Consider the following 212014-nt stretch of genomic DNA (forward strand, 5'->3'; position numbering starts at 1 on the left):
GTCCTTCAGCAGTAACATAGAAGAATGCCTCTCTCCCCACAGCCTCATTGACAGTGTGTTAGACTAGCCCGGACTCATGTAGTGACTTAACACAATAAAGGTTTATTTCTTACTTATAAGCAGACAGGGCAGTGTTCCTCTGTGCAGCAACTCAGCAATCCAGGCTGGTGGAAGCTCCACCATCCTGAAGGTACACCAAGTGGAACAAACACTTGACCTTCTCCCTCGGTAGTTGAATTTTAGAACTGGAGAGTCTCTTTCATTTAAGAACACCAGCTATTAAATGCTTCAGCCCAGAGGATGTATGTTAATTCTGTTTGCAGAATTATGAATCAGAATGAGTCACATGCCAAGCCTCAATGAAAGGGGACCAGGGAATTGAATCCCCATATCCTCAGAAGTAGAGGAGAAGTAGAAGAGAATATTGGTGAAATTGTATGTCCAATTTTTAAAACTTTATTAAAAAATTATTTAAAATTTAGTTTTATTTTTTTAATGTTTATTTTTGAGAGAAAGACAGGGAGAGACAGAGACAGAGCATGAGCAGGGGAGGGGCAGAGAGAGAAGTGAAGCAGGATTCAGGCTCTGAGCTGTTAACAGAGCCCAACGCAGGGCTCGAACTCACAAACCATGAGATCATGACCTGAGCCGAAGTCGAATGCTTAACCAACTGAGCACCCAGGTGCCCCTAAAATTTAGTTTTAACATACAGTCATTTAAGCATCTGACTCTTGCTTTGGGTTCAGGTCATGATCTCATGGTTCATGAGTTTGAACCCCACGTTGGGCTCTGCACTGATAGTGTGGAGGCTGCTTGGGATTCTCTGCCCTCCCCTGCTTTCTCTCCCTCTGTCTCAAAAATAAATAGGGGTGCCTGGGTGGCTCAGTCGGATAAGCGCCCAACTTCAGCTCAGGTCATGATCTTGCAGTTCATGAGTTTGAGCCCTGCTGTCAGCACAGAGCAAACTTCAGATCCTCTGTCCCCCTCACTCTCTGCCCCTCCCCCACTTGCACAAGAACTCTCTCTCTCTCTCAAAAAAAAATAAACATATAAATAAATAAATACATAAATAAATAAATATTTTTTAAAAAGCCTCTTGTGGTTTGTTTCCCTCCCTCCTCTTCCCCTGCCCCCTCATATGTTCATCTGTTTTGTTTCTTAAATTCCACATGTGAGTGAAATTGTATGGTATTTATCTTTCCCTGATTGACTTATTTTGCTTAGCATAAGACATAGCTCCACCCATGTTGTTGCAAATGGCAAGCTTTCATTCTTTTTGATGGCTGAGTAATATTCCATGGTATATATATCCTACCTCTTTTTTTTTAATTTTTTTTTAACATTTTATTTATTTTTGAGACAGAGAGAGACAGAGCATGAGCGGGGGAGGGGCAGAGAGAGAGGGAGACACAGAATCGGAAGCAGGCTCCAGGCTCCGAGCCATCAGCCCAGAGCCCGACACGGGGCTCGAACTCACGGACCGCGAGATCGTGACCTGAGCTGAAGTCGGACGCTTAACCGACTGAGCCACCCAGGCGCCCCTATCCTACCTCTTCTTTATCCATTCATCAGTCAATGGTATATATCTGACTCTAGATCCTTGCAACTTATATGTGAAAAAAATGTTCAGAGTAGTTTTATTTTACCTTTTTCATATTAGGAATGAGATTGAGCAACTTCACATATGTTTAAGGACCACCTTCAGTAGTTTTTAAAACTCCAGCTAATCCTAATGTACAATCAGACTTGCACCTCCTGGGGCTTTCCTTCTCAGTTTCAATTTTTCATCTGAGAGAAATATCTTTTCCCCTCCGTGATTCATAGGACAGTGGTGACTGACCCTGTGAGAACTTGACCTATAGCTGAGATCCCACCTTTTTAGTAATACTGATAGTTTGATTCTCATTATAAAATAACTTTCAATTCATAACCATAGCATTCATGCCATATAGCCATACCATCATAGGAGGTATATGGTTATTCTGTAACAGTCAGAGTGAGAACTAGAAATCTTTGCGTAAATACAGACTCAGTGCTTACATGTGAGGAGTCTTGTGTCAACCATCTTTATTTGAGGAAGTACCTTGTAACTGCTCTTCACTGTACTCTCATCTCTGTAAGGATAAAATCTCCTGTGAATGATGTAGACAGAAGACAGGAGACTTCAATCCCAAATTCCCCTTCCCTAAAACAAGACTAAAATCTCAAAAGCTGCTATAAAATCATGAACACTTCTTTTCAACGTAGGTCCCCGTTTCCACATTTTTATTTCCTACCCATTATAATAGTGGCTCCCCTGGCCATCTTTGCTTCTGAAAAAGAAGACTTTGTGTTTGTTTAAACCCCCAGATCACCTAGGATTATCCCACTCCATTCCTCATGCAAAGTCTGTTCAAAAAGCCATCCACAGGGGTACCTGGGTGGCTCAATCGGTTGAGTGTCCGACTTTGGCTCAGGTCATGATCTCATAGTCTGTGAGTTCGAGCCCTGTGTCAGGCTCTGTGCTGCCGGCTCAGAGCGTGGAGCCTGCTTCAGATTCTGTGTCTCCCTCTCTCTCTGCCCCTTCCCCAATCACCCTCTGTCTGTCTCTCAAAAATAAGTAAATATTTAAAAATTAAAAAAAAAAAGCAGTCTACACCTCCTGGGGTTAGGCAATCCAATTGATCAGTCCATACCTGCAATACTAGAGTGACTCAGGGATCTTACAAAAATTTACTTATCAAGGATTCATGGCATAACCATCGTAGCCAGGCAAGCTTTGTGCTGTAATAATTAGGAACCCTGATTGAAAATAATTTAAGCAGTAAGGGTATTTGTCATTTTCCACAACACAAAGTCTGTAGTAGGGCAGCTCCAGATGCAGGATATCCAGACCCTAGGTCTGCTTCTCTGTGATTTTCTTGGTTCTAACCACCTTCAGATTTTGGCTTCTTTTCTGGCTGGTGTCCAGATGTCTGCAAGCACCCCAGGCCTCACATCCAGTCATGACAGTGCCAGTGGAAGAAGGACTTTTTTTTTTTTTTTTTAGTAAGCTCCACACCCAACGTGGGTGAACTTGAACTCACAACCTTGAGATCAAGAGTCTGAAGCTCCACCAATGGAGCCACCTAGGTGAACCTTGTGTTCCTTTTTACGAGCAAAGAGCACTTCCTCCAGAAGACTTTCAAGAGATTCCCCTTCCCATCCCCACCCCACTGGGTCACATGTCCACTCCTAAAGCAAGCACCAGGAAGAATAGGAGAGCCGTGCCTGACTTAGACCAAACGTGACTGTGGCTTTGTCATTGGGAAGAAGAAAAAATGTCTAGGTAGCCATTCAAGCAAATGTGGACTAAAACCTCTCCTTACTGGAATTCAGAAAAAGCAGCCCTTTACAAGATCCTGAGATAATGGACATTTACATGATGAATAAACTCAGCACACATGATGTGCATGGCCGTGTGTGGTGAGGCTCAGCCTAAGGAAGGAATAAGAACTAAGCTATCATCAGATTTTAACCTGGCTCAATAGCATTCCTACAGAGAGAGAATGGGGTTTTCAGTTACAATGAGAATTTCACATTTCTCCCTGAGTTTTATTGAGATATAATTGACATATAACATTGTATTAGCTTTAGGTGTACAACATGATTACATACATGTATATATCAGGAAATGGTTAACCACAGTTAACATCCATCACCTCATGGAGTTATGTTTTTCTTGTGAGAACTTTTAAGATTTACTTTCAAATATACAATATAGTATTAATAACTGTAGTCATCATTCTAATATTTATTTTTGGGGGGAGTGCAAGTGGGGGAGGGGCAGAGAGAGGGGGGACAGAGGATTTGAAGTGGGCTCTGTGCTGACAAGCTGACAGCAGTGAGCCCAATGTGGGGTTCGAACTCATGAACCACAAGATCATGACCTGAGCTGAAGTCGGACGCTCAGCTGAGTTACCCAGCTGCCCCTGGAGTCACCATTCTATCCATGACATCCCCAGAACTTATTTATTCTATGAGTAGAAGTTTATTATATCTTTTGACCACCTTCACTCATTTCACCCATTCCCCACCCCTGCCTCTGGCAACCCCCAAACTTCTCTGTGTCTGTGTTTATTTTTTTAGATTCCATGCATAAGTGAGGTCATATGATATTTATCTTTCTGTGATTTGTTTCACTTCACATAATGCCCTCAATGCCCATCCATGTTGTTACAAATGGCAGAATTTCCTTTTTTCTGGTTGAATGCTATTCCAGTGTGTGTGTGTGTGTGTGTGTGTGTGTGTGTGTGTGTGTGTGTGTATCACATTTTCTTTATCCATTCATCCATTGATGGACACTTAGGTTCTTTCCATGTCTTGACTGTTGTAAATAATGCTATGAACATGGCAGGTGCAGGTGCAGATACCTTTTTGAGACAGTGATTTTGTTTCCTTTGGATAAATACCCAGAAGTGAATTTACTAGATCACATGGTAGTTCTATTTTTATCATTTTTTTGGTAAAGATTGTATTTTTTTTTTTTTTTTTTTGAGAGACAGCATGTGAGCAGGGGAGGGGCTGAAAGGGTGAGAGAGAGAATCCCAAGCATATTTCATGCTTATAGTGCAGAGCCCGATAGTGCTCAATTTCAAGAATCATGAGATCATGACCTGAGCTGAAATTAAGAGTCGGACGCTTAACTGACTGAGCCACCCAGGCATCCCCCCATTCTATTTTTAATTTTTTAGGGAACCTCCATACTGTTTTCCATGGTGACTATACCAATTTACATTCCCACCAACAGTGTAGAAAGGTTCCTTTTTCTCCACATCCTCGCCAACATTTGCTTTTTCTTGTCTTTTTATAATTGCCACCCTAACAGGCATGAGTTGATATCTACCTCATTGTGGTTTTGATTTGCATTTCCCTGTTAAGTGATATTGAGTACTCTTCTTTATTATTTATTTTTTCAAGTTAATTTTTGAGAGAGAGAGAGAGAGAGAGAGAGAGACAGAGACAGAGTGTGAGTGGGGGAGGGGCAGAGAGAAATGGAGACACAGAATTTGAAGCAGGCTCCAGGCTCTGAGCTGTCAGCACAGAGCCTGGCGTGAGGTTTGAACTCACGGAGTGCGAGGTCATGACCTGAGCCAAAGTCAGACGCTTAACCGACTGAGCCACCCAGGCGCCCCAGAGTACTCTTTTTTTTTTTTTAAACGTTTATTTATTTTTGAGAGAGAGAGAGAGAGACATCATAAGCGAGGGAGGGGTAGAGAGAGAAGGGGACACAGAATCCGAAGCAGGCTCCAGGCTCTGAGCTGTCAGCACAGGGCCTGACTTGGGGCTCGAATTTACAAACCACGAGATCATGACCTGAGCAGAAGTGGGACGCTTAACTGACTGAGCTATCCAGGCACCCCTTGAGTACTCTTTTTAAAGTTTTGTTATTATTATTAAGATTTTATTCTTTATTTTTAAGTAATCTCTACACCCAACCTGTGGCTCTTGAACCTGTAGCTCAAACTCACAACCCTGAGATCAAGAGTCACATGCTCTTTTCGACTGAGCCAACGGGACACCCCTGTTGAGTACTTTTTCACTACTTGTTGGCCAAGAATTTCACTTTCTTGTTCTCTGTCCCCTCCTTCGTTTTTGTTTTGTTTTGTTTTGTTTTTTAACCATCCACTCAACAAAAACCTACTGTCTATTCTGTGCCAGGCACAACACTCTAGAGTTCCCATCTTTACAGAGCTTACATCCCAGTTCAAATTGTTTGACAATTATATTTCTTGTATTTCTTGTTGTAAATGAATACTTAGGAACTTCTTTCTCATTTTTTAAAAGTTTTTATTTAAGTAATCTCCACACCCAATGAGGGGCTCGAACTCATGACCTCAAGATCAAGAGTCACATGCTCCTCCAATGGAGCCAGCCAAGCACCCCTGGATTTCCTTCTCATTTTAAAATTCTTTGTGATTTTGGTTAGCATCCGCAGGAAACTAGCCACCTCTGGGTCTGGGGACTCAGGCGCCACCATATTTGGTGCAACAGAGGTTTGTCATGTGCTGCCTCAGCTGGCCAACTGGCTTCCCTAAATGACACTTCTGTCATAGCCACAATGGGAGCCAACAAAGGGTTTTAAGTGGTGGAATGACATGACCAGCATTAGCCTGTCTCAGAAAACAGAAACTTGAAAACAAAACACATTAAAAAAAAAAAAAAAAAAGTCGAATCAACCCACAGCAGAACTTGATTTTAAGTTAATTTCTAACTGGCCTGCAGGTGCTGTTGGGTCTCAAAGGTTTATCTCTGGCCTTAGTGGGCACTGTAACCCCTTTAAATGCTGCCTCTGTGGGGTAAGCAGTTTCCTGTACATTTGTAATGACTTGCTTCACTCCCTGCTCTTAGCCTACTTTTAAGTTGAGTCCTGCCTAGACTTCAGGTCATTCTTCTGGTAGAGTTTTAAGTGGAAAAATCAATGTCAAGTCAGTTTTGCTTCCAGTCTTCCTCTGATCTGAGCCCATTCTAGCACCCAGACTTCTGCCTTGTGACTCTGGTCAAGGAACCAGACCATTGCCTTAGGCCATAGGCCAGAATTCTGATTTCTAATTTACCTCTGTCCCAGAACAGAGGCCTGCTCTGGAACTCTGGTGACATTGTAAGGAGTCTCTCTTATCTGCTGCCAAGCAGCCTTAAAACCTATAGGGAGCTGCAGGGCTAGAAACCCCACTATTCTGTTTTTATTTTTTAAGATCTGTGAAATGTGTTCATTGCCAGGGTCCTTCTGAGTCCCCTGTCTTAGCTGGGTCATTTACAGTCCTTCCCTTGATAATCTACTGCTTCCATCCTCTATCTTAGCTCCCACCTATTTCAGCTTCACACAGAAAATTAAGGTTGTCAGAGGTCAGCTCCTTCCCAGCTGTGTGGGACTGTGTCTACATGTCAATTAACACACTGAAGTTCCAACCCACAGTGACTCAGAATGTGACATTATTTGGAGATAGGGCCTTTACAGAGATCATTAGGGTGGGCCTTAATCTAATAACAACTGGTGTCCTTCAAAAAAGGGTTAATTTGGACACAAAGTGGTGGACAGAGGAAAGATGATGTGTAGATACAGGGGGAATGTCATATGAACATGAAATGGCCACCTAAATGTGAAGGAGAGAGGCCTGGGGTGGAGCTTTCCCTCACCACCCTGATGGAACCAATGCTGTCAACACCTTGATTTTGAACTTCTAGCTTCCAGAACTGAGACAATACATTTCTGTTGCTTAAGTCACCAGTTTGTGGTACTTGGTTATGGCTACCTGGGCACAACACCAGTGTGTATGTCTACATTGTTTCTTTATTTCTTTTTCTGGGAAGAGGTGTCTCTTCTCGGGTCTGTGGTTGACCTTTCCCGTCTCTCCTCACCTCTTTCTTCTTAGCCTTCACATAAGGTCCATACTCTCCCATGATCCTGTCTTCTACCGCCTTCCTAGTTTACCACCCCGTCTTTCTCCTTCACGGCCATGTTTAAGAGAGTAATCTCCCCCTTTGCCGCCTATTCATTTTGTAGCCCTTATAATCTGGGTTCCACCCAAGCCACTCCACTGAAACACTTCTGACTTACTATTTCTTCCTGTCTAGTATTTGAGCATGCTGATCACTTCCTCCTTGGAACTCTGCCTCTGCTTTCTTTTTTTTTAAAGTTTTATTTTTTATTTGAGAGAGCGAGAGAGAGATGTGGGAGGGGCAGAGAGGGACAGGGAGAAAATCCCAAGCAGACTGTGCACCATCACCACAGACCCCGATGTGAGGCTCAAACTCATGAACTGTGAGATTATGACCTGAGCTGAAACCAAGAGTTGGACGCTTAACCATCTGAGCCACCCAGGTGCTCCATCTGCCTTTGCTTTCTGATCACTTTTCTCTTTCCACCTTTAAAAAAATGCTTATTTATTTATTGAAAGAGAGAGAGAGAGAGAGAGAGAGCGCGCATGTGAGCTGGGGAGGGGCAGAGATAGAGGCAGAGAGAGAGAATTCCAAGCACGCTCCACACTGTCAGTAGGGACCTCACGATCCTGAGATCATGATCTGAGTCGAAATCAAAGGTCGGTGGTTTAACCAACTGAGCCACCCAGGTGCCCCTTGAGCTGGGTTCTTCTCAAGGCTTCTGGCCTCCAGTGTCTGTATTTCCAGGATTCAGGTGCAGCTCCCTCTCACTCTTCCTGGGGCACTCCTTCACCTACTCAGCTTTAATCACCACCTATAATCTGAAAATTCCCCGAATCTTTCCCACTTCTCCCCCAAGCCCCAGACCTGCATGGTGAATTCTAGCATACTAATTGTTTTCCTATTTGTGGATCATCTTCTCTCCCATGAGAATGTAAGTTCCCTGAGAATAGGGATCCTGGCCTGTTTTGTGCATAACCATTGGCTCAGCACCTACAATCTGTCTGGATGTCCCAAAGCTCTTAAATTCAACATGTTCCTCTGACCATAACCCCAGACTTGCTTGTGTTTTTGTATTCCTTTAGTGAAATGAAACTGTCTGCTACTAGTTCCTGTGACCAGAAACTTGAGTGTTCTCTTCAACACCTCCCTCACTGGAAAATCCATCACTAAAGTCTGCTCTGCCTAAGTCTCTCTGGGGCCCACTCACCCACTTCCCTCCCTGCCACGCTCTAGTGTGGGTCCTCTCTCCAGTTCCTGCCTGGAACATTACAAAGTGCTTCTCTTTAGCCTGTTCCCATCTTGTTCTTCTCACTGACATAGGGTGATTTCCCCCCTCCCTGCAGTATACATATTGGTTTGCTTTTCCACAAAATTGGGACCATAGTAATGAATTTTATGTCCATTTTTTCCCCATAATGTAAATTTTGCATTATTCTATATGCTCTGAAAACTTTTCATAACTGCAACTGTCTACTGCAGCTGGGGGTGAGCCACAATTTATTCTATCATTTCCTTAGGTTGTTTCCAGGCTTTTTTGCTCTTATAAACAATGCAGTGATGTATCTATATCGTCCTTTCAAAATGCAAATCTGGTCATGTCACTCTCTTGCTTAGAATCTGTCAGTGCCTCCCTGTCAAGGAAGGTCAGTGTACTCTGACTCCTTGATAAGGCCCATAAGGCCTTGCATTTGGGACCTGCCTACCTTCCTCATGTCCTCTCCCACCCACAACCCAAACTCCAGCTTTTCCTTTACTTGCCCAAATGTGAGCCACCTTGATTTTTTTTTGCTTTTGCTTCTTTCTGTGTAACATCTCTCCCTTGTATTCCCACAACAGTCTGCTGCCCATGTTCAGATTCTCATCATTCCTTATCTATAATGATGCCCAAAGATGATATCCAATAAAACCAGAGTGGTCTTTGGGACACAGGTAGCCAGTCCACTGACAGGTTAAGATTTTCAAGATGGTCCAGTCCAGCCTCCAGGTGCCTACTCAGAACTTTCAAATCTTGAAGTGATTCCTGCACCTGTGGTGAGATGTGAAGGTGGAAGCAGGACAGTGGAGTCAAGGTTAGGCTGGCCTGCTCTTTCTTTGGTGAACTATGATGTTTAGAGGGGCCAGGAGTCCTGACAGGACCCACTTGTAGAATAGAGTGCCCAGTCATCCTTCATTCTCCCATTCCTAGGAGTACCTAGTGGCAGTCTAAATGGTATGGCCAACTATTATGCCTGTGGGCCAAGGGCAGTCCACCATGTTTTGTACCTCCCATGAACTAAGTGGTTTTTATGTTTTTAAGTTGATTGAAAAAAAAAAAAAAGGAAAATAATTGGATATTGTGACATGTGAAAATATATGAAATTTAAATTTCCTTAAAAAAATCTGTGTCCATAAATAAAGCTTTATTGGAACACGGTCATTCTCTTTTATTTATGTATTGTCTTTGGCTGCTATTGTGCCATGATGTAAGAGCTGAGTAGTTATGACAGATTGTTTGGCCTGTGAGCCTAAAACATTTACTCTCTGGCCCTTTAGCACTTTGCCGAGCCCATATCTAGACAGTACTGCAATGTGGTCAGGGAGGTAGGAGACAGATCAGAAGAATACTCTGAAAGATGAAAGGAGAAGGTTTCAAGAAGGAAGCTTGTTCATAAGGCAGCAAGGACCAAATATATGAAGACTCAACATGAAGGAGTCCCTCCACCCACTCTTTGAAAATGACTATGTAAGAGACAATCTGATTTTAAAAACTTCACATTTTATTTTCCAGAATATGGTCATTTGTTGAGTCGAAGGCATGGAGCTTAGGGGCTGTTCTGATAGACTCTGAACAAAGAGCCTCCCCTCCGCCCCTCAAGCACTTTGAATGACTGGCTTATCATTCTCTATACAAGACATTTCATCATCAGAGCTGAAGATGCTAACAACAGTGGTAACTTTACAAATTCTGAGAAAAGGCCTATAGAGGCAAAAATGTAAGCGTTTTTTTTTTTACTAAATTGGTGTAGTGTACCCTTAAAATGACATATTCACAAACAGAAGTTAGAGAAAGAGAAATAAAAATGCACTTATGAATTTTCTTCTTGCCACCTGAGTTAAATTCAGGTCTCCTTTCCTACAGAATACAGAAAAGACAAGGCAGCTCCACTGGTGTTGTTACAGATCACTAGATGTTAGAAACTGTTTCCTCTGAAGAGAATGCACTTATTTTTAAGTTAGTAGCACACTTAACATATAACCAACCTAAAGTTAGAAAAGCCACTTTTTTGAAGGCACAGTTTGTTTCCAGCTTGACTGTGGAAGTAAGAACCTGTCCTATAGACCCTACCTGGTAAGAAGGGTGAGTTCACTGCTCTTGTCTGTGGTAACAAAGCTCACCCACAGCCAACTCCAGCCTGGGCACCTTGGAGTGCCTCCATGAGATAGGTATGTCGTCTAGTCTAGAGGGTAGAATGTTCTTTTTGATCATAATCATCATGTGCAAAGATTCTGGAGGCTCCATGTTTCCCTTTGTTCTCTGAAAATGCAAACAACATTGCTTAATAAAGTAGAATCGGCAACTGGTCCTTCATGGGCATGTGAGCAGGAGTGAAGACCCAGCAGAAAGAAGCTGGTGGCCAGCATCTAGCTTGGAGAGTCCCTTGGCCAGGGCCTTAGAATAAAAGGGTCTAAACAAGAGTGGATTAAATATACGTCTAATGTGTCAGAAGACAATTTCTAGAAAAGTGACGGTGCTTTCCTTTCATATGCTTGGGGGTGGGTAAAGAAAGAGTGGGGGGGGGGCAACTGGCTTCAATTATCTAACAAAAGACAGGGAAGGGGCAAAATATTTGGTGCCACTTCGCCTCAGGTCACTGAAATCACTAATCTCATCATACAAATGTAAGACTGTGGAAGAGAATGTTTGTGGCCTTTACATGTATTTATTTGAAAAATTAAGTTTAGGCCTGAGGTATAATGACTAATCTCCATGAGTCTCTGCCTGATGAACAGAAACATCTATGATGACATACATGGAAGGTGTTAGAAAAAAATCGGAAACAATTAGGAGTGGAAATATACACACAGGCTGCTCTGCATTCTGGCCTCATGCTTGTCAGCAGCCTTTTTGCTGAAAGTTCTCTGAACTCATTTTATCTGGGCTAGGTATATGTTTAAAATTTTTCCTTTACCACTGATCAAGAGAGTGATCAGCTCATCTGATAAACATCTAATTTGACCACCTCTGTGTTCTCATGTGCTGAGATATTCATAATGATGTTGCTCAGACTCCATGAGGTGGCTGGAACATGACAAAGTTCTATCTGCCAATGGAAGCTGTGTTTTTAGGAATATCATGCAGGGATGGAACTTCTACAAATGAACTGCTACATAAATACTTTGCTGTAGCACTTCAGAGATTTCCTTTGCTTTAAGGGACTTTGTTTATAGGCTCCAGAACCAAACTGGTGACGGTCACACAGACAGTGCCATGTGTCAAGGTGAAGCACACTATTATAAAGTTTCTGACCTAACTGATCTTATTAAAATCAGCCCCTTTCACCATCTTTTAAAAGTTTAATTAATTTGCTTTTTAAAAAGACAAGGGTCTTATAGCTTCAATTATTCTGTTGGAGACACCAACACCGAGACAGTAATCTAATTACAGAAGTCAATTTTAATTAATGTCACTTTACAAAAAAAAGAATCACTTAAAAGCATTAATTAAAATTTATTTCTGTAATCAGATTAATGTCTTTGTGTAGAACAAGCTGGGCCACTTAAAATGATAATGTCTGGGCTTTTTTTTTTTTTAAAGCTTAGTCATTCTATGCAAGTCAGCATCGTATGTGGAGTATCAGTCCTCAAACTGGGTGGCAAAGAACCAAGTGATGAGTCAAGTCATCTTGCAAGAAGAAGAATGGATAGGAATCTTAGACAGGTCAGGGGATCCCAGGCACTGAATAAACACTGCCATCCCCAAGGCTGGGTCAAGATGCTCCCAGAGGGGAGGAGCACACAGTGGAGGCATGGTCTGTATGATGCTCCATTCCCACAAACTGTAGAGGGCCCCCAATCGGCTAGCTGGATAGACTTGAGGCAGTGCTGCATCTGTCCCTAACCTCAGACAGCGACTTAGAAGTGAGAGTGCACAGGGAAGCAGGGCTGAACCGATTCCCTGCATATTTCCAGGCATCACAGAGAGCAGGAGGATCTGAACACCTCCTATTAAAAGGCATGCCAAGGATGGAGGCCAGGAGGGAAAGGTGACATTTGTCAACCAAACAGCAAATGCTGATACTTTCCATTTCTGAACACTAATTCTTTTAGGGTGTTGAGAGGATCACAATGTGAACCTAACACTGATCCTTTCCGGGGGGTGGTGAGAGGGTGTGTTGAGAGAATCGCAATGTGCTCAGTGTGTGTGTGTGGGAGTGGGAGGATCGTGAATGGTAAGCCAAGGTGTGGGAAGGACCATCCCCCACAAACAACTGGCTTACACAGTCTCTCAGTGCTCTGACTCACCGTAAGGCCAAGAAATGAGAAATACAGCAAACAGGAACAGAGGTTGGTGGTTCCAAGACTGAAATTCTGCCCACATCTTTCCATATGCTTGTTAAATTGAGAAATGCAACTTTTTTGTTCTCATTCTGGCATGGTAACCAAAGGCCCAAGGTACTCAGGGCCATGCTACTGTGCTCAGACTACAGCTCTGAGCATTCAGTTCAGAGAATCAAGAGATGATGGCTCTAAAAAAAGTGGGACAGACACTTCTCCTAACAACATCTCCTAGGACCCACTCTATAATTATAACATTTGCAAACACATGGTACATTACATACTAAAACAACATAAATGAAATTTTGGGAAGTTTAAAAGATCTTTCGGCTCTTTTCGTCACAATGGAGTGGAACTCCTTCTCTGTCTTTAAAGTTGCCTAACTTTTCTTTCTGTGCTTTTTATATTGACATCTAATTTGTCCACTTTGGTTGTGAGGCGGTCAAGAATGTCATCTTGCTCCTCAATTTCCGTCTGCATCCCCAGGGCTATGTCCTTCAGCCGGCCTAGTCCCATGGACAGCTCATCTGTGGGAGAGGGAAAGGACACGGGGCTGAGCAAAGTCACAGCATTGCGGCTGCTGTGTGGTCCATGGCAGGTGCTCAGCAATACTTACACTTACAGAGTCCTCCTTCTCATAAGATAGATAAAACTCTAGGGCTTTGGTTACATTTTCCAAAACACATGCAAGTAAAAAGAAAACCTGCTTACTCCATATAAAGCAATTTGCGCTTAATGTTGAAGCCACTCCTCCCCCAGGTGTCAGCCTAAGATAACCACTGTTTGTACAATGCTGTTTATCTTTTTGTGCTTTAAAAAAATGCTGCCTCTGAATGTTTCAGCTGCCTCTGAATGTTCTAGTAGGTTGCAGCACATTGCAAGATCAGTTAGTACCCAAGGAAAAGAGAAGTACAGAGGGGTCTGGAAAACACATTCCCTTCCCAGACCCCATGATGAGTATCTGTGAGAAGTATGTAGGTAACTAATAGCCAGACCCACTGGCTTGTTCTTCAGGAGCAAAAGCCCCATGTTGGTGGGTAAACTCAACATTGCCAGCTTTCCTTCCTTCCATCTCCAGCTCTCTAAAGCTCGATGAAAGCACAGTTCTGGATTAGCAGGTATGAGGATTCCTGTTTTGAAACACATCTGAGAGATGGACCTGGGAAGCCCCTGTCCAAAGGGAGCCCCTGCACCCGGGTTGCTCCTGTCCTAGGATCCCCTCAGAGAAGGCTGTATCCCACCGCCCCTTCCACTCTGCAGGTGGCAGGAGAAATAGGGGTGTTATCCCTGCCTTGCCACCTGGGGTACTCTCCCAAAAAACCCATGAAGTGCAAATGTTTCCACTGCACCTGAATGCTGTGAGGTCCTGTCACCTCTGTTACGAAAATTCACATTTTCCCACATTAGTTCATTCTCAGCTACCACTGCTCAGATCCACAAACACATCGATGCTGTATATGTCCTGTGGGTATGACATAACCTGAATCTGGCTGGCACCATTTCCTTTGCTTACTCTGCGGCCAGAAAGAAGACAGTGGACTCTGCACAAGCAGAGGGATCTCTGCAGAGATCCCTGCAGTCCAGGGTCCCCATGTCAAAAGGAACAAAGAGCTGAAGGTCCCTTCAGATATGCCAACTGGGGCAAGACCCAAGGGGACTATGAAGCACACAAGTTTTGGCAAAGGTTCAGCACTAGCAATAGGTTACATCACTACTGCTGAAGTTCAAGTCCAAACACAAGGGGTCAACGTCCCACTTCTAAGCAGGGCAAGTGCAGTATGGGGAGAAACCCAGGTCAGTCCCACTGGGTCTGAGTTCAAATTCTGACCCCTTTCCTAATCTGTGCTCTGGCCTTCCCAGGACTCAGATCATAGCTGAGGGGAATCTCCTTTGAGAGGCAGGTCCCCAGGGAGTGGCTCTGCCACAACTAGCCACTCTGGTGTCAGGTTCCTTCTGAACTCATTCTATTTCCTTCCATATGCTGTCCTGTGATGAATATTTTCCCTTTGTTTCAAATAATTGTAAAAAATCACTACCACATCTGTTTTTAAGATGGATAACATCTGTAAAGCCGTGGTTGGACTTAACAGTATATGAAGGGAGTATTGGGCAGAGGTGACATAAAGGTGAACTAGGATCAATGCGAACTGAAGGGAGATGCTGGAGGCACTGTGGGGTCCCCTGATGGGGCTGAGCCAACTGCAGAGGTGAGCCTTGACTTCAATATTCTGCCAGAGTGGACTTAGGTAGTATGGCCTCTTCCCGGGATTCACGGCTGTGTGTGTATACGTGTGCGCGTGTGTGTATGTACGTATGTGTGCAATGCACAGAGTGGAAATGGGGGGCATGCCCAGAGCTGCCCTCTGTCCTTTTACTAGCAACAGCAGGCCAAGAAAGAACTAGAGGGAAGAGAGAAGAAGAGGTGCTTCATAAGCCTTCTTACGGCTGAATTAAAGATAAAACATTAAACAAAGAAAAGTCAGGTTACGCAAATACTTGGCCCTAGCACCACAAATCTAAGCAGAATCAAATTTGTTTTTAAAATTGTCCTTAACTCTATGCTTCTTGAATTTATTGAAACCTTTGATCTTGTATTCCATGGAGAGTGAAACCTATGAGGTCACCCCAAGCGTCAGGGAGTTTGCTGGTTGTTGGGACAGCAAAGGACAAGCAATAAGTATACCGAGATTAAAAAAAAAAAGGTATGTGATAAAGTAAAGCCACCCAACAAGGGAGCTGCTGCCAGAAGGGAACTTGCACTAGTCCCTGAGATAAAGGCAGGGGCCAGGGGGTGTGGTAGGAAGGAAGGAGCAAACCTGTGAAGGGCAGCCAGGCACAGCCTGTGTCAGTGGGCCCAATGGCTCCTGAGTGCCACCCTAGCCCTTCTCGGCATGCCACACATGCCTGCCCAGATTACAAAGATCATGCCAATCGTACCCCCTTAGCCTCCAGGGATGGGCTGTACTTACCCCTTCTTCCTGCCTCACTCCCTAACCTCTGTACCCTTCCATAGGTCTCCCTCCTCCTCCTCTCTTCAGTTGGCACCAGTGACACCATTTGGGTGGGGAAACCTTCAATGTGGAAGACTGAGGGCTTCAAGTCCCTTTGTGTGGCTCTGGAGTGGTCACATCCCAGCAGATGCACCTTCTGGCTGAGGCCTTTGGCTCTGGAGGGCAGAGTCCAGAGGACCCAATAAAGAGCTGGCTGCCTGGGGCTTTCCTAGGCTCTGAAGGCAAAGGGCAGGTGGAGTTTGGGATGGAAGCCTGCCTGGGTGTGTAGTGTGGAGATGGGCCCTCTCCCCTGCTACCGGCGGGCAGGTTTAGTGCTGACATTCACACCGAGGGAAACTGTGAGCTGTGGGTGGGCGAAGTAGTTCTTTTATTGTTCCTGCTTATGTCTATTTTCTACAATTGACATCTTATTTCCATGAAGATTTCTTTTAATGCTCAGGAGGAGACTTCTTTTCCCTGTGTAATTCCATTCTAGCAATCCAGCTACAAATGCAGCCAAAGATTTACTTATAGGATTATAATGATTTGCTCCCAAAAGGATCATATACAGTAGAGAAGGATGGAAATAACCTAAGCGTCCAAAAGGAGGGGATGGGACTGGTGAAGTGGGGCTTGTCAAAAAAATTTCAAGAAAAAAATTTTAGGGTTCAACACGTAAACAAAAAAGGCAGGATGTAATACTAAATAACCCCCAGTACTGTGACGTTGAATACACACATGTGTACACATGTACATCCAAAGTAGATGATACCAAATCAGTGGCTACCGCTGGACAATAGGCTTCTAAGTGTTTATTTCCTCATGGCATTTACCTAACTTCATAATTTTTTTTTTCTCTAACTTCATAATTTTCTACAACGAATCTAAATACTCAGAAACAAAGGCTAAATGTTGACAAGGAAGTATATGGATTTGTCTAACATGCTGTAATGCTATTTGCTCAGGGCTCTGGAATGGGCACTGCTCTGAGTAAATAAGGGAAGGGGCCCTCAGTGTCCCTCCTGTGGTGGGGCGGGTGGGGGGAGAGGAAGAGGAAGCCTAGGCACAGATGCCCAATGTGCATCACCAGGGGTCTCAGTTTTGTCTCCTACTCGATACCTTTAAGGTAGGGGGAGATTTTACTTTGGATCTCACCCACTTTGTCATCTCCCAACAGGGGTGGGAGACTGATGGAGACCCAGGTAGCCATGGGGGAGGTTCCTGTTCAGGGGGTGAAGGTTAGAGGGGCAGCACATCTGAGACACCACGTAGAATGAACTCATGGAACCGCTCACACGCCTGCTCCTACTGCCCACACACACTCCTCCACTTGAACTTTAAGTAACTGGCTTCTCTCCCTTCATTCAAAAATGAATCATCAAGTGCTTGCCTACTAGGCCAGGGTAAAGTGATGACAATATAGAAATAGTCCTGTGTTCCATGGAATTTACAGTGTGGTTGGGAAGACACCAGACGAGCCAGCAGATATAGAACTAAGACAAGGCACAGCACATTAAAGCCAGGCCCACAGCATGAGAAGGAGCCAGCCTGCAAACAGCGGGGAAGAAGGACACTCCAGGCAGAGGCAGGAAGGCACTTGGAGCCACAAGTGACAAGGGCAGGAGGGGTGGAGAGGCAGATGGGGCAAGAGGCTGGGCAAAGGACACAGAATTCAAGGAGCCTGGCTGTGTGGCCAGTGTCTGCTGCAGTGGCCACATGAGTGGCCAACTCTTACAGACCAGGCAGTTCCCTATGGGATTTATGGTATTGCTCATCTAACCCTCTCCCCAATCCTCAGAGACAGGTTCTGTTCCTGTGCCTGGTGCACAGGGGAGATGATGGTGATGGGGTATTCTCAATGCTGCACTGTGTGGCCTCCCAGGGACTCCTAGTCCCTGTGGCTGTCATAGCCCAGATGAGAGGTAAGGATGGACAGAAGTAGACTGACTCCAGAAAAAGAGAGAGAGAGAGAGAGAGAGAGAAGGCGAAGGGGAGAGAGAGAGAGAAAGAGAGAGAGAGAGAGAGAGAGAGAGAGAGAAGGCGAAGGAGAGAGGGAGAGAGAGAGAGAGAGAGAGAGAGAGAGAGAGAGAGAAGAGAGTGTGAGGGGGAGGGAGAGAGGGAGAGGGAGAGGGAGAGGGAGAGGGAGGGAGGGAGGGAGGGAGGGAGGGGGGAGAGAGAGAGAGAGAGAGAGAGAGAGAGAGAGGAGATAGCTATGACTCACATCTCATATTGGATTTGACATGTAGGGAAGAAGTGGCAGACACCACATTTTGGTCCTGAGAAACTGGTGGTTACTGGTGTACTGGCTGGGCCCAGCACAAGCTGTCTGGAAGACAAGTGTTCTTAATAAGTGACCTGAGGAGGCTGGTGTAGCTAGCCTTCCGGTCTTACCTAGATTACTGTCTATCTTCTGGTGATAGGCTCGAAGGTGTGGGTTCTTTGGGTAAGCCTCAGTACTCGCAGCAGGACCAGCCCCTCCAGGGATGGAGTCTGAGTTTGGAAAGAAACACCAGGAGAATGGTTAACTAACATGTCTTGAAATACTGCTTCACAAAATTAATCTTTTTTTTTTTAAGATTATTTGAGAGAGCGAGAGAGCATGCGAGAACAAGTGGGGGAGGGGCAGAGAGGAGAGACAGAATCCCAAGTAGATTCCGCGCCATCCACGTAAAACACAATGTGGGGCTTGAACTCATGAACTGTGAGATGATGACTTGAGCCGAGATCAAGAATCGGATGCATAACTGACTGCGCCACCCAGGAGCCCCACAAAATTAATCTTAATCTGGAAAACAGGCCGAAGGGATGAGGTCACCCAAAGAGGTGAGTGTGGGGATGGATAAAGTGCATGAGGGAGGAGCACTGGGCAGGCTTGTGGGGCAGGGAGAGGAGCCTGGCGGGGGGCAGCCCTTTTGGAGATCAAAGACCCTCAACCTACAGTTACCTGGTTAGACAGACCCTGGACACGAGCCGGGGAAAGGAACAGAGACTCATACAAGTAATGAGACATCAGTAGAACTACAACAATGCAAAACTACTTGGGGTTGTGAACAAGGTCTACACGACGAGGTTTAAAACTCAAAACAGCGGGGTGCCTGGGTGGTTCAGTCGGTTAAGTGTCAGCCTTCACAGCTCAGGTCATGATCTCATGGTTCATGAGTTCGAGCCCCACATCGGGCTCTCTGCTGTATGCACAGAGCCCACTTCAGATCCTCCATAACCCCCTCTCTCTAGCCCTTCCCTGCTTGTGCACACACCCTTTCTCTATCAAAATAAATAAATAAATAAAAACTTAAAAAAAAAAACTTTAATTAAAAAAATCAAAATAGCTATGTTGTAGAAATGGGATTGTGGATGACTTCTCTTCCTGAAATGTATTTCTACGCTGTCTTTTCACTTCAAATAAAACAAGCAAAAAGAAATGTCAATAATGCACATTTGCCCCAAATCTTCCTTGAACTGCAGTTTCTGAATGCACACAGAAAAGCCCTATTATCCCAGTTTATATCTTCTGGGGAAACTTCTCTTTCTAGACTTAGTGTATTTCCTCTAGCACAATCTACGGATATGCATGGTATCCTTTTTTTCTTTTTGACTCTTAGGTTACTACACACAATACAAATTAAAACTCCCTTTAATGCCTTAAAATTGTATCTTTTGGGTGCAGGGTTCCTTTTCTACTTCTTCAGGGTATATTAAGCTTGGACTTTCCATGGGCCTTACACATTTTAGTTTTTTTTTTCTCTCATGTCTCCCATGGCTTTTGCCTTTCCACACTGAACTGTGTTGATGTCCATCTTTCCTGACCCCCAAGCTCTGCTTTCATCAGGCTTCTTCTTAGCTGTGTCAACCAAGAGTAGTGGGTTCCGGAGTGTCCACCATGAGCCCTGCTTTCCTTGAAGGCAGCACAGGAAGCATCTGGTTTCTAGCATGCTCCAATGTGCCTGGACTTCTAAGGGTCCACAGGGACTCCCAGGAGGCCTAAATTCCTTTCCAGATAAGGGGTATTATGTTTCTGGGACTATCATGTGATAACAAGGCACTAGGACATCAAATACAATCGACCTTGCACGCCTGTTCATGCTGCTGCTTCTCCACCCACTTGGGCCTAGAAGCTACACGAGTCTCCCTGTGTTGAGCAACAACTACCACAGACTTATCCTTCAGTTCTGGGAGTCAGAAGTCCAGTAATGGGTCACACTGGGCTATAACTGAGGTGTCAACAGATTTGTGCTCCTCCTGGAAGCTCTTGGGGAAAATGTGATTCCTAGCCTTTTCCAGCTTCTAGAGGTTACCTGCATCATTAGTAGCTGGTCCCTCCCTGCATTTTCTGAGCTAGCAGCCAAGCATCTTCCAGTTTTTGACAGTCTCTCCTCTGCCTCCCTTTCCACTTATAAAGGGCCTTTGTGATTACACTGGGCCCAGCCAGTTAACTCAGGAATAATTTCCTGTCTCAAGATCAGTTGATTAGCAACTGTAATTCATTTTTTGTCATATAACCAGATATATTCATTGGGTGTGGAGACTGGGACATGGGCATCTTTGGGGGGCTATTCCCCTTACCACAGGGGCTTTCCTACAGTTTTCTTTTCTGTGCTGGAAGAGCTTGGAGCTACACAGGGTAGGAACTAATGGTGGGCAGGCTCATTTTCAAGGGACACAGGCCCCTACTTCCTTATTTCACCCTCCACAGAGTGAAGGATGAGCCATGCCTAACATACACTTCCAGCCCCCTGGGAGTGGCACTGGGTCCCTAACAACCTTTACCCATGACAGCAGCTGGGATTTCTGCTGCCCCCAATCCACCAGGACCAACACTAAATCCAGAGGTCTCCCCACAGAATCCAAGTGTGGCCAAGCACAGGTCCCCACTGACCTGAATCATTCAGCTTCCTGAGGTTTGGGTGGCTGGCCTGGTACTGTGCCTCCTGTTCCTTACTGGTACTTATGGCTTCTTTCAATCTTTGGATAAAAGTCAAGAAAAGAGAAAACTTAGAGAAAATACCTATGACAGTGTAGTTAGTCTTTTCAAGCAATGCCTGTGGGCAAAAAGCAAATGTCACCTCTGACCAAAGCAGGGATATTCATCAGCAGCTCCTGGCAGTCCTGCCAGCAGCACAGCGAGCTTCTGAGACACCTGCTTTAGAAGAACGGCATCTGGTTAGGTGGCCCTCACTCAGGAAAATGAGAATCCCAGGACCAGGGGGAAGAAAAGCACACGAAAAGACCAAATGGATATCTTCCGACCAGGGGTCAGCAAACCGTGACCCATGGGCCAAATCTGGCCCACCACCTGTTTTTGTACAGCCACTGGCAGAGAGCAGCCCTTATAGATGACCACTGGCAATGGATTATACGACAGAGAACACTAACTTTGAACCTCCATCAATAATTTCATTCTCCCCATTAGATCTGTTACAAAGAATCGTACTCAATTATTATTTTCATTTTTTGAATTCTGTCACTAAAAAAATTTTTTTTGTTATATAAATCCCTACAAAATATCTTTGATTTTGCTTCCTGGCCCGCAAAGCTCAGTCTACCGACTCCTGCTACAGATAGGGACTTCTCTCGGTATGTTGGAGATCCTCACACTGTGCCTGACACCCTGCTGAAACCCTGCAGGCATGACAGGGACTCTCCCTCCCCTAAACCTGAGCCTCCTGCATAGTCTGCTCTTCTCTACCCTGCTGACCGGCAGCCTGGCCACTTCATCAGCCGTGCTGGGAACCAACCATTCTCCACGTAGGCCCTTTCTCTGTACAGCTCCACTCCCAGCAAGCCATACAAACATCTTCTCGATCCCCTAGAGATCCCCCAAATCTGGCCCCTCCTTCTGGCTTGTCTCTTTATCCTTATATGGATGAGCCTCCCACCTTTCCAATCCTTATCCAAAGATGCCGGGCATCTTTCTGACATAGCCTGCATGAACCTCTCTGGTGAAAGTCTTTAATGGCTCCCCACCAGAGCAAGCCTGGACCTCATCGGGCAAAAGGCTCTGTAGGTGCCCAGTGCTTCAGCAATGTACAGAACAGAGCAGAGCCTCCTGAAATCTGAGGATTTCATTACTCAGAAGCAGTGACTGGAGGTCTAGAACACACAGCTGGTTTCTATGACCACAACTGTGAGCCCCATGTATGGCCAGGCCAGTGCAAGTGGGAGGTGTTTGCAGCTGAGCCCACCTGGCTACTGCCAGCCTATATACCGCAAAGCTGACTTCTTTCCTATGTACTCATATATACATGGTAGTAACACTTAAATGATCAAAACTTGGCTTCTTTGTGAAAAATGGCTCCTCGCACAAAAGCCAATTCTAGGGATAGTGACAGAAATGGTAAGGAAGAGAAGAAAGAAGTCTAAAAAGAGTGGTGGCTCTTGGTTAGAAACCAAGTCTTAAATAAGCTAGAGTTTTACATTTAGGGAGTGGTTAAATCTATGATCTGAACGGACCTCCCCAGAAGCTTTAAATGGAAATGGGAAGCAGTAGCTTATGAAGCTTTATCAGCAAGAACAAAAATGGCTTAACGAAAAACAAATACAACTTAGAAACCAAAGGGTTTGGGTGATAAGGATATACACAGGAAAACAAGTGACTTGACAGAAGTCTGAAGAGAAGAAAGTTCTTTTGAAAGCTTTCATATGAGAATATCCCTGCATTTATGGAATAGGGTTTTTTTGACAGAATCACAGATTCAACTTATTTTATAGAAACAATTACACATTATAGTGATTTTTGCAAAGTTAGGGGTGTAGGAGCTCACGGACACCTTTGCAGCCCAGGCTTCAATGTCAAGAGCCTGCTGGGCTCCCGCTCTAGAAACAGCCAATATCTTCCCTCATCCCAGCTTCTCTTGTGCTTAGACTGTCATGTGTCTGCCACTTTCCCCTCCTTTAACTGGCAGGCTCCCGTGCAATCCTGAGTCCATGTAAAAGGTTGGTGCCTCAGTTCCCAGGGCCAAGCCCCCCTCCTGTGGGCCTCCGCTGCATCACTGATCACCTGCCTCCTCTGCACCTTCCAACAGACTGACCTCTCTCCTGCAGCTTTGTCTTCTAGGACAGGCACTGGCCTGCAAAGCATGAGTGCTTGGCACCCATGAAGGAAGGAACCCGTGTAAGGCCACTGGATCAGCCTCTCCAACAAAGCTGCATGGATACCTTCAATGCACATTTGGGGAGCAGGTGAACTAGAGTCAGTTGCTTCATTTAAGAGATTTCCTTTCCTGCATTTACTAAAGAATGGCAAGAACGCAACAGTTGACTAGGGCTGATCTCTGGACAGAAGGCCAGATGTGGCAGGTGACATCAGGCACTCAGAGGCTCACCTCCCTGAAGTAACTCTGGCTGCTTCACTACTGGGACATCTCTGTCAGGAAGGCCTCCAGTTTTCAAGACGCTCCCCGCAAAAGTTAAGTTGTCTTAGGAGCCCCAGGACTTTAAAGGCTCTTATGGCGTGACTAGGGCCGGGTGGGTGGATGGGGGAGTGGGGCACAAGCCCTAAGAAGCCTTTGGGAAGTGGCATGTGGGACACAGGAAAGCACCAATCACAAACCTGTCAGCTTCCCACTTCTCCCAGGGCTGGCTCTGCTGCTGAGCTCATGTGAGGTACAGAGGTCTTAGTCCAAAGCAAACAGACATTTAAACTTCCTACGTAACACAGAAACTCAAAAAGGAGGGCACAAAACATCGTTCTGATTTGTGTACTGCAAACCAAACCAAACCAAAACCAAAAAAAACCCCATTAAAAAAAAATTAAAAATAAAAAAATAAAAAAACGCCAGAAACTATGCCAGTTGGTGGAAAAAAAGTGACAGAGATTTGAAATTACGGTCAACCTGGAAAATTGGGGATGGGTGGGGATTATAACTGAACCACAAACAAACCCTCATGACCTTGGCTAGTGTATCCACAGGAAACAGCCTCTGGGGCCCCCACCAATCACCTTCTCCATAAGTCCCAACAACTCGCCTGCCTGGTCTTTCTGCTACAACCCCCACACCTATTCCTTCACCCGCATTTGTTTCTCCCCAGCGCTACTGTGAGCTGGAAATAGTTTCCTAATTTCTTCTCTACCATACCCTATGTCCTAATCTGGGTGGTGGTTACATAGATATACATACAGGTAAACAGTGACCTGTTTAGTGGAAGTGTAAACACACTTAAGATGTGTGTATTGTACTGTACATCAGGTATACGTTTTTTAAAACATTTTATTTTTGAGAGAGGGAGAGAGAAGGAGAGAATGAGCAGGGGAGGGACAGAGAGAGAGGGAGACAAATTATCCAAAGCAGGCTCTGAGCTGACAGCAGAGTCAGATGTGGGGATCGAACTCACAAACCTCGAGATCATGACCTGAGCTGAAGTCAGACACTAAACTGACTGAGTCACCTAGGTGCCGCAAGTATGCATTTTTTTTTTAAAGTTTATTATTTTGAGAGACAGTGCAAGTGGGGGAGGAGGAGGGATGGAGGAAGAGGGGGAGGGAGGGAGAGAGACAGAGAGAGACAGAGAAACAGAGAGAGAGAGACAGAGAGAGAGAGAATCCTAAGTAGGTTCCCCACGGTCAGTGCAGAGCCTGACGTGGGGTTTGAACTCATGAATTGCCAGATCATGATCTGAGCCTAAGTCAGATGCTTAACCAGCTAAGCCATCCAACTTACTCTTAAGTAAGAGTTGGACAACTCTTGACTTCGGCTCAGGTAATGATCTCGCAGTTCATTAAGTTCAAGCCCTGCACTGGGCTCTGCGCTGACAGTGTGGAGACTGCTTGGGATTCTCTCTGCCTCTCTCTCTGCTTCTCCCCTGATTGCACTCTCCTTCTCTCTCTCTCAAAACAAATAAACTTAAAAAAAACTTATCTTAAAAAATCGCTCTGTATTCCAGATTTAAAAATTTTTTTTTTTATTTTAGAGAGAGTGCCAGAGCTGAGAAGGGGGCAGAGGGAGAGAGAATCTTAAGTAGGCTCCACGTTCAGTACTGACCCTGACATGGGGCTCGATCCCGTGACCCTGGGATCATGACCTGAGCTGAAATCAAGAGTAGGACACTCAACTGACTGAGCCACCCAGGCACTCCTGTATTCCAGATTTGAAAGATAAACAGAGAGACATGGCTATGAAACCTGTACATTAATGTTACATCAAACGTTTCTCTGGGTTAAATGGAAATAGGGTACACAACCAAATGAACACTGTCATTGCCACTATGAAAACACTGAAGAAGGGAAAAACAAAGTTTTGGGGTTTCATGCTATAGCAGGTAAGGTACAGATTTTTCTATAATGACTATATTGTTCCATAATAAAAAGTAGATACAATGGTCTGAGAAATGAACAGTAGTAATCTATGTCAATAGAAACTTGACTCTCAACTTCATACGTGTGATATTTAAATACCTGCCAAAATCTTATGTATGATTTATTATACCTCTAACTGAAAATTTTGAGAAAAATAATTTCTAATTTTAAAATAAAAATTAATGGTGGGGTGCCCGGGTGGCACAGTCAGTCAAGCACCAAGTTTGGCTCAGGTCATGATCTCACTGTTCATGAGTTCAAGCCCTGCATTGGGCTCTGCACTGATAGCCTAGAGCCTGGAGCCTGCTTCAGATCCTGTGTCTGTCTGTCTGTCTGTCTGTGTCTCTCTCTCTCTCCCTGCCCCTCCCCTGCTCGCACTCGGTCTCTTAAAATAAACATTAAAAAATAAAATAAAATGAAATAAAATAAAATAAAATAAAACAAAAATTAATGGCCAGACTGAATTAGATATGGAAATGTTAAATATAAAGACTTTTTTTATTTTGAGAGAGAGAGACAGAGAGGGGCAGAGGGAGAGACAAAATCCTAAGCAGGCACTGTATTGTCAGCACCAAGCCCAATGTGGGGTTTGATCTCACAATCTGTGAGATCATGACCTGAGCTGAAATCGAGTCAGATGCTTAACCAACTGAGCCACCCAGGCGCCTCTAAAGACTTTTTAAGGTACACCTGGCTGGCTTAGTCGAAAGAGCATGTGACTCTTGATCTCGGGGTTTTGAGTTCAAGCCCCATGTTGGGGATAGAGATTACTTAAAAATAAAATCTTAAAACAAAAATTCTGGAGTGCCTGGCTGAGTCGGTAGACATGTGGCTCTTGATCTCAGGATACTGAGTTTAAGCCCCATGATAGGTATGGAGCCTACTTAAAAAAAAAAAAAAAAAAACACTTTATAAAGAATTTAAAAAATTCTGTGAAATGAATCACACTTATACTGATTAAGCTTTTTGAGGTGAACATTCTTTCAACTTATAATTACTGGAGCAGAAATTTAATTTTATTGGAGACCCAATTTATGCAGACTGGATGTCAATCAAATGAACATAATCAGAAGCCCTAGAGAAATGTTTGTTTCAAAATGTGTGAAGAAAGGGGCACCTGAGTGGCTCAGTTGGTTAAGCAGCCAACTTCGGCTTGGGTCATGTTCTCACAGTCCATGAGTTTGAGCCCTGCTTTGGGATCTGTGCTCACAGCTCAGAGCCTGGAGCCTGCTTCAGATTCTGTGTCTTCTTCTCTCTCTGCTCCTCCCCTGCTTGTGCTCTTTCTCTCTCAAAAAGAAATAAACTTAAAAAAATTCAAAACGTGTGAAGACAAATCCCTCACAATTGGCAACTTACAAAGACCTTGGATCCCTTTAAGGCACTAGAAGTGGCTTGGAAATCTTGACTATTTGCACTAAACCCCACTTTCAGCTGCTTCATATCGGGATGGCTAAAGATCCACTCACCTGCTACTGGCCTGGGGGGTGAGGGGTCCATTCTGCTCTGGTGGTGTCTCTGTTGGTTTGGATTTGAAGTAATTGACAAGCCCCCCAAACATGCTCTTAATGCTGTTAATGTGCTTCTGGCTGGTCTTCAAATCTTGATCCATCTTGTCCACCATCTTCTCTGTGCGTTCTAAGACGCCTCGCTGACGGACGAGCTCCTGGGGAAAACAAGAGGTGATGGCATTATATTATACCATTTTGTAATTTTCTCCTCTCTGCAGAGGACCATACACAGCAGGTTTGTCACAAACCCTCAGTGAGCACATATAGGCACAGACGTGGTCATCTGAGAAGAGCACGTTATCCTTTCCGACAACACATTCCTTTTTCTGCCCTTCCCTGTCCTGCCTCTACCTGCTTTCTTTCATATTTGCTCCTGAGTTCTTTTTCCCTCCTGCCCATATAATGCTGGCTCACAGGACCACGTTAAGATGGATGAAGGGTGCCGGCAGGGGCCAGAGTGCAGGGCCTGGACGGGTAGCACACTTTCTAGCCCTCCCCCTTTCCTGGCCCCCATAACCCTGTAACTTTACAGGCTTTGACCTGGCCCTGCCATTGGCCTATGGCTCTTATACTCCCCCTTTTCACATATGGGATATCTACTGGGACACTGGAGTCACCTGGCCCTGGCCATGTCTTAAAATTATTTCACAGGCTAGGTTCTGGGTCCTTTCTGGGCCCTGTTATTATCTGATTCCAACTCATCCATAGTTTCAGCTTCAAAACTTGAAACAAATGTGACTCTGTCCCAAGGCCTTTTACATGCTACTTTCTTTCCCTGTAATGGTCTTCATCCAGATACTGGTATGGCTCTATTCATTTAATTCAGGTCTCTGCTCAGAGGCCATTCCTCAGAGAAGTTTCCCTGAACATCTTCTCTAAAGTAGAACTTCTAGGGGCGCCTGGGTGGCTCAGTCGGTTGAGCGTCTGGCTTCGGCTTAGGTCATGATCTCACAGTTTGTGGGTTCGAGCCCTGCATCGGGCTCTGTGCTGACAGCTTAGAGCCTGGGGCCTGCTTTGGATTCTGTGTCTCCTTCTCTCTCTGCTCCTCCCCTGCTCATGCTCTGTCTCTCTGTCCTTCAAAAATAAATAAAAACATTAAAAAAAAAAAATTTTAAAGTAGAACTTCTATCCTCAACCCACCTCTCTACACCCTCAACCTACCTTAGTTTTCTTTACAGCATGCAAGCTCCATGAGACAGGGACCCACTTTTTCACTAGGTCCCCAATGTCTCACCCAGAGCAGCAGCTTGCTGCAGGACTGCCAAATGGATAAGTGAATGACACTCTGTGGCCACAGGGAGAGCCTGGACCATATTCCTCAAGAGCTGATATGATTCTGGTGGTGGATGTGAACTCACCACCTCAGCAACACTAACACCTTCCTTTCTTTGTGCCAAACTTGCTTTGGCCTCTATTTCAGGCCATTCCAGCCATGTTTTCTCTGTGATCTGCCTTTCCAGCCAGAAGACTCTCAAACTTCCCCTGTTTTACTTCCTGAGGCAGCCCCTGCCCTCTTTTAACCCTGCATCTGCTGTGGTTCAGCAGTTATATTAGCTATGGCAGGTAATCCTAAGAGATTTCTCTCTTAATACCTAAAAACAGAGTCCTGAGCAAATTTTTTTTTTAACATTTATTCATTTTTGATAGACAGAGTGGGGAGTGGGAGAGGGGCAGAGAGAGAGGGAGACACAGAATCCAAAGCAGGCTGCAGGCTCTCAGCTGTCAGCACAGAACCCAATGCAGGGCTCAAACCCATGAACCATGAGATCATGAACTGAGCCAAAGTTGGACGCTTAACCGACTGAGCCACGCAGGCAGTGGGAACTGAACTCCTGTTGGAAATAAACATATAACTTCTAAGCTTTAGGCAGTTGGAACTGAACTCTTGTTGGAAATAAACTTATAACTTCTAAGCTTTACAGCTTTGAACATTTATTTTTCACCAGCTCATGAAACATGTCTGAAGAAACCATCAGATTTTTTTTTTTAAGCAAAAGGAAAACTCTTTTCTGGACTGTGGTCAAATCTTATGAGGGCTCATTTTTAGAAAGAATAAAAAACAACAAAAAACAAAAAACCCCCAGAGCAGCTAATTTATCTAGAGTCTCTCCTTCCAACACCTCAGTATTGTTAGCTTCTGTCCGTTCTTTTTATTTTTTTATTTACCTTGAGAGAGGGAGAGAGTGAGCGGGAGGGGGGGGGGAGAGAGTGAGCGGGGAGGGGGTGGGGAGAGAGTGAGCAGGGGGGCAGAGAGAAGGAGAGAGAGAATCCCAAGCAGGCTCTGAGCCATCAGCACAGAGTCCAATGTGGGGCTCAAATTCATGTGAGATCCTGACCTGAGCCAAAACCAAGTATCAGATACTTGACTACCACCCAGGTGCCCCAACTTCTGTCCATTCTAAGGTAAGTCTTTTCTGGAATAAGGCAGAGATGTAAATTAGGATCGAAATGGTTTTCTCCAGCATTCACAGGTTTTTTGAATTGATGTATTGCTTATAGTCCAGTCCCACTAGCCTATTTTTCCCACTGCAGAAGATAAAGCATGTGCCAGGAGGTGGCCTGGCAACTGGGGGTGGGAGTGCTGGTCAGGACTCTGTTGTACTAGGAGGCAGGTCCTTGGCCTCCCTGACAGTGAGGTCTCTTGTGGTGGCTCATCTCACCAACCACTTGCCCTCTCGCCTCAGCCTCCCGACCTCAATTTGGAGAGTGGCAGCAGTGACCAATAGCTGACAAAATCTTCCCCAGTTCACAGTGAGACCTTATTTTCTTCTGTTCACAACTGACACAGTCTCTCAAAAACTCCGAGTCTGTGCCACTGTGCTGACTTGGTAGGGAAACCAAATGTCTTACTTAGATGTTATGATCGAAGTGAAGAGAAATCCATGAGGTGGCCTGTCTTGCTGTGAGGCTGGAAGGCCAGTGAAGTGAGAGCTATTCTGGTCTCTGGAAGTGTCTGTGAACTGGAAGCTGGTGTTCACCAAAGGTGATCTCCTGATCAGGAGGCCAGGAGAGGAGGAACTTCTGCTAAACTCCTCCTGAGGCCGAGGAAAGGAGCAGGCTCCAAGTGCTTATGACCTAGTTCTAACTAAAGAGAAAGAAGGGCTTGGCAGAGCAATATCAGGAATGCCAGGACAGAAAGGATGAGCTAGGTAGACCCCGCACCAGCCATTATGAAGGCAGGCCTCAAACACTCCAGTCTCCAGACATCCTCCTATCCCCTAAAAGGGGGGCCATGTCCTATCATCATTGCTGCCTTTGAGAATGGAGGTCATCGAGAGACAAGGGTGGCTATGGGGGGAGGGGGCGGAGCTTAAGAGAATGGACTCAGTGTAAAGGGTATGCATGCAAAGCTCAGATGTCAGCATTACAGGCGATCCACCCTCCTCCCCAGCCCTGAGCTCCAATAGGAGTTTTCTTTTTTTTATTAATTTATTTTTAAATTTATATCCAAGTTGGTTAGCATATAGTGCAACAATGATTTCAGAAGTAGATTCCAATGATTCATCCCCTATGCAAAATACCCAGTGCTCATCCCAACAAGTGTCTTCCTTAATGTCCCTTACCCATTTAACCCATTCCTCTTCCCAGAACCCCTCCAGCAACCCTCAGTTTGTTTTCTGTATTTAAGAGTCTCTTATGTTTTGTCATCCTCCCTGTTTTTATATTATTTTTGTTTCCCTTCCCTTATGTTCATCTGTTTTGTATCTTAAATTCCTCATATGAGTGAAGTCATATGATACTTGTCTTTCTCTGACTAATTTCGCTTAGCATAATATTCTCCAGTTCCATCCATGTAGTTGCAAATGGCAAGATTTCATTCTTTTTGATTGCTGAGTAATACTCCATTGTATATATATACCACATCTTCTTTAACCATTCATCCATCGATGGACAGTTGGGCTCTTTCCATATTTTGGCTATTGTCAGCAGCACTGCTATAAACATTGGGGTGAGTGTGCCCCTTTGAAACAGCACACCTGTATCCCTTAAATAAATACCTAGTAGTGCAATTGCTGGATCGTAGGGTAGTTCTATTTTTAATTTTTTGAGGAACTTCCGTACTGTTTTTCCAGAGTGGCTGCACCAGTTTGCATTCCCAACCAAAAGGAGTTTTCTAAAGTTAAACTAGAAAAAGAAAATGGTCAGAGAAAAGATCTGGTTGGGCCAATGGTACTATGCTGAGGGACAGCACACAGACAGGGGATGTCTCAATTTTCCCTTTGGTTTGTGGCTCTTGTCAAACAGGGATTCCTGATACAGCAAGAGGAAGCAAAAGATAGCTGAAGACCCTGTGAGGGCATACTCTGTCCTATATGAGGCAACTTCTTGCCAGATGGGTTATGTCCCAGCTGTGAGGGTGTGAACACGTCACACAATCCTTGCTGATAGAAAACACACACAGACAGGGGTCCTGCAAGATATCCACCAACAGATATTACTCTCTGCCAGCCACAGTTCCAGGTGCTAGGGATTCAGGGGTGAACTAATCAGCCCCAGATCTCTGCCCTGACAGAGCTTACAGTCTTGGTGGAGGGCACAAAGAGTCAAGTTCAATTTGACTTTTCATTGGTTGACGACACTGCAGTGCTGAGAATCCAGAGAAAGCAAGCTTACAGTCTCTCGGGGTAGGCAGAAAGAAAGCTATCCTACACACACACGATGGCTGCTCTGTCAGGGTAGGCCCCTCACAGTGACTCCTTGCCTGACTTAAGGTGGGGTGGGTGGTTAGGGAGGCTCCCTGATGAAGCGACATTGAAGGGGAAACTGAAAGTTGAAGTTAGGGAGGCAAAGGGTTGGGATGTGGCAAGAGATTCTGGGCAGTGGGGGAAGCCCAGAGCAGCAGGGCCAGGTGGGGGAGCTGAGAGAGGAGGAGAAATGTGAGCATGAGGTGAGGGAGTAGGAAGAATGCCAGGCAGGACCCAGCAGGCATCACAGAGGGCAGCAGTGACTACTAGATCCCAACTGCAATTCACAGCTGATGCATCTCATAAGGTCAGTTGGGTCTAGTTGTCCTCCTGACCAGGTCAGGTCCTGAGGTTCTGAGGGAAAATATCAGTACTAAGGTCCTTGTATTGAACTTGTAATTAAACTCTGGTATCGAGGGGCAGCTGGGTAGCTTAGTTGGTTGAATGTCCAACTCTTCATTTTGGCTCAGATCACGATCTCATGGTTCATGAGACTGAGCCCTGCATTGGGTTCTGTGCTGACAGTGCAGAGCCTGCTTGGAATTCTCTCTCTCTGCCCCTCCCTCACCTCTCTCTCAAAATAAATAAATAAACTTAAAAAAAAACAAAACAAAACAAAACAACAACTCAGGGGGCACCTCGGTGGCTCAGTCAGTTGAGCATCCAACTTCAGCTCAGGTCATGATCTTGCAGTTCATGAGATTGAGCCCCACACCAGGCTCTCTGCTGTCAGCACAAAGCCCACTTTGGCTACTCCGTCCCCCTCTCTCTGCCCCTCCCCCACCTTGAAAATAAATAAACATTAAAAAAAGAAAAAAATAAACTCAGGTATTGAATGATAAGTAGGTGGAAATCAATCTGGAATCAGTAAGCTGAATCTAGAAACTTGAAATTCATCTCCATTATGTCACTTCCTTTCCAGTGGAACACACACATACACAAGTGCTGGTGGGGACACATGAGCATGGAACATGCTCAAAGTGGGGCCCCGTCTTACTGCAGTACTATAGAGTGGATATGAAAACACAAACCTAGTCTTAGATTGTATGAAAATCCAAGGGCAAAGGTGGAGACGCTGGTGCTCCTCACCGCATGTGTGCAGGCTGACTGGGGGCCCACACTAAAGGACTAACTCAGCAGGCCTGCGCTGTCTACACCCTGCATGTTCTAAAGAAAGGCCTTGCCTGGCTCCCTGCCCTTAGACTGCCCCGATAAAAGTATCTTTATTTACCTGAGTCCTTAGGGTAGGCCAAATAGTTTATGCTAACAATGTGATTTATGATGGGGGCTTTCAGCCACATGCTTGACCTCTGGAGGGGTTGAACACTAAGGTCTGCCAGTCAGGCAAGTGGTCAGCCATGCCTACATGGTTGTGTGATGGCCTACCAAACACCACTTCCATTCCATTGATGTTACTGCACCAGCCTTCAGGCTCTGGTCTAACATTTATTGCTGGACTCCCCTGAAATGAGATCCCAGGTTTCACAAAACTACACAGGAGCATGCTCAGCTGCCAGAGGGAACAAGGAACACCCCGGGCAGGCATGTCTCCACAGGCTTGCCCAAAGGTGCAAACAACCAAAATGGCTATCACTACGGGACTGGCTACATAAATACAAGTCATTCATTCAATAGAATATGAAACAGCTATTTGAAAAAAAAAAGAGCAGTGCATTATAGATAGCTGGGGAATAACCTCCAAACCTATTAAGAAACACACAGACTAAAATATACAGAATGTGTCTGCTTAAGTCAAAATTATTAAAAAAAAAAAAAAAAAAAAAAAAAGTGGGGTGCCTGGGTGGCTTAGTCGGTTGAGCATCTGACTTTTGGTTTTGGTTCAGGTCATGATCTCACAGTTGGTGAATTCGAGCCTTACATCGGGCTCTGTGCTGACAGTGTGGAGCCTGCCTTGGATTCTCTCTCTCTCTCCCTCTCTCTCTCTGCCCCTCCCACATCTCTCTCAAAGTAAATAATTAATAAATAAATAAATAAATAAATAAATAAATAAATGGAAAGGACTATAGATATGTCTCTATAGATAGAATACCTCCACAAGGACACTGAAGGAATTGATAGTAACTGGTGGCTGTGGGGGCAGAGGAGTGGGAGGAAACTTCAGTCTTCTGTGTGTTCTAAATTTTAAACTATGTGACTGGATATTGCTTCATAATAGCTAAACCATAGATAAAGAAAAGAATAAATAAATCATGCCTGCAACACAGAAGAATTGCTGAGTGGCCTACGAGTCTCTCTATGGTTCTGGACTGTGCCTACCAGGCCAGTTGAGTACAACCTGCTCTGCTCTGACTAATTCTGGCCCCTGGTGGTCATGACCTGTGGCTAGACTCCTTGTGAGAAACAAACCTTGTCAGGTTTCACAGGAGGAGGACAGCTCTCCTTCTCTAGAGCTGACCAGACTCAGTAATTTTCCTACTTCAGCCAACCTGGGATGATGTCTTCCCAACCTAATATTTGCAAACTCTTAATCCTCTATAAGAACCTATCATGTTTTGGCATGGCTCAGCACAGGGGCTCTATGTTGGGAGGTTAGCAGGTGACTTGGGTCGGCTGGGAGCCACAATGTACACTCAGTGGCAGGAAGAGCTTACCAGCCCCAGCCCCATTCCCATTCTGACTGGAATCAAAGAGTGATTCAAAGGCAGTCTGGAGAGTACAGAGTGGGGTGGGGAGGGGGGAGCTGACCATTCCAGCCTCCCAAGGCCTCTGATAATTAAGAACTGACTCAACCCTGGAAAAATTCAGTGTCACTATACTGATGACAGTGCCTGTCTGTCACCTACCCAGTCATGATCATAATGTACCTCTCAGAGCAATGCCAACTTGGCTCAGTCCAAGCCTCACAAGCCTGAGGTGCCACTCTGCCTCTGTTCTCACAGTCCCCTTTACACAAAGAGAAGGACCTTTAGGGGCAGCATGGGGCAGGGGGCGGTGTCACCACGATCCATGTGAAACCACTCATCTCTATTATGTTCGTGATTCTCCTTCCCTCTGAAGAAAAGACTTTCCTCTGACCATGAAGGCTCCTAGGCTGCCTCCTCTGGGCTCTTTCCTTGAATGTAACCTGTGCATCACTTCCCTACTGGAGCCCAGGAGCTTTGGTGGTGGGCTGGTGCCTCTGCATTGCTCCTCTCTGCCCTAGGAACATCCCTCTTGCTCTTCTTTCTCCCCCTCCTCACTCCTGTCTAAATCGTAGCCTTAAATACCAGATTCAAGTTTATCCTTTGCCATGATTTGTTATCATTCTGATTTTCTATTTCATTTGTTCTCACCGTTTCCAGAGATGTCCCTTCACACAGTTCTCATTTGGCTTCCTTGGACCTGGGACCCGCAATTAAGTAATTCCTCTAGTAGGGCCCTAAGACTTAGGCAATCTTCCCAAATCTTAGTCAACATTTTCCATTTAAACTTAAACACAGGAATCTAGTAGATATGAGATATAAAAACTACACCTAAATTTCCTTAAGGAGACCAAAGACAGGAAGATGGGCCAATGAGAGATACTGTAATAGGGAGAAGCAGGGAAGGAAAACAACCAACAAAGTGGCAATGGAGAAATGACCCAGATGACTATTTGAGAAATTAATCAACATACCTCAAACTGCCCAACACTATAAGTAATCAGGTCAGAATAAACTTTGCCAGAGAAAAGAGTCACAGAGACCCACAGAGGAAGACAACATTTTAGCTTCCAGCACTAAGTTTCAAAGCTACAAGTGCTTAATGGGGTGCTTGGGTGGCTCAGTTGGTTGAATGACTGACTCTTGATTTTGGCTCAGGTCATGGGAAAAAAAAAACAAACAACAACTACAAATGCTTAAAATTAATCTCAGCTCATATACCAGTGATTTACTATTACATTTTTAAGAACTTAAAAAAACAAAACAAACAAAACAAAACAAAAACCCAAATGCTCCAACAAAACCATTTCATTAGTAGGCTAAGGAGAAAATGTGGAACCTAAGGAAGAACCATTCTCACTTAGGGTCCCTGAAATCTTCCATGGGTGGAAAGAAGAATTGACAAAGGTGAATTGAGCAATGGACTGTCACAAACCATACACTACCTAGGGCATCTTCATCTGGATTTGGGAAGTAAAGGCAAGGCCCTAGACTCGACCAAACTTGGATTATGGCTTACTCAGCAATTGTCCAGACAGACCTCATCATCTCTACTGGCGAAGTGGAGAAGTGGTCAGTGACAGGAAAGAACTCAAGTCCCATTTGCTGACGCTTCACACACCACGCACAATCTTCACCCATTCTGGGTCACTCAGGGTCTCATGGGTCACTTCAGCCATTCAGGGATGGCTGAAGGGCAGGAAATTATATAAAAGAAACAGAAAATCCATTTCCTTAACCCGAGCTCTGCTAATAACTATGGAAGATTACTGGGGGCAAACTGCCTCTTTCAAGCACTCAAGATACACATCTCTTTGCAAAGTGAACGTTTCTTGACCCCGTGTGACAATTCAGACTGGTAGGGCCGCCCAGCCCTGCCAAAGACTCACCTCGGAAGAGGCGACGCCTATCCTCTCGGACTCGTACATGAGGGACAGGGACCTGTTGGTGCTGGCGGCCGTGGCTTCGGCCCTGCGCATCACCTCCTGCCGCAGGTACTGCTGCCTGTCCGTGGGCGCGCCGAGTCCATCGGGGAGGTCATGGTCGTCCTTCCACGGGGCCGGCCGGGAGCCCTCATCCTCTGCGTCGTCGTCGAATGGGTTGTAGCTTTTGGGGTAGGCCGACATGGTGCCGCCGCTCGTCTCGGTCTGGGCAGGAAAGGGAGGTGCGTGGCCAAGGCGAGGAACGGCTTTTGCAGGCCCGCAGGGGTCCAGGCCGCCCTCCCGAGGCCCTCGGGAAGCACCCACCGCTCTGCAGCCCCTAGTCTCCGCGGCCCGACGTCCAGAGAAGTTCTACGCCCCTCCACCCCCCGGTAGCGGAGCGAGCTCCTTCCGCCGGCCTTGCGAGGGAGGCCCCGCCTCCGGAGCTGACCATCTTGCCCGGCGGCTTGGGGGGGACCACGCCCTGTGTACGCGACCTCAGCCTACCCCTCGGTTTGTCTCTCCCCTCCAGCGGTGGGATCGCCCCACGGCCACGCCCCACCCAGTGTCGACAACAGAGGTCACGTGGCGGGGAAGCCGGATGCCGCCGCGCCTGCGCCGTGAGTTCTGTCGCTCGCAGGCGGGTGCGGGAGGCCAGCCGGCAGCGCCGCCGCGCGCGCGATGATGGCGGCGGCCGTGGCCCGGGGAGGAGGGGGAGGCGGCGGCGGCGGCGGCGGCGGCGGCGGCGGCGGCGGCGGCGGCAGCAGCTCTGGCTCCGGCTCCGGCGCTTCACGGGGCTTCTATTTCAATACGGTCCTATCATTGGCCCGCTCCCTGGCCGTGCAGAGACCGGCATCGTTGGAGAAGGTAGCCTTGGCCGCCTGGGCCGCGAGCTGACAGGAGAAGCGGTCTAGGGTGGCGAAGCGAGGAGGCGGGGCGAGGGTCTATGGGAGATCGAGAGAGGGTCTCGAGCTTCCTGTGACTAGAGGGGATATGTGATGGGAGGGAGCCGGCGGGGTGAGGAGGCCCATGGGCCTGGTGAAGAGCGCTGGTGAAGAGAGAAGATTGGAGGGACTTGGGCAGGTAGGGACGTTGCGGGTGGGTGGCGGACGAGGGACTTGAGCTACTGGCCAGGGTTTGGGGTTTGAGCCGAGGGGGCACCTTGTGACATCGCAGGGGCAGGGGAGGCAGGCAGTGAGAAGCAGTGAGAAGAGCAAACGACCAGGGTCAAAACCTGGGGCTCTGCTCCCGACTTCCTCTGCTTTTTATTCCGTGACCTTGGAGAGATTTCTTTCTCATAAAATGGAGTTGCTTTCACCTGCTTTCCCCACTTCACATCATTGTGAAGGGCAAGTGGAATGGTAAATCTGAAAGTGCTTTCTAAATCTGAAAGTGCTTTCTAAAATGCAAATCCGCGCATTGTTTTTCCGTGAAGTCTAGAGGGAGCGTTAGACTGGGTAAAAGATGGTGTGTGAAGAAGGGACAGTGGCCAGGAAGGGGTAATGAACTGTCATAGGCAGAGAACAACCCAGGATTCCTTCAGAGGAGAAAGGACAACTTATGCTGGGGGTATCTTTTCCTTGGGAGAAAGGTGAAAGGCGACTCAAAGGTGTGGCTCAGATGTTGGAAGGAACAGAGATATCAGAGTCAGACCTGTTTGGTCCCCGCACTGTCACTGTTTGTCCTCTTGGGCTAGTTACTTCAATTCTCAGAGCCTGTTTCCTTATGTGTGAAATGAAGTGGTTCTTGAGGAGTAAATGAGTTCAAAGCATAAAGTGCCTGGGCAGAATAGGTGAACAGTAAATGTCAGCTTTCTTTCCGCCCCCCATGGTGTGATGAGACTCATTAAAGTGTATTAGCACTGAAGGGATGGGATTCTTTTTTCACACATCTTCCTGGCAGATGGAAAGAGATCTGTTGTCTAAGAGTAGGGAGACTGGAGACCTGCCTGCTGCTAGCAGTTCAGGGTCATTTTGTGGCTCTGGTGAGTGGTGAAGTTGAAATGCTGTGTTAGGCACTCTGTCATAGTGACCTACTCCTTCCTTGGCTTTGTGGGTTCTTAAACCTGATTTCTCACTTACCGCAGGGTGAGCAGGTCCTGGGAGACTGATGCCAACCTGACTTCTGACTGAAGGAGGAATTCAATAAAATGGAAAGAATATGAGTTCTAGAGATAGGACTACCTGACTTAAATCCTGTATCGTTTGCTTACATGAGTGTGACTCTGGGTAGGTCAGTTCCCCAGTATGATCCTTTGGTTTCTCTTCAAAATATAAGGACAGTATTAGTTAAGAGTATTATGAGGATCAACAAAATGACACAAATAAAGGCAGGCACATGGATACCTAATGATTAAGAACTGTTATCATTGGATGAGCCTGACTGATGGACCACGGTGCTGGCTTATCAAATAAAATTCATGCCAGCTAGTCAGCACATTCTCTTCTTGGTAGGAGGACCAAAAATCCTATCAGAAGTTTGCTTGCTGGACTTGAAGAAGAGAGAAGAGATTGCAGGGGAGTGGGTGATCTTTAAGAAGACAGTCCTGCAGGGGCGCCTGGGTGGCTCATGAGTTGAGCGTCCGACCTGTTCAGGTTATGATCTTATGGCTCATGGGTTCGAGCCCCACATTGGGCTTTGCACTGGCAGCGTGAATCCTGCTCTGGATTCTCTCTCTCTCTCTCTCTCTCTCTCTCTCAAAAAGAAATAAACATAAGAATCAAAAAAACCAAAAAAACAAAAAGCCCAGTCCTGCAGTTCTAGCAGGGGACCTATTCCCACTCAGTAATTCTGAGAAATGCACCTTAAGCTCAACTGGCCTTCTTCGGCCTTTTTGGATAATTACAAGAACATTCTGTAATTACAACGCTGTTAGCTTTGTATTTTATAGTAACTGCTTCAGTCATCAAAATTACAATATATTTTATAACTAATTAATACAGCTTTTAGGGATGCCTGGGAAGCTCAGTTGGTTAAGTGTCTGACTCTTGGTTTTGGCTCAGGTCATGATCTCAGGTTCATGGGTTGGTTTGGATCAGGTTCATGGGTTCAAGCCTTGCATTGGATTCTGTACTGACATCATGGGATCTGCTTGGAATTCTGTCTTTCCTCTCTCCTGCTCCTCCCATGTGCTCCCCTCCCCCCCCAAATAAATAAATAAACATTTAAAAAAAATGCAGTTTTTAGATTGTCAGCTCCCCAATACCATCTCTTAGTTTGGGAGATACTTCATTCTCATTGGCAACATTTACAAATCTGAAAAGAGTTAACTGAGCAAGCCTGAGGCTGCAGAAGGGATTGCTTGCAAGGTCAGTCCTGGGTTCACATCTGGGAACTTAGCACTTGAACTGTTCCCTCCATTTCCTAATTGATAAGAGTGGTTCACTGTGCCTAGACTCTTCGTATAATTAATGTGATTTATATTGAACACCTTCTTTCTTTCTTGGAATTAGGGATTTTAATGGTTGCTAGGCAGACAGTGCTTGTGTCTATCAATAAAAACCTTGGCTGCTGTGTCTCTGTTAGACTTCCCTAGGTACAGATGTAGCACACAGGTCACTACATTGTTTGCTGCTGTAGAAGGGAGCATGCTTAGTGTATACCTTTACAGGAAGGAGAGAACATGAAGAAGCCCATGCACAGTTTTCTCCAGATTCCACCTGCCCTTTTCTCTTGCTGATAAATTCACTGTAATATAATTTACTGTAATAAAATTTAGCTACGAGTATGATTATATATGTGTGAGTGGTCTTGGGGACCTTGAAATAACTTCTTTCCTAGAGAAGGCTTCTGTAGGTGGCTGATTCCGTCACATATATGTAGATTCTTCTTTTCTTATCTGGGATCTTAAGACTTGATTATGCTGAGGGTCGTTGTTACTATTTAGTCCTATAACATATGGCTGCTTACTACATTCCACGACTTTAAACCGATGGACAATAAGCCTTCAGTGTTCCTAGGGAAATCTTCTTGAGGTTCTTAAGAGTAAAGGAATTTCTCAGTACCCACCAGGATAATGAAGGTGGGGACTTAAGTGGGGAGATGAATGTTGAAAAACCTCTCTCATTTTTTTGTTTCTGTTTTTTTTCTCTTCCTCCCCCCCACCCAAGAGAAGGCAGAGGACTTAATGGGTCTTGGTCCAGATAGGGTTGAGCTGAGGAAGGCTAAGTTTTATGAGTTAGACCTGACATCTCACTTTAGACATTGGTAATTCAGGCAGCCCTGACATAGTTTTATGGCACTTGGGGCACATTAATGACATAACTTTCCTTATCTTTGTCTATCTACATGCCACAGTGGTGTTTATTCACCCCACTCACCTACATCAAGTCTAGGCTGTGAAACCTAGCCTATTGCTACTAAGTAGATTTTACTTCTCTTTTAATTATTTAATTCACTGTTTCATTCAGAAAGCATTTGTTGAGCATCTACTGCTAATTAATATTGACCTGTAGGCCAGGTCAATAAGAAACAGGTTTTGTTGTTTTTTTTTAATGTTTTTATTTTATTTTGGGGAGATACAGAGAGCAAGCAAGGGAGGGGCAGAGAGTGAGAGAGGCGGTGATACAGAATCCAAAGTAGGCTCCAGGCTCTGAGCTGTCAGCACAGAGCCCAACGTGGGGCTCGAATCCACAAACTGCAAGATCATGACCTGAGCTGAAGTCAGACGCTCAACTGACTGAGCCACCCAGGTGCCCCAATAAGAAACAGTTTTAATGAGGTTGCCCAGGTGATCAGCATCAAGTCAGACTTGCTGCAAGTCCCCCTAACTACTGTTGTAACGCAGGTCTGGTGACCAGACTCCTGCCATATTCAGATAGTCAAACCCAAGACTCCTGGGTGTCTATTCTCTTATCCATATCTAAGCTTTGACCTTTTGCTGCTAGGCTGCGCCTAAGACTAGAGCCATAGCCCTGAGGCCCACTCTCAGGATTGCAGGTTGCCTCTGAGGACACCATCTGTGTCCTAGAGGGATCACGTCCCATGCAGTCCTCAGCCATCTCCCTTTGGGAGAAAGGTGGAGGAACAAAATAGACAAGAAGAGAGTCTTGTCTACACTGGACTCTCCATGTATGGTTGGCTTCCAGTCTCCCTCTCTCTGATTTCTTTTTGCCTGCTAGTCTTGCTCTGCTTTCCTCTTTCTCATCTGTCTTAAGAATGTTATTAAGCCACCCCTGCCAAGAAGCTTCTGCCTGGATCTGCCTGGTTGTACTCCTCGTATCCAGGATATGGGTGAGCTGTTCCTGCCTTTTCTTTTTTTTTTTTTTTTTAAATTTTTTTTTCAACGCTTTTTATTTATTTTTGGGACAGAGAGAGACAGAGCATGAACGGGGGAGGGGCAGAAAGAGAGGGAGACACAGAATCGGAAACAGGCTCCGAGCCATCAGCCCAGAGCCTGACGCGGGGCTTGAACTCACAGACCGCGAGATCGTGACCTGGCTGAAGTCGGACGCTTAACCGACTGCGCCACCCAGGCGCCCCTGTTCCTGCCTTTTCTTACCTGGCCTGTATCATACTAATGGACCCGAACCCTGGGACATGGAGAGTTCCCAGCAGAGCTGAAAAGTAGGCAGCATTCCTTGCCCTTCCATCTCTCTTCCCACCCTCAGGAGGCTTTGATCAGAATCTTTTTCCATGTCCTAAAATAGCCTCTCTTTTCTTCAGTTAGACTGCCAGAATCTGGAGGTGTCTTAGCTAACTCAGTGTGGTGTTTAAATAGCACTGCAGCATTAGGGACAGGCCAGACCCCTCCCTGGTGGACAGTTGTGCTCCAGAAGATGAGCTGGTTAATTCTTATCTCTGTTTGGAGGAATGTATGTCCTGATGCTCAGGACACTGGGCTTTCTGGAGTTCATAGTTACCCACTCCTTTAGAGTGGTTTGCCATGGAGTAAAAATCATGGTATTGGCATTTTTTCAGCATCATGAGGCTGAAAATTTCTATCCTCGCTCCCTTTCTTTTGTGAAGTTATGTTCAAAACAACCATGTATAGGATAAGAGAAGAGAAAATTAGCATCAGTAGAGGGAATTCATGATGTTAGAACTATTGTTAAACCAGCTGTAAAATATTTTAAGAAGAAATTGGAAGAAGAAAAAGTCTTTACCTGTAATCATGCCACATTAACTATACTAGTTTGCTAGGGCTGCCATAACATAGTACCACATTGATTTAAACAACTGAAATTTATTTTCTCACTGTTCTGGAGGCTAGACATCCAAGATGAAGGTTTCTTTTGAAGCCTTTCTTTTTGGCATGTAGGTGGCTGTCTTTTGGTGTCTTCGCATAGTCTTCCCTTGTACCTGTCTGTATCCTAATCTCTTTTTATAAGAACACCAGCCAGATTGATAGGAGTGGCCCACCCTAATCACCTTGTGTTAATAAAGACCCTAGTTCCAAATTAACAGTCACATTTTGAGGTGCCTGAGATGAGGACTTCAGTATATGAATTTTAGGGGGACATAATTCAGCCCATAACACTAACCCTTTAGCTTTTTAATTTCTTAGGCCTCCTTTTTAGTCTTTAGCTATATTCATTTTATTGCTTTTTGATTTAAAAAAAATTTTTTTAACATTTATTTTTGAGAGACAGAGGCAGAGAATGAGCAGGGGAGGGGCAGAGAGAAAGGGAGACACAGAATTCGAAGCAGGCTGCAGGCTCTGAGCTGTCAGCACAGAGCCCAATGTGGAGCTTGAACTCACAAACCACAAGATCATGATCTGAGCCGAAGTCGGACGCTTAACCGACTGAGCCACCCAGGTGCCCCGCTTTTTTCTTTTTTTCTTTTAATTTTTTTTAATATTTATTTTTGAGAGAGAGACAGAGCATGAGCAGGGGAGGGGCAGAGAGAGAGGGAGACACAGAGCCTGAAGCGGGGCTCGAACTCAAGAACTGTGAAATCATAAGCTGAGCCAGACGCTTAAACATCTGAGCCACACAGGCACTCCACTTTATTGCTTTTTTCAAAAATAGCCCATATTTATTATTTTAATGGCTGCATGTCATATTTTCTATTGACAGATCAAAATTAAGGATTTCTCTGTTTAGGCTGTCTAGTTTTTCCCTTGTAAAATTGTGCGTTTATACACTTAGAATTTTGTCTAATTTTGAATTACATTCTTGTGTTAAATGTGGATAGGTCTTGATGTTTACTGCCCAGCTTTTTTCAAAGGATTATACTTAGTTATGGTAGATAGCATTAGCAAGAGACCTTGTGCATGTTTATAGTTTCACTGTTGTTGGATTTTATTTACTTTTTCCTGCTAACTCTGCAAGCATAAAAGGGGACATTATTCTTTTGATTCTAAGATAGTGATATTTTACAAATTAACCAAAAAACCCATGAAACAGAAATGATGGTGTGACATTGTGCTCTTGTTTTCTGCTATGTGGAAACTTGAATTCAGGGTATTGTTGCTTGGGTACTGACTTCTAGCTGTGCCTGCTCTGGGTATCTTTTTTCTTTTGACAGTTGGGTCTAGGTGTGCACACAATCCTAACCCTCAAATAATTTATAACAAGTAGAAGTAGTGATAGGTGGGGGCTGGCCAGTTGTCCAGAAAGGAGCTGATGATGGACCATATGGCTTTTCAATAAAACTCCTCTGTGAAGATATTTAGCTGTTTTGCACTTTGTTGGCATGGGAATGGGAAGTACAGATAATTTTTTCTTCAGGCCCCCAAAGAACTCTCCATGAGTCTTGGCAGGTATGTGGAAATTTAGAAGGCAAAAAAGTGAAACATGCTCTAAGAAAATGAAAGCATCATGGGCACTTGCTGGGAGGTTACTTTAGGCAGAGATTTTAAATATGGAAGGCCTGGAAGTGATGGGAATGGACGTTTGTAAATGCCAAGAGTAGTTGGTAAGGGAAGGTCATTTCAGATAGAAGAAAGCAAAGCACAGAAGAAAATGAGGAACAGCAGTAATAGGGTTCAGTAGAAATAGAGTATTTTGGGGGGCACCTGGGTGGCTCAATCGGTTAAGCGTCTGGCTTTGGGTCAGGTCATGATCTCGTGGTTTGTGAGTTTGAGCCCCACATCGGGCTCTGTGCTGACAGCTCAGGGCCTGGAGCCTGCTTCAGATTCTGTGTCTCTCCATCTCTCAGCTCTTCCCCTCATGCTCTGTGTCTTTCTGTGTCTCAATAATAAATAAACGTTAAAAAAAAAAAAAAAGAAATAGAGTATTTTTTTTTAGTTTTTTAAAATGTTTATTTAAAAATTTTTTTAATGTTTATTTTATTTTTGACAGAGAGACAGAGCATGAGTGGGGGAGGGGCAGAGAGAGAGGGAGACGCAGAATCCAAAGCAGGCTCCAGGCTCTGAGCTGTCAGCACAGATCCCGATGCGGGGCTCAAACTCACAGATCCGCGAGATGGTGACCTGAGCCGAAGTTGGACGCTTAACCGACTGAGCTACCCAGGCGCCCCTAAAATGTTTATGTTAAATGTTTATTTTTGAGAGAAAGAGAGCGCGTAAGAGCAGGGGAGGGGCAGAGAGAGAGAGTAGGGGACAGAGGATCTGAAGCAGGCTCTACACTGATAGCAGAGATCCTGATGTGGGGCTTGAACCCACAAACTGTGAGATTGTGACCTGAGCTGAAGTCGCATGCTTAATCAACTGAGACACCCAGTGCCCCAGAAATATAGTATATTTAGAGAATGGAAATGTAAGTGGAGAAGAAAGCAGATGGCTTCATATGTAGTCCCAGACTCAAGAGTTTGTATTGAATTGATGAGACAGGGAAGAGCCCTTCAATATTTCAGGGCCAAGAATAATGTGCATTAAGAAGATTATTATGACCATATTGTTTATATTGATGCCCTTAGGGAGTCTTGGAATTGACATGTCACTAGTTGTTTACTCCCCAAGAGAGCAAGAATATTCTATTTCTTACTCCTTACTGCAGATTTTCTTTTCTGCTGTGTTTGCAGTTTGTACCTAGTGGGGGATGTGGTTGCCTTCAGTCCTTTCCACCAGCAGCTATTCCTATCTTTGATTTAAATTGCTGAAATTTATCTGTGCACTTCATTGTCCTCATTATTTATATATTTATTTGTTTTTGTATTTGCTTCTTTCATGTATCTTGGAATTTTGGGAAAAGGCCTTTTGTGAACATTGCCAAGCCAGTCAGAACACTATTTATGTTTATGTGATAAAATACATGGTTGAGGCAAAAATCCTCAGATCTCACTTGCATTTATTCACTTAGTTCTGAGAGGCTCTATCTTTGCTGCTGAAGCTGTTCTCTTTTCCTGAATACTTCTGTGTGTAAAGCTGGTCTGGAAGCCTAGATTTAGGCCAGCCAAGGCTATATGTACTGTTATAAAAACAAACGATGGTGACATTTGTTTATTCGTTCGTTTGTTCATTCATTCATTCAGTCTTTGAGTGCCTGCTGTGTGCCAGGCCTTGAAGGGACCTATTAGAGGGATTGAATGAGTAGACATTGTTTTTCTGTCATGGAGTTTGGCATGGAGATAGACAAGCATTAAACAAAAAATTACAAGTACAATTGAAAACGCTAACAAGTGCCAGGAAGCAAAAGTAAATGGTTTTTGTGAATACATTCATAATGTTTTACTACCATCACCACCATCCACCTTCAGAACTCTTTCATCTTGTAAAACTGAAACTCTAATTGCAATTGATTTTTGTATGTTGATCTTGTATCCTGCAACCTTGCTGCACTTGTTTTTTAGTTTTAATATGTTTTTAGTTTTTTCTTTATATAAGATTATGTCATCTGCAAATATAGTTTTACTTTTTTTTTTTTTTTTTACAATCTGAATGCCTTTTATTTCATTTTCGTATCTAATTGTCCTGGCTAGAACCCCCAGGACAATACTGGATAGAAGTGGTGAGAGTGGACATCTTTATTTTGTTCCTGTTCAGGGGCAACGTTCAGCCTTTTACCATTAAATATGATGTTAGCTGTGAGTGTTTTATAGATGCCCTTTTTCAAGTTGAGGAAGTTCTATTTCTAGTTTGTTGAGTGTTTTTATCATGAAGAAGTGTGGAATTTTTTCAGATGCTTTTTCTGAGCGAGTAATGATCTGGATTTACCTTCCTGCCATAAAACAACTAGGAAAATGGACAAATATATAAAACCACTGATTTCATACACTGACAAGGAACACAGGACTATAATACCTGAGAGACGGAAGAAACAAAGTGAGCCCCATGACTGCCTGGTTTTCTGCCAAAAGACATATCTCAGACCACAGAAACAGGAAAGCTACAAAGCTAATTTTACAAAGCTAATTTAAAACTTTGCTAGGGCAGGTCTATATTAGCTTTTGCTACAGGGATAGTTTAACTCCACTGCTAAGGTATGGCCCTTTTGAGGTTTCTACTGAATGCTTTGAGGGCTTTCCACTCTGGCTGGGAGTAACTCAGACTCTTCTCAGCTATATATGAACTCTGAGAACTATTCAGTACGCAGTTCGCTGGTTGTTCTTTTCCAACTTCTTGGAATATTACCTATACTAGTGTGTGTTAGTATTCATCAAAAATTCAAGGGAACTCTTGCTATGATTTCTGGAGATTTTTTTGTTTAGCTCTCTCCTCTTCAGAATTTCCACCTGCTTTAGACTTCCTGTATTCTTACTTCTATCTCCTCCACTTAGACCTGCATGACTGGGATGTCCTTTCCTGTTCCGTGGTCTGAGATATGTCTTTTGGCAGAAAACCAGGCAGTCATAGGGCTCACTTTGTTTCCTCTGTCTCTCAGGTATTATAGTCCAGTGTATGAAATCAGTGGTTTCATGTATTTGTCCATTTTCCTAGTTGTTTTATGGCAGGAAGGTAAATCCAGATCCTATTAATCTCTCATGGCTACAGGCAGAAGTTCTTGGATCACAAGATTTTATTGCTAGAGCAGACATTGCAAAAAAACTATCTGTTCATCCTTTTACATTAGAGAAAACTGAGACTTGGGGGAGAAGACTTAATCAATATTGGCATAGTTTTATTATTTTATTTTATTTTATTTTATTTTTTTAATGTTTATTTATTTTTGAGAGAGACAGAGATAGGATGCCAGTGGGTTAGGGGCAGAGAGAGAGGGAGACACAGAATCCAAAGCAGGCTCCAGGCTCCAACCTGTCAGCACAGAGCCCGAGACGGGGCTCGAACTCATGAGCTGTGAGATCATGACCTGAGCCAAAGTCGGACGCTCAACTGACTAAGCCACCCAGGCGTCCCTTGGCATAATTTTAAGACATTAGCAAGATTCTGTGGATTTATATATATACACACACTTGCTGTTTTGTCCACCTTTTACAGAAGGAAATACAAAGTCAAAATGTTCAGATAGGTTTTGTCAGTTACCTTGGGTCACTTAGATAAGAAGTGCTAGAGTTGGAATGAAAATCACAACTCCGTACGGCTCCCCTGATCATTGCCTGGTGAAACGATGTGTCAGGAATCAGAGACATGCATTTGTATGTGCTGTACTCTGCCAAGCACATGAGCTGGGCTCAAGAAACGGAGACTCATTCGTTGTGTGTAAAGGCTCATGGAGTTCTACTTGTGTTGGATGTTGTAGAAAGCCATGTTAATTGATCACAGCCAACAGAACATCTTTAATGAAACCCTCATCCAGGACTGCTTGTAGGAGCAGGTGCTGTTCCACATGCATCTGCAGCCCCATGTGAATCTTGTTATAATCACTGTTATCATGATAGCTCTCAGTCACTTAGGAAATGTTAGCTTATGTTCAGTGTTCTCCATAGATGGGGATAGTGCATTTGAGAAAGACAACTAAAAATCAGATTTAGGTGTGCCTGAGTGTCTCAGTCAGTTAAGTGTCTGGCTTTTGATTTTGGCTCAGGTCATGATCTTGCAGTTCATGGGTCGGAGCCCTGCATTGGGCTCTGTGCTGACAGTACAGAGCCTGCTTGGGATTCTCTCCCTTCCTCTCTCTCTACCCCTCCCCTGCTCGTGCTTGCTTTCTTTCTCTCTCTTTCAAAATAAATAAATAAACTTAAAAAAAAACACCCGGATTTAACAGGTCACCTGGGTGGCTCAGTCAAATAAGCATCTGATTCTTGATCTCTGTTCAGGTCATGATTTTGTGATTTGTGGGATCATGCACGGAGCCTGCTTGAGATTCTCTCTCCCTCTCTCTCTGCCCCTCCTCCTCCAATAAAATAAACTAAAAAAGGTGGGGGGTGATTTTTAAAAAACAGATTTAACCGGGGCGCCTGGGTGGCTCAGTCGGTTAAGCGTCCGACTTCGGCTCAGGTCACGATCTTGCGGTCCGGGAGTTCGAGCCCTGCGTCGGGCTCTGTGCTGACTGCTCAGAGCCTGGAGCCTGTTTCAGATTCTGTGTCTCCCTCTCTCTCTGACCCTCCCCCGTTCATGCTCTGTCTCTCCCTATCTCAAAAATAAATAAACGTTTAAAAAAAAATTAAAAAAAAAACAAAAAACAGATTTAACGAAACACTGCCACTAATACTTAAAGCTTAATCTCTTGTTCTCAGGGAATTTTGTTTCTCTATAAAGACTATTCCCAGAGGTTTCAGATAACAAAAGTTGTATTCTTTTAAAAACTCATTAATTATCCAACATGTAATGCTATTATTGGTAGGTTTATTTTGACCTAAATATTTTACCTACACCCACTGTTATGTTTTGACTTTTCATCTGCAGTTCTCTCTGCCCAGTGGTTCAGACTTGTGGGGGCACCTTGTTTTCTCCTTGGTTTGGCATTTCTTTACCTTGGCAGTCTAAATTCACCTTGTGGTCTTTCTCCTTTAATAGCCTTCGGTTAAAGTATTGTCAAGAGTTCTTAGCAAAGTCTAAGTGAGTTACCTTTGTTGCCTCCTGGTCGTCCATTGACTTATCAACTTCCTCAAAGTGTTGCCCAGAGCCCCTTTGGATCCTTTTTGTAAATGGCCACCACTGTCAGATTTTGAGCTTAACAACCTTTAATAATGCAGGATCTACTCCCCTTTACCCCCTAAAAACAACCAACTTTTTAGTTGATTGTAAAATTCTGAAAGAAAATCAGTGTTTTTTCTTTTCATTTTTTAAATTAAGAAAAAATTTAATGTTTATTTTTGAGAGAGAGACAGACAGACTGCAAGCAGGGGAGGGGCAGAGAGGGAGGGAGATACAGAATCCGAAGCAGGCTCCAGGCTCTGAGCTGTCAGCACAGCTCAAACACATGAACTGTGAGGTCATGACTTGAGCCGAAGTCGGACACTTAACCAACAGAGCCACCCAGGCACCCCTCTTTTCATTCTTTTAAATTGCAGCATTAATGCTTTATTCTGCATTAGAACTTTGACCTCTCTGTGTCTCAGTTTCTTCATCCATAGAATGAAGATAATAAATAGTGCACTATTGTGAGGATTAGATAAATACAAACCAGCACCTCACATGTGATCAGTGTTCAATAACTATTGACTATTAGTATTTGGAGACTGGCACCCAGCAGAACTGATTTTCCCTTGTCTGATATGTGATGACTTCTGTAGGACCCGGGTTCAAGTCCTCACTTTTTTTCCCCCTACAAGAGTCCCAGTGTCCAAGGGCATTTTGCATCAGAGCCTAGACCTGGTGCCAGGCTTTTAGGGGCCCTCATCATTTAGTTTCTGACCTGCATTATTCACTAGTTGTGGCCTTTTTATTGGTTGTATAACTCTGGCTGGATTGTAAGGATTGTGAGAGTGTGACTACATATTATACATGACTTAACCTGATTATTCTTCCATCCATCCCCCCGTTCATTTAATGATGCAGCAAATATTTGTTCAGTGCCAATTGCATGCCAGCACTGTGCCCAGTACTGGTTATATGACAAATGACACCACATAGTTAAGCCCTACAGTAGGATGGCTGGGTTCCAGTGGTCCTCTTTCTTTTTACTTTCCTTCCTATCTCATTAAATCCCTGTGACTTCAGCCCCTTTAATTCCACTAAATAGTTGTTAAGTTTCTGGAACGTGTAGGGTGCATTGGATACAGTGATGTGGGGGGCAGTGATGAGGCGAACACAGTCCTGTCTGCAGTGAATGGAAGATAAGTATACAAGTAACTCTGAAATAAGACTTTTAAAAAGATAATTATGTCAAGAAAATTACGTTATTCTTGGTGGGGTATTGAGAGGTGTGATGGGAAAGATCTTAGAACATTACTGGGGTCTGAGAAAGCTTTGAGAAATGGGAGACAGGATCTTGGAAGGATGGATAGAATTTTTATAGGGGAGATAAGGCAGGTTGAATGAAATGTTGCAGATGGGTGAAAACCATGGAAAGGCCAGGTAGGGAGAAGTGAGCTCGGTATTCAGGGCCCGGGTGTTTGGGGCAAATTGGGAAGGACCTTCATTGCCAGGTTGGGAGTGTGCATTGAGTGTTCACTGGGGTGGGAAGCTGTTGAAGGTGCATGAGCTGGGAGTAGTTATATTGGAGTAGGGAGAGACAAAAGTCAGAGAGGATCTAGTTAAGAGCCTATTGTCTAAGATTGTACTTAACCTGTCTGGGCCTAGTTGCCTAACCTATTAAACAAAGATAGGATTACACATGATCTGCCTGAAAGGGGAGACTTGGCAGATGAGTGTGCAACTTCTTTCAGCTCTCCATCTCTGATTCTGCTTACATTTGGGAGTTGTGAGAGGTCTTCAGGTCTGAAATCCAAGTGAGCATCATCTCAGTGAAGTAGTTGAACTTGCATCATGTATTCTGGATGTCTTTAGAGAAATTATGCTCAATGAAAAGAAAAGCTCACCTTCCATTTTTCGTGTGATTTTTGTTGTTGTTGTTGTTGTTAATGAAGTAATTTAATAAGTTTGATTTTTATTTACACAGAGCTGTGAAATATTTTCAAGACCATTTTGTGAGATTAAACTTTATATTCCTGGGTCTCGTTTCACGTGGTACCTGCTTCAGTCTTTGCCGTGCCTGTGTGCAGTCACAGGTGTCTTTGTCAGGGCTGAAACTTTCCTACTTGGTTTGAGACTCCTGGGGAAATTGTAGTTACTGGGGCGGGGAGGGGGAGTTGTAGTTAAATAGGAGTTATTTTAAGGTACCTGGCTGGTTCAGTCGGTGGAGTGTGCAACTCTTGATCTCGGGGTTGTAAGTTTGAGCCCCACAGATTACTTAAAAATAAAATATTTAAAAAACAAATAGGAGTTGATTCACTGATATTAAGATGTTGGAGTTAAAGAAGTTGTGAGACTGTCTCCTTGGCTTTGGCTTTGCATTGCTATTAGAGTACAAGCCAGGCTCCCAGTCTCTACCTGAACTTGGACTTCTGGGCATCCCTGCTTTCTCTTTCCCATTGTATTGTCTCTCCAGCAGCCTCTGCCAGAATGCTTTAGATCTCTAATTATTTCTTTACAATCATTCCTAAGAGAAAGATTACTAAGACAAAGAACGTTACTTCTCTTCAGGTTAGAAGGTGCTTCTCTTTCTGGCTTGTGTATTTGCCCTTTTAAAATATGCTTTCTTTTTTTTTTTTTTAATTAAAAAAAATTTTTTTTAACGTTTGTTTATTTTTGAGACAGAGAGAGACAGAGCATGAACAGGGGAGGGGCAGAGAGAGAGGGAGACACAGAATCTGAAACAGGCTCCAGGCTCTGAGCTGTCAGCACAGAGCCCGACACGGGGCTCAAACTCACAGATCGTGAGATCATGACCTGAGCCGAAGTCGGACGCCCAACCAACCAAGCCACCCAGGCGCCCCTATGCTTTCTTTTTTTAACTTGCAATGATAATTGATAATTTTCAAAGCAAATCTCAAGCGTTGCACTTGATCTCCTTTGCCGTTAGAATATCCCAAGAAACTGTATGAATGTCAGTGAATGACTTCTCATTGGTTCCATAACAAAACAGCAAAGTTGAGGCCTCCTGATGTGTCTGAATGCTCTGCTCAAGCGTTCTTATGGCAGGGATTTTCAAGGTGAATAGGCATCACCTATTTTCCTATTCATAACAAATCCAGATTTTTAGTTCCTTTATGTCAGGTATTTACTGTTTTGAAAATAATTCTAAGTTTTCCATATATTCAATAAATTGCTGATTTACTGCCTATCTGCTTCTGCTAGCCACTCTTATGGCATATCCAGTAACAACAGATATTGTTTATTAATTGCATAGTATGTATTATGCACTGTCCTAAGTGCTTTACCCACATTTCATCTCCCCCCTCCCCCACATTTAATCTTTTAATGAACAGTATGGGAGGCATTGCGACTGTAGGTAGGTTTGGGTAAAGTGCTTTTGAGTACCACTGAGTAGTGGAGATCTGTGATTATTCTGACTCTGAAATGCAGACATTGGCTCTTGTGCTTTACTTCCTCTGTGTGTACATCATTTTAACCCTTGGTCCAAGCTTCTCAGTGCATATATGTTTTGGGAGCATGTGCGTGATCATTTCAGAAGCTGGAAATGATCTTTTTATGACCTTTGAATTGGAAAAGAATGACTTACTGGTTATATAGGCTCATTGGTGTTTATGCTGTTGTTTATATCTTATATTCTGAATGTGGGTTTATATTTTTTTTAATCTATGGGTTTTTGGTTGTTGTTGGTGGTGGTCTCATTTTCTAGGTCCAAAAGCTGCTTTGTATGTGCCCAGTAGATTTCCATGGGATCTTCCAATTGGATGAACGACGGAGAGATGCAGTGATTGCATTGGGCATTTTTCTCGTTGAATCTGATCTTCAGGTACGTCTTTACTACATTAAAAGTGTTTCTGTAAAAGGGGGAATGTAATTAGAATTTAAATTTGTACCTGGTTATATTTACCTGAAGCAGTACTAGAAGAATGCATACAAACCTAATAAAGGTGGTTAGTGATAGTGAGGCAGAGTAGGTGGAACAGGTTGAGGTGTGTGATTTAATTAATTTAGTTAATGTATACCTTCTTAGGAAATTTTGTTTTTTGAATTGTGTGAATATATTAAGTTTATATATATATATATATATATATATATATATATATATGTATATATACACACACATATATGTGTATATATATATATATGTATGTATGTGTGTATATATATATATATATATATATGGATTTTGATTGTTGTGTTTTGCCAGAAAGTTAGTTAAAATGCTTGTGAAATAATTGTGTGCCTTCCAGGGTAGACTTGATTTTTAATCTAAGGTCAAACATTTATCGGTCAAACTCAGAGTAACCATTTTTTTTCCTTGTGAAAAGATAGGGTTCTTTGAGATAATTTTGACATAATACCATCTTTTTCAGAACTGTGATAGGTATAGGTACGCCTGGCTGGCTACGTTGGTCAAGCATGTGATTCTTGATCTTGGGGTTGTAAGTTTGAGCCCCACATTAGGTATAGAAATTACTTAAAAATTAAAAAAAAAATCTTAAAAAAAAAGAACTGTGATAGATATAACTTTTAGAGTACATGTTACTGTGTCCTTTAGAGGTAATTTAAAAATCAGTGTTGTGGCTCCAATAGAAAATGATGTGGCCATTTTTTTTGTTTTTTGTTTTTTGTTTTTTTAGTACTTCCCAAAGCTAATTAAAGCAAATGATTAATCACTGAATACAGACTCTTTTATTTATTTATTGTTATCATTATCAAGAATCACTTTTAATTCCATGTTTAATCATGCTGTGCTAGGAAAAAAATGATGTCTGATATTTGAATTTTTATTTATCTAAAAATGCTTATGTGTTCTGGAATTCTACTTCAACAAGGATTAATATTTTTGACAGAATAGTTATACATTTGTAAAAAAATAAGCATTTTAATTTTAGAGTAATATTTAAAAAATTAAATAGGTTATTTGATCAGGGCCCCATGAAAAACCAAAATTAGATGCACATAAACTGCATTTTAATTATTCTTTCTATTTATTTATAAGTGTGAAAAGAAAAAATCGTTTCTACTTTTCTATTTGCAAAGTCCTATTTAAATTAAATTAAATTTATTTAAATTTAAGTATAAACAAGGAAAATGATTTTAAAAATAATTTGTATGAGAAACTGCCGTTCAAATGTGTATTAATTGAAAATACCTTTGGCAAACTTTACTTAATAGACTGACCTAAAGATTGACCTTAATAGATTGACCCTAATACTTGTAGTAGGCTTTTTAGGGTGGCATAGAAGAGATGAATACAAATTACCTTTGGTGTAATTTGGGTTCCTGGTAAGGATTGGCAGGACTTGGGGTGGCAGCTGATGTCCCTTGAGCCATACAGTCTGCCAGTGTTTCCAGGAATCCCGTTGGCCTCATGGACACTAGGAAAGGAGCCCGGCACTCTTTGCCAGCCCTCTGAGCCCTAGTAACCAGCTTTCTCTTGGTTCACCTGGTGTTGATATTCCCTGCCTCCATCCAGGATGGACTGTGCTACTGGCCTCCACATCTAGTCAGTGGGCCACCCTGGCAGCTGCTGTGGCCATAGTAGCAGATGTAGTTTACTACCAGGGTGCCTGGGTGGCTCAGTCGGTTGAGCGTCCGACTTCGGCTGAGGTCATGATCTCACTGCTTATGAGTTCGAGCCCTGCGTTGGACTCTGTGCTGACAGCTCGGAGCCTGGAGCCTGTTTTGGATTCTGTGTCTCCCTCTCTCTCTGCCCCTAACCTACTTGCATTCTGTCTCTGTCTCTCTCAAGAATAAATGAACATTAAAAAAAATTTTTTTTTTTAAATGAAAAGAAGTAGTTTACTACCACATGCTACAAAAGCCATAACAGGTTATACAGGGGAGAACACCTGGGGTCACTTCCTCTGCAGGGAGCCTGGCCGTGCACATCCTTCAGAGTTTTGTGCTTATTAGTACACTGGGATCCTGGACAGATGTAACCAACTCCTTTATGTGATTCAGAGGAAAAGTTTTGCATTTGGAAAAGAAAGTTCTCTATTTGTCATGGTTATTTATTATGGTGTAACAAACTACCCCAAAACTTGGTGGCTTAATACAACAGATTTGTTTATTTATTTTTTTCTCATGAATCTGCAATTTAATTAGAGCTCAGAAGAGTCATTTGTCTCTGCTCCATTCAGTGTCACATGGTGGGCTTGAAAGCTAGAGGCTGGAATCACCTGAGAAGACTCGTTCATGCACATGTGTGGGCGTGGATCCTGGCTGTTGCTGGGACCTAAGCTGGGGCTCTTAGCCAGGGCACCCCTATGTACATGACCTTTCCGTGTGGCCTGGGCTATATCACTTTTTTTTTTAATTTATTTTTGAGAGAGAGAGTGTGTGTGTGAGCAGCAGAGAGGCAGAGAAAGAGGGAGACACAGAATCCAAACCAAGCTCCAGGCTCTGTCAGCACAGAGCCTGACGTAGGACTTGAACTCATGAACCCAGATCACTACCTGAGCTGAAGTTGGGTGCGCAACCAACTGAGCCACCAGGCGCCCCTTTTTAAAAATTTTTTTTTAAATGTTTAACGTTTATTTATTTTTGAGAGAGAGACAGAGTGCGAGTAGGGGAAGGGCAGCAAGAGAGGGAGACACAGAATCTGAAGTAGGCTGCAGGCTCTGAGCTGGTAGCACAGAGCCCGATGTGGGGCTCGAAACCACAAACTGCGAGATCATGACCTGAGCCGAAGTCAGATGCTCAACCGACTGAGCCACCCAGGCGCCCCTGTCTGTCTGTCACAACATAATGTCTGCGTCCCAAGGGCATGTGTCCTGAAAGAAAGGCAGATGGATGCTGCACTGCTTTTTTAACGTAACCTAGGAAGTCAGTCTCATTTGTACCACAGCTGACCCTTGAATAATGTAGGGTTTAGGGGCACTGACCCCCTGTGCCATTGAAAAATCCACATATAATTTTGATTCTCCCAAAATTTAACTATTAATAGCCTACTATTGACCAGAAGCCTTACTGAAAACAATAAACTAGAGAAAAGAAAATGTTATTAAGAAAACCATAAGGAAGAGAAAATACATTTACAATACTGTAAAAAAGCCATATATAAGTGGACCCGTGTACTTCAAGCCCTTGTTGTTCGAGGATCAGCTGTACTTTCTAAAAACACCAGAAGCAAGTCACTAAGGCAGCCCATTTTCTAGAGGAAGTGAATTTGACTCCACCTTTCAGTTGGAGTGTCACAGAATTTGGAGTCATGTTTTCATTTCTTTTTCTTTTTTCTATTTTCTTTTTTTTTTTTTTTTTTGAGAGAGAAAGAGTATGAGCAGAGAATGGGCAGAGAGAGAGGGAAAAAGAGGATCCGAAGCAGGCGCCATGCTGACAGCAGCAAGCTCGATGTGGGGCTTGAACCCAAGAATTGTGAGATCATGACCTAAGCTGAAGTCAGATGCTTAACTAATTGAGCCACCCAGGAACCCCGTGGAGTCATGTTTTCAATATCACCACATGTGTTTATCAGTATTTCAGAACCAAATGGTATTCCTCTTCTCAGGAGCACACTTACCTAATCCTTAACTGGAGCCGTTATAAGTAGGGAAACAGCCAAAAGAGCCAGTCATGGAAGATTGTGAAGTTACATGTTGACTGGCTAGTTTGGAAACTAGAAGAAAGTAGTTTTTGTATTGGCTAACGATGGCTATTAAGTCTAATGCTCAGATAGAAGCAAAAGGAAACATGAAGCAGAAAATTAAGAAAAAAAAAGAAAAGGGGACAAAGGCCATGAATAACAGAAGTATCACCAAGTTTAAAAGCTGGCTGTGAGCTTCCCTCAGTCCAGAGAATCTGATCCTGGGGCCCACTGAAAGGCTTGGGGGCTTTCTGAATACTCTTACTGAGGCAGTTTTGAGAGTGTGTGCTCACACATACCTTCTGGAGAGGCCCTCGTAGGGGCCCAGTGTCCAGAGGAGGCCAGAACCAGGCTGGACATTCAGAGCAGAAGAGCAGGTTGTAGCCCTTCCCTTAGGCACCTAGTGCAGGCTTATGGGATGACCTCGGACGCCCCCTGCTGCCACCACATGGAAATAGGAAGGGTGCAATGCCATGGGACCATCCATATTTGAGATGATTTGGATGTGTATGCTTTGCTTTAGGCTTAGTACTAAAAAGCTACCAGCCACACATTTGTATTAAATGTGGTTTTTTTTTTTTTTTTTAAGCATAAAGATTCCGTGGTTCCTTACCTTCTCCGACTGCTTAAAGGTCTTCCGAAAGTGTATTGGGTAGAAGAAAGCACAGCTCGGAAAGGCAGAGGTAATTTTGTATAACATTTTCCCTGAATTCAGGGAAGAACATGTATGCTCACAGTCTGTAAAGATCAAATGTTTAATCATGTTAATGCATCAAGTACAGTGTTTCTAGCTGGTTCCACTCCTGGCTGTGGGGCAGCTGCCTGCCTGCAGCAACATGGGCTATGCTTACTCACTGTTGTCCAGAGTCCATGGTGAAGGTGGGGCAAAGGCAAGGCTGAGAAAACTGACTTTGTATTGTACTCTGGGAGTGAACAGGAACTTGGAGACCTGCGGGAACCTTTTCTCATGTCTCATTGCCAGAATTGGGTCCCCTGCCCATCCCTGAACCTGTCTCTCTTACCCTTCGATGAATAGGCTCACTCCTGGAGTGAGGCCAGTTCTCCAGATTTCATCACTGCTGCTCAAAAAGGAAGGGTGAGATGGATGTCCAGGATTTGAACACCATGTTCGCTATAAATAATAAGTAGTTTATTATTTTGTTGCTGTTGGCTGAGTTTTAAATTTTGCACCTTTGAAAATGGTAGTAAGCCTGCTATGTGCCAAGCATTGTGCTAAGCACTTGTAACACTGATATTCCCATACATTGATTTCCCAAGACTCCCAAATCAGTTTGGAACACCACCAACATTTTAGAGATCACGACCCTGGAGACCAAAGTTTTCTTATAGTCTCCCTCTGTGAGACCCACGGCCCACCTTCAGACAAAGCAAGGGGTTGGTGTCTATAAAGAAAGCCCTTGTTCTTTTGGTTGGTGGCACGGCCCTAATTTGTTGGGTGGGCTTAGCCTGCTAAGGGTGGCTTTTGCTGATCTCATGAACATCCTGCCTCAGCTTAGTCCTCTCATTCTTTGGGTTTCATCATTTCTGGTAACATACTATGCCTAAAACTGACAGACCCCAGATTATGCATGTATCCTCAAATTCAAAGGACTACAATTTTTTTAATTGAAATGTAGTTGACATACAATATTATATCAGTTCCAGGCATACAACAGTGATTTGAGGTGTATATACATTACAAAGTGATTACAGTGATAAATCTAGCTACCATTCGTCACCATACCAAGTTGATACTTATTATTGACAATATTCCTTATGTGGTACATTGTATCCCTATGTCTTATTTGTTTTAGAACTGAAAGTTTGTACCTTTTAATCCCCTTCCCCTATTTCGTTCATCCTCCCACCCTAAAGGCCTACAGATTAGATAGAAAGCATTGCTAAAAAGTCAAACATCTCTCTGTCAACCATTGTTATCTAACTTGGGGAGAAGTAGAATACCAGTAGAAGTTGATTCTATTTTCTTTCCTTTCCAAACAAATACTGCTTCTATGTACATGGACTCCTATTAGAATGTAAGTGTTAGCATTATTTGAAGCATTGTTAGGGATATATAAATCTCCAATTATTGGGTAACATTTCAATCTTTTATTTTTTACGAAGGCAGTATGATTTAGACCTTTAAACTCTAGAGCAGTAGTTCTCAAAGTGGCATTCCTGGATCAGCAGCCTCAGTGTCAGAACTTGTCAGAAATGCAGATTCTCAGTCTTGCATCAGAGCTGCTGAATTAGAAGTCTGGGACAAGGAAGCCTCCAGGTGATCCTGATCACACTGTAGTTTGAGAAGGACCTAGATCTGCATCTTAAAATTATAAGTATGGAAGTGAACACATAACGGTCTTCTGCCATGTACTATGAATAGATCCATAAGACAGTGGGCAGCTCTCTGTCCTTGATTAAATTCAACGCTCAAAATTGATTAAATATTTAATAGCAATTGGATCTACACAGCAGTGATTCTGACATTTTTAAGGTGCACACCATAGAAGTACTGGTTAGCTTTGGTCTTTTAGGTACAGTGATCCCTTCCCAACCTTGAGTCCATGCTCCTGAGAACCTCCCAATGAGGGGGCTCAGTAGTAGATGGGCTTAAAAACCTATTAGGAATAGAGCAAATCTTTGGAAGCTCTTATTAGGATTTTCTCCATCTGTCAAAATAAAGCAGAAAAGAAATATAAACAATTCAGTTTAAAGTAGTGGTAATTGGTATTTGACAGGTAGCCTCATATACCATTTCTTACACTTTATCAAGATTGGTTTCTCACCCTAGGTAGAAATTTAGGTCAGGAATTAAAAAATGGAGTCTGTTATGTTGAGAGAGCTGTATAATCTCAAACTATAAACTGGCTCAGAAACATTTAAGTTTGTTGAACCAAAGCATTCTATTAAAAGAAATTAGAGGTATTTCTCAGCAAACATGTTGGGCCCACATCTGTTCTTTTCAGGTTCACCTCACTGAGGGCAGCCACCCCTATAAACTGGTCCCTTGGCAGATCCTGTGAGAAAGGGAACTTACTGAATCAGGTGGCCAGTACATGTAGCCCAGTGTCTCAGTGGTAATGATCTGACTCGTGTCTGTGTACCTTCCAGCCACCCTCCCGGTTGCAGAGAGTTTCAGCTTCTGCTTGGTCACTTTGCTGTCTGATGTGGCTTATAGGGACCCCTCACTTCGGGATGAGGTAAGTGTGTGGTGAGTTGGAGTGCATTTCTGTATGATCAAAGAGAGTCCCAAAGTAACAGAAAAGAGTAAATAAAATTTTGAAGTGATTTGGTTGTTTCTGTTGATTTATTTTGTACTAACACACCTAAGAAATGTTAAATATATACTAACAATACCCAGTGACCACTTGAGTCTTCTTTCATCCAGCCCTCCCCATAATTCTGTGAGGTAGGCAGCACAAGTCCAAGGCAGCTGACTTTCCTGATGGCTCACAATCCCTGTTGGAGATTGAAGTCATTCATGGAAGGAAATGATCTAGATTGTTGAAATTATACCCAGATTTTAAGTGCCCTAATTTTTTTTTGTTTGAATTTATTTTGTTGAAATGTTACTTAAGTGCGTTTCATACTCCCCTCCTTTTTAAACAAAGAATACGATCATAATCTAAACTTTTTCTTCATCAGATTTTTTGTTTTAAAAATCAGTATGTATATGCTGCTATCCTCAGGACCTGCCAAGGAGTGCCTGGTTGCTTGTCTATATGTTAAATATTCCCAGCTAGCTATGCTTTTTGAGTCCTTGTATCTGTTTTTTAATTTCTAAAATCTCTTAATATCAAAGTGTAAATTCTATTGTCAGTATTTCTGTCATTAACATTCTTCTCCATTCTTTTTTCTTAGTTTACGTTCTTTATTTGTAAGTTGGCTAAAGAGATAACTAGATCTACTAGAATCATGTATCATTATTTCAAAAGTTAGGCTAGAAATTAAGGGCTTTTCTGTAAATAACATTTATCAAAATGTCAATGCTAAAGATGATGGCGTAACTTCAGTACACAAAGTGGAGAAAGCATTGCTTTTCAAGTCTTTGTATGTTACTCAGCATCATTTAACATTAGCAAAATGTCAGAAATTTGCCTTGATTAGGAACACGTTGTATGAGACCAATTTTATTCTCTTCTTTGTCTGGGATTTCCAAGACTGGTAGTAGAGGGAAATAAGGTAGATACAGTCTAGTTGATCTTCATCCAGGCTTTAGACAAACACTCCTCCTGACATCCTGAATCTGGAATATGGGCTGAGGGCCAAAACAATTTGGAAAGTTTGCAAAGCTGCCTAAAGGGCCATCCCAGAGGGTGACAGGGTGCTGGCCCAGCAGGAGTCTTCCCTAGGTCTGCCCTATACACTGAAGCAAAAGGAGCCAGGGCCATAAATGAAAATTCAGAAGGGAAGTTGTTTCATTTGTAGATGATACAAAGCTGGGAATCAGAGACCAGTATAATGAGCTAAAGCTAATCCCCTGAGTTTTTGTAGACATCAGTGACAGGCGAAAAATACCAACATCAGTAGAGTTGGCAGCATGTGCAAAAAAGATTTAAGTATTTTACATATCAGTGAGCTCTTTGAGCCAGCATTGTGAAGTGGCTGCTGAACAGCTGATGTCATGTATATGGAAGGCTAGAATCTCTGTTGAGTTTGATGATTACTCAGGGGGAGTCCCAGCATCCCTGGAATATTAATGTATCTTCCTGAGCACCACAATTCGAGACTGTTTCTGACACATGGGACTACTGTGAAATCAGAAGCTGGCACTCAGGATCATGAAGGACTTGTAATCATAAGAAATGGATTAAAAGAACTAGAGATATTTAGCCATGAAAAGAGATTTGGGGTCCTATCACCTGTTTCTCGAATATGGAAGGTGTAGCTCCAAGGCCAGTGGTCACAAGCCCCAGAGGACAACATTGGCCCAGAGTTAGGAGGCGCTCTTGGCCAACCCAGGAGGGCAAGTTTCTGTCTCTAGAAGGTCAACTGATTGGCCACTTGGCAGAGCTGTCATGCGGGGCTTTATGTATCACATATGGGGTTGGACAAGATATTGTCTAAAGATCCTTCCAATTCTGAATGAATTTTGTGGTACTTATCCGATTTTATTTATAAGTTTGTCTTTTCTGTTTCCTTGGCTGTTACAGATTTTAGAGGCACTTTTGCAGGTTTTGCATGTTCTTTTGGGAATGTGCCAGGCCTTGGAGATTCAAGAAAAAGGTATGATTATAGATCCAAGCCTTTTTTTTTTTTCCTTAATGGTTTGTGATTATTTTTTTCCCTTGCTTTTCCCAGTCTTCTTTTTTTGCTCTTTACTATTTATGTACTTGATGGATGAAACCTTCCTATATTAGTTTGCCTTTGTTGTGTGTTAAAGAGGTCACATGGGGGTCATGAGCACAGCTCTGCTACCTGAATGCCAGGTGACTTTAGACAAGTCACCTCACCCTTTCTGGGCCTCAGTTTCCTCACCTGTAACATGCCTGACTGCCTCTAGTATGAGGCTACCTATATCATCCCAGGAGGAAGAAATATATGATTTAAGTATAGTAAAGGTACCTGATAACAAGACTTATCTGTGTTATTGATTTGAGTGTACCATGAACAGATTAAGACCTCCCAAAAAGAGCAGCTGTGTGTGATGGAGATGTAGTCTGAAGTTGTTAATGTCAGCCCTTAAGGCTAACCTGTTGTTATGACTTGTTCTGACCCCCTACTTGGGGGTAGGGGGAGGTTGTGAGATGTCAGCCAGTGTTACAAGCTGGTGCAGCACAGCTCTCTCCCAGGGAACTTTCTGGTATTGGAACATTCTCTCTTTGTCTTCTAGAATACCTTTGCAAATACGCGATCCCATGCCTGATAGGAATCTCACGAGCATTTGGGCGTTACAGCAACACAGAAGAGTCTCTCCTGTCAAAACTGTTCCCCAAAGTCCCTCCTCATTCCCTCCGAGTCCCTGAGGAGCTTGAAGGTGTGCGGAGGCGATCTTTCAATGACTTCCGCTCCATCCTCCCCAGCAATCTGCTGACAGTGTGTCAGGAGGGCACCCTGAAGAGGAAGACCAGCAGCGTGTCCAGCATCTCTCAGGTGGGGCTGTGCTCCTGGGAGGCAGGCAAAGAGGTCAGGTCTTGTGAAGTACTCACTCGGAAAAAAACCCCACTCGCGTGCTATTCAAGGAAACTCACAAAAGAGAAAAGGTTCTCACTGGAAATCTCTGTAAAATAAAGGCTTCTTTTGACTATTGAAGATTTAGAAGTGATTTAATCTCCTAGTCATGAAGTATTTGTTTCCTAGCAGTTGGGTGCCAAGCTTTATTCTGAGTGGGGGACAGTTGGTGCCCTTAAGAAGTATATAATTGACTCATGGGCACAAGATAAAGACACCAAATGCTGAGAATAATTCATCTCAGTAATGATGTATAAAATATATGGCTAGGCACAAAGAATTTAGGCATATGATATATAGTAGAGAACGCTGTAGCTAAGGTGGGCTTCGGGGAGGAGGTGAGGTGTGAACTAGGACTTGAGGTACAAATGTTGGGCTGGCAGAGACCTTGTCTGAGGCAAAACTGCCTGAGGTTTGGCGTTTTCTGATATGTCAGGTGGTTTTGTGTTTCAGGTCAGCCCTGAACGTGGGATGCCCCCTCCCAGCTCCCCTGGAGGATCTGCTTTTCACTACTTTGAAGGTGGGCTTCACCTTTCTGACCAGAATATTGACCTAGTAACTTGGCGGGCAGGTTCACTGTGAGTTCTTGTGACATTAAAGATGCTAATACTAGTGTTCTGCTGTTGTGCATCTAGAGAGTCAAGCTTTTATAAGGCATTTAGTTTCTAGTTTTGTTCAGACTTATTAAAATTTAATTTTAAAATATTTCAAATATGGAAAAAAGTGCAGAAAATAATATACAGACCCCATGTGCCTGCTATCAGAATTTTAATAAATTATCCTAGGAAAGCGCTGGTTTTCAGGTGAAAGTAGTAATGGTAGTCCTTCTCTTTTTTTGTTTGAAGGTCATTAAGTATGCAAATAATATTTTTTAAAAATACAATAATATGAGTAGTACTTTTTATGGAGCTTTGTGGGTCACAAAGCACTTCCACATAATTTGCTGAATTTGATTCATATGACAGCCCTGTACAGTGTCAGACATGTGGTAAAATCACCTCTACCTTATCTTCAAGGAAAGTAAGACTCAGGTTAAGTGGTAGGAAGTGGGGAAACCAGAATGCCATGCCTCACAATGCCACTTATTCCATCTTTGGATCATGCTACTTATTAAAAGCATTTCTCAATAGGATCTTGAAAGATGTGAAGGGAATTTTAAAAAAATGAGGGGAGAATCTGAACTCAAATAAATGTGGGCAGTGTTGCATAGAGTATCTCTTGGCTGTGTAAGAATGTACCCTATGTTATAGTCTGTGTGTATGTTAAAATGTAAAGGGGCCAAGCTCACCCACTCAAACTCCCAGAGAGAATCACTTGTGGTTGAATATATCCCTTTAGGCTTTAAACAGCCCCTTGGCCACCTGCCTGTCCTGGGGGCATCTGAAGACAGCCATGATGTGCCCTCAGAGGCTTCTTCTTCCCTGGTGAACAGCTCTTCTTCTGTTCTCTGTACTCAGGGGTCCTTCTCTATTGGGGCTGCCCTCCTTTGAGCACTTCTAGTGAGTACTCAGGATTGGGGTGCACCCAGGTGTGGGCTGATTGTGTGAGTTTCCTGTGCTCCTTCAGCAGATGCAGGCCGGCACTCAGCGGTGCTCAGGCCAGCCTCTGTGCCATCCTCTCTGCCTCAGTGGTGAGTTCCACAGATGATTTTCCTCCTCTTGGAAGTGCACTTCATTGTCAAAGAAACAGGCAGGAAGCACACTACTCCTTCTTCCTTTTCTGCCTGAGTGCCTCTGTTTGACTATGATCTTTCTTTTCTTTTCTTTCTTTCTTTTCTTTTTTCTTTTTTTATTATTATTATTTTTTTATTATTTTTTATTATTTTTTAACATTTATTTATTTTTGAGACAGAGACAGAGCATGAACGGGGGAGGGTCAGAGAGAGGGAGACACAGAATCTGAAACAGGCTCCAGGCTCTGAGCTGTCAGCACAGAACCCGACACAGGGCTCGAACTCACGGACCACGAGATCATGACCTGAGCCGAAGTCGGATGCTTAACTGACCGAGCCACCCAGGCACCCCTCTTTTTTTTTTTAAAGATTTAAAAAAAAAATTTTTTTTTTTTTAACGTTTATTCATTTTTTGAGACAGAGAGAGACAGAGCATGAACGGGGGAGGGTCAGAGAGAGGGAGACACAGAATCTGAAACAGGCTCCAGGCTCTGAGCTGTCAGCACGGAGCCTGACGCGGGGCTCAAACTCACGGACCGCGAGATCATGACCTGAGCCGAAGTCGGCCGCTTAACCGACTGAGCCACCCAGGCGCCCCTAAAGATTTTATTTTTAAGTAATCTCTATACACAATGTGGGGCTCGAACTCACAACCCTGAGGTCAAGAGCCTCATGCTCTACTGAGTGAGCCGGCCAGGGTGCCCTGACTCTGATTTTTCTTACATTTTGTCTCTCTTCTCTTTCCAGGCCCTCTTCCACCTCCACAGAGCTGTGAGAATTTTTTTAAAGAGTTCTTTCTTTTTCTTTCTTTCTTTCTTTCTTTCTTTCTTTCTTTCTTTCTTTCTTTCTTTCATGAATTAATTTATTTTGAGAGAGACAGAGACAGTGTGAGTAGGGGAGGGGGAGAGAGAGAGGGAAACAGGGCACTGTCAGCAGGGAGTCCAACGTGAGGCTCAAACTCACCAACTGTGAGATTATGACCTGAGCTGAAACCAAGAGTTGGACATTTAACCAACTGAGCCAACCGTCTAGCCATCCAGGCACCCTATGAGTTATTTCTTTTTATTTATTTATTTATTTTATTTTGTTTTGTTTTGTTTTATTTTATTTTTTTTAAAGCACAAATCTGATCATCTCTCTCTCTTTCTCTCTCTCTCTTTTTTTTAATATTTGCTTATTTTTGAGAGGGACAGAGAGAGCATGAGCAGGGGAGGGGGAATGGGAGAGAGAGAGGGAGATACAGAATCTGAAGCAGGCTCCAGGCTCTGAGCCGTCAGTGCAGAGCCCAACATGGAGCCCAAACTCACAAACTGTGAGATCATGACCTGAGCTGAAGTCAGACGCTTAACCAACTGAGCCACCCAGGTGCCCCAATCTGATCATTTCATTTCCAGCTTAAAAACTTTCAATGACTCCTTCCCCTCCCCTTGCATAAATCCTAAACCCTTGATCCTTGGCTGTGCAGTTCCTGTCTTCTGCCTCCATCTCTGCCCACCACACACTGGCTAGCTCAGCCACACAGGACTTAGTCCTTATTTCATAGCGTCTATATGGGAAATGCCCTCTGATCACAAACTTCTTACCTTATTTATTATTATTGTTGTTGTTATTATTATTATTTAAAAAATAAACTTGTATATGGGGCATCTGGGTGGCTTGGTCAGTCGAGTATCCAACTTCGGCTCAGGTCATGATCTTACGGTTTACACACATTTATAATGGAATATTATTCAGCCTTAAGAAAGGAGATTTTGCTGTTTGTAACAACGTGGATGAACCTGGAGGACATTATGCTAAATCAAATAAGCCAAACATGGAGAGAAAATAAAAGAAAATAAACAGCATGATTTCACTTACATGTGGACACTTTATTCATAAGTGTTCAATGATTGACTTTATTTTTCTGATTTTGAAACATCTAATAATATGCATTTTTGTCCTAATTTTGGTGGTAAAATACGTTGGGGTCCTGTGGACCTCAAATGTTTGCATCTGTCAACCTTTAAAAAGATGTATTTTTTTTCTTCCTACATTAAGTTATATTGTCTGTGTTGAAAATACTAGGATGTGATTATATCTGAGCTTTGACCTGAAACACCCCCCCAAGAGGGGTGGCATCACTCTCCAAGTGTTTGAAATCTGGCCTTTACCGCCCCCCACCTTTTTTTTTTTTGAGAGAGAGGGTGCAAGTGAGCGAAAGGCAGAAAGAGAGTTAGGGAGGAGAGAAAGAGAAAGAAGCGGCCTCACCCGAAGCGGGGCTCAAGCTTACCTGATGTGGGACTTGAACTCATGAACTGTGAGAGATGACCTGAGCTGAAGTCAGATGCTTAACTAACTGAGCCACCCGGGTGCCCTCCAGCCTTTACTTCTTAATTAAAAAACAAAGGATTGGAGTATAAACAAAAGCAAACTGTACACTTTTGTTGGTTATTGAGGAGTCAGCTTGATCAGCTTGAGGAAGTATTCTGGTGGTTTGTTAACGTGACTGATTTTCTGGTTCTCCTCCCCTCTGCCAGTATCTTGCTTACCTGATGGGAGTGCCCTGGAGCCTGATCACTACTTCTCCACCATCAGTTCCAGCTTTTCAGTTTCTCCTCTTTTCAATGGCATCACCTATAAGGAATTCAGTATTCCACTAGAAATGCTTCGAGAACTCTTAAACTTGGTAAGGAAAGCTTTGGTGGAACAAGAGATCCTGTGTACATCTAGCAGTAAAATTGCTAGTGGTGTTGGCCTGTGTTTTTTTTTGTTTTTTTTTTTTAAGAAAAACTAGGAGATTTTCAGTATTTCAGAACACCAGTTAGAAGTCGTAAATTTTCGATTAAGGAAGGAAGGAGAGTAGTATTCGTGGAGTCATTTGTGTGCTATATTGTTACTGAATCCTTGCAGCACTTGTGTGGGAGAGGCAGCCATTCATCCACATTTTAGAGGTAAGGCAGTCAGTGCCAAATACATCAAGGAACCATAGGCAAAGGGCAGAGATAGGGCTCAGCCCAGGGAGTCTGATCCCCAGTCTAGTTCCTATTACACCTGACTCCATCCCATGCGCTGCTCTTTTTAGATCAGTACAAAACCTAAATTTTTCATATTTGGGTACCTAGGAATGACCGCTGAAGTGAAGTCAGAGAAGACATTGGTGCCATTGTCCCAGTCCCAAAATAGATGGGTCTTTGATCCAGGGACTCTGAAGGTGTTATGATTGAGCTGGGTTGCTTCGAAATAGATTCAAGTGGGTAGGTAGGGGTGGAGATGTTATCAGGGACAGACCCTAAAGATGGGATTTTCTGTTTTGGAAAGAATGAGAAGGAACAAGGACGATACTTTTGAAAGCACGAAGCATGTGCCAGAGAGAGCAGCCATCTCCTTTAGTGTGGCGTGTGAACAGAAGTCACTCAAAAAGGATGGCTTTAGGCTGAAGATGTAGGAGGACATTAAAGCATTGGCAATAATTACTGAGGATAGAGCCACAATGAATTACTAGTTACATGTCCCAAATGGAACATGGCCTGGGTGGCCTTCTCAGATGATCAAGTGGCTTTCAAGTATCATGTCAAAAATCCCAACTGAAGGCTGCATGTTTCAGACTCTTCATAGAGGAAATTATTTTTTCCAGTATATTTTAACTTCTCAAGGTTAGCTTTTCTTCTAGGCAATTTTTCATTTCTTCTCCTGGAATGTTGTTTATCATTGTGCATTAAAAAAAATCAACTTCTTTAAGTACTACCGTGGGGGTGGCAGGCTGTTTTTACCCAGATGTTCCGCGGTTGACAGAATGGTTCCTTTCTGTACTAAGTGCTGGTACAGAGACCAGGTAGAAATAATATCTTCTGTTAGAATGTATGCTGTACTCTGAGTACCTAGGCAGCTTCAGATGAGCCAGTGCACGAGGCCTGTGGGAAGAGGCAGAGTCATCAGGGCTGAGGACCATCTGTGAAGGTGTCCCTGATGTCTGGGAGAAGGTTTGGGTAAATTGTTAGTGATGCCGAGTCTGAACACTTTCACATTCTGGAAATGGAAATCTAATGTCAGCAAATTTGAGGGAGTTGGTTCCTTTCCTGTTTTTATGTTATTCCCAATCAAGGGCAAGAAAACACATCCAAGTGATGGCAGAATTAAGGACATTTTGTGTGTGTAGTTTGATGTGGAGCTATAATGAGTATATTGCTGGCCAGTCATTTCCATCCCATTTTTCACGCTCGTTCTGTGGATTTATCTGTCAGCATGATTTGTTCTTTAGTTGAAGGAGCTGCCATTCCTGTCTCTCACTGTGTTCATCAGGTGCCTCATGCGATCCTATTTCCCTAATAGGTGAAGAAGATTGTCGAGGAGCCTGTTCTCAAGTCCTTGGATGCAGTTGTAGCCAGCGTGATAGAGGTACGTCCCTTTTGAGGGCGCTACCCTGAGGTCAGCCTGACATGAACTTGTGCATGGAGAAAACAGGAAGGGTGTTTTTTTTGGGGGGGGCGGGGGGTATAGGGCGGGTGGCTGGAGAGACAGGCTTGTCGGTGAGTTTCCAGCTTAGTCCCCATAATGGCAATGCAGCTGCCACCCGAGAGCTTGCTCTGTGCCGGTTCTTTTTAATAGAACATCTCATAGCGGTCTGGTGGCCCCTTGATTGTCTTTCTCTTCATTTCCCATAAGACGACCAAAGATAGTGAGCATTCAGCCCAGAAGGGTGGTTCGCCCTTCTGGGATGCAGGGAGCAGCCCCCCATAGGCATCTCTGGATAGCTTGAGTTTATCTATTGTTTTCCTCTGGCCGATGCTCGAGAGTGTGAGGAGAATAATTCAAGTGTTCCAAGTGGTGAATCATGATAAACGGTCGTTCTGTCTCTCTAATGCTACATCAGGGGTATAATACCCATGCCTCTCCCTGGAAGGCAAAGGGAGGTCCAGGGGAGAGTTTCTGTAGCATGGTCATGTGCCTCTGCTCCCTCACAGGCCAATCCTAGTGCTGATCTCTACTACACCACATTCAGCGACCCTCTCTACGTGGCCATGTTCAAGATGCTACGTGACACTCTGTACTACATGAAAGGTAAAGGTGGTTTGTGCCCACGTGTGACAATGATGACACTAGGCTCCAGGCCACTGCCGCAGGTCTGTGCTTCCTTTCTGCTGGGGCCACTTAAAAACACATAGGTAACATGTCACATTACTGAGATTTGAAGAAAAAAGCAAGAAAAAAAACCTCTCATAATCCTGTGCCCCTTTTACCATCCATGACAGCTTCTTTGGTGGATTTATTTCCTCAGGAGCTTTCCTGACATGGCCATATTGTAGTGTCCTGATCACCTGAATATGTATATAATTCAACGTGTCTATTTCAGATATCTTAAAAAGTTAAAAAATAAGAAAATGAGGCACTTATAATCTTGTAACTCAGAGAAAAAGTGTCTTAATAGTTTAGCATGTGCACACACACAAGTTTAGCCCTTCCTTCCAGTTACCCTTTAGTACATTTTTAAAACATGTTTTCTGCATTCTTCTCTTATGTTACAGAGCACTTTTTGTCAATATAAGTTTTTCTTTTTTGAATTTATTTATTTGAGAGAGAGAGCACAAGAGGGGGAAAGACAGGAAGAGAATCTCAAGAAGGCTCCACACTGTCAGTGCAGAGCCCAATGCAGGGCTCGAACTCATGAACCTTGAGATCATGACCTGAGCCGAAGTCTGGCACTTAACTGACTGAGCCACCCAGGCACCCCTCAACATAAGTTTTGATCAGTGTGTAATATTCAGTCAAGCAGATGTACTGTAATCTAGTTAGCTGTTTTCCTAATTCAATTTTAAGAGCTCCTGGGATTGAGTCTGGCTGGGGCCCCAGCGAATGTTAAGTTCACAAATGAGGGTGCAGGGGACTGGGCTCAGCCTGACCCCCAGGAACCCCGAGGCTTCTCTCCCCACCTGAGCTGCATGTTGCCAGCTTCCTTGGCTCTTCTGACTTGTGCCCATCACAGAGGTTCTTCTGATTTTTCAGGCCCCAAGGATGAGAGTTTGAAGAAGCTGTGAACTCTGGGTACCCCAAAGATCCAGCCCTGTAGCCAGGGAATTCTCTTCTTCAGACTGCAACCAGTTTTTGCACTTAGCTGATAGCCAACAACCTTCTTGTAAAAAAAAGAATTGGGGCACCTGGGTGGCTCAGTCATTGAGTGTCCAACTCTTAGTTTCGGCTTGGGTCATGATCTCATGGTTCCTGAGATCAAGCCCCACATTGGGCTTTGTGCTGACAGCCCAGAGCCTGCTTGGGATTCACTCTCTCCCTCTCTCTCTGCCCCTCCCCAACTTGCTCTGTCTCTCAAAATTAAATAAATAAACTTAAAATCACCAAAGTATTTCTTATTGTTAGTTGGACCAGTGTCTGTGATGATACATGCCAGTTTCTGTGTCTCATACATATGGGTTTTAGTATATTGACTGCTTAAAACACAACATGGCTCTCACTTCCCTGGGAAATGGTCGTTTTCTTTGAGTGCCAGGTGGCATGTGTGCCAAGAGGCAGCACAGCCTATTCAAGCTCTTCCCACTGGGCACTCTTGAAACCAAAGGAGCCAGTGGCAGACCTACTCCTCTTGGGTATCTGTTAGAGAAGGACCATAGAGCTGCTGCCTGAATTTTGGTGGTTTTGTTTCCACCTGCAATGCCTGCTCTCTTTCCCACAGACCTCCCAACCTCCTTTGTGAAGGAGATCCATGATTTTGTGCTGGAGCAGTTCAACACGAGCCAGGGGGAGCTTCAGAAGATTCTGCATGATGCAGACCGGATCCACAATGAGCTGAGCCCCCTCAAGCTGCGTTGCCAGGCAAATGCTGCCTGTGTGGACCTCATGGTCTGGGCTGTGAAGGATGAGCAAGGTAAGCATTGGCGTCTGCTGTGCCCCAGATGTCTGGTGTCTTGTCCCACAGTTTAGGAAACTGGACATGGGAGGAGGTGATGGGCAAGGCCACAGGGCCTGTGTGTTCTTTCCACTGCTTCCTGCTGGTTTTTGAGGCTTTTATATGAAGTGGGAGCTCCGTGCTGGAGGAAAAGGTGCTTGTCTAGGGTGAACAGCAGAATGGGAAGCACGTAGCAGACTGTGGATGGCTGCCACACGCAGAGCACTGAGGACAAGAGGCTCAAGGTCAGCAGAGAGGAGAGAGCAGTCACATACAATGCAGGATGGTGTTTTCACAACAACAGAAAAGGAACAGAGATGAGTTTTCAGTTAAGGATGCCTGCCTGTAAATACTTCTTGGTGTAACCACTTATTATTAATAAAGCCTGCACAAAGTATGCCTCTGGGCTTTTAGTTATGTGATTAATTGGTGAACATGTATTTTGTAAAATTTACCTTTGCTAATTGTCCACACCCTCCTCTGATTTTGAATTTAGGTGCAGAAAATCTTTGCATCAAGCTGTCTGAGAAGCTGCAGTCTAAGACATCCAGCAAAGTCATCATTGCCCATTTGCCCTTGCTTATCTGCTGTCTGCAGGTCAGTCTCACTGACACTGGAGAAGCTTCGATCCCATCAACAAAGCTTTCTTGTTACATCATTCAGGCTCTGATTAGCATACCAGCAGCAGAGTCTGAGCTGTTGTCTTTTTTTTTTTTTTTTAATGTTTATTTGTTTATTTTGAGAGAAAGAGGGTGAGTGGGGGAGGGGCAGAGAGAGAGGGAGGAATCCCAAGCAGGCTCTGTGCTGTGATGAGCCCAACATGGGGCTCAGTCCCACAAACCATGAGATCATGACCTGAGCCAAAATCAAGAATCAGATGCTTAACCAATTGAGCCACCTATGCACCCTTGAGCTGTTGTTGTCTTTAGGAACTTGAACTAGAGCCTGCTATGGACACAGTTCACCAATGAGTGGGAGTCACTGCTGACAGTGTGCCAGGGATTTCTGTCATTTCCAGGCACAACTGAGTACTTCTTTGTGAAGAGGCTGCCCTGTATCTACTGGGCCATTCCCAAGGTCGCAGGCGAAGTGTTGAAGACATCTCCTGAGGTCTACAGTACCAGCTCTGCTCTCTTATCTTGCTGAAATACAAACCCCAGTAACTCTGAATTTGCTGTTGTTCAAAAATCATACTGTATACCCTTTCTCCCCTAAATTTGTTTCCAAAAGAAATGGACACACTTTAGCAATATATCTCCCTTTAGGCTGAGCAGAGTCTAGACCCTCCTTTTTTTCTGTCTTGTTTTGCCCCATGGCCAAAGTGGCCTTGGGAGATTTGACCTTGGAAGTTTCTGGTCAAACTTGTGTATCTGAAGCATTCAGCGTCTCACTGCTTGGACCTGCTCAGCCGGCCACAACCTGGGTTGTGTGACAGGTCGATGGTGTGTTACAGGGTCTGGGCCGCCTGTGTGAGAGGTTCCCAGTGGTGGTACATTCGGTGACGCCATCTCTGCGGGACTTCCTGGTTGTTCCATCCCCCGTGCTGGTGAAGCTCTATAAGTGCCACAGTCAATACCACACAGGTAATGGATGGCTGTACCCAAAGCTATCTCTCCAGTCCCTATGCGCCATGTGCTCTTGAGGCTCCAAGAAAAGATCCACATGACCTTGTGTGCAAGCCCACCATCATTTTGTGACTGAGAGGTTGTGGCTGGGCTGCAACCCTGCACTGTACTTTGGCTCATTCCTTCTTCACGCCTTTCTTCATGGCTTTCCCTACATGACCCCCTCCAGGCTTCAGTTCTTTCCTTCCTCCACCCTCCCCTTGCATATACTCCTATGACTGAGGGGTTTTAGCTCTCTCTGTCACTGAGGCAGTATAAAGCATGAATCCAATGTGTCCCAGACACTGGGCCAGGAACTGTCCATGCTCCATCTCAGCTAGTCCCTATCCCTGCCTTGTGAGTGTATTTTCATGTTTCTATAACAATGGCACAGGTTCAGAGCAAATCTGGTCACCTGTAACCATTAGCATTCATTAACACCTGCTGGGGCTCTAATGTATTGCTTATCCCACCCAGTCCTGTGCAGGTGGATGCTTTATTCTCTCCCTTCAGATGAAGAAACCCAGTCTTCAGCAGGTGAAAGACTTTTCCCTGGACCCCGGGACAAGTAGGGGTCTCTGTGGCTCTAAGGCTCCTGCTCTCACACTCACCCCCTACCCTTACCGGTTTTGCACGTTAGCTAGATAACCTTTGGTGATAGGGCATGTCTCACCCTTGGGGCTGGGTGCCTGTGGGTGCTCATCAGGACTTTTGAACTGTTTCTTAAGAAATTGCTGTGTTACATATTTATCACTTTGCAACTTAAATATTTTTCCCTTTGTTTAAACATGTTTGTTTCATCCTTTCTCTTCTCACTTTTGTTTCTGAAATGTTTGTTCAAATCATTTTAGAGGGGTTGCTTTTATAAGCTAAAAATCATCAGCATATTATTTTGATTTTGAATTATGGAAAAGGGGATGGGAAATGACAGGCTTAACTAGATACATACTTGAATTTTTACATTTAGTTGCTGGTAATGATATAAAAATCAGTGTAACCAACGAGCATTCTGAGTCAACCCTGAATGTCATGTCGGGAAAGAAGAGCCAACCCTCCATGTATGAGCAGCTCCGGGACATTGCCATTGACAACATCTGCAGGTGGGAGACCAGCCAGAGGGAAGGGTGACCTGGGGAGGAAGGAAACAAGTTTTAGATACAGTTATTAAAAAATAAGAAACATTTGTAATTTTTTTTTAATTTTTTTTTTCAACGTTTTTTATTTATTTTTGGGACAGAGAGAGACAGAGCATGAACGGGGGAGGGGCAGAGAGAGAGGGAGACACAGAATCGGAAACAGGCTCCAGGCTCCGAGCCATCAGCCCAGAGCCTGACGCGGGGCTCGAACTCACGGACCGCGAGATCGTGACCTGGCTGAAGTCGGACGCTTAACCGACTGCGCCACCCAGGCGCCCCAGATTTGTAATTTTTTAAAGCTTGTTTCTTTTTTTTAAATTTTTTTTTTTTCAACGTTTTTTTTTTTTTATTTTTATTTTTGGGACAGAGAGAGACAGAGCATGAACGGGGGAGGGGCAGAGAGAGAGGGAGACACAGAATCGGAAACAGGCTCCAGGCTCCGAGCCATCAGCCCAGAGCCTGACGCGGGCTCGAACTCACGGACCGCGAGATCGTGACCTGGCTGAAGTCGGACGCTTAACCGACTGCGCCACCCAGGCGCCCCAAGCTTGTTTCTGATTATTTAAACCTATAGCTGATTTAAAAAGAGGGATTATTTCATATTAAAAAATAAAGCTTCTTTTCTTTTCCTGATCACAAACGTAATTAAAAACAGAAAATTTATAGAATGTATAGAAAAGTAGAAGGAAAGGAATTATCCATCAGCCTGCCATCCAGAGTAACAATAGATTGTCACGTTTCTTCTTTTTTTCTTCTGTGTAATTTTTAGTATAAGAAATGCGGTTTATATGATCACGTGACCTTGCTGCCCAGGCTCCTGCTATGTGAACTCTTGCTCTCCGAACTCAGGAACCACACATATTCTGATTTATGTGAAAATATATCTTTCCATCTGAATTCTGGCTCCTTGCTGTCGGAAGCCCAATTGAGAGAATGTGGTGGCCCCTTTCTATCAGACACATGCTCTTCTCTGCCTGTGTGCTCAGAGCCAAACAGATGCAGAGAGTGAGAGATGCCTGAAAAGATTTTGTGTCCTTACGGGCTTTTAAAAGTTCCCCTTTTCTTTAGAAAATAAGCATTTCTCCATACTATTAAAACCTTGATATAGTATTTAATATTCCCTCAGCTGTCCTGGGACCATCTGTCTTGAATTAGTTACTGTGACTTTTGTTAAGGAACAGTGCTGGAAATTTTAAATTGGGATTAGGGTGAGTGTAACATTCTGAAGGAAACTGTTCTGGTCAAATAATGAAGTTACTGTTTCCGACTGAGATATTTATCAAGTGGGCAAAATCTGCAGCAATTCTTTGAATTCATTCTATGTAATGACTTTCATTCAGATTTCTGGGGGAAAAATGCTCAGAGCAGTTCTTTAAACTCTGTAGACCTGACAAAGGGGAAAAAGCAAACACAAAACACTCATCTGTTGTTCTGATACCCAGTGCTGTGTGGGTTTCCTTATGTCCCAGGTGCCTGAAAGCTGGCTTGACTGTGGACCCAGTGATCGTGGAGGCCTTCCTGGCCAGCCTCTCCAACCGGCTCTACATCTCCCAGGAGAGTGACAAGTACGTCCCATCCCTGAGGGGGCAGCCAGGTGTTCCCTGCAGGCCTACCTGGGGAGCCACCCGGTGTCTTGCATGTTTGTGCTCTTTCTTGCAGTCTGGAGTTGTGCATCAGATCTGTCCCAGGATTTAAGTTCAAACCTACCGTAGAGTATCAATCCTGGACCACTGTTTGGGAGCAGAGAAAGATGTCTGTCTTATTGCCCAGTGCCAGGGACTTTATGTTTCTTCTGGTAGTTAACAATTCCAGGCTGCCACTGTCAGATGACTGTGGTAACGTTTGTTCCTGTTAGCTGTAGCTTGTGAAGCTTCTGGGTTTCGTTTCCCAGAAGACTGTTCTGAGAATGCCTCTGTTCTTCCCTCCCATAGAGACGCTCACTTGATTCCTGACCACACCATCCGAGCCTTGGGACACATTGCGGTGGCCCTGAGGGACACCCCAAAGGTCATGGAACCAATTCTGCAGATCCTGCAACAGAAATTCTGCCAGCCCCCTTCCCCCCTTGACGTTCTCATCATCGACCAGCTAGGCTGCCTGGTTATCACCGGAAACGTAAGGCAGGACCTGCTGTGAAACCCACTACCCTATGCAAGCTTTGTTACACTCCTTTGACTATCAGGAATGTTAAAATAGATTAAATTTACCCTGTAGAATTAAATGCTCACAACTGTCTTGACATTGAACAGGGAGATTTTTTCCAAGTAAAAGAGAATAGTATCATGGTTCCATAAGAGCTAGGGATAAAAGAGGTTTCTTTAAACTTATTTCATGCTGATGTTAATAACATGTAATAGGATTTACATTGAAACCATCTCCCTTTTAGCCTTTGAGGTTTGCCTAAAACTTTAGGAATGGATGCCCTTGATGGTCTTTCAGGGCCTTATTATGGTCCATGCATGATTCCAGAAGCTTTCCCTCTGAATGATGGGGCCTTTTCCATGTATCAAGGAGTGCTTTCATGGAGAAGTCATGACATGGTTTAACTGTCCCTCACTCTCTTCCAGCAATACATTTATCAGGAAGTGTGGAATCTCTTCCAGCAGATTAGTGTGAAGGCCAGCTCTGTCGTGTACTCAGCTACTAAAGATTACAAGGATCATGGCTATAGGTAACTCTCTAGACCTCATTGTCACTTTAGATCATGACAGTTTTTAGCCGTCTTTGAAAGTGTGAAGTTTGGGGATTTATTTTTTGAATAAACTTTTCTTCCTACAAAAGCATTATGTGCTTCAAATTAGTGCATTCACAACCAGGAGGGGAAGACCCCATGCGACTGCCATCTGGAGCTGACCATGTCAGTGTCATTACCCCAAACCCTCTGTGACTCCAGACAGGCTCATAGTGTCCACCCAGCTTACCCACTTTTTTATGTAACAGCACATAAGCCATGCCATTAACGTTCCTCCATGTGCCTGTCATCTTTAATGGCTGTGTAGTGTTCCATCATATAGCAGCATGGAGATTTTTTTTTTTAATGTCTATTTATTTTTGAAACAGAGAGACAGAGCGTGAGTGGGCAAGGGGCAGAGAGGGAGACACAGAGTCTGAAGCAGGCTCCAGGTTCTGAGCTATAGCACAGAGCCCAATATGGGGCTTGAACTCACAGACCGTGAGATCATGACCTGAGCCAAAGTCAGACGTCCAACCAAGTGAGCCACCCAAGTGCCCCAGCACTGAGATATTTCTAACTAGTCCCTAGCTTGGATGTTATTTTCCAGTTTTTCTGCTGGCAAGTGCTACGTTGAACAATCTAATAGCTGCATATCTGTGAGTGTCTCTGATGCTTTCCTCAGGATAGATTCCCAGAGGTGGGATTTGGAGGGCCAAAGGGAGTAGACATTTTACATCTTTACATGTTTGATATTTGTGTAAAGTCTGGCTGGTTTTTCCAGAAGTCCAAGATATGCTTCCTTGTCTATTCCTTGCCCTTACTGGGAATGTCATAAGGGCAGGGCACATCTTTCCATATATGGAGGATCTCAATAGAGTTTGACAGATCAAGGGAAGAGAGGGACAGAGAGGTGGGGCAGGGAGGAAGAGATGTTGCCCTTTTGTTGGCATTTATGGTCTCCCCTCCTGATCGTTACATGCAGGCCTCGCTCTGAAATTCTCTCTGAGTCAATTTAGTGGGTGGGAGTGTGGCTGTGTGACCTCCAAAAATGATCTCACCTTCTCTGTGCCTCCATATTTTCATCTGTCAAATGAATGCCTGTCTCTAGTTGTGTGGGTAATTGAGATCATATATGGGAAAGCTCTCGATAAATGCAAGCTCTTGGCATTGTCATTTCTTTGCCTTCTCACTGCCTCCATTGAGAGCCTAGGCTACCAGAACAGCCTAAGGACTAGTTTAGGGAGGCAGTCAGCTCACCTCCCCTTTATCTATTCTGGTCTCTGTGAAGAAACTGACACATGGACCAAAACAACTCTTTCCCTCATTGCTTCCTTGTCCTGAAAGTGACTCCTATACCTCCTTGGCCTTCACATCTTCTCCTCCGTGTCTTTGCCCCTGCTGTTTTCCTTCTGACCCTTGCCTCTGTCTTACTGCTGTGGGCAGTACTTGGCCTTCTCCATGCCTACCAACTCTTCAACTTCTGACTCCAGTTCACTCTTTCATTAAGCCTTTTCTGATACTGCCACTAGAAGTGGTTTGTCCTCTTCCTTACCAGTGAAAGCTTTTACTGCCATTTATTTTCCCTTACCTCCCAGGATTTCACGTGTCTGTGAAGGGGGTGCTGTTTGCTCAGAGATTTCCAGGGGTTAGACGGTATGGTGTGCTCAGTATTTCACACATAGTGTTTCATTCCTCCTAAACCCTGTGAAGAAGGAATTATTTTATTCCTGCTTTACTCAGGGGGAAACTGAGACTCAAAGATGAGCCTCTCACCTGGGGTCACATAGCATGCAAGTGGCAGGCTCTGGCTGCCCCCAGCACCTTCAGAAGCCAGGCCAGCCTTGCTGGTTTGCTGTCTCTGGCTGGGGAGGGCATCATCAGCTTCATGTCCAGGGGTTACGTGGGGCCAGCACTGTCCTGATGTAGGTTGTCCCAGAGCCACTGAGTGCTTCCTAAGTGTCTGATGTGAGCTAATGCTGTGGGCTGGAGGTAGCGTGGGGAAGAACCTGATCATCAAAGGAAAGTTTTATAGATGGTAATAGTGAATTAAGGGTACCTATAATTTGAAAGGAAAGCAGGGTCCAGCCAGGATTTTAGCTATGTAATGGGCTCTCGACACTCAGAAAACAGTATCCTAAGACCTTCACAAGTTCCATAGGTGTGGATTCCTGGAACCTAAACAGTTCCCCAAGGTCCTTAATGCATGTCTGGAGAGGTTAAAGCCATTTCTATAGCAGCTGACTTTCCTTTAGGAGCTGGTGTTCACAGAGAGGTTCATCCCCTCTGGAGGGCTCCTCTGTTCACAGGCACTGAGAGGGGTGTGATGAGGCAAGAGTTAGTCAGCCTCACCCCTGCAGTGTAGGCCCTTGTGTTGTGGCAGCTGTCATTTCTCTCTCCACCAGGCACTGCTCCCTGGCAGTGATCAATGCCCTGGCCAACATTGCAGCCAACATCCAGGATGAGCACCTTGTGGATGAGCTGCTCATGAACTTGCTGGAGCTGTTTGTGCAGCTGGGGCTGGAGGGAAAGCGCGCCAGCGAGCGGGCCAGCGAGAAGGGACCCGCCCTGAAGGTAGGCAGGAGGAGGCCAGTCACCCTGGGGCATCTGGTAAAATGCAAGAACAAAGGGGTTAAGCTTCCTTCTCAGGGATCCTGAGAGGGTGGTTTTTTTGTAGGACCATGTCTGGCTAGTAGCAGCTACCTCCTTCAGCCCAGGATGGTAAGTGACAGCAACCTAGTGTGGATTCCCCCAGACCCCACTCTTTCTTCTCTCAGTCATCATGAAGTCAGGGGGCTGAGGCTTTCATCAGAACTCAGTGACAACATGAGAAGGGCCCGATCTGACCTAATCTTGGGCTCTCCAGGGAGACAGGTCCACAGGGACAGACAAAACGACAGGTCTCGAGGTCCCAAATAGATTAGGGGGGTTGAAGTGGGTTAAGCCTCCTTTCCCATCATCTCCCCTTTGACATGTCATGTTGGCACCAGTCTCTCTTCCAGACTCCCCACCTTTGTCCTCCTTTGTCTTTTCCTCCCACCTCCCCTCCTCTCCTTTCCCTTCCCCTTCCCCTTCCCCTTCCCCTTCCCCTTCCCCTTCCCCTTCCCCAGACAGTTGCTGTTTGCCTACTGTGTGCCTAGATCAGGGATCAGCTCACCTTTTCTGTAAAGGGCCAGATTATATTTGTTTTAGGCTCTGTGAGCCATATAGTCTCTGCTGCAACTAAGCTCTCTTCTGGTGGCATAAAGCCAGTTAAAGAATGGGTGGGTGGCTGTGCTCCTGTGAAACTTTATTTCTAAGAACAGGTGGTGGGTCATACTTGGCCATCGGCCACAGTTTCTTGACCCTTGTTGTGGGTGCTGGGGATATGGAAGTGAGTAGGCAAATTGCCTTCTCCTGCAGACAGCAAAAACAAAATGGGACAGTGAGGTGAGGGGCATTTTAGATCGGGCTGTGTGAGGTTCTGAGGAGGTGACAGCTAAGTTGGAAACTAAATGAAAAGGAGCCCTCTGTGTGAAAATCTTGGCCAAGGGGGAGTAGCTGGTACAATATGGGGTTCTGAAACCCTTCACTCTAATTTAGCCTTCCTCTGCTGGACTCCTCCGACAGTAATCTGGGTGACTGATTTCTATTTTTCTTTTTTTACATTTTTTTTAATGTTTATTTATTTTTGAGAGAGAGAGAGAGAGAGAGAGATAGCACGAGTCGGGGAGGAGCAGAGAAAGGCTCTGGGCTCTGAGCTGTCAGCATAAACCCGACATGGAGCTTGAACTCACAAACTGTGAGATCATGACCTGAGCTGAAGTCGGACGCTTTACCAACCAAGCCACCCAGGAGCCTCCGGGAACCTACCTTTTAGAGTTATTCATTTTTTTTTCTAGTTATTTTTTAAGTAACCCCCACATTTTCCATAACTTGGAAAGAATATATGTTTATTATAGAAAAGATGCAGAAACCTATAACTAATAAAGTAAAAAGCACCCATAATCCCTCTACTCATTACTGACATTTTGAAAGACTTCCTCCTAGATTTTTTAATGTTTATTTATTTTTGTGTGTGTGAGAGAGAGAGAGACAAAGTATGAGTGGGGGAGGAGCAGACAGAGAAGGAACTGTAGAATCCAAAGTAGGCTCCAGGCTCTGAGCTGTCAGTGGGGCTCAAACTCACAAACTGTGAAATTATGACCTGAGCTAAAGTTGGACACTTAACTGACAGAGACTGACAGAGCCACCCAGGTGCTCTCCTTCCTAGATTTTTTTATGCAAATATATTTATTTTACATAATTGGGACTTATAGCATACTCTGAAATCCTGATTTTGCTGTGGGGACTTTCCAAGGATGAGTAAATATTTTTCAGAAAGTTGTCTTTTTTTTTTCGAGTTTATTTATTTTGAGAGACAGAGAAAGGAATGGGGGAGGGGCAGACAGAGGGGGAGAGAAATGATCCCAAGCAGGGGATGCAGGGCTTGAACTCACGAACCATGAGATCATGACCCGAGCCGAAACCGAGTCAGATGCTCAACTGACTAAGCCACCTGGGTGCCCCAAAAGCGGTCTTTTTAACAGCTGTGTGGTATTTCATTATACACAGGGGCCATGATTTATGTAATCGTTCTGGTTAACATGTTTCCCATTTTTTTGCTATTAAAATGATGTTGGGTGAGCATGTTTATATATCGCTTTGTATGTATCTCATAATTTCTTTGAAATTAACACTATGTTTGTCTTTTTTCTCTTTTAATGAAAGAAATACATGCTTCCGATGACTCGATTCCATTCTTTTCTAGGCTTCTAGCAGTGCGGGGAACTTGGGTGTACTCATTCCCGTAATCGCTGTGGTGAGTATTCATTAACTGAGTGGTTTTATTTTTTATTTTTATTTTTTTTGATATATGAAATTTATTGTCAAATTGGTTTCCATACAACACCCAGTGCTCATCCCAAAAGATGCCCTCTTCAATACCCATCACCTACCCTCCCCTCCCTCCCCTCCCTCCCCTCCCTCCCACCTCCCATCAACTGAGTGGTTTTAAACTTCAGATACCGTGACCATATTTTCAGTGGTGCCTAGTGGTACACCACAAATTCCTTAGCAGAATGCTGCGTGGGGGCCACAGTGATTCTGTACATGTGCCACCTCCAGCTGTTCTGGGACTGTCCTATTGGTAGGTGCCTGCTGTGGCCATACCACCTTACTCCCTTTCTCCGTGCTCTGTCTGAGCCGCCTCGCCAGTTGACCAGGAAACGCACTGTGGTTCCCTCTTGTGTGGCTCCCAAGTCTGAGGTGTGACTCTGGGTTTGTCCTGTGTCTCACAACCTGTTCTGGTGCCTCTGACTGACGGTGGGCAGGCTCTGCTTCCATCCCCTCTCGGTCCCCTCCAGTGAGATGAGTCCTGGGGCCTCTGCACGGTGCCTGGTTCTTGGAGCTGCAGCCCTCAGTGCGCTCTGTGGGGGCATTGTTGACACAGCGGGCTGGTCATACTTTGGGGTACAGTCCCGCCCACTGCCATGGTAGGCAGCTCCCAACATAGGCCCCATCCTCTGCCATAGCACTTCCATGGTGGAGAGGCTGTCTCCATTTTGTCCTGTCTTAACCTACAGCCACCTCTTCCCATATGACCTTTGTGGAAATTGTTTTCCCCTTTCTCAGTTCCCAGCTGCCAGTCCTAAGTCAGGGCCCCAGGTTCTAGTATTTGTTTTCATCTGTGATTCTCTAGCTTCCACTAAATCTACCTTCTAGTTAAGCCCTTGATTCTGCCTTCCAGTTCCTTCCCACTTCACCCCACCCCCAGCAGTTTGACTGTTGAGCACTTACATGCATGTCCCTTCACATGGAACGCCAGAGGGGCTGACCTCCCAAGCTGCCAGGGTGACCCAGGGGCCTAGAGGTCAGGCAGGTGGACAGAGAGGCACCTCTGCTGATCTAAGTTTCTGTACTTATTGCATTCTACATCATCACTCAGAATCTGGAGACCTTAGATGTCTGATTTTAGCTGGCCAAGGTGGGTGAAAAATAACAAACTGACTGGTTTGTTATCATTTACCTTTAAGATGTCACAGGTTGCACATTGTGGTGCATTCTGCTTCTATTCACCTTCCTTCTGCCTGTCCTTTCCTTTCTCCCTCACCCTATAAGTGGCCAATTCTGGAGCAGGAGCTGACTTGGCTTGCATCTGGGTCAGGACAGTCTGCTTTTCCTGAATGTGCCTGAGGGGACAAGGGGGCCTACAAGTTTGCTTGTGTAGCTTGCACCTGTAGCTGCCTCCCTGTAATCATGGCTTTTCACTTCCCCTTGGGAATTTTACCACCTTCATACCTGTGATCAGGTGCTCTCCCACAGGCTTTGAGGATTTGAGAATGGCCAAGACTCTCAGCCACAGTATTTTTCATCACCATCTCCATTGGTTTTTAAAAACATAAACATTTTCTCTTTATACTTGATATTGACTAGTGTACAGTTGTGTTTTAGAAGTACCACTGTACATGGATCCTTTGTTTGGATGGAGGGAAAGGTGAGGGGCATAAAGTCCATGGCACTCTTCTGGCCTATTAGAGGCAAGAAGGGCTGGCAGCAGGCTCCATGAGAGAGCAGGTTTTGGCAGCCAGGAAGCATGTTTGGGGTGACACTCGATTCAGTGAATTCTAGTGAGTTTGAACACCAGAATTCTGTGACCCAGGCACATGGGTACAGCATGTGTAGCTGTTATCATTTAGAGTTTAAATAAATGCATAGAAGAAATTCATAGAGGGTACTCTGCACTTCCTGGGAGCAATGACTGATGAGGTTGGCTGGGAATACATAGGGTTTAGGATCACAACCGTTGGGGTTGGACTCCTGGTACTGTGTGTGTGATCCTGGGTGAGCATCACAGCTTCTCTATGCTTACTCTGCTCACAGAGCTTCTCAAAAAGATGGAGATGAACCTCTGAAGTGTTGGGTCAGTGTAGGCATGACTGTTAGCAGTGATAGGCAAGCACACACTCACTTAAAGTACTTTGTTTACTCCACTGCAGTGACCTTTTACATGAATAGAATAAGTATTGTAGTCTTAACAAAAGTTAATGGTTATATTACGGGGGAGGAAACAAATATTTGATTCTATTGCTCAACAAAGAGCACAGAGATCATGGGATCTTGTATTTGCTTTCTGGTTTACCCCTTGGACCCTCTGGGAGAAACTAGTTTCCAAAGCGTTTTTTAAAGAATGTTTGCCTTTCTTTCTTTTTTTTCCTTTCTTTCCTTTCTTTTGGAAAAAGGTACTCTGTTTTGCATCTTTTGATGAGTGTCTCCAAGTACTTAGTTCAGTGGAAGAACCAGTGGGTTTGGGGCAGGAAGCCTGGGTGTCTGTCCAAATGCAGCTTATCAGTGACTTATCAGTAACCTTAAGAGTCTGGAGGGAGTCACTGGAGGCCAGGTCACGTGATCTCTGAGGCTCCTTCAGAGCTTAGGTTTGGTGATCTTTGACCTGCAAGTTTGTGAAAAGTATTTCTTTAGAAATATCCTGATTAAATTGCTTCTCTTGGTGTCTAGCCAAGGTGTTAATTAAGCACCTTGAAAGGTATCTAATGCTTAGAGTCCTGTGTGCTCCACTGTCATAAACCAGTGATTTGATAAGATATGCTTCCTGCTCAGAAAACATTTGTGCACTTCACTGAGAGTTAGTTTACCTGTGCCACTAGTCATTTTTGTAGCCTTGGGCAGGTTATTTATTCTCTCAGTGCCTGTAAAATTAGGTTTGTGAACTGACAGAGTTTAGGTCATGGACTCCTTTGAAAGCCTTGCCCTCTCTTTCCATAGAAAGGCATTTCTTCACAAGATTTTGCATTTAATCTCAGGAAGCTGAGTGGGAGAAACCCACCCAGGGACCCCCAGTTAGGAACCCCTGGGCTAGGTACTTTCTCACCAAAGATAGTAATAAGAAGGCCTTACCTAACTCTTGCTAGGCACCAAACACTCACGTAAACCCCTTCCAAGCATTAACTCCCTTAATTTTTATAACAATGCTGCGAAGTAGGTGCTGTTATTATCCCTATTTTATAGGTAGGGAAACTGAGGCACAGAACTTGCCTCAGCGTCCCACAGCTGCTAATTGTCAGAGCCAGGGTTGGGACCCAGGCAGCCTGGCCCAGAGTCTGTGCTTTGAATTAATACTCTATGGCCTTAAAACCTGGATCAGCTAGTTTCTGAAAAAGGGGGTCTGAGTGCATTCTGAGTGGATGTAGGTGAATGAAAAGCATGGAGGATGGAGGGCCTTGACCTGGGCCAGGTCACAGAGGAGGGCTGGCTCCAGCGAAGTGGGACAGGTCACATTGGAAGGGAGACGGCTGCCTTTTGGGTAGGGGACAGGCATGGCAAAGGGCTACAGGCAGAGTTTTTGAGAGAGCCACATTTAGGAATGGGAGGGGCACGAGGAACCAGCAGAAAAAAAAAATGCAGGGCAAGCATTTCCTGAAAGGACTGTGTGGAAGTGAATTGGAGAAGGAATTCAAGGAGTGGGGTGTCAGCAAGCTCAGGGCTTCCCAAGAGCACAGGAGACTGTGATAGGGAAAGACATAGCCTCAGTCCTGCACTGGTCAGTAAATACAGGAGGTGGAGGCTCTGGTGCAGGAAGCTGGGAAGGAAGCAGGTAGAGAGGTGTATTAAGAGTTAACAGGAGGGCCTGGGACAGATCATGTTTCCTCTGTGACCTTTAATTGTTTCTTCAGCTGCCAAAAGAAGATGGTAACAGCTTGAACCCCTAGAGCTGGTATGAGGATTCAGTGATAACCTGCCTGCACACCCATCACAGCGCCCCCTACCATGGGGAGCATGAGGTGCTCTGCTTTTGCTGCCCCATAACTGGAATTGGTCTCACTGAGTCTAAAACCCTCTATGACAAGACTCCACGGGTGACCCTGGAGTCAAGCCAACCTGTGCTCAAACCCTGGTCTTCCTCCTCTGCAGAAAAGGGAAGAGAAAACCTCTCCTGTGGGGGTCAGAGTTAGCCACACAGCACTTGGGATGCTCTCCCTGTCACTGCCCATAATCCCCAGACTGCAGAGGTGCCCCCACTCTTGAATTCTGAGCAGCCTTTTTGGATTCCACTCGTCTTATCCGAGTAAGGAAGGATCTGGAAACATATTCCTCAGATGCCACCTGTTTTCTCAAACCAGACCTACTAAAGGAAGTTGTCTGATGGTCTCCCTGTGTCCAGGCATAAAGCTGGAGCATGTGCCCCACTTAAAGACTAGCATTTCAGGAATTTCCACAAAGCCCCATCTACAACATCTTTGCCCCCTCACTCACCACATCCTGATCCTGAGGAACATGCCCCATGTGTAGCACATAAGTCACTGTGAAGAACTCAAGTTGCTTATTGTCAACTTCTGTCATTCCTAGGGATGTCAGCTGTTTTGAATTTGGCTTTTCGTAGTTATTTGAGCCTCAATAGAGAAAAAATAGAAAATTATAACAGACACAGTAAAAGTGGCGATATTTATTTATCGCTAAGGTAGGAAGCATGGCCATGTGTACATGCTGTCTTCTGGGCAGCAGTGAGGTGATAGCAGAAATATAGATGACATTTAGCATCAGTTTGGAAGGTTGAACCTCGAGAGAATGAAGCGCTAACACCCAGGTCACCCCTTAAATGTCATGAGGTTGCGTCTGTCCTAGGCACCAGCCTTGGGAGAGGTGAAAAATTAGTCCTGCAGCTCATTTCTGTGTTCTGTGTTCAGATGAGGAGCGCTGGTAATTTGAGTAATAGAGCCAAATGCTCAAGGACGGGGACTGCAGGGGAAGGAGGTGTGCAGGCAGGACCTCCACAGGTTTGCACTGAGGAGGAGGGAGTAAACCCATCTGTATGTTGTTGACACCCTCTAGGTAACAGCTGACATGTCACAGGTACATTAACTTCTATGAACTGCTGGCATTATTCACTGTGCTGAACTGATTCCAGTGAGCTTCTTGGTCGTTTGTAAATTTCTTGTCTCCTATGGGCCTCGATTTCAGAATGGTAGCATAAACCATGAAAGCCATGATGGCAAAACATCTCCGTTTTCATTGTTAGAATGGAACCAGAATTACAGAGTGGCCCCAAAACACTTGAAATGCCCAGACCTCCACCTTTAAGACTTGGTGGGGTTGGCAACTCTCCCCATGAAGAGTAGGCAGCTGGTGCGGTGCTCATAGATGAGGAACAGGAAGGGGCGGTCGACAGTGAAACGGACTTGGGTAGACAGTGGCATGAACCCCACAGTGGTCACGGCGGCAGCTTGGGTGCCCTCTTCGTTCACCATGATGGTACCTTGGTGCTTGAACTGTTTGAAAATGGAAAGGAAAGTTGTCAGATCCCATCAGTGGGCACACAGAGGGAGGGATAGAGAATAGAGTGGAGTCTCCTTTCATTCAGGGTGGAAAGACCGCATACAAGGCCCAAACCACAGCTGGTCAGAAGGACCCTTGAAGGTCTTGCTCACCTCCTTCCAGGTGCAGTAATTGTGCTCAGAACCTGTGTTGTGTAAACTGTGTATCTTTTTTTTTTTTTTAATGTTTATTTTTGTGAGATTGAGAGAGACAAATTTTGAGTGGGAGAGGGACTGAGAGAAAGGGAGACACAGAATATGAAGCAGGCTCCAGGCTCTGAGCTGCCAGCACAGACCCTGATACGTGGCTCAAACTCACAAACCATGAGATCATGACCTGAGCCGAAGTCAGACATTTAACCAACTGAGCCACCCAGGCGCCCCTAAACAGTGTGTATCTTTAAACTCCAACATTACAGTCGCTCATAGTGGTGACAGTATGAGTGGTCTGCCAGCAAGAGAGCAGCTCTAGGTGCATTGCCAGAAGGGTTGGGCCTCGATCTGCATGTTGTTTGGACTGGTATTCTCTCTTTTTTTGTGAAGTGTCTGTGGTTGTGTTAAGTTCAGCATGCAGGTCATGCAGTGTCTCTGCATGTATTTAATGAGCCTTTCATGATTCAGCTGGGTGTAGGTATTTCACAGATTGGAGCACACACCCCATCTCTTTCTGCTGTCAGTGGGAATGGGGGCTACCATGGTGCTCCCTAAAACAGACTACCCTGCCCACTCAGTGCCTGACAGACCCAGGGAGAGCAGACCCAGCACCCCTGAGCATCTCTGAGACAGGAGGGAGGCTTTGCTGGGGGAAGATCCTGGGGTCAGGTGCAGAGGGTGGACAAGGGGAGAGATTACCAGATCGATGGTGATCCTGTGGTCTGAGATTCCTGCCATATTGCTGTCTTTGTCAAACAGTGCTGTGACTCCCATTGACTTCAAGGCCACCACCAGGTTGTAGTTCTTCTCCAGCTTGAATTTAGGCAGAAGCACCTCTCGAGTTCTGATCAGAGAAGGAAAGGGGGCCCAGTTTTATTGAACCACAAGTTATACAAGAATCATGTCTTTCCCTCAGATGTCCACAACCTACCTTTCTCCCACCAACCCCAGGTTGCTTTTACCACAGAATTAATGCAGCACTTCTTAAAATTCACATCCTAGTACTGTCAGTTGAGGATTTGGGAGAGACCATCCATTATGATTCCAGTTCCTTAAAATGGAGGTATGGTTAGTACTGTGCAGTCATTTCCTCCATACTGTGGGATTCACATCCTGCCTTCCTGGCCAGCAGCAGAATGGTTACTGGTTTATGGTTTGAGGGTATCTAAAATAATTCTCTTGTTTGGGTCCTTGATTTTAGGCATTTCTTATTTCGTTAAGTAAGCAATTAAATATCTGGTTAGTGTACTGAAAAAAGAAGCCTTCATTTGCCAGACAGTGCTAAATGTTCTCAGTCCTTGCCTCAACACATTCAGTCCTTATGGATAAACAGCAACTCTAGTGCCCATAGGGCCAAGTCCAGCACATGAAGGAGATAAAGAGGACATCAGACATGGTCCCCCTTTTCAAGAGTTTGCTTTCCTTTTGCCAAGCCAGTACTCACATGTGTGGAGCAACAGAATTGTAAAGGTGGTATGATAATGTCTGAACAACTAGAATAGATCTAAGTACTGGAGCCATCCAACAGGGGATGGGGAGGAGGGATATTCCTGTGGCCTGGAGGCTGCCCACAGCTTGAGAGATGGTATGAGCAAAGCCTGGAGGGAGCTTAAGGCTGTGGTCTGGCTGGGGTACAATGGGGCACTTGGCAGGTGGGGAGGAAAGAGGAGGAGGGCTGGAGCAGGTTAGATGGGGGCTGTGTCTGTGGGCCTAGCCAAGAAGCTAGGCCACATCCCATGGGCAGGGAGCCCACAGAGAGCTTATGAGAAGAGGAGGCGGAGTGGGAGGGTGTTTTGGGAATGCTGTTTGGAGGCCAGTATGGGGTGGCTTGAGGAATGGAATGGACAGGCTGGTTAGGCTTTCCTGGCTCAGGGTAGGAGGTCATGGGCAGTGAGGTTAAGAAGGATGCAGGCACAAGAGGGGACTTTTTTTGTTTTCTTTTTGAGAGAGAGAGAGAGAGACAGAGAGAGAGAGAAAGAGAATCTCAAGCAGGCCATATGCTGAGCTCAGAGCCCGACATGGGGCTCAATCCCATGACCCTGGCTTCATGACCTGAGCCGAAATCAAGAGTCAGATGCTCAACCGACTGAGCCACCCAGGCATCCCTCATTTCTTTGTATTCTTGTCCCAAAAGGAAATCTGAACCAAATTCATATCTTAATATGGGCCTAGCCAGTATTAAATAAAGCAGAAAAACAACTTTTTTATTCTTTCTGCCATGATCCGCTAATAGTCATAGTAAATATTTAAAACCTGTAGTTTTGTCTATGGAGTAATAAATAGTAAGAGGAAAATCATGAGTGACATGTCCTTAATAGGCTACAAGGACCACAGGATTTCCTGCTCAGGAAAGGGAAAGCTCATCTTTGTTGAACACCTCTCAGGCACCAGGCGCTGTGAGGGATGCTCAATATTACATTTCTATTTATTTCTCTCTGTGACCCTGGGAAATCATGGAATCATGCTACCTTTACGGATGACAAAGCCAGGGCTCAAAGCCACAGAGCAACTAGATGGCAGAGCCAGGATTGTTTCCATACTGGCACAAAGTCACCTGCCCCTCACTTCTGAAACTGTCATAGGGAAGGCAGATGTGTTTCTCACAGATGCTTTCTGATTACTTCTCACTGAGCAGGAAATTTGGGCTGAATTAACAAGAGTGGCCCAGTGTAACAGTTCTTGTTTTTTTTGTGCACACAGCTTCCTTCTTAAAATGACCAAAGTTCCCAGTATTCCTGGGCTCTCCCAGCCTCCCAGAGATCAAAAGAACATTCAGCTTAAAGTACCTGTTTGTCATGCTTTTCTGCCATCTCTCCACCACCTGCGGTGTCAGCTGTGTCTCAAGGGTCTTCATCCCAGACAGCTTGTGAGGGACCACAATTAGCATGCTGATGCCCCCCACATACTCCAGCTGCAGGACATCACAGTCCAGCTCCTGGTCATTTGCGGCCAGAAAGTTCCCCTTGGTCTGCATCATGGAAACTTTGACTACTTCTCGTTCATTGAGTCGGAAGTTGTGGTTGTGTGTCATTTCTACTGGGAATTTATTCACCCAGGATCCTGTAAAGTCAACAAGAACAAGGCTTTTATTAAAATGTTATTTTAAAGCAGTGGTCCACACATGTAAGTGTACAACAGAAACACCCGAAGGACTTGTTCTGGCTACAGGGCCCACCCCCAGAGTCCCTGGTTCTGTAGGTCTGATTTGAGCCAAGAACTTGGATTTCTAACAAGTTCCCAGGTGATGCTGATGCTCCTGGTCCAGAGACCACACTTTGAGGACCACTGTTCTAAATGATTCCAAGAAGGTCAGAATGCTAACATACTTGTAGGAAGCGTATAATGGTAGAGAAATAGACTGGAATGAATTCTGGTGTAGATGCAGGCACTAACTAGTTGTTTGACTCTAGCAAGATGCCTAACATGCCTGGACCTCTGCTTGTTGTTGATCTATAAAAAGAGTAGCTTTTTTCTCATGACAGCTCTAGTTTGATGGCTTTCATCCTTTCCACTCTGCGATTCCATAGGGACTAGCTGCACACACTGATGATGCCATCAGATCTTCACATCAGATTTGGGTGTGGGGTGTCTACATAGCTCAGTCGGTTAAGCATCTGACTCTTGATTTCCATTCAGGTCATGATCTCATGGTTTGTGAGATCAAGCCCCAGGTCAGGCTCTATGCTAATAGCACAGAACGTGCCAGGGATTCTTTGTTTCCCTCTCTCTCTCTGCCCCCCTTCCTCGTTTGCACACACACACACTCTCTCTCACTCTTATTCTCTCAAAATAAATAACTAAACTAAAAAAAAAAAAAAAAAAAAAAAAAGATTCCGGTGTAACACTGTATCCAGGAATAGGCACGCCTCTCTTTTAGCTCTAAGGTGCTGGTAGCTACTAATGACTGCTGACTGACAATGGAGAACTGGCAGTGTGCCTGCGTTCCCCTAAGCATCTCTCCTGGATCACTCGTTCCTTCCTCCTAGCAACCATATGAGGTGCATGCTTTTTATTATTAGCCCTGTTTTACAGACAAGGAAGCAGAGGCACAAAGAGGCTAAGTAACTTGTTCTAGGTTTCCAGTTGGTAGTTAGAACTGCTGGGATGAGGTAAGCTGGAGGTTCTTTAGGAGGAGGTTTAAACAGCCTGCCTGTGATGGGAGCTAGGTTTCCTTCTCCCTGTGCGGGCCTCTGCCCCAGGCTTCTCAGCCTCGGCACTGTTGACATTTGGGAAGTTCTCTGTTGTGGGGGCTGTCCTGCCTTGTAGGGTGTTTAGCAGCATCCTTGACCTTTGCCCCTGAGATTCCAGGGGTGCTTCCCCCTGCCCCCAGGTTGTTGCAACCACGGATGTCACATGTCTCCTAGGATTCTTCTGACTTCCTCCTGAGGCCCAACCTCTGTTTTTATTGGCTTTGCAATGTGGTTATAACATTTGTAATTAAAAATCAAATTAGTAACAGATTTAGAAGCTGGTGATTAAAATTACACTTCTAGGGACGTCTGGGTGGCTCAGTCAGTTAAGTGTCCAACTCTTGATTTTGGCTCAGGTCATGATCTCACGGTCATGACTTTGAGCCCTGTGTCAGATCTGAGCTGGATGTGGAGCCCAAGATTCTCTCTCTCCCTCTCTCCCTCTGCCCCTCCCCCACTCACACACACACTCTCTTTCTCTCAAAATAAAATAAAATAAAATAAAATAAAATAAAATAAAATACACCTCTAGACCTTCCTTTCTTTTGATAAGCATCAATGAAAGACTAACTCCTATTAGCATTTCATCCCTCTGATTCCAACACTAAATTAAGTGACTATCCAACATGAGGGGAAAAGGACGCACATATATTTGCCACTTTTGCCCTTTGGCATTACACTGGTCACTGTGTGCAGGAGGTCATAAACTGACTGTCCTAGTTATTTCTGAAGCCCATGCTGGCACGAGTGGCTTGCTGCTGTGTTTCTCTGTCTATTCCTAATCATCCAGCTACCCTAATGCATAGGCATTCGTGTCCGGGGTGCCCCACAGACCATTAAGACTGAGGGCCTTGATGCTGCCCAAGTAACTTACACTGGCTGTTCTAAAGCCATTCCTAAACATAGGTTAGTTGCCCATAGAAGCAGAGTAAACATCACTAGCAATATCATACCTATTTAATATATTATATGACATTGACATCTGCAGTTTTACTCCTTCAAGTTCATTAAACTCCTGCCACATTCCACATACTGGGCTAGCACTGTATCACTGTCTCTTGCAGTCCTGCACACAGCCCTGTTAGAGTAGATGTTGTCATCTCTGTGATAAAGGTGAGGAAACTGAGTCGCAGAGACATTGAATGACTTTCCTGAGGCCACATGAATAGGGAGTGGTGAGGCCAGGGCTTACACTCCAGTTTGCTCACTTCCAAAAGACATACTTACAGCCAGTAATAAAAATTATATGTATGTGTTCACTGTATATATAGTTTATGTGTGTGTGTGTCTGTCACAAGCCTGCTAGAGCCTCAGCCTTTGATCTACCCACCACAAGGCCAGCGGTGTGCCTGGCATTTGGGGGGGAAGCCCAGGGACCTGGCTTAGCCTCCATGTCCCTCCTGTGGTCTTGGCTGCTTCAGCCCTACTTTGCCCATCTGGCAGAATGCCTACCTGACACAGCTGTGAGGAGGTCTCGGCTTACCTTCAGCAGCCCCACCACCTCAGAGCAGCAGCCAAGAGAGGTCTCCTGTCCTTCACCTCCCTGGGCTGCTATAACCAGCACTGGAGCTAAGTAGCGAAGAAGCGTGGCCTCCCAGGCCTGGGGGACTGACTCTAGCTGGTGCCTGCCAGTTCTTGGTGGCAGAGAGGAGAGTGATTGTGTGTCACCATGAGTCGTTGAGATGTAGACTCATTCCTTGTGTCTGCCCTCTGGCTCTCTAGGCTTGCAGAGTGGGGTAGAGGTTTCTTCTGGTTCAGGTCCCAGTGAGGGCACTATGAAAGAGGTCTGGGTTTTACAAGTCCATTGCCAATTTATTTCTAGGATCCCAGGGGTCCTACGTGCATAGTGGTGTGGGGTTGGGGAATGTCCTCCTTTCTTGCCTGGCACAGAACAGTTGGTCTAGAAATAATAGTATATTTCCCTGCCCCCTCCTGCCCATTAGTGCATAAGTATCCCAAAAAGGAGTTGCAGGTGTTCATGTCAGTTAGTCAAGCTGAACAGTTTTCATACATCTGTCTTCAGCCTCTTGTCCATATTCCTGCTTACCAATAATTGGGGAAGGAGATGAAAAAAAACACCCCAAAAACCCTCAAATCTAGGCTGGCCAAATTCTAAAAAGGTTTTTCATTTTTTCTTCCAATTTAACAAAGCAACCTGGGACAACCTTGGCTCTGCCCTTAATTGACTGTGTGCCCTGGGAGCCTCATTTTACTTCTCTGTGCCTTAGCGGCTCCATCTGTAACATGCAACACTAATAACAAGGTTTTGGTGGAGATTCAGTGAGCATAAAGCACAGAGTTAGGGCTCAGTGTCAGCTTCCACCATCACCCCATCCTCGTCTTCCCTGTGAGCTAACCTGTGTCTTGGTTTCCTGGATAAATCAGAGCTAGAACATTTTTTTAAAATACTTTGTATAGTTTATTTATTTTGAGAGAGAGTGAGCGAGCATGAATGTGAGAGGGGCAGAGAGGGGGAAGAGAGAGAGAATCCAAGCAGGCTCCACGCTGTCAGCATGGAGCCCAATGTGGGGCTTGAACCCACGAACAATGAGACCATGATCTGAGCTGAAGTCAGACACTCCACTGACTGAGCCACCCAGGAGCCTCTAGAATATAGTTCTTGATGTTCAGTCCATCTGTGCACTAAAAGTATGTTGCGAATTTGTTTTGAGAAACTTAAGCTATTCTTACCTTAAATTTTTCTTTTTTTAATGTTTATTTATTTTTGAGAGAGAGAGCACATGCGGAAGCAGGCTCCAGGCTCTGAGCTGTCAGCACAGAGCCCAACGTAGGGCTCAAACCCACGAACCATGAGATTCTAACCTGAGCCAAAGTCGGATGCTTAACCGACTGAGCCACCCAGGTGCCCCAGCTATTCTTACCTTTAAAGTAGATGCAGTTTAGAATCATCATCTGAGTAGCTGGGTCTATATTCTCCAGAGCGTCTTTTATGAGACCCTTGGTGAGCTTCAGAATGTGGTTATTGGTTTTCAATATGAAGGCAGGGTCTGAGAAGTTAGCCTCCTGGGCCTCCGCAAAGTAGTACTCTTTTACTTTCCTTTTGAAGTCATCCAGGATTGGAAATTGCTTTTGGACATAAAGATCATTGACTGACCTCAGTGTGTACCCAAAATTCCTCCTGAAGAGGCGATGAGTCAGCTTACGGAAGAGATTGTGAATGGTCATGATCTCATACTTGCTGCTGGCATTGACAAAGTCTTTAAAATGCAAAATCGAGTGCACTTGTTCATAGGTCTCCCCCTGCAGGCCAAAGGAAATCATACCCATGGCGGTGGAAATGCCCACTGGGGCTATAAAGATGTTGTCGGAAGGACGCGCCTGCTCCTTCAGTGCTCTGTAAAGGTTGAAAGCGAACTTTGCATTGAGGATGTTGAGACGCTGGATTCGGCTCTTGCCTTGGAAGAGCTGGAGGATGTTCCCTTCGCCAGCCTCTGAATCGGTTGGCGAAACCGCATCGATGATGTCAATATAGTCATCATCTTCACTGAATATCTTCTCCAGGTCCAGGTAGTCCTCGTCCTCCTCCCCCTCTGGGATCCAGTCGTTGGTGACCGTATTTTCCTTGTGGAAGTCAGCAGGGAGAAGGGGCATGCTCAGGTTTTTGCTATTTAACTGCCCCCATTGGGGGTCTGCGGATATAGAATCTTCCCCTCCTTTCTCAAGCTGACCAGCCAGGCTGTTGCTCCCACATATAGACGTTAGGATGAGAGAAATGATGAGGGGTTGGAATGGGCATTTCATTTTGGCAGAGCTAAAGCTGGGAGAGAAAACCAATGACATGGTGAGAGGTGGCCTCATGGACCTGCTACCACACTGCTCAGATGACAAGCAGTCATCTGGGTTTTGACCCAGGAAGGTGCCCTGGGAGTCAGAGTGCTTAACCATTTTAGGATCATGAACTTTAAGAGAAGCTGGTGAAGATAAACAGGTAACTAATATTTTGTGTGGTTTCATAAACCTGCCTGAAGGATCTGTGGACCCCTACTTGAGAATCCCTTCTTTAAGGTTTGCAAAACTAAAACCATATAGAATCCTGGGGGCTTAGCATTCCCAGGGAGTTTCTTTTTCATTCATTCACTAAACTTTGTCTTCTGTTTCCAAACAACATATTTTAGGCACGGGAGGCACAAAGGTCTCCCCCACCAAAGGGTTCTGCCCGCCTGATGGGGAGCAGATGTGCAATACAGCACGGGGCTCTCATAAGGACACTACCAAAGCAGGTAGGGGTGCAGAGCTGCGGTGCGGCTCTGCTTCCTGTGGTAGGAGCAGGGTGCCAGGAGAGCTTCACCAAGCTTCACCAAGAGGTGGGGCCTGAGTGGAGATGTTGCAAAATGTATGCGGGCCAGGCTTTTCTGAAAACAGATATCCTAAAGATAATGTGAAATTTGTGTCATTATTTTGGGGTTGTGTAATTTGCATAAGATTTGGAATTTGTTGTAATGTAGTGATCCTCTGGGTGCCTAATGAAAGGTGACTGGTGGCTCGTCTTTCCCCTGGAGCCCCAGAAGCTGTGAGGTTATATGGCTTACTGCAGATGTGCTGTCTTCTTTGCATCTGTTACTTGGCTCCCACTGCTAGCAGGAGAACTACTAAAACTTTATTACTTAACTGCTTCTAGCATTGAGTTAGAAATAATCTTACCAGACTTAGAAGGTCTGTGTTAGGGTAATGTCAGCTCTTACTAAAAGGCCTGAGGGGCAGTCCCTTTATTGAAATCAACCAGATAAATTTTTAATATATATGCTGTGGTAAGTAAGCCTGTCTTTATTTACCCATCCCTTGCCTTGTTCCAAGGAAGGATGTGCCTTGATTTGTCAAATCAGTTTTACCTGCCAATGGCTTTACCTTTCTCTTGCTTACTTCCTGTGTAATAATTACATCCTGGGTAGATGAACTATCATTTGATGCTTCTGTGTTTCTCTGGGACAGCAACAGCAGGCATTTTTAATGCTACACCATCACACGTGATCCCAGCATCACTTCTGAAGAGCCCAGATGGAAGAATTGTGTCTTGTAAAGTTTCGGGTGTGTGTGTGTGTGTGTGTGTGTGTGTGTGTTTGTGTGTGTGTAACCATCTCCCGTTATGTAGATATTTGATCACCAGAATATCTGCTTCTAGTCCAAGCCAGATAAGAGTTACTGGCACCTGTTAAATAAATATTTGGACTTGTTAGGCCTGGAAATGGGGCTAGCTATACAGATACTCCACTTGGGATGCTCTTGGTTTTGTTGATATTGATGACAGCAGTGGCTCTTGATAGAGTGTCTGCTGAATGCCAGGTGCTATACAAGGAACTTCATCTGTGCAACTTAACTTCATCCTTCCAGCATTTTACATACCAGAATACTGAGCCTTGTGTCACTATACGTGGCAGTGGAACCTCCACCTGTTTGCCTGGAAGCACCAGGACTGGTTTCTCTGCCCCCTAGTCTCCCTCCTTGGGTCTTCCCCTATGGTACTGTGAAAATAGTCGGCTCAAATGCTGTTCTAATCACCACCAAGAGACTTTTGAATCACACATTTTGGAGAAGGCAAATCACAGTTTCTGACTTCGAAAATGTCCGCTGTCTTTTCCTGCCCCACACCGCCCCCCCACCCCACCAGCACCCAGCTGAGGCTACCGTGCTGCACACCTATCCCACTTGCGGGAAACAACTTCTAATGTGTCTGGCTACAGGTAGAACTGGGCCCAATTTCCAGACAGAATTGGGCGTGAATATTGATAGCAGTACACTGTAAAAAGAGAAGAAAGTGAGCAACATGATGAAAGTCTCCTTTCTAGGCTGCACTTAAAAGGATCCTTCTCAGATAAAAACAAGGTTGAAAACAACAACAGTAACGTGAATGAGTAAGAGTTCAGGAAAAGGAATCTGAGACCAGATAAGGAGGCAGAGATGAAGACATTCATGTTTTTTTCATGTATTCATGTAGTATATTTGGAAGCTTCTTATACCCTGTTTCTGCATTATCTGATAAAAAGCCAAAAATAGTGTTCATTATTCCCTTATTAGAGGAAGGAGAAAAGCTCTTTGATATTGTTTGTGGATTAAAATTAAGGATCTAAGGGGCACCTGGGTGGCTCAGTCGGTTAAGTGTCCAACTTCAGCTCAGGTCATGATCTCACGGTTCCTGGGTTCAAGCCCTGCTTCGGCGTCTGTGCTGACAGCTCAGAGCCTGGAGCCTGCTTTGGATTTTGTGTCTCCCTCTCTGTCTGCCCCTCCCCGGCTCATATTCTGTCTCTGTCTCTGCCTCTCTCTCTCTCAGAAGTAAATAAGTATTAAATTTTTTTTTAAATTAAGGATCTAAAAGGCCCATCTTCCTGTCATTTTGCCATTTATTATTAAGAATTATATAAGACACTTTAAAACTATCACTAAGTTGTGTTTAAATCCAGATGACTATCTTTGAAGAGAAGCAATATTTTTTAAAGGTAAATCATTCAAAAGTTTGCTTTTCTGGGAACTTTATATGGCGCTTTCTCATGCCAATTGTATGGAACAGGTTTAACCTTTTTGATCACGCATCAGAGCATAACATCTGGACACCCTAGTCCCTCCAGGGTGTGTCTTCAGGCCCCAAGAGGGCAGATGTGTTGGGAGAGAAGTAACTGCCTGAAGTTTTTTTAAAAAATCTTTCATTTTAAAATAACTTCAAACTTACAGAAGTTGAAAGATCAGCATAAAAAACAACCCCTGTACACCCAGATTTCACCAGCTTTTGTATTTTAGAACAGTTGCTTTATGGCTCTCTCCGTGTGTATGCGTGTGGGTGTGCACACAGGCACACATGTGTACTCTTTTTTTTCTGAACTTTCTGACAATAGGTCACTTGTACGTCCCTCTCACTTTAAATTCTAATATTTTAGGGAAAAGTGCCTAAGGACAAGGATATTTTCATGCACCATCATAGTACAGTTATCCACTTAAAATAATCTAACATAGGCACAATACTTTATTCTAGTTCCTGTTCCAATTTTGTCAATTGTCTCAAAAATGTAACTGACGAATGTTACAATAGGCAGACTAAAAAATAAAAACATTTTTCCATTTTTAGGATGATGTAGAAAGCTTTTTGAACTTGTAGTTTGATAGAGAAATGCACCAGTTACCCATCTCTAACCACCGCATATAAGAGTTTATAATCAGCAGAAATGTCAGAAACCCAACTCACCTCTGTGCTTCTGAGAAGTGTGGCAGAGATGAAATGAGCCAAGGTCACCAGCAGGGTTTCAATGTGAACTTTGATGCTGGGCTGGTATTGGGTATTTTCCAAAGTAAATATGTCCCAAATCAAACACCATTCAACTAGCTTTGTCAGCACAAACCCCCTCGGCTGTGTCTTTGATCTCTGCTGAGTGACTTCTGACTTCTCTGCCCCAGTTCTGGTGCAGCTGGTGTTTTGAAGCCCTGACTTGTCACTGTGTCAATTTGCTTGTGGACACAGTCCTTGCTGAAGCCACCACATAATTGACATACTCTTCAGAGCTCTGGAGGCTTGGTTGCATTGGGGGTAGCTATAATGTTCCCCTGAAAGCAGAGGCCCTCTGCCTGCCCTCTAGCTTTGTTTGAATTCTCCCACTGGGATGATCTCCATGTCTGACCTGGCCCTGGTCTCCAGGGCTAATGCGGCTACTAGGCACATGTCCCCATGCTTCTATTAGCATGTCCCTCTGTGAAAAGTGAAGGAAGGGAATGAGATGAGTGATTTATAACATAAGGAGACCTTGGCACTGAACTTTCTTCAGTCAGGGTTCACTCACTGTGTTCTGTGCCAGGCTTGCAGGACAGATAGGGTATTACCAAACAGTGCTTCCCAAACTTCGGGTCCTAGGCATTCACAGGGATCTGTGGGGCTAGGATCACTCTTTAAAATTAGTTTTAGGGGCGCCTGGGTGGCTCAGTCGGTTAAGCGGCCGACTTTGGCTCAGGTCATGAGCTCGCGATCTGTGAGTTCGAGCCCCACGTTGGGCTCTGTGCTGACAGCTCAGGGCCTGGAGCCTGTTTCAGATTCTGATCCTGTGTCTCCCTCTCTCTGACCCTCCCCTGTTCATGCTCTGTCTCTCCCTGTCTCAAAAATAAATAAAAATGTTAAAAAAATTTTTTTAAATAAATAAATAAAATAAATAAGTAAATAAATAAATACATAAAATTAATTTTAAATTCTGTAATCTAAAACATCATTGGAGTACCTGGGTGGCTCAATTGGTTGAGCATATGACTCTTGGTTTTGGCTCAGGTCATGATCCCAGGGTTGTGGAATTGAGCCCTGTGTCACGCTCCATGCTGAGTGTGGAGCTTGCTTAAGATTCTCTCTCTCTCTCTCTCTCTATCTCTATCTCTATCTCTATCTCTATCTCCCTCTCTCTCTCCCTCCCTCTCTCTCTCCCTCCCTCTCTCTCTCCCTCCCTCTCTCTCTCCCTCCCTCCCTCTCTCTCTCCCTCCCTCTCTCTCTCCCTCCCTCTCTCTCTCCCTCTCTCTCTCCCTCTCTCTCTCCCTCTCTCCCTCCCTCTCTCCCTCCCTCCTTCCCTCTCCCTCTCTCTCTCCCTCCCTCCCTCCCTCCATCTCTCCCCCCTCCCTCATCTCTCCCTTCCCCCCATCTCTCCCTCTCCCTCTGTCTCTCTCACTAAATAAATAAATAAATAAATAAATAAATAAATAAATAAAATGTTATTATAGGAATGTTCTGGATTGCCTAAAAGACCAACTTGTCACAGAGTGCTGCTCCCTGATTTTGGTACCTGAGAGTGTGTTTGTCACCCAGAGACCCTCTAAAGGGAGAACATAACTCTCTGGGGACTCTGTAGGTGCTCTTAAGGAGCCCATACATAGCAGGGCGTCTGTGTGTTACTCATTTTGAGAAATTTCTGGCATGTAAAGGGCTGTCCATTGTGTTCAAGACCTGGCAAGAGTGGCTGGATTTGGGTCTAGGTTAGCACTCAGTAGCTTTACTCACACGTTGCTTTCTCAGAATCTTCATCGTTCCTACTCAGTACTAGGACTTCAGTGTGGGCACCATTACGCTGGCTCAGAGTGTTCATTACCTCTGTCTGGAATCTTCAGGGATCTAATAATCTGCTCCAGGCCAGCTCCCTCCACCTCTACCTTGTTCTCACACACTAAGCTTGCCCCCCCCCCCCCCCCCCCCCCAGAGCTTTAGCACTGGCTGTTCTTTCTGCATGGAAGTTGTCTCTCTGGACCACCACATCGCTGCTGTGTTCACACCATCTGCTCTGGGCTTCACCAAGGCTGAACTGGCTACTCTGACAGGAATCCCACCTCCTGCCCTCTGTGTTCTCCTCTCTGAAACAGTAGTTATACCTACTGTATAAGGTTGCTGTGAAAATTAAATGAGGTAATAATGTGTGGAAAGCACAGAGAATGGCACCCGGCACTCAGTAAATGCTCAGTAAATGTTAGCTATTATCACTTTCACCACACATAGTTTATTCACAGGAAAGGTCTGGAAGGAGATGCAGCCAGCTTTTAACATTGGACACGGAAGGCAGGTAGAAAGTGTTCCTTTTTCACTCTATGTACTTCTTTGCTGAAATTTCTTTTCTATGAGTATATATTGCTTAGATTATTTTAAACTAATAATGTTTCTTACATAGCTTGATTTCTTTTTCTTATTCTTATTATATTTGAGAGAGATAGTGTGAGTGAGTGAGGGGCTGAGAGAGAGAATTTTGAAGCAGGGCTTAAACCCACAAACCATGAGACCATGATCTGAGCCAAAGTCAGATGCTTAACTGACTAAGCCACCCAGTTGCCCCTTACATATCTAGGTTTCTGATCATGTAACTGAGTGTTGACAGCCCTTCTTGACAATTCTGACAGTTTTGGATCTGTTCCCCATTGGAGGTGTATAGTTTTGGCCCCCACTGTAAATCAGTACCTTCTGCCACACATACTCCATTGTTTTCTTTCTAGTTACAAGGCTTGCCTTATGGTTAGGTATGTTTTACAGCTTTTTTTTGTTAAATTTTTTTTTAAGTTTATTTATTATGAGAGAGGGAAAGAGAGAAAGAGAGCAAGCAGGGGAGGGGCAGAGAGGGAGGGAGAGAGAGAATCCCAAGCAGGCTCTGCACTGTCAGCACAGAACCCAACGCAGGGCTCAAACTCAGGAACCATGAGATCATGTCCGGAGCTGAAATCAAGAGTTGGATGCTTAACCAACTGGCTAAGCCACTCAGGTGCCCCACCAACTTTTTATTATGAAATTTAAAAATATACAGAGCAATTGGAAGAATTGAATAATGGACATCCATATACCAACATCCTAGATAAAACAGTTACTATTTTGCCTTATCTGCTTAATTCCCTGTGTGTGCACCCCCTGAGGGTATCTCCTGAGGTATTTGAAAGGGAGTTGTGGAAGTCATAACACTTCAGCCCTGGGCGCTGGAGCTTTGTCTCTTAAATGGAAGGGTCTCTGCCCTACTCTGCACCACTGTTAACATCTAGGAAAATCAATCCTCCTCTCTTATATCAGCCATATCCCAGTCAGATTTCTCCATGACTTCTTTGATAGCTTTTTATTTATTTATTTTTCTTTGATAGCTTTTTAAAATCCAGGATCCAGGGGTGCCTGGGTGACTTAGTTAAGCGTCCAGCTCTTTTTTTTTTTTTTTTTTAAGTTTATCTATTTTGAGAGAGAGAGCATGAACAGGGGAAGGGATGCGGCGGGGGAGAGAAAGAGAGAATCCAAACAGGCTCTGTGCTGACAGTCCCCAACTTGGGGTTTGAACCCAAGAACTGTGAAATAATGACCTGAACTGAGGTCAAGAGTTAGACACTTAACTGACTAAGCTACCCAGGTGCCCTTATTTTTTTTTTCTGTTCTAACAAATCTTACAACATTTTTGTGCCTAACTCAGATTTTTTTGGATACATTGCTAGAGAGGAGATTTTTGGTGAAATGATGGGATTATTTAGAATTTTTTATTCATTTTACCAAATTGCTTTCCAGGAAATAGTGTACCAGTTTATATAGTCCTTACCAGTCATGGGTTCAGGTGCCCATCTCTCTCTGTGATCCCCCACCCCTGCCAGCAATGGTATCATCATGTGTCCTACCCCGTGACCCTGGCCCATACTTGGCACTCATGAATGTTTGTGTTGCAGAGACCCCTCATCGTAAGTTGATTATCACCGTAGGAGGCTTGACGTCCTCTGGGGGTTCTGTGAGGACCAGTTTGTCCAATAGGTGAGGTGCTGTGCGCAAATTTAACATTTTTTGCATAACTACAAGCTACTGCCTGCTTTATACTTGGCGGGACACCACCTGGAGCAAGGATGCAGGGACTTCAGCCTCTCACTCCTGTGCCTAAGCAACTCTGCCTATACCTGTTTTACATCTTGGGATTCTGCCCAAGATTATTGTTTGGAAAAGTTGCGCTGCCAGAAAAGATCTGAAAACCACTTCTCCTTGATCCACGAGATTTCTCACGATCACACTTTCTTTTCAGTCACAACTGTTCACCTGAGGTCCAGCCTCCCCAGGCCCTCCATGCCCTACCCAGGATAGGCTGCTTTCTCTTCTCTGCCTGGCTAAGAGTTCCTTGCATAGTAACATTGAGACCCATGACACCTTCTCCAGGATCTCTGCCACACTGTGATTATTTCCTCACCTGCCTCCAAACTAGGCAGCAAGTCCTCTGTAGGAATGGGGCTTTTCACCTCCCAGGCATGGTGCCTGGTGCACATTAGCTACTCAATAAATGTTTGCCGAATGGGTGAGTATTTACCAGTGAACTGATCAAGAGGTGTTGGTCACTGCTCAGTGTGTCTTTTCCTACCCAAAATGACTGACAGGTTCTGGGAGAATGAATCTGTGGTTGATTTCACATCTGTAGGTTTTAGGGCTTACAAGCAAATAACTTCCTTTTCTCCCTCTGTCCTTGGTATATCAGCTCACCCGAAGGTTGCCTCCCATCAAAGAAGCCAAACCTCGGTTGCAGAAGCTCTTCCGGGACTTCTGGCTCTATTCTGTGCTGATGGGATTCGCAGTGGAGGGGTCAGGTAGGGCAATACTTGCTCTTCTGGGGAAGACAAGAGTGCAGAGTGAAAACAAAGGTGGAAGTAGGACTCTACCTAATTATGAATGTGTATGCATTCAAAACTAGTTCAAATTCAGCTGCTGCTTCCTACAAGTGTGTATGCAAATGTTATACTTCCCAGATGTATTTTAGGGTTCTAAGAATACCATGAATCTTAGAAAAAAAAACATCCAAGTTAGAAGACAAACTCATTTCTGTGCCCCATTTTGGGGTAATTGGCTCAAGCAAAGGACCCACGACTGTAGAAATGGTCATTGTCAACTGCTCTGTAGTGATTCTTGAGCAAGGTGGTGGTCTCACTCATGGGCACTCTCTTGCAGGACTTTGGCCAGAAGAATGGTACGAGGGGGTCTGTGAAATAGCCACCAAGTCACCCCTGCTCACGTTTCCCAGCAAAGAACCACTGCGTTCCGTCCTCCAGTATAACTCGGCCATGAAAAACGACACAGTCACCCCTGTAAGGATTCTCACCCTGCCAAGGATAGATGATGCAGGGCAGGGATTTTGCTAAGCTTTCTTGAACAATGGGCAGATCCTTTCTTTGTCCTTGTTATCACATGTTATCCACCTCTCCTGGAGGAGGGCCGCTTTCCCCTCCAGGTGCTTGTGTGAGCCCTTGAGCCTTTTATTTCCTCCTAGGCTGAACTGAGTGAGCTCCGCAGCACCATCATCAACCTGCTGGACCCTGCCCCCGAAGTGTCCGCCCTCATCAACAAGCTGGACTTTGCCATGTCCACCTATCTCCTGTCTGTTTATCGGCTGGAATATATGAGGTATACAGGCCTTTACCTCCCAATACAGCCCCTGGAGCTAATTTTTATATATTTGTGCCTTCTGGGGGTGGGACTCTTCAGTTCCTCCTAAGACATGTAAGCTTTCTTAAAAAGCAAAAAACAGAGGCAGTCACTTTCAAATGTCCCGTCTCTGTAAAGAGAGCTTTCCTATTATTCTTACTTTCTAATCTTATACTCTAATAAACTTTTGCCTGCTGCTCAAAAAAAAAAAAAAAAAAAAAGGCAAAAAACAAAAACACCCTCTGCTTTTCTTGTGTGCTCCTCCCTCCTGAGCACCAAACACCACATCTTATAACTCTCTTATTTATCCTCTCCTTATAGGGAATAGGCTTCTGAGCCATCACGATAGATATTTCAAACTCTGTCCACTTGACTAAGAGCCCCTGTTAGGGATCAGCCCTCACTGAAAATGTTCTAAGACATTCATTGAACTGGTTTCCAGGATCACAGCTGAGTACAAACAGCATATTGGAAATGGGAAGGGGCCTGTCCCAAAACAGTCCCACAGTTAGCAGATGCTCAAGATACATATGTAACCATAGCAGACCTAACAACTGTAATAATTGTCATCATAACAACACCAATATTAACATAGATTGAGTACTTATACCGTACCAGGCACTGTGCTAAGTTGCCTGTATTGACACGCTCTCCAACAAGCCTATGGGGTAGGCATTATTACATACCCATTTTACAGATGAGGAAACTGAGACACTGAACAGTTAAGTAAGTTACCCAAGGTAATAAACCCTGATTTGGATTGAGATCCAAGTCTGTTAAGCACTGTGCCATGCTGCCTCTTGTAAATGAAGACTGGAGGAAGCAGCTGGAATGCTCAGAGCCCAGCTGCCTATGTGGATGGTACAGACTCACCATGGTAAGCTCTGAGGCACCATAGGGCTGCAGCTGAATACACTAGCTACAGAAAGATGCATCCCTGTCATCAAAAAAGGTCAGGTTAGGGACTCCTGGGTGGCTCAGTCGGTTAAGCGTCCGACTTCAGCTCAGGTCACGATCTCGCGGTCCGTGAGTTCAAGCCCCGCGTCGGGCTCTGGGCTGATAGCTCAGAGCCTGGAGCCTGCTTCCGATTCTGTGTCTCCCTCTCTCTCTGCCACTCCCCCATTCATGCTCTGTCTCTCTCTTTCTCTCTCAAAAATAAATAAACTTAAAAAAGTCAGGTTACACATAATCTGTTTGTTGAAGTCACATGATAGGTGTAATAAGTTATAGGATAAACCTTACCAAATGGTTTGAAAAGTAAACTGGTAGTTCTTAAAAGGGGGAATATTTGGGAAATGCCACTATTTAAACCTTTGTTTGGTGCCATGAAAGCCTCTGGTAAAAGACCTCTTGCTAGGAAGCTCAACATATAACCTAGATTAAGGCTCTTTTGGGTAAGTGGGAGTGAGCCCCTACTTTCCAGCTCTGTCCTCCTTTCCCGGCCGCTTGGTAGCCTGAGGGTGCCACAACAGAGCAAAATTTAAAAACTAGTGAACCATTCTCCCCCAAAGTCCCACAGAGCTAAGGAGCTTTTGGCCTTCTTTTCTTTGTTCATTACAGTTTTGTTTTTTTTTTTTTTAATAAAAGTAGTAGAACATTACACACAAATTTGGAAATAAGTGGAGAGGAAAAACTACTCACCTCACCACCATTCCCTATAGCATCTTAGTGTAGTTCTCTCATCCTTTTTATTATAAAGAGTATATTTTCAAAGAGAAACCCAACCAAAACAAAACAAGCAAACCAACACAGATCAAAAACCTTGTTTGCTCCTAAGTTGAATGGCTACAAGCGATGTCTCCAGACCCTCTCAGCCTCATGTGCCCGCCAGCAGGGCTGTCTCCTGCTTCCCCACAAGTGTGCCCACGAATGGGGTCTCACGACAGGCTGTTGAGTGGGCTGGTAGAGCAGGACCATAAGGGGACGGCCCACAGGCAGCTCCCAAGAACCCAGTTCCCACTCCAGGTTGCCTGCCAGGCCTCTGCGAGCACTGTTAGCACAGAGAAGCAACCCTGAAGCCTTTATTCAAGAACCTGGCTCAGACTCCCAGCCACTGGTTATTAGGAGAATGTTAAAACAGCGAGGTGGACAATGTGAGCAATTACATAAAAGCTGTGTGAACGTGAACACTTGAGAATGCATGCACTTAAAGCCACACAGCCTGCCCTACTGCAGTTTGACTCACAAAAGGTTGGTGCAGAAGCCCACAGATAGACTCCACCAAGTGCTTGCCTGTGTGCACATGTGCCGCACTATCTTAGTGGAGCCCCCCAAACTCTGAATGGCCCTTCACAGGGACTATGGTTCAAGTGCATGCATTTCTTTTTCTATCTTTGCCCCAAAGTAAAAGATATTTTTTACTTTGAAAATAAAAACGATGCATAAACCAAAAAAAGAAGGAAAATATTGAAATGGTACAGAAGACGCTAAAGATGAAAACTACAAGTCTCACTTCCCAGGCCCTGAATTCAGAGATACCCGCTGTTGATAGTTTTACTTTTCCTTCTAGAAATTTTAAATGCAAACATAAATATCCTACACACAGAAGGCACATGGAGGCCTTTCGGAAACCTGTCACTAACATTATGCTGTACCCATTTTCTCCACACCTTGCTTTCTCATGTAATAGTGCATCTTCGATGTTTTTCTGGAGTTATCTTTCATTTTGGTGACTGCATGTTGTGCCACTGAATAGGTGTACTTTGGTGTCGCTGACCAGTTTCCTACTGATGGACATTCAGCCAGCACTGTTGTGCACATTACCCTTAAGATGCATCATTAGTGGTGGGTTGCTGGGTGAACAGTGTGGGAATGTTATGACAGATGGTGGATATTGTCCTCCAGAAAGTCCATGTGAGTCTATGACACTTGGTTCCTCATGGCCTCAGCAGTTCTGGGCAGTACCAAATCTGTGATAGGGAGGGCCTGGATTTTTTAAAATTTACTCAAAACTGTCCTCCTTGCTAGGGTACTACGTTCAACAGATCCTGACCGCTTCCAGGTAATGTTCTGCTACTTTGAAGATAAAGCTATTCAGAAAGACAAATCTGGTAAGTCGATTATTGTGGTACTCTAATGATGAATTGAGCTTTAATAGTATAGAAAGGAATACTACCAATTTTCTGTCTTTGTGAAGAAAATAGTTTTATGAAGTTACATACTACATTGGAAAGGTCAGTATAAAACATAGAACCTTAGCAGTATATTCCACACCACTGCCTCATGCCTCTTCTCTGCTGTCCTGCCTGCCACTCTCTTGCAGTATATTTAGTAAACTTCTATTGCCTTTAAAAAACAAGGGACACCTGGATGGCTCACCTGGCTGAGCGTTCGACTTCAGCTCAGGTTATGATCTCGCAGTTTGTGGGTCCGGGCCCCACATTGGGCTCTGTGCTGACAGCTCAGAGTCTGGAGCCTGCTTCAGATTCTGTTTCTCACTCTCTCAGCCCTTCCCCCACTCATGCTCTGTCTCTGTCTCTCAAAATGTAAAATATTTAAAAATTTTTTAGGGGCGCCTAGGTGGCTCAGTCGGTTAAGCGTCCGACTTCAGCTCAGGTCACGATCTCGCAGTCTGTGAGTTCGAGCCCCGCGTCGGGCTCTGGGCTGACAGCTCAGAGCCTGGAGCCTGCTTCCAATTCTGTGTCTCCCTGTCTCTCTGCCCCTCCCCCGTTCATGCTCTGTTTCTCTGTCTCAAAAATAAATAAACGTTTAAAAAAAAATTTTTTTTTAAATAAAAAATAAAAAATAAATTTTTAAAAATAACAACAAAAATGTATAACATAACCATATAGCCTTAAGGAGCATCACTCTTGCCTACCCTCAATGCTTGAGTATGCTCTAGCCCCCAAATTTCAGTCTCTAATACTATCCCATGCTGAAAGGATCCTGGGCTTCTCAAATAATCATTGATGAACCTGGAGCATCTTATTGTTGCCAGGGAGCAGTTATGCTTTTTAAATGTCCAGAGTAGGGGCACCTAGGTGGCTTAACTCAATCAGTTAAGCAGCTGACTCTTGATTTTGGCTCAGGCCATGATCTCATGGTTCATGGGTTCAAGCCTTGCATTGGGCTCTGCATTCACAGGGCAGAGTCTGCTTCGGATCCTCTGTCTCCCTCTCTCTGCCCCTCCCCCCCAATAAATAAATGTTTAGATAGATAGATAGATAGGAAAAATGTCCAGAGCAGGCAAAGAGGACTAAGAACCAATTTAAAAGGACTCCTAGGTGCCTGGGTGGCTCAGTTGATTGAGCGTTTGACTTTGGCTGAGGTCATCTCATAGTTCATGAGTTCAAACCCCACATCAGGCTCGCTGCTGTCAGTGCAGAGCCCACTTCAGATCCTCTGTCCCCCTGTCTCTCTGCCCCTCTCCTACTTGCACGTTCTCTTTCTCTCTCAAAAATAAATATTTTAAAAAATAAAAGGACTCCCAGTGGGCAAAGTATCATAATTTGAACATGAATACATATTTTGCTTAAAAGAAGGGCAAATATACTAGGATGTGTATATCCAAATATACTAGGTTTTATATATATATATAAAACATATATATATATGTTATGCTAAAAAACATATATATATATGTTATGCTAATGTGTGTGTGTGTATACACACATATAACATAACACACATAACATATTATATATATGTTATGATATAATATGTAGTGATAACATAATACATAGGATATATATATCTAATGTTTGTTTTTTCCACTAAGTATTTGTGAAGTAGAGATAGGTTGTTGTTTCTCTTATGTAATCAGGAAAGAGGGAACACAAAGAGCTACACAGTTCAAGGAGAGACATGGCACCCACGATAAAGTCATGCCTGGTCTCCAAGAGTTGACAGGTAGAAAGGGTGCCCAGCAGGTGATAGGCAGAGACATCCCACAGAATGGCTAGTTAAAAGTGCTCTGTTAGCTGAGAGTAGCTATTAGAGAGTTCATTGTGAGGATACCCAGACCTTCCACGAGGGCTTCATGCCTCAGTATGGTTCATGCTGGTTATAAGGAGACCCTGCTCAGGACCATGAATGTTTCCAGTGGTGTCATCAGGCCAGGTCAGAATGTCAGGGCAGCAGGTCAGGACCTGTGGGCAACATCCGATTTAAGGGCCACATCATTTCTGGGAAGGTTTCAGAATAGGAAAATCTATATGAAACACAAAGACTTGCAAGTCCTATGATGCAAATGTCCTCAGATCCTGAGTGCACAGAGGGTCTCAGCTGCAACCAGTCCTAAAAGCAAACTCCTGGGAAAACAGAGAAATAATTGAAACTCTCTGATGGTACTAAAATATTATACTTACTGGAATTCTAGTAGGGCAAACCTAAGATAAGAATAGGAATGAAAATAAGAAGAGCTATTAAAATTGAGATAACAGGGGCATCTGGGTAGCTCAGTCAGTTAAGCGTCCGACTTCGGCTCAGATCATGATCTCACGGTCCATGAGTTCGAGCCCACATCGGGCTCTGTGCTGACAGCTCAGAGCCTGGAACCTGCTTCAGATTCTGTGTCTCCCTCTCTCTCTGCCCTTCCCCCACTCACACTCTGTCTCTCTGTTTCTCTCTGTCTCTCTCTGTCTCTCTGTCTCTCTGTCTCTCTCTCAAAGATAAATAAACATTAAAAAAAAAAAATAGGGGTACCTGGGTGACTCCGTTGGGTGTCTGACTTCTGCTGAGGTCATTATCTCACACTTTGTGGATTTGAGCCCTGCGTCGGGCTCTGTGCTGACAGCTCAGAGCCTGGAGCCTGCCTCCAATTCTGTGTCTCCCTCTCTGTCTCTGTCCCTCCCCCACTCGCACTCTGTGTCTCTCTCTCAAAAATAAACATTTAAAAAAGATAGCAAAGAAAAAAATTAAATGCATAGTATAGGCACTGTTTAACCAGTTTGAGTATAAGGACACTGACAGGTTTTAAGCATCATTGCTTTGGTCTCTGTGTTGATTTTTAAAGTGTTTAAAAATATAAGAGACTCTGAAATGTTAGACCTATGTTTTAATTATATGCTTAGAAGAACTTGATCAGTTTTATAATTGTGCTTAAATATTTGGGTACATTATGGCCATGAGTTCTGATTGATTAACTGTGTGGGTAAATATTTCAAAGACTGCTAATTGACAATTATTAAAATCAATAAATTTATTATTAAGTAGAGAGGAGACCTTTCCATGCCAGAAGTCATTGGCACTCTGAAGAATCTATCAACTTGTTCTTGCCAGTAGAGAATTAATCCCCAGATAATTTTTCTGCCATTTTTCCTATTGTTGAAAAATCAGTCCTTGAAGAAATCCTTTTAAAAATCACCCCAAGGAGGTACGTGGCTAGCTCAGTCAGTGGAGAGTACAACTCTTGATCTCCAGGTTATGAATTTGGGTCTCACCTTGGGTCTAGAGATTACGTAAAAATAAAACTTTTAAAAATAAAAAATAAAATCACCCCAAGGTTCTGAGGTGCTGCTTCATATAAGACCTTTGTCCAGTAAGTCCTTTATAGAACCCTTATCACATCACTCCTACATGACAGTCAGGAAATTAGGTGTGTTTATTTATTTTTGTGGAGTAGGCAAGGAAGTAGTGTATGGGTTCTGGAAGCTCCCCCTGCTGGCAGTAGGGGGAAGGATTAGAGGAGGAGGAGCTCTTTAGAGGCCATGGTGGGAGGTGCAGGCAAGCAATTTTGTAAGGTAGGAAACCCCTCCCACCAGGGTGTAGACACAGGAAGAGGAAGCCCCACATTCAGAGAGTCCCACACACATGCCCAAGGACCACTTGAGAGTATAGTAGAGACACTGTTAACCACTGACTGAGCTGTTCATTGATTTGTTTCCCTTGTCCATCCACCCATTGTTTTGTTTTTTAATGTTTATTTATTTATTTTTGAGAAAGAAAGCAGGAAAGGGGCACAAAGAGAAGGAGACAGAAAATCCCAAGCTGGCTTCACACTGCCAGTGCAGAGTCCTCCATGGGGCTCAAACTCACAAACTGTGATGTCATGATCTGAGCTAAAACCAAGAGTCAGAGGCCAAACCGACCAAGCCACCCAGATGCCCATTGTTTATATAACAGTTGTTTTGTGCTAGACAGTTGGGTCACCCTGAGCTTCTTTGGCTCTAGGAGGGAAGGTAGGCAACAAAAAAATTGAGATTACTAGCCCAAAGGGGCCTAAGAACCTACCACATTTTGCCAGCCTCCTATTGAGAGTATCTATAGACAGAATAAGATACCTTTCTAAAGCTAAATGTCATCCTCTCTCTCCTAAGGTCTGTTTTTTCTGTTACTTTGTCATAATTGCACTGGGAACTGATGTGCACCTTATGGACACTTTTTAATTTTCACAGTACACCATACTCTTCCACATGATTTCCAAATGGGTTATTTGTTTTTGTTCTGAGTATGGCACTTAGGTTAAGCCAATAAATGTATATTTACTGAGTGTACTTTCCTCTTCCTTTTCTCTCCTAAAACATGAGAGGTGGGAAGGACATGTCTATGGAGATGTGTTACTCATGAGTTTTCAGAACCAAGCAGGAAGGAGGTTATAAGAAGCATCTAGCAGCCTGCGAAGGGGAGGGCTGGCACCTCCTCTGTGCAGGTGTGAGCCCAGCCTCCATGTGTTCTTGGAATGCAGCCTGCCAGCTGCCTAGTCAGTCAGTGCAGACTAAGACCGAGGTAGTCCCAAGCTAAAGTGTAAAAGGAAAGTGCAAAAAGCAAAGTGGCTGTTTTTAAGTAAAAATCTCCAGAGAGGCTACTGGGCGTTGATGACTGACATCTGACCACTACTATCTGATTGTTTTTTATTAGAAACTTACAGTTTCAGTTTCCTTAGAGCTATATGAAAAGATACTACACTAAACACACCCCTCCAAACAAGATTTCATCCACCAACCCAACTTCTGAGAAAGTAGCCTCTCCCTGTTTGGGCATCTGTCCACGTCACACTAATCATTTTCCATGTCTGAGAGCTTTGGGGGCCCATTTATCCTCATAAAAAACACATATGCGATGCATCTTTGTGTTTCCGGCTCTGTGCTTTGCCTGGGGCACAGAGGTGCAGCACCTCCTTATCTCTCTGCCCTGCTGACCTTACAGCTCTGTCATTTAGCCAGCCTAAAGGCACTGGATGGGGCTCCTGGCTGGCGCACTTGGTAGAGCATGCCACTCTTGATCTAGGGTCTGTAAGTTCAAGCCCCACATTGGGTGTAGAGATGACTTTTTAAAAAATCTTAAAGAAAACTTTTTTTAAGTTTATTTACTTTGAGAGAGAATGTGCGCACAAGTGAGAGGGGCAGAGAGAAAGAGAGACAAAATCCCAGGTAGGCTCCATGCCATCAGTGCAGAGCCCAATGGAGGGCTCAAACTCACAAACTGTAAGGTCATGACCTGAGCTGAGATCAGGAGTCAGATGCTTAACCAACTGTGCCACCCCCAAATAAAATCTTTAAAAAAAAAAAAAAGGACACTGGATAAGTGGGACAGCACTGGTGGGCAAGCAGCACTTTATTACATCAGCACTGTGATGCTTGTGCTGTACTGTTGCTTTTTAAAATCTGCCTTGTAGGGGCGCCTGGGTGGATCAGTCAGTTAAGTATCTGACTCTTGATTTTAGCTCTGGTCATGATCTCACGGTTCATGAGTTCAAGCCCCTCACTGGGCTCTGTGCACTGACAGTGTGCAGCCTTCTTGGGATTCTCTGTCTCTCCCTCTCTCTCTGCCCCTACCCCACTCACTCGCTCTCTCACAAAATAAATAAACTTGAAAAAAAATCTGCTTTGTACTCTGGTGGCAACAAGCACATCCAGTGCTCAGATCTTGCTTTCTAAATACCATTCTGCATTAAAAGGAACCAAGTGTCCAAGGAAAAAAAGGTTGATTCTACAGAGAATTGGGGCAGGGAAAATACAAGATGAGCCTGGGACACCTTGTAGTGCCAGAAAGGAAGGTCCTGTGAAAGGAAAAAAAGGGAAAGGAAGAAGAAAAGAAAAGGGATGTGGGCATGTCACAAGGACTTGAGTCTCCCCGAAAGAGTTCTCAATGGCCAAAGCTGGAACAATTTGGGCAGCAAATAATGACAGTATTGGATTATGACCCAGTGACTGAAATAAATATCTATGAGTCTATACTGATTAGATGATTGAATACATCAAACATGGGGAAAGAGGGACAGAACTTCCTTACAGAATCCCAATTACTAAAAGTAGAAAAAATGAAGAAAACAAAATCCTAGTGAGAGCCAGAGTGCCTTCTGCAAGCACATCCCACTGACAGATACTAAAATGTGGGCAAAATCTTGAAGAGAAATGAGATGTCTGCATGACCTCAAAGTATCTTCCCCAGGGGCACCTGGATGGCTCAGTCGGTTAAGCATCTGACTCTTGATCTCAGCTCATGTCTTGATCTCAGGGTTGTGAGTTCAAGCCCTGCATTGAACTCCACACTGGGTGTGGAGCCTACTTAATACAAAAAAAGAAAAAAATCAACACATTTAAGTATCTTACCCAGGGTATTTTCCAGTTACTGTGGGGGTTTTTCTTATGCCTACATTCTCTTCAGGAGCTGCTGCTTAATTCCCCTCCCTGAGTGTGGGCTGGACTCAGTGACTCCCTTCTGAAGAGTAGAGCATGGAAAGAGAAAAGTAGTAACTGGACAGGGGGAAACTTGGCAGACACCACTGTACCCAAGCGATCAAGGTCATCCTCCCCAGTGGTAGGAGATACTGATTTCACACACTCCTGCTACTATGCAACAAAACCACTTCACCTCTGTGGGATTTTCCTAAAAGCCTGTAACCTTAGTCTAATCACAGGCAAACATCAGACACACCTAAATTGAGGGACATCCTACAAAATGCCTGTGCTCTTCAGAAGTGTCAGGTTCATGAAAGGCAAGAACAGACCAAGGAATCAGCACAGATTGTGTGAGACAAAGGAGACCTGATGGGTAATGCCACATGGCATCTTCATTAGATCCTGGGACAGAAAAGGGACATTAGTGGGAAAACAGGAAATCCAAATAAAGCCTGAAGTTGAGCTAACGGTATATCAGTGTCGACTTCTTAGTTTTGACAAGTTGAGCTGCTAATATCAGGAGAAACTGGGTCCAGGGTATGTGGGAACTGTGTGCTCTGTCTGCCATTTGTCTGTAATCCAAAATCATTTCTAAACACTATGTTTGAAAGTAGCCGGGATTGGTCTCTTTCTCTTGATGCTTCTGACCCATGGAAACTCCCTCCTCATTTCAGGGATGATGCAGTGTGTGATTGCCGTCGCAGACAAAGTATTTGATGCCTTCCTAAACATGATGGCAGATAAAGTAAGCCTTGTCAGAGCGCGAGCGTGTGTCTGCTGGAAGCATGTGGAGGGCGCCTATTGTACCTGTCTCTTCTGAATCTCCAGGCTAAGACCAAGGAAAATGAGGAAGAGCTGGAGCGGCATGCGCAGTTTCTCCTGGTGAACTTCAACCACATTCACAAGAGGATACGGAGGGTGGCAGACAAGTATCTGTCTGGTCTAGTGGATAAGTAAGCTCATTTTCCTTCTAATGCTGTGTGTGTGTGTGTGTGTGTGTGTGTGTGTGTGTGCCCTCATGTGTGCGCGCGCCTCTAGGTTTAGAATCAGGGAAGAACCGTCCTTACATTATCAATGCAGCAAAATTGGAGTCAGAATTTAAACTCTCAAATGGCAATGCGGCCTCCCTCAGAATGTCATGGAATTTGCTGCAGGGTCTGAAGTTTGGTCCTGAAACCTCTACTTACTCTGAGCTATTGATGTTACTTACAGTGCAGCTCCTGACAAGGGGTGTTATGTCTCTGTGTCTCTGCATCCCACCCTCCCCTGCCACAGGGCCTCTCTGGGCTCACTCTGGGAAGCTCACAGCCATCCTAAGTGATATCTCCTACCCCAGAGCCCAGCCAGAGGTCCCTGGTAGAATCAGTGTCTTCCAGGCTCCTCAGAGAGGAAGGAGAGCCCACACAGACCTTTTTCCACTCCAGGCTCTCTGTGCTGGGAGCCAAAGCAGACTTTCAAGGGACATGCCCCCACATGGACGAGAACCCTCAAAGGTGGGCTGGACCAGCCTGTCTGCAATGTAAAGGCCAGAGGCAGCAAACAGCCATGCTGGGCCTGCCCTCAGCTCCATGCAAGCGTCCAGGAGTTCTGGAGCCTGCTGCAGGTGCTGTGCGCCTGGTCTAGGCAGGGCCAGAAAGCAAGTCTAGCACGTGTATGACATGTGTCTGAGCTGGACCTCCTAAGCAGAGGGCCATGATGAGTCACAGCTATACAGAGTCTGCTCCCCTCACCCTGGCCACCACATCCAGGAGCAGCTTCTTCTCTTTGAGCTAGAGTGTCATGCAAATATGGCCATTTTCTATTTTGCCATCATGTGAAAATATTGGGGACCCCTGGTCAAAAACAAGGAGGATCACTTTGGGGAGTGAGGGAGCATGTCCCAGCCAGTATCAGTGTTAGGTTGAGAGCAGGTCACGTGAGGCCACATCTAGGCTCTGAAGAGTGGGACTGGCAAGTGCCTAGGGGGTGTTTCTGACAGAGTGCCCTGCCTGGGAGACCTCCTGACCTCCTCCAACCGCCAGCTGGGCAGCAGGAGGTAGGGCTTTTACCCCACCCTGCCCCACCCCTCGAGGCAGCACTTTAAGGAACTCAGATTCCTTGAAGATTTGTCTCCTGGACCCTGAGATATGGCTGTCTGTGCAGGTTTCCCCACTTGCTCTGGAGCGGGACAGTGCTGAAGACCATGCTGGACATCCTCCAGACCCTGTCACTGTCATTGAGCGCTGTGAGTGTCCCTGCCATATACCAGAGCCTGATTTATGCTGCAAGTGGCCAAATTGGGGGTGGGGAAGCCAGATCCCGTCCTGGCCTTTACCAATGAGCTGCAGTAAGTTTGGAAGCCTGTCACAGACCGGACAGGTGTGGGGAATGGAGGCAAACACCGCTGCCCAGCATGAGCAGAGGCACCCAGGGAAGGCGGTTTGGAAAAGGGAGCTTGGTTGTTTTCAGGACATTCACAAGGACCAGCCTTACTACGACATTCCTGACGCCCCCTATCGGATCACTGTTCCAGACACCTGTGAAGCCCGAGAGGTAGGTGGCAGCCGTCTCCTAATTAACAGCCATTTTCATTGCCTTCTCTAGTGTCAGGGCTGGCACATTGCACACACTGTGTCATTCAGTCCCCAGAAGTTTAAGGTGTGAGCGTTCTCTCCCAGCCCGCAGGAGAGAAAGTCTCACAATATGAGTGGGGTGCTGACTCACTCCCAGCTGGGACTGTCTACTAAGCTTCCTCCTGCCCCACAGCCGTGTTGACTCTAAGCCCTTTCTTAGTTCAGCTGCCAAAGAGGTTTTCTGCTGCCTGTCAGTTTATAGCTTCTCAAAGCTGCCTGAGCAAGTATGACTGTCAGATGAACTTCACTGCTGTGAGGTGTGCAGACTACCTGTCATTGTGGTAGTGAGGAACGACTTCGCCTTTTGTGGTGCTGTGGGAAATAGATGGAGTAAGTAGCTCCGGATAAGGAGGCTGTGCTGTGCGAGGTCTGACTCAGAGCCCTCATGGTGGCTGACTGAAGCTCAGCTCAGACCACAGCTCAGACCTAGGGCCAGGTCATGTCCCAACCTCTGGGCCTCCAGCTGTGGGCAGGGAGTTCCCCACACGGTGACGAGGCCCCTGCACTGGTTCTTACCTGCCATGGCCTACGTTCTCCTTCAGTTAATGACTCAGGACATATGTTGCCCAGTGGCCGTGTGAGGCACTGTTAGTGTAGGCCCTGCCGCCCAGCCTTACACCAGGACCACAGACCAGGATGTCTGTGCCCTATACCCCAAGGCTCAGTGTTAGAACATAGTCACTCTAATCATTCGCTAGGGCTGCCATGATTACGTACCACAGACTGAGTGGCTTAAATAACAGAAATTTATTTTCTCACAGTGCTGGGGGCTGGAGATCTGAGGTCAGGGTGTTGGCGGGGTTGTTTCTTCAGACACCTCTCTCCTTGGCTTTTAGATGGTTGTCGTGTTCTTGTGTCCTCACATGTCTTCCCTCTGTGCCTGTGTCCTAATCTTCTCTTACGAGGACACAGTCAGATTGGATTAGGGTCCACTCATATGATACCATTTTACCTTAATTACCTCTTTAAAGGCACCATCTTCAAATACAGTCACATTCTGAGGTAGTGGGGGCTAGGGCTTCAACACATGCATTTTAGGGGTATGACTTCAGCCCTCAAAAGTAACTAAATACAGTTTGTAGCTGACATCCTCTGACAGCCCAGATACACTGACCTCGGCTTGATCACACCCTCTTCCAGAGCATCGTGAAGGACTTCGCGGCGCGCTGTGGAATGATCCTACAGGAGGCAATGAAGTGGGCACCTACGGTCACCAAGTCCCACTTACAGGTACTTTCTTGAAATCACCAAAAAGCAATTTTGTTAAGCTCCTTCCAGTGATCCAGAGAACTTTCATAGACTGTGAACTCAAAATAGAAACAGCGCTAATGTGCATAAACAGAGACCAAAAACATTAGCCTAGTGTCTGGGAATAACAGAGACCTCAGAGGCTGCTATTTGTTAGGAACACCTTGTGGGGTAAGGGTACTGGTTGTGGGTGAGCGGGGCAGGTGTGATGGGATCTGTGGGCAGGCAGACCCGGGGAACTGACCACTCACACCAGGTAGGTGCCAGGTGTGTGGCAGGCCGGGCGCGAGTGAGGAGGCCTGCCAGTCTAGTAGCAGCACCTCTGCCGAATGCCGGAGCTGGAGTGAGGCTGCTGTCCCATTAGAGCCCTATCCAGGCTGTATGTGGAGTTGCACATGAGCCTTTGCAGACCAAAGTGCTGACGTGTGAACACAAATGACTACAAAGTGAGCCATTATTCTGGTCAAGCAGAGATGGACCAAAAATACCACAATTCATGAGAGGAAAAAGTCACCTGAAAAGGGATTAAAGAAGAAAAATCCCACTAGAAGAAATCTGGCTTAATAAAGAGAAGGTGCATCTAGAGGAGCATGTGAAGTTGACCTCAGCAACATTTGTTAAGATAAAGCTAGTTCTAAAGTGTTTCTGTGTTCAGAATCCAGGAAGGACCGAGCAGCTTGGAGGCTGTTTGGAAACACATTTTGCAAGAACCCATGGGTGGTGCCTTGTGTTGCCTTAAAGTTCTTCCTTCCACAAAGATGTAGGAGTGGTGAGGTTAGAGCAATTGGGGAAATGAAAAAAATGGAGCCTCTGTCAGGCACTCAGCAGCTAAGCTGGACAGCAATGGGCCTGGTAACTAGGCCATGCCTATAGCTTGACAGCTGTCACTGTCTAGTGGATACACTAGTATTCTTCAGACTGTGGTACTTTTTCAAACTGTTCCTTTTTGGGAACTGACTTTTCTTTTGGTTCACATGGAGGAAAGGGGCGTCAGCTCCCAAGGCTGAGCTCTAAACAGGGGAAGCCCCTTTCATTCCTAAAAGGGTTCATTAAGGAAAAAAAAAAAAAAAAAAAAAGGCCTTAATTGGGAGAGCTGTTTATTTCTTCAACCATGGCCCAAGAAAGGAGTGGAAAATGAACAAGCTTGAGGCTTGAATTGGTCTTGGTACTTCTACCAGGCCTCCCTTTGGTGTTGCCCCAGGCTCTGTTTCCCTTCCCCTGGACATCTAGTCTGTCTGAACCCTACCCCACCTCCTGTCAGGCCCTCACTGCCTACCCTTAGTGTCCCCGACCCGCCTGGACACGTCACTGTAGCCTGTCCTGAGTCATCCACCATGCTGGGCCTGTGTCAATAGCAAATCTGCTACCTTTGCTCATTAGCCACTCCCCATCGCCACGGGGTCCATGGTTGGGTTTCTGGGGCTCCATAAACCCTCCAAAACCACTGGCACAGTTTTGTAACTCAGTGCTCACATGCACTTTCCTGAGGGGAGTCCTGTGCCTCACTCTAAACTCCACCTGGCACACAAGGCCTTTCAGGCCTGGCCCATCTCTGGCCCAGGCTGGCTGCCTGCCATCTAGCCCTTGTACTTGTTGCTCCTGCAGTGCTAACCCCTGACCCTTGATGGTCCCCAGAGCAGAAGCCCTTCTCACATCTCCACGCTCTGCCAGGTGTCCCCTTCCACTAGTTGGCCAGGCAGATTCTGGCCCTTACTCTGCCTTCCAGCTGTTTGTTGGGTCGCTCCTTCACAGCAGGGCTGCTCAGGCAAGCAGTACAACTGCCTGCGTGTTGACAGTGGGACTAGAACTCTACAACTGTTTTCCAGGTATCTAGCACAGGACTTGGCAGGTGGCAGATTCTCAGCAAGGATGTGTCCAAAGAATAAACAGTCCTGTCACATTTACTGTGTGCCTGCCACTCTGGGGAAATCGTCCTCGTTCACACATGAGCAAGAGTCAGTTGGGGAAGGGGGGGCTTTAATTTATTGAAGGTCCCACAGCAAGGGATGGACCCAACATTGGAACCAATGTTTGCTCTACTACCTCACACTTTATTTTATAAAGTATTATTCTTACCTTTAAAGTAAAACAGCCTTTTTTTTTTTCTGACTTCAGGAATATCTGAACAAACATCAGAACTGGGTGTCAGGACTGTCCCAGCACACGGGGCTGGCCATGGCCACCGAAAGCATCCTTCACTTTGCCGGCTACAACAAGCAGAACACCACTCTCGGGGTATGTGTGTGCCTCCTGAGGAACAGGAGTCTCCTTCAGCAATGGGAGCCACAATATGAGGGGCAAGACCAAAGCTGATATGTAGCTTTTTCTGATATATGCGGCCATGCTAGCAGTAGGCAGATTGGAATCCCATGTAAGATACTCAGGTTCAGAGAGAGTAGGTTAGTAGAACAGGCATTTCCTTACTGTGTTTCTTTCTTTCTTTTCTTTTTTTTTTCAATATTATTTATTTTTGAGAGACAGACCGAGCATGAGTGGGGGAGGGGCAGAGACACAGAATTTGAAGCAGGCACCAGGCTCTGAGCTGTCAGCACAGAGCCCGACGCAGGGCTCAAACCCACAAACCATGAGATCATGACCTGAGCCGAAGTCGGACACTTAACCAATTGAGCCACCCAGGCTCCCCATCCTTACTGTTTCTTGATTCATTAATGATATCAGATTTGGATTTCTGTGTATCCACAAGGAAGGAAACTGATCTCTTTGAGACAAGGTCAGCATTATCTTATAGTCATGTTGATTGGAAACATTTGCTGGATTTTCCTGTTTCAGCAGGTGCCAAAGCATACTGGCACACACATCTTCAACTTGGTCTTGTTCCACTGAAGATCACTTTAGAGGGCAGCACGTCCGTGAAGTAGTGCTTTCTTAGTTAAATCAGAGTTTCGGATCAAAGTAGCAGATTGACAGCAGGTGATCTGACTGGCGGTGTTGCATGTTGGTGTCTCCCAGCCTTAGGGCCTACCATGATGTCTGTCTCAAGCAAGTGTGGCTATGGGCTTCTTAACTCTGTGCCTCTTAACTCTCTCTCTCGGGGTGGAGAGGTGGAGAGGCTGCTGCCTGTCTTTTATCATGTCTTTGACATGATAGGGTGGGGGTGCAGAGGAGGGAGGATGGCGCTGCCACTTCTCACCATGGCCACAAGTCTAAGCAGGAAGGGAGGAGCCCATTAGGCGGGCTGGGGGCTCTCAGCCTCCTTGTGGAGGCTGGGGCAGTGCCACAGGTAGCCAGTGTCTTCTCACAGCCCGTGTCATCCTCAGAGCTCTCACAGAGGTCACTCCATGTTCTCTGAAGATACCAGTGTCACCAGCACACCCTGTGCTCACAGGCCAGGCCCAGCGGCGTAAGATCAGCTCCCTGAGCTGGGTCTCCACCACTCTGAGGACACAAGCAGAGGCCAGAAGTGGGAATGCCTTAGAATGCCTTTGACAACTCCTTGTCCTCTTCTAGGCTAGCTTGTAAGAGGTCAGTTTTTCCTAAAAGATTTAAATCTTTTTTTTGTAGAAAAAGAGATTTAGGTGTGGTTTTCCCTTTTCTATTGCTGAGGAGGAAAGGATATATGTATTGTGTGTTCTGATTGTTGGTTGTAATGGAGATCCTGGCCAACCTGCCCCTGCTCCATGAAAAGCACAGGAGCCTGCTGGCCACCAGAGTGACATCTCCCCATAGCATTCAGGGAAGAGCAGCTCCTAGGGGGTGTTTGAGAAGCATGGTCTCAGGCCAGTGGCTCTTGCTGCATAGAGACTGTCAGAAAACTCCTGTAGGGCTGCCCTCCCCATCACACTGCACCAGACGTCTGAGCCGAAACAGTTGGAGTAGTTCTACCAGGGAGGGAGGTAGGCTGCAGTGCAGGCCATTTGCTGTCTGGGGGCTGCGCAGATATCACGGAATCCCTGGTGAGAAGGCCATTGTTTTCCGCATTTTTGCAGGGGAGTATATTCAGGCTAAGGGACAGCAAGTGGCCTCCCTAGGGCGTCATAGCTGGTTGGTGGCAGAGCCAGGTTCCAGTGTAGGCCTGCTTGATGCCATAGGCCACACTGTCTCCAAAAAATGTAAAGTAGTGTTACATGACCTTTTGCAAAATAGACCAGCTTAATAATTTTATGAGAAAATCATGTATTTTTGTTCTTGCTTATGTTTTCCCAAATTTCATATTTTCTTTTCTTGACCCTCTTTCTCCCTACCTGCCTGCTCCCTCCAAAAAATAATCCCTCAAACTTCAACTATTGAGAGATTCATTTTCCCCAGTGGGACCTGAATGTCAAGAAGTGGATAGGTTTTGTTGGTTTATAGTAAAAGGCGCTAAAGGGGTGAAAGGTCATCTTCAGTGCATGTTCTTAGTCTTCAGTGATGTTGGGAAGGGCAGTGAGGAGCATGGTAGCAGTGACCAGCCAGGGTAAGAGAGAGCAGTCATCAGGACCCCGAGTGGTGGGAGGTGCAGCTGAAGCAGAGGAAGTGAAGGGGGGTCTGAAAATATTTTCCCCATCCTGTGGGCTGCCATTGTACTCAGAGTGCGCCCCTTTTGTCTTCTGCTCTTAGACTGTTGGCAGCTATTGGGTATCTCCAAGCCCCTGCTGGCTTCTGCTCACTGTCACTATGCTCTCAACTTCACCATTCACCATCTTCAAGTCACACCAGCACGCACCCACAGAGGAGACAGTCCGGGAGCACTAACTTCACAGCATTTTCATTGCAGATTATGATGATTTTCATAATGATCTGATGATTATTTCTCTTGCAAAAGACCTGTTCACCACTGGGATGAAAGCAGTCAGGGTGGCAAAGTGAAGTTCTATCACAAGCTGCTTTCCAGAGAAAATTTTTCATCCTAAAAATGTTTTTAAATTCTTTTTCCTTGGTTCTTATCAGACTGGAAGGTGTTCTAAAGTATTTCTTTTTGAGGTGCCTGGGTGGGCTAAGTTGGATAAGCATCTAACTTCGGCTCAGGTCATGGTCTCGTGGTTCGTGGGTTCAAGCCCTGTGTCGGGCTCTGTGCTGAAAACTGACAGCCTGGAGCCTGCTTCAAATTCTGTGTCTTCCTCTCTTCTCTGTCCTTCCCCCACTCATGCTCTGTCTCTCTCTTTCAAAAATGAATAAATGTTAAAAAAAAATTTTAAAGTATTTCATTTTATTAGCTTGTCAGCATAGAAGATTTTTAATAACCTCTGGATCTGAACTTCACTTCTTAATTGGACTTAAGCTTAGCCATAGTGAACACAAAGAAAACATGTGGTAATGGTCTGAAATAATTCTTGATATTTCTCTGTAGGCAACTCAGCTAACAGAGCGCCCAGCCTGTGTGAAGAAAGATTATTCCAATTTCATGGCATCCCTGAATCTACGCAACCGCTATGCAGGCGAGGTACGTATCCTGACGCAGGCTTTCAAAGTCTCCTCTCACTCTACTGCCAGTCACCTCCCAGTGGAAAACGAGCTCAGGTTCTGGAACTTACTCATTTTATGTGGACTTGAAGCCATGGGGCCCTGGGACTCACCAGCCCAGTCAGCAGCATTTATGACTACCACCTACCACCTCTGCAAAGGGATGACCTCATGTACATATACTCTGGCCATGCTGAAGCTTTCTATTTTTCTGGCTTTTCTTTCTTTTTTTTTTTTTTTTTTTTAAGTTTATGTATTTATTTTGAGAGAGAGCAGGTCGAGGAGGGGCAGAGAAAGAAGGAAGGAGAGGAAATCCCAAGCAGGCTCTTCACTGTCAGCACAGCATTGTGGGGCTCGAACCCACAAACTGTGAGATCATGACCTGAGCCAAAACCAGAGTCGACTGCTTAACGGACTGAGCCACCCAAGTGCCCCTTTCTGGCTTTTCTTTTTTAAGTGGCAGCAAACATTCATTGAGTGCTGTGTACTAACTGGGGCAGTTAGTAAGGTATACAGACTATTATTCCAGTTTCACAGATAATGAAACTGAAGTTCTCAAAATGAAGTAACTTGCCAGAGTCGCATAGGCAGAGTGAGGTCAGGAACCACATCTGATCACTATGAGGGCTTTTGTCTACCACGCCACACTTTAGCCCAGCCTAGCAAGTTGCTTCACCACTTGGGGCCTCAGTTTCTGAATCTATAAAAACACAGACGCTAGTCTACGCCATTATTTAGAGGTCCCTGCAAGTCCACTGGTGCCTAGTCTTGAGTGGGGTCTTCCCCCCCCTACTCTGCGACTCCCTCATTCCAGCAGTTGCTCTTCCTCTTCCTGGGCCCTGGGCAGGTGGGCCCCTCTCTCCAGTAGGCTGACGCTGACCCTACATCCTCCATTGCTGGGAATTGCTCTGAGGGCCTGTTCCACCTGTTTTGATAACCTAGGTGGTGGTGGGAAGTCTGTCGTTGGGGGTAGGTTTGGTTTTTGGAAGGAGTCAGATTCTTTCTATATAGTCAAGTCTTATAAATAAGAGAGCAGCATACTTTTTTTTTGGGGGGGGGATGATGTACAACTTTAAAAATAGTAAGGATGCTCTTGGTTGAGTCACTAATTGTATTCATTCAGCCCACGTTCATGCAGCCCTATCATGGTTCAGACCTGGAGTTTGCTACTAAAATGTGAAATTGACAAGACCAGGTCTCTGCCCTCAGGGACCATCTAGAATGAAGGGAATGCCTACACACAGTGCTAAAAGACAAGTTCCCTAGAAAGGTGTGAGCAGTGGTAGCATTGTTGAAACAAGTCTGTCACTGTCTGTACCCACAAGCTCCAGTATGAGAGAGTGAGACTCTAGTCACACCTTGCCCATATGCCTGGATTATGTATGATTCTCTTGACGAGTGTGCTTCTTGCAGGTGTATGGAATGATTCGGTTCTCAGATGCCACTGGCCAGATATCTGACCTGAACAAAATGATGGTCCAGGAGCTGAATACAGCATTAGATCTCAGTAATCCCCAGCACTACACACAGGCCATGTTCAAGCTGACAGCAATGCTCATCAGCAGCAAAGGTAACAGACAGAGGCACTAGGGAACTCTGGGCTCATTTAGAAATGAGTATTTACCTTCATCTTCTTTAGTGAGCTGGAGCTCCCCCAATAGAGATCTCTGTGATGTTTCCCAGGGTTGGAAGTAAACAATCTCTGGCCCACCTGGTGCTCTGTCTTGTTGATGTGGGGAGGCAAGCATAGGATTCAGCCTTTGTTCAAAGCTTCTTCTGAACAGCATTTGTTTGGTTGCAGATTGTGACCCACAGCTCCTCCATCATCTGTGTTGGGGTCCCCTCCGGATGTTCAACGAGCATGGCATGGAGACTGCCCTGGCCTGCTGGGAGTGGCTACTGGCTGGCAAGAATGGAGTGGAAGTGCCGGTAGGACACTGGCTGTGTTCAGCTCCTGAGGGTGGGGCTCATCAGAGATGGAGAGAGCTTGGCCTGGCTGCTTGGCTGACAAGCTTGGAGACCCTGGGCAAGCCCCTCACCCTTTGAGGCCTCAGTGTCCTTGTATGTAAGATTGTGATATTAATGCCTAACCACCAGGCTTCATGGAGACCACAGTGACCATATGTATATGTATATATGTATACATATATATATATACACACACACACACACATACATACATACATGTATGTATGCATACATACACACACACACACTATATACTATATACATATATATATGTGTGTGTGTTGAAAGGATCCTAGTGGTGCCCAGAAGTTGTTGTTTTTCAAAATCTCAGTAGAGGGAGCCATTTCTCTGAGAGTAGAACACATGGGATGTAATTGGGAGCATTTGTATTTGTCCACAAAGACATTTCTCTTGGCCTGCTACCTTTGGTAGGGGCAGCCTTCCTGGTGTCCATATCTGAAGTTGCTACTGGAGGAAGCCCCCAGGTAAGGTGATACACACCCTTTCAGGTGATTGGATGAATACCTAAGAACTGTTGTATTTTTTGCAGATCTCATTAATTTTCCTAACAGGGAATTTGGCAGCTTTTTTTCTATTGTTTTTTTTTTAATGTTTGTTTATTTTTGAGAGAGAGAGAGAGAGCGCGCAAGCAGGGGAGGGACAGAGAGAGAGGGAGACATAGAATCTGAAGCAGGCCCTAAACTGTCAGCACAGAGCCTGACACGGGGCTCAACCCCATCATCCTTGAGATCATGACCTGAGCTGAAGCTGGACGCTTAACCCACTGAGCCACCCAGGTGCCTCTCTGTGTTTCTTAAGATGAATTGAGATAAGTGGTCAAAGGGGTATTTTCTTTTTCTGTTCCCTGTTTTTTGTTTTTCCTTTTGGTTACTTTTAGGATGTTTCCTTTTATCTTCAATTTTTAATAGTTTGACTTTGGTATGTGGTTTTCTGTGTATTTATCCCTTTGCGATTTATTGAGCTTCTTAAATTTAGAGATTTAGATTTTTTCATCAAACTTGGAAAATTTTAGTATTTCTTTAAATATTTCTCCATTCTCTCGTCTCATTTTGGGATTTCAATTCCACACACATATGTTGGTGACTTCATATTGTCCCTTGATCATTAATGTTCTCTTCAGTGCTTTTTACTTTTATCTCTCTCTCATTTCATTTTGGTTCATTTTAATTGGTCTGTCTTCCAGTTTAGTGCTATTTTCTAATACCTTATTTTTCCTGTTGTTAAGCCATCTTATATATATTTTATTTCAGATATTGTAATTCTCAGGTCTAGAATTTTTGTATGTGTGTGGGGTTTTTTTTGTTGTTTTTTTGTTTTTTTTTTTGTTTTTTTACTAAAAGAAGCTCCTGCTTTTGGCTGGGAGTGCTCTTCTCTTACTTTAAGAGGGAGAGCATAAGTAGGGGGAGGGGCAAAGAGAGAGGGGGACAGAGGATCTGAAGCGGGCTCCACACTTACAGCAGCAAGCAGCCTGATGCAAGGCTCAAACTCACAAGCCATGAGGTCATGACCTGAGCCAAAGTCAATCAACTAAGCCACCCAAGTGCCCCATAAAATTTTTGTTTCTTTTTTATAGTTTGTATTTCTCTGCTGAGATTCTCTGTGTCTTCACCTAGTCTTTTCATCTTTACCTATAAATATTTGGTCATATTTGTAATATTTATTTTAAAATTTTTATCTGGTTTGTTCTAGTATCAAGGTCATCTGTGGGTTTGTTTCTGTTGATTTTTTTTTCTTTAGTGTTTAAATGTTTTTGTTTTGTTCTGGACTCTGTATATAGAAAAGCAGTGGAGGGGCACCTGGGTGGCTCAGTCAGTTGAGCGTCCAACTTCGGCTCAGGTCATGATCTCACATTTCGTGGGTTCAAGCCCCTCATCAGGCTCTGTGCTGACCATTTGCTCAGAACCTGGAGCCTGCTTCAGATTCTGCCCCTCCTTCTCTTTCTGCCCCTCCCCCACTCACACTTTGTCTCACTCTGTTTCTCAAAAATAAATAAATGTTAAAAAAAATTTTTTTTAAGGAAAGAAAAGCAGTGGAGACTGAGGGGCACTGCTGTTTATTTTCCCAGAATATAGGTCTTTCTTATGTCAGGTGACTAAAATGAAGGTCACTGACCCCTAGGGGTTAGTCTTGGCCAAAAGGATGGATTCTTCTTGCTTTTACCCAATTTCACCTCCCTTTCCCCCTTCCCCCATCAAAATGAGAGAAGAGGGGTCATGAAAGGATTTTATGTCAAGCAAATTGCTGTTTCATTTGGGATCTTTTAAACTCTGATCTATTTCCTCTGCTATCAGCAGGAGCTCTGCTGGCTTCAGGTATCTTGGCCTTTGGCAGGCCTTGTCCACTCACTTGTGTCCAGACCCAGCACTGGCCCACGAGCTGCTGGAGCTTGCTGCTTCCTGGTGAAGTCTCTGTAAATCAGTTCTTTGTGGCTTTCTCATCTGCGATTCCTCAGCCGTCCAGATAGGCATGGTTTTTATATCCTCCAGATCATTCTTGCTGTTCACTTGGGACTGAAGTCCATCTATCTCCTCTCATTCCCTGTCTCTACCTCTGCAAGGACCTGTTGTCCAGGCCCAGCAACATCTTGGACAGACTTAACTTTTGTTTCAGTGTCTTTTGTATTGTTGGCTTCTGGTTTTTAATTTTTTCTATTATGAAAGCAATGTGTGTTCATTATAGAGAAGTTGGAAGATATGAGCATAATGAAAAAAACGAAAATCATTCATAACTCCAACTTTAGAGACAGTCACTGATGGAATCCTGATGTCTCCTGCAGTCACGGGAGAGAGAGAGCTATGAACTTGTTGGGCTCATCTCAGCATGAAGATCTTCCTTGTGAGAGTCTGGGGCCCTTATCTCACTAAGATTGGAAAGAATGCTGATCCCTTGGTATGGTGCTCAAATTCATGACTCAAAACGAATGAACTAACCCCTCACCTCCACCCATCTGCCTCCAAATCTCTGTGAATGACAGTCCTTCCCGCTGCTCAAAGTCCTTACTGCCATCCCTGACTCCCCTTTTTGCACTAACCACAAATGACCCTCAGCAAATCCTGTCAGATTTACCTTTTTACCTTGAAAGTATATCCAGAAGCTGACCACTTCCCAGCATCCCACTCCTGCCCCCTGGTCCCAGTATCCTTCGTTTGCCCTGGACTTAGGGCAGGCCCTGGCCTCCCTGCTTCTACCCAGGCCCTCTCTGCCTTCTCCACATGCGCTCAGAGCAAGTCAGTAAAATATGGGTCGTGTCAGGTCCCCCCTATGCCCCAGACCTGCCAGTGCTGCCCATGCCCACTCAGAGTAGAAGGCACACTTGTTTCTGTAATCTGCAAGGCCCCTCTGCTCCCCTTGTTTGACCTGCTATAGGCACACTGGGGTCCCTACTGCCCCTGCCCTCCAGGCGTGCTCCTGCTTTAGGTTGGGAGAGCTCTTCCCTCTCCTTCAGTGTTCTTTTCAGGCAGCTGCATTCCTCACTCCTGCATCTCCTTCAGGGTTTGTCTTAGCTGTCCCCTGCCTGCCCTGTTCTAGAACACACAACCATCGATTCATTCATTCTTCCAAGCCCTTTCATGGCTCTGTTTTCCCCCTTAGCTTTGATCAGTGTCTAATATCTGTATCTTCTCTTGCTGTCTGTAGCCTGCTGTAAACTGGGTGGATGTTTGTCTTATTCACTGCTCCATTCCCAGAGCCTGGAGGGGAAGCAACCAGGCCCAGAGGCAGCAACCAGGATGTGCATGTTCAACAAATGAGTGGGCGTGCAGCCTTGACTGTGGCTCATCAGGCCTGTTAGCCCTGCGGTTTCTTCCTCTAACATAAGACTTACATTTGGCTGCAGGAAACAGAAACTGGACACAATGCCTTGACCACCAGGGGCTATGCTCCTGGTGTCACGTGCAGCTCGTTGATAGCTTGGCTCACATTTGCAACTCTGCCACCCTTAGCATATGGACTGTCCTCACCTTCAGGACCTCCAGATGGCTTCTATGCCTCTAAGCAAGAAGGAGGGTAGAGGATGCTAGCTGCCCTGACCTTGACTCAGTCGATGTCTGTTGATGTCAGCTAGCACTAGATTATTGCTAATGAGAACCATTGACCACCCTAACCAGCAGAAGCCTGGGTGGGGGTACTGGTGACCAGCTACTTGGCCTCCCTAAATAAAACCATAATAAAGGCAGGGATGGATACTGGGCAGGAGCCAGGGCGTTTACCCTGGGCACCAAGCCTCAGTTGCCGCCTCTCTGCAACGGGTCTGGATGCCCTCCATGTTGCTGCCTGGTGTTGTCAGGCCAAAAGGGGAGGCTGCTCCCCTGTAGAACCACCCGGTGGCAGTTGCAGACTCAGTTTGGCTCCCGCAGTTATTCCCTGGGCCTGATTAGTGGCATGAAGCTGATGTGCAGGGTTTGCGTGGGATGAAGAAAAGGAACTGGGCTCCAGAAGCAAAATCCAGTCCTGCCTTTGCTAGTTTGGAGGCCCTGCTCACCTCTGGAACCATAGATGGTTTCAGGATTATTAGGAAGATTCAGCCAGGTGGAGCCTGTTGAGAGTCCACGTGGCATTAGGCACATCCCAGGTGTGCTGACACCACAAAGCAGGACTATAGCACCTGGCCTACTGATATTTCGAGAATGGGCTTTTTAGTAGAAAACGGCTGGGAAGTTGGATCATAGGTGATCTTTATTTTTTATTTCATACTTTCTTTGGTTTTCTATTTTGTTCATTAAGCACATAGTCCTTTTAAAATTAAACAACAGTAAGTACTTTTCTATGCTTCGCAGAGGCACTAATGGTCATTGTATGCTTGCAGTTTATGCGGGAGATGGCAGGAGCGTGGCAGATGACAGTGGAGCAGAAGTTCGGCCTGTTTTCCGCGGAGATAAAGGAAGCAGACCCCCTGGCAGCATCGGAAGCCAGTCAACCCAAACCGTGTGCCCCCGAAGTGACCCCCCACTACATCTGGATTGACGTAAGTGCTTCCTCAGGCTCCGCCCACCCTAGCAGGAGGTCAGGGGCTCCCCTTGGGGCCAGTGGCCCAGTAAGCATGGGACTCCAGGTTTAAGACGCCTTACCTGGGGAGGAGGGATGGCTGTTCCTGCCTTCTGCCCAGGCCTCTGCTGGACTCATTGCACTTGCCCGAAGACCCATACCCACCATTCTGTTGGCCCAGAGCCCCACATCAGTTGGCTATGCTGGCCCTGTAGGTGGGCAGGCCAGGCCCCAGCAGCGACATGTTGTCTTTCCCACTCAGTTCCTGGTGCAGCGGTTCGAGATCGCCAAGTACTGCAGCTCCGACCAAGTGGAGATCTTCTCCAGCCTGCTGCAGCGCTCCATGTCCCTGAACATCGGTGGGGCCAAGGGGAGCATGAACCGTCACGTGGCAGCCATCGGGCCTCGCTTCAAGTGAGAGCCTCTCCTCCTCCTATGATGGTGGCAGGGACAGTGTGGGTGAAATTTTCTACCAGAGTTGTTGGTGCTGTAGTCCACAGGAGGTTCCCATGCTTGGTCTTTTTTTTTTTTTTTTTTGCCAGAAACTGACCAAGCCCCTAGTACATGCAGGGCTCCTGGGAAGGGGACCTGAATGGAATGACTTTGCCTTCCATGCCCTTCCAGGGCTGAGGAAGTCAGCCAGCATGCTGTCCTCAGCAGGGGAGTGTTCAAGAAGGTGGTTCACTCATGGACCTTGGGCAACCAAATGTTGGGCAGCCTTTCTAAATTGTTTGGGGGTGGATAGCAGCAAAAGGATTTTGGTAACATAGTGGTGATTAAAAAACAGGTGATGTAGCAGAACCCAGGTATGACAAGCTCAGACTGGGAGGCTGGCAGTGACTTAGGGCAGTCACTTTACTCCTCTGAAATGTTCATGGAAAACTTCTGATCATGCTGACTACAGCAAGTCGATTTTTGCCAAGACATGCAAAATATCAACCCCACCAGGGGATACCCCCTTTATGGGGTACGTGGCCTAGTGGGCAGGCTCAGGCCAGGTGCTATGGACACAGCAGGCAGGGTCAGTCTGGTGTGGGGACAGCCTTCAGGTGCCTGGGTGGTCAGTTGGAGGAAGGGTGAGGGGCCCCCTTTCAAAGTATGCCACTCTTCCTGCCTGTACCCCTTCCTGCTGCCCACTGCCAACACCAGTTCTTTCCACCCCTCCCCTGAGCTCCAGACCCATGTTCCTGCAGCCCTCTGGGACCATGCTTCTCAGACTACTGCAGGGAAGGGCTAGTACTCTGTTCCCTTCATTTCCTGCCCATCATAGACCTGCACCTTTATAAAATGCATGAGAATGAATTACTAGGAAAGGATTCACACTGGACTGTCATAACAATGTGAAATTGCTATAGAAATGAGCGGGTAATCCCCTCAGTTTCTGTACTAACTCATCACAGACCAACACCATCTGTAGATGCCCATTGAGTAGCCCTGACCTGGCAGAAACCAGGTGCTTGGTAAATATATTTTTCTTTTAGCTTGAATTAAATGTTCTAACCTTTGTAGCACTTATTGGTGACTGCACTCAGGAAGTAGTTTGCATATAGTTTGGAGATAGACGAGCTTCTGGCCAAGGTAGATGAACACACAACTTGTTCATTTGCCCCCAATTAAAGTGATGGTTTTAAAAAACCTTTCCTGAGACATTTCTGGTACAATAAACCTGAATGGCAGTAACTTGGCTGGTGCCACAGTCCTGGCACCTGAGAGCTCTGTCATCCAGAGATATGCCCAAGGGCCAAGTGGTTTGCACAGGAGCTAGGGACCCTGGGACGTTCCTGGGCCCTCCACACTCTGACTCAGCCCCCAGTGTTCTCTTGTAGACTGCTGACTCTGGGGCTGGCCCTTCTGCACGCCGATGTGGTCCCAAACGCGACCATTCGCAACGTGCTTCGCGAGAAGATCTACTCAACCGCCTTTGACTACTTCAGGTACTTCCCCCAGCTGTGCTGTGCACCATGTGCAGTGACAGCCCACTGCACCCAGTGCCCCCAGTTGTCCCAGATCCCAGGAAGTCACGGCAGAAATGGTTTTGCCTGATTTATGCACTGCCCTCCTTGTTCTGTGACTCTGGTGGTCCAGGATTTGAACATCTTCAGCCCTGTGCCATGTTTCCATGTGTGCACTTAGTTAGAGCTAGCCTCTCTACGAGATGCACACATGTTTTCCCCCAGCTCAACTGTGCATTCATTTAACTTTCCAGTTCCTAGGAGTGGTTATTGCTCAAAGAATTGCAATCACCCGCTGCCCGGGGCTCTGCGAGTGTGTAGGTTGTGTTGTATGGAGACAGCTGCAGTTGCAGGACCCACCACAAGCACACCATGCAGCCAAGGGCTGTCGACGGTGCTGGGGATAGTGGTGGAGGCAACTATGAAAGCTCAGAAAATCATCACGCTTTTCCTTGCGAATTAATGAGATAATTGTTGCTGATGACCAGCTCTGGGCTCACCTTTGGTCATTAAGAGACCACTTGTGTCACCTCTCACACGCTTTATAATACATGTGGCTTCTAGTCCCAGACTCCAGGCACTCAACTCTTGTCCTCTTGTGGTTGTTTGAAGTTGCCCCCCAAAGTTCCCCACTCAAGGAGAAAAGAGGCTACGTGAAGACATAAGCATTATGATTAAATTTTGGACAGCCATGTTCTCTGATAAGAAGTACCTGACTGCCAGCCAGCTTGTTCCCCCAGGTGAGCATTGTTCTCAGCACAGCTGCTCGTGGGTGGTGGGGACACATAGGTGCAGGCGGGACAGTGGGGTGCAGTGGGAAGCCCTGAAGGAGTCTGGTTAGAATAGTGAGAGTCTCACTGAGCCCAGGCCTTAGCCATGCTGCATGGTCACCAGAGGCCCAAAGCCTGCCTGGCCACCACTTGTCCTCCAGCCCTAGCTGACAAGCATGAATGAGTGTAGAAGGCCCTGAGCAGAGGCCATTCCATGTAACTTCTCCCAGCACCAGCCCAGTTCACCAGCCCCCCCCCTGCATATCTGACAGACCGATACTTGGATAAGTCCCATATGCCAAGATGAATAAGGCACCATCTGCTCTCATCTGGTAGAAGATAATCAAATCTACAGGTGATGTCAGCATGAGGGGATCATGGGAGTACCCCTCAAGGACAGGCACTTGGCCCACCAGAGTTGGGGAGATAGGGACAGTTTTTTGGAAGAGGTGACAGCTGAGCTTCAAAGATGAATAGGAGCAAGCTAGGGTGGATAAGGTTAAAGAAAAGGTAAGGTGTAAGCAAGCCACAAACCTCCACAAAGAAACATGTTCTTGTTTCTCTGAGCACATAGCTGATTACACAGCACAAATTAGGGGTGAGGAGTACAGTTTCTGCAGACAGACCCACAGCTGACAACCTGACTATAGGAAAAGGAAGGGATGGGGCACTTGGGGGGCTCAGTCAGTTGAGCGTCTGACTTGATTTTGGCTCAGGTCATGATCCCAAGGTCATGGGATTAAGCCCTACATCAGTCTCCACACTGAGCATGGAGCTTGCCTAAGATTCTCTCTCTTCCTCTGCCCCTCTCCCCAACTTGCTCGCTCTCTATCAATAAATGGGAAAGGGAAAGAAAAAAGGAAAGGGAAAAGCAAGCAGTGATTTCCGGAGTCAACTTCCTGGCTCCACATAGAGCAGGGCCAGCATCTCTTCTTGCCTGCCTGCAAGGGTCCCAAGTTGCCACCGTATTAAAAAGCAACATGATGCTAGAGATGAGAGAGCTGTTTGTAATTTATCAGTATCACCACTCACATTTGTTTTATTCCATTTTGAATCCTAGGAGGAATGTAATACATTTTAGTAGGCTTTACATGTTGAATGGTTAAAAACTTCCTAGGAGTACCTGGCTAACTCGGTCAGTAGAGCATGCAACTTTTGATCTTGGGGTCATGACTTCAAGCCCCACATTGGGTGTAGAGCTTATATTAAAAAAACCAAAAATCTTGGCTGTTGTTTTTTTTTCTGCAAATCATTTCTTCAACACCGTGTCTCTCCCTTCCTGCCCTTGGTGAAAGTCTAGACACCTCATTCTGGAAGCAGTAATGTGTTTGCCCACAGATAACCAAGACACCCGGAGCAATCTGGACATAGCGGTTGGCTCTCGGCAACAGGCCACTCAAGGCTGGATCAACACCTACCCCCTGTCCAGTGGCATGTCCACCATCTCAAAGAAGTCAGGTCGGTTAAAGGTTTGCTGATAGGTCCCTTGGGTCTGAGTCATATCCTGGCAGCTCAGACAGTGGGCAGAATGCTGAAAGACAGCTTCTTCTAGGTTCTAGAAATGAAGGGTAGGTCAGTGAACTCTGAAGAACACACTTGTGCCTTCTTTTTCTCCACAGGCATGTCCAAGAAGACTAACCGGGGCTCCCAGCTGCACAAGTACTACATGAAGCGCAGGACGCTGCTGCTGTCCCTGCTGGTAAGGTGACACCTGCCATATGCCCACAGCACTGAGGACAGGAGCAGCGTGGCACATGGGTGCACGCAGATGGCATATCGATGTCTCATCTCACCAGGCCACTGAGATTGAGCGTCTCATCACATGGTACAACCCATTGTCGGCCCCGGAGTTGGAGCTGGACCAGGCTGGAGAGAACAGCGTGGCCAACTGGAGGTCCAAATATATCAGCCTGAGCGAGAAGCAGTGGAAAGACAATGTTAACCTTGCCTGGAGCATCTCTCCTTACCTGGCCGTGCAGCTGCCAGCCAGGTGGGCCCTAGTCCTACCTGCCTGATGAGGGCCTTGCCAGAGTCCAGTCCAAGGGTACCTGAGTGGGAAGGAACATGACGTGGTCACTGCCAAGGATGGTTGGGGAAGCAATCGTAGTGGTCTGGTCCTCTGCCCTGGATGTTGACCCAGTCTCTCTATGCAGTGGTTGGTTACACAGCATGGATTCCTGCCTGGGATGTCCTAATATCCCAGAGCCCAAGCAGGAAACATCAGAGCACATTCAGGGCTGCAGTCCTATTCAAGGAAGAAAGGAAGCACATGGAGGCTGTCACTACAGGGAAGCGGGCCTGGGGATCCTTTGGACTTTGTTCCCAGAGGTCTTCAGCAGGCTACTCACAGGAGGTGGCCTGCAACCGAGTGTCCTGTGAACTCTCCCTGGTAGCTCTGCCAAGGACAAAACCAGTAGCTGAGAGGGGCCTCCCAGGCCCCTGTGTTAAATCCCACCAGGGGGAGTGCATCCACCCCACGTCCAGGAGTGGACATTTCTTTCCCTTGAGCACACACTTGCCTACTCACTGCTTCCTTCTTCTGGTTCTAATGCAGTCCTCTGGATTAGGACCACAGCTTGACAGTGTTCATGGAAAGTCTACCTTGTGTTAGCCTGGGGTCATGACCCCTAAAAACTTGCATCCTCCCTCCCATCTATGGATGTACCTTCTGGCCTGTGGCCTCGCCATGCCATGGACAGGCTGCTTTGGGGGCCAGGGCAAGGGGGCGTTCTGAAAGCAAGGACTATAGAAGGGATGTCTTTTGAATGAGGAATATAGGATAATTCCTGTTTTAGATAGTTCTGGCATTTTGTCATAGCCAATCATAGTGCTCTTTATTACAAACATTCATGTTCAGAGTTACCAATATGTCAGTAGTGTAGAGTGTTTAGGGGTCACTTGGCATTAATCTGCATCCCTCCAGTTCAGGGTTCTTCCACCCCGTTACATGGAGGCAGGAAAGGCCATCTCCTTCACACCCTTTTTGTGCCCTAGGTTTAAGAACACAGAAGCCATCGGCAACGAAGTGACCCGTCTCGTTCGGTTGGACCCAGGAGCCGTTAGTGACATTCCCGAAGCTATCAAGGTAGTATAGCACGTGCTGGGGCCTGGGCTCAAACTGCACAAAAACAGAACTGCCTCCAGAAACACCTGGAACCTAGAAGTGTTAGGAAAACCTAGCAGCCTCAGTGGTAGAATGATGTTTCTAATTTCCTGTGTTTTCCACTTCTCAAATGAAAGCACTTATTATGCTTACAGCAGAAAAATATCGAACATACTTTACCCTAGTTGAAATTATGCTACTTTACATAATATATGAGAAGTATTTCCCCACATTATTATAAGTGCTTTATTATTATCATCTGGGGCCATCCCTGAGATATGGGGTGGGGCCGGGTATTTCCAGAGGGCCCTCAGGAACTCCCTGTGCCAGACCATTTCCCTGCTTCCTTCCTAGTTTCTGGTCACCTGGCACACCATCGATGCCGACGCCCCTGAGCTCAGCCATGTGCTGTGCTGGGCACCCGCAGACCCTCCCACAGGCCTCTCCTACTTCTCCAGCATGTACCCACCGCACCCTCTCACGGCCCAGTACGGGGTGAAAGTCCTGCGGTCCTTCCCTCCGGTGAGCCCACATCCTGCCTGAATCAGCCTCGGTGGGACTATCTGGCAGTGTTTAGGTGGAGACAGTAAGGACAGGCTTTATCTCCACTTGATGTAGGCCTGATGAAACATCGGTCCATCTTAGAGCATGTCTTCACCCTGTTTCTGTCCAGGCAGTCATAGAAGACAGATTTAGTTCTGACTCAGATATGTTTATTGGTATTACTTGTTTTTTAATTTTAATTTGGTGTTTGAGTTACAGAAGGAAGTTGAATTTGAGTTTGGTTCCAGCAGTGGGCTTTTGGGAGGTCGGGGGATCCCATGAGACAGCCACAGTGACAGATTTGGTAGCTGACTCGTGGAGGCCCCAACACAGGGGTCTGCTAGAACCTCAGCCCTTGTCCCCAAGCAGGCCCCCAGCAGGGAACATACATGAGCTGGCACTTCACCTGTCATCGCAGGCACAGGAGCCTTGTTCCTTTTGCCTTTTCTCACCCATCATGTGTTTCAAGTCGTTGGCCATTTTCTTTGCCACCGTCTGGACTTTCCGCAGTTCTCAGTCCTCTGTGATCTCCAGTGAGATGGTATCCCATGGGCTCAGTGACATCAGGGCTGTTCCAGGTTGGAGTGGGGCCCTGGGACAGCCATCTGTGTTGAGTTTGTTATCACCTTCCTGGAGGTAAGGAATTGTCTTCCCTTCCTGGAAGTCATTATCACTTGTCCTCCTCCTTTGCAGGATGCTATCCTATTCTACATCCCCCAGATTGTGCAGGCCCTCAGGTATGACAAGGTAAGGCTGTGCCAACATGTGCTGTCCTTCCCTCTGAGAGCCGTGCTGGGCAGTCCGGAGGGGGTCCTCAGCAACAGGGATGGGGCCTTGGAAGCAGGGCTGCCAAGCTGTGACCTGGTCTCTGAGCTCCTCTCACACACACCCCCACCATGATTGTGGCCAGTGCTCATGGCCAGGAGGCCCCACTCACCCTGTCTCACCCTGAGGCCCCATCTGCTGTGCAGGGTGGGTGGGCCCTAGAAGTATTGCTAGCCACTTCCTCAGTCCCTGAATCTAGCTCCCTCGTTTCTTCAGTCAGAAGCAGGGAGGCTCAAACAAAATGATGGAGGTATTAGTGTGCTTGGGCTGCTATAGCAGAGAACCACAGAGTGGGGGGTTAAAACAATGGAAATGTACTTCTCATTGTTCTGGAGGCTCAGAGTTGGAGATCAAGGTGCCTGTAGGGTTGGTTTCTCCTGAGGGTTGGTTTGCAGATGGCTGCCTTGTCCCTCTGTCCTCACATGGTCTTCTCTCTGTGTGTATGTGTCCTAATCTCCTCTTATAAGGACACCACACTGGACTAAGTGTCACCCTAATGATCTCATTTTAACTTAATCACCTCTTTAAAGGCCCATCTCCAGACACCATCATATTTTGAGGCACTAAGGCATACAAATTCAGCACATGAATTGGGGGGCACAGTTCAACCCATCACATATAGCACTTGTACATAAGATACCTAACCACAGGGCCTGGCACAGAAACCCCTCTGGAGGTGACCACAACCCAGAACCCACACTGCCCGTGCTTCATCCTAGCACTGGCCCCCTGACCTGTGCTTGAGTCTAAGTGTAGCAGCAACATCTGCCCCTTTCCTGTTCCTGCTGATTCTGTTCCCCACTGCATAAGACACCAGACTCCCCTGTGTCCTGGCTGAGTCCTTGCAGTAGCAGCAAGTGCTGTGTCTCACTGTGGTGGCTATGAGCACTGTGGCTGGGTATCCCAGGGCTAGCTTCTTCCTCCCAGATTGGCAGGATGCTCTGTCTTGGTCCATAGACCAAAGTGCTTCTAGAACTGCAGCCAACTTCTCTTGAAACACTGAGTCCTGTTTTAGCTAGGTAGCTGCCAAAAGCCCTCCAATTCTGAGCAGGTGGTTTTGATATTGTGCTGACAGTGCAGAGCCTGCTTGGGATTTTCTCTTTCTCCTCTCTCTCTGCACTTTTCCCCCACTCACACTTTCTGTCTCAAAATAAATAAACATTTTTTAAAATGAAAAAAAGAAAGGATACACAAGAATAAAATGCTAAAACCTTTCCCAAAGCTAGAAGCCTCGGTGGGCCTCAGTGACTGATGACACTTCCTCCTTGTTCAGACGGCTGCCGGTTTCCACTTCCCTGTTGTAGTCTGTTCGTGACTGCACTGAGTCCCCTTCTGTGGTCTCAGCAAAACTGACTGGATTACCGGTGCATCATAAAAGGACATAATCAACGAACAGCCAGGTGCGAGGGCAGTATAGGGCAAGGGATGTGGGAAGGCTGTGGAGTTTCCACGCTCTTCAGGCGCCTGGCTCTCCCAGCCTCTCCACCAATTCGGAAACTCCACAAACTTTTAAGCAGACTACAAGTTGAATATTCATAGTTTATCTTTAGATCCTTTTACTGGGTTAGCAGTGGGAAACCCATAGCGAGGAGTTATTTGAAGTTTAACCTACTAGGTAAGCCCACCCAGCCAAGTTGAGGACATCTGTCCCCAAAATACTTTACCAGATGGGAGGCCACAGACTACTGTGGTGGGAGGAGAGAAGCCACTCCTCCAGGAGTCTTCCAGAAAGGCCAGCACCTTTTTAAACCTTAAGACAGGGTAATTAAGGAATGCCTAGGTGGCTCAGTCGGTTAAGTGTCTGACTTCAGCTTAGGTCACGATCTCATGGTTTGTGAGTCTGAGCCCCACAATGGGCTCTGTGCTGACAACTCAGAGCCTGGAGACCACTTTGGATTATGTGTCTCCCTCTCTCTGCCCCTCCCTTACTTGTGGTCTGTCTCTCTCAAAAATAAGTAAACAAGCAAATTTTTTAATTTTAAAAAAAGGGCAATTAAAACTTGGAGTTATGAGTAGTAGAATACGACTAAGAAGAAGAAAGAGGAAAGGTCCTTAGGATAGTGGCCATCGTGTGTCAACTCATGAAGTATCTGTGTATTAGAATTTTTTTGGAACCTGCCCATCACTGTGGAACATTGTTCCAAACAACCAGCTTATAACTGAGTTTTAGTCCCCAACCTACTCATTCCTCATACTTGACAACAGCAGAAATTAGTTGGAGAGTCATGGTTCTTAGAATCTAGGGGAAGTCACAGGGGAAACAAAAGCCGGCTCCTTCCTATATTGAAGACACCATCACGTGGGGCTCCATCTGCCCCACCGGCCAGCTAGCCAGCTGGAACTTGGCCTGTGTAGGCTGGGCTCACACATAACCAGACAAGCTTGCTCACACAGCCGGAAACCACTGGGCCTTCTTGCTGGGTCTGCAAGTGCTAGGAGTCTACTCCTACACTGGGTAAGAGTGTCTTGTGGTGGAGAGGCGCCCAGGCCTGAGCTGATGGTGACCTTGTTCTCCTATAGATGGGCTACGTACGGGAGTATATTCTGTGGGCAGCATCCAAATCCCAGCTTCTGGCACACCAGTTTATCTGGAACATGAAAACTAACATCTATCTGGATGAAGAAGGGCACCAGAAGGACCGTGAGTATTTGTCATCTTCGCTCAGGCCTCACCCCCCAACTTTAACCCTCCTAGGCCCGTGCTGTCCCAGCCCATGGTTCCCTCTGCTTCCCATCCTTTGGTGGGAATTCTCACCTTTGAACACCCAGCGGGAGCAGGATCCTCCTCCTTCGTGAAGGCTTTGCTATCCTCCCCTCCAGACGTCCTGCCCACCCTGGCACCATCCTGCAGCTCCCCAAGCACATGTGAGAGCCTCCTGGTCAGGCCGAGCCTCTCCTCACCCTGCGCTTGACCCAGTGACTCCATATGGGGGCAAGGCAACCACCCAAGGCAGTCCTCAGAGGTTGCCCACATCTTCACATCATCACACCCTTAAAAACTAGTGAGGCCCCCGGAGACCTTTGGTTTATGTGGGCTTTGGTTCTCAGTGTTAACCAATGTTAGACATGAGAACCAAGACATTTAAAAAATAATACAAGCCCATCACATATTAACGTAAATAACATTTTTATGAAAAACGACTCTCAAACTCAAAAAGAAGAAGAGTGGTGTTGCTTTACAGATTTACAGATCTCTTTAATGTCTGTAATAATGCCACAGCATCTTTAGTAAAAGACAACAGGACTCTCATTCTGCTTCTGCATTTACCCTGTTGTTTGGTTGAAGTAAATGAGGGGAATTCAGCCTGGTACAGACACGTGGCTAGAAAAAGGAGGACCATTTTAGTGGTCTTTCTGGTCACTATAGGTGGTCTCGTAGTCTCTGCTGATACTGCACCAAACACAACAAGTGATAGTTTTCTTAAAGGTGAATTGTGATGTGGATTTGAAATCATGGCAGCGAGTTTCTCGTGCTCTTTCTTTGAAGCCCATTGGTCTACCCAGCACTCACTACACCCCCCACAGGATTTCACAGCATTCAAACTCACATTTGCCTGTGCCCCACTGGCCTTACCAAACAGAAACATTGTCAAGTGGTGGGGAGCTGTCAAGCTCACCGACACAGATGCAAGTTTTCCAAAACTTTGTAGTTTTCCTTAAATGGCAGATTCGACTTGTTGATTTTTAAGAAAATATCTCCCATGTACCTAAGTCCAAATAACTCTATTTTTGTCTGTCAGTCACTCTTTCAAGTAAAAAATGATGTTCCCTGAAAAAAGAGATTAGTTCAGCCCGAAAGTCACACCAACACAAGATGCTGTTCCTTGAGACCACAGCATCCGCGTGCTTCACATACAGCAGGGGGCTCCGGACACTGTCCAGTTCATCACACACAGAATGTTAGAAAGATACACTCAGGGTAGAGTTCAGTCAGATTAGTCAATGCTCATCACCTCACCAGGGATATTCTTAGTGACACTGGCTTTTGTTTATACTGTGGGAGCAGAGCCATAAGGATCCAGTGACCACCAGCACCTTGGCCAATGGCTTGTGCACAGCCTCGCAGGTGTCTACGCAAGGAGGGCAAACAGCCTGTCAATGTGGTTTTGACTGGTGGGAGCCTGCTGAAGGGTCCCAGGGACCCTCCAGGCATCTGCAGACCACACTCAGGATGTCTGACCTCGCTGCTGGGGGACACCTGGACATCTGGACTGTACATCTGGCAGATGTGTGGGGTTTCCTTGAGGGCCTTCTGTGGCACGGCTGCAGGCTCACCCTCTTGGTTTCTCTGCCAGCTGACATCGGCGACCTCCTGGAGCAGTTAGTGGAGGAGATCACAGGCTCCTTGTCAGGCCCAGCCAAGGACTTCTACCAGCGGGAATTTGATTTCTTTAACAAGATCACCAACGTGTCTGCTATCATCAAGTAAGTGGCATCAGTCCTGGCCTGTGGGAATTGCATGGAGGGCCCGCACTGGTTCTAATGAACAGCCAGGGTTGGGAATCACTGCCCTGGCAATTCAAGTCTCTTGAAAGTATAGCAAAATGCACAGCCATGCAAATTTCAGAAAACATATCTTTCATTCTAGATACTGTCCCCTAACTTGAAGCCACTCTGCTCTCTCCAAGTTTTGAAGAGTGTTAGGAAAACCAGACTTATTTGTAACTCCCAATGTTGTTTTATTGATTTACCTCCTGGGCCATCCATTTGTGAGGGCTGACGCCATCCTGGGACATCTGTGGCACTGCCAGTTTATGTGGGACGAGGCCCTGGAGTCAACTGGCCAAGTGCCTGGGAGAGGCCCTGGCAGGGGGAGCACTGGCTTCCTGTTTTCTCAAGTGTCTCATTCCGTGAGCTGTTCCCTGGCCCCTTGGTCACCAAGTGACCTAGGCTGTGTGCCCTGAGGCCCTTTTCTGGGCCCGGTACTAAGTAGAGCGGTGATGCAGCAGCTTCTAGCCCGCAAAAATAAAGGAGTGGGAGGTGGTGTTTCCTGGGCATCATGTCAGGCACCTGATTCCACTTTACCCTGTCATCCTCATCCTAGGGATGCAGAAAGACAAAGGGGCCTGCCCAAGGTCATGCTGCAAGTAAACAACAGAGCCAGCACTTGAGCATAGACCCCAGAGCCAACTGTGTCCCCTGTGTGCCTCTGACAGCAACATGCACACACCCCACACAGGCAAGGGGCAGTGACAGCCAGAAAACTCCACCCTGGTCTGGGAAGAACTGGTCTAGCAGAGCCTTCAGTAGTAGCTAAAACTAGGAGGAGAGGAAAGGAGAATCAGACAGGAGGGGCTCTGGGCTGTCCCCCAGAAGCCCCAGAGGCCAGTTCCTGCAGAGACAAAGCAAAGCATTTCTGTCCTGTTTCTCAGGCCCTACCCTAAAGGCGACGAGAGAAAGAAGGCATGCCTGTCGGCTCTGTCTGAAGTAAAAGTGCAGCCTGGTGAGCAGGATGAGATGGGCCTCTTCCTGTGGGTGGGCAGTGTGGGTAGGCACCGGGATCAGGGAGGCGGCCAGCCCACATGAGCCTGGGCCCTGGGGCACTGGTGTCCCTCTCCATAATCTGCCCCTGGTGAGCTGAGAGCTACTTCTCAGCAGATACTCTTTATCTTCCTTGTTGCTTTCTGTTTTTCTTAAAGCCCAGACACTGTCCTTGGCAGCCATGATTCTAGAAATTTCCTGAACTCCAGTGGAATAGGAGCAACACAGGCTGCACAGACTGTGGGCATGGGTGGGAGTGTCACAGGTGTACTGGGCTGAGGGTGCCCACACTGGCTGACCTTTCCTTGACTCTTGTTGAGCCACCTGCCCTGCCCAGTGTAAACAGTAGCTCAGCTCAAAGAAGCTCGACATCCACACAGGCTGCAGTTTCCCTGGTCAGCAGGCTCCCAGACCCCTGCAGCCCATGCTGCCGGGTCTTGTCCTGGAGGCACTGGGGAGCCAGCCAGGACTCCAGGGCAGAGCAGTAGATTGTGCTCCTGGGAGAGAGACCAGAACTGGCCAGGGAAGGATGGTGTGAGGGCATTGAGGGAACAGCATGTTCCTTCTGCCCCTCATTCCCCTGGTGGCAAAGCCCACCTGACCCCACAGCAAGGCCTTGCTTTGCTTCCCAAGAGTCCCAGGACTTCCTGTGTCAGGGCCTCTCCTAGAAGCCCACTCCCTAGCCAGGATCTCTCCCCCGCTTCCTGGGTCTCAGGGAGCACACCCCAGCCCCCCAGGGGAACTGCCAGTTCCTTGACCAGGAATAGGCTTTCTCTTGTCCTCCCTACTTGACATGTGTGCTGAGAGAGGGGAGCTACAGCCAGTGGGTGAGTATAAGAACTGAGGGTGTTCCACGTAAATGGAGGCAGTGTAGAAAGCTCCTGCACATGCCCTGTAAGAGCAGGCAGCTCCCCACCTGGCACTGGTCGGCCAGTCGGGCCCCGAGGAGCAGTGTGCTAAGTCTGTAAAGCTGAGTGTTGGTGTGTCCTCCTGGAGAAGTGTCTCCTGGGAGGTGGCAGCTCCTTTGTTAGATATCAGGAAGGGTCCAGGAAAAGACCACAGATCAGGGAGGATGGACCTGTAATGGCCACAGGATAAAATATCTGTGCCTCAGATGAGGACCTAGAAGCCCCATCTGGGGGCGGGGAGTCATTTTGGGGCTCCCTGTAACTTCGCCCTCTGTCCCTGCACAGGCTGCTACCTGCCCAGCAACCCCGAGGCCATTGTATTGGACATCGACTACAAGTCCGGGACACCCATGCAGAGGTGAGAGGCCGCCTGTCTTTAGGCAGTTCCCTTGCACAAAGTTCTCATTTGCTCCAGCACCCATGTTCCTTCTGTTGTTTTGCAGTGCTGCAAAAGCCCCGTATCTGGCTAAGTTTAAAGTGAAACGATGTGGTGTTAGTGAACTCGAAAAAGAAGGTCAGTGAAGAAACTCTGACACGGTTTGGGATCTAAGTGTTTTCTCTGGATGATGCCAGTTTTAGGGGGCATATTTAGTTTATTACCAGCTCCCTGTGAAAGATGACATCCATCCACGCTGGGTCTGAGCCCTTGTTTAGGAATGGCACAGAGCTTATATACGGTGACAGAGACACCTGGAGACCGGCCCCAGGTCAGCCATTGAGTCCAGGAGGCACCTTCCTGAGGCTGAGTAGCCCAGAGCTTTGGGGGGTGCCGTGCAGGTGACACAGCCTGGGTGGCTTCACCAACAGAAATTTATTCTCTCACAGTTCTGGAGGCCAGAAGTGCCACATTGGGGTGTCGGCCAGGCCGTGCTCCTTCTGAAGATGGGTAGAATCTGTTCCGTGTATTTCTCCCAGCTTCTGGTGGTTGCTGGCAAGTTTGGTGATGCTTGGCATCTTCGTCATTCCGACCTCTGCCTCTGTCTTCTCAAGGCTTTCTCCCTGTGTCCCCGTGTCCAGATTTCCCTGATCTGATAAGGGCACCAGTCATTGGATAAGGGCCCACCCTAACCCTCAGTAACTTGACTACATATGCAAAGATACTATTTCCAAAAAAGGTCACATTCTGCAGTTTTGAGTGGGCATGAATTTTAGAATAGGAGGTGTGGTCCCCTGCCAGTATGGGGACATGCCTTCCATGGCCTTCCCTGCACTCTGGCCCCCAGGTCCTCCCAGGCACCCCAGGATGCAGACAGACACACACCTCTACCCTCCAGTTCATAGTGCCCTCTGCTGATCCCAGGCATACCTGGGTCCCCATTTCCAATGAAAAAGGGGCTCTATCTTCAGTTCCATCTAAGCCTAAACATTCTTCAGAAGAGATCCCTGGCCCCGTGGCTCCATCTGCTGACCCCAGTTGTCTCCTGGGCCTCATTCGGCCTCCTTGGGGCTTTGCAGAGACAATCCCCAAGATTCCCAGGGTTCCAGGCAGGTGAGCAGGACTTGCCCTGGCCCTGAGGGCCTCTCCCTGCCTCCAGGCTAACTGGCTTCCTCTCCGCCGCCCACACACAGGTCTTCGGTGCCGCTCAGACTCTGAGGACGAGTGTGGCACACAGGAGGCTGATGGCCAAAAGATCTCATGGCAGGCGGCCATCTTCAAAGTGGGAGATGACTGCCGACAGGTAGTGAGTGGGGCCAGGCCTGCCCTCTTCCCAAGGCTCCGGGTGCATTTAGGGGTCACACCTCACATGCTGAACCACAATCTTTGTTTCCCACATTGGGTTGAGGTGCCACAGAGGAAACCAGGGCTTTCTGCCAAACCCAGGGGTCTCTCCAGCAGCTCCCACCCACTGCCCATCCCCTGGCCGCCCAGAGGGAACTGCCTCGGAGGACAGGCACTCCTGACTTGCATCCCCCACTAGACAGCATGGCCTTAGTCTAGCCTGGTGCCCGGTGGTCAGAGCCCAGCCCAGCATGGTGTGCAGTGAGGCCAGATGCTCCAGACTCCTGCTTGGCCATGGCCTCCCTTTTCTCTCCTTCCCTCTCTCCCTCTTCACTGGCAGGGCTACTAGCAGTCATGTGGACTAGAGCACAGGAGGCGGCCAGCTGACCACCCCTTGTTTCCCTGGTCTCCAGGATATGCTGGCCCTGCAGATTATTGACCTTTTCAAGAACATCTTCCAGCTGGTTGGCCTGGACCTCTTTGTCTTCCCATACCGGGTGGTGGCCACCGCCCCTGGGGTAAGTTCCCAGGAGCCCAGGGGGTGTTCCCGATGCCTTAGGCCAAGACAGGTCCTGCCTGCAGGCCTCAGCACCTGGCCCTTCCTCTCCAGTGCGGAGTGATTGAGTGCATCCCCGACTGTACCTCTCGGGACCAGCTGGGCCGCCAGACGGACTTCGGCATGTATGATTACTTCACGCGCCAGTATGGGGACGAGTCCACCCTGGCCTTCCAGCAGGTGACCAGCGGGGCAGCCCCCAGACCAGAGGTTGCTTGTGCTCTCCATCCCACCATTCCCAGCACTGCTTATGGGCCAGCACCCTGCTTCCCACTTTCCCTGCTTTTCTGAGTCCTTGTACGTTTGGGGGTAAAACAACGGCACCTCATAACCTTCTCTGGGATTCAAAGGAACCTTGAGATGGACTCCCCAGAAGAAAGCAAATTCGTGGGTGTGGGAGGAAGGGGCTAAACCCCTAAACCCCCAGACGCAGTCACTTGTCACTCCTGTTCCCAAGATCTGGCCTGCTGATTTGGGCTCTACCTCCAAGGCTAGAAACAAGAGCCCAGAGAACACCTGTAGGCCCTGGGGTCCCAGGAACAAGGCAGGAAAATGCCCAAAGGTCCTGGGAGGTACAGCCTTAGGGCCATCCGTGAGCACCTGGGCCCTCTCCACACAGGCTCGCTACAACTTTATCCGGAGCATGGCTGCCTACAGCCTCCTGCTGTTCCTGCTGCAGATCAAGGACAGGCACAACGGCAACATCATGCTGGACAAGAAGGGCCACATCATCCACATCGGTCAGCCAGCTCCCAGAGCCACCCTCCTCCTCTCCCTTCACCCCCTAGAGCCCAGGGCAGGATACCAATCCCCATCCCACAGAGGAGCCAAGCATGCTCGGGTCACCCAGCCAGTCAGGGTTCAAGTCCAGCTTTGAGACCAGAGCTGTTGGCCACTAGGCTGTGGGGGCGAGTAGCAGTGGTACCACAGTGCATGGGGCACTCTGGGGTTGAAAACTGGAACCAGGGAGAGCACAGCTCATCTAGCCCCAGGGCCAGTCTCATCTCCGCTCCAGCTTGGCTCCCCACCTCCATAACCTCTTTTCTCTCCTGCCTGCTGTCACCCCCCCGCCCCACTGCCCCTACCATCTCCAAGAAAACATGGCCTGTGGCCAGCTCGTGGGGTATGGGGAGCCTGTGGCTCCAAGCCCTGGCTGAAGCACGCCCGTATCTCTGCCCTGTCATCTGATCTTGTCACGAATGGCTTTGGGGGTTTTGCAGACTTTGGCTTCATGTTTGAAAGCTCACCGGGTGGCAACCTTGGCTGGGAACCAGACATCAAGCTGACCGATGAGATGGTGATGATCATGGGGGGCAAGATGGAGGCCACGCCCTTCAAATGGTTCATGGAGATGTGTGTCCGTGGCTACCTGGCCGTGCGGTGAGCCCCAGGGAGGGGCCAGTGGGGGTACCGAGACAGTGGGGAGGAGGGTGGTCAGGCACCAGTCCTGGGTGCCGCTTGTCCTGCAAGATCCCTCAGAGGTCCCATGGGGCTGTCTCAGGCTCCTTTGTGGATCAAGGGACTGCCGTTCAGAGAGAGCAAGGCAGGTGCGAGAGGATGCCTACTGGTCCAGGCAGCCTGGGCCTTGCTTTCCCATCACCACTCTGCCCACCTGTGCCAGTGTCTCTGTTCTGGGTGTCAGTGCTCCGGGTGTCAGTGTCCCACCACATTTTGTAGTCTCCTGGGTGTGGCCTTGCCTGGCAACACCTTGGGCTCCTCACTGTGAGCACGCCATTCACCCCTTCACCCAAGTGTGAGCATCTGCCACCTCCCAGCTGCACCCTGAAGACTTACTGTCCTGGCTTCAGAGTGTCACAGAGCCAAGGCCACACAGCAGCCTGGACTCCAACCCAGAGTCTGTTGGAGCCTGCGTCACGCCCACTCAGTGCACCTGCCCCACGAGAAAAGGAGGGTCAGGGTATGTTTGCCCTGCACGCCTGCGCTTCCTCAGCCAGGCACAGAAACCATGGCCAGAGGCCTCAGGTGGGCAGACCGGGACAGGATGCTCAGCCCATTCAAGGATGTGTGAGCGGCCCCCGCCTGGCAGCTGCAGGGAGGTGGGCTGCTACGTGCAGCTGTTGGGTGGTGGCTGGGCTGCAGGAGTGCAGGTAAGGCCACCCTGCTCAGGCCAGCCTCCTTCCCCTTCCCTCCGTCTCTCCACAGGCCCTACATGGATGCAGTTGTCTCTCTGGTCACTCTCATGTTGGACACCGGCCTGCCTTGCTTCCGTGGCCAGACAATCAAGCTCTTGAAGTAGGTCCTGGGCAGATGCGCAGGCCATTTGGGGGGCAGTTGTCCCCTCAAGGTGGGAGCCTCTCAAGTGCTGGTAAATGTGATCATTATCAAGGCCAAGCACTCTCCTCAGAACCCCAGAGCAGACAGGGTTCCTGGTGAGGCGCTGTCACTGCACCAGGCTGCGGATGTTCCAGGTATCCCTTCATTTCTCAACGATGCAGTGCCAGGCCCTACCTCCAGCCTGAGGCTGCAGCGGCTTAGCCCTAGGCTCTGCTGGGGAAGGGGACAGGTCCTCCAGAGCCAGCTGGGAACAGTGCCCCTCCCCCTTACAGCTATTCCCAGGAGGGAACAAATTCCCACAAATGCTAAGTGGTCTGTTAGCAAGACCGCATCCCATGGGAGAGTAGCCTAGAGGGAGCAGTTTCCACAGGTGGCAGGGGACAGCCCTGACACAGCCCTCGCCCCCCAGGCACAGGTTCAGCCCCAACATGACCGAGAGAGAGGCTGCGAACTTCATCATGAAGGTCATTCAGAGCTGCTTCCTCAGTAACAGGTGAGTCTCCCCCTTCTACTTTCCCCTCCGGAGCCCGCTGCCACACACGAATGTTCTCCAGGCACCTTGTGTGGGGCCACGCCTGGGCCAAAGTGACGAAGATGCTGCTGTCCCAGGGTACTCTGTACCACAAGTCCTGAAGGGAGCCCTCATGGAGTGACAGGGTACTGGGTTAGAGGGGCCAGGGCTATGCTGAGGGGAACACCCAACAGAGGCCTAAAGGCCAGAAACCATGCCCACCTGGGACCCAGCCTGCGAGGCCAAGCAAGCTGCTGGTGCAAAGGGCATGCAAGGAGGCGAGCACAGCCCAGTGGGCTGGCTGAGGAGCAGAAGAGGCCTCAGCCCCGCCCCTGCTTCCCCACACCTTCCTCACGCTGCTGCCTGGGCAGTGACAGGTGGCCCAGGGTGGAGACAGGCCAATTGGCCATTATGATAGTGGAGCCATGAGAAGAGGTGGGTTCCAGTTCTGGAGGCAGAGCGGCTGAGCACCTGGGCAGTCGGGGAGCCAAGCTTCCCCTCTGGGAGGTGCAGACATGGAATCTGAGGAAGACGGCGAGCCGGCTGGGGTGGGCCTAACAGGAGCAGAGGAACGGGAGGCAGCTCAAGGGCAAGCATGAGGAACATGACAAGAGGGGTGTAAAAGGCAGGACGAGGGAGGTCTCGATTGTTTTGTTGGCAGAGTAGGAAGGGCGTGGGTTGCGGGGTGTGACAGGAGGAGAATGAGCTGTCGTTTGCGTGCCACGTGCCAGGCCAGGGGGCAGAGTCACTCACTGTGTCTGGGGACACGAATATCTTTGGCTAACACTCCCCCTACCAGAGTGTGGGACAGAGTGGTTTTTGGCTGAGGAGGCCCAGGAGGAGACAGCAGAAAGGGGCTCACACAGTCATTGTCACAGGTGGGGAAAGGAGTGTCCCTAGAAGAGAGGCTGGCAGGGAGGCTAGAGGGTCTGCGATTTTGCATTTGCACCTTCAGAGAGGAGAAAAGGGGCACTTCCCAAATGCAGCTCTCCAGGCAGACATGAAGGACGCAGCGGGGAGAGGGACCCAGACCCGAGACAGTCTCCTTACAGCCTCCCTCCACTCTCCCTCCACTCTCCTTCCAGGAGCCGGACCTACGACATGATCCAGTACTATCAGAACGACATCCCCTACTGAGGGTGGAGCTGGACCAGCTATCATGGCTACCCCCCAGCCATCCCACAATCATAGAGCTGAGAGAGCACAGCCCCATCCTGGCTGCTGTGCGTGGTCAAAGGGGGTGAACTGCTGGTGGCCCCATCATTCCATCCATTGGGATTATTTTTATAGGACAAATAGGACAAAAGTCCACCATGCAGAGCCTGGCAATCCATTCCTTCCTAGTGTGACCCACATGTGACATGTGAGGCTGAGATGACTGACAATCCTCTGGCGACACTCTCTGCATGGGTGTGAATAATTCGTTTGCACTGGACACATTCCCAACACATTCCCTAGGTACATGAAGTATTTTCTTGTGTATAAAAAATTATATTCAACTTAAGATTTAACCAATGTGAACAAAATAAAAACCAGCAAAAGTGTGGAGTGCCAGGTGTACCTTCAGCTGAGGGGTGATTCCTGGATATGCTGGGAAGGGAGCAGGGCAGTGTTCCCTCTCCCACCCGGAGTGCAGCCCACCGGGAAGCCTCTAGGGGCCCAGGTTAATGCGCTTCACAACTGACTCATCACAGCGCAGATGCACCAACAATCACACTGCATTTTCCTGAACTGCTCTGTTCCGGCTCCTGTTAAAGGCCACCCAACCGCCCCATCTGTGTCTCTTGCCAGCACAGGTGTGGCTCCATGTCCTGCCTCTGCTCTAGGACTCAAAAACCTTTGTGCAGCCAGCCCCCAACAGCCACCTACTCCCACCCACTGTGACCCTCTAATTAAGCAGATAGGAAGACCCCAAACTAAAAGAAGAGGATGACACAGGGCAACTGGAAATGTCACTAAAGTTTAAACAGCATTTTTAATTTTAAGCAGTAGATCTAGATGAAGAGAAAACCAGAGAACAATGAAATTACCAAAATAAAGCAAAAGGGGAAGCTGAAGGAGAAGCTCCAGTCAGCTTCCAGTGGGATTCCAGAGTTGGTGATAAACATAAATACTCAGCTTCAGGAAGCACAGTTGAGTCCTGAGCAGTATATTTAAAAAAAATATGGGGTGCCTGGTTGGCTCAGTCAATAGGTAGAGCATGCAACTCTTGATCTCAGGGTTGTGAGTTCAAGCCCTATGTTGGGTGTGGAGCCTACTTAAAAAAGAAAAAAAAAAGTATGAAAAAGCCAATTATGTAAGTTAAAAAATTCAAAAGGGAATGCCCGGATAGATTGGTTAGGCGTCCAACTCTTGATTTTGGCTCATGTCATGATCCTGACGGGCAGGGACACTGTCATGATCGTGTCATGATCTCACAGTTCATGCCCCATTCCTCATGCAAAGCCTGTTCAAAAAGCAGTCTACAGGGGCACCTGGGTGGCTCAATCGGTTGAGTGACTTCGGCTCAGGTCATGATCTCATAGTCCGTGAGTTCGAGCCCTGTGTCAGACTCTGTGCTGACAGCTCAGAGCCTGGAGCCTGCTTCAGATTCTGTGTCTCCCTCCCTCTTTCTCTGCCCCTCCCCTGCTTGCGCTCTCTAAAATAAACATTTAAAATATTTTTAATAAAAATATAAAAAAAAATTTAAAAAGATACCAGAAAATAGGGTGTAATTCGGAGAAAGATCAACCCGAACATAAGGGTGGGGAGAGCATAGAAAAAGCAGGATATAAACACATTGTAAAATGGTAGAAATATATTCAAACATAGTAGAAATATTTCAAACCACACTCCTTGAAAAGACTTGTCAAATTGGCCTTAAAAAGGAAGTCAAATGCAACATACACGGTTCTGGCATTATGGCAAACTATATATCTTGAAAAATTAGAAATGCTATTTATAATACTGGGCAGAAAATCTAAATCTGTGAGCTGACAAGAAAATAAGGTCTCTTTAGAGACTGAAAACAAATTTAAAAATCTTAACTGGTGGTGGAGGAGAGGGGGCCAAATAAATCTGTTGGTTGAGCATCTGACTCTTAAATTTCAGCTCAGATCATGACCCAGGGTGATGGGATCAAGTCCCACATCAGACTCTGTGCTGAACATGGAGCCTTCTTGGGATTCTCTCCCTCTCTCTCTTCCCCTCTTGCCTACTCTTTTTCTTTAAATAATAATAATCTTAACAGGGGTGCCTGGCTGGTTCAGTCAGTAGAACATGCGATTCTTGACCTCAGGGTTGTGAGTTCAAGCCCCACATTGGGCGTGACGCCTACTTAAAAAATAAGTTAAAAGACCTAAGTTCTATAAATCAGTCTTAAGAACAATAATATCCCTGTTTTGATGACATTGGTTACTAAAGACTAACCCAAGAGCCTGATGCCTCTGAGGAGTTTATTAGGGAAATTTGGTCTACACTTGGGATAGGGTATACTAGAAATAAAGCCATGCCCCGAGGACCAGGAACTTCCTTGATGTGTTTGCAAAAAACCCATCCTGCTTATAGGTGAGCACTGGGTGCCTCTGAGATAAAGAACAAGGTATACACGTGCCTTATACAACCCTATAAGACCTTGTGCTGGAGGCCCTAGTCAGCCCAGTCAAACAATAAAAGGAAACAGTTTAAGAATCTGGAAAGGAAAAACAAAACTCAGAAGTGGCATTTGTGTACGTGAAAATCCAGATGATAAATATGATCTATAGTCAAGGTGATAGGATACAGATTCATATACAAAAGTCAAGTTGTGTGTGTATGTGTACAACATATATCTCACAACAAAAGAAAACTGTATCATTTAGAGTTGGATCCTAAAACATCAAATATCAGAAAATAAATCTAATGAAAGAAGAAATACTGAAAAGTACAATTGTTGAGAGAAGACCTAAACGAATAGAGTAACATAGTCATGGATTGGAAGATTCAACATCCCACAGATTATTCTCCCCAAATCGATCTGTAGTTTCACTGCAAATACCAATCAAAATCCCAGAGAGTTTTATGGTGGAAACTGGCACATCTAAAATGTATATGGGAAGGGCGCCTGGGTGGCTCAGTCAAGCGCCCAACTCTTGATTTCAGCTCTGGTCACGATCTCAGGGTTGTGGGATCGAATTCCATGTCGGGCTCGATGCTGGGTCTGGATCCTGCTTGGGATTCTCTCTCTCCCTCTCTACCCTCCCCCTGCTCGTGCTCTCTCTCTCTCTCTCTCTCAAATATTTTTTAAAAATTATATGGGAATACAAAGGTCAAAATACAGCTATTACAATCTTAAAGACCAACAAGCCTAGATATCGAAACTTATCCATAAGCTACAGTAGTTGAGACAATGTGGTTTACAATGGAAGAGAAGTCCAGGAATAGACCCACATACATAAAGACATTGCAGGGCAGTAGGGAAAGAATAGTCTTTTCAATAATGGTGTCACATCAACTGGATATCAGTATAGAAAAACAAATATAATCCTCAGTGCCTGTGTCACATCAGACATAAAAATTCCAGGTGGAATGTAGAGCTGTATGTTCAAGGTAAAGTTTAAGGCTTTTAGGAAAAAATACAGAAGAGAAAATACAGGCTTGATGACTTTGGGACACACAAAGATTTCTTAGAACCAAAACCAGCACTAATCATAAAAGGAAAAAAACTAATTTCAACTATCTGAAAAGGGATGGCAGGGGTGCCTGGCTGGCTCAGTCGGTAGAACATGTGACTCTTGATCTTGGGGTCATGAGTTCAAATCCCACGTGGGGTGTAGAGATTATGCAAACAAATCAGCTTTTAAAAAGTATTAAAAAAAAAAAAAACAGCATGCCACAAACCTGGGAAGATGTCTGCAGTACATGTATCTATATTCAAAGGACTTCTATAAGAAACTACTAAAAATCAGTTAAGACACAGACTAGAAAAATGGACAAAGAGCTGAAGAGGCATTTCACAAAACAGATTATCTTGAGCCATTGAATAATAATAAAAGGTGTTCAGCTTAAAATGCAAGTTAAAGCCACAACGTGATACCTACTAACCCACCTGCGTGTCTGAAAAGACAGTATCAGGTGTCGTGAGCATGTGGAGCAACCAGGATGCTCCGAAGCTGCTGGTGGATGTGCAAGCTGCTACAACCACTTTGGAAAACTGACGTGTCCACTAAAGCTGAGAATCTCCTACTCTATGACCCAGTAATTCCATTCCTACATAGGTACCGAACAGGTGCAAAATCTGTACACCGAAAGACACAAATAGGAATGTTCTGAGGTGCACTATTCATAACCAAAAACTGTAACTGACCAAAATGTCCAACAATAAATGGTTATTCATGTGATAGAATAAAATGCAATAGAAATACAGGAACAGGGCAACTGTCAGTATGGACTACTCTTACTCTTCTAGTATAGCAAACTAGAAAAAAGAAGAAACATCTCCAATTTGATAAAGATCATCTGAGAAAAAAACTCACAGCTAACATGTTAACAATGAAATATTCAAGACGTACCCCCCCCCACCCCAAGGTCTGGAGCAAGACACGAGTGCCCTGCCCGTTACCACTTCTAATAGCATTGTACTGGGGGAGGGTGTGGCCAGTGCAGTAAGGATAGTGGTTGATAGATTGGAAAGGACGAAGAGAAACCATCCTGCTCATGCACAATAACATTGTCTATAAGGTCCTGAAGAATCTACAGAAAAGCTCAGGGAACTAATAAGGGGGTTCAGCAATATCGCAGTACACAAGGTCAATATACAAAGGTCAATTGTATTTCTATATGCTACCAATGAGCAGTTGGAAAATGAAATTTTAAAAAATCTTGACCATTTTTAATAGCATTCAAAAACCTAAAATACTGAGGGGCGCCTGGGTGGCTCAGTCGGTTAAGCGTCTGACTTTGGCTTAGGTCTTGATCTCACAATTTGTGGGTTCGATCCCTGCATCAGGGCTCTGTGCTGACAGCTCAAAGCCTGGAGCCTACTTCAGATGTCTCTCTCTCTCTCTCTCTCTCTCTCTCTCTCTCTCCACCCCTCCCCTGCTTGCACTCTCTTTCAAAAATAAACATTTTTAAAATTTTTTTAATTTTTGGGGCATCTGGGTGGCTCAGTTAAGCATCTGACTTCAGCTCAGGTCATGATCTCATGGTTTGTAGTTTTGAACCCTGCATCAGGCTCTGTGCTGACAGCTAGGAGCCTGGAGCCTGTTTCAGATTCCATGTCTCCCTCTCTCTCTATCTTTCCCCTGTTCACTGTCTCTCAAAATAAATATTAAATTTTTAAAATTTTAATTTTTTTTAATTTTTAAAACAATTTTAAAAAATTAAATATCTAGGGCTAAAAGTAAAGATGTGCGAGACCGTCACACTAAAAAAATACAGATCATTGCTGAGAGAAGTAAAAACTGGACAGAGACATCATGTTTGAAAACTGGAAGACTAAAGTCCCTGCAGACTGATCTCTAAATTCGGTGCATTCACTTCCCAGACATTTTTATGAAAATTGACAAGCCGAGTCTAAAATTTCTACAGACGTGCAAAAGATCCTCACATCATAAACCATAGTTAAGTCTGAAATGGACTGGAGGTTGAAATGTGAACTAAGATACCATGCAAGTGGTGCCTGGCTGGCTCAATCAGAGGAGTGTCTGACTCTTGATCTTAGGGTCATGAGTTCCAGCCCCCACGTTGATCATAGAGATTACTTGAAAAAATAATAATAAAACTATGCAAATGTTAGATGACATGGGTAAGTTTCCTCAATAACCTAGAAGTGAGGAGAACTTTCCTAACCAAAATCCAGAATCAATACAGGCAGGTATGTTGTTACAACCAGTGTATGGATAGCAAAAGAAACACCATGAACGAAGTAAAAGACAAACAGTAAAGATCTGAAAGTGAAAATGCCAACCGAGGAAGAAGAAAACCCTACAATCCTACATTTTTCAGATATGCAAATGATATGAGTAGTTTACAGAAAAAGAAAGGTAACTGGCACTTAAATATAAAAATATCCGGGGCGCCTGGGTGGCTCAGTCGGTTAAGCGTCCGACTTCAGCTCAGGTCACGATCTCGCAGTCCGTGAGTTCGAGCCCCGCGTCGGGCTCTGGGCTGATGGCTCAGAGCCTGGAGCCTGCTTCCGATTCTGTGTCTCCCTCTCTCTCTGCCCCTCCCCCGTTCATGCTCTGTCTCTCTCTGTCTCAAAAAGAAATAAAACTTTAAAAAAAAATTAAAAAAAAAAATATCCTTAACTTTGGGTGCCTGGGTGGCTCAGTTGGTTAAGCGTCTGACTCTTGATCTCAGCTAAGGTCTTGGATCTCAGGGTCGTGAGTTTGAGCCCCACACAGGGCTCCTTAACCTTGATCATAAGGTAAATGCATATTAAAACTGCACTGAAGTGCCATTTCTCACCTCTCTGACAAAAATCCCCAGTGTGATAACAGGGGATATATCCAGTGATTGTGGGAATGGAAAGGGCAGGTCTCCAGCACTATCCTGTATGGAGCCAGCCTTGACCCACAATCCCATTTTTAGGAATCTATCTCAAAGACGATCTGGAAAAATACAGAAAAGTGTTAGCAGAAGGCTCCTCATTGAGTTATTGATGTGATATAGCAAATCATGGGAATCCACCCATGTCATTGCAGTTCAGTAAAGGACACAACTTCTCTGACACTGCTCAGAGCCAGGTGCTAAAAGAGGAGCAGAGAAGTCCATGTGTTCACCTAAGAAGGGAACAGGTTGTGACTGGGAAGAGGGAAGAGGTTGTGACTGGATATATTTCACTTAGCTAAGGGGAAAAAAGAAAAGTCCATTAAAACAATCAAATGTTTCCTCTAAGGGAATGCAGGCAAGAGGGTAGAGGGCACAGGGATAAAAGCTAGACTTCCCCAAAACATCTTCTTTCATGGATTTGATTCTGTAATTATAAACTATAAAAAATAAAGACAAATATAAATAAAAAACTTGGAAGAAAAAAAATAACGCAATGCCTAAAAACTGAAAGCAAAAGAAAATCACACTCATGAAGATGGCTATTTTTAATTTTTTAAAGTTTATTTATTTAGAGAGAGAGAAAGCATGAGTGCGGGAGAAGGAGAGAAACAGAATCCCAAGCAGGCTCTGAACTGTCAGCCTAGAGCCCTATGTGGGGCCCCACCTCACGCGAGATCATGACCTGAATGGAAGTTGGATCCTCAACCAACTAAGGCACGCATTTTTCCTTATTTTTAAAACTTCAACCAATGTTGGTGAGGATGTGGAGAAATCGGAACCCTTGTGATCTGCTGGTGGAAATGTAAAGTGCAGCAAGCACTGTGGAACAGAGTAGAGCAGGTCCTCAGAAAATCAAACACAGAAGCACTAATCCAGCAATTCCACTTCTGTGTACACACCCAAAAGAAGTGAAAGCAGAGACTCAAATATTTGTTCACAGAAGCATTATTTACCACAACCACAGGGTGGAAACAACCCAAATGGCCATCTATGCATGAATGAATAAACAAAATGGTTAGCAACAAAATGTTATAATGAATGGCTAAACAAAATGTTTACACCAATTAAAAGTATTAAAGCGGGGGGGGGGGGGGCACCTGGGTGGCTCAGTCCGTTAAGCGTTGGACTCGATTTCTTGCCATGATCTCAAGGTTAGTGGGTTTGAGTATGCGTTGGGCTCTGTGCTGACAGTGTGGAGCCTGCTTGGGATTCTCTCTCTCTGCCCCTCCCCCACGCGCGCGCGCACGCTCTCTCTCTCTCTCTCTTTCTCTCTCTCCCTCTCTCTCTCAAAATAAAATTCTTTTATTTTTTTTTTAATTTTTTTAACGTTTATTTATTTTTGAGACAGAGAGAGACAGAGCATGAACAGGGGAGGGTCAGAGAGAGGGAGACACAGAATCTGAAACAGGCTTCAGGCTCTGAGCTGTCAGCACAGAGCCTGACGTGGGGCTCGAACTCACGGACCGCGAGATCATGACCTGAGCCGAAGTCTGGCCGCTTAACCGACTGAGCCACCCAGGCGCCCCAAAATAAAATTCTTTTAAAAGTAAGGTATGAGAGGGGCACCTGGTTGGCTGAGTTAAGCACAGGACTCTTGATTTAAGCTAACATCATCCGTAGTCTCACAGTTGGTGAGTTTGAGCCCTGTGACTGGCTGTGTGTTGACTGTGCAGAGCCTGCTTGGAATTCTCTCTCTCTCTCTCTCTCTCTCTCTCTCTCTCTCTCTCTCTCTCTCTCAAAATAGATAAATAAATTTAAAAATTAAAAATAAATTTAAAAAAAATAAACCATCGTATGAGAATATCTTTACAACTCCTAGGCAAGGGTCAAACACAACCAAGCTACCCAGGCACCCCAAGAATGAAATCCATTTAGGACACAGCACGTTAAGTCTTAAATTTGATAGAATTTTATACACAGGATTACATAAACAAATTTAACTCCCAAAAGACTAAAAAAAACACCAACAAATCAATTAGAAAACGATTATTTGGAGGCCACAGCAAAAACCTGTGTGCCGCGCCGGCAACAAGGAGATACACGGAACAATTTTACTACCAAAAAATGTAACGGGTAAAAGGGCAGTATTTGTAACAGGCAAAATGGAACTCAAGGTTCATCATTTCCACCAAGCACAGCATTTCACATGAGTAAAAAGACGAGTCCTCACAAAGACTGCAGTGGTGAGCGTGCACTGCCAGCAGGGCTGGGACTCCCCGAAAGCGGGGCGGACCACAGGAGAGGAATGCCTGGACCGGCACCGGGAAGAACCGACCCTGAAAAAATACAAGAGGTGCTGTGGGGAACTAAATCACCCCCACGCAGCCGGGCCAGAGGAACCACGGATCTCCACGGAGAGGACTTGACCGGCCTGCTCCCCCAACCCCCAGGCTCACTAGCAGGGAAAAAGCAAGTTTAGCAAAAGATACTGGCCAACTTCCGAGTTGGCTCAGGCGTGGCAGCAGGGGCTGTAGGAAAGGGGACCCCTCCCGGGAGCTCCTTGGTGCGAGCCAGCCCAAGGCGCCGGTGTCAGACGAGGACGCACCCTGCTCACTCCCGAGTCGCGGGCTCCGCCGAGAGGCGCCCGGGACAGCCTCTGCAAACTTAAGCACCGCCTGGAAGGCCCAACACCCTCTGCGCCGGAGGTGCCAGGGCCGCTGGGCCGAGGGACACATTACACCCCCCACCCCAGGAGTCTCCCCTCGGCCTCCCCCCAGGCGCCCAGAAACCACACGGAAGACAGAAGTGCTTAGTGCTTGTGGCCACGGCCGGCATGATGCGCGTTAGGCGGGCAGAAGGCCGCGCGCGCGCAGTTGGAGCAGCGGGGACAGAGTGTAGCGCAAACCGCGGAAGGCTGCGTCCGAGTCGAAGCGCGGGAGCCCCCCGCGGAGGGCGGAGGGGTTCACCAGCATCAGGCAGAGAATAGGCAGCGCCAGGAAACCGAGCGGGAGCAACAGCAGCGTCTGCAGCGCGCCCAGAGCCCACAGCCTGCGGACCCAAGGACGGACGGACGGACAGACGGGCAGTGGCGGGCAAGACGCCCAGCGCGCCCGCCGCCTGCCACTGGCTCACCTGAGGCCCGCCCCGCCGGTGCCGCCGAAAAGCCGCCTCTCCTACGGAAAGACGGAGCAGCGTCTAGCTCAGCGCCGGAGCGGAGGGCGCCGCGAGGTCCGAGTCTCTCAAGGAGCAGGAGGGAATCGTAGGGGACCAGTCTCCCGCAGGGCGGGTACGGGGGTTGCGATTCCGTCGGGGGGCGGGCCCTCGAGGGGAGGTGGGACCCCGTGGGTGTGGGTATCTCCCATGTGTTGGGTCCCGACTCCAGCGCGCCCCGCCCAGGGCCCGCGCTCACACAGTCGGCCTTGGCCACCTCTTCCATGAGCGAGCCCGCGCAGTCCTGCATCCGTCGAAGCTGGGAGTCGCACCTGCCAGGAAGCGCATCGAGGTGGACGATCTGCCTCGGTTCCACAGCCACCCCACCTTACCCCCACAGTCCTGAACCCCTTACAGTTCCGGGCCGCCCCTCGAGGCGTCCAGCGCAGCCGCCGCCTCCATCACCTTTCCCTGCAGCTCCTGGAGGGGGAGGGAGTAAGGCGCCAGGACTCGCAGAGGAGATCTCGGGGGTGGGGTGGGGCGGGGAGGGAGAGGAGCAGCTCTGGGGGTGGAGGAGTGGAAGCCACAGTGGAGTCGGAGGTGAGCTGCTCTTGGGACTGAGGGTCGTACCTGCAGGACTCCGCTCTGCTCCTGAAAGCTGGCCCAAGCCTCCTCCGTCCGCTGCACGCCCTGGGATGTGGGGGGCCCTGATGAGACTTGGGATAATAACCCCTCTCCATCCTGCACCTGCCCAGGCTCCACCCACACTCGAAACCGACACTCTCCCTCAAACCCCAGCTCCACTCGCACCTGCCGCAGGCCCTCGGCCTGCTTGGCGTGCTTGGCCTCCACCATCTCCAGTTGTTTCTTCCGACGGATCCAAGGAATGTCAGGAGACCAGCACTCCCGGAACCCCACCCACGCATCCGCTCGGCCCACCCCCGCCCCTCAGGGAGCTGCTCGCACCGCCGCTCCGGCATTGGGGGCCCCACCCAAACACCTGCAACGCCATCAGTTGGGTCCCGAGTTGCTGTTCTGCGCGCTGTTGACTCAGTTGTTCCCCTCCGTAGTAGAAGAGCTAGGGATGGGTCTTGTGAGGACGGGGTTTGCGGGGCTTCAAGGGGCAGGGGATGTCCTTAATGGCCGGGACAGGGTAAAAACCGGGGCGAGGACTACAACGGGACTTCCTAGGGGAAGCTAGAGACTAAGGCCCCCTCCTGACTGTACCTGACTTGACAGCTCCTCCCACTGCTCCTGCAGCTGCCGGTTGTGTTGCTCCTGTGGATAGGGTTGAGGGGGGCAGTCTGGGCCTCTCCGAGACCCCAGGCTCAGCTGCTGGCCCTACCCCAGGCGGGGCGGGGTCCCCAGCATCGGAACGGCCCCACACTGGGTCCCGACCCTGCCCGGGTCCTATTTAGGGCCCCGCCCTCTCCGCAGGCATAGCCCCAGTCGAGGCCCAGGCCCCACCAAGTCTTGCTTGTGCTGCTCCGCCGCTACCAGCAGCGCGCGCGCGCGCTCCGCGCGCTCCCGCGCTGCCTCGCGCGCCTCCCCTCTCTGGGCCCGCGCCGCCTGGCTTCGCTTCCGCTGTAGGCTGCAGAGGGGAAACTGAGGCGGTGCCACCGAGGGAGGCGGCGGGTGTTCAGACTCCCGCAACCGCCGGGAAAGGCCAGTTACTAGTGAGGCCGAGGAAGCCCGCGCCGGCTCGCCGCACCCTCCCCTTCGTGGGTCCCCTGAGTAGATCTTCCAGGTCCCGCCGGCTTAGAGCGGAGGTTCGGGCCCTGCGGGGAGGCGTAACCGACGGGCCGGCCAGCCGCTCTGCCCAGGCCTAGGTGCCACCACCCGTAGTACTGACCCTCGCGCGCCCGCCTCGTCCCCATCGAGCCCCGCTTCCCGCGCACCTGCGCTCACGCTCCCGCAGGTCCTGCAGGCGCCCGGTGAGGCTCTCGCTCTCGGCCTCAAGCCCCCGCACTAGCTCCTCCAGCTCCTGCTTCCGTAGTCGCCCGTCGCGGTTGTCCTTCTGCAGCTGCAGCAGCAGCTCTTGTGACTCGGCCATGGTTTAGGGGCTCTGCCCCGCCGCCGCCTCCGCCGCTCGCCTAGGGAATCCGGCACGCGGCTGGCGTCACAATGGGCGACAGGGGGCGCCCGAGCACAGCGCACCCTCCAACGCCCCCCACCCCACCCCCCACCCCCGCCCCGCCCAGAGCCGCGGTAGACGAGGGTCAGGCAGGATCGCGCTTCGTCCCTCACGCAAAAAATGTTATGCAAGAGCCAAGATCGGATCAGTAAGGTTAATAAAATACTAATACCTAATGCAGATTGGTTCCCCAATTGAAGATGGAACTTGCAAACTGGTCAGTTTTTCCTGTGGAAAAGACTTCGAAATATATATCAGGATCCATACATATGTTCAGATCTTTTGACCCAATTATTCCACTCCTGAAAATTTGGGGAATAATTAAAAAAGAAAAACAAAACACTAGGCATTAAATGGTTCGTTAAAGGCTTTACAGTAATCACAAAAAGGAAACTTGTAATCATTAGTGTTCTGTTTAAAAATTAAGTGTCATGTCTGGAGATATCTCATCTAGTGAAAAAATATGATTTAGGACTTATGCTAAAATAACTATGATTACCAGGTAAATGGGCAAGATCTTTAAAGGAAGAAGGAGAAGATGTTATTTAAAGGAAGAAGGTTGAAGTTCCAACTCTTGATTTTGGGTTCAGGTCGTGATCCCAGGGTCATGGGGTAGAGGCCTGTGTTGGGCTCCACGCCGAGTGTGGAGCCTACTTGGGATTCTCTCTCTCTCCTTTTGCCCCTCTCCCCTGCTCGTTTGTGCTCTAACATAAAATTAAAACAAATTTTTTTAGGGGCGCCTGGGTGGCTCAGTCGGTTGAGCATCTGACTTCAGCTCAGGTCATGATCTCACAGCTTGTGAGTTCGAGCCCCGTGTAGGGCTCTGTGCTGACAGCCTGGAGCCTGATTCAATTCTGTGTCTCCCTCTCTCTCTGCCCCTAACTCACTCGCATCCTGTCTCTGTCCCTCTCAAAAGTAAACAAACATTAAAAAAAAATAATAATTTTTTTTAACTTTTAAAAATGTAAAAGAATACAAAATCAAAAGTTCTTTTGCATGGCGTACAAAGTCTCAGGACAGGTGCTGGAGAAGAGAGCCGAGTCTCAGGTGCTGTTCGAAGATGGGCACCTGGCCACCAGTTCTGACCAGTGCCAACCTGCCCTATAACTCGCTTGCCAGGAAAGGCCTCCAAGACTCTCCTGAAGCCAGGCTCATTCAAGGGGAGGGGAATGGCCCATGATCCCAAGGACTCACCCAAGGGAAGCAGGTCTTGGCTTCCTGGTTAAAGCCCCTTCCCTGCACCGGGTTCCCTCATCTCCGGCCCCTCTCACTACAGCTGTTCCTCTTCCATCCCCTCTCTCCCTCGGAGATGTCACACAGTGTCCTGCAGTTGAGCCCTCCCCATGTGGTGATGCCCATTTGCCACCCTGAGGGGTGACCCCGTCCCCATGCACCCTCACCGGGAGGTTCACCCCCAACACTGCTCCCATGGCCCCCCCAGGTAGTCCTGCCCCCTCTCCTCCAGCTGTTGTCCTAGAAACCTTGATGTTCTTGATGTCCTAGAAACCTGATTCGTTGACCTCTCTCACCCTCCCTCCAGCCTGTCCCCAAATCCTGGGGCCTGCTGCATGGCAAATTACTGCCCTGTCCCTCCACTTCCACTGTGAGGGGAGAAGCCACCTACCTCATCAGTGCTGTTATGAAGAATAAAGAAGCTGATGTTTGCAAAGCCCTTAGAACACATCTGGCACTAGTAAGTGACACAGAAACCCTTGTTAAATAAGTTTAAATAAAAAACAAGTTTCCAATTTCTGACCTCTTTTAAACATGTTCAATGCTATTCCTCCAGACCGGATCATTCCAAAACTTCCTAAGTAGTCAGCCTGCTCCCACCTCATCTACCCACAGCAACCAGGGGTCAACTGCTCCCCCACTGCCTCCAACACACACATACACACACACTCTCAGCTTTCTGGCAGCTTCCCACAAGTCCATGCCCTCACGCTGCTCAGCCCAGCCTGTTCTTCCAGGCAACCGGCCTCAGAGCCCAGGAATCTGTCCCCTACTGCTCCTTAGACTCACCTACCTGCCACAGGGCCTTTGCACCTGCTCTTCCCCCTGCCCAGCCCTTTCCTCATGTCCTTCAACCCTCCCCGCAATTCCAGCTTCTTAAGAAAGCCTTTCTTGGAGACCCCACCCCAAATCACAACCTCCTATGGCACTTTTCCTGTGTCTACCCAGCATGGGTACCCACCTACAATCTGTACTGTGTCCTGCACTGGAATAGGAGCACAGCTAGGACAGGGCCTGGCACACAGAGTTGTTGAATGGGCATGTGGACAGGCCGTCTCCACTGCAGAGATGTGGCATCTTGTCCAAGAGCGTAGGCCACAAACCAGCCATGACCCAGAAGAGCTGTGGCACCAAACCACGTCCTTCCTCTGACCCCACAGCCTGCCCCTTGCTCATTTGCCAAAACCTGCCACACCCATAGGCCTGCCTCTGCCTCCTTGAAAGGACACCCCTGGACCCTGGTGCCCCTGCCATTTTCCCGACCTGGCTAGGTCAGCTGCCTGGCACTGCAGCAGAGCAATAGCCCCAGCAGTACCTTGTGTCTCCTACCAAAGGACAGAGGCTAGTGAGCAGCTGCCTCCCTTGAGCTGCTCTTGAATGCTGCCGTCTGTGTTCCCCTAAGTGGACAGGCTATGTAGGGACATGGGAAGGTGAGATCCCAGGGGTTTTGCTGACAGTCCACTGGCATGAGCCAAGAAAGGGGACTGAAGACAGCGACGTTCACCTCCAGAGGCACGCAGCCTGGAGACTCCCACTGCGGGCCTGCCTGGGTTTCTGGGAACTCACCAACTGGGCTCCTGGTGCCTCCTGTCACCCCAAGATGGAAGCCACCACTTCTCCCTCACCCCCTCCATGGCTACCGCAGGCCCCTGGTGGCCACAACCAACTGTTCCACACACCTCTGCAGTAGCCTGTGGCCAAGGCGACAGTGCAATATGGACATGCGACAAGAAAGCTTGATGAGGAAGGCGGGGTGAGGGCAGGGAAGGCAGCCACCAAAGGGCCCCAGGACGGAGCCTCACCAGCTCCCCAAGTGGCCTGCTGTGGATGAGACGCCTTCACTGCAGGACACAGGGGCCCAGCAGGTGCCTGCTGAGGGCAGAGAGGATCTGAGTGAGCAAGGGCGCTGGGCTTACTGCCCGCAGAAGGAAAGGCAGACACTGAGGCCAGGAGGCCAAGCTTGCAGAGCCTGTGGTGTGGACAGAGGGCTGCCTGGCACCTTTGCGGCCACCTAAAGCTGCACATGGCACACCTCTGTTATGGGTTGAGTTATGTCCCCCAGAATCCCTAAGCTTGGAAGATCCAGCACCTCAGAATGTGACTGTATTTGGAGATGGAGGTCTTTAGAGGGGTAATTAGGTTAACATGAGGCTGTTAGGGTGTCCCCTAAGCCAATCTGACTGGGATCCTTATAAGAGGAAACGTGGACACAGACACTCACAGAGGGAGGACAGCCATCTACAAGCCAAGGAGAGAGGCCTCAGGAGAAACCAACTCCGTTGAGACATGGATTCAGGCCTCCAGCCTCCAGGACCGTGAGAAATTACTGTTCAGCTCTGGTTTCTGTGGTGCTCTATTATGACAACCTGAGCATGCGCATACACCCCTTTCCCTCTCCTGAGGATGGGCCAGGCCCACCAGTGGACAGAATGCTGGGGGTGGCCCCCCAAGTGCAGGGCCCACTTGGGGAGGCAATGGCAATGGTGGGAAGGTACACATTGCCGCAACACCCTAGGATCAGCCCAACTGTTTGATTTGGCTTTGGAGGTCCTTCCCCGCCTGGCTAGAGTCTGGGTGCCACCCTCCCCCACCACACACATCTCTCTGGCCACAAGAAAATTGATTCAGTTCCAAAAATACACCGACTCCTCCTCCTGGCCTTCGTATATACTGTTGTGTCTGCCTGGGACACTCCCCCTAGCCCCCCACTGCCATTGCTTCTGGTTGCAGTCCCCTTCCAGGTGGCCTGACCCTCTCGAGAGCTACAGAAGCCTCCTGTGGACACCGTCCCCCTCCCTTGTGAGTTCTGGGACGTGTTTCATCTCAGGTGATCCAGGGGCAGTACTACCATTTACCCCCAGGGTTGAGTTAACGCAAGAGCTAGTGCTGCTGAGCACTTGGTACAGTGCTGGCTATGGAGGACTTGGGTTAGCATTAGTTTTTATCTGCCTGTCGCCTTCACATGACTCAAGGATCCAAGAGGTCAGGGGCCACGTCCATGCACCGTCAATGAACCCAGCACTCTGGGCCCAACACACAGTCTACTGTCCTGGGCTCCTCAGATGTCACATGGATGCACACCCACTTGACAGAGAGAAGCCAATGGTGACATTCCGTTGGTGCCGGCCCTGATCTCACACCAGGGATGCCTGCAGGTGGCAACCAGCTTTGTCGCCTGTGGCCAGAAAGAAGGGCTGAACATGAAATAGGTTAACACCAAGACTGTTTGTTGACATTTCCTAAACTCACTGGTCAGTGGCATTAGCAGAGACCAGTGCAGTGGGGAGGGGAGCTGCTTGCTCTCCTCCCAGAAGGCCAAGTGCCCAGGACAGGGGTTCTTTATGGCTGGGCAGTAACTGGTAAGACTTCCAGCATCCCTGCCTCCTACACTGCCTGATGCTGAGGAAGACAGCCTGGGCCCCGAGGGTGGGCCAGCCTCCTATGCTGATGCCAAGGCCTGCCCAGCTTGCCTTTCCCAAGAATCAGACCTTTTCTCTCTGCCTATCTGGTTTCTACAGCATAGAGGCCATCTTTCAGCTTGTTGTGGGCAGAGGACAATCTGGGGCACGTGGCTACCTGTTCTCCCAGGGAGACTGTGCTGACCACACTCCTCCAGCCAGCTGCTAGGTGACTGCCCTCCTTAGCGTGAGGTTTGTGCAGGTTCCAGGTTTAGGAAGGGTCCCCCATTGCCTCCCAGCAGGCTCCTTCCTCTTCAAGGCCCAGGGCTGTAGGAGGGCAGAGGCCAGCCTGTGCCAAGGGGGTGGTCAGAGCAGATTGGGTGCCAGGCCACTTTAGTGTAGGTCTCACACGTTCTCGTTCAGAGTGGATGTGCATATTACCTGCAGAGGACATGCAGAAGCACAGGTGGCACTTTGGAATCACCAACAGTAACATTTCACAGCACACCTGAGACTAATGACACACCCTGGCTTTTACCAGGTTTGAAGAATGAACCATTCAAAAGTTTCCTGTACATTTGGTGTACAACTTAGCAAATGCTCTCGTAGAAGGTCTTGTGGGAAACATTTCTTGAAATATTTAGCATCCAGGATACTTCCTCATGCACGAAAGTGGAAACAGCCTCTAGTTCACTCTTCCTGACGTTTTCCCCTCCCTCTTGGCACACAGAGCCAACTAGCACGCTCAGTCACATCTTCTGGCCTAATGGCAACAGAGTAGTTTTTCCTCCCTCTTTGTTCCTTTTTTCGGCTCATTCTCAACTACATAGAATTCCTTCACTGCCATCTACCTCAAATGGCTTTTGAAAAGAGGCATGTTTTAAAGCAAACACTCCAGGGGCTCCTGGGTGGCTCAGTCAGTTAAGCGTCCGATTCAGCTCAGGTCATGATCTCACAGTCTGTGGGTTCGAGCCCTGTGTCAGGCTCTGTGCTGATAGCTCAGAGCCTGGGGCCTGCTTCGGATTCTGTGTCTCCCTCTTTCTCTGCCCCTCCCATGCTCATACTCTGTCTCTGTCTCTCAATAATAAATAAAAGTAAAAAATAAAAAAGTTTAAAAACATGTTTTAAAAAAATAATAAACCAAACACTTTATGGAAGGGAACAGTGGTACCTACAGCTCAGAACCTGTCTTTGATCTCTAACCATGGAATGACTCCCCAGCCTGGCCCTGATTTAGAGTCTGCCTGCAATAGAGTATTTCGTCTCACCTTTCACCATTCTCTAGAATGTTCTTCAAGCCCCTAGCGCTAAGAATCTCCAGTTTGGCAGAAGGCTCTGTCAGAAGTGCCACTGCCAGCTCAGTACAGGCAAAAACAGTGTCTCATCTCCCTCCATTCCACACATCTTAGGTAACTATTGGATTGATTCCAAGATGCTTTTTAGGGTTTCATTTTTTTAAATGTTTATTTATTTTTGAGAGAGAGACAGAATCTGAGGCAGGCTCCAGGCTCTTAGCTGTCAGCACAGAGTCCGATAAGGGGCTTGAACTCATGGACCATGAGATCATGACCTCAGCTGAAGTCGGATGCTCAAATGACTGAGCCACCCAGGCACCCCTAGGGTCTCATTCTTGAATATCAGAGCCTGCTAAGGTCACCCAACATTTGAAGAAAGCCTTTAAAATTACATTTTTTAAGTATAAAAACTAACCTAAAGTGGCGATCTAAAAAGGAACTAGACACTATGCAAGGAACAGAAGAAAATGTCAAAAAAATTAAATTTTCCTTAGAGATTACATCTATGAAAAGAGAACAAAATGCAATAAGCAAAGCACAAACACAAGAAAGGAAATTCAAAATAATTGCTGACACGTTTTAAAAATGAGTAAGTTTACTGAAGGGAATGGGTCTCCAGAATGAAACCAATCCACCAAGTGCCCAACCCAATGAATGAACAAACCACCTAGAATAATGAGACAATACTAGAAGTTTCCAGAGAAGGTTACATACAAAGGGAACTGGACTTCTCATCACACTGGAAGGTAGAAGCCAAGGAAGCAACACTTGCAAATTCAACAGGAAAATGAAATCCAACCTACAATTCTATTCCCAGCCAAACTATCAATTCTGAGTAGTTTAAAAGCATTTTCAACATTCAGCTTCAAAAACCTACCTCCCATGTGTTCCTTCTCAGGATGTACCAGATAAAACATCCTATCTACACAAGGAGGTAACCTGAGAAAACAACACATGGGATCCAGAAAAGTGGGCTTCCAGTGCAGGAAAAAAAGCAAGAGAACTCCCGCCAAATTGGTGCAGGAAAACATCAGGTTCCAGAAGGATGTCCCTTGAGGGAAAAAGAATAGACAGCATCTGATTCTGTGGAAAGCTGTACTGGGAAGCATTTCAGAGTTAAAGGGTGGAGGAAGATAGAGACACAAATCAATCTAAGTAACTGAAAACATAATTAACCTCAAGAAGAACAAAATATTGTACAAAAAGATGCACTACACCACTTGGTTCAGCAATAAACAAATACATAGTGATAATGACAAGTATGGATTCAGAAATTGCACACTGAACCAGTTTTATTTATTATTTATTTATTTATTTATTTATTTATTTATTTATTTCTAAGAAAGAGAGAGAGAGAGAATGGGGGAGGGGCAGAGAGAGGGGGAGACACAGAACTTGAAGTGGGCTCCAAGCTCTGAGCTTTCAGCACAGAGCCCAACGTGGGGCTCAAGCTCATGAACCATGAGATCATGACCTGAGCTGAAGTCAGATGCTTAACTGACTGAGCCACCCAGGCGCCCCTGCACCAGTTCTTATAAATGAAGTTAAATGAAACTTAGCCATGCCCACCTCCTTATGTTGTTAGTGGGAGCTTTTGCAGTGACAGCAGGGTTGAGAAGTCATTGTAGAGACTGTATGGCCCACAAAGGCTAAAATAGTTACTATCTGGCTGCTTTACAGAAGTTTGCCAACCCCTAGATTAAACTAAACTATCTGGGGGAATTTAAAGGGAAGGGGAAGAGGGTATAAATGCACTAAGCTGAACTAAAATCCCCATCTATAGGTCCCAACTCTGAAAAGGATGAGTTAAGACAGCAGTGTAAGCCTACTATTTAGAAATGTGGAGATAAATGCATAAACAATGCTACAAATTAAAAGTGGGGGTCTGCATACATTGTGATGGGGTTAAGGGAACAAAAGACTATTTTTTGTTTTAAGACTTTTTCTTTTTTTTTTTAGTAATCTCTACACCCAACATGGGGCTCAAACTCACAATCCCGAGATCATGAGTCACATGCTCTTCCAACTGAGCCAGCCCAGGCACCCGTGTTAAGCCTTTTAAAGAAGCTTTTGATTATTTAAACTATGTTCAGTTAGTACTCGGAAAAAAACAAAAACAAATTTTATTTATTTTTATTTATTTTATTTTATTTTGTTTTATTTTATTTTATTTATGGGGCACCTGGGTAACTCAGTCGGTTAAGCATCTGACTTCGGCTCAGGTCATGATCTCACCGCTCCTGAGTTCAAGTCCCAAGTGGGGCTCTGTGATGACAGCTCAGAGCCTGGAGCCTACTTAGGATTCTATGTTTCCATCTCTCTCTGCCCCTCCCCTGCTCATGCTCTTTCTCAAAAATAAACAAACATTAAAGAAAATAACAAAATTTGGGGTTCCTGGGTGGCTCAGTTGGTTAAGCATCCAACTTCAGCTCAGGTCATGATCTCACAGTTCGTGAGTTCAAGCCCCACGTCCGGCTCTGTGCTGACAGCTCAGAGCCTGGAGTCTGCTTCAGATTCTGTGTCTCCCTCTCTCTCTCTCAAAAATAAATAAAGATTTTAAACAATTAAAAATAAATAAAATAATAAAGTTTATTTAGAGAGTGTACACGTGCACAAGCAGGGGAGGGGCAAGAGAAGACACAGAATCCCAAGCAGGCTCCATACCATCAGCACAGAGCCCATTCTGGGGCTTGAACCCACGAACTGTGAGACCATGACCTGAGCCGAGATCAAGAGTTGGCACTTAACCAACTGAGCCACCCAGGTGCCCCATGAATTTTAAAAGAATTGAACAGTTGGCACCGCCTGGCTCAGTCGGTAGAACATTCATCTCTTGATCTCAGGGTTAAGTTCGAGCCCTATGTTGGGTGTAGAGATTACTTAAAAACAAATGTAAAAAAACACACTTGAAAGAAGAAATAAAAATAATTCAATGGAGCTTACCATGGTTTAGAGCAGCAATGTCCATATTCTTCTGGAGTTTTGGGGTCTGAGGTCATCTGCTGCTGACCTAGAGCCACTTGAACATCTAAAGTCCAATCAGGGGTCTAAGCTGGCTGACCACCTTCCTGGCCCCAGCCCTGCCCCTTCTACTGGATCTTCACTCATTCTGGGATTCCCCTCTGGTAGCTGGGACAGTCCACCAGGGAACTGGAACCACTGTCTCTGCCCCTGGAAACTTAAGACTATCTTTTCCTTCCTCCTCCCTTTACCCTAAACAGGAATCAGGAGCAGTGTGCAGTAGAGAGCCCTTGTCTTGCCCTAGCACGACTCTGCTGCTCCAACAGGTGGTCCTGGGCCCAAGCCAGACCTCCCTTCATCCAGGCCACCAGGTCCCTGTCCCTATCTACATATCCACTGCTTCCTGAACAGGCTAACTCAGGCCAACACTGCCCAAAAGGATGTTGACCCTAGGGTGCTGGTTCCCTGGTCCACAGCCCAACCCCAGGATGCACACACATGGCCAAGTGAGATTCCAGCCCCTGGGGCCATTTCACCTGAAACCCGCCCTTAGGACAATAGTGGGCAGATGGCTCATCCCAGCTCCCACCCTCCTACGTCTTGCAAGTGCTGGACACAGGAAAGCAGTGTGTCATTTAGCAGAAGAGAACAGGCACAGAACACAGAGGCCCCATACAAGATAGTTTTCAATCAAGCTTTTAATGAAAAGATCATAAAATAACAGTTTCTCATCACTGTACATTAAGACTGCACGCTTCTGAATGGAGAGATCAGTCGTCGGTGAATTGCTTTTTCTATGACACTTGTGGGCTGCGTACCTGCAGCTCTGACCTGAATTTATCCAAACTCTCAAAGGAAGTGAACTCGATGCGAAGACGGATAGCGGCGGTGGCCAGTACAGGAGTGCGATCACGGTGCCCCTCCCCCTTCCGGGAAGGAAATAAGAGTAGGACGTGATCCCGCTTCTCCGATTAAACAAAACGGCTATAACCCCATCCCTCCCCCTCCCCCTCGAGGTATTTGCGAATGGGCGGGTGCCCAACCTGGGGTCCCCCAAGGGGGGAGGGGGAAAACAAGTGATGGGTGGGATACAGAGAGGCTCCCCTCAGCACCTGGCCCCACGGGGCCCCACCAAGTGGAGGGGGGGAGCCCTGGGGAACCTCCCTGCCCCAAGTGAGGTCTGTTATGCAGCATTTTTGAGGTCAATAAATTACAGCAATAAATAGCAAGGTGAGGTAGGGGGAGGGGTTCCCGGTAGAAAAATTAAAGTGGGTGACTGAAGCTGGCGGGGGAGAGGGGTCCTAGGAAGGGGGGCCTGGGCAGCCTCCATTCCCACAGCGAACCTCCACCCCCTGATCTGGAATGTCACACTGAGGCTGAGTAGGTCCCTCTCTCCATCCTAGCACTCCTGGCATCAGTTCACAGGTTCAGTAATGTCTGCCCCAACGTGACTCTGGCGAAGAGCAAGGGCCTTGGTCCCTTCTAGGGGTACAACAGGGCTGAGATCCCTGGTCTGTTCTCTGGAGGCCCGGTGCCTCTGCTTTCCTCCCCAAGCCAAGGGGGTGGACGGATGCAGCCCCCCCCCTCTTCCCTGAGCCCTGCCCTCCTGGCTGCCCAGGCCTCCCCCACTCAGGACGGCTGTGGGGAGGGCGGTAGGGTCTGCCTGCCCAGCCAGCCCGGCCCAGATCGCACTCCTGCACGCGGTCCAGTCCAGTGAATACTGACGGGGTGGGGGTGGTAGCATAGCGGGGCAGCCCAGCGCCCCCGAGTGGTGACGAACGGGAAATACACACACAAGGCTGCGTGAGGTTCCAAGTCAGTCTGGGTCCGAATTGTTCATTTCACAGGCTGAGGTGTATGGCTATGCTGCGAGTCTCTGAGATTCTTCTTTGCTTAAAGGTTCATCTTCTCTTTTTTACCTTTTTTGCAATCCTGGAGGAGCCCTTGCGATGGCTCGGTCTGGTGGGAGCGAGCGGTGGCGGAGCCGGCCGCTCACTCGCCCCAAGTCTGAGAAATAAATACATTCATCACTGCACAAACATATTGATACAAAAACAACACTGTTCAGAGTGTTTGCACCGTCTGTGTTGGTAAGGACCAGCCCAGGAAGCACCCCCCCAACTGCCGGGGGTGGGAGTGTCCCCTGGGGGTGGGGACCCACTGGAGTTAACGGAGCTGTGCAAAGATCCCGGCTTTTTGGCTTGAGAGGGACCCTCACATCAACCCACCACGAGGGTCACGGGCAGAGTGGGGGACCCTCCATCCTGGGGCCCAAGCCCAGACTCGGGTCCTGTGGCCAGAGTTGACGGCCACCCCCTGCTGTGCCAGCTAGCCAGGACCTCTGAGGTCTGGCCAGGAGGCCTGGGGGGCAGTCAGCATCGGCCCAAGCTCTTTGGTGCCAGCTGGGCTTTGAGAGGCCTCAGGCTGGGAAGGAGGGCTCAGGTGAATCTGGGGGGCCTCCAGGCCTGCCCCTCTGCCCGTGAGCCAACTCAGAAGGGCCTCCAGCAGAAGGTGGGGATTCACTGGGACTGGCCTTACAGCTGCTGAGGTCTGAAACTGTAAAAGTTTATGTAAACAATGAGATAAATATATTAGTATCTTTTTTTTTTTCTGAGCCCATTGAGGTTCCATACTCATTCAAAATGTGCTTTGGTTTAAAAAATAGGTTTTGTGAATTTGGGTATGAGCTTTTTTTTTTTTTTTTTTTTTTTGTTTGTTTGTTTATCCTCTCTTTCCTACATGACATCTGCTATTTTCTGTTTCCTGTTTCTCCGAAACATTCAGGAATTAAGTGACTAAAGCAGAGAACTGTAAGCCGCCCTTGGCCTCCAACGGCCTAATTTCCTTGTGAGGCTCTTAACACATTTCCACGCACACATTCGCAAGCACACACTCCACATGAAATCAAAGGAAAAAGAAAACAAAACCAAGTGTTGTGTTAGTCCCACCCCACCCCACAAACCCTTAAAATCTTAAATAGGAAACTAGTGTTTTGCTTTCTTGTTAAAATACAGAAAAGGCTCGATACAATACTCAGGTGGGTACAATACTATGTCGCACGAACGTCGTTGAGTGAGGGGCCTTTGCGCCCAGTCCCTGAAGCTCTGCAAATGAATTACCTACTCTCACGGGTCACCTCATGGATGCGGCTGCCCACGGCCCGAGAGGCCACACACAGGCCAGGCGCACATAAAATTCCCGTGTGGTACAGACTTTGTGTCGTGTGGCTTAAGTGCTGACGGAGTGGGGTGGGGTCGGGAGGGCAGAGGGGCCTGGAAAGCACCGTGCCTCCTCACCTGACTTGTGGGATCACAAGACCCTAGGTCTAGTGCTCTGTTTCCCACCCATAGGGAAGAAGATCCAGCTTGGGGCTGGGGGTGCCTTGAGATGGGCTCAGCCAGAAGCCCTCACTTGCAAAACACACCCTTCACCATTCGGGTCCCTGAACTCAGGCTGTTTTCAGCTGGAGGGTCTCTGGAGGGGTGAGGGTGGAGGATGACTCTGGAATTTTTTGGTCTGAACGTAAAGTAGAAAGGAAAAAAAAAGAAAAGCATGAAGCAAAATGAAGATAAAGCTGCTGGCCTAATCCTGTGGCTCCAGTCAGCTGAGGACAGTGGGACCAACCACGGCGACCTTGGTCTGGCCTTGTGAGCCCGACTCCCAGCCCATGGAGGGGTCCTGTGGCTGGTAGAGAAACCCCAAGGTGAGGGTTGAGGGGTAAAGGGTGGGACTCCAGACAGAGCTGAGCCAATGGGTGGCAGCCAGCCTCTTGCCAGAGCAGCCAGGACTGCTCAGAGAAGGTGCCAAAGCAGGGTAGGTCCCCTCTCCCTGTCCCCCAGGAGGGTATATACATCACTTTGGCCAGTGCCTCCCTAAGCCTCTGCACTGGCTGGGAGGGGTTGCTGCTCTCCCAAGTCCCAGCTCTTGCAGGCCCAGGAGACAGGATGGAGGGGGGGGCTCACTTCCACCTCATCCTGGCCCTGGCAGGGAACTGCAGGGAGCTGGCTCCAGGCCCCGATCTCCCATGGGGCTGGAGCACTCACCTGCCTCACCCAGCCCCAGATCAGAGGCACACACGCAGGCTCCCTGACGCTTCACAACGGACTCAGAACACCCACAGGGTGGACACAGCTAGCCGCATGCTCTGGGGGTAAAGACACATGCGAGCTGACTCAGCTGCTGCAGGAGCTCCCCTCTAAGAGCACTGGGGGTGGAGGGCCCAGTAGGGCCACCTGGGCCAGGCAGAGCCTGGCTCACTCAAACGCGCGTCTTCCTATGCACACTAACAGGAGGAAAACAAGTGTCACGGCCTCAACTGCCAGTCACCAACGTACTGTTCTCATGAATTCAAGAGGTAGCAAAAGGTCAGAAGTCTCTCCACCTTGATTGGGAAGGAAGGAAGGAAAGCGCAATATCTGTCCACACGCACCGAGCACACTACACACACACACACACACACACACACACACACACACACACACACACACACACAGAAAATGAAAAAGAAGAGTACCGACGGCTCTGGCATTGAGTCCAGCCTCCCCCCTCCCCCCACAAGTCCCAGACCTTCCAGTTCAAACATTCACATAAACATTACACTGGTTTTTCTCTTAATAAAAAAGAAGTACCTCTAAACAAAGAATATTCCTCGGAAACTATAGGTAAATCACTCTCTCTCCTGAGGCAGCCGAGGCGGGGCTCGGGGCCCAGGGAAGCCTTTGGCCTAGAAGGGCTTCTGGGGCCTGGAGGGGTGGGCGCCCCTCAGCTGGGGCGGGGGCAGGAGGACAGCTGCCCCTGTACATTCAGTCTGCAGACCCAGGCTCAGCCCCGAGGGGCCGGGAGGAAAATAAACTCTTGTTAGTTTTGGTTTAAAAAACAAAATTCAAAAAGAAAAAAGGAACAGATCAGTAGGAATAACAGCAACCTAGGCCCAGAGGGCTCTTTAGCTGTGGAGAGGTAGGCGGTGGGGGCCCCCCTGACTGTCCCAGCGCCAGTGAGCAGTGACCCCTGGCTCCAGGAAGGAGGGCTCTGTCCCCTCCCCTCCAGCACCATTCCCCGAAGAGCCAGGGTGGCCCGCACACAGACAAGCACTCGTGCATGCACACAGACACCGCCCCTGGCCACGGGGCAGCCCTGCTCCTCCCCAGCAGAGGGAGGCCCCCACTGCCCCCTGCTCTGACCCAGCCTGCGGGAAAGGGGCCAGATCCCAGCAAGACCCCCATGACCCACTCCCATGGGCCCCGCAGTGGCCGTCTCGGGGAGCCAGAGGCCTGGGCGGAATCGGGAGGTAGACTGCACACCAGCAATGCACATGCGGAGCTTGGGCCCATCGGCTTCTCTCCTCTCTCTTCCCTTGGTACAGACTGTCCATTAAAGCTCTGGGTGTGGGGGGGCTGGCTGGAGGTGCCACCAGGAGCTACCCCTGTGGGACCTGGGGGTCCTGGCCCCTCCCGCCTGGCCTCCGTGCTTCTTTCTTCCTTCCGTTGGCTCCCGAGGGCGAGTCTGCAGAGGGCACCCTTGGGCCGGGGAGAAGGGTCTTTGGCTTCTAGGAGCTAGGAGGGGGAAGTATGCATGCGCAAGTGGCTGATGAGGTTGCGCTGCTGGGTGAACTTGCCTCCGCAGAGCTGGCACTCATAGGGCTTCTCGCCCGAGTGCACGCGCATGTGCTCAGTGAGGCGGTACTGGCGGGTGAAGCGCATGCCACACTCATCGCAGGCAAAGGGCTTCAGGCCCAGGTGGCTCCGCATGTGACGTGTCATGGTGCCGCGCTGGGTGAACATTTTGCCGCAGATGTTGCAGGGGAAGGGCCGAGTCAGCCAGTGTGTCTTCTCGTGCTGCCGCAATGTGGCAGGGTCCTTGTAGGTCTTCTCGCAGACGGAGCACTTGAAGGGCCGGGGCTCAGCAGCATAGGCCGCGCTGGGTGCCGACAGGTCCTCAGCCTCCTCCTCGGCGCCCCCGCTGCCTGTCTCGTAAGCACCCTCCTCCTTGATGAACAGCTCCTCCTCTGTGTGTGTCTCCACGTGGGCATTGAGCTGCTCAGAGCTGGGGAAGCCTTTGGCGCAGGGGATGCACACATACAGGTTGTCCCCATAGGACACCGTCTCGTAGCCCTCCTGCCGGTACATGTAGTGGGTACCGGCGTGGCCGCTGCCCCCCTCGCTCCCACTCTGCCCGCTGTCCTCACTTCCATCCTTGCCATTCTCCTCCTCCTCCTTGCAGGAGTACGGGGGCTCCGTGTAAGGCCCACTGGGGCCACCCCCCGCAACGGTGCTGGCCAGGATGCCATTGGGAACCCTGTCCCCTAGCCCCTCGCCCTCTTCCCCAGGGCAAGGGCCCTTGGGCCCTGCTTCCCTCCGCTCAAAGGGGGACCCAACCATAGGCTCCTTCTTGCTCCATTCCTTCTTGCGGGCTGAGTGCCGCAGGCTCTTCCGGGGCTGCCCACCAGGCCCCTCCAGCAGACTCAGGTGGTTATCCTCAGACCCCTCCAGATCCATGGGCTCATTGGGGGTGCCCCCCAGCTCAGCATAAGAGGCACTGTTGGCAACAGGAGGGGCAGAGGCTGAGAGGGGCGAGCCGTGCTGACTGTCACTCAGCTGGGCAGGGTCTTCCGGGGTCAGGGGGGGACCGGGGGTGGCAGGGGGCAGGGGAGGGCTCTTCTTGGACAGGTCCAGGCCCAGCTCCTGCTCGCAGCCCCCACTGCTCCCATTGGTGCTGCAGCTGCCCAGGCCAGCCTCCCCACTGGCGGGACAGACGGCCCGGCTCAGGCCATGCACGCCTTCCTGGCTTGAGCCTCCGAGGAAGAGCTCGTCATCTGAGCCTTTGGCCTGGGGGAGCTCCTGGGGGGTGTGGGCCCCCTTGCGTCCGTCCATGAGCCCCGGATACCGTGCCTGGATGACAGAGGCTGTGGACAGCCGCTGGCTGCGGGGAGGCCTCCCCATGCCGGTGGCACTCACCCGTCCGGAGCCAAAGGGCTTGCCGGCTCGCTTGAGTTTACGACGGCAGAGGGCTGCCAACTCGGGCAGCTGGAGGTAGCTGGCGGCAGTGAGGAGAGTGCTGAAATTGGGCTCAGCTGGCTGGTCGCTGGGCAGCAGCTTGCCCGTGTAGATGAAGTCCAGGATCTGCTGGAACACCGTGGAGCTGACCATGTCCGTGTCCAGGTTGATGAGGTTATCGTGCAGGACTAGGGACTTGAAGTAGATGCTGCTGGCAGCCAGAACATTCTTGTGGGCCCGAAAGATGGAGTTCTCCACCATGATGATGACATCACACAGAAAGCCCTTTGTCCTCTGCTGGTTCAGCTGCAACAAGAGCTGCTTGGAGTGGCTGGGCAGCTCCATGTCGGGCCCCATGTCCCCTCGCCCTGCCCACGCGTACCACCTGTGGGCAAGAACACATGGGGCATTAACCACCTGGGAGCCTCATCCAAGGGCTTGGAGACAATGTGGGGTTGCAGTGGTGCTCAGGGGGCCTCACTGGCACAGTACCCAAGCAAGGAACTCACACTACCCATCGGGGCTCATGCTGCCTGAAAAGAGACACTGGCACTGGCCCCATTTGCACCAATGAGAAAAACAGAAACAGAGGACAATGAGCGTCACGTGATGCTAAGCAGAGACAATCGGATGTGAATTTGGTTCCACAACCCAGGGTACCGTCTCCACACTCAAGTCGACCACATGCCCACAGGGGACTTAAAAATGACCAGCAGGGGACTGTGAGGTACTGGGAGGCAGTGCAGTGGGGAATAAGATGAGCAGAAGCTCCCGGGCAGGCTCACTTCCCACATGGGCATATAACTTCCTAGTTTTTAGGGCAAACTAGAAATTAAGTTTGTCAGGCTGAACCTCCCAATGTCAAATAAAGGCTCTTTCTCCTATGCAGCCGCCACCTGTGACCTCTGCTCTGCCCTGAGTGCCTCTCAAACAACCCTAGTGGCTTCCCAAATTTACAGGTTTGTCAACATCACATTCCTGCCTTCAGACACTGCAGCCCAGCCAGAGTCCCTTGCCAATGCCTGCTCCCAGCTCGGGAGGGCCCTGAGCACCCCAGCCTGGGTCGCTAGGTGCTGAGCAGAAAAGGTGGCCTGGCCAAGCCACTGGCACCATTGGGGCCCTGGGAACGGCAGCCAGCTGGCCTTGTCAGCCTGGTACAGTCACTCATTAAGTAATAGACACACAGAAACCTCTGACCTCCCTGAGAATCCTGCAGGTGGGCTTTGTAAGAGCATGCACATGGTCTCTGGGAGCAGTAATGCTCTGACCATGCACCCTCCCAAATGAGCAGCAGGACCCAAGGCACAAAGTGTGGCTCCATGCTCCCTCTGGCCCCTCACACAGGCAACTCTGTGCCATGCAGTTGACAAATGTGCTTTCACGTCTCCAAAAGTAACTGACTGCTCTGAGCCTCACCCTACCCAGGACCTCCCAGCTTCTACCAGTGTACCCAACCCAGTTCTGCCTCCCTTAGGGCAGAGCCTGAAGGGATCACGCCCATGCTGGCTTTCTGTAACACAAACACTTCCCACTCCCAGTTACCCCACACCTGCTCTGATAGACGGAAACTCTAATAACCATGCACATCCCAAAGAAGGCCTTGGAACTCACCATGAACACACATGGGTAGACAGAGCCACAAGCTAGCACTCAGGGCCTGATAGGAGGCAGCAAGCATGGGCTCAGCCAACCCAGCCAACCCAGCCTTATAAGACCGTTCAGCTGGGGCTCAGAGGCTAGAGCCCAGGTCCCAAGGGAACCTACCCTCTGTCACTCCCTGCTCCTCAGCCAGCCAGTCAGGGACAAAGAGCCCAAGGCACAGCTTCCACACTGGCAGGGACACCCAGCCCCAGGATGCCTGGTGCTCCCAGACTGGCAAGGGGCAGGCCAAGGGCAGGAGGTCCCGTCCTCCAAGAGCCTGTGAGCCACAGCAGCCCCTCCTCTGCAGGCTGAGAACAGTGGGCCCCAACCTCCCCTCCATGCACCCCAGCACTGCATACACACAAAGAACCAGGCTGAGAACTGCAAGGCTGTGTGGGCCGCCCAGAAAGTCTTCCCCCATGTCTCCCCCTCCCTCCATCCTGCCAGTTCCCTGTCCCCAGCCTACCGTAGTGCCAGGGGCCCAGAAACCATGTGAGCAGCAGCCAGCGGGGGTGGCCTCCTTGAGCGCGTGGCCTCCCTGGGGGTGCATCAATGCCTGGTCACCTGGGGAGGAGAAGATGGACAGGGTCACCCAAATATACACCAGCAAGGGAGGGAAGGAGGGACAGTGAAGGAGAAGGCACCTGGTGGCCCTGGAGCCCTTATTCCCAGGAAAGTCTGGGGTCTCTCTGGGTGGGACGTGAGGGGCAGCCAGGCAGAGGACGGAGGCCACAGTGCCCAGCAGTCAGGCCTGGTGGCAGGGAAGGTCACAGGTCTGGAGAGCTCACCAGGGCTGCACCCTCCTCCCACCCAAGAGATTTAGGGTACTCTAAGGGGCCACCTAGGCCTGTCAGGGAGCTGGTGGCAGGCTAATTCCTCTGTAATTCCAGGCGGGCAGGCGTGGTGGCAGGAGGCCTGGGCAAGGCCCTTCCCAGGCTGGCCACATTTACATAACAAAAGGTCAAAATTGGAGGCCCTAGTGCAATGGGCTATTTATAAGAACCAGTCTCAACCGCTTCTGGCTCTCCTGCCTCCTTCCCTTCCTGATCTGTTCTTGCCACCCACCCCCCCACCCCCCCACCCCCCAGAGGGCCCAGCCCCCTCCTGCCCAGCCCAGCCTGACCACATGGCCTCCCCTTGCAGGAGTTTCTGCAAGACAGGCCTTTCAATACCAGCCCGCCAAAGCAGCTGGCAGCTGCAGCCAGATGCGGAGGGGCTCCCGCTCCCCACTCCCACCCACCAGAGCTGCAGATCCCTAGGATCCTGAGGTTCTGGCTTTTTGCACCCAACTCAGGCAGGTCTGGGCTCCCTTGGAATGGAGCCAGGGGTGGGGGTGGAGGCCTGCAGCAGCCCTAGGCCCATCCCTGCCTGCCCTTCCCCCACCCCCAGGGCCAGGGAGGCTCAGCAGGTCCCTCAGGAATGTGACCAGACCCGGGGTGCGGGGTGGCTGGGAGGCCTCAGCTCCAGCCTACCAGCTGTCTCTCTGGCCCCTAGCACAGCTCCCCTCTCATGGGGTAGCCCAGGGGTGTGGGGGAAGTGGAGAGGGGGGGGATGGTTGGTCCAGGAACCTACCCATGGCCCAGAGGGCAGCAGAACCAGCTCCGTAGGCCCAGAGGGCAGCAGAACCAGCTCCGTAGGTCCAGAGGCCTGAGGGCATCTACATTTAATGAAGGTGGCCTGGGCCCCTTGCCTGTGTAAAGAGTTCAGGCTCCCCTGCTGGGTGTTACCAGAAATGGCCAGCACAGAATAGAGCCCAGCCTTGAGAAGAGGGCAGAGACCACCTGGGCGCTGGTGAGAGCAGCCCTGAAAAATGGACAGGGAGCCACACCAATATGTTCGAGCCAACCAGACACCCACCATACAGCCTTGTGCCACTGCCTGCTCCCCACCAGATCTCAGGGCAACCCAAGCCCTGCTGAGGCATCCACACAGTGGCCTCCGCTTCACTATGTGCCAGGCCCTGCAACTAGGGATTACTTGCCCTTGTGGGAGATCAGTCCAACTACAGAAAACCAGGCAGAGAGCAGGCAGCAAAACAGAACTTGAGGGCTTCCACAGGTACCCATCGCTCTAGCCGTGCCAGCCACTTCACAGCCCCGGAAAGGCACATTGACTGACCAAGTCCTCCCAGGCTGGGTCAGACAGGACTCTTCTTGAGCCCAAACTTCCCCACAGGACTGAGTAGGCTTCGCTGCACCCTCCACTGGGTGGGGCCCCGGTGGAGCTGCCTGCTGAGAATTCACAGCCAACATAGTGGGCCGCCACTATGTCTGTGAGGAGGTGACCCCTGCTGCAGGGCCAAGACCCCTGCAAGGCGTTGCTTCTTTTCTTCCCAGCAAAAAACAGCAGAGTCCTCTGCCCTACTGTTCAACACAGGGTGTGGGAGCAGCAAGCACCTAAGCTAGAGAGGACACAGCGCCGGGGAGGCGGCGGGCCGGGGGGTGGGGGGTGGCAGGTAACTAGAAACGTGGCTGTGGGGACTGGCCCAGTAAGCCGGCAGTGCAACACCCCACTGGGTACATGGGTTGGTGCTCAGCCCTGGCAGGAGCCTGCAGGCTGGGATGAGGATACCTCTTGGCACCAGCTCCTGGCACCCAGCAGCCCCCTGGCAGCAGGCCCAGGCAGCGTGCCTATCAGCCCCAAGGATCCACACCCAGCTCAAAACCGTTGCCTGCCAGAGCACTGGCTCCAGGAAACCCAGGATCTGGGGCAGTGGGATGGGTTTGGGGTGTAGTGTGGAGAATCCCTGGCTAGGCTGACCCCAGCAGGTAAGGGCAGGAAAAACACAGTCCCTGGGGAAAGCCAGCTCTGCCTCCTTCCTTCTTATGAACACAAAAGCTGAGGGTGGGGTAGGGGTGGTAATGAACAGAAAGACCTGGCTGTAACAGCTGGATTACCTTCCCAGGTCCCGGTTTACAAAATGGTCAACATCCACCTACCTAGTTGGGCTGTAACATTTTCTTTCCTTCCCCTCCAAGTCCCTGCCATGGAAAAGCCAAAGGCAATCCCCACATACACACAGTGAGGACAAGTCTAGGGCCCAGACATCCGAGACTTTTAAAAGACACACCCACCTAAGGCAAGGTCAGGCCAATAGAGCTGAGCCAGGGGGAGCTCCCCGCACCTGTCTGCTGCTTCTTCCTGTCTACCCTCCTCAACCAAGGCATGAAAGGCCCAACCAGGCAATGCCATCCAGTAAAGAAACATCTTGGGGGCATGAACACCCAACCAATAAACAAGATTATCTTGGGGCGGGGCGAGGGGGGGGCGGATGGAAGTACAGGAAAACTATAGTTTCTGTTATGTTCATTTCTATAATATTCAAAATTTAAAATAAGTGTGTATTACTTTTTAAGTTCTAAAAAAAAAAACAAAACCGATGTACGAACATGCATAAGTCTCAAAATCATGATGTTGAGTGAAGGAAACCTTGCAAAAAGAGTACAGACTGCAAAATTCCATTTAAATTAAGTTCTAGAACAGGCAGAACTAATCATGGTAGAAACAAAATCAGAAGAGCCTGTAGAAGGTTTGGTGAGCACTGTTTGGGAAGGTACATGAGGGACTTTCTAGGCCCAGGGTGGCTCTATATCTGGGTTTAGGTTTGGGTTAAGGTTAATGAACTCACTGGTCAAAACTCAAGGGCTCACCAGAAATTTGGGTCCCATGTTATATGTCAATTTTACCTCATACTGAAAAAAAAAAATCCCAACAAAGAGTGAAAGAACAGAGGCTTCCAAAGGACATGCCCTTCTCAGCAGCCCACTACCACCTAACATTCACTCATCCTGGGCACACAAGTAGCCCATGAGGGTAGAGTGGTAATGGCAAGAACAGATCCCTGTCCCTCCTGATTCCATCCTGGCTAGGCAGCCATCACAGGTTCTTGGTAGGTATTCAAAGCCCTAGGTCAAGGATACTGACCTGAGATCTCCTACCCTGCATCCCATCAAACACATACTAGACAAAAAGCCAATGAGGATGGCAGGAGGCAGGGCCCATGGCCTCCTGACCCTTGGAGCAGCACCCCATTAGGAACCCCACTTGCCCATGATCCCAGGCAGTCTACATGGCCTCAGGAGCTCATGGGGAGGCTAGAATAGGGTCACCTCCAGGCCTCTTTTCCTAGCATTCTACAAAATGCAGAAGAGCATGCACTAGTCCAGCCTTTCAGAGGCCATGAGAAGTTTTAAAGTGATCTTTGGTTAAGCAGAGAGCACAGGAGAACAATTCCAACCACCTATCTCATGGGAACTGCCTAACTCAGCCTGGACACCCATTGTGTCCAAGCCTGGGGTCCAGGAGACCTGGGCATTCAGAACTGCTCTGGTCTGGGATGCCTGGCTGGCTCAGTTGGAAGAGCATACAACTCTTGATCTTGGGGTCATGAGTTCAAGTCCCACATTGGATGCAGAGATCACTTAAAAATCAAGAAAGAAAAAAAAAAAAAAAAAAAGAACTGTCCTGGTCATTCAACCTCCAGTGGTGTGGTGCCCTCTGGAGACCAGGCTGGCAGCCTCACTTCCCTGGGGCCTGGCAGCAGGCGCTGCGTCCCTCCTGGAGAAAGTGGAGCACACCCCATACCCATTTCCAGCCCCACAGATAGGGGGCAAACCCAGGGAGTGTTTCACACCTGGCACTCCTGACCCTCATGAGCAGTATGCCCCAGAAAAATGCTATCTGTTCTACTCAATGTCTGACCTCCTGCAGGCAGGAACAAACCCCGCCGCCCCCGCCCCCCCCCCCCCACGCCGCCCCTACTCCAGACACCACTGTGGGCACCTTGACTGAAGGCCTCCAGATTTCAGAAAACTTCTCCACCTTCCTTCCCTGGGCCGGCCTCTTTGCCCAGATCTCCTGGAAACTTTGTCATCCCACCTCCCTCTCTTGTGACCCTCCTTCACTTCCTCAAGTGGTACTTCTCACAGGAGTCTCGGGGCTATGCTGGAGGATAGCCCATCCCAAAGCACCCAACAGGAGACCATCTTTTCTCTTTAACCACACCTGGCCAGAAGTAACAGAGATACAGGAATCTTCCAGCCCCTCATCGCCCACCCAGAGTTCCACTGACAGGTAGGAGGCACAAAGAGTGCCAAGCAGAGGGGCACAGCTGGGCAAGGTACAGCCAGCCACAAGGCAGCTTGCACACCTACAGGGGTTTAGCTCTTCTGTGTCAGAGAGGGCACCAAATATGCTGGCTACTGTCCCCAAGCCTGAATCTGAGGTCAGCACTGGCCTCAGTCACAGCTGACCTGCACTGGTCACCTGGTGCTCAAACAAGTGCCTCTTCCCTGAAGGCCTGGCCCCACCCATGCTGCAAGAGAGCAGCTTGAGGGCATGGTGGAGACAACCTGGAAGGTACAAGCAGTTCAGGATCCACAAAAGCCAAGGCCCCACCCCCAACCCACCAACCAGTCCAGCAGACCAGAAGCCCAGGACTACATTCTCCTGTCCCCATGGCCTGGAATCCTCCTCCACACCCCTCTTCTCTGTATTCCTCCATGAAGTCTCTTCCATCCACTTCACCCGCAGCCTCTCTCCCCTTCTCCACCCACCCAGACAGCACCTTGACCTACCTCAGTCTGCCCCACAGGAGACGGCAGCCTGCCTGTGGGGAAGACTAAGGAGTTATCTCTACCTCCAGGGACAGATAAGGTTCTGGGGGTTGAGGAACTTGTACAGAGTCACAAGAGCAAGCAGGTGGCAGAATAAGGGCTCAAAGCCTGATCTAGAGCCGCTGTCAGACTTTCCTTACCCCATGGACAGAGAGCATGCACTTCCCATTGCCAGGCAGGAGTGCCACGTACAGGAACACCACCTTCCATGCAGAGCCAGAAGGAAGGATTTTGGTCTGCACCTCCACCAACACCTTCCCCTGCCCACCACCACCCACCTCCCCATCACAGCAGGGCCTCACTTGGGCTGCATTCTCCTGACCTCATGTATAAGGTCAGTCCAATTCCTTTACTACCTGAGGCCAGTGAGAAGCTTCTGGCTAGAAGCGACAAGGTGGGACCCCGTTCACACAGCCTGCTTTGGGTGCCCAGGCTGTGCATGCTGCTTTTCTGGGAACACCCCTGGCCTCCATGACCTCTCTGGCCTGTTCCTCCAGGCATGGGCTGGTGGTGGGTGGGACTCAGTGCTCTGGGCAAGCCCAGCCGTGTAATCTAGCCCAGCCCTGGATGCCAGCCAGCAGCTCCTGGCTCTTCTCCCAGACCATCCTCCTGGAAAGCAACAGGCTCTGCGAATGCCAGGAGCCCAGCCCTCCCTCCAACGCGGCTTCTACGAAATAAACATTTGGGTTCCATTGAGTGCATTGGTAGCACAATGATCAGGGACCCAGTGCTGGCATCCTTCTCTGCCCCTCAGGCCAGCCCTGTTACCCACCCACCAGCTCACCCTGAACAGCAAGGCAAGTGGCATCCACCTCAGCTGGACTTTGAGTCTGTCCTGAAATTCCCTTAGGCCCTACTGAAGACCCCGTGCTGCCTGTGATGGGCCAAGTCCTGCCTGGGCCCTGACCACCTTCGTCTCCGTGCACTCCCATCTAAGAGGTGGGCCAGCTCCTGGCTAACAACACGGTGAGGAAAAGGCTAGAAAGTGCTAGTGTGAGGAGAGGCCTGGCAGGAAGCTCCACACTGCACAGGCCCCACAGCCTTCAAACCTTGCTTCTCCAAGACAGCCTTGGGTCTTCTCCCTCCTTCCTCCAGGCCTACAACCCTCCCATTGCTCCTGGCTTTAAAGCCAACCAGAAGCAAGGCCAGGATGGTCTTGGGGGCCTGCAACTGAATTTCCTCTGCTGGCTCTGACACAATTGGCTAGCTGGCACCAGGAAAGGCAAAGGACAGGGTCCCACTGGAGGGCCAGGTCTAGCAGTGTACCAAGCCAGGCCACGACATTAAGTGCCACCGAGGAGAGGCAGGTGAGCACTGATCGAAGAAGGGGAAGAGCAGTTTAAGATCATGATTATTCGTACAAAAGCTACACTCACCTCCAGGCTCTCTCCCCCACTGCATTCCCTTCAGGAGGGGCCTGAACTGTTGGTGAAAGGCTCACTGGCAGCAACAGAGCAGGAGCCTGGAGGCATGGAGCGCCCATGGGGTGGGCTGGCCAACAGGACAGCAGAGCAGGGAGAGGACATCTGCCATCTCCATCAGGCAAGGAACAAGTGAAAATCCAAGAGCTACTTCAGTCAAGAGGCAGAGAGGCCCCAGTGCACTGGTTTCTGTGGCCCCAGCCCCATTTACCAGCAGCAGCACCACCCAGGGTCTCACAAGAAATGCTGCTGCTCAGACCTCACTGCATAACTTGCATCTGAACCTCATGGGACTCACATGCACATTTCAAGTCTGGGAAGCACTGAGGTGGGTTATAAGTTTTCTACCTCCAGGAAAGCCCAATGCTCTGTAAACGCTAAGTAGTAAACGCTCAGTCGTTGGGGGTCGAGAGGAAGAAGATAGCTCCCAAAGGGAAGACATGATTTCCCAGGTAAATAAGCCCAGAGAGTGATTAATAAAAATGGTGGGCTTGGAACACAAGACAGCGAGGTAGAGCCTAGTCACCAAGCATCTATGGAGGCAGGGCACGGCCAAGGGTAGGGGCTGCCGGGCCTGAGTGGTAGGCAGAGACCTCAAGGGAGGAGAGGAGCAGGACAGCACAGTGGTAAATAGGTGGAAATTCCACATGTGAGGAGCTAAAGAGCACCCAGAAAGCCTGGGCAGCCCTACTGTAAAAGACTATCACGGTCGTCTCACCTGGTCCAGCGACACCCTTCAGATGAGGTAACTGAGCCCCAGAGCAAGAGACACAGCTGAGTCACACAGCAGGAGCTGCCGAGCCCATTGCTCACTCCACAATTTCAAAACCAATCCTGGTAGTCATAAGAATAACAATTCTTATGCCCACCAAGGACTCTGAAAGAATTAAAGCTAAACAAAGCAAACCCAAACTCCTACCATCTTCTACTTCACATGTCAGACAAGAAAATATTTCATGATCAAAAAGGAGGAGGAACCACCTCTCAATGTAGAGGAGCCCTTCCCTAGAAAGGGTGGTTGACAACCCTTCACCCCCATGGTCATTGTGGGTTGGTCAGAACTCTTGAGGCAAGCTGGCATCGAGGCAGCGCTGCCCTGCCCCATGACACGGCAGGCCAGGATGACAAAGAAATCGCACCCTAAAGGAGAATTAGAAAAAACAAAACCTGATACCAGACAGTAATGATGGGACTTTAATTGGCCGGGCAAAGACTAGAATACTTCCTGAGGAAAAAGAGAAAGGTATTATTTTAGAAATAAGACCAAGGATGAAAACATGCAAGCCCTATGGTCCAGAAGTGCACTCCAAGGTATACACGAACAGAAACCTACCCACCTGCTCACCAAAACCCGGGCAAGCGTGTGCACAGCAGCCCTGTTCACAGGAGCCCGACACCTACACGACAGGGGGTAGCCAAAGGTATAGGGACGGTTACCCAGCCATGCACAGGACTGAACATTTACACATACAGGTGTGCTTTTTATAGGTTAAAAATGTTGGTGATGTCACACGGTTTGATTTACGTGCACATACATGAGTCTCTTGAGCATTCTGTTGACCGAAGAAGCCAGACTCAAAACAGACTATGTGGTGTGATTCCATTCACGTAAATTGGAAAGCAGGCAACACGGATCCAGGGATGAGGGGAGAGTGGGGAGGGGGAAGGGGTGACTCAAAGGACTCACGAGGGGCTTCTGGGGCTGTGTTTCTCATTCTGGATGCTGGTTACATAAGTATGTCCATCTGTGAAGAACCCTCGGAGCAGTCATTCACAACTACACATATTTCCTACGTACGATATACTTGAATACAATACAGTGCACAGAAACCTTCAGGATGGGAAGCAAGGCCCAGTCTTGGTCCTGATTAGCAAGTAGATCCAAGCCAGGAAATAACCTCCCTGAACCACTAATAACAACAATCACAAGACAAGAAAGAGAGAACTGACAGGACAGAGTGGCCACATCCAGGGCAGAATATCCGTCTTGGAAGAGAGAACCCTACAGACCAGCCAGGAAGCTAGAGGAAATCTAGAAACCACCATAAAATCATGGTTGCCATTCAAAGTAACAACAATGTGATGACATTTTTTAATCCTAGCATCTAGCTGATATTTCAACAGATAGGAAGAACTCCACTCAGGCAAGCCCAGGAGAGGAAATTCAGAGCTGCAGGTGAGGTACAAACAGTATACCTTCCACCAAGGCCCAAGTGGGTCCCTGAGCAGCTAGCTGGATGCATAGGAAGCCAGGAAGAAAGTAGTTGTAGCCCTCCAGTATAGGGGGTCAAAGGGAGCCACTATGCAGAAGGAAACAAATGACTCAAGGAGCTACAGCCAAAGATCAAAGATTAGGTTGTTTTAATCCAAAAAAAAAAAAAAAAAAAAAAAAAAAAAAAAAAATCAAGTAGAGATACCATAGGCACCTGCTAAAGTTTTTAAAAAGGCCTTTTTAATGGTAAAATTGGTGAACTTCTATAGAGAATCTCACACTCTTTGGTCCTGTGCCCAAGGCTTTTTAAAGCCTCCAGGTGTGGTACTTTACAGAAGAGGTCTCACCCATCCAGCAGTCATCTTGAAGGGTCTGACACAGGAGAGGCCAACAGCTCAGAAAGGGAATCGGACAGAGAGACCAACTCAGACTTGAAAAAAAAACACACACAGTGTCATTCTACTTTTAAAATGGAGTCTCAGTGGTGCTGGAAGGATTGTTTAGCATTAAGAAACTGGGTTTACAGATGGAAAAAAAAGAAAGGAAGGAAGGAAGGAAGGAAGGAAGGAAGGAAGGAAGGAAGGAAGGGAAAAGAGGTATTTATCTTCCTGGAGAAGTAGAGCCAGGGGGTGAGGTGAAAACAGGGCTACTTAGGAGGTAACAAAAACTCTGCCCTAAAAACACCCGGAACCCCCACTGGCAGGGGGTAGGATGAAATGTAGGACAGCGCCACCTTGGAACACTCCAAGTAGGGACAGGAACACAGAAACCACAGCTACACCCGACACTTCAGTGAATCTCAAAATAGAGATTAGTGCCTGGCTCTGAGTACACAAAGAGCAAACCCAGTGAACCGCTGTTCAAGGATCCAGACAAGCCCAAGGAAGCTACAAAGAAAAGCTAGGGAACAGTTAACCCACAATCTAAAAGAGTGGTGATTTCTGGGGGGAAGCAGGGATAAGCTGGGGAGCAACACAGGTGGGTGTCCAGGGGCTATTTCTTACATGGGTGGGGGAAGCAAGGGTGTGTGTTGCTCACTAGTTATACCTATATGTGTGCATGTGTAATTTACACCCTCCCATTAACACTTTTGTAAATAACCTGGAGCATAATCTTCAAGTCAATTGAGGAAGCTGGCATGCTCTGTGCAGAAGTCCCAAAAGAAAGGGGAGCAGGACAAAACCTTCTAGAATTCTTCTTTCTTTTCCTTCCTTCCTTCCTTCCTTCCTCCCTCCCTCCCCCCCCCCAACCCCCTCTCTTTCTTTCTCTTTCTTTCTGGAACTCAAAACCCTGAGGATCAAGACCTGAGCTGAGATCAAGAGTTGGACCCTCAATCAACGGAGCCACCCAGACACCCCTGGACAAGACCTTCTAGATTCAAGGAGGAGCCAGAGACTACAGCTATGTGATACTCGCTGAGCACATCACTTGACCCAGGACCCCACACTGCAGAGCCACATGGCTGGGCAAATATGGCAACAATGTGCCAACAAGGGCTTCAGAGAGCTCCATCCCACTGGAGATGCCCAGAAAGTACCACTCGGTCCTAAATAGAAAGCAACAGAAAGCAGGGCCTCCATACCTGGGAGGCCAAGTGTGCCTTACCCAACAGGATGGAAATCCCAGGAACCCTCCCAAGGAATGGAGGGCAAGAGGGCAGTTAACGCCACTCTAATCGAAAATATCAAAGTCTAGCATACATCTCCCCTCTGCAGCCTCTGCCCCCTCCAATTCGGAGTCCAATCAACCCTGAGTTATCTTTCTCAAACACCGATCTCATCCAGTCACTCCCCTGCTTAAAGCTTTCAATGAATTCCCGATGCCTGGATAAAGTCCACACTCCAGCCCGGCCTGCAGGGTGCTTCCCCAGAGAGGATCTGGCCCACCTCTCAGCTTGGTTGGTCCACAGACATGCCTGAGTGCCCCTCTGCGAAGCCAGCCCTGCATTTCTCCTGGAACCTATGTCAGCACTAGCCGCCCAGCTGCTTCCCTCTGTGCACCCGCCCTGTGCTCATGTCCTCCCCCCCAGACCCCCTACCCACCCCAAGCAGGCTCCCAAGGTGAGGGACCCTGGGTCCCACTAGCCCAGCAGCCACAGCTACACTGTGCATGAAGGAGACCCTCATAAAGGTTTATTAGGTGAGCAAATGCTGGTCAGAAAGGTTTAGTGCTAAAAGAGTGAAATAATACGTGAGAGAAGACAAGGAGGCGGTGAGAAGGGGGCAACAAGAAAGGAGAGAAGGCTGCTCAGCGCCCTCCCATGTCAGCAGTTCCAAAACTACTGTTTACATTCTTCAAAATTAGGACTCCCAAAGAACCAAAGAACTTTCATGTGGTTTACATGTTACTGTAGTTGGTGCTACTGTTCTACATTTACTGTATTAAAAAAACTGGTAATTAACACAAATACTTGACTCAGAATATCAATAAAAAACACGTTAACATAAATGCCACGATGTTAACATAAATACATTAAAAATGCTTCTTTATGAAAAAAAAAAAGATTCCAAAATTTAAAAAAATTAATTAGTGAAAAGAGTACTACTGTTTTATATTTGGCATTTGTTTTACGTTTTAAATCTCTTTAACATCTGGCTTAAAAGTAGCCAGATTCTCATATCTGTTTCTACACTTAGTCCATTAGGATAATTGGTTTTGATTAAAGTCTATCAAGAAATGTGACTTCACACAGATAAAAGAGAGGAGTATTTTAATAATCCTTTCAGCTAACTGTGGCTATTCTTCACTGACATCACACTAAAACCCGACAAGCAGAGGTTTCTTAAAAGCTGCAATGGAGACTCTGAAATCGTATCTGTGACTATCTCAAATTCGGTTACGCAAAAATCCATTGGTTTACACTGCACTCATATTCACGCAGGATTTTGCAACATCAAGCACTGGTCATTTGGTTCACTGAGTGAATCAGATCTTCCAAATGTCACATTTCATTATACAACACCAAAAAAATCCATGTGTTAATATCACCGCTGATGTTATCAGTGAAGTCTAAGTCAGGCTCACCGTATGAATAGTTTTCCAAAACTCTCATTTTCCCTTAAGGGTTCTAGCTCTGGCAACAAATATCATCAGTTGTTTTCCTTAAAGTGGCAAAGCTCACTTTGTTCATTTGAGAAAATATCTGCACAAATTCTCCAAGTCTGAGTAACCACACCTTGTCTGTCGGTTCTTCTTTCAAGTAAAAACAATATTTCATGAGGAAAAAGCACCTAGTTCAGGGCTCAGCCCAAGCAAATGCAAAGTATGTTTCTGGAGACAACAGTTGTACTCCACAGTAGTCACACATACTCCGCATTTTATCACACGGAATACTAAAGACGTGTGTACCCCAGAGTCTAGATTTACTACTCAGTCATCTGTACTGTCTCCCCCAGTCACTCGTAAGACTGAATGTCTCAGTCCGGAGCACCAACAGTGGAGAACACAACTCTGGGCAACACGTACACCCACCACAGCTTTGCACAGGACAAAGGCCAGTAACTTCTAAGAATTATGAAAAGGGTCTTGGGGAATCCAAGGGGTCTGCAAACCACTCTGAGAACAGCTGACATGTATTAGCTCAAATATTTCTAACAACCCATTTTACAGGCAAGGAAAATGAGTCACAGAGAGGCACTCTTCTCAAAACCACACTTGTTCACCAAATACTCTAAAAGGCAGGGCTGACAGAAACTCCAAACAGGTCTCCAGAGGCCTGCTTACTCAGAGCTGGCAATGCTTTGGGAGCAAGCTGGGCCTTTGCATGCCGAGGGCCCTCCAGAGGCAGTGGTCACAGGTGGTCAGAGAGGGAGGAGGGGGAGGGGTGCTACAGGAAGCAGGATGTGCAAGCTCCGCTGCCTGCTGGGGGCATGAAGTCAAAGTCCCCTCCTGCCGAAAGCAGCTAAGCCAGCCCTGCTGCCCTTATCAGCGTCAACACATGCATGGAATGTGGGACTTTGGAAACAGTCCTCTCCCCTTTGCCTGCACCCCTCTGGCGCTCAGGTTCATCTACCACAGCCAAAGGACAACCCAAGCCCAGCGTTCAACCCACCTGCACCTGGAGCCTCATGGCAGGTGAGAAAGGCACCTGCTGGAGGTGGCCCAGGGCACCTGAAGAGGCTATGGCTTGGCCTCTCCCCTCATCACCAAGATCACCCATCTACCAAGAAAGAGCCTCACATTGCTGAGAGAGAGGTCACCCTGCCCAATGTCACACAACACAGCACCGCTGGCCCAAGCACCTCTCATTCACTGACACAGTGAGAATACCAAGAGAAGGAAAGGAGCCCAGCTCTGAGTTCCCAGGAACCCCCAAAGCCTCCCTCTCAAGGCTCTTCTGGAAGTGGTTAGCAAAGGCCAAAGTTTCCATAGGACAGAAGAGTCCCATGTGCCAGAAGGGAAGGAGTTGAGACTGGTAGAATAAGGATGACCCAGAGAGTCCCCTCTGTCCCCCAGCTCCTGGAGGGAGGTGGGGAATGGACCCGCTCACCAAGCTTGTAGTGGTCCCTCCGCAGTTATCAAGGGACTACCAGCCACCTCCAGGCTTTGTCCAAGACAGTCATCCTGCCACCCCACTCCAAACGAAAACCTTGACTGTCTCCAGGCCGAGGCACTGCTCAGAGGAAGCCCACAAATACACGTGTTCAAGGCTGCCACACGTGTGATTGTGTTTACCTGACCCTTAGAAATTCTCTACCCACCTCCTAGCTATGTGACTTGAAAATAATTGCCTAACCTCTCTAAGTCACTTATACAGTGAAGATTGATAAAATGATTGGCACTGCACGGGTTATGTTCCAAGGATTAAACTCCGAATGCCTCCCACAAGGGCTAGCATGGGGTAAGAGCCTAAAAGGGAGCACCCAACCATCTTCTGCCACACTTTCCTAGCATTCTGTCAGGAATTCTCCCAGTTTTCAGGCAAAGCTAAAGTAGCACCTGTCAGACAGAAACCATCAGCCACCTTCTACTAGAGAGAAGGGCAGGGAAGTCCTGCGGCATGGTAGGAGGAAGAGGCAAAAAGAGCTGAGGCAGGAACCCAGACCCCAGGACCACTCACTCTCAAGACACAACCCGAGTCCACCTACCATGATGTGTACAGGTGGAAAAGAACAGAGAGGGAGGACATGTTGCCTGTGCTCCCAATACCACCTGCTTCTTCCTCAACTACCAGCCACGACTTCTTGATCCCCTCTCCTTCACAGCCACAGCCCAGGCTGGTCTTCCTTCCCTAAAAAACAGCACTTCCTACCCAAGACAACAACCAGAACCACACCAGACTCAAGACACTTGCTCACCTCATTCTGTAAGCTGCCCAGAGCAGGCAGGGTTGTCTTATGTTCCATCTGCCCGCAGATATGCACTAAGCGCCGGGACAGTTCATTGTTCTATTCCAGCAAGGGGAGCTGGGCCAGGCCAGCCAGGTCTTACCTGAAGCTCTGCCTCTCACAGCCACCCCCCACACTGTTTCCTGGCCCCTTATACATACACCTTACCCAGATAACAACCCAGAAAAGCAACCTCAGGGATCAATCTCTCTCCCCCAGGGACCTTGAGGTCAGAGAGAAAAACAGGGGCTCAGGTTCCAGGGATCCCCAGCTATGGCCACAATGGACTCATGAGGGAGCCACAAGGATCCCAAATGTCACTATGTCAGGCCCTGCCAGGGCACACAGAGGCCAACCAGGGCCCAAGAACACCACCACAAAACCAGAACAGGTAAACTCTGAAAGCCAAGCAGGACCAAGAGTTCTGGAGTCAAGGGCAACAGGCAGCTCCCCAGGGACCTCTGAGGAGCTGTCCCCTTGGTGCACACCAGCCTGTGGTCCCTCCCACTGCCACCAAGTAAGAGAAACCATGAAAAGAGCGAGCCCCAGGGGTATCTGGGTGGCTCAGTTGGTTAAGCATCTGACTTCCACTCAGGTCTCACAGCTCGTGAGCTCAAGCCCCATGTCCGGCTCTGTGCTGACAGCTCAGAGCCTGGACCCTGCTTCAAATTCTGTGTGTGTGTGTCTCTCCCTCTGCCCCTTCCCTGCTCATGCTCTGTCTCTCTCAAAAAAAAAAAAGAGTGAGCCCCTTCTGTGTCTGGTGCTTCTCCAAGACCCTAGTAACTAACAGAATCAACCTAACTAGTTTTGCAAATAAATTCAATCCCACTGGGCCATTAGAGTAAAGCAGTTCATGACCACCCCAGGTCATAATGCACTGGTCGATTTGGACTCACCACTTGCTTGATTCTACTACCAACAAAGGTTCTTTAAAGCAGTGGTTCTCGATCTTGGCTGCACACCGAATTCATTTCCAAGTCTTAGGAAACATGGACGTTAGAAATAGTCTAGGCTGGGCTGGCCTCTACCAGCTCCCAGATGATCCTGAGGTCCAGAGCTGAGAACCAGGGCACCAGCAGGCAGGCCTCTTCCAGGAAGCAAGGGTAACAGCACACACTCATCACAAGGTAAGTTCCATGATGTCCACAGAGGGTCAGGCCACTGAGGCTCCGGGTCCCACCTTCCTAGCCATCAACCCTACTGTCGCTTCTCATTCATTTCTGGTACGAGAATTCACCAAGATCTGATAAACTTCCAAAGCAGCACAGGTGAGGGAACTGCAAAGGCCATGGGGCAGTTTTTCTCCTTGAAGGACCTATAACCAGGATGATGAAGAGGCCAAGGGAGCTCAGACTCCAGTGTGTGATGGGAGCAGCACCTCTACTCCGTGGGGGTGGGGGAGTTACTGTTCTCAAAGCACTGGAGTGGCCCCTCCCCACACTCACCTGAGAGAACCCACCCACCCACAGGTGTTGCTGGGAAAGAAGCCTGAGGCCGCAGCAGCAGCAGCCTGGAACGCATGGGACAAGTCTGCACAGCGGCCACACCCGTGCCAGAGCCAACAGCCCTTCCATCTCCACAAGAGGCCAACTCCCCACCTGGAAGCAACCCCCCAGCCAAGCCCAAACACCACCTTTCCTTAGTGGCCCTTAGAATTGCCACGGAATGGATGGAGAGAGCTGGAAGTACAGCACTGGAAGACTGGGCCACCTGCCTTTCCATACCGCACTCTCCCCCCTCATTCATACCCCATGTGCTCACAGGGGTGGCTTACCCTCAAACAGGAAACAGACACCTACTATGCACTATGTATCTCAGAGGCAGCAACAGATGGCTGCCCTGTCCCCTCTCACCCACAGAAGGACCTGCTCTAACTTTAAGGCCACACTCGCCCTCCTCTGCACCCACATGGGACACTACCATGAAAAACATGAAAACCGAGCAGTCTGAAGGAGGGGCTCTGAACCCCTTCCCAAATGTCCCAGGCAGGCTCTTAGAGTCACTCACTCCACTCAGTCCAGCCACACCCTCCCTCAGCAGAGGCACCCCAGCCCGGGCCCTTCCCTCCTAGACTGTGGTGGGCCTGGAGTCACCTCCCGGCTTTCCCTTCCTTATCAAGCTCACTAGGGGCCCACACACAACCCCAACCCCCACGGCTTCTCTGGCTTTGCCACTCCAGACTGCAGCTCTGAGACCTCCCCCAGCCCAGGTCCCTATCCCTCAGGGCAAGGCCCCTCCCAGCAGGAAGCACAGGCTGGCCGTGCCAGGCAGAGTCAAACTGGCCTGGCTTGTTTGGAAGCCCCTAAACCGGAGGCAGGATCCTCTTGGGGAGGGGGCTGTCTGCTGGCCTCTCCCTGCTTGGAGCTCAGACCTCTCCAGACTCCACACTACATGGGCCACAAAGCCCTGGAGTTAAAGGCATTTACCCTCCAGCCCTAGCCTGACCAGTTGCTTGCTTGCAGCCCCAGCAAATTATGTAACCTCCCAGTTGAGTCTCATTTACCAGTCCGTGTAAGAGGAGACTAAGTGGTGGTGTGCTGACCTGGAAGGATTTGGAGAAAACTTAAGTGTGCCCCTATCTCCCGTCCCGAGGTTGACCACTTGTTGGCAAGGCTGTGAGTGCCAGAGGGCAGAGACCAGCATGATCCAGCCTAGCCACAGGAGTTGGGTGCTGCACCCTTGTGTCGTCCTCAGAAAATCTTGTCAAATAAATAAAAAGCTTGTGAAAGAGCCTCTCAGGTGCCTTGCCCGCAGTGGGTGCTCTGGTGCTAGCTTCTCTAACACACAGCATCTGCAGGTTCACGTTCTTGCCTCATTGCTCTCCAGTCTCCCCTGCCACACTCCACACTGCCACGGTCTTCCTGGGAACTCCCCATTAACTCTTCTCCGACCAACTTCAACTCAGCATGGCATTCATGGATCTCCTCCACCCCAGAGCTGGGCCCTTCCTCCGTGCCTGGAAGCTACAGCCACCATCCCCGTGGTGCCCTCTACACTCCATACAGCACAGTGCCAGACCTTATCACCCCATCTTAACAATCATTTGTTTGTCCGTCTTCCCCAGGCTGAGTGAGCTCTGGAGGGCAGCGATATGTATATGTAAACTCAAGTTCTGCTCCCATTTTAGACACAGGGACACCAAAGCTCAGAGAGTCAATCACTGTCCAAGGTCACAAGGAGAGTAAACGGCAAAGCCTGCATCACGCTCCAGACTTTCTAACTAAGCCCAGTTCCCTCTCACTGCGCTCTGAGTCCCTCCTCAGCCAGGCTCCAAGAGCCAGGAGGACAAGAACCTGATTTGTTGTTTCTTCTCAATGGTGAAAGCTGCTCCCAGGTAGCAGATACAAGAGCCCCCACCCTCTTAGTGATCAGGTCCTGGGGGCAGTGGCTCTCAGCCCCAGTGGGCAAAGCGAGCAACCTTTTGGGTGGGGCTGACAGCTTGAGGCCAACAGGCCAGCAAAGGGGCAACACCACAGGTCCCCTGGGTAAACTGAACTTTATTCCTTCCTCACTCCTCTGACTCTCCAGAACTGCCCAGCCAGCCCTTCTCTGGGGGGCTAGCTGCTGATTAAAAGGCACTGCCCCCGCCCCCAGATCTGACCCTGACAGACAATAAGGACACCGGGAAGGCAGCAGGCCTGTCAGCTCAATAATGCAAAACCCTGTTGCTCCAAGTCCACGACAGCTGACTTCAAGTGGATCGGAGGCTGTGCTTATTAACAAAATGAGAAATCTGATCTATGGAAAGAAAACACTACGTGAGGATTAATCCAGGACTGCAGCTTGTGGAGAAGGCTGGGCTGCCGGCCAAGACCAGGGAATGAAGACAGGATCGTGCCTACCTGTCCCCAGAGCAGGTACTGCGCAGCAGGACAGGACGTATCGCCTCTGCCCCACCTGCGCCTCTTCTTCTCCTTCCAGCAATTGAAGCAATCATTTCAGTTTTGCTTTAATTACAGACCTGGCTCCCTCGGGCTGCTTCTTCCCCTAAGCAGAGCCAGCAACCAGAGGGAGATTTTTCTTTTCAGGAATTGCTTGTAAAAGCTGAGTGACTAATCTACAAGTCCTAACAACTGGCAGGAAAACACTGCAGGGAAAATTCTGGGCACACACCAGCACTCTGAGTCAAACGGCCAGAGAAGCTGGGCAAGAGGCACTCAGCAACTCCCCAAAACTGGTCTGCAGAAAGCCAGAAGCCAAAGGAAGGCAGACCAACCTGGGAGTTCCGACCCTTGAAGCAGGCAGTCAGGTGGGGAGCCCCTCCCAGCCTTCTGAGTCTACTGCCTGCCCATGGGACCCAGAGATTTTCATAACCCCAACTGTACAGGACCAAAGGTTCCCTGGAATGCAGGGTGACCTACTCCTGGGCCAAAAGACTCAGTTCAACCCCCAAGTATCAGCTTCCCATCCCCCCCTCTTGGTGCTAAGAGCCCGCTAAACCAGCAATCTCACCACACAGCTTTGTCTCTAGAGGCCAGCCTGAGGCCGGCCCATCTGCTTTTTTTCAGACCACTTCAGCAACCCTGTTCTAAGTGTACAGTCTCTCCTTGAGCCAGGGCTACAGACCAGCCACATGGCCTGTGCTACTGAAAATGTCTGCAGAAAGGGCCAAGGAGTCCAGGGTTGGCAGATGGGAATGGAGGGGAAGAAGTAAAGCCAGGAGCCAGGAAGCAATAAATGCTACAGCTCCAGAAAGGTCCTGGGTTTGAGTGACCTAGCTCCATCCCTCCAGCCAAAGTCCCTGGACAACAGGCCCAAGTTCAGCCTAGAAGCTCTGGAGGCACCTCCACTACCTGCCAGCTCTCCTTCCCCCCCACCCACCCCCCCAGGACAAGAGGCACAGCAATCCCCACATCAGTCAACAATCCACCGCCACAGGATTCCTATGGGCAAAGCGCTGCCCCTCCCCCCCACCACATATGTCAGAGGGGTGGCCTCCCCGGGTTACACCCCTCCTTGCTGTTGGGGCGGTGGGTGGGGGGCGCGGGAACCTAGCTTTCCAGATGTGCTTGGCAACTCCTACTAGAAAAAGACACTGGGGGTGGAGGGGATAGAAGGCATGGATAAATAACTTCAAAAACGTTCCAACCCATCTGGATCAGCACTGGGCTCCCTTCTCCAGGCAGTCCCACGCTGTTCTGGGTGGGGCCGCTGGGCGCATTATCTGACCTCGTTCCCTGCTCTCCAGAAGTCACTGCCCCCCAGGGAGAGGCATCCCTGCCTCCCCCCCTACCCCCACCCCCAACCAACTAGGTCTACGTGAATATGAACCATCTTAGTAGATAAATAGAATGACAAGCTGGGGCCCTTCAGCCCCCTTCCTCTGCCAGCCGGTCCCCTCCCCCTGCCAGCCGACCCCCTCCCCCAAGCCCATCTCTCTTCCTGCCAAGTGGCTGCCTACAGGAGAGGTCTGGGGGCAGGGCAGCGAGCCCACCAGCCGCAGGGCCTGGTCCTCTGGGAGCGGCTCCTCCAAGGCCAACCCTGCCCCTGCCCAGGCCGGTCTTCCCGCAGGGAGGGGGCAAGAAAAGGGGACCGCAGGCAGAGGAGCACCGCAGTTCTGGAAATAGCAAAATCCCCTATGAGGGGCGGCCGCAGGCGCTGGGCCGTTTGCATAATGGAAGCCCGCCCGCCTGTCAGGCAGCGCAGCTCTCCCGACGCTGTTCGGATTAGATTGCTAATGAAAAGGCACAAAGAGCCAGCGCCCGCTCGCCCGCCGACCCCCGCTCCGCAGACCCGCGCCCGGCCTGGCGCGGCCCCGGGGCTTTGTGCCCGGGGTCCCCCGCCGCTCGCGCCCTGCCGGGCACCGGGACCACAAAGCCCCGGCGGGCTGGGTCCAGCCAGCGGTCCCGCGTGCGCCCCCGCCCAGACCCGGCGGGCGCGCGCCCGCCCACGCCCCTCTCCCCGGGGGCGCGCCCGCCCGCGCCCCCCGTTGCCCCTGACCGCCTCTCACCTCGTGTGCGTCGGCGGCGGCGCTCCGCCCGCCGGCCGGCCGGCCCTGCCCGCGGCCCCTTGTCCTCGGCGCCCGGCTTGCGCCGCCTGCGCCCGCCCCGTCCGCCCGCCGCCGGCCCGGCTCGGCTCCCCGCCCAGCGCGCCCCGAGCGCCGCTCACAGCCGCCCGCCCGGCGCCATCTTGGAAGCTTGTGACGTCGGCGCCGCCCGCTCACCCCTGACCCACATCTGAATGGGCGAGCGGCGGGGCGGGGCCGGGGGCGGTTTGGGGCGGGGTCTCGTTGTGGGCGGGGCAAGAGGGGCGGGGCGGAGCCGGCGAGAGGTCCGAACACTGGGCAGGGCGGGGCGGTGGGCCTGCTGGACTGCGCCGTGGGGGGAGGGGCGCGCAGGAGGCACCCGGGACCCAGACGGTGGGCGCCCCGCCTGACCCAGACCCCAGGTGCAGGGGTAGGACCGCGACCTCACCCCGAAACAACCGGACCGCCCAACCCCCTGGGATGGGGACTCTGGACCCCCACATGCCCACGCCCAGCCCACACACGCAGAGTTGATCCCCTTTGAGCCTGACCCTGACCCCTTTGAAGCCCCCCCCAACCCCTAGCGACCTGCGCCCCACCTCCAGGACACTTTCGCGCCCTGGCTCCGTGCCCCCCGCAGGGACCTCGCCGTCAAAGGCGCAGCCCCCGGGGACTGCAGGTGGCGTGATCTGGGCTCCCAAGGAGGCCCAAGTTATTTGTGTCCTGTAGGGAAAGGGACTCCACCCCCACCCCTGACCCCCGCGACCCCTCGGGTCCCCGCTCTCGCAGCCCCCCGGGCTGGCCCTACCTGCTCAGAGGACGTGGAGGTCTCGAGCACTCGGTGTTCAGCCAGCCCCTTCCGGTGACCACAAACCCTCACTGGCCCCTGGGGTCAAGCGACGCGCCTAAGCTGGCCCGCCTGGACCCAAGCTCGTGGCCCGATGGCCTGCTGAGGGACTGGAGCTGGCCCCGAGCGTGGCCGCTTCTCTAGGGGTTACTTAATGGACCTCTCTCTACTTTGAACACCAAACAAAAGAACACACCACTGTCAACGTCTGAGAGAGGAACCCAGACTTGCCATGCAGAGAAGTTGTGCCCTAGCACTAGCCAAGACCCCCTCTTGAAGGCTGGTTATGCGACCATTCTTTCCAGATTAATGCATAAATTTAAAGTATATTAAATGTAAATGTATATTTAATGTAATGTGTAAAATTAATGTAATCCTAACAGGACTTGACAAAATTCTAAGTTCACCTGAAAGAATAAATAACCAAAACCAGCTCTCATTTCCCACAAATGAAGGTGGACTTGCTTTAATAATACTTAAATTATAAAGCTACCACAGTCAATTCAGTGTGGTACAAACCAAGAAAGAAAGGGGACAAAAAGCCTAGAAACAGATCCTAGAAATGGTAAGAACATAACAAATGAAACGAGAAATATCAAACATCGGTAAGGAAGAAGAGGCATATTCTGTGATCGAAGAAACTACTGAAAAAATGTCAATACTCTAATAACCAAAGACATGCAAGTTAACACTACAATATACTGGGGCACCTGGGTGGCTCAGTCAGTTAAGCGTCCAACTTTGGCTCAGTCATGAACTCATGGACCAGAACCATGAGTTCGAGCCCCCATCGGGCTCTGTGCTAACAGCTTGGATCCTGGAGCCTGCTTCAGATTCTGTCTCCTCCTCTCTCTGACCCTCCTCCATTCATGTTCTGTCTCTCTCTGTCTCAAAAATAAATAAACATTAAAAAAAATAATAAACTACAACATACCGAGGGTTTGGTTTTATTTTCAGGAATCAGTTTCAAATTATAATCTTCAAACAGGCAGGGGTCTGATGAGTAATCACTCTCATATATTGTTGGAAGTACATAAATTGCTTCAAAATTTCTGAATGTGAATTTGGCAGTATGAGCCAAGTATAAAAATCTTTTCAAATGATCAATACCCCCTTGGAGCAGTAGTAATCCATCTTCTGGGACTCTGTTTTAAAGAAATTAACCACATTTGCAGACCATATGCTTGATGATCTTTCTAACCAGATCATAAGCTTGGAACCCCAATGCCAAGAACACACCTGAGACTTAATAGGCACTCAGTAGTCACTTGTTCTATTTGCATTTGAAAATTAATGTACAATCAATTTTTTTCAAGTGTCATTGATAATAATGAAAAAAATCATACACAAAGTAAATGTCTGACAACAGGGGATTGGTCAAATATCCCACAAGAGAAAATGTAAGGGAGCCACTATAAATGGTGTTTACAAAGATGTTTTATGATCTGGAAATGTGCAAATGATATTAAGAATAAAAAGTGCACAAATATATATAGGTACATGCAAAATATTGAAGAAAACACACCAAAATATTTACAGAGGTTCTCTTTAGGGGTTGGGATTTTTTTTTTCATGCACATGTATATTTTAGTGTTTTATTACAAAAGGAACATTTCTAATAGGAATAATTCTAGCTACATTTTTTTAAAGTTCCTCATTCTCCTTCCCCCTCACTCCCATCTGTTTTCTGAAGTAACATTAGCAGTTTGACATGTACATCTGACATCAACAGGTATCTGTTCACGTTACACAACAATCTTACTTTTTTAAAACTACAAAATAATATACCATATAAATGGCAAATCACTTTAGAACTTACAGGACATCTGTTCTTTGTCTCTAAGAAGCTATCACAGACATCTTTCTAGTTCATATCACACAATTCACTTTTTAATAGCTAACAGATTCCAGAGTATGAGGGTTCCATAAACACTTCCCTTAATCATAGCTTTTCAGATTACTTACAGTTTAGTGTCTATATATATACATATATGTATATATATATATATTTTTTTTAAGATCTTTTTTTTTTGAGACAGTGTGTGTGCAAACCAGAGAGAGGGACAGAGGGAGGGAGGAAAGGAGGGAGGGAGGGGGAGAGAGAGAGAGAGAGAGAGAGAGAGAGAGAGAGAGAGAGAGATAAAAGCAGGCTCCACACTCATACACAGCCCAAAGCACAGGGCTTGATCCCACCACCCTGGGACCACGACCTGAGCCAAAACCAAGAGTCAGACGATCCACTGAGCCACAGGCACCCCTAAAGATTTTATTTTTAACTAATTTCCACATGTAATGTGGGGCTCAGACTTATGACCCGAGACAAAGAGTCTCATGCTCTTCCAACTGAGCCAGCCAGGGGCCCCAGTTTGGTGCTTTTAAAAAACAATTTTTAAAGTCATTGAATATATATTTTTACATCCTTCTGCCTTCACTTGTGCAGAATAGTTTACTAGAAATAGACTCTATGGGTTAAATGATATGTGAACATTTTCAATTTGGATAGGTCCTACCTGGTATACTTCCCAAATGGTGTAGCAATTCATATCAAGCCTGTTAAGGTTTTGTTATTCCTGCTTCTTTAACTTTCCTGAACATTCCAAGTTTTCCATATTTAGTACATAGTCCCTTTAAAATCAGAAAGACGAGAGTGCCCGGCTGGTTCAGTCGGTGGAGCATGGGACTCTTGATCTTGGGGTTATGAATTCAAGCCCGTGTTGGGTATAGAGATTACTTTAAAATATTTAAAATAAATAAATAAAATCAGAAGGAAAAAAGAAAAATCCAAGGAGGGAAGAAAGGATTTCTAAATCATAATGTACTAGACTCCTACCATCTCTGTCCTGAGGTTTGCATGGTCTCCCCACATCCAGTGTTCACCCTCAAGCCCATTTCCTGCCAAGCACTTAATAAAATCCAAGCATGCTTCTAGTGCAATAGTACATAAGCACTTAAACTTTAAAATTTGGGGGAATGTTTTCGATATAGTAAATGAAAATGGCAGGTTTCAAGATTTTGTTCTCACTGAAAGCAACCCCGTAAAACTCTATTTGGGTGGAAGGTAGTATGGAAATATAAAAACCACACAGTAATGAGGATAGGAGAACCATTGAGAACTGGATTTATTTTGCACTCCAGCTCCCTCTGTGTGTCTAGTATGGGACCTAACCTCTCTGATCATCTTTCCTCATCAGTCATTTGAGAATAATAATGGCACCTGCCCATGGGGCTCTTGTGAGGACTGATTAAGATGAAACTGTCAGATAGAGTACAGAATCAGGCTCTGGCAAGCTCTGGCAAGCCCTGGATAAAGTAGCTCTATGATTGCTATGTCATGTAGTATGGATCAAGTAAGAACAGTAGAGCTGATGTGTCACTTTTACCATCATCTTTTCTCAATTAAAAAACAAACAAAAGGAAAACAAATGATACAAAATATCCCCAAAGGGTAAATCACAGTGCCTTAACATGATAGCCAAGTTTAACAAATATAAAAAACACAGGATGCTGGGGCGCTTGGGTGGCTCAGTTGGTTAAACATCCAGACTCCTGATTTCAGCTCAGGTCATGATCTCATGGTCACAAGATCTAGCCCCGAGTCAGGTTCTGCGCTGGGTGTGGAGACTGCTTAAGATTCTGTCTCTCTCTCCCTCTGCCCCCCTCCCTGGCATGCTTTCTAAAATAAAATAAAATAAAATAAAATAGAATAGAATAGAATAGAATAGAATAAAATAAAATAAAATAAAATAAAATAAAATAAAATAAAATAAAATAAAATAAAATAAAATGAAAATGAAACGAAATAAAATGAAATACAGGATGCCTAGAGGTGCCTGGGTGACTCAGTCGTTAAGCTTCCAACTCTTGGTTTCAGCTCAGGTCATGATCTCTCACGGCTTTTTGGGTTCAAGCTCCACATCTGGCTCATACAGAGCTGGCAATACAGAGCCTGCTTGGGATTCTCTCTCTCGTCCTCTCTCTTTGCCCCTCCCCCATTTGCACTGTCTCTGTTTGTCTCAAGATAAATAAACTTAAAAAAAAACAAAAAATTTTAAAAATACAAGATGCCTAGTTAAGTTTGAATTTCAGATAAACAACCTATAGTATTTTAATGTAAGTATACCCCATGTAAAATCACATCTCACTGCCCCCATCCCAAGAGCAAACCACATTGACAAATTGTCCGCTCCTATACACACCATGATTTTTCCTCTCACCTCTGGCCATTAGCACCCAGGGCTCCTCCTGCCTGTGTCACCCTTCCTCCTTCTCCCCACCTCTGCCTGGCCAACTCCTCCCCAGCTCAGACATCAACTCCTTCAGGAAGTTTCCTCTGCCCCCAGCCTGCTCACCCTGATGCAGTCCTGATGCTGCTGATGGGCAGTTTCCATGACAGCAGAAAGACTTTGTCTTGTTCATTCTTGTAGACCCATTACCCAGCTCATGCCTGCCACCAAATAGTCAGGCTCCACTAAAAAGTCAAATGAATGCATGAATGAATTTCCTTCCAACTCCCACCTCATTCCCTCCTACCACCATGCACCCTATCTACTGCTTCCCGAGCCATGTAGCGTTCATTTATTCCTTACCATAGAGGATATAATGTGAGTGGTACACACAGGAGATAGAATGGCACTGCAGAAACCTGGTACTCAGGTTACTCAACTGGGAAGCAGAATATCCCTTGCAAGAACATCAGCCTCACCAATTCCTGGTTGCTGTGATTGGCTCCCAACACTGAGTCCTTACTCTACATGTGAGCAAAGCACTGTACACACATAGGCTTGCTGTTTCTCATCACCACCTATGAAAAGGATGCTGTTATGATCCCATTTTATAGATTGGAAAACTGATGCTCAAAGAGGTTAAGGTCACCTGTTCAAGGTCACACAGCTAAGCTCAAACCCAAGCCCCTCTGACAGGTAAGAGCTTGGTACAGCCTCTTAGAACAGTACCCCATCTGAAGAAAAGTCCCCCCACATATTCCCTAGAGTGAAGACCATGCCTTGCTGGGGAGAGGCTTCCTCACTACCCACCTCCCCTCATTTTGCCATCCACAGCCCCAGGCAGAGCCAGACACCCTGAGCCCAAGAGAGGCCACACACTCCATTGTCCTTTAATTGACAGTTGCTGATACCGTGGATGATGAGGTGGGCACCATGCTAGTAAACAGCCCAGTGGTGGTCCCTGGCCCTGGAAGACCATGGTCAAGGCAGGAGATGAGAGAATATTATTCAGAGGAGGGTTGGATCCGGGCAAGGAGATGTGCAGACTGCTTTGCAAGGTCATAACGGAGAAACTGACTGCCCTGGTTTGTAGGGCCAAGGAAGAGGTTTTGCCTATGCTGTGCCCTCTACCTGGCAAGCTATGTCTCAGCATCTGCTGCAATGCTGCTCCTAGTACAACTTCATCGGATTGGTCTTTCTAAAACGGTTGCCCTTCATTGTCTGTCCTCACTCCCTATCTGCTTCTCAGGTCTTGCACCACCTGTGAAGACCTTACTGATGTAGGTGCTTCTTTGCTCACATCTCTCGCTCTCCCTACAATGGGAACTCTGCTCAAGCCACGATCATCTGCTCTCCACCGCTGCAGAAAGTAGCTAGGATGGCAGCAGGCACCTACACAGTCAATACATATGATTTGGTGCACTCTTTGTCAGCCCAGGCCAGCAGCAGGAGGCTTGAACATGCTTGCACTGGAAGCGTGTAGACAAGTCCACTCCACCTGCAACCCAGGGAAGGCTAAAGGGAAAGCAACACAGCCCTGGAACCCAGCTGAAGACAGTGACACTGTCACCAGACAGACTAGCCAACGAAAGTGAAAAGTTTACTATTGGCCAAGACATTCTCCTAAGTGGAAGAAGATGTAGAACAATATGTAAAATGTAATCACATTGATGGTTTTTAGAAATTCTGTATGTTTCCGTTTCTATCTATGCTCACAAATCCCTAAAGAAAGTTTGGGTGGGAACCTCAGGGGAAGAGGGGAAATGGGCGGGGGGGGGAGGATGGAGTCTTCACATGTAACTCCACATTTAATCTCCTATATTGTTGAAATTATTATATCACCTCTATGTATTACTTTTTTTAAGGAATTAATTTATTTATTTTGAGAGGGGAGGGGCAGCGAGAGAGGGAGAGAGAATCCTAAGCAGCCTCTGTGGTCAGCAGAGAACCTAACGTGGGTCTCAAACCCACAAACTGTGAGATCATGACCTGAGCCGAAATCAACAGTCAGATGCTTAACTGACTCCCCCCTCTACGTATTACTTTTGTTATTTTTTTGGAAAAACCATTATGAAATAAAGAAGAAAGAAAGATTTCAGTGAGGCTTACCATTCTTGGAAAACTGCCTGTCTTCTACTTGGTTGCAAGCCCACCCAGGCCCTGAGCCTCCCCCTTTCGATTAACCTCCCACTAAGCCCTTTGGTTTCTTGGTTGCCTCTACCATTAGACTGGCATTGTCTCTTCGGGGTCTTTCTGCAGGATGCTGAGACCCCTGTGCCTGAATAGCTGCTGGCTCCACTGAATGGATGGATGAAGGAGGAGGCCCAGTCCTGGCTCTGTGAAGAGCAAGGTAGAGACAAAGTTGGTGGGTCTGTGCTTCTGGGGTAAGCTCAAGGAGAGGAGGTTGGACCTGGATCCAAATCCTGGCTGTAATGGTGACCAGCCAGCTGCCCTAGTACTGACCTCTATTGGCCTTAGTTTACCCACCTGTAAATGGGGCTGATAGCTGTATCTGCCTCATTGGCTTGTATGGGATAGGCAGAAGCCCACCAGAGCCTTAGCAGATGGGGAGAGGGGGGTAAAGTGGGCAAAGTATCTCAGGGCAAAAGGTGAGGCCAAGGTGAAGCAATGCTCATTTCCCTTGTGAGGTTCCTCTCCAGAAGCTGAATGGGGAAGGAGTTGGGGCGCCTGGGTGGCGCAGTCGGTTAAGCGTCCGACTTCAGCCAGGTCACAATCTCGTGGTCCGTGAGTTCGAGCCCCGCGTCGGGCTCTGGGCTGATGGCTCAGAGCCTGGAGCCTGTTTCCGATTCTGTGTCTCCCTCTCTCTGCCCCTCCCCCGTTCATGCTCTGTCTGTCTCTCTCTGTCCCAAAAATAAATAAAAAACGTTGAAAAAAAATTTTTTTTGAATGGGGAAGGAGTTAAGAGGGCAGTCTCCTCTGGAATCTTAGCAGGGAACAGAGTTGTGGAGCACTGAGAAGTACCCCGGGGGTCTCTGCTCATGTAGCCATGGAGGTAGAAGTGGACCAAGGCTGCATAGTGGGGAGGGCTTGGAATTTCCAAATTCCAACTTTGCAGTTTTCTTTAAAACTTTTTTGAATGTTTATTTATTTTTGAGAGAGGGAGACAGAGTTTGAATGGGGGACGGGCAGAAAGTAAGGGAGACACAGAACTTGAAGTGGACTCCAGACTCTGAGCTGTCAGCACAGAGCCCCACTTGGGGCTCGAACTGACAAACCGTGAGATCATGACCTGGGCTGAAGTTGGACACTTAACTGACTGAGCCACTCAGGTGTCCCCCAACTTTGCAGTTTTCTTTCGGGAAGGCTTCCCTCATCACCAGGGTTCATGTGGTAGTGGGGGAGGGGGCCAACTCCACCATGGCCAGTACACGGAAGCCCCTGGGCTGAGACAGTAGCCTCTGGTCACAGTCACGAGGGAGGCTGGGCCCAGTGACTCTTATCTTGCCTGACCTTGTGCAGGCTGACCACTCCCTCCTTCTAGAAAATGTGGCCTCCTGCCCTTTCCGAGGCCTCTTTCTCCTTAAATCCCCATGGTTCTGGGGTGGGGCCTCAGTGCCCAATTCTGCTTGGCCTGACCCCCTGGCTTGCTTTGCTGGCCCCAGCTCACGGCCACCTTCCCGATGCCTTCCCCTGGAGACCCTTGGGCATTTCTGGCCCAGCAGGTTTGTGCCTGCCCCACTGTCCCCTCCCTCCCTGAAGCGAAGCTCTGCAGAGCACCCTGTTGCCCAAGCCTTAACTACTGGCCACTCCCCAGCACCTCCTGCCCTCCCCCCAACCAACTCTACCAATTTGAATTCCTGGCTATCCCTCCCTCTGCTCTCCTCCCTAGACCCAGGCCCTGCCCCCAGGCTGGGGGAGGAATCCTCCAGATAAGGGCAAGGGGCAAAGGGACACACCTGGGTTCAGACCCTGACTCTCCTATCAACTGAATGACCTTGATGAATGACCTCCTCTCTCTGAGCCTGAGTTTCTTCATCTGTAAAAGGGAGAAATAATTACACCATCTGGATAGGGTTGCTTGTGAGCAGGACGTGAGCTAAGGCACATGGTGAGGGCTCATAAAGGTCAGTTCTCATTTGGAAGCACCCAACGATAGCTCCAGGCCAATACTTTCCTGGGACTGTCTCAGTTACAGCCAGTTGGTGCCCCTGTCCTAAATTAGGAACGTGCCAGCCCACAAACCCCAATGCCAGGTATTGAGGGTGAAATGTGGAGTTAGACCCAGTATGATGGGAGAGGCAATGGAATGAATGAGTAATTTACTTATTTACAGGGATTATGCCTGGGGGCTGTTCATGCTCAAGGGAGGGGCAGCTAAACCCTGTGAGGGTGGGGCCAGATGGAGAAGCTGCCCAGAGACTGGATGGAGGGCACTTTTGAAGGACATCTTGGAGTAAGCTGGCTGAAGGGGCAGAGCAGCCCAGCTGGAAGGCCAGTTTTAGAGAAGAGGAAAGTAAAGTTGAGAATCACAAAAACTGCCTGAGGTTGCCCTACCTGAAGTAGGTGATCCAGAATTCGATTCGGATTCAGCCCCCACCTCACTCTCAGGATGAGCAAAAGGGGCCAAGCCCCCAAGAGGGCACCCTCTAGCCAAAACACTCTGCTCAAGGGGTGTGGCCAGTGGGGTCTCCCAGGCTGAGGTCAATGTCCTAGAGTTTCAGGCAGGCAAGTACTAGCCTGCCAGGTGGTCAGTTGCCAGAGGATTTGAAGAGAGTTCACGTGGGGGTTCAGGTACACAGGCCTATAGCCAGGTATCAGATGCCAGGGCTTTTGAGACAGGGGGAACCTGCAAATACTGGATATTGCAGCCCAGAGTAGACCCATTGCAGACCCACCCACCTCCTGGGACAGGGACAGCTGGGGCTGAGCTCAGAGGCTGACTGCACCTGTGGGGCCAGATGAGGTGTCAATAGTGCCACCAGGGCTCCAGGAACCCTTCATGCCCTGCTTCCTGGAGGCAGCTCCACCTGGTTTCACAAGACCTTAGGTGGAACCTCTGATCTCCCACATGCCCCCACCCATCAGACTTCCACTGGGGTGAGATAGGCAGAAGGGGGTGTGACCAAAAGGTGGAATGAGCTTAAAATGGGCCTCAGAAGTATCTTTGAGTTTGTTTTTTTTTTTTTAATTGAGTCCTGATACTTTGAAAATTCACAGTGACAAAGGGCTAGAGGGAGCAGGTCACCAATAGGTAAAGGGGGAGGGACGGACTAGTTCCAGGGGGTTCAGGCAGGACAGGGGTCCCTATGGCAGGTGGGCCTTGGGAAAGGCTAAAAGGAGTCCTTTGGGCATCCTCATGCTGTTTTTGTGGCAGCTGCTTTTCTCTTGCCACTGGGTCTCTCTTTTCACATGTGAAATGGGATAACCCATAACCATGTTGTGGGGAGTGGGAGCAAGAAACAAGGTCCCTGATGAGAAATAACTGAAAGCCTTTCCTCCATGGGGGGGGAGGGCTGGTGAGGTGCTGAGACTTGCCCTGACCAGAGGCCCCTGGGCAGAAGTGGACAGCACCAGGACAGGCTTGGTGACCCTTGCTCCAGAACTTTCCAGGCTCCCTGGATGCTGCCCCTTTGCCCACTCCTTAGGCTCCTCTGCCCTCTGGCCAGCTGGGCTTTCCATCCTCCATCCCCTCCTGAGCAGGCCTGGGCAGGCTTTGGGCCTCCAGGTGGTCTGGTCAGTTGGGGAGGGGCCCCAGGCAAGCCACAACCAGGCACCTGCTCCTTCCTAGCCTACCCACCTCGTTAGACCCGCGTGGCTTCCCTGTGCCTCTGTTCCAAGTCTTCAGGTTCTCAGGGCCCTTGCAGGAAGCAAGCTGGACCCAGCCCCATCTGCCCCTGCGACCTGTGTCCTTACCAGCTTTCTTGGTCTTCCTTTGGGTCTTGACCCTGGGCTGAGAGCTCTGTACACAAGATCTGCTCAAGACAACCACTTGCCCTCACTCTCAGCCCTGCCAAAGATGAAGAAACTGGGGCACCTGGGTGGCTCAGTCGGTCAAGCGTCTGACTCTTGATTTCGGCTCAGGTCGTGATCTTGAGGTTTGTGAGTTTGAGCCCTGCATCGGGCTCTGTGCTAACAGTGAGGAGTCTGCTTAGGATTCTCTCTCTCCCTCTCTCTCTGCCTCTCCCCTGCTGTGCTCTTTCTCAAAATAAACAAACATTAAAAATATATATATTTAATTTAAAAAATAGCCTTCAAAAAAAGATGAAGAAACTGAGGCTCAGACAAGCCTTCCAGCTGTCTGCTGGCAGGCCAGGGTTTGGACCTAGCTGGCTGGGTTTCTGAGCCCAGCTGTTCCACCACTCCCTGGCCCTGCCCCCTCCAGGCCACCAGGGCTTGAACTTCTTTATTCACTCACTAAAACTTCCTGTGGCTTCAAGGGAACTAGGATTTGTAGGAACAGGACTGTGAAAAGAGTTCTGAAGAGTAAGGCTTTCCTATGGCCAGGTGTCAGACCTGCCAAGCCTGACACTGGGGTGCCCAGAAGGACAACTGTTGGCGGTAGGGAGGAGGGGCTCCTCTGGGTGTATTGGGGAGAGGGAAGGGAGAGAACAGGGATAGGTGGGGCCTGAATCCCAGGCCTTCCGGTTCAAAGAGACATTTCTGCTTACCCTGACACCAGGGCACAGGGCCTGAGAAGGCAGGTGTGGGTCCAGGCAGGTCTGCCCAGGTGTACAGTCCCTGGGGAACAACCCTTGGTTCACCCAGGCTGCCCCCTGGTGGCGGAAGCAGGAAGTTCCCAGGGACTTTGAAGCCCTTCCAGGAGAGGGGGCCTTCACCAGAGGATAGGTACCTGTCCCAGTCTCTTTCTCCTGCTCCCTGACTTTCCCCCAAATATTCAATCACTCATTATTCTCATGCCTCCGGGCCTTTGCTTCTGCTGTCCCTGATGACCGTTCAAGCTGGGGAGGGGTAGAGAGAGAGGGGGAGAGAATCCCAAGCAGGTTCCACACTGCCAGTGCAGAGCTGGATGTGGGGCTCCATCTCACGAACCATGAGATCATGACCTGAGTGGAAATCTAGAATTGGAAGCCTAACCAACTGAGCTACCCAGGTGCCTCCAAATAAAGAAACTTTTAAAAAATTAATAAAAATAAAAAATGGTCGAGATGGTAAATTTTGTTATGTATATTTTATCACAATTAAAAACAAATTGTGAATCGGTCTGGGTTGCCTCCACAGGCTAGCTGCATGGCGTTCTGAGCATGCCTTCTCACTGTAAAATGGGTGGATATAAACATTAGAAGGGATGATTTACCTCCCCTGTGGATGGGGAACAAGGAACAGTTTCCTTCCCAGCCTGAGACCTGGAGCGGAGCCTTCCACTCATGAGTGGTGTGTGTGAACACCACAGCTGCCACATTCCTGTGTTTTCTGAGAATAAGGCAGCTGTGTGTCAGGTTGAGACAACCCCTGGGCCCGCTCTTTCCTAATTCCTGCCTTCAGCCCCTGGGACAGATGGTGGAACCCTCCGGACCTAATTTGCCAACTCCCCAAGGAAACTGCTAGTGGCTCCAATCCTTCGCATGCCCAGGAATGCTTCTGGTCATTTCCTCCTGCACCCAGGATGGCCGTGCCCTTCCTT

General features: G+C 47.6%; 5 protein-coding genes across 10 annotated transcripts; 1 reads left to right on the top strand and 4 right to left on the bottom strand.

Annotated features, from left to right (window-relative positions):
- Positions 1 to 10136: 10136 nt before the first annotated feature.
- SNAP29 (synaptosome associated protein 29) lies at positions 10137 to 36480 on the bottom strand. The gene is made up of 5 exons (XM_042909723.1): positions 35943 to 36480; positions 26685 to 26881; positions 20803 to 20888; positions 18318 to 18416; positions 10137 to 13463 (listed from the first exon to the last, which is right to left on the bottom strand). The coding sequence occupies exons 1-5, from the start codon at positions 36177 to 36179 to the stop codon at positions 13306 to 13308; spliced, it is 777 nt and encodes a 258-aa protein (XP_042765657.1). The 5' UTR covers positions 36180 to 36480; the 3' UTR covers positions 10137 to 13305.
- Positions 36481 to 36641: 161 nt separating this feature from the next.
- Positions 36642 to 150092, top strand: PI4KA (phosphatidylinositol 4-kinase alpha). Its single transcript, XM_042909718.1, has 55 exons — positions 36642 to 36839; positions 52523 to 52639; positions 56991 to 57084; positions 59513 to 59601; positions 61555 to 61627; positions 62235 to 62494; positions 63026 to 63092; positions 66761 to 66909; positions 68553 to 68618; positions 69185 to 69281; positions 70906 to 71097; positions 71615 to 71715; positions 72572 to 72701; positions 73690 to 73822; positions 75328 to 75423; positions 75790 to 75973; positions 76426 to 76529; positions 78935 to 79103; positions 81319 to 81369; positions 103152 to 103260; positions 103619 to 103755; positions 103938 to 104071; positions 107060 to 107142; positions 114327 to 114397; positions 114481 to 114605; positions 115795 to 115876; positions 116101 to 116184; positions 117405 to 117494; positions 119628 to 119747; positions 122800 to 122892; positions 124326 to 124482; positions 124714 to 124841; positions 129706 to 129864; positions 130147 to 130298; positions 131711 to 131818; positions 132449 to 132576; positions 133945 to 134064; positions 134226 to 134305; positions 134403 to 134596; positions 135601 to 135691; positions 136064 to 136231; positions 136946 to 136999; positions 139598 to 139718; positions 141373 to 141502; positions 142450 to 142520; positions 143752 to 143824; positions 143910 to 143980; positions 145036 to 145145; positions 145600 to 145704; positions 145797 to 145922; positions 146362 to 146482; positions 146963 to 147122; positions 147906 to 147995; positions 148447 to 148530; positions 149634 to 150092. The coding sequence occupies exons 1-55, from the start codon at positions 36654 to 36656 to the stop codon at positions 149683 to 149685; spliced, it is 6339 nt and encodes a 2112-aa protein (XP_042765652.1). The 5' UTR covers positions 36642 to 36653; the 3' UTR covers positions 149686 to 150092.
- SERPIND1 (serpin family D member 1) lies at positions 85993 to 95019 on the bottom strand. The gene is made up of 4 exons (XM_042909722.1): positions 94101 to 95019; positions 89815 to 90088; positions 87728 to 87872; positions 85993 to 86830 (listed from the first exon to the last, which is right to left on the bottom strand). The coding sequence occupies exons 1-4, from the start codon at positions 95017 to 95019 to the stop codon at positions 86639 to 86641; spliced, it is 1530 nt and encodes a 509-aa protein (XP_042765656.1). The 3' UTR covers positions 85993 to 86638.
- A 7936-nt stretch (positions 150093 to 158028) lies between the features above and the next one.
- Positions 158029 to 161514, bottom strand: TMEM191C (transmembrane protein 191C). 3 transcript variants are annotated; one of them, XM_042911177.1, is made up of 11 exons: positions 161454 to 161508; positions 161046 to 161240; positions 160615 to 160738; positions 160375 to 160425; positions 160148 to 160225; positions 159958 to 160014; positions 159778 to 159837; positions 159563 to 159627; positions 159407 to 159479; positions 159130 to 159170; positions 158029 to 158333 (listed from the first exon to the last, which is right to left on the bottom strand). In XM_042911177.1, the coding sequence occupies exons 2-11, from the start codon at positions 161198 to 161200 to the stop codon at positions 158177 to 158179; spliced, it is 861 nt and encodes a 286-aa protein (XP_042767111.1). In that variant the 5' UTR covers positions 161201 to 161240; positions 161454 to 161508; the 3' UTR covers positions 158029 to 158176. The 3 variants fall into 3 exon arrangements, with proteins under 3 accessions (XP_042767111.1, XP_042767110.1, XP_042767112.1); XM_042911176.1 differs by lacking the exon at positions 158029 to 158333 and adding an exon at positions 158807 to 159045 and having other exon boundaries at positions 161454 to 161510; XM_042911178.1 differs by lacking the exons at positions 158029 to 158333; positions 160148 to 160225 and adding an exon at positions 158807 to 159045 and having other exon boundaries at positions 161454 to 161514.
- Positions 161515 to 170850: 9336 nt separating this feature from the next.
- Positions 170851 to 199376, bottom strand: HIC2 (HIC ZBTB transcriptional repressor 2). 4 transcript variants are annotated; one of them, XM_042910646.1, is made up of 5 exons: positions 199327 to 199376; positions 179268 to 179365; positions 175469 to 177545; positions 174797 to 174975; positions 170851 to 172175 (listed from the first exon to the last, which is right to left on the bottom strand). In XM_042910646.1, the coding sequence occupies exons 2-3, from the start codon at positions 179291 to 179293 to the stop codon at positions 175721 to 175723; spliced, it is 1851 nt and encodes a 616-aa protein (XP_042766580.1). In that variant the 5' UTR covers positions 179294 to 179365; positions 199327 to 199376; the 3' UTR covers positions 170851 to 172175; positions 174797 to 174975; positions 175469 to 175720. The 4 variants fall into 4 exon arrangements, with proteins under 4 accessions (XP_042766580.1, XP_042766581.1, XP_042766579.1 ...); XM_042910647.1 differs by having other exon boundaries at positions 170851 to 171094; positions 171962 to 172175; positions 174797 to 177545; XM_042910645.1 differs by lacking the exon at positions 174797 to 174975.
- Between the last annotated feature and the right edge of the window lie 12638 nt (positions 199377 to 212014).

This window comes from Panthera leo, chromosome D3, assembly GCF_018350215.1.
Source record: "Panthera leo isolate Ple1 chromosome D3, P.leo_Ple1_pat1.1, whole genome shotgun sequence".
NCBI lineage: Eukaryota > Metazoa > Chordata > Mammalia > Carnivora > Felidae > Panthera > Panthera leo.

What these genes read in the sequence shown, in the direction of transcription:
- HIC2 (XM_042910645.1), bottom strand. Translation starts at nt 179,293, where the DNA reads ATGGTTTCTGGGCCCCTGGCACTACG. An exon ending in TCTGGGCCCCTGGCACTACG is followed by an intron (nt 177,546 to 179,267) that starts GTAGGCTGGGGA and finishes TCTTGCCCACAG; the next exon opens with GTGGTACGCGTGGGCAGGGC.
- TMEM191C (XM_042911176.1), bottom strand. Translation starts at nt 161,200, where the DNA reads ATGGCCGAGTCACAAGAGCTGCTGCTGCAGCTGCAGAAGGACAACCGC. An exon ending in CTGCGGGAGCGTGAGCGCAG is followed by an intron (nt 160,739 to 161,045) that starts GTGCGCGGGAAG and finishes TCCCCTCTGCAG; the next exon opens with CCTACAGCGGAAGCGAAGCC. An exon ending in AGGTGGCCAAGGCCGACTGT is followed by an intron (nt 159,171 to 159,406) that starts GTGAGCGCGGGC and finishes GTCTTTCCGTAG; the next exon opens with GAGAGGCGGCTTTTCGGCGG.
- PI4KA (XM_042909718.1), top strand. Translation starts at nt 36,654, where the DNA reads ATGATGGCGGCGGCCGTGGCCCGGGGAGGAGGGGGAGGCGGCGGCGGC. An exon ending in CTTGGAGATTCAAGAAAAAG is followed by an intron (nt 61,628 to 62,234) that starts GTATGATTATAG and finishes TTTGTCTTCTAG; the next exon opens with AATACCTTTGCAAATACGCG. An exon ending in AAAACGACACAGTCACCCCT is followed by an intron (nt 103,756 to 103,937) that starts GTAAGGATTCTC and finishes ATTTCCTCCTAG; the next exon opens with GCTGAACTGAGTGAGCTCCG.
- SNAP29 (XM_042909723.1), bottom strand. Translation starts at nt 36,179, where the DNA reads ATGTCGGCCTACCCCAAAAGCTACAACCCATTCGACGACGACGCAGAG. An exon ending in TAGGCGTCGCCTCTTCCGAG is followed by an intron (nt 26,882 to 35,942) that starts GTGAGTCTTTGG and finishes TGTTTTCCCCAG; the next exon opens with GAGCTCGTCCGTCAGCGAGG. An exon ending in ACCCCCCAGGCCAGTAGCAG is followed by an intron (nt 20,889 to 26,684) that starts GTGAGTGGATCT and finishes TTTTATCCAAAG; the next exon opens with ATTGAAAGAAGCCATAAGTA.
- SERPIND1 (XM_042909722.1), bottom strand. Translation starts at nt 95,019, where the DNA reads ATGTCATTGGTTTTCTCTCCCAGCTTTAGCTCTGCCAAAATGAAATGC. An exon ending in AAACTGCATCTACTTTAAAG is followed by an intron (nt 90,089 to 94,100) that starts GTAAGAATAGCT and finishes TTGACTTTACAG; the next exon opens with GATCCTGGGTGAATAAATTC. An exon ending in CAGAAAAGCATGACAAACAG is followed by an intron (nt 87,873 to 89,814) that starts GTACTTTAAGCT and finishes TTCTCTGATCAG; the next exon opens with AACTCGAGAGGTGCTTCTGC.